The 288358-nt window shown below is 40.9% G+C and overlaps 4 protein-coding genes, 1 long non-coding RNA gene and 1 pseudogene across 10 annotated transcripts; 2 read left to right on the top strand and 4 right to left on the bottom strand.

Annotated features, from left to right (window-relative positions):
- Window positions 1-31953: 31953 nt before the first annotated feature.
- Window positions 31954-34930, bottom strand: gsc (goosecoid). Its single transcript, XM_053435016.1, has 3 exons — window positions 34460-34930; window positions 33478-33737; window positions 31954-32424 (listed from the first exon to the last, which is right to left on the bottom strand). Exons 1-3 carry the CDS (start codon window positions 34773-34775, stop codon window positions 32275-32277), a joined length of 726 nt encoding a protein of 241 aa, XP_053290991.1. The 5' UTR covers window positions 34776-34930; the 3' UTR covers window positions 31954-32274.
- A 96395-nt stretch (window positions 34931-131325) lies between these two features.
- dicer1 (dicer 1, ribonuclease type III) lies at window positions 131326-189294 on the bottom strand. 6 transcript variants are annotated; one of them, XM_053433806.1, is made up of 29 exons: window positions 189083-189293; window positions 187508-187595; window positions 183297-183481; window positions 182992-183154; window positions 181358-181488; window positions 178394-178528; window positions 178133-178293; window positions 176746-176914; window positions 174435-174907; window positions 171019-171151; window positions 170326-170568; window positions 170056-170210; window positions 169833-169965; window positions 169032-169107; window positions 168767-168906; window positions 164745-164918; window positions 164376-164589; window positions 164103-164256; window positions 159264-159446; window positions 157841-157946; window positions 154994-155169; window positions 148838-149591; window positions 143314-143463; window positions 141445-142077; window positions 139354-139609; window positions 138076-138344; window positions 136798-136960; window positions 136545-136620; window positions 131326-133274 (listed from the first exon to the last, which is right to left on the bottom strand). In XM_053433806.1, the coding sequence occupies exons 3-29, from the start codon at window positions 183408-183410 to the stop codon at window positions 133112-133114; spliced, it is 5697 nt and encodes a 1898-aa protein (XP_053289781.1). In that variant the 5' UTR covers window positions 183411-183481; window positions 187508-187595; window positions 189083-189293; the 3' UTR covers window positions 131326-133111. The 6 variants fall into 6 exon arrangements, 5 of the variants coding, with proteins under 5 accessions (XP_053289781.1, XP_053289780.1, XP_053289782.1 ...); XM_053433805.1 differs by lacking the exon at window positions 187508-187595; XM_053433807.1 differs by lacking the exon at window positions 187508-187595 and having other exon boundaries at window positions 174435-174877.
- An 8797-nt stretch (window positions 189295-198091) lies between these two features.
- On the bottom strand, window positions 198092-264129 carry syne3 (spectrin repeat containing, nuclear envelope family member 3). Its single transcript, XM_053433804.1, has 17 exons — window positions 263989-264129; window positions 262208-262365; window positions 254317-254489; window positions 253340-253649; window positions 244788-244943; window positions 243713-244063; window positions 235585-235721; window positions 231206-231380; window positions 230370-230552; window positions 218648-218791; window positions 217255-217389; window positions 215102-215263; window positions 211723-211895; window positions 210535-211033; window positions 208248-208391; window positions 205884-206069; window positions 198092-201157 (listed from the first exon to the last, which is right to left on the bottom strand). The coding sequence occupies exons 2-17, from the start codon at window positions 262349-262351 to the stop codon at window positions 200975-200977; spliced, it is 3255 nt and encodes a 1084-aa protein (XP_053289779.1). The 5' UTR covers window positions 262352-262365; window positions 263989-264129; the 3' UTR covers window positions 198092-200974.
- On the top strand, window positions 226369-232287 carry LOC128450391 (uncharacterized). The gene is made up of 3 exons (XR_008339994.1): window positions 226369-226391; window positions 226651-226703; window positions 229043-232287. It is a non-coding gene; the product is annotated as an uncharacterized LOC128450391 (long non-coding RNA).
- A 12053-nt stretch (window positions 264130-276182) lies between the features above and the next one.
- Window positions 276183-276836, top strand: LOC128450386 (GTPase IMAP family member 7-like; annotated as a pseudogene).
- A 7513-nt stretch (window positions 276837-284349) lies between these two features.
- On the bottom strand, window positions 284350-285860 carry LOC128451422 (uncharacterized). Its single transcript, XM_053435250.1, has 4 exons — window positions 285736-285860; window positions 285392-285547; window positions 285215-285304; window positions 284350-284744 (listed from the first exon to the last, which is right to left on the bottom strand). The coding sequence occupies exons 1-4, from the start codon at window positions 285835-285837 to the stop codon at window positions 284472-284474; spliced, it is 621 nt and encodes a 206-aa protein (XP_053291225.1). The 5' UTR covers window positions 285838-285860; the 3' UTR covers window positions 284350-284471.
- Window positions 285861-288358: the final 2498 nt, after the last annotated feature.

Here is a 288358-nt window from a genome sequence, read left to right as displayed (position 1 = left end):
AATAGATGGGACACTTGTAGGCACTTGACATTATAGCAAGAATGCCTAAAAATGTCCGAAATGTTTTGTTAGGGAAAAATTCAATACATGGTAGAAACAATTCTTCAGCACCAGCCAAGGCTGGGGAGCCACTCTAAAGCCCAACTCTGAGTGCTGAAAAATGCCTAGAAATGTCTCACTCTTTGTGTTATGTAAAAAAATGACATGGGACACTTGTAGGCACTTTACATTATAGCAAGAATGCCTAGAAATGTCCCAAATGTTTTGTTAGGGAAAAATACAATACATGGTAGAAAAAATTCTCCAGCACCAGCCAAGCCTGGGGAGCCACTCTAAAGCCCAACCCTAAGTGCTGAAAAATGCCTAGAAATGTCTCACTCTTTGTTGTTGTGCAATAGTAGGGGGACTCGACGTTGGCTAATTATCAATAATCATGGAATATGATTATTGAAACAATAAAGATTATTTATTAAACAAAATAATTCGATTATTAATTGAAGATGATCAGTAATCAAATAACAATAAAACCATTAATGAGTAAATAAGGAAGTTCAACAATTAAGAATTATTAAATCATTAATTTGAGAATGATAACGTTTATTGATTAAGAATAATTAAATAATTAATGTAAACTTAAGAATAATCAATCAATGAATAACAACTACTAATGAAAAACAAGTAATTATCAATCTAGAAAGTACAAGCTATCAATTAATAATGATAAGGTTATCAACCAAGAATAATGAAATAATTAGTCAAAACAATAAAATCGTCAATTTAAGAATACTACTATCTATATTAATACTCGAGAAGGGGCACCACCCTGGTTACAGGGACCAACAAGTCAGTCTATAAGTATCAGTCTCATCTGATAAAGTTAAATTAATAATCTCAATAGTTAATATTAAGGATTATATAATAAACGATGAAGGGTTAAGTTCGAGCACTGGCTATCGTTATCCAACTGTGTTCACATAAACATGCACCAATAATCACAAGATTCAAATACTTTAAGTATAAAAGGATTTATTAAAAGATATAAAAAGTCAATGTTGTTCCAAATGATTCTTCACTTAACACAATCCACTATATCCAATACAGTCGCAGCACATTCATCACAATTGATCACACTGCAATCCTTCTGATAGGGCTGTGTGTGTGTTCGTGTGTGTGTGTGTGAGTGGGGGGGGGGGGGGGGTGTGTATGTGTGTGTGAGAGAGAGAGAGGAAAAAGGGGGGTCGATGACTCACGAAGTTTAAGAGGGCCGGCTTAACCCTGGGGGTTTGACTACAAAATTGGTGATGTAATATACACCAGGACTACAACTCAAAATGGCGGAGTTGCCTAAGGAATTTAGAGTCCGAATGGAGGGCGGGCCTCGATGTGTATTGCAATCAATGGTCGACGGACCACGTAACTTAGAGTCAAGATGGTCAAAGATGGCCGACTTAAACACACGTGAGACAAAGGTCGAGGGAGGACAAAGGGGATTCTTTGTCTTAGCTTAGCTTTAGCGCCGAATGGCGTCGAGGTGCGTTCAGGGCCCCCTTGATATCAGAATGGCTATATGTAATGTGACTATGTGTGTGTGCGTGGGCGAGGATGTGTGTGTCGGCGGATGTGAGAGAATACAAGAGAGAGAGAGAGAGAAACATGCAGTAACACAGATCGGAGATGATCTTAAAAACGCCGTCAGAGGCGATCACACAGTGAGGCCGGCAAACCAGCTACGTGAGAGGTGTCTTTTAACAGATGCATGTCTTCTGTGAGATCGGCCTGACGGAAACACGAATCAAACAGGAAGCGCCGGATCGTCACCGCGCGCTTTTCACAATAAGATCGACACGGCGGTCTTTCTATAAAAGTACAATCATATAAAAACACGCTAAGTATTAAACTAGACTCTGCCCAGACATATGTCTCTTACTTCGTGTTGCTTCGCGGGGTTTCGTGCACGACCGTAGTAGAGCAAATTCCGGAAGGATGAAGTGGATGATGTCCTGGCCTCAGGACGCTGATCGCGGAGCCGCGGGGGCGACGGCGAGATGACGCTGGGCCGAATCGGAGAGAATGCTTCTCGTTCTCCTTGGCAAGGTCTTTGCCCGTCTGCAGGAAGGAACAACCGTGGCCGGATTGTCCGTGGATGGCGGGGAAAGTGTCTCTGTTCTCGGCCAGCGAGTGAGGGGGAGTTTCTGCCGCGCTCTATTCGAAATAAAAGCAACTAAAAGAGAAGCTATTCAGATTAAAAGCTTTAAGGAAAAATAGGAAAGAATAAGCTTACGATGTACTAAAAAAAGATAAGTTAAGCTTAAACTGGATTAGAAAAAATAGCTTTAAACTAAAAGTGAACTACAAAAGATAAGTTTAAAATAAACTTATGAAAGATCAAACAGCTGTTGAGTTTGTTTCCTTTGTGTCCTGTGGATCACTTAGAACTAAACTGGAGATGCTAGCTCTATTGTGAGTGGAACTGGAAAGAACTATTTTCGGTGTGTCTGACCTTAAATAGTACCTTGGAGGTGACTCCCGCCTTCTAGCAGGGCTAAGGGTCTCAGGCCAATAAGAAGGTCAGAGTTCAAAATCTGAGGCGCGGGGAGTTCCGGTTTGGCTGTTGCGCAATATGGCTGCGTAGACTTCAGCTCTCCAGCCCATCGTTTACAATTTTGTTTGAGAACACCGTTTGAGTGGGGTTTTTTTTTGGTGTTTGGGAGGCTTGCCGGACAGTAAGTTATATTATTCTTTGGTCAAGGGGAAACAACATTTTGATGTGAGAAAGGCTCTGTCTGATGGTAATTTTAAGATGTGGAACAGGTGTGATGGCTGAGTTGGAAGCTAAAATGGACGCTATGCTATCGAAGCTGGCTAACGTGGACAGTGTGCTGGGGAAAGTAGATTCACGTGTAGCTAGCATGGACGGCCGTCTTGCTGGTTTTGATGCACGGCTTGTTAAGCTTCAAGATGAGGTGTCTGGTATTCGGGCGGACTTTACATCGCAAAAGGAGGAGATCAGCAAAGTCAGAATGGATGTTAGCGCAGTGCAAGCTGACTTGGGAGCTAACTCTAGCAAGCTAACTGAGCACGAGTCCGAGCTGGAGGCGATGCGCGCTAAATTGGCTGACATGGAAGACCGAGGCAGACGCTGCAATGTAAGAATTAACGGACTGCCAGAGGGGGCAGAGGGCTCCAATGCCATCCAGTTTCTCACCCAAAACCTGCCCAAGTGGTTCCCCTCTCTGGTTAACCTGCAGGGGGAAATAATGCGAGCGCATCGTATCTACAACGCAGGTGCCGGGGCTAACAACAGGACAGGCCGCACTTTGATATTCAACTGCCTGCGATACACCGTCAGACAAGAGATCCTCGCTGCTGCAAGGAAAACGCCTCCTGTCATCCAGGGTCGGAAACTGCGCTTTTCCCCGGATTACAGCGCCCACACAGTGAAGCGTCGCCTGGCCTTTTCTACAGTCATGGATCAAGCAAGAGCCAAGGGCATTGAGTTTTTCCTGATCTACCCAGCCACCCTCAGGATCAAGTCGAAATCTGGTGTTTGGGAGGCTTGCTGGTCTCCCAGGGCTGCAGAGGATTTTATCACGTCGCTGCTGAGGGGATCGCAAGGAGTGGAGGGTGGTGGTGGTGAGTGACATAGACTTTGCTGGTAACTTTGCCCGTGGCCAGCCTACGGCTACGCACACCATGTGCGTTTTCACTGATGCCTCGTCCCACAATGCTTCCCTTTTTTCTTTTTCTTATTAGCCATGGTAGACGGGCTAATCGGGGCTGTTTCTTTAACTAAATAAGGTCATGGGACTGTCCTATGTAGACTATAGACGTGCTTGACGTAGGCTAGCCTACTACGCTGCCCGGTTCATGGTTAATGTTATACGGACGGGTTTCTTGCATTTGTAGTCTCAATACGACCCACTGGACAGCTTTATTTTATTTTTATTTTATTCATATTTGTTCAATATTTTCGGACAGCTTGACAGCCCACTGCCTGGATTGCACTTTTTGTTCTCCGTTATGGATGTTGCCACGAGTGGAACTTTTCTCGGACTGTTTATTTTGATGCGCCAACATCTGGAGGCTGGACTGGTACTTTTTTAGATAAATGCTGTTGATGGTTTTGTTTATTAGAATATATATCCTACTCAACGGTTCATGGTGTTAATTGAGTATTGGGTTGAGTCCTGCATTTTCGCGGCTCTATGTTCATACCAATCGCGGTTCAATGCTAAAGTGTTTGTCTTTTTTCTCACTGTCTTGTTTGGTTATGTTTTTGAGTGTATTTGTTTTGTTATTGGGGGTAAGGTGCCTTGGGGCTTTTGGGTGTTTTGAGAGGAATATGCCTTTTTTTTGTTTCGGGGAACATGCACATGAACTGCTACAGGTTAGGATGACATCATTTTTTTGCCGACTAATTTTCACTTTGCCTAGATCGTTGAATACAAAGTAATCTAATGGGTGAATTATCAATCCTGGTGTGGAATTGTGACGGTTTGAATATACCCCACAAACGAACTAGTGTTTTGACTCTGCTGAAACGAAGGAAGATAGACATAGCTTTGCTTCAAGAAACACATTTGTTAAAGAAGGACTCAGTTCGCATGGCCAATAGATTTTATCACACCATAGCTTCCTCCTCAGCAGAATCGAAAAGCAAAGGAGTGGCCATTGTTTGCAAACGTAATTTGAAAATTAAGGTTTTAGATGTGTGGGCAGATGATAGTGGGAGGATCATAATTGCCAAAACAGAAATGTATGGGAGAAAGATAGCTATTATCTCAGCCTATGCCCCCAACAAATTTGACAGGGAATTTTACAGCATGCTTACGCTAGAGATGCTACAACTAGATGAATATTCATTTATTGTTGGTGCTGATATGAATGCAGTTTGGAGGGCATCTGAACGGTCTAGTGCGACTGCTACTAAGGACCAAGAGTTGGCGACTATAGCCTTACAGGCCTGGGCGAAGAGTTTAGGTTTGGTGGATGTCTGGCGCACTTTTAATCCTTCTTTGACAGATTACAGCTTCTTCTCAGCCAGGCATAAGACCTCCTCGAGGATAGATTTCCTTTTCTCCTCAGCGCGGTTGTTTCAGAATGTGAATAATGCCACTCTTCTTCCTATAGCTCTCTCGGATCATAAGGGGGTTTTGGGTCATGTGTTAATTGGTTGTCTATCTAAAAAAGCGATTAGATGGCGCTTTAACTCTACATTATTGGAGAATGAGGCTTACAAATTACAGTTTAATGCTCAATTACGAGACTTTCTGGACATTAATGTGGGCTCGGTAGGAGATCCAAGAGTTCTTTGGAACACCGTTAAAGGGTTTATTAGGGATAATACCACACTATTCTCATCAAACATGCGCAAGGCTAGGGCTGCTACATTACAACATTTAGAGGCAGACTTCGTTAGGTTGGATTCGTTATTGCAAACAAATTACTCCAGACCGGTAGAGACGCAGCGGGACATTGTTAAGAAGGAAATAAACAACATTCTGAAACAACAGTCGGAGTTCTTAATACACAGGACTAGACAGCGTTATTATTTTCATGGTTCGAGACCAAGTCATCTTTTGGAGTCTAGAATCAGAACCAGTGAATCCTTTGCGGATATCCCATCCATCAGATCTAATGTGGGTAACGTCACAACTGATCAATGAAACCTTCAGAACCTTTTATTCTGACTTGTATCGATCAGAGGTTCAACCTGACAGTGTTAAATGCAGTAACTTCCTTGACCAGGTGGACCTACCAAGGCTTTCGGAAGGTGATGCTGTAAATCTAGATGCTCCAATCTCATTGGATGAACTGAAGGGGGCAGCGTTGGCCATGCAAAGGAATAAATCTCCGGGCTTTGATGGGATACCTCCTGAGTTTTATGTTACGTTTTGGGATAAACTTGGCCCGCTAATGTTGGATATAGTAAGGACGTCGTTGGACAAAGGAGGTTTTTCCAGAGATGTTAACATTGCACTAATCTCTCTCTTACTGAAGAAGGACAAGGATCCCGTTGAGTGTTCTAGCTATAGGCCTCTGAGTTTGTTAAACGCGGACCTTAAGATATATGCAAAAATGCTTGCCAGACGTATTCAAGATCACATGCCTACATTAGTTCATTGCGATCAGACAGGTTTTATCAAGTCTAGATCAGCTGCCGATAATGTTAGACGCCTTCTGCATATAGTGGATGCCGCAGCGGGTAAGGACGCGCCGGCTGCAGTTCTTTCGTTGGACGCTATGAAAGCCTTTGACAGGCTTGAATGGTCCTTTTTGTGGTCTGTATTGGAGAAAATGGGGTTTGGTAGGAACTTTGTACATATGGTCAAGGTTCTGTACTCTGAGCCTTCTGCTCAGGTTCTTACTGGTCAATTGTCATCTGCTTTGTTCCCTGTCTCTAGGTCCTCCCGGCAAGGTTGCCCCTTGAGCCCGGCGCTGTTCGCACTCTCCTTAGAACCCTTGGCCCAATTTATTCGCCACTCTGCCGACATGCAGCCCATTTCAGTTGGCCGTACCTCTCACCATCTGGCGTTGTACGCAGATGATTTGGTGGTGTTTATGGAAAATCCGCTTCAGTCGCTTCCCAGTCTGCTCTCCATATGTAGTGAGTTTGGTGATATATCCGGCTTCAAAATTAATTGGGATAAGTCTTCTTTGTTACCACTTAATGATGCAGCTAAGAAACTACAGTTCCCACCTAATATTCCTGTTGTACAACAGTTTAGATATCTTGGAGTCCAAATTTTCCCCTCCCTTAACCGCATTGTTTCCCACAACTACTTAGAAATCTGGAATAAAGTGAAATCCGATTTAGATAGATGGACCAGCCTTCCCAACTCTCTTCGAGCCCGTATCTCTATTGTGAAGATGAATGTTTTACCTAGAATCAATTTTGTGTCCTCTATGATTCCCCTTGCGCCCCCTGTCAATTATTGGAAGGAAATTCAGTCTAGTATCTCAAAATTCATTTGGAATAGAAAGCGTCCTCGGTTAAAAATGGCAACCTTGCAGAGACACAGGGCAGATGGAGGATTGGCAGTTCCCAATTTTAGGTTATATTTTTACTCTTTTGTGCTTAGACCTCTTTTTGTGTGGGTTAATGCTGATATATCTGTATCTTGGCGGGGATTGGAGGAAGATATTGTTCGTCCAATGACATTGCAAGGGGTCCTTTTCTCCAACATGTCTAACTCACAATGCAAGCGGCGTTTTGGCCCGATAGTTTCCTTCCTTATACAAACCTGGCGCACAGTTGAATCCCTTTCTAAAATATCCTGTAAATGGCACACATTCTCTCCAGTGTTCCACAACGAGAGGCTTATGATTGGGAGTAGACCAATCGTGGCATCTCCTTGGAGTAACAGTAATATCCGCTATTTGGGTGATATTTTTAGTGGTTCAGGTTTAGGTTCTTTTCAGGACCTGCGAGTCAATTTTGCCTTACCGGCCTTTTCATTTTTCTTTTATTTACAACTTCGACATGCTCTTAGTGCACACAGCATTTCGCTACAGCAGGCTTTACCTGTTCATCCTCTTTATAGATTGGTTACTGCACGGACAGATAATAGGGGCTTGGTTTCAGAATTATACTCATTTTTCCTGGAATCTTCTTATTCTGACCTAGTGCTGGATAGGCTATGGAGGAGTGATCACCCTGATCTAGATCCAGATTTTGACTGGGAACAGGTGTGGACGAATATCAGGGAGGCTTCCCGCAACCCGGACCACCAACAAATTCATTTCAATTATGTCCATAGAACTTATCTCACACCACGTAGACTGCATGCTATGAAACTGATAAATGATCCGTCTTGCAGCCTCTGCAATTTAAATTCCCCTGGTACGTTCATTCATATGGTGTGGGAGTGTCCACCGGTCGAACAGTTTTGGATTAAGGTGGCCTCTAAACTATCAGATCTGACCTCTGTAGCTGTTCCAGCTACTATACCTGTCCTGCTACTGACTGACTTATCTGGACTTGGTCTATCGAGGGCTGTGAGGCGGGTTGTGCTTGCTGGTATTACAGCCGCTAAGAAGCTGGTCGCACTGCGGTGGAAGCCTCCCCACTCTCTTGTCATTAGACACTGGATGTTGAGTTTTTTGGATGTTGTGTATCTGGAGATGTCAACTGCCAGAATAAATGGTGCGAAGGAATCTACACTGAATGATTGGCGAGCTGTGGCCAACTCATTGAAAGATTTATTACAATGATCATGTCCTGAACCTGTGCAATTCTTAATGTTTTCTGTATGTGCATGTGGTTGCAGGATTCCTCTCTTTACTATTTTGCATGAATATAACTGGGGGGGTGGGGGGTGGCACCTTTTGTGTTTTATTTTATTTTATTTTGTGTCTGTTTTTCTTTTGATGTTTTGAATTCAGCGGCTGATGAGACCAGTAAATGTTGAAGGTCTTAGATTTTGTGTAATATTGTGCTTATGATAGATATTACAGTAATATGTGCTGCTGAATCTTAACACTTTGTTGTATGTTATGTCTTTGTTGTTATTATCTGTTGATGTGTTATGCTAAATGTGTTAAATTCTGTCACATTTCAGTTAATCAATAAAAAAATATTTGATCACAAAAAAAAAAAAAATCTGAGGCGCGGCTAGAGACACAGCAAGGGTTATTGACAGTTTCGACTGTAGCCTGCTCCCCCCAAGTACCTTAGGCTGGATCGGAATTTCCCACAAGTCCTCATTTTTACAGTTCTCTGTGGCTGTAGGTCGCAACATTGTGTTATGTAAAAAAATGACATAGGATACTTGTAGGCACTTTACATTATAGCAAGAATGCCTCAAAATGTCCCATACGTTTTATGAGGGAAAAACACAATACATGGGAGAAAAAATTCTCCAGCACCAGCCAAGCCTGGAGAGCCACTCTAAAGCCCAACCCTGGGTGCTGAAAAATGCCTAGAAATGTCTCACTCTTTGTGTTAGCTAAAAAAAAAAAATAATACATGGGACACTTGTAGGCACTTTACATTATAGCAAGAATGCCTAGAAATGTCCCAAATGTTTTGTTCGGGAAAAGTACACTACATGGTAGAAAAACATTCTCCAGCACAAGCCAAGCCCGGGGACCCACTCAAAAGCCCCACCCTGAGTCCTGAAAAATGCCTAGAAATGTCTCACTCTTTGTATGAGGAAAAAAAATAAAAATACATGGGACACTTGTAGGCACTTTATAGTGTAGCAAAAATGCCTCGAAATGTCCCACACGTTTTATTAGGGAAAAATACAATACATGGGAGAAAAAATTCTCCAGCACCAACCAGGCCTGGGGCGCCACTCTAAAGCCCAACCCTGAGTGCTGAAAAATGCCTAGAAATGTCTCACTCTTTGTGTTATGTAAAAAAATGACATGGGACACTTGTAGGTATTTTTACATTATAGCAAGAATGCCTAGAAATGTCCCAAACGTTTTGTTAGGGAAAAATACAATACATGGTAGAAATAATTCTCTAGCACCAGCCAAGCCTAGGGAGCCACTCTAAAGCCCAACCATGAGTGCTGAAAAATGCCTAGAAATGTCTCACTCTTTGTGTTAGCTAAAAAAATAAAATAATACATGGGACACTTGTATGCACTTTACATTATATCAAGAATGCCTAGAAATGTCCCAAATGTTTTGTTAGGGAAAAATACAATACATGGTAGAAAAAATTCTCCAGCACCAGCAAAGCCCGGGCACCCACTCTAAACCACAAGTGTGGGACGTTTCTAAGCATTTTTTTTAAATGTTAACTGCATAAAAGTACTAAGTATTGCACTTCCCGAATTACAAATGTGGGACATTTCTAGGCTTTTTTCAATAATATTAATTTCCTTCAAGTGTCTCAAGTATTGCAGATTCCTAACCACAAGATTGTGACATTTCTAGTCATTTTGCCCCGATGATAAGTGACTACAAGTGTCAGGCTCATTGTGATTGGTCTGAACATTTCTAGACATTTTTCCACAATCTAAAGTGCCTAGAAGTTTCCAAAGTATTGCACTTCCCAAACCACAAGTATGGGAGGTTTCTAGGCATTTTGCTACAATTTAAAGTGCCTAGAACTGTCCCAAGTATTGCACTCCCCAGACCACAAGTGTGGGACATTTCAATGCATTTTTCTTAAATGTTAATAGCCTACAAATGTCCTAAGTATTGCACTTCCCAAATTATAAATGTGGGACATTTCTAGGCATTTTTTGATAATGTTAATTGCCTTACAAGTGTCCCAAGTATTGCAGAATCCTAACCACAAGAGTGGTACATTTCTAGTAATTTTGCCCCGATGATAAGTGACTAGAAGTGTCAGGCTCATTCTGATTGGTTGGAATATTTCTAGACATACTGCAATAATGTTAAGTACCTAAAAGTGTCCAAACTATTGCACTTCCCGAACCAATAGTGTAGATGGTTTCTGGGCATTTTTCTATAATTATAAGTGCCTAGAAGTGTCCGGCTCATTCTGATTGATCAGGACATTTCTTAGCATTTTTTAGATAATGTTAAGTGCCTACAAGTGTCCCAAGTTTAGCAGATCCCTTACCACAAGAGTGGGACATTTCTAGGCATTGCCTCAATGATAAGGGCCTAGAAGTGCAGACTCATGCTGATTGATAGGGACATTTCTAGGCATGTTTGCTAGAATGTTAAGTGCCTACAAGTGTGCCACATAGTGTACATCCCTAACCACAAGGGTGGGACAATTCAAGGCCTTTTGCTTTAATGTAAAGTGCCTACAAGTGTCCAACGTATTGTACTTCCCTAACACCAAGCGTGGGACATTTCTAGGCATTTTTCCTCAATGATTAGTGCTTAGAAGTGTCCGGCTCATTCTGATTCCTCGGGACATTTCTAGGCATTTTGCTGTAATGTTAAGTGCATACAAGTGTCTCACGTATTGTACATGCCTAACCAAAAGTGTGGGAAATTTCTAGGCATTTTGCTATAATATTAAGTTCCTACAAGTGTCCCAAGTATTGCAGATCACTTTACCATAAGAGTGGGACATTTTTAGGCATTTTGCGTCATGTGGGTTTTCGTTATTGCAGAATTACAATTTTACTATACGTTTATACTTAGCAACAGTTTTAAATATGATTATGTTGCCTATTGTGGCCCCAAGCATTATTTTAACTCAGGTTGCCAGTATCATGAACATCACACCAATTATCAGAGTTTGTTTCTCTATGGGTGTGTCACTGAGAAGGGAACTTGTATTAGGGTTGGCGGTGCAACAGGACATTTTAAAGGTTTAGGGCTATGCTTCTTGTTGTGTATAGTCACCTGCAACTGCTCGGAAACCGCTGGAGGGGCTGGCAGTTAAAGGTTATTTATTACATGTACCATTATTTTAGGAGGCAAAGGAGTATCACACTGAGCACAAGAGAGCAACAATAAATGTTGTGTAACAGTTTAAAAATCAGACACAGCAATGAAGTACTGGGTGGCTTGATAAACTGTTGTTCATTAGAGATGTTCCAGTATGTGACTAAACCGAAAATAACAAAAACTAATTATTTTGTTTGTCTACAGAGTCAAATAACTTAGTTTTTTTTATTTTGTGTAACTATGAACAAAGCTAGCTGTTAACGCCTGCTACTGAGAGTTAAGCTTACAGCAGTGGCAGACACAGACAGAATAATAATGTCCATCTTCTTCACTCATTCTCAGAAACAAAATGTTTCTAAAGCCTTTTAAGCAAAGGAGTGCAAAAGTACACAACCTCTTACCTTTTAACATTATAAGCAAAATCTTGACTTAACTTTGAGCATTGAGACTATATTATTGGGGGAAAAAATGCTGTTTTGGTATTATTTCCCATTCAACCATACATATAGGAGGTGAGGTGTGTGTGTGTTTATTCATGTGTGTCTATTTGTGCAAATGTAAGGCTAGGGGGTGGGGGAGCTATGGAGACATATGTGCCGCCCTTGGCCACCATGTCAAAATAAAATTCATGCCATTTTCCTCCAAGCCGTACCCCGTTTATAGTATCTGCCTCAGTGGTGACTGGCGAGGCTTAGAGAGTATTATCAGGAGGATAGTTTTGCATATATTACAAGGTTAAGTGCAAACCAATCTGCTTTATCCAAACACAGCAATCCAAACAGAGAGCTGGGTTTTGGAGACTGATGAGTAACACACTCAGCCAGGGCCCCAGCCACCCCTTAGCCCCCCTTTTTCATCATCCCATCACACATTGGGCTCACACTGATTGGCTCTGATTGGTTGTATAAAACACAGCACTGACTTTTTGATTATATTACATATGGTTTCACACAAATTGTTACCCCCTGCTACAGATACCAGAGCCAGATTATTGCAAGGACACAGATAGAATTGATTGAGTAGCTGTGATTGTAATGAGCCTAAAAAATGTGTAACATGCATTGGGACGGTCTCCAGTGTTTATGATCCAAGTATAATCTGTTCCTTCTTGTTCGCAATCGGCAGCGTGAGGCCCAGTGCAGGTCCTAACAGACTGTTTACCAGGTTACTGCGGGTTCACCAGTGTCACATTTCAGGAACGCATTGTGGCTTAAGTGGCATAGGAGGACTTCCAAAACAGACCTCCTTTAGGTCAGATAAAAATTGTTTTGACATTTTAAATGGAACACCTCCATAAGCAATCCAAACTGACCTCTTGGGTTTCTGGGAGGGCTCAGGGAACACTTCAGATCGAGTCTAAACCCTGAGGCCCGTAGCCAAAGATTCCCAATGTAGCCTCATCAATCTGAGTTTTCAGATGAAAGACACAGCATCCATTTTTTGTCCATCCAGAGAGAGGAATCACTCACTTGTTACTATCCCTGCCTCCCCTTCGCTACGTATTACTCCTCTCCTTTTACCTTTTGATTTGATACATTTTAGTGGTGGGGGGAAGACACAGTTTCTGTAGGTTTTTTTTACAAGTGCAGGGAAGCTTGTAGGACTGCAACTATTACTCCAGGTCTCAGCTCTGGACCATCTTGGTTGGCTGTGAAATATAAAAGTCTGGTTTTTGGATTATGAAAGCTGCTCCATCCAAAGTGGGATGAATGCTGTTTCTTTTAATCCGACGAGTTTTTCCCAAAAAAGTTTGCCAATTATGTACAAAGCTCATAGTGTTTTGTCTGAACACCATCTCAACAGCCAACGGTGAAAGGATGTGGCTTTGCATGACAAACACACAAACTCGATATACATTTTTATGAGTTTTTGTTACCTTAGCTAGCAGTTTTTTATATTATCTACATTGCCTGCTGTGGTCAAAGGAAACAATTGAACTATGGTTGCTGGTGTTACCTCCTTGTTTTTCAAAAGGTCTAATTTACTAGAACTAGTGAGACAGAGGCTTCTGCTTTGGGCTACACTTCTTGTAACATGGCTTTCCTAATAGGAGCATTGGCTCATGAAAAAAATCTCATCTGTAAATGTTATTACTGTCGCTAAAGTAAGTGGTGTATGCAGCAAAAGACTTGCTTATTGTGACAAATAAAGGTTATATTAACACATGCAACATCTATGTAAATCATGCATCATGTTGTAATGATAAAGGAGCTACTGAGCAAACCAAGTAAGCTATGCCTTTTGTCCAAGGCTGCATACTGGTTGATGCAAAGCTGGAGGAGTTGTTGTAGCCCAACCACTTTTGTTTTGTCACAGCCATTGTGGTGAAAGCTGCCAGAAAAATTGTGTGATCATGTTGATTAGGTGAACCTTTAGAAACTGAGTGAAAATATGCCGTCAGATCCTTTAAAACAATCAACAAATAAGCTCTCACTTCCAACTTCTCATTTAGCAGCTCAAGATTAGCAGAGGGGGTAACTGTCAACTATTCAGTCTTCCTGGGGTCAGGTTAGTTTACAGATATCCAAAGCTGCTTTCAGACATGCACGGAAAACTGGATGAAAAGGGGACTCAATTTTCTTTAGGAATAAAAGCCATTTGCAGCATACTTTAACTGCTTTGGGACGGGTTTGGTGCACAGTGCTCCCACAGCATGCACTGTGCATAGGTGTGAACCGTGTGCTCTGCTGGGCATTTCCCATCTCAGAGTCAGAATATCAGCTAGTTATTCAGAATTACCAGGCTAAAATTTGACAGAACATATAAACTAAAAGCGGGAAATACATTGAACATTTGACAAATTTAACACAACCAGTGTGTAAAACCCAAGGATGGGTCACTATTTCTGGGATTGAGTCTTATCATGTATTTAAAATTTCTGACACACTAACATTATATTAATATAAAATATTATGTGATTTGGAATCTTACAATAATAACTCTCCCTGGATTAAAAAGGCAACAGGAGAGCCTCCATCAAGAGAGACACATGGAGGCAGGTGAAAAAGACTGGACAAAGAAGAGCTGCCAAAATGAATTTGTTGATTATTTAAATTTATGTTTGCGCTAGTTTAATAATAATGATGATGAAAAGTGAGTGATTCGTCTACCTATAGATGTAATCAATGAAAATGAGAGAAAGAGAGGGAGAGAGAACACAAACGCTACCAACTTTACCACTTTAACAGCACCATTGTGTCTTGTCTTCTATATTACTTACATTTTGGGCCACAGTGTAATACAAACATAAATATTTGTATTTCACATAACTCACAACCCCTTAACTTGATTATAGCTTTATGCCACAAGAGGGCAGAAGCAGCACATTAAAACATTCTGCAATCACTTAAACCCATATATCTGCTATATCTAAGTTTCATTCTAGATCCATGCCATCCTCTCTTCTCAGCAGTGTACAACAGTCCACTCACTGTTTAATGCAGTAGTTGGCAACTTGATAAGCAAATCTTCTGCAACAGTCAATTAGGTTCTACTCCCACCATGTCAGCCATAAGCAGATACAGCTGTTTCTGGGTGAAGCAGAAATTCAAGGGAAGCTTTATAGGACATACATGTTGAAACATAGGAAATACTGCCCTCAACTCTAAGAAAATTCTACAGGTATATCTCTCTGACACAGAAATAAACATAGAAGTCCTGATATATGTTAACCTTTTGTATATATATATATATATATATATATCATGGTCAGCAGTGCGTCTTCAACACCTGTCTGTTCACGTTAGGCACATTGGTTAGGATCTAGAATAGGTGAAACCTCTGTGAGGAGTTGTTTTACCACAATATTTTCAAAAAATGTGATCATTACAGATGTTAGGGCAACTGGGCGCAGGACCTCTCCTAGTATCATTTTAAAAACACTTTCTAATTAGTTTTTATATGCTGCCTTACACTCAATAATCTTGGCTTTAATATTTTTCTGCACTTACCTCATTTCCTCTCTGCTTGCAGCTGACTAGAACAAGCGCTTTTTCTGGTTGAGAAGTTGCTTTAACCATGCAGTCACCCTGGGTCTATTGTTGGATAGGGGGAAGTCCTTGATGGATTTTTTGGGGATAATCGCTACCTCACAAAACTGAACATAGTTTGTTATAGATAAATGTCTCGTTCTTTGCTTTGTCAGATGTATATCACCAGATGTGCTTTAAGGTAACGCCCATGTCATCTGGTGATAGTCCGAACACAGAATAAACGCTTTAAACGTAATACCAGGCTTTACAAATCTGACGCTCCTCTTCATAGGAGACACAGGGAGCATTGAAGAACACACACGCGTCACCAGCTCCACTCGAAGTGCTTTTGTTTGTCGCTGGTGATCATTACAACGCGCACACACCAAACAACAGGTACATGTAAATATCCCTCACATCAACAAGGCGGAAGCTCGAGCGGTGTTTTCATGAGTTAAGTTGGTGAACGTGCTTCTAATGGACGTGTGGAGCTACACGTGTCCTCCTGTGGCTGCTGGTTAAAGTCAGCGGACGGGATTTTAAAAGATGTTCTCGTTGTTGTCGATGATCAGGTTCTGCCATCGGAGAATGAAAACAAGCCAAACGCTCATCACAGAACGGGTGTGTTGGTTTGTCGTAGCTTCTGTAAGTCAAGTGTTGTTTATCTGTGTGAAATCAACAGATGATCTGTCCGAAGTGTGTCGAGTGTGTTGTCAACATGACACGTGTGACGAGGCTAAATATAAATGTGAAAAAATCCCACCATGGGAATCGATCTGCTGTGGTCCACATAAAAATAAACGTAGTGACAATGGCACTGTCCACTGTACCACTGATCAGAGTGATAAATAGATTCACCTGTATGGTTTTATCACTGTGAAGCCTGTGCACAACTTAACATGAGTTGTTGTTTCAGGGAACACGCCCAGGTTAACTTGTGACAGTCAAAATGTAACCGTAAACTCAGAGTTATCGGTCACACGTCACACATTTCACCGCACTTCACACACAGGCGCTTTGTGAAAATGACGAATCTGCCACCGGCTCTTAAAAAACAGCCTCAACATCTGGAATGTCGCCAGAAGCCATGCCCGCCAGTTAAACTGGAACACCGGGACGCATACAGAAAACGGTGCTGAAAAAAACATGCAAATGCCCACTGACAATGCTGTGGGACGTACAAGCCTTAATTTCAAATAATATCCATGGTATACATTTTATGACAATAATTTACAATTATTTTAGGCTATACTGCACAGCACAGGCAAATGCCCACATCAACACAGGTGGGACTTACAGTCAGCAATTAATTTCTCAACATAGATCTAACTTGTAAAACATAAAAAATAAAAGTTCAAAGCTTACAATAAATCACATAAATCTTCCATTATTATTATTTAAAGATTGGCACGGCGGCCTATTAATAGACAGTATGCTCACCATATTTAGTTTTCCAAAACACCCCACATCACGACCATTTCCGGATTCTCCTCCTCCTCCCTGTTTCGGGTTTTACTGCGTGTGTCTTGAGGCAGTTCTGTGTCCTTTGGCCACCCACGACCTCACGTACGGGACTGGATTGAATTTAGCCAGGGGGGGTCGAACAAGATTTAGGAAGAGTAAAGATGATATGGTGGATGTGAGCAGAGAGGTACGGTTGGGAGTGCAAATTAAGTTCATTTGCGAAAATCCGCGCTCACATTCAGCACTCGCAATAGGAATGCTGTTGACAGCAACAAGTAACTCCATCAGTTCATCGGGGATGTCTTTTCCATCTGAGTCTCTGTGTTTTCTGTAGGCCCGTATGACTGCGCACGGGTTGGCAATGTTAAAGCGCTGGCACAGCGACTCAACCTCAGTCTCTCCATACAGCGCACCTGCGTCCTCGGGCCGGTACTGTGCGTAAACACTCTTCTCCACTCAAAGCGTTCTCCTCTCCTTCTGAATCCTGCTGTGAAATCAAGCCTGCTGCTGCCGCGGTGCCGGCCTCCTGCCCTGGCTTGGCTAGCTGTCGGTGAAGCCGGCTAGCGGTTGTGGCGCTAGTCTACTGCTGCAGCCGGTTTTGCTCGTCAACATGACCGCTGCAACTGCCCTTGTCGCCGCTTGTCGAGGCTTTTCTGATTCGTTTCGAAGCGTCATGCAACTCTTCCTTCTTTTTGAAAAAGGACAGTAAATTCAACTGTCTTTTTGACATGTTTGCATTGAACAGGTAACTCTTTGTTCCTCTCTGCTGCTTGCTCCCCAGATGCGGCAAATTTCAAAAGTTTTTGTCTGCGAAGCGGGGTGCATCAACAACAAATCTCTTTCAAATGACGTCGTTTTATCTTAATAAACAACATGAAATTCATGGGATTTGTTCTGTAAATTATTATATGAATATTATTGTTTTATTTTATACATTTTTTTTAATTTTTTTTTATATTAACAGAGCTGCCAACTTTTCAAAAAACCTTGGAGTAAGATTTTGTCGGGGGTGACGAAAATATAGCAGCGCAAGCAGAAACACAAGTTACAAACACAAAAATCAAATGAGAGATTTATTACAAAACGTCACATCAGCGGCGGTGCGTCTTTAGCCGCCGCCGCCCCCGCCCTGGACGATGTAGCGAACCTCGTCCGCGGCGGACCGCTTTTCAGGGGGGGGGGGGGGGGGGCGTGGCGGCGCCGGCCCACACTGCCTTCGCGATCGACGTATTGGCCACTTGTAAGAAATCACTTTTTTTTTTGCCGTGAGAAATTGGATGTGTGTCACACGCCGAAAGCGTGAGAGTTGGCAGCTCTGTATTAATATATTTTTTCTATACGAGAGGTACCGGATCAGCCCAAATAAGTCCCGGAACACGGGCAGGCCAAAACCAAGAGGTGCCGGATCCTGTTCCGACAGGATCCGGCACAAATTAACCCCTGCCGGCATGTGATAAGGGACTACCGGCTGTGTAGCATCATGCGGTTTACGGAGTCATGGCTAACCACAACAACGAACACAGTCACTGCGCTTGACGGATTCCAGCTGATACGGACTGACAGGACAGTGGAGAGCGGGTTAGAGGAAAGGAGAAGGGCTGGCAATGTTTGTGAATGATATATAGTGTAACTCTGGGCACATCACTATTAAAGAACAGCACTGCTATCAGGACATTGAGGTGTTAACCGTTAGCATGAGACCTCACTATCTACCACGGGAATTCTCGCATGTTATCACAATAGCTGCGTATGTACTGCACTCTGTGGTGAGCCAGCGGCATCGGGATGGATTACGTCGTCATTTATCGACAACACAGAGCTCTTTCTCATCTGGAGAAGCCTGGGAGCACTGTAAGGATCATGATTTCTCTAGTGCATTCAACACCATTCAATCAGCACTTCTGAGGGACAAACTGACGCATGCTGGATTGGTCCTTCACCTCGTGCCCTGGATATTGGACTACCTGACGAACAGACCCCAGTATGTCAGGATCTCGGACCGTGTGTTGGACATGGCTGTCTGCAGGGAACGGGCCTGGCTCCATTCCTCTTCACCATCTACACTGCAGACTTCCCCTACCACTCACCCTCCTGTCACCTGCAGAAGTTATCTGATAAAGACAACTGACGCAGGACTTTGTGGACTAGTGCCAGCGGAACTGCCTCCAGATCAATGTGGGGGTAAACCAAAGAACTGGTGGTGGATTTCTGCAGGTGCAGACATGACCCCCCGATACCATTGAAAATCCAGGGAATGGACATAGAGTAAGTGACCTCATAGAAGAACCTGGGTGCTCACCTGAAGAATAAACTGGACCGGACCGATCATGCCAGTGCACTATTCAAGAAGGGCCAGAGCAGATGATATCTGTTCAGGAAACTGAGGTCTTTTGGAGTGCAGGGGGCGCTCCGGAAGACCTTTTGTAACTCTGTGGTGGCATCTGCCATCTTCTTTGGAGTAGTTTGCTGGGGCAGCAGCATTTCAACTGCTGACAGGAGAAGACTAGACCGACTGATTAGGACATCGGGACTGTTGCATAGGCTGATGCAGGTCACGTGAAAAAGGATCCAAACACTCGTATCCGGCAGATGAAGGAATCATTGATCCGAAGACTCTGTTGGCAGAAGAACGAATCATTGATCCGACGACTCTGTTGGCAGAATAACGAATCATTGATCCGAAGACTCTGTTGGCAGAAGAACGAAACATTGATCTGAAGACACGGTGGGGAGGTGAACGATTCGTTCATCTGCCGGGTACGAGTCTTTGGATCATTTTTCACGTGACCTGCATAGGCTCAAAAGAGGAAACAGAAAGGATTTGTTTACCTCGTTCACTTTCGCGTGACTAGGTTTAGTAAGACGTGAATGATATTCGTTCACAAGTAATAATTACAGGTTTCGTTATTTTAACTTTTTTGTACTTTACTTACAGTTCAGTGCAGCGTAATTGTTTGCCGTGAAAATTAAATGCTAGTGTGATAATCAATCAATAAATCAAATTTTATTTGTATAGCCCATATTCACAAATTACAATTCGTCTCATAGGGCTTTAACAGGGTGTGACATCCTCTGTCCTTAACCCTCAGCAAGAGTAAGGAAAAACTACTAAAAACCCTTTTAACAGGGTAAAAATACGTAGAAACCTCAGAGAGAGCCACATGTGAGGGATCCCTCTCCCAGGACGGACAGAAGTGCAATAGATGCCATGTGCAGGAAAACATCATCAAGATTAAAGTCTTCAAGATTAAAGATTAAAGTCTCTATCAGCATTTGATGAGGGTAAGCATCCCGAAGGCAACCCCAACATGACATGCCAAGCAGTCCCGCTGCAATCCCAGTCCATGGTCAGCAACCAGCAGGACCACGATCCACCATCCAGACCAGAACGCCACTCCAGTCCTCAGTCACCGTCCACCGCCACCCACCACGAGCCGCCGCCGCAGTCCTGGTCCAATGCCCGTACCCGATGCCAACGCGATACAGGGTCCGCCACCACGATCAGCCCACACGACACAGAATCCGCCACACTGGATCCACCCCCGGTGCGCGATCCACAAACCGCAATCCATGGTGCAGCCACAGAGGCCCTGGATCTGCGGGTGATAAAGTAAAGGGATTCCGGGGAAGGGGGATAGGGATGGACAAGAGGAAGGAGAAGCTGGAAAAAGAAGCTCTGTGTGTCATAAAATAGACAAGTTACGTACTGCTGTACTAATTAGCTCCAACTATAAGCTTTATCAAAAAGGAAGGTTTTGAGCCTACTCTTAAACAAACAGATGGTGTCTGCCTCACGAACTGAAAGTGATAGTTTATTCCACACCAGAGGAGCTTGATGGCTAAAAGCTCTGGCTCCTACTCTACTTTTATAGACTTTAGGGACGACAAGTAGGCTTGAATTCTGGGAGCGGAGTGCTCTAGTGGGTTTATAAGGTACTAACAGCTCTTTAAGGTAAAAAGGCGCTATATTATTAAGGGCCTTGAAGGTGAGGAGAAGAATTTTTAATTCCATTCTAGATTTAACTGGAAGCCAGTGTAGCGATGCTAATACTGGAGAAATGTGCTCTCTTTTCTTTGTTCTCGTCAGGACACGTGCTGCGGCATTTTGGACAAGCTGTAGAGTCTTTAACGACTTACTGCTGGAGCCTGATAATAATGAATTACAATAGTCCAGTCTCGATGTAACAAAGGCGTGGACTAGTTTTTCTGCATCTTTTTGCGAAAGGACATGTCTGATTTTTTAGATATTACGCAAGTGGAAAAAGGCGGTTCTAGAAATTTGTTTTTAGTGACTATTAAAGGATAAATCAGGATCGAAGATCACTCTCAGGTTCCTGACTGTTTTGTTGGAAGAAAGGGCAATGTCATCTAGCGCAGCTATATCATTAGATAATGTATCTCTAAGGTGTCTGGGGCCAAGTATTATAACCTCTGTTTTGTCTGAGTTTAATAAGAGAAAATTGCGGGTCATCCAGGTTTTTATGTCCTTGAGACATGCTCGAAGTTTATTTAATTGATTACTTTGTTCAGGTTTTATTGATAACTAAAACTGGGTGTCATCCGCATAGCAGTGGAAATTTACCGAGTGTGTCCTGATAATGTTTCCTAGTGGAAGCATATATAATGAGAATAAAATTGGGCCGAGCACAGAGCCCTGTGGAACAACATGGTTTACTTTGGTGCGCACAGATGACTCATCATTAATTTGCACGAATTGGGAGCGATCAGAAAAATAAGATTTAAACCAGTTAAGGGCGGTTCCATTAATCTTAATTAACTGTTTGAGTCTTTGTAATAAATGTTGATGGTCAATTGTGTCGAATGCTGCACTGAGATCTAACAGAACGAGGACAGACACAAGTCCCTGATCTGAGGCTATTAAAAGGTCATTAGTGACTTTTGCCAAGGCTGTCTCTGTACTGTGATTGGCTCTAAACCCCGACTGAAAGTCGTCATATATATTATTTTCCTGGAGAAACTCACACAGCTGATTGGCTACCACTTTTTCTAAGATTTTAGACATGAAGGGGAGATTAGATATTGGTCTATAATTGGCTAAAACCTCTGGGTCTAGGGTGTTTTTTTTGAGAAGGGGTTTGATTACTGCTATTTTAAAAGACTGTGGTACATAACCTGATGTTAATGACAGATTGATTGTATTAAGAAACGAACTATCAATTAGGGGCAGAATTTCTTTAAGTAATTTTGTAGGAATGGGATCTAAGATACAGGTTGTTGGTTTAGAACCTGAGATTATTTTGGTAAACGGATCACAGGTGATCAGAGAGAAGCTGTCTAAGTAATGGGTAGGATTCTCAGCCGTTTCTGAGATCTCTGTTGTTGGGAGGGTATTAGTGCCAATTGAGGGCAGCAGATGGTTGATTTTATTTCTAATAGTTAGAACTTTATAATTAAAAAAGGTCATAAAGATATTGCTATTTAGGGATCGAGGAAAACTGGGTTCGGTGGAGGTGTGACTCTCTGTCAGCCTGGCTACAGTGCTGAAGAGAAACCTGGGGTTGTTTTTATTCTCTTCTATTAGTTTTGAATAGTAGGCGGCTCTTGCTTTGTGGAGAGCCTTTTTATATTCTTTAACACTATTCTTCCAGTCTATGAGGTTTTCAACATGGTTGCTGGAGCGCTACTTCCTTTGTAGTTTTCTTGATAATTGTTTTAACTCATTTGTCTGGGAATTATACCACGGAGCTAATTTACTATGTTTGACATTTTTCTTTTTTAGAGGCGCTATTGAATCTAATGTTAATCGTAATGAGTCTGCAGAGCTATCGACGAGGTGGTCGATCTCAATGGAGCTCGGGTTTTTAAAGAATTTGTTCTTTATATCTACGGATAAAACGGGTTTAAATGTAATTGGAATTATTTCCTTAAATTTAGCTACAGCACTATCAGGTAGACATCTAGAAAATGAGTTTTTTATTAGTGGCATTAGTAGTTATTGAAAAATCGAAGGTTAATTAATTATGGTCTGATAGAGCTGGATTGCGCGGAAGTACTGTTAAATGTTCAATTCCGACACCGTACGATAATATAAGGTCAAGTGTGTGGCTACAACAATGAGTAGGTTGGTGTAAATGACCATTTCAAATCATCCAAACTGTCATTATACATTATTTTAATGCAGGAATTTCTAGTTACTTGACACCTCTGGTTATCCATGACAACTGTTTCCAATCCTTGAGTCAAATTGTATGAACCAATGTCCAAAATAAAGTTCACTGATCAGTTCATAGGGAAAAAAGGATTAAAATCCCACTTGAATTTGAACTAGATCTGACTCGCAAGTCAGATGGAAAAAAAAAAATTAAAAACTTTATGCAATATTGATATGCAATATTACTTAATCTTCAGTGGATTTCGTTATTTATCCATTTTTCATCTTCTGCGTGTGAAAGTACTCCATTTAACAGATTACTAGACAGAGGGGATATTGTGCAATTTCTTGAACACTCCTTTCCACTGATGATTCATCATTGGTTTTGGGTATTTTTTCCCTCCAAGGAGCACATTTCTATTGTTAATACAGACCTTAATTTGGATTTATCCTTTGAGTGAATAGAGAACGTTTTTTGCGCTGGTCTTTAGAAGAACACAGCATTCAAATCATTCGATCATTAATCCACACTTTTATTTACTCCTCGCTCTCAGCAACTTAGAAACAAGGTGGAGGAGGAAAGGGGGCACTCAGGGGTCAAAAACAAGCAATCCATTGTGAGTTCCTGCCTATTGGATGTAGGCAGTGGGGGAGGATAGGTTGACATTGCAAATATGCTGCCTGCTGGAAGTTTCAGGTGGTGCTGTGGTGAGGGATTTCTGGTTTATGTCTGTGACAGAGGCAACTAACAGCTATTACCCAGAAATCCCTCGAGGGTGGGCTTGAATTTAGGGCAAACCTTCAACTGCAGGTCAGCAGGGCATATGCACCGACAACTCCCCCACCAACCCTTAACACCGATGCATAAACCTAACTATGTAGCAATATTCCTCCACTTAGCACAACTCCATTAATAACTAAAACAGTGGCGACTGCTAAATACGGGGCACTGCACCCCCTCCGCTCTTGTTATGAGAAGCAGAGTTGATGTGGTGGTATAACTGGATGTAGTTTAAGTAATACCTTTCATTGCTTCCTCTGTTTGCTGTATCAAAGTGTTGGCACAGAGGTACTGTGGACAACGACAGGGGTGTGAGACCTAAAATGTCTCTACAAAAAAATGCAAACCGCATGAAAGTTGCCACAGTCTTTAAGACACAATGATGCTTAATTTTTGCTACAGGCTTAGCATTTCACAGCAGCTTGAGGGAGGGTGGAGGGGGATCCGGAGGAGGGAATCCAGGACGGAGCACAGGGGCTGGAGCGGGCGGCACGGAGGCCGGTCAGGGGCAGAGTACGGAGGCTCAGGCAGACGGTCAGGGCGAAGCACGGGGGCTCAGGAGATGATAGCAGTTTATGCAGCTGTACAGGAATATGAAGGGGCGTTGACCTAATCCCCGGACGTGGGGCAGGAACCGGAGTGGCCGCTGCCGCGACCCCCGATACCGGAACAGGTGTGGCGTCTGCCGGGACCCCCGACGCCAGAACAGGTGTGGCGTCTGCCGGGTTCCCCGACGCCGGAACTGTAACGGTTTGTAATCCGCCTGATGAGCCCCCGTGCTTCGTCCCTGAGCCGTTCTTCCCTGTTCCTGAGCGGCCATGATGCCGTCCGCCCGAGACTCTGTACTCAGTCCCTGATCGGACACGGCGCCGCCCATCTTGTTCTCTGTGTTTTCTCCCATGTGTTTTTGTTTCTTGATTTTTTACCTTTTCATTAATAATACTATTTTTGTTAAACTCTGCATCCTGGGTCCATCTGCTTCATCAATTCCCTGACAGGAACAGGTGTGGCATCTGCGGGACCCTCCGAAGCAGGACTGGGAGTGGCACCTGCCGAGACCCCCGACGCCGCAAATGGAGTGGCGTCTGCCGAGACACTCAAAAGACATAACCATTACATTCATGGCATGACATTGAGATTTGCGACCATGCCAAGGGTACGCCCCCTGACGAAAACTCTCATTGAGTGGGATCACCAACTCCTTTAGGCTTTCCTGGCCAAATTTCAAATGCGTAAGGGGCCAGTCGCAGAACACCAAAATGTAAAACATATCCTGTTACAGCTAGGTGGCACTATGATCACTTTTGAATATTATTATATGGATTTCATTAGGGTGGGATAATTTTCGCATTGGACAATATACATGGACATAATAAGTACTTCCTGTTTTTTCAGTCGAAATATCAAAACTCCTCGCCACACTACGGCCACACACATTGATGAAACTCACCCTAACCCTTCACAATAACAGTTCACCACGTCAGAATGTCAGCCAGACAATATCAAGACAATCTGATGTAGAATTTCAAAGTACATGGCCTTGCAAATATCACATTTTAACTTGTGTCAACAAAGGAGATTCTTATGGCAATTGACAATGATGATGTCACCGAAGATATGGCAGAGGGCAGCGAGTTACTGTGCAGCCTACTTGTTTACTAGTCTAGTAACCATAACATCAACAAATAAGGTTAGCCTACAAAATCATTGATCTGTGGCTTTGCGTAAAAAATAATGGTCTGGAAAGGAGTCAAATTCCTGGCGTGAATTATCATCCAAGTCCACTGCACAGATAGTAGATTTAATAAGCATTTATTCTCTAAAGAAAAAAATGTCCACCACCAAATGTCTTACTTTCCCTTCCCTGTCTTTCTCTTACTCCCTCTCTTCCTATAACCTCACAGCTCCAGACCATAACCTTTCCCTTGTGCCTGCAGTCTCAGGTTCACCCTGCAGCAGATTGAAGGGGACATACCTTTGTCCCAGTATGTGCTCAACCTGCTCTCTATCACTAACCAATCGGGGAAAAAAACACAATTACCCTACTGTTAGTCTTGTTTGCCCTTGTATGAGCACACCGTAGCAGCTGTATATAGAATAGTATATAATAAAAACAAAGAGCAGCATGTTAGCACAATGCCATATCCTCATTTAACACAACTGTCTTATATCTTCAGTTTATGATGATAATTAACGGCTCGCTAGGAATTATGTTTTAAAGTACATTGTCAGATTCACATTTGCATCATGTCAAGGTGGGTATGGACATGAAACTCTTCAAGTTAGTCATCAATAAAAAAGATGCTCTGCTTTGTGTGAAAACACTCTCAGCTGTAGTTTGTACTTTCTAAAAACAAGATGTTAGAAATTCACAGTATTAATGTTTGTTATTGAGCTATCCAATATGTTGTTTAACCTCGAAACATTTAACCATCCACGCTGCTTGTAAGATTCCCTGTGTTTTAATTTATTAACCTGGATCACAGCTGTACAACATTATTTTGTTCATGACAGCATTTGACCTTATCACCTTGAGCAAGATATCAGAGGGAAATGGCTGACATGTGAATGTTGTCAATGGGTATTATGCTGCTTGCAATGATGGCACTTTGGCAAAAGTTAAAGCAGACATGGTGTTTGCAGTGATGGAATATCAAAATAAAATAAGCGTCAATGCTCTGCAACCTGACCTTAATATTACACAGAAATTACAGGAAAGCAGCAAGTAATGATGGTAAATACCAGTATGCATAAACAAATATGCACGTAATAAATAGTGTAAGTTATTTTGGTGTAGGTAATTTTGTCAGTATTGTGTTCTGACTTTACAGTGCCTTGACATTTTATAGCAGTTACAGCTCATCTCACGGTTGTCACAGCCTTTGCCATCACATCCTCCACTTTGGAAATTGGTTTACACTTGCAGCCATTGGCTTTGACCTGCATCATAGCTCTTCAGATTTAAGGCTCCTCTGTGGTTTAAAGCCAGCTGGGTGAGGATTCCAGGGCCCCGGGTAATTGAAGTCGGCTGCTGACGGGTGTGCTATGATTTTTTGTGGTGACAAGGGGTGTAATTACATGGCTGGTCAGAACGAACATAGCAGTAGTTTAAAGTTCTTATGGGCACTACCTGGACTAATAAAAAGATCCTAACACTTCCATATTTCAATATGTGAGGTCAGGATAGTCTGACTTGAATTTATAAAATATAGTTTAAAAACTTAATACAAAAAAAAATAATAACTCTGACCCTGGTGGTCAAACAGTAAACAGCAGTTTGCAATATATGGAAGGAAACACTCATGGTAAGTTAATCAATAAATTGCAATATTATAGAGAAACCCAGTTCCCACAATAAGCAAGTGCATGGTACATCTGGAGAAAACAAACTTATTGGGGAGAAAGCTCGTCGGTTGTGGGCATATGCCTCAACAGGATGGGCTGAGAAGAGATAGTGGGGCGAGAGGACGGAGAGGGGGAAGGGGAAGAGAGAGAGCAGAGACAGTGACACCAGGAACTGTCATATTTCCGTGCTGTCAAACTAGTTGTTGAATGAATTCATGGATGAATGAAAATAATAATAGTTTTATTTGATGTGATGATGTTAATGATGGCACTAAAAACATAGGCTACCTCCAGAATGAGCAGAAAGAGAGGGAGAGGGGAGAGATAGACAGAGAGAGAGAGAGAAATAAAAGTCTAACTTGCGACAACAAACACAATTTTAATTTATATACTTAATTAAGCATTAGTGTGTTGGGGCTGTCTTATTATTTCAATGTTTAATTCGTTAAAGGTAGTTGGTGAAATATACTTGGTTAAAGAGCCTCAATTTTAAGTTGTTTCCAAGATTATTATGGTCACCTTCAGATGATCCTCAATCATATGTTAATACATCCATCACAAACAGAGGCTTTAGACGTATTTCTGTTCCTGTTTAAACAATAGAAGGATTAAGATATACATATTTTATATTTAGCTTTGGGGAATTATCATGAAATCGTTATTCAGTGTTGTAAAATTTATATGAAATGTTTTAGATATAGTTTGTGTAAAATTTGTCAAATGGTCACATAGATCAAAACACTGGTCCAACAAATCCCTGGAAGCCCGAAGTTAGTGAGGCTGTTAACAACCAGCTCTATGTACTGCAGCAATATGTTTAGAGTTTAAATGGCTCTGCACCCTATGTTTGTACATGCATCAGTGTATTCATGCAGCCCTAATCTGGCCTCAAGACTCAGGCTCTCTGGAAAGATCCAGAGGCCAAAAAAGATAGGCATGGAAAAAAACATTTCAGCTCAGTGAAATATGATAATAATATAGGAGAGAGTTTACATTTTGTAAAAAATATGCATTATTTGTCTTAGCTTTAATTTATGACTGGCTGAGCCGGCAGTGATGATGGAGGCCTTTCTCTCAAATGTTTCTGGATGTGGACCACAGAGCAGCCAACACCCCTGTCTATCTTTAGAGCAGGGAATCCACCCAAGAGCTGTCAGTCCAGCCGTCAAATCCATGACTGCTAAAACCCTTCAGACCCCCAAACAATAACAGCATCATTCAGAGACATCTACTTGCCGACCACACAAACAAACCGCATCCCTTATACTATTTATTTATTTATGTGGTAGAAAGGAGTAAATAAATCAGGCCTTTAAATCCTCATTTGTAGCCTACACAAGAGCAATTTGCCATTTTACAGAAAGAAGGGGAAAAAATAAAACGTTTTTTTAAGAATGCTTAGAAAAGGAACAAGAATGAATCTACTTTTAAAGTTAACTCAATACATAATTTTTCATGGACTCCACCTATGATTTTACAAGAACTGGGAACTGCATTTAAAGGTCAAAGAAATACTAGCTTAAAAAATTACTTGTATTAAATTTATGAAAAATAAAATTACTACTGCTTGAAAAAAAGGATTAACGACGCAGGCTGTGCACTTTTTGAATCTCACTTGTGCTGTGCAGCACTTAATGAATCACTGCTGTATATACAAGGAATTAATAGCGATGGTGTGTTGTCATGGATTGTGTTGATTCCAAATCTCAGACACCTGATCTGGCCTCAGCTTAATCTGTTTTGCAAAAGTCACATTAGAGGCATGCTGGAAAACTTCACTTGATCCAACTGCAACACCAGGAAAACAAGTGGGGATAATTTCTCCATTGATTATACACTGAGATTCATTAGCATGGAGATAGTTTAAAATACTGAGTTAGAGGCCAATGTGAATGTAGAGAAGAATGTCTGATGCATCTCACTACCTAAAACACGTTGTGCTAATTTTGAGATAAGATTCGTTGATTTCATCAACTATGTGCCCTTGTAATTAAGTTTGTAAATAACTATCTATTTCTGAAATACAACTGTAGAATGATGTTTTCTCCTATCCAGGATTTAAATTACTGAGCAGGTCAGTGGATCCAAGGTGTATGCATCCTATATCTTGTGTTGTTTTATTTAAGCTATAAACACTGGTTTAAGTTAAGAACAGATTGTGGTTTTGGTGAAATATTGCATGTGTCATGCTTTTAAGTCAGTGACTTCAATCTTCAGTGAAGAAAGTGTTTGAGTCACCAAACATATAGGAGGATTATTGCAGGAGGCAGGAATTGATATTGCAGGCAGATAGCTTCATTAACAATTTTGCTATAAAACTGAAACTACACAGAGAATAAATACGAATAAAAGTTTTTAAAAAATTAACAATTGCGGTTACAAATTAAAGGAAGGTCAAATTTATGAGTGTGACGAAAGTACTTACAAAAATATACAAACTCTAGGTAAATGGTAATCGATAATTAGAAGGCAGGGACCATCTTAAGACTCCTAACATTGTGTTTTAATGTTAAAATGAAAAATACAGTATTAAAATAAAATTATGTAGCAGGTTTTACAAAAAAAACATAATGAATCATAATAAAAGAAACATGTTTGTAACCTATTAAAATAGAAAAGGTTAACTCTTAAAAGATTTAAAAGACTAAAAAGGGAACTATAACTCATATATACATTTCTGAGACTAAAACACATTTGCTTTAAGGGTAATAATAATTTAATGACTACAGATAACATTATTCACATGACTGCAAGTCTTTTTGCCCTGTTCTCTTTTAATGTATACAAGATTATTTGTGTGTTTCAATGGGTTTGCTGTATCCCCTCTGATTATTGGGTGTGTTGTAGAGTGTTATAGAGTTATAGAAAGCGAAGAATAAGTGAAGTCATTTCAAGGGGACATATTATGCCCATTTTACCACAGTTGATATGGTTCCTTGGGGTCTTAATGAAATGTTTGTAACATATTTTGGTCAAAATACCACAAGGATCATTTAAAACAGCACCCTTTTTACCCTGTCTAAAACAGCCCTCCTCAGATTGACCTGTTTTGAGTGCCCCGCCCCCCTCAGCCCCGGTGAGCCTGGCTGCAAGAGCCCCAGCTCCCCAGCCCGCAGCCCCGCATTGGGAGCAGTGGGAGCTTGAGCTGGCGCAGCAGCAGCATCCTTCCACACTGTTGAGTCAACGTTTAGAGGTGTCCCGGGGGTCCCTTGTTTATGCGGCCACTTATATGTCTGATGGGTAGCAACAGCGGGCTAACGCTAGCCAGGGAGCCGGGCTCCCCGGGAGCCCCTAGCGAGCTAACCAGGCCGGTGGAGCCCGGCTAGCGTTAGCTCGCTCGTCCAAGGCCATGTAGCAAGACTCCCTACATGGGCATGGTGTGACTATGACGTTTATTTCGGTCGTAATCCCATTCGACGCACTCTAGCGTATCATTTCTGACATAGAGGAACCACAACAGATACCAAAATTAACGTGTAGAAGCACTACAAAAGTGGAATTTTCATTATATGTCCCCGTTAAGTTGCATATCTGAACCACATCAAAAACAAATGCATTGGATGAAGTGTTCCAGCTTCTGCTCACACTCCCTCATAATCATCTGTAATTCACGTTACAGCTGAATTTTTTTAACAGAAGTTGTCAAATTGTGTAAACCGTAAGTCTGTCACAAATCCTCTTTACCAAAATGATGAGTTTTTTTATTTAATTATATGATATTTATAATTATATTATATTTTTAATATTTTAATACATTGCTGATAATTCTTGCTAAACCCAATATCTATGTAATTTGTTGGAATTTTGGTTTGACTTTCTGCTTGAAAGTCTACGTAGGTTTTCTTCAGGTAGTACGGCTTCTTCCCGCATCCAAAAATATGCAGATAAGGATTGATCAAATCTAAATTGAAGTGTGAATGCTTGTTTATCTCTATAAGTTGGCCCTGCTATATGCTGGCAACGTGTTCTGGATGTACCTGCGTCTCACCCTTTGTCAGCTTGAATTCTGATTCCAATCAGCTTTGTTTTCTGAAGTGCTTGATAATGTACTGCATTCAGTTAAAACCCTATAGGCTACTTGAACGTGTGCCTGCTGTTTGACATGCCTGACACTGCTGTATAATATAAATACTGTTTGGCACTCCACATTATCGTGGGGCTGACCTATGCAATTATATTGAGCTCTGCAATAGTCCATAAAGTGTTTATTTGTGTGCTATGTTGTGCCTTTTTATAGCCAACATTAATGACTTGATCCTCAAAATACAACATTTATGTTTCTAAAAGCGATTGTCTCTTCTGGGGAATAGAAAGCAGAACTCAATTAAATGAAAAATATAAAATGTATATATTATTTGATTGTTTGATTTTACAGGCTAAAGGGGGCAGACCTTTAAAAAAAGAATACCTGATCACTGGTTTTCACATTGTTTAAAGTGTCAAATTATTATTTGCCCCAAACTTGAATGTCGCATGGGCCACGGAAAAACACATTATATTTTGTTTGGAGGGGCTCAGATGCAGTCATAATAGAATATAAAACAATAGAGTAAATTGTCTCAAAAGAAGTCTCCATTTTGGGAGAATATGACTAACAATGTGATAGGAATTGATGCATAGCTGCAGCACTTATAGTTGCAGCCCTACTTTGCTGAATATGTAAATATGATTATGAAAGCTCACGATTTCCAGCACTAACGGGAGATCGTCCTATTTGTTTATTGGAGACAGGTTTTGTATATTTGATGACTCTGCAATTCAATTTTAAACCCATCAAAGAAACATATATGAAATAATAAAATCATACACAATGTTTATGACGTTTCAATTATACTTTACTGAAGACCATAGTCGTTGTCTTTTTAAGTAGGTTTTCCTATTTTTGCTAAATAAAATGACAAAAAACCTCCACACCTCTGTGGTGAGGCTGTTCTCAGCCTCTGGACATTTAACATACTGTGGAATATAATACTGTTAAAAATGAAATAAAATACCAGAAATACAATATTTAACATCCATAAAAACGTCACGTATAACATTGAGATATATCCAGGCAAGTCAATCCGCCAGCCGCCACATTCTTTGGCAGACATAACATCGCAACATACCTTAAATTAAATATAAATAGCGGATAAAGAATCCATAATATAATGTAGATATGTACAACTGTGCACGGTGGCAACACGTTTCATCACAGCACCTGCATGTTATTGAGTCCACATCAATTGTATGTACATACACTTTTCCCGTTAGGTTGCTTTATTATATTATCAGCTGTCCGAGTCCACATCACTTTTACTCTCCTCGGTTTTCTCAGCAGACGTTTTGGTCGATTTGTTCCATTTTTGAGAGTTCTCCGATTCCTCTGATGAAGACCTTTTCTGCCTCCTCCACTTAGCGCGTCTGTTTTTGAACCAAACCTACATGATAAGAAAGCAGAGTTACATTAATAAATATATAGTCGCTCCAGCCGTCCCAGACCATGACTTCGCACGCGTTTGTGTGATTCCTTAGGAGTAATCGAAGAAATAATAACAATGATTGAAGTCATTCATTAAAACGATCACTAGGCTTGTAACATATTTTCTTAATTCTTCATTAACAGTGCACATGTCATATCATGACCACGAATGCGTCATATTTTCATTTGCGACGTTCTAAATTATGTCGCAAATTATTTGTGGCGAAGTGCATATATTAAACTTTTGTATAAACAATTAAAGGCATTTCATTTCATATCGCTTGCGAAAACCGTCATCTGGACAATAAAGAGCCCACATAACTACTGTAATTCTAAAGGGAATGTTAAATATTTTGTTAAATCGTAAAAATTAAAATTATCTAGTGTTCAGTGGTTGTTTTGACAGACAGATTTTAAAGTGCAATCCCAACTTCGGTTTAATTAACTCAAAATGGTATGTTATAGGTACAGTTTAATTAATTTAAACTTTTCCACAAGGGTGCTACCTGGTGTTATAGCCTATTTATCAAAAATATTTTGAGTCCGTTGAGGTAAAAATTATTAAACTTCAGGACATTTATCTTTTTACAAATGAGACATGAGTAAATCCTTTAGTTTTTTCTTGTTGCTCTTCATAATTAAACGAACTAAGTAAGGTGATTACAAAAAATCTTTTCTGAAGTAACCTGGAATCTATGCCATAAAATAGATACACTAAATATTATGAATAACAACAATGACGGACAGAGGGAGTTTTATCTCTCCACGTTCGCCAAAGTGCTAGCTTTTTAAGGTCTCGTCTATACAAATAAAATTGAATTGAACCAAATGAGGCCTAGCTTTATAGTAATGGGTCTTAGTCCACTAACACAATTGAGAATCTTAATAATAAAAGCATTATTATTAATATTACTTCTACTCGTTTGAATCCATAACCAATCGGAATTAGCGTAGTGAACCATTTTAAACGGCAGTAGAAATAAACTGAGGGAAAAGTCAAAGCACATCTGACCTCAACCTTCTCCTCTCGGAGATGCACTTTGCGTGCCAGTTGCTCTCGGGTGCCGACGTCCGGATATTTGGTCTCTTGGAAGAGGCCCTCCAGAGCTTCCAGCTGCTCGTCAGTGAAGATGGTTCGGTGCCTCCTCTTCCTGCGGCAATGCAGCTGATTTAATAGCTGCAGCTCGGTTCGTGACAGGCTGCCCATGTTCATGTAGGACATCATCTGGTGAGGGACCGGAGAGATCAGCACAGAGCTTGTGCTGTCGTAGCCTGTGGGACGGAGGATGCAGAAAAATCATACATGGCAACAAGCTACTTTTGGTAATAGCACATATAGATAGTTATAATAATAACATTAATAACAATAATAATCTTAATTTAGCTTTATAGCGCTTTTCTTCTTGACGACCACTCAAAGGGCTTTACAATATAGTTTTGGCTCACTCATTTACACACACTCTCATACAGTTCATCTGTGGGCAGCCTGGTATCACTCATCAGTCACACATGCTGGGACCGCTGTCAGGGGCAATTTGGGGTTCAGTATCTTTGACGCGCGGAATGGGGGATCCTGTGATCAAACCACCGACCTTCTGGTTAATGGACGACCCCCTCTAGCTTTTCACCCGTAGCAGCTAGTTATAATGATAATAATACTGTTTATTATTAGCTTAAATAACAGTATAATCTAACTTTTTCTTTTTGTATAAACTCATAGTTCATGTTCAGTCCGTGCATTCAAATATAAGGATAAAGACGTCACGAGCATGACGTGCTTTAAGAAATAATATTTTCTTCTTCAGAACATTTGTGTTGGAGTTAGCACCAAAACATCAAACATAAACTTTATTTAGGTTACTTTCTGCAAAACTTCCACTTTTTATTCCTTTCAATATTAGTTTTAAAAAATACAAGAGAATGAGTGATGTAAAATTTGAAACGTCAAAATCTGAAACTATCCTTTTGGGAGAACAGGAGCTTAGCTGTCCTACCTGCTGGGATGCAAGGGCACTGCTGTGAGCTGAGGCCGGGCACAGAGCCGCAGCACGGCGGTCCTCCTCCAGCGCCCTGGACCTGCAGCTGTCCGTAGTAATAACCGTTATATCCTATCCTGGTCCCGTTCACAGACTGAATACTGGGGGGAGAAGGTCCACATGTGGTCGTGTACAGTCCGTTATAGTCGGTGTAGATAGAATCCGTCAGGCCGGCGGACAGCACCAGTGGGCCGCCCCTATGTAGCAGAAGCGGCTCCTTGCAGCTCGGTCGGCCGGACAAGATACTGTCTATGCTGAACATCCCGGCGGGCATTACTACAGCTTGGACACAGAAAAAGTCGGAAAGGTGAAAACTAATCTGTAAGTAAAATGCTTTCGATTTCCGTTCGGCGTGGACAAAAGTTTTCTAAATCTGCGTCATGACGACTCTGGAGACTTCATTTTTTGTATGTAGTTACGACTACGAGAGCTCGTCTCATGGATGCAGACTGGTGGTTTTAGTGGGGCCAGCAACTTTTATACCCTGATGACGTCACGTCGGAGCAGCGTTGCTCTAGGATCAGATGCTGAATGGCGACACATCTGTGTATTAACAATTAATTCAATTAAGATAATCCGAGTCAAAGTGTCTTCCTACAGACTAATCGGATTATTTCCCCGTCATTGAAGACAACATAATCTAACTGGCTACATCAATATCAGTATTTACAAAGACGGCAGGACTGGCCTTTTCCCAAAAATTCACTAGTTCATGATCTCCATAGTATATTGGACCAGGAAGACTACAGATTGTTTGTATTGCTGTCGCTTTGTTGGGAAGGGGACATTTTTAAAGGTTTAACAAAAACTATTTAATATTAACTAACAGCCCACAGGTAACTGTGCATTAAGTGCTAAATTAAGTAATTTCAAGACAAATGTGCTGCCAAATTTGAGTTGTCAGAAAGTTTCAGAACTATCCACAGGTTACCAAAAACTCAGTAAGCTACAATTTATTACATTTTCTACCTAATTTACTGACACAGGAAGAAGAACAGAAAATACGCATTGCAGTCTAAGGTGCTGATACATATGACATTTTTTTAGTATAACAGTCATTATTATTTGGCTAGTAGTACATTGAAATGGCTATTCATTAGAAATTGTATTGTATAAATAGTCCAGAGGCAGCCCACTGGTACAAGATAAAACAATCAAAATGACCCTTACCTTTAGATTTATACGGACAACATCCGTAATGGTGCACTTGAATTGTCATCAAGGCTTTTTAGGTCTCTCTCCTTCCGTAGATGACTCAATTAATGTTAACCATATTCTATGTCAGACAGGAGCCACGGAGCACTGGTTCATCTCATTATCAACCCTCCGCTTACTTCTCCGTGGGGAGCAGATCAGCGCGTTTCCTCCATGACAACAGCTCCCTCTCTGCGTGTCAGCAACGCCGAGCATTTCCCCCCTGCCTAGGATAAGATAACGACCCATTAAGGCCCCCCATTCAGACTGGAAAAAGAGAAGTTATTGCATATTTACACGGCTAATCAACATGGACACAGTGGTGGCGGGGGTACATGGGACGTGGATTCTCCATTCAGACCTTAATAGGTCTCACTGATTGCATTTAACTTTCAATGGGGTCTTAATACTCTCGCCAGGCTGATAGATAAGTTTATTTTGAAATGTGCGCTCAAGAAATGGGAAATGATTAGCGCGTTACGGACACAGCCAGTGTTATAGCTATGTCTGAATCCCACTGTCCTTTACCTAATGCGTTAAACTGATACAAATCACAATTTAAAGTTTCCACGTGTTGGTTTTCCCTAAACGAAAAATTCAGTGATTTTGCATGCTATTTAACATTTTAGATAAACATTTACCTATAAAGAATGGCTGTGAGTATTTTTTTTATTTCCCATAGGAAAGACAGAAAGAAAGACATGAAGAATTTTCAAATTTCTTTTATATGTTCTTATAATTTTACCCCTTCTCTCATCACCGGCTCAGCAACAAACTGGTAACCCTTTTTGAAAAAAATTACATGTAATTAGGGTAGACAATTGAAAAAACTTCCACTTGAACTTTAGCCTACAACAAACCAGGCCACATGTAGGTTATTTTCTATTCCTTAGGCATCCAACAGTATTTCCACTTTACACTGTTTTATAAGGAACATCATGTGTTATATGTCAGTCAAAAACTGCCTCATAAACCAAATGGATCCTTTCTGCCTTACTGTCACTGTCTTCTCTGTCACCAGAAGAAAACTGGAACTACTCAGTCAGGCTCCTTTCACCATGTTACGTCCTTGTCCCATGTCTCCATTATTTCCAGGGTCATCATCATCAGTCATACATCTCCACCATTGTCCATGGTGTTGGCGTAGCAACTTTGAGGCATACTGTAGTTTGTGCAAAACATTTTCCTTACTTTATAGTTGTTAAACAGTCCCGTTAATCCCTATGAGACAAATTACAATTTGATTGATTGATGTACTTCCTAAGAATGTTCCTAAAATGAATTGTAACCACATCAGCTCAAATAATATGGGCAATTCAAGGTAAAAAAAATACTTTGCTTTGCCTTAAGCAACATTCAACAGAGATAATACCTAATTAAATTGTATCTATGCCTGGTTCCCTCTTGAGTTTACTATTTAAATCCACTCCTGTCATAATCACGCATTTCCAGCAATACGAAAACATGTATTTTATGTTTACAGAAAAAAAAAAGAATATAATTTATATTCTAGTTCAGGTAATTTACAGGTGGATATCCTTTGGAACCAATTGTTTTTATTTGCGTTTAATTGCACACACGGATGCATTTTTCTATTTTGATAAAAAGCCTTTTTTCTGTAATACGTCCAGCCAAGTGGAGAGACAGAGAAAAGCAAAAGCCCAATGCTGTTATTATTTTTGATTTTTTTTTTTTTACTTCCAAGACCCAGTCAAAAGGGATTGCTATAAAATTAAATTAAATAAAAAGCTACGGAAGGCAGCACTTAAAGGTGAATAGAGGTGTCAGTCATGCAGCAGATGGAGACACAAAGCAACAAAAGCAGATGCATCTTTATATATCAGAACCCTGATCTGTAAAACCTGCTTAAATATAATAAATAAAACATCAAGACTTGGTTATGCATCATTTCAAGAGTGGATAAATACGTGGTTAGGGTTGTCCATGATTTTACACCTATATACCCTTTTTCCACTGCCTGCAGCAGAAGGTACATAATTTACATAACCACAACATAAACTACTGCTAATAGATATATTTTGGTTATGCTCATGTAAACGTTTTGAATATATTAGTTTTTTAATCCATCAGAGTCATGCATTTCGGAAATATAGGGGAAAGTGGGTTCAGATGTTATGCTCAATCCGCCAGTCAGTGACGGGTTATACAAGTGGTCATACTTTCGGATCTCTTCTGCCAAACGCTCTTCTATTTGGTCCATATTCGTTCTTCTAAATCTTCCGTTGTTTCTGCCGGTATTATCTGGCATGAAACCGGAAATGCGACTCTGGAAAGGATGTAATTAGCAGCCCAATCACATCCCTTGCGGGCTGCGTGAGGCTCGCAGAGCTTTGCCATATAGTTAGAAAAATTGGGCGACGCACGTAAGAAGGGATACATAAGCACGTGCGCTTGCGGGCCCGTGAAAACGTAGAAGCATACGACGGACTCAAGGCTGAATTATAGTCCTGCGACTGCAACCGCGGAAGGCCACGCAGCTGCATCGACGGACTCGTTTTGGTTTATACTTCTCTAACGTGCTGCGCGTGTTGCAACGCAATTCACCGCCAGAACCCTAGGCGGAGTAACGTTTTTTTTCAAAGACAAAACACACAAAGAAGAGACGTCTTCTTCTTCGTCGACTGTTTATTTACATCACCACTCCGGCTCCTCATAGCCTATTTCTGGCGGACAAATCGGCCAGTCAGTGACGGGTTATACAAGTGGTCATACTTTCGGATCTCTTCTGCCAAGTGCTCTTCTATTTGGTCCATATTCGTTCTTCTAAATCTTCCGTGATTTCCGCGTATTGTAGGGCATGAAACCGGAAACTAGACTCCGGACGGGATGTAGTAAGCAGACCAATCACAAGCCTTGCGGGCTGCGTGAGGCTCGCGTCGTTTTGTCGTATAGTTAGAAAAATTGGCCGACGCACGCAAGCCCGCAGAGGGCACGAAAGGGGCGTGTTGCGTGTCTTGCGTCCATGCGTGCGTGCAACCCGACTATAATTCGGCCTTTAGGTCTATCCCCTAAAAGCATGCTTAGGTAAACAGTAACATTAACGTTATGCGAGACTGTTTCAGTAACTTCTTGGCCAAAACTTTAATGTGAAACCAATACAGTGGAAACCTTTAAGAGTGATTACATCTCCTCCAGGTGAAGGAGGATACTTTTGTTTGTTATAAAGAGAGTAAAGCAACGAAAAAAAGTATTGTTGGATACCTGTACTTAATTCCAGGTACCGGTACTGGTTCAAATGTGTCACACATTCTCAACCTTAATCAAGGAGCACCATCAGGTTCTATGCATGTTGGTGTTGATCTGGAGTGCATATAATCAAACATCTGATTAGACATTGGTTATTAAATAATTTAATAATCTGCCTACATGCACTTCAACAAAGACGCTCTGCTACGACTTATCTGCAAAGCACTGCATTCGTTTTTATACTTTCACTCAACACTTACAGTTTGCTGAAATCCCAAAAATAATTTCCTCGTTAAATAATTTGAATACCTCTGTTTTTATGCATCTTCTCTAGTAATCGTTGGCATCATTAACAAATATCTTCTGAAATGTTTCTTAAATTAGATCTTGAGATAGATCATATATTAGATCATATTCATGTCACGTTCTTAAACTGCACACTTGTTCGCATCTGTGTTCTTATGTTGATGAATGCCATGTGTTCGAAAGTTTAAAGCGTGTCCGTTTTTCCTAATTAGCATAGAGAAACGCCCTACCAACGCCCATAAACAAGCTTCAGACTGCAGTGCCGTGTGCACATACAGAAATCACAGAAGCTGAAAAGAACATTTAAGAAGCCAGAAATGAAAACGAAAATCTAAAGACTTAAACCGTAAGAAAAAAGTTCAGTAGTGTCAGCAGTTGAATTAAAACCCCATAAGAAATGATACATGGAATACAGTTACACATTCAGAGAAAGCTGTGTCAGACAAAGTCACCTAATTGAAGTAAAAAAAGTTAGATCTCAGATTTGAACTTGGAAGAGAGAGGGGAAAGGGAAGAGAAAAGGAAGGTTGACAGAGTTATCTGAGCTAGAGCCTCATTGGAAACACAACACTGCAGGTGAATCCTCAGCTGAGCATTTGTGGATACTCGACCTGAACCTGACGGGACCCACAGGTTCAACAAAATGTCTTCAATAATAATCTGGTTTAGGTCCCTCTCTGTGCGTGGGCTGCATACAGGGAGCACTGCACCCACAGACACCTCCCACTACAAGTGGCTACATACATCCCTGTGTGTTCTTATTTTCCTTGAGCAGCATTTAGTCTGACTAGCATTTGAATGGATTTTCCTAAAAACAGGAGTCACATGAATGTACAAACTATTCTCAGAGGAGATGGATGCAAATGAGTCCCTTTTTCAAGTAGCAGTTTGATATCTGCTATTGAGCCTTTGTCTACATCCAGTCATTTTCTACTTAAATGGTTTCAATGCAGTGCTAACGTCAGGCTGTCAGAAAACATAAATGGCCCAGTCACTTTCCTCCAGTGGTCATCAATCATTCATTCTTACCAGAATCCATCTGCCAATCCTGGTAATTACTGATTACAGGCAGCCAGTCATGAGGCAGGATCAAGGAAACACACTCACACACCCACAAGCCCCCCCCCCCCCCCCACACACACACACACACACATCAATTTACATATTACAGGGTCTGATACATGTTCTCTGATTCCCCCCTCTTTTCAGAGAGGTGCTACTCAACATACTTTGGAATTATAAGAAATTCAAATCAGCTCTACACATTGTGGCAGTAGCATAATAGAACCTGCAATTTTCTATCAAAGCATGCCAGCACAGACACAGCCATAGTGGATTGAACACAGAATTAAACCACAGCACGGTCTTTAACACAACACAGGAATTTATTTTGTATCCCGCAAAATTACAATATACAACATATGTCAAGGCAATTTATATAGGCCGGCTAAAGTTGAGACCCAACAGGTCACACAACAAGCCTAATAGAACCAGACTCAATCATGGCGCCCATTGGCCTCGACCGTTTAGGATGAGTGGAGAAAAGTTGAGGAAGAGTTGAGTGTAATGAAATAAATTTTAGTGGTCATAAGGACTAGAAAAGCGCTATATAAATACAGACCATTTACCATTTACAATGACTCACTCATGGATAGTATACAGGCCTGGTACAATTAGCATAGAATACAGAGATAGGATCTGATATCATTCACCTACTAACTACAGTATTTGTGTTTTTGATACTTGAATGGGAAATTCCATACAATTCATAACACAAAATATAATGAAAAGTTTTAGTCAACATTTGTAACACCAGCAATTCTCATTATTGGCTTTTTACCATGAACACTATGAAAAGTTTTGATTTCGGGAATGGTGTTATTACATTACTTTTTCATTTAGCAGACGCTTTTATCCAAATTGACTTACAATAAGTGAATTTAACCATGAGGGTACAAACCAAGAAACAACAAGAATCAAGTAAGTACAATTTGCAATTTTCTAAAAAGCTAACTAAACAGATTTCTTTTTTTTAATTTATTTTTAATTTTTATTTTATGCTTAACCAAGGAGAAGTAGGTCGACGAGATGTGTCTTTAATCTGTAGACCTTCTGATGTCAATTGGTACTTCGTTCCGACATAGGGGAGCGAGGAAAGCACCAGTCGGGATTTTTTTGAGTGGGTAGCTTGCAGTGAGGGAGCAGCAAGATGATTGGCAGATCCAGGTTGGTGTGGATGGGCTGTAAGATGTTGTGACAGTATTGTACAATCTAGTTCTGATAGAGTGGCCCTTACTTCAAAATGTGTCAACTGTTATACTGTCCACTGAGAAGCGGAGGGCCTAAAGTGATTTGCAGTTTGACTCATCTACCTTGAGAGGCCTGATAAATATCAAGTGAGATGGCACAAAATCAAGACCAAGGGTAGCAGTCGAAACAAAAAAATGATTGCTGAGATCTGGGAGGTATAACACAGCCAGCACCTGGCCTGCACTGGTCCCACCCCTCTGTGTAACTCAACCTAAAAGCTTAACTCTGTCAAGCTCACGCAAGAGGTCCCCCATTAATTCTGTACAGGTGCCAGTCTACCCACTGAATGGTGGACCTGTTTGGGGGACTTTGTGGATATCTTTCATATTTCTCTCTATGGTAGTTAAAGAGATGGTTGGCATATTCCTCTCCTTGACAATTTGTCATAGTATGTGTGTGTGTTGCTTAAATAGACAAGGCACAATATAATGCCCAAAGAAAATTATGCATTTTCTTTTCAAATTAGTGGCAGTGAAGCAACAGGAAGTATGTCAATTCTTCTCAACAAAATAACATATATCCTTAAAAAAACTTGGTCTTATAAGGCATTGAAATGAGACAATACTTCACCCTGGTTGCTTGCAGCCAAATTTAACAGTGCCACTACTGTGATTCACAAACAATTTGAGCAGAACAGCTAAAAATCTTTAGTATCCACTGATGACAGAAAGGAATTAGCTGCATATTTCCCTCAGCACTTCCAATTTTCGTCCTTGCTGTGTAAGCTTGGTCCCTAATCCCATTTTCATATGGCTTAAGTATTATCCCCCGTAAAAAACACTCACATTCACAGGTTGCCAGCCTTCTCAGGGGATCTCTTTGCTAGGCAAACTGCTTTTGTTGGGCAGCTAACGAGAGGGGTAGAGGGTTGATGCAGCAATAGGTGATTTTAGGAGCCTGAGAATCTATTCAGTATTAGTGAAGCCATGTAATAATTACAATCATTATGGGTAACTGAAGCATGGGGATGACTAGGCTCTATAGACCTGAAGCTAAGGCTGCATGTTCCTTGAGACATTTGTCGTACAAAATTCTGTAATCCTGGTAATACATATTAACATTACCTTGCTGCTGAGAAGTGTTAGAGCTTTGCCCTGCAGATCTTTGCCTTTCCTGTCAGTCCCAGGACTTTACAAGCTCATCCTCCATTTTTCCTTTTAATTTCAAAGTACACAACCAGAGAGGAAGAATTCCAAGAATCTGTGTGAAATTTGATTACCAAGATTGTATTAGGATAATTCAAATTATCATAAGAAATGTAACCAGAAAGGCAGATGTTGTTTTAAGAGGAGAAAACAAAGAACAAATACAGTTTTGTGCAGATATTCGTTTACCTGATTTTGGGACATGGAAATTCACCAGATCCTGTTACTGCGTCATTCTGTCTGTTTTGTTTGGATGAAGACTGCCTGCTACATCTTTACCATTTGAAATACCTCATGCCTGAAATCAACAGAAAATGTCATCACAGCAAGCATATCTTTAGCAATAAACAATACCTAGTTACTTTATTTGACCTTAAAATGTACCTTCTCAAATTAGCTTCCTCTCAGTATGTTGTTATTGGCACATTACTAATGTAGATGTCTATCACAGCTGGAGTAATTCAAAAAGCATGAAGGCATATATCCTCTAACCAATTGACGAGGAAATGTTTTAGTTAATTTAATAAAACTTTAAAATACATTCATGGAGAAAAAAATTCAAGAGATAAGCAGATACAACTAGGAAAAACAACAAATTGCAAACTCACAATGTTTTTTTAAACAAGAGTTATATGCAGTATTTGCAAACCACAAACAAAAAAGTAAGCTTGTGATGTTAGAGTGATTCTCTCTTCCCTCAGAATGAAATGTTCAATGCAAAACAGCCAATTAAAAAAAAAGCATAGCAGCTCCATATTGCAACTCCTGCTCTAACCCTCCACAGAGTATCTTTGACAGCAATTTTGATGTATTTGAGGTAAAGGTCTTTCAATTTAATACAAATTCATATTCATAATGTACCCGGCCTTCAACATACAAATAACAAGGTTTGTGACTTGACAAAAAATATCAAAAATTTGCTCCCACTGAGCCCATGCTCAGTCCATGAGAACCATTTGAAACCTGCATGAGTGTTGCTACGGACATCTTCAGTAAAAAGCAAAACTATACTGACTATAATAATGACAAAGAGGACTCAGATGAGGGTACAAATTTCAAAGTTTGTATTGGAGCCTATAGGTTTGGTAAACAGGGAATCAGTCCAAACAAGCACTGGTATCCAAAAACACTTGTCCAATAATGATGAGTGAGTTAACAAAATAAAGCCGGACTAGAACTAAACAAAACACTAAATAACTAGAGGATAAGTAAAAAGCTGTAAAAAAACAATGAACACCAAAGTTAAGCCAGCATGTAACTCGCAAAATAAACACAAACGTTTACATCACAGCCTTTGAAGTAATATTAATTGTATGTCAAGCAGGAGGTATACAATTTGGCTCTTGAAAACTAGATCAGATGTCGTCCTTAAGTGCTTAGTGATAATGACGAATTAAGCCTGAGGTTGGGACATCTGAGACAGAGTAAACATTTAATTGAAGGGTTTAATTGGATATGGCCAGGCCCAGTTGTGGTAAAATTCAAGGGGTGGAGGTACGAGGTAATCATCTTAATGGTGCAGAAATGACAGCCAAGATCGGGTACACATCTAAAGGTTGTCTGCGAGCAATTAAATGGTTAAATGTGACATTATCTCTCCAAGAATACAGATGCACCAGAATACACAACAATTCAGTCAGATGGATCAGCCAGGAATTTGGCCGGTTGATTGGGTCTTAACTTTCCAGAGAGAAGAAGTATGGTCCTTGGCATGCTTGAGCAAAATTGTTGAACTCTATTCGCCTTCATTTCCTCTGCAGTGAGAGAGATGGCAGATTAATTAAATAACCCGAAATCCATCCTTTTTCATTTCTATTAAATCAGCAATGAAATTCAAGTATTCTTCCCAGCTAGAGGAGGGGGGGGGGAAGTTGGTATAAAGTTCCCCACTGTTGCTTAGGAGACTGTTCAATTGTATATCATGTTGCTCTTTGATTCTCCCTACAATTCAAACTTATTTGATTACGCTGGGGTCCGTACAATGTTTGGGATAAATAAGACATGGCTCAAGGAACAGCAATTTTTCCTTTCTATGGAAAATTTCATAATTCTCCCTTTCAAAAGATGAAAAATTATTCTTTTCGAGTTACTATGAGCTGCACTGAGTAGGGGTTGTACTAACACAAATGCAAACAGCCCCCTGCTCAGTAGCGTCTATTGAAAAACAAAGATGAGCCAATTGACTTAAACCACATAGAGTAAAGTAATCCCATTTCTTCCAATTAGAGTGAACCAATAAGTAGTGTTGTAATTAATCCGACAATAGGGGAAGATAGGTACAAATGTCTTATATCACTAAGTCCATTAGATCTGCAGCTTTGTGTGTGCATGTATGGGTGTGTTTAGTGGTTTTGAGGCCACTAGTCCAGGGGGACAGCGACAGTTAAATGCTGCACCAATCCGTATATTCTTTCAAAAGTGGATTGCAATGATTGTGTGTGTTTGTCATTGAGAGAGAAGAGAGAAACAAGATAGAATTATCAAGCAACCACTCACAAGTGTCCTTATTCTGAACCCTAAATTGCCCCGACAGCTTTGCTGGCAATGTGATGTGTGATAGAGAAAGTGCTGCATGAAGATGCACTGTATGAATGACAGAACTGTAATACTTAAGTTAGAGGATCTGTAACATAAATCGTTAATTGGCATGTCATTATAATTAAACAAAGACCTATGTGGAAACATCTGAGTGAGACTGGAAGTCAAAAAAAAAAAAACATTAGTCTGTGATGAGGATCTGGGGGTAACATCACTGTTATGGAAGTTTTTCTGGAAGTTGGTGCAAGGAGAACTTAAATGATGTCTTATGCAGAAGATTTTAATGTAGACCTGATGCATCAAGGAGACCAGAAGGTGCAACAATATACAAATGCTAACAGAGTAACATGAGCAAGTGTCACCCCAAGTCTGAAGATGTCTCCCACAGCATCCCCATATATTTTCCTCTACTTGCGTCACCCATTCCAACAGCACATCCATGAATGACTAGAATTGCTGTCACTCTCTATGTTACATGTAAGTGTTCGCATTCCTATTGGATAGTTAAGACTAAATAAGCATTCCTAAATCACATTGTGTCCTTATGTCTTGCCACTGGTCATAATATATAGTGGCATATACAGTAATGTGTGAGGATGGTCAAGACTTTCTCAACAATCACCAGATGCGGGAAAATGTTTTCCAGTAGGATTGCCCCGTCACTGCCACAAATGATTAAAATACTTTTGCAGGCAGAAGCAGGACAAAATGTATAAAGTCACATATTTTTGTTTAAGGCATTGACACTGGATGTTAATAGCCTATTCTTTAAGTTGTTTTGCCTTTATGTCTGTCGCGTGTTCTTCATCAACATGCCCTTTTGCTCGCGGTGAATCCTGCGGATCATAGGCATGTGTTCTCTCATAGGCTCAGTCACACATTCTGCAGAGATTTATAGGGGGATTAAAGAAAGTCTGGAGGCTCTCAATAGCACTCGTGAGTTCTCACATACAGCCCCTCCAAACAATGTCCTGAGGTTGAGCGTATTTCTGAAAGCATCTAACATCAAGCATCAACATTGAGAACTCAGGATAGGGATATCTGCAAAGTGTTATCTGGTTTGAGGGGCATTGGAGCAATACACAGGCAAAGTGACTGTTAACCCCCCTTTATACCCCCTCTCATCGTTGAAGTGTGTGTGTGAAGGGGGGGGGGGGGGTTGTTTGTCCATGGCAATTTGCCCGTCAGACCATAGACAGTTAGATGAGCAGATGATGGCATCTTCAGAATATGTGGCTTTTAGAAACCCATAAATCTCCTGAGCTGTGGGGCTAAAACTGTGTGGACTGTTTGTTGATGATTGGTTCTTGGACACTCACACGCACACACATGCACGCACACACCCACACACATACATAGATATTACTGTACTATTTTGTTTCCCCTAAGTATAAGGAACCAAGCTGATAGACAGCCACCATCAGCTCAGCCCCTCCACCCTTAAACTCTGTACTCTGTCATTATAATAATAATTAAAAAATACAGAGGGAATCAGAAAACCTGATGAAAACTATTACAAAGGAACAGTATGTTTATATGGCCAGAGAGTGGGGAGGGGGGAACATTTTGCCTCAGTGTATTCAATGCTGAGCCAGGCTTGCCACACCCACTTAACTGGTCCTTAAAGGTGGTCTGACAAACAATGCCATGTTTGCCATGCAAGAGTCTACACCTCGCAGCTCAAGAAATCTTCTTTACTCAGTTTTGACTTCTAACTTGCACTCTGTGTATGGATGTAGGCCGAACCAACAGGAACAATCGGATTGGTGTAAAAGGGGGGGTGGGGTATATTAGGTTATCGAGTGGGAGTTTGAAATATATTACTTTTATTTGTTAGTTTTAGTTTAGTTCAGTTTGAGTTGAAGGTATGTTTGTAAAGGAAAACACAAAACATACAATGTCAGGAGCTCTATAGAATATAGATTTTTTAATTCCAAATTATAACATTCATTATCTCAAGGTTTGTACATATTAGGTTAAAACCTAAACAATCAGGTCAGGAATATCATTTTTTTGGGGATTATTTGCAGTAATTTGGTAGAAAATATGAAATAATCATTGTCTTATTAAATGTCAAATTTTCTGTCTAATTCTTTATTTGCAGCTAGATATATCTAAGCTTATATGTCTGATACTTATGCCAATATCTAATAGTTTTTCCAGGCTCTGGTCGATAGCAAAAGTAGCGACAGAGACAGATAACTTCCTTCCAAATAAAAGCAAATCTGCAATCAAAGCTGTAATTTACAATGTTACACTAAATCCATAATTTCTCCCCTGCAGAAATGAAGCCGTTGAGACACTGGCATCAGCAACTGGTATACCACATCTCATATGAAAAAACTGAGTAAAAAATAAATGAATCTGAAACTTAGGCTGAGGGAAACCAGCTTTAGTTTTTGGAGTGATTCCAGCTGGTTTGTGTATTATTATTGGAGTAGCCTGCACAGAAATATACATGCATTTGAACAACTCCCCCATTTTCTTGCTTTGGTTGAAAGAGGAGAATGGCTGATGAAACCTGCTTTTTTCAGAACCTTGTCCATATGAAAATGATTATAGAGTCTGAGATGACTGGCTTTGATGAGGACGGAGAAAGCTAAGGCCAGCTAATACATGATCAACAGAAACATTGACATTCAGAGACAAGAGTTGGTTTTGGTTCCATTTTATGGAATTTACCATTTTCACAGAAATTCTAGCACACGCCCCTGCTTACCTGAACCCTTTGAGTTACCACATTTTCAGTTACGTGTATATGAAGACCCTAATATAATTATTTTAATTTTTGCACATTTAAGTCTGATGTTGGGAGCCATTATTTTAGATCTTATTTCAGATAATAGCACAAATCATATACAGATGGGCACAATATCTCCATGAGCCATCTCTAAATATGTTAGGACCAAGAAAGATCTCCCTGTGTGCACTGCTGCATTTTTCAGATGGTAATATGAATGAATAGTGTTGAATAGTGTTTAGTTAAGTTTAGATGGACTGTGAAATGTAATTATTGACTGAAAACAGTAGTTTGATGGAATTCATGTTTTTGTCACTAATTTCAGGGTTCGGCAGGAGGATGTAACAAATAAGTCTGATGGCTTTGTAGCTACTGAATTTCTCCAAACATGCTCATTCAACAACTTAAAAACTATCACAAGATAATGAATTTAACTGTTGAAAATGTAATAATATACATGATAATGGATGATGGCTGTGAAATAAGAGGGGAGAGGAAATAATCAGTTTTCTTGTGTTGGCATGAAAAACAGCAGGGATTAGTAGAATCCTAAACAAAGCAATGCATTGTTGATGGAATGGTACTCTAAATTTATGTAGCGCTTTTCAATTCTTGATAACCACTCAAAGCTCTTTGCAGTTTTCCCTATCACCCATTCACACACAAATTCATACATTGCATCTAGGTGCAGCAGTTTCTCTATCATAAAGCCATCAGGAGCAATTTGAGGTTCAGTATCTTGCCAAAGGACACTTTGGCAGATAGAACCGGGGAGATAGGGATCAAACTGCCGACCTTCTCAGTGGCCTATCCACTCTAACTACTGAGCTACAGCCACCCCTGAAATGTTGTACATTGCAATAGTGAGACCATTGAAGTGTCAAAGACAATATAATTTATGAAAGCAACTGAAACAGATATCTTCCTTTTTCTTTATGAATTGACCTGGAGATGAAAAGTCAAACAGGATCCATAACACAACAGTAAATACATTTTCCTAAAGTCATAAAAACTCTGACATGGCAAATTTCTTTTTATTGGCTGGGAATTTGAACACACCCATATCAGAACCAGCAATATTAAAGTTTCCTATCCATACATTTGGGTTGGGAAATCTCAAGTCTCAAGCAAGAAATGAAAGTTCGAGGTGCATATCAGGCACAGGTATGCACAGAGTATATAAAGAGTAATAGCCCAGCCCGTCTGCTGTAACTCTACAAATGGATTTTGGGTTCCACATCTTTTCAGCTTCATGTAGCAAGAATGCATAGAAGAAGAATGTAATACTGGCATGGCAGTGAGGAATACAAAAAGCTAACTTTACTTAATGGAAACATAATTCAAAAATGCACCTCTATTTTTTAGTGAATATAGCTCTCTGCCTCAAGCTTGACTGTGTTATAACCTAACCCTAACCCTTTCGATACTAATTTGCAACATATTGTCCAAGTTAATTTGCTCCTAGTTTCTTTTTGCGGCAAACTTTTATTTAGTTGTATGAAATGTTGAATCAAAACATTTTCCATTATTAGAGATAGGAAATTTCACCATGGCAATGGTAGATACTGTGGAATTAAGTACCTCATAAAGATTGAGCCCTACTGTCACTTAAATCACTGTTGTTTTCCGTTGTGGTTGGTCTTCCAAAATCATAATAAGTAGACTTTTTTGAATGACCCTTTGTAGAAATAGAGGCTATTTTGAGCAGTCCACTCTTCTGCAGGCCAATCGGATTTTATCTGACCCCTCTCATGTGTTGTATTTTGAGTATGTATTAATGAACTCTGGAAAGAGTTAATTTAAACAACCATTATAAACTTTCATTCCTACCGCTGTCAGTTAAACTTATTAGCAGGCAACTCAAGGGGACCAGCAGACATCAGGCAGACAGCAGGGGGTGCTCTTCAATAACAGCAGGCTCCACTAATAGCCTGTAAGCCTGTGGAAGGTGTGATGTGTTGTTGTCTTGGTTTATGAACTGAGATGTGTATGTCTTTGACAAGTACAACTGAAATCTAGGACATTTCTTTACAGTGTGAATGTTCTGTAAACAAACTGCTTAGTTGCTTAGAATGTTCTGTAAACAAATAGTTTATTTGAAGCAGCACCTGTAATCCAAAACAAATTTCTCCCATGGGAGACAATGAAGATGCCTTAACCTTAACCTTATCTGAATTTCCCACGGGATTCATAAAGTATCCATCTATCTATCTAACGAGATTGTGTCTGTACTTTGTTACAGTCATCCATTCACACCATTTACTGAAGTCAGACATACATTCAATTAAGTTTTATTTGTAGAGCGCCAAATTATAATATAAAGACCTAAAACTTTTAGTGAAACCAAAGAGTTCCCTCAATGAGGAAGCACTTAAGCGACTGTCGAGAGAAAAAACTCCCCCACAAAATCAGCTCTGACTAGTTGTTATAATGAAAACTATAAGAGTACTAATTATGGATATAAAGATTTTACTAATGATCGCAGGAACAATTAATACAATAATAATAATGAAAATAATTGTTGTCTGAATCCTGCTGAAAACAACAATAATAGACATACACGTACATGCCCATATAACATATCCATAAGTCCCATAACAGGATCAAGCTAGAATGTTCAGTTTTATTCTATTATACTGCAAATAATTTAATTAACTAGGCCTAACCAATCTAGGCCTCCTCTAGAAAACAATGCACTGTCAAAAGTGCTCATACTGGATCTTCTGTATGCAAATACAAGAATAAGCCTTCAGGTCTGGGGACACGGAGGAACTGAGGGCCATCCAACATGACCTAAGGGGAAAGCTGAGGGAGTGAGCCTTCATCAGAAGAAGATATCAGTGCTGTGGAAAACGTTCTGCCTGGTCCCCAAGAAGATGAGTCCATCTGGCCTCAATGACTATCGACATGTTTCCCTCACATCTCATTTGATGAAGGTACTACACTCACTTCTGGATCAAACTAGTCGCACAGTTAAACAAACTCCATCCAGCCAGTGCTTATGAGGGAAAGCCGCAAACTCTCTCCTGGATTAGTGACTCCCTGAAAGGCAGAGTTCAGTTTGTCCGTATGGGTAAAGTTCTTTCTGAAATGGTGGTGACTGCTACAGGAGCTCCACAGGGGTGGTTGGGTCTATACGTGTTGGGTGGGAGGATGTTGGCACAGTAGAAGATTACCACTAGGTGTCCACATAGACAACAGACCGATTGGAAAACCAACACTAATGCTGTGTACTTGAAAGGGATGAGCAGACTCCATTTCCTGAGGAAGCTGAGATGTTTCAACATGTGAAGGTTTTGCACAACATGTTGAAAATCTTCTATCAGTCTGTTGTAGCAGTGCATTGTACTTTGATGTTGTCTGCTGGGGGAGCAACATTGGAGCCGGTGACACCAACAGAATTACAAACTTATTAAGAAGGCTAGCTCCATCATTGGCTTCAAACCAGACTCGTTTGAAGTAGTGGTAGAGAGGAGGGCAGTTTACAAACTGTTATCCATTATGGACAATCACCAGCCCCCTCCCTACCACAAATAGGACTGCCGCAAGGACAGATACTGGAAATATTTCCTGCCCACAGCAATAACACTGTACAACTCCTCACCTCTGACAAAAAGTGAACTCTCAAAACCTTGAGCTCTATAGATTCTGTCCACACCAAATAATAACAACCACAACAATAATAATAATAGTTTTTTCTTTTTATTAAGGAAAACATTGTGATTTCAATCAACATTTTATTTTACAGCAAGGACAATGTCTATATCTTATACTTTTTGAATGGAGGAAAGAGTTAAGATTCATAAAAGATTACTTTAATTTGGTAAAATACTGTGGTAAATGGTAAATTCTAGTCTTGATTCTCACTAAAAAGGGATTATTCTACATTAAACGTTGCACCATTAAATGGTATGCCTATGGATATATTCATTAGATTTGGTTATCAGAAAAATATTTAATAATAACATAAAAAATATTAATATAAAAGTTACATCGGTTCACCACCCTTCAAAGGAAGGGAAAAGATAGCCAATTTATTGATTAAGTCTAATGAAATTAGTAACTACAAATTTGAAAATCTAATTAAAAATTAAATTAATAACTTTAACCAAAATTATCACATCAGTAGCTAGCAAAGCATGGGACACACAGTGACCAATAGTGGTTGAAGGTTGTGTCCAGGGGTAGGTGTAACTGGTGTGAAGGTGAAGCACCCTTGGAGACTTCTGGAAGACTTGTTATTGCAGGCTTGTAGGCCCAACTTTTGTTCACAAATAGCAGGTCCCAACAACAATTTTGCCATCCATCCATTCACACACACATTCGTACAGTGCTTCGATGTGCAGCACCAACTCATCATACACTGCCAGCACAGTGTTCAAGCGCAATTTGGGTTTCAGTATCTTGCCCAAGGACACTTTGAGCAGGGAAAACAGGGATCAAACCACTGACGTTGTGGTTAGTGGACGATCTGCTCTACCCTTTAGTTGTTTTACTGAGCTCAAGTTAGCCCCAGTATGAAGCAGCTGTGCAATGACCTTACACATGGACACTGTGATTGATCACATCAGTTCCATTTCAGCCACTTTACAACCCGATAACTAGGATTGAACAGTCAAAACACCCTTGCATCGCACTGTCTGGGAAACTTTGTCAGACACTAATCAAAATTGAGCTTTAAATTAGGATCTGAATGCATAGCTGCGTGCCGACTACAATTGACCACACTGGGAGTTGATAGTAGACTCAACCATAGATACCCACATGCAAAATGTAGCACACATCATTTTTAGATTATCATCCAACCAAGTTGTAGAGGCCTTTACATTTGAAGAAGAAAAGTGGATGTCTACATGAATAAAAGTCTTGCTCATACTCTGTTCAGCTGCCTGTTAGAGGCCTTCCTAAGTTTCCAGGGATGCGACAAGCCAAGTAGAGGCACTGGGAAATGCACACAAGATGAGGAGTAGAGTTCCATCCCACCTACGATGTTGTGCCCTCACTGGGCCCAAGAGCCCTCTATAGCCACATTTATCCTATTACATCAATCTACTAGGATCCACTTTATGCAGTCACAGTCGGAAAATATGCAGAAGGATGGAATTGACAAGTTGCCACAGTTGTGGTGCATATCATGTCCATGAATATAATCCCCATTGATTTGAGTTGCCAAACATCTCAGACTGGCTTAATACCTTTATATCAAATCCCTCTAAAAGCATATAATTTTCAGTGATTGCTCACACTTGTGGTCTACTTACATTCACATTGACAACCAAGCAATGGCATGACTCCATAGAACGCACACTGTCTATCTAGTGTTTCCTTGTGTTGCCAGTTTATTTGTTCTGCCCAGCTCTAAGTGGTGGCTGTGGAAAAGGGAGGAATCAAAGAGTCATTCTCAGACTATGTGTAAAGATAGTATTGAACTTTTTTCAGCATGTTCCACTGCTGAGTGGGAAAATCTAGCCTTTTCAGCTTGCAAGGTCAGAGCTGAGAAACTGCAGAGCATTTAACATCATCTATTTAAATGACCAATTGACATCAAAGCTGAACATTTTGGAGGAGTCTCTTTGAGCTTATGACTTACTGAGATTGATATACTGAACCTCTAAGAACCAGTCAGTGACTGTGGTATGGTATTCTTTGATGAAATACTATTACTTAACTGTTTTCGTTTTAAATTAATAGCAATTAATTAAACAAAAAAGTTTGGGGCCAGAAGTGATTAAAATGAATAACTAACACATTCATCACGAAATTGTCCAAAATAATTAATAAAGTTAATAAACAATAAGAGCACAATTGTACCGTTTCAAATGCATTAAAAAAAAAAATCTGTTTCTTTTTTTCTCTCTGAACAGGACAGACACTGGCTGAATCAAACCAACAGGTGTGAACACCTGTTGGTTTGATTGGTCGACCAAAAAAAATTATACTACGTAAGCTATTTCAAGACATGGCATGAGCATAATATTATATTATTTTTCAGCTTACATTTAGGTGTAATTACACTTTGGTCTGCATATTTTAACATTAACAAGACAGCAGTGTTGTTAGTAATTGGTCATTTAGGACCAGACCAGACACAGTGCATACAAAACCCTTGTGTATATAAATGGTCTGTATTACATCGCACACTTCTAGTCTTGATGATTACTAAAAGCATGTTACATTACAGTTTTACCATTCACACACAAATTATTACAGTGCATCTATGTGCAGCACCTTCTTTATCACACAACACTCCTACACTTCTAGGGGCACTTTGGGGTTCAGTAACTTGCCCAAGGACACTTTAGCATGTAGAATGGGGGAGACAGGGATTTAATTGCTGACCTTGTAGTAAGTGGAAGACCCGCTCTGAGCCACCACAATATCAGATCATGTCATTCAAAATGCAGCCTTCTAGTTGGAAAATAAGTTGTTCTACTTTCAAAAGTTACATTCACTTTTTTCAATTTAAAGTGGTAACTTATCTTAAATAACTTGTAGATTGTGCAGTACTATTGTAAATTTCTTGTCTGACATTGCGGTATCGTTCACTAGCACTTGATAATGATAATCTCAAAGAACACTGAACTTTTAATTGGTCTGGTGGGTTAGGAGGGTGGGGGCTAACTGCTTAGGGCCCCATAAGAAGTGCCAGCCATAGTTGTATCTATGGTCTTGGCTTTAAACCACAAGTAGTAAATACGTAATTTTCATTGCCATTTTGACTCCTGCTGGCCATTAAGTGATCAAATAAAGGTAACCACATCTATTTCTCTCTGAGCACATGCATCAGCACCACCAATCCATAACAAGCACTTAGTAACAGTATCAGTGTGTGATGCCTAGAAGTACTGCACACACTCAACAAAACTGATTGTGGCTTGACACGCATATATTTGTGTTTTATCACTTTCAGATTTGGAAATAGAGTAAATCCTAAGATCCTGGACAGATGCAAATTAACATTCAGATTTAATACAAAGTTATGTGTGGTGTAAAAAGGAAAAACATTTCTCGTTCATTAAACAATATTATAGTAAACTGAAATTACAGCAGTGTCAGATAACTATTTTACAATTAATTGGCTTTGGAGGATACTGAGGAGTGATGTTTAAAATATTCAGTATACCTTTTATTTCACAGGAGACAAAGCACAACATTAATTGCATTATTTTGAGATTCTGCTGAGAGCTCACTTTGACCTCAGATAGACTAAGGACAAGGGTTTAACTTGTGAGTCTGAAGCTAACAAGACGTGTGAAAAGGTCTCCCAGTTCTAGAAACCTCCTATTTGCTGATAGATGTTTTCTTACCATCATATTAAACAGCTACGTCAAGAGGAGAACTTGTAATTACATCAAAACAGTTTTTTCCACGTCTCATTTTTGAAAATAAAGGCTTGCCTCTTAACTAATTAACCAATAATTAATTAATCAATTTCTCCTAATGCTGAGGCTGGTTTTATGGCTGGATTACTAGTAGAGAGGGGGTTAGAATGGCTTCAAGGATAGTAAATTCAATGGCAGGCTAGCTGCTCCACCTCCCATTACATCATTCACCACATGCTGAGCTGGGATTTGGCAATGTCACTCAGTTTACGCAGTTTCCAAGTCATTATTTTTCCTATGAGTAGCCCTTTTGTTTGTCTACATAATTTTGAATATCACTGACAGATTTATATCAACTCTTAAACTCAATTACCCTAATGTTTCTCACATTCTATAGTTCTGCTGCAAGATCCCCAAAAGTTTTCAATATTTTGTTTGCTTTTCAGAGCCTAATTATAAATGCACCATCACCTTTTACAGGACCCTTGATTGTAAACCAATTTATTTATAAGAACCCCAAGATGTAATTTCACAGAGCAACAACTTCCCCTTCTTGATAATTGTATGCCTCCAGATGATCCATAGTTAAGTTATATAGCTCAGATGTATGTGAAGAACATTCAATTATTGTAACTAAAGTATCGTGACCTGCCCCCACGGGTAGTCCAAAAGCAGAAGGATTGGTTCACATGGGGCTGTGGCTCAAATTATCTGACTGTCTTGATGACTTTGGATGTCAAACTGAAAAGATACTGGGACAGTATCTACACCAAAAATAAATGATACAGCATAATCAAGCAAAGCATGGGTAAAAACATATCAAACCTTTTATTGTTGTTGAATTCTGCAGGGGCATATATTTTGAGTGAAAGCATCAGGGTCATGCTATGAATTCTATGAGTTGAGGAGGAGAAAGAAAAGATTGAACGTCCAAGTTCAGTGAGAGTGCAGGCTGAAGCAGGGGCCGGCAGCCAGCTCTGGGTTTCATCTGATTTGCAGTGGCAAAAAAAAAAGTCAGTAGGCCACATGCCGGTCATTTCAGATGCATTTTGGCTTGAAAATTGGATTAATGTGCTAAAGTGTGATTAGATTGGTTAAACACAATTAATTGGAGCAGACTGCAGTCACCTGGGGAGCTAGGAGGTGGAGATGAGTGGCGCATGAGTGTTTCTGGACAGATTTCAACTGAACCAAGTGAACAAAGTGTGCTAACTGTCCAGATTTTCCATGTCCCTACTCCTGTATGTGTGTGTTGAATTGATGTGTATGCGTGAGGGTGTGGGTTCATGTGCACACAAGTGCCTTTACTCTTTGCATTTTCTCATAGCCAGCTTGTCTCAGAGCAGATTGAACACAGCTGAGAATGTTGGTCTAGGCCTGCAGCACTCCCTCCTGGGGGAATAAGCAGGAACCACAAGGTTGGACTTGGCTTGCCCTTCGACGGCTGAAAACTGCCATGCACCCAGGGCAAGGGTCCAGGTGGATCGGCTGGGGAGAGTAGAGTAATTTGGGAGTTATTTAAAATGATCTATTAAACCCCTGAACTTTAATCAGAGTTGCTACTATACTGACAGCCACGATTCACCTACAAATGAGGATGGGAGTGGAGGAATAGGCTCAAAATGTGACCACTTCATGAATTACTTCCATGGGCACTGGTGTTCAGGCGCTGACATTGATTAGGCCAGTGGAAAAAAATACAATAGTTCTTAAGAAATCTGCATTTCATTCCAAATTCAACAGCTCAATAGCATCCATGTCCGGCTGTTAACAACATTTTTCTTTATTATCCTCATCAGCATGTGTAGGCTGAGAGACGTCTCTGTGGGGTGACTAGGCAACCTTGGTCATGTCAGTGAGACCCAGAGAAACTCACACAGAGAGCAGACCCTACTTGTTTGAGTTATGTGTAAATGCAGCCAGACTCAGACAGGCACCCAAAGTCAAACTGGTTTATGGAGGGCCGACATAGCCAGAAAGCAGAACCGAGCTTTCACAGGTCATTACCACTGCCTGGTCAGTTACTGGGATAATTGAAAAACCACAGGAGTGTGATGTAACCCACTGCCAGATTACAGTCATGTGCACACATAAATATACAATCATCCCAGTGTAAGGACCAGGACAAACTGGTAAACAAGAAATTAACTACTTCACGTTCACACAAAATATTAACGCTGTGTATATTTACAAATAAAATACAAGTCAAATTTAGAAATCACTGCTGTCTTTTTTTTATTTATTTTTTAAATTGCATTTTTCATACGTCCCAATTTTTTCTGAGTTTGGGTTGTGCACGCATGTATATAATAACAAAGTAACTCTAATCCAATGAGACTTTTTCCTCCGCTCAAGACATTTTATTTTGTCCCATTAGGATGATATCTTCACTGTTCACATGTTGAAAATTTGCCTAAATTAAAAACTATTTATTTTACCTGTAGTGGTATATTGCCACCCAGACAAAGTGAAAAAAGCACAATTAAAAAAAAATAGAGCAAAGAAATACAAATACAATAGCAGCAAGACATCAAAATAAATAGTTCGATAAGCGAGCATCATAAGCATTGTTATGTTAACAGATCTACATATAAATGCTCTCACATCCTACAGCTTGTTCAGTTGCGGCCATGTTGCACTCTAATCAGACCTAATCTGTAATGGTTGTTAAACTATCACAGTCGATAAGAAAAGGCATTCAGACCCTCCTGAACTCATCCATGTTCCCCTTCAGGAGGGGTCAATTGGGTGAAGTAGGCAGTTAATGGTGGTTAATATCTTTCTGGGATGGTTTTGCTGGTTGCCAATGAGGGAGGAGTGTACTGTGTCTTGGTGTGTGAGAGAACCTCCTTGTATGAACGCAGATGGTCTCTGTAGGCCTCCAGGTGGATATTGAGGCCAGATATGAGTGAAGTTCAGCTGTGAACCAGGGGGGTGGGCAGGTGAAGGAGACAGTTCAGGTTTTTAGGGTTGCGAGAGAGAGTCAAGACTGAGGGATAGAGCAGTGTTCTAGTGGGCGACCAGGCCATCAATCATGGTAATGGGGGGTAGCTTTACCTTACTCTTGTTGAGAGTTAAGAACAGAGGATGTCACACCTTGTTAAGCCCTATGATAAAAAAAAATAATTTTAAATTACGGACACTCTCTGTAGGGAGTTTCTCCACTTTCGAACTGCAATGTGTAATTGTAGAATCTGCTATGTCCCCACTGGTTTGTGTACTCATCTATAGGCCCCCTAAGCCTGACAAAGACTTTATTACAGAATTCTCTGACTTTCTCTCCCATTTTGTCTCATTGCATGATCGTCTTCTCATACTTGGTGACTTTAATATCCACGTCTGCTGTCCAGAAAGACCCATGGTTAACGAATTCCGTGGTGTAATAGATGCCTTTGGTCTTACTCAACATATAAATAAAGCTTCTCATATTTTGGGACATACACTTGATCTTATTTTATCTTATGGCTTTTCTGTAGATAATATTGTGATTGAGGATGCCACTTTCTCTGACCATAAGCCTATTATGTTTGATGTTACCCTCTCCAATCCATTGCGAACTGCCAGAGCTCAAGGTCGTTACTCTCGCCACATAAACTCTCTTACTGCAGCCCAGTTTTCTGATAGCTTTCTTAGTAAAACTGTTGCATCTACCATTGCAACAGCGGCATCATCCTCTTCTAGCCCGGATGATTTAGTCAGTCTTTTCCACTCTTCTTGCTCTTCCATACTTGACTCTGTAGCTCCTCTCACATATAGCCGCCCCAAGCAAAAATCTCAATGTTGGTTGGATGAGGCCACCCGCTCTCTCAGACAGGCCTGCCGTAAAGCCGAAAGGAAATGGAAAAAGGATCACCTAACTGTCTCCTTTGACATTTTTAAAACTGCACTAGCTTCCTTCCAGGCAGCAGCAAAAAAAGCCAGGTCAAAACACCTCTCTGGTCTGATTAGCAAACACTCTAATAGACCAAACATTTTATTTAGCACTATTAATTCTTTTATCAACCCTCCTAACTCCCCAGTTGCTGATGTATCTACTGATACCTGCAAGAAATTCCTTACGTTTTTCACCGATAAAATAAAGAACATTAGATCATTGTTTACCCCCTCCTCATCACCCACTCCACCAGATTATTCTGGTGCACCAGCTATTTTTAACCAATTTCAGCCCATTTCTCTCATTGAACTGCAGGATTTAGTATTGCACATGAAACCCACTGCATCCCCCCATGATGCCATTCCCTCTTCTATCATAAAGGATGTTTTTGATGCAGTTGGCCCCTCTATTCAGGTAATTCTAAACTCATGCCTCACATCCGGCACTGTCCCTACATGTTTTAAGCATGCGGTCGTCCAACCCTTGCTTAAAAAACACAACCTTGATGCTGAATGCCTAAAAAATTACCGCCCCATCTCTAAGCTTCCTTTTTTTTCTAAAGTTTTAGAGAAAGCTGTTTTGTCACAGTTGACTCCCTTTCTGATCACCCACCACATACTAGAACCCTTTCAATCAGGTTTTAGATCCCTTCACAGCACAGAAACTGCCCTGCTTAAAGTAACTAATGATCTGCTCCTCACTCTGGATTCTGGTGATAATGCCATCTTGATATTACTTGACCTTAGTGCTGCTTTCGACACTGTAGATCACAACATCCTCCTCACCCGCCTGGACCAGCAGGTGGGTATCAGGGAGACTGCGTTACTTTGGTTCAGCTCTTACCTTAAACACAGGACTTTCTCTGTCTCTATAGGCCAGTTCTCTTCATCATCTGCCCCTGTCTCTTATGGGGTCCCTCAGGGGTCCATACTGGGTCCCATGCTATTCAGCCTGTATATGCTCCCACTGGGTGACATTATAAGAAAGCATAACATCTCTTTTCACCTCTATGCAGATGATTCACAGCTGTACCTGCCATTAAAATCTAGGGACTCCATCCAATCTCTCCTGGTCTGTCTTGAAGATATCAGAAACTGGATGGCCAACAACTTCCTCCAGTTAAATGGTGACAAGACAGAAGTCATCATTTTTGGCCCCCCCAAGGCAAGATGCACTACTCTAAATAATTTAGGTTACCTCACTCCATTTGTCACACCCTACGCCAGAAACCTGGGTGTCATCCTCGACTCTGAACTCTGTTTTGACAAACAGATTAGTAATGTGGTCAAAACTAGTTTCTACCAACTTAGAGTGATTTCCCGCCTCAAAACCTTCCTATCTCATAAAGACCTGGAGATAGTAATTCATGCCTTTATTACATCACGGCTGGACTATTGCAATTCCCTCTACCTCGGCCTCCCCCAATCCTCACTCAGACGTCTACAGCTGGTTCAAAATGCAGCTGCACGTCTTTTAACTGGCACCAAGAGGCGTGAGCACATCACCCCCATTCTGGCCTCCTTGCACTGGCTCCCCATTCTTTTTAGGATACAGTTTAAAGTTTTATTATTTGTTTTTAAAGCACTCAATGGGCTGGCCCCAGCCTACATCACTGACCTTGTACAGCCCCAGTCAGTCCAAAGGTCCCTCAGATCCTCTAGCAAAGGTTTTCTGCACGTGCCACGCTCACGGCTCAAGCAGAAAGGTGACAGGGCCTTTGCTGTCGCCGCTCCACGTCTGTGGGACCAGCTCCCTCAGAACATTAGATCTGCCCCCTCCATTTCTGCCTTCAAATCTAGGCTAAAAACCCACTTTTACTCCCTGGCCTTCCTTTCCCCCTAACTGTTCGCCTCCTGTTATTGAATGTTATTGAATGTTATTGCACTTTGTATTGGTTTTTAGTACTTATGGTCAATTTGTATTGTTATATTGTATTATTTGCCTTTTATTGTCATTGTACAGCACTTTGGTCAGTTATGCTGTATTTAAATGTGCTCTATAAATAAATTTTACTTACTTACTTACTATGAGACAGTGTGATTTGTGAATATGAGTAATACAAATAAAATTGGATTGATTGATCGATTATTGTGATGGTACCCTTGAGATTAGGATCAATGGCTAAGAGAGTATCTCTTGGTGTCTCTGGAAAAGGATGGTAACCCTTCTGTACTTATCTGTAAGTAACAATAAAACTGGGGTTGGGGTAGGTTAACTTTTTCTACCACTTGATTGAATGAAGCAAACACTAAATCGAAATATAAATCCTTCATGACTAAACTACCATTACTATGCCATGCACAAAAAGAAAGATCCAACTTTTCTGCTGTGAAAAGGTGGTCCTCCAACCAGAAGGTCGTCAGTTTGATCCCAGTGTTCCCCATCTGTATGACAAAGTTTCTTTTGGCAAGATGTTGAACCCCGAAAGCCCCTTCATAGAAAAAAAAGTGCTGCTAATAGATGCACTGTATAAATGTGTGCGTGAATGTCTGCCTGGCAAACTGCATTGTCAAGTGCTTTGAGTGGTCATCAAAACTAGAAAAGCTCTATATAATTAGAAAACCATTTACCATTAAAGACGCTTTTTGTTTATCAAAATAATTACTCAGCTGAGACCATGTTCTGATTGTGTAACTGGATGCTGCAATATGTACCAATTACCAATGGCAGTGGGGATTTGACTAAGAAGCGAATAGGTTGGTAATTTGGGTCCGTCTTCCCCCATTCAGGTGGATATTCAAGTGAGCTGCCTTGGACTAGCCCGATCACTTTCTGAATGTTACAGGCCCAGTAGTAATAGAGGAGGTTGGTAATAACCATCCCTCCCAATGTATTGGGTCTTTGTAAAAAGGCCTAATGTACAATGGCTAAAACGGCTAAGGGAAAACATAAGATCTTGATGAATGAATTATTCAAGTTAAAAGTCTTTAGTGATGTATATTGTATAATTTGTTGAGAACAAAATGACGTAACAACGGTCAATTGAAATCAAATCATCAACCCATTGAGGGCTGGATTAAAAAACACACAGAAAATAAAAGCATACATTTCGTCACAGACTACTCATTATGTGACTCAGTAGTGTGCATTGACCCTGCGTGCCTGTATGCACTCCCGACAACGTCTGGGCATGCTCCTGATCTGTCGGCAAATGGTGTCCTTGGGGATCTCTTCCCAGACCAGGATCAGGGTAGCAGTGAGCTCCTGGACAGTCTGTAGTGGCACTTGGCAGCATCGGATGCACTGATACATAAGGAGGTCAGGGGAACGTGAGGGCCAGGCAATAGCATCAATGCATTGGTCATCAAGGAACTACCTTACCCATGGCCCACTGCACCAGCGTAAGGTCTGACAATCGCTTTAAGGATTACATCCCGCTATCAAACAGCAGTCAGAATTATTTGGAGCAGTGGCTGCAATCTCAGATAAAATTAGAAAAATATCCTTTTGACCGACACAAAAAGTTTTTTGGGCATGACTATGGTTGAAAAAGTTACAGGAATTTAAGACAAATTATAATTTTAAGTAGGTTGATACACCCAGCTATCAATAGTGTACATCAAAGTTCCATATATTTTTTTCAATTGTTAATTAGAGGCAAGACATTGTGTGTATCTAAGAAGATATGAGCAAGGAACTCTAATCCCCAAGTATTTCAAGTGTGATGTCACTCTGTTAAAGGGAAACATAGAAGCAGAAAGATTGAGCGCTGCAGGGATAGTAGGGAAAACTTAAGTTCAGGCTTTAGCCGTAGAGTGTTCCAAATTGTTCCAGCTTGGATAAAATAGGTGGATGAGACAATGCTGACTCAGTTATATAAAGGAGGAGGTCATCTGCATATAATAACACCATATGAACCCTTTCACCTCATGATATATTTTTGAAGGAGCCTTATTATCTTGGGGACAGGGTGCATCTCTGTCTCGTTCCCTGGAACAGACAGAAATAATTCGACTGTATCTCATTTGGGGGCTCCAAACCCAAATCTAGACGGATGTCAAAAGGGAAGCACCAGTCTACCTGGTCAAAAGTGTCCAGTGCAACGGCAAGCTCTGCTAAGGCAGACTGTGAGTGAGTTCAAATTATATTAAAAAGCCTACAGGTATTTGAACAGGGGCTCCTTCCCTAATTAAATCCTGTTTAGTACGTCGATACAAGAGAAGAGAAAAACTTTTCAATGCATTTTTGAAAATCTACATTTAGGAGAATTATGACTAACTGTGGAGGGGGTCTTTTTCTTCTTGGGAATGAGACAAATTGAAGCTTACATTTTCAGGAGCAGTGGGGAGACCTCTTTACAATCTGTTTTTGAACTAATGCACCCATGCACATTGATTTTCTGATGCACAAGATCTTTGTAGTCATTTAATATTTCAAGGTTTTATGAGCATAATTGGCATTCCATTCTCTGCTATTGTACTGGAGTAAAGGAAGCCATGTCTAGACATCACATTGTTTAAGTGAGAAAAAGCTTGCTATATCTAGTGCTGTATCCGTTATGTAGCATGTGTAAGTAGGTTTGGAGGTTGGGATGATGGATGGACAGGGAACTAAGAATTCAATCACAAGACACTGAGCCAATACAACAACAATAATCTGGCAAGGAGTGGTTAAAGAGCTGGGGTTTTATACTGGAGTAGATGAGTTAAGGAAGGCACCAATGACCAACAGGTGTGTAAGAGTAGAGCTGCAGGGCGGACCACGCTGAGACAGACAGACAGGTGAAGACACACACAAACTAAGGAGACACTGCAGAATACAGATTAAAATCTCAGATCCTAATATTCTTGTTATTAGGAGAATTCAAATATGGCAGCCACTGAAACACCTTGTCATTTAACTCAGTTAGAGACCTTTGCAGAGGTGCTGTCATCAAGTCATCGTCAAAGGAGGTATCCTGTTAACATATAGGGGTCACATTGAAACCCATTGTAACTTTTGTGGCAGTTTTTCGCCATTTTCGAGCAAACCATTGAGAAAAGTCATTGCACACCATCTCGATGGAGCTGCAAGTTTTGGTCTATTTTTGCGCATGTGTGAGCAACGCTGCGGGAGGAGTAGTATCCCAAAATTCCATAAAATTCCTCCTGAAACATCAGGGGCCTGTATTTTCAAAAATTCGGCCTCTATTCTCGTCTCCTGGTAAGGTCCTATAACCATCATGGGGCTTTCAATTAAGCTCCTGTTAAAATATTGTAACTTTTAGTTTGAAAATCCAGCCAAAATTCTGGCTGCTTGGTAAGGTCCAATAGCCATCTGGGGTCTTTCATTTCTAAACTCCAGCCTCTATATGGGCTTCCTGGTAAGGTCCTATAACCAGCTAGGGGCTTTTATTTTGAGATGTACCAGGTATGTTAGTGTGCACCACACAAAAGTGTAGTGTCATTTTGGTGACGACTGACTGCGTGGATCTCAGATAGAGAGAGGGGCTGTCACAGGTTAAATCTGTAAATTATCTATCTCCAGTTACAATTTTTATTATTTCATAGGATGAACTTACTTAAAGTGAAGGATTCAAGTAATAAAACTAGCTTGTTATCACGCCACTTACACACCCAGTACATTTCAATCCCTCCCCGTTTTCAAATGTGCCAGGCGCAGTCACTATAATACCAAATGTGTACAGACACGCTCTCTGTGCATTGGACATTTAACTGCACTCTGCAAAGTGCGACTTGCGAAAAAAAATTCGGCCCCATGTCTTCATTGACTAGTAATTACAAATTGCACAAAAAGTGCTGGCCTCAACAATGCATCCATCCATGCTGAATAAGCACTCGAGCGCAGTGCTCGTAGAAGGAATGAACAAGTTTACAATAAAAAAAAAATGCAAATTAATATTTTCCTCATTAATAATGTATGATGCCTATTTCACTCACCTGAACCCATCTGTTATGAATCAGTACATTTTTAGACCCTACCCACCTGACCGGCGAATCAACAACGAGTCCGCAGGTATACCTGCAGTACGCGCATCACTAGCATGTACCTCTTTCTGTGTCTCTCTGTCACATTGTAATGGGGACTGCTGCCACCAAACGCTAACTGCTGCTTTTAGGGAGAGCTTTTAGCTGTGGAGGCACCCCTCGAACACTCAATCAAAAACGCAAGATGAACGCAGGGGAATATGATGCATTTGCCGTGATTAGGATCAGGGCCGGTCTTTCCTACAGGCGACATAGGCGGTTGTCTAGGGCGCCACTCAGAGGGGGGCGCCAAAAACACATTATACAGGCTAGCCACACAGATGCAGACAGCATCATGTGGATTTTTAACACGACAAGTCCTTTTACCTTTGTTACAGGATAATTTAGCAACAATAAAATGGTTTAAGTGTTAGGCTTTCTCAGAGCAAGAACAAATCGCAGACCAAGATGCAAATACTTATTTATTTCAAAAATAGGAAAACCAAGGACCCAAAAAGTTAAAAAGATGACAAGATCAAAAAACTGAAAATCCAATTCAATAATTTGGCAAAACAGAGTTCCAAAAAGGGAAAAACAAAGAGGCTAAAAAATCAGAGAGTCAAAAATCATACCAGATAACAGAGCTAAAACATTGCAGTATCCTGGCATGGCTTCTTCACAGTAAAAAATGATACAATCCGACAGGGGACAACAGAAAGACTGGGCTTAAATAGAAGGGGGAACAAAGACAAGACACAGGTGAACAAATCAGGCAAACAATCAGGGTGATGATAGGGAACAGGTGAGGGAGAAAAAGAGCAGGAAGCAGTAGAGGGCGGAGTCTCAGGACAATAACAGAACACACATGGCCTGACAACATAAACACAACAAGCAAATGACAACATAAATAAACAGGGGGAAAGACATGACATAAAAAAACACAAGCAGGAGGCACAAGGGAAAATGTCTTAAATCACCGGGGTCTTAACATTAAGAGCATTAGGGTAAGAAAGAGAACAAAAAATCGAACTTGCACTATTCTCAGCATTCACATCCAAATATCCACCATCGGCTTTGCAAACACCTTCATAATAAAAGAGCCATGCTTCATGACAGTGTTAGCTGATATGACAAACAGCAACACAAACCAGAAAAGTGCATGACATGTGTTTATCAAATTTCCTGCAGGCAATGTCACCGACTCAATATCCCGGGAATTTAGTTCAGATTCTAATATTGGAGGGCAGTTAGTGATTTATGCCCATTTTTGTGAAATAGGTGTTTCTCCCCATTAGATTTAGAAGGTTCTGCAGTGTGTGAGAGAGCCAAACATTAGCAAGTTGCAGGTTTGTGGTAACCAGAAATGCATGTAGTGGCTGAGCCCTGACAGCAGAGCAATACATTCTGCCAGGGGAATTCAGAGATGACAGGACCAAAAGGGAGCTTTTGCTGATTGCTGTCTGTAATTGCCCAAGGTCATGGCCATTGCTTCACTTCTGATGACCCAGACAGGCATTATTATTACAAGACAAGAACTTAAAACCCCTCATAAAAAGAACTATCAAGGGTATTTCTCCAAACTTTTAGCTCTGGAGGCCTGGATTTTGTAAAAATCAAGACCACCCCCCCCCCCCCCCCACACACACACACACACACAAAGTATATATACTTTTTTTTACGTAAATTCCAAACAATGGTACTTTTCATTTGAGTGAGAGTAGAAAAAGGCAAGACCCCCTTAGCATATGATGAAGAGTGAGGATCCATAACAATGACAGCACCTTAAACATATTAACATATTTTTTCTGTGTGGGTTCCAAAGATAACCTGACTAATGAATGTTAATAGGTTGGAAAATATCTTTGCCTATAATGCTAAAGCTATAATGTTTTCTCTCCGTTTTGTAGGTGTCAAAAAACATCAGCGTACTAAACCTGAAAGCATTTACTTTTTCAGTGAATTAATACACATTGCCTGTTTGCTTCTTGACTCATAATCAGCTTTTGTAAGTGTCTGTTGAAGGGGAAAGTGAGCCTAACTAGGCTAATTCATAAATATGTGAATAAGTCAAAATGTCTAAATGATTAGCGACTCTTAATGTGGGGTTTCACAATTGCCATCAGGTATAAGGCAGCCTTCATGTAATTAATGCTCTCTTTGAATAACCTTCTCCCACTGTTCCCAATGCAACTGTGTACAGGTATGATTAGTGGACTACTACTGATTATTTTATCACAGACTGCTGGTACATCCGTCCAGGGAAATTTGTAGTTCAGTAACTTGCCCAAGAACACGGGGATGCACACTGGAGAGGATCAAATCACCAACCCTTTTTGGTTAGTGTAAAACCAGATCTACCTTCTCAGCCAGATATATCACTATGATGCTAAAGCATAGCTGTGGTAGTGGGATGTGGACAGCTTTGGCAGCAGGATTGGAGTTGTGGTTTAGGGAACAATGTGTGAGGTTTTAGTTTTTCCGTGCTCTCCTCTCCTTCTCTCTCCCTGCTCTGTTTCCTGTCGTGTGTGTGTGTGTGTGTGTGTGTGTGTGTGTGGAGCTTGGATGGTCTCCGTGAGCTTTGCTCATGACCCGAGTATCTGAGTGCTCAGCCCAGTCGCTGCCTTCTAAACGTGAGGATCACTCAGCTAACAGCTCTCACCTGTGCTGATTGATCCTCTGTGGTGTCTGGGTGCTCTCCCAGCCCCCTCACTTCCCACCTTAATAATATGGCATCATCATGCCTTAAAGAGCTCATAGTACCGTATCATATGACAAGAGCACTCCTCTCCAAGAAAATCAGGCTTTCTTTTAATCACTGAAGGTTCTAAAAGTAAAGTAGAAGCCAAAGCCTTCAGCTATCAAGGTTCTCTCCTGAGGAATCATCTCCTAGTTTAAGAGTATGCTTAAAACCTTCCTTTTTCTGATAAAGCTTTTAGTTAGATCTGGTTCAAGTCTGTCTTGGTCCAGCGATTATTTATGCTGCCATAGGACTAGAATGTCGGGGACAAACAAAACTCTCTTCGTCTTCATCACAGCGAAGTCTCATCAATATTACTGACTTGACGTATTCAATGGAGTAATTTGTCCTCATCCACAAACATTTTATTTGAACCTAGCTCAGCATGTCTGATTCCGATGGGTCCCTTCAGGCTCAGGTCTACTATCCACAGATGCTCAGCCGAGGATTCACCTGCAGTTCTGTGTTTCCAATGATGCTCCAGATCAGATCATTCTGTGCACTTTACTTTTCTTTTTCCTTCCCACTCTCTCTTCTTTGTCTGACAATATTCGTTGAGGCTTCAAATCAGAGATAAAAATGCTAACTTAAATTATGCACCGTTAGATTACGCTCAATCATTCCTGGCTTCTTAAATGTTCTTTGCAGTTTCTGTGTGCAGTCTCATTCCCTTTTATGAGCATTGGCGGTGCATTTACGAATGCTAATTAGGAAAAACTGAAACACGCTTTCAACCTACGATCACAATGCATTCATCAATATAAGATAACAGATGCGAACAATGCTGCCGCTTAAGATCGACTCATGAATCTGACAACAATTTCTTAGAAGAGATATTGGTGAATGAGGCCCATCATGATTTATCATTTGCAGATCATGGATCATGACTGTGACGGTGGATGGTGGATCGTAGATTGCGATCATTGATGGTGATCGTGATGGTAGCTGATCGTAGATCATGATGGTTGATCGTGATCGTAGATCGGATTGATGATTACAACTTTATTGCTTAGATTTAAAATATAATCAGAATCAGAATCTGAATTCTTTTTATTGCTATGTATACTTGCACATACAGGAAATTGCCTTGGTGTGGTTGGTGCACTGTACAAACAACAATATAAAAACAACAATAGAACAACAATATATACAGTAAGAGAGTTATGGGCACGTGCGGTTCTAAGGTGCAGAGATTGGTGATAGTGCCAATAATATATAGTTATAAATTATGTGCCGGGGGGGGGGGGGGGGGCAGCAGAGACAGTGTGATGCAGGGGGCTTGTTTGTGAGCCCCACTGCCATAGGGAAAAAAAATTCAGATGGCGCGAGGTTTTAGTCCTGATAGCCCGGAACCTTTTTCCGGATGGGAGTCTCTGGAATAGGTGGTGACCGGGATGGGAAGGATCAGCAATTATCTTGCCTGCTCTCTTACTGGTCCTGGAGTGGAACAGGTCTAGGAGAGCCGGCAGGTCACAGCCGATGACCTTCTCGGCTGACTGAATGATCCGCTGCAGTCTCCCCTTCTCCTTGGCAGTGGAGGCAGCAAACCAGACGGTGATAGATGAGGTGAGGATGGACTCAATGATGGCTGTGTAGAACTCAACCATCACTTTCCGCGGCATGTTGAATTTCCTCATTTGCCGCAGGAAGAACATCCTCTGCTGGGCCTTCTTGATAGTGGAGGTGATGTTCTCCATCCACCTCAGGTCCTGTGCAATTATAGTCCCCAGGAATCTGAATGACTCCACTGTTTTAACTGGGGAGTCGCACATGGTGAGGGGGGCGGTTTGGGCTGGGCTCCTCCTGAAGTCTGCTACCATCTCTACAGTTTTTAAAGCGTTCAGCTCCAGGTGGTTCTGGCTGCACAAGGAAGCCAGGCTGTTAACTTCCTCTCTGTAGGCGGCCTCGTCCCCATTGGAAATTAATCCAATAAGGGTTGTGTCGTCAGCAAACCTCAGGAGTTTGACAGAGGAATGGCTGGAGGTGCAGTTGTTGGTGTAGAGCAGGGGTGGGCAATTCATTTTCCCGAAGGGCCACATGAGAAACATGGACAGTTGTGGAGGGCCGGACCAATAAGCTGAACTTAATTCTACTCATATTAATTTGATAAGCTTCTACAGTTAAGAGTAAATGTTATGGTTAGGCAATGAAAAAGTGAGGCAGGCAAAGTAATAACGCCAACAATATATCACACTTTAATCAACATTTACAAGAACAGTTGTGAACAAAGTATGCAATTTTTTTGCAGTATTCCAAAGATCAGCTTTAAATTAACTGTATACAAAGTGCTATTACTATTTGCATATAGTCTAATCACCCTATTTGCGTTTTTTTTTCTTGTTAAGTGAGAGAAATCTAGTCTGTTTTGGGCATGAACAAGTGCACTGAAGTCAGGTTGAATATCTGAGGTGGATATGCGAAGGACAGCTGACAGGTGATCATCAGTGAGAGAGGATCTGTATCCGGATTTGTTAAACTTCATCACAGAAAATGTTTGTTCACATATGTCAGTAGATCCAAAGAGAACCAACATCTTCTGAGCATGCCTCCTCACGTATGAAAAGTTCTCCTCTTTGAGAGAAGAATAAAACTCCAGCAGTGATGCTGACTTAAAGTGCTCTGCCAGAGGTGATCCACTGATGGTGGGGCTTCTTTCAGTGTTGGCATGTGGTTGAGAATGTTACCCTCCAGCTTGCTTGAAAGAAAATGCAACTTTCTCATGAAAGTCTCACGAGGCTGTACATTTTATGTGCAAATAGGCCCTTGCCTTGCAGCTTGGTATTTAGCTCATTCATTAATGCAGTGACATCAACAGCATCTTCCATCCAGTCTGCATCTGAGAGCTCTGGGCGGTCCTTGCCTTTCTTTTCACAAAACTCTTGAATCTCTGCTCTCAGGTCCCATACTGTTTTAAGCACTTTGTCCAGATTGAGCCATCTGACAGCTGTGTGGGAGCCTATGTCCCCATGTTCAGTCTCATGCTCCTCCAAAAGTGCAACAAACTGTCTGTGATTCAGCTCTTGCCCTGATAAATTGAACTAATTTAGTTACAACATCAGTAACATGATTCATTTTTAGCACTGACTCACACAACACCTCCTGATGTATAATACACAGGCTTCATACACATTTTGACCAATGGATTTCCATGACTTTTCCATGACTTTCAATAACTTTAACCAACTTTCCATGACCAAACATTTTGTGAGATCTCAGTGTATACATGCAAAAGAGACTAAATTTAGTATTTAAGCTAACAATGAGAATTTCAAAGCATACAGTAAACCTTGAATTACACAAATGATTGAGACAATAGTTTGATTGACGTCTGTTGTAACACATGGCATGTACTTTTCCATTTGTAGCCAAGCATGGTTAAATCTACACTTCCCTGGCGTAGTGCATTATCTCACCTGCTTCCCCACCGAACATTTCAATTAGTATGAGATAGTATGCCTACTTATATTTTGAGCGTATTTCTTTTAAAAGCATATGAATTAATTAAAACTCAGCGTCATGAACGACATGAAAATATGAATATAACAAATCTCCATGACTTCTCCAAAACTTTTGGGATTACATTTTTTTCAAGCACTTTTCCAGGACTGGAAATAAACATTTAACAATTCAATGACTTTTCCAGGTTTTTCATGACCGTGGGTTAATTTCCCTCACTTTATCTTGATTCCGCTTCAAAAGTCGTCCTTTTTACTGACCGCATTGCTGCCAGCTCCTCAGTAATCGCAAAGTCTTTCGTCATCCCACGTACAAAGATGAGTAACTGGGCTGTGTCGCGGACATCACAGCCCTCATCCAGAGCCAAGGAGAAAAAGTCAAAATCGACCACTTTCTTTAGCAGCTGAAGCCTGAGATTTCCCGCGATGTCCTCGATCCTTCACGTTTCGTCCGTAAAAGTCTCTCCGTGCTTTGTCTCGTAGTGGCGGTTCAAATTGTAATCCTTAAAAACTGCGATCTTTTCTCCACAAACTAAGCACACGGCTTTCCCTTTGACTTCAGTAAATGAATACTTAGCAGTCCATGTCTCGTTACAAACTCTATCTTTCTTGTCTTAATAACGTGGGCTGACATTTTTGCGGACTAATAGCTAACTCACATCTCTTCTTAACTTCGTTCGCCAACACATCATCCGCTCGCGGCATTCAGGATGTATGTCAGGTAAATGTTAAAAAAAGGCACCTTCAAAATAAAAGAAATGTTGTTGTATCCTCTGCATGATGTTCACTTATTTACGTGTGATTCCTAATATTCCGTTGACCTCACGCGGGCCGGTCACAGACAGCCAAAGGGCCGGATGCGGCCCGGGGGCTGTACAATGCCCAGGTCTGGTGTAGAGGGAGAAGAGTAGAGGAGAGAGCAAGCAACCTTGTGGGGCTCCAGTGCTGATGGTCCGGGTCTCAGAGACAAGCTTGCCCAGCCTCACGCGCTGCTTCCTGTCGGTCAGGAAGTTAGTGATCCACCTGCAGGTGGGCTTAGGCACGCTCAGCTGTGTCAGCTTGTCCCGAAGAAGAGCTGGGGAGATTTTGTTGAATGCAGAGCTGAAGTCCACAAACAGGATCCTGGCGTAGGTGCCGGGGGAGTCGAGGTGCTGGAGGATGAAGTGGAGTCCCATGTTGACTGCATCGTCTATGGACCTCTTGGCTCTGTAACTGCAGTGGGTCGAGGAGGTGGTTTGTTATGGTCTTGAGGTTGGTCAGCACGAGGCGCTCGAAGGTCTTCATTACTACTGAGGTCAGGGCGACTGGTCTGTAGTCATTAAGGCCTGTGATCCTCTGCTTCTTGGGAACGGGGATGATGGTGGAGGTTTTGAGGCAGGCGGGTACAACACATTCAGCCAGTGAGGTGTTGAAGATGTCTGTGAACACTGGACACAGCTGATCCGCACAGTGCCTCAGTGTGGAGGGGTAGACAGCGTCTGGTTCAGCTGCCTTGCGGGGGTTCAGTCTCTTCAGTAGTTTGTTGACATCTCTCTCCTGAATTGAGAGAGGTGTGAAGGGGGGGATGGGGCAGTCTAGTGCGATTTTGTGGGGGGGGCTAGTGTCTTTGTCCGGGCTGGGAAGAAGAGGTGTGGTAGCTGTGGGGGTGGGGGGTTGAGAGTGTGGGGAAGGGTTAAGGCCTCAGTATGCTTCTCCGAGTCCGTTTCGGAATGACGGACGGACGGATCGGACGGACCCTTTTTGATTTATAGTTCTACGAGCCTTTTTATTGTGAAAACAATTCACCGCCAGAACAGTAGATGGCGAAACGGAAGTCGAGCTTAGACAAGCCTACCTCATGAGGTATATAGAAGAAGTCCACGCTGGTTTATTTACGTCCTCCCGGCTCCTCACACACAGTGAACGATGGTAACAGAAAAAGGATGTTGGTGACGCGACAGTTTTTGCTGAATAAAGTGACACCCAGCGGGTCAAAATGCTTATGTTATCGTGTCTTAGCGCAGCGGTTCCCCGGTCTTGTTTCCAAACTGCGTTGCTAATTCAACAGCTGCAACAGCTTGAAGCTACACGGAGGCAGCTAGCTCCCCCCAGCTTCCACACACAGTCAGCACGGACACCCGATACTAGCTACTACCAAGTGTTTGCTTCTAGCCTGACGGTGTCATGAGCCGTGGGATTAAAGTCAGCGGGTTTTTGCGCTGTTCCCACCGCAGTTAGCATGGTGGCTAGCCCGCTAGCCCCGTTATCAAAGTTCGTTATAACCGTATGTGACCGTACACACATGCTGTAAGTGCTCTAACCAGCCACCGCCAGCCGGACACACTTGTCACATTAATCATAGAGTCGTAGTTGTGATTTTGGTTTATTGTGATGTAGGGAATGGAACAGGAAGTTTCCATTCCGAAATGCTGGCGTTAGCGGACCAATCACAGCCAAGAGCTATCCGTGGGCTGTCCGTCATTTCGACGTATAGTTAGAAAAATGAGCGCGGCACGAAAAGCTCTCCGAGGAGCCTCGGAGAGGCACGGAGAGGGCGTTCCACGTTGGAGAGGGCGGTCCTATCTGTCCGTGTCCGTCAAAACGCAGAAGCATACATTGGCCTTTAGACCTGGTCCTTTGTTCGTCGAATCTGCAGTAAAACTTATTGAGGTTGTTTGCGAGTTTGAGGTCTTCGACAGAGTTGGGGGATTTTGTCTTGCAGCCAGTGATCATCCGAAGGCCTTTCCAGACTGATGAGAAGTCGTTGGCTGCAAACTGTTGTTCCAGCTTCTTCGAATACTGTCGTTTGGCCTCCTTAATCTCCTTGCCATACGAGTATTTAATCAGTCTGAACCTATCCATGTCCCCACTCTTGAAGCCCCCTTCCTTCTCCAAACGTAGCCGTTTGAGCTTTGCTGTGAACCAGGGCTTGTCGTTGTTGTAACTCACCCTGGTGCATGTCGGAATACATCTCTCTTCACAGAAGCTGATGTAGGACGTCACAGCATCTGTGTATTCGTCCAGGCTGTTAGAAGCAGTTCTGAACATGTCCCAGTCAGTGTTTTCCAGGCAGTCACGCAGCTCCTCCACAGCTTCTCTGCTGGTCCAGTTCTTTGATCTCAGCACAGCAGGTTTAGAAAGTTTTAGTTTCGGTCTGTAAGCCGGGATCAGGTGAATGAGAGCGTGGTCGGATAGACCCAGAGCAGCGCGGGAAACTTCATGATACGCCTTGCTGATGGTGCTGTAACAGTGGTCCAGAGTATTGTCCCCACTGGTCGGGCATTTGATTAACTGTTTTTATTTTGGGAGTTCCTGAGATAAGTTCCCCTTATTAAAGTCCCCAAGAACAATAACGGGGGAATACGTGTTCTCTCCACTCCCAGTATCTGCTCCGCGAGTTGTCGTTGAGCCTCTCGCACGTCAGCTTGCGCGGGGATGTAGACTCCAGCCAGGATAAAAGAGGTGAATTCATGGGGAGAGTAGAACGGCCTGCAGGTGATAACAAAAGTTTTCAGGTCCGGAGAACAGGACTGTAAAATTACTTTCACGTCGCTGCACCAGCCATGGTTTATATAAAAACAAATCCCTCCGCCTTTTGCCTTGCGTGAGAGGATCAGGTCGCGGTCCGCGCGGCAAAAGTCTTGGTCTTCACTGGAGGAGTTAGCCCTTCTGAGTTGAGCTTTGCTGGTAAAATGGCAAATAGTCTGTGCTGCACTTTCTTGTCCTAATAACCACACAAAGAGTAAAGACTCAGAGAGAGTGGTTCTGGGCCACATTCAGAGCACTATACCTGAGACGACGGACCCCTTGCAGTAGGCCTATCGCCCTTATAGAAGTACCACTCTGCAGCCCTTCACATAGTCCTCTCCCACCTAGAAAAAATAGAGGCCCACTTCAGGATGCTTTTCATAGACTACAGCTCTGCTTTTAATACAGTCATCCCGAACAAGTTCACTAACAAACTGTTAGTGAAACCTTGGATCACACTCTACACTGCGCCCCATGCTCGACACAATGTTCACATACGCCTCTCACAAGAACAATACTCCTGAAATTTGCTGATAACTCATTTCTGGCAATGTTAAAACAGCATATTAGTGAGGTGGCAAGTCTGGTGACAAGGTGTGAGTAGAACAACGAGATGATCATGAACATGAGAAAGGAGAGGAGAACTCATCGTCCGCTGATCATCTGTGGGCCTGAGGTTGAGAGAGTGAGCAACTTCAAATTGCTGGGGGTCTGTTAGGGATTGATGTTTCAACCCTTTAAACTCAGAACGTGAGCAGTCAGTTAGGGAGAATTGAAGTGCAACAATCTGACCAGAAGTCCAAGAACTTTCTCACAAGATAAAGGTACATGGCATCGATACACAAAACTGAGACAAATGGCTGAATGCCTCAAACAAAAGCGTTAAATATGTTTGGCTAAAACCATCCCTTAAATAGAAAAGATAAAATGAACATTATTAATATTAATAAAGTGTCTTTAAATGAATACATTAAAGAGTAGAATAACTCTAGAACACATTTTTAAGGCTAGAGTTGATATAACTTAAGGCTGGGAGAAAAATGAATTACAAAACAAAACCATTTGCTGCCATCCCCCCATTCCTACATGGTTTAGTCCACATTGAAACCACCTGGTGGAGATTAGACATTCATGTGCAGGCATTTATGAGCACCAGCCTCAACTAGGAGGTGAACATCAAAGAACACAAGGATTAGAAAATCAAGGCAAACAAGCAACAATGAAACGAATATTTGAATGAAAATATATTAAGTTAAACAAATCCATTTATCAGCTGAAGTTGATCCTAATTTAAAACACAAACAGAAACCAAATATTCAGAATGAATCAACAATGAGCTGAACTGGCTCGACTACTCTAGCATAACAACATCTACACTGTCTATTATACTACATTGCACAGATGTTTTACTGTATATAACATGTTTATATCTTTTACTCTTGGTATATTTTTGTATTTTACTTTGATATTTTTTTAACTTTTAACGGTATTCATAGTGGAAAACAAAGAAAGAATTGCATTGTACAGGGAGGGTACATACGACAATAACTGCTTTGAACTTCAACTATGGCCCTGATCAAACCTGGTATCAAATCAATCTCAGGTGTTCCAATCACCTGTGGACAGATCTTAGGTTCAGTGTGTAAGAATTGGGTGAAAAGCATCTATTGGCATAAATTGAATATATTATAATCCTACTAATGATTTCACTAGTCTGTAATCATCTAAATTGTACGAATTTTTACAAACTGAACCTTTAAGTGCAGATGTGAACAATCTAAGATGCACTGGGGATGCAATTGAGATCTGATCAATCAAACAACATTTAGAGGTGGGTAGGAATTCATGTGTCCACATTATTTTACCAAAGTTAATGTAAATATATTTTAGTTAACACTGAAAGACCACCTACTAAACTGACGTCCTCTGATTCACAAGTTTCATAATGAACTCAAAGTATTTTTACACACATCTCTGTCTTTCACATGCATTGATTTGTGACCATCAGCACAATATAAACACTGAGTTGCAATTTCATCAACAAAAATGTTCTGCCAGTTGAGCTGCTTTTTGCATAGTTCAGGAAAGCAGTGTGAGCTGAGAGCCTTGCAATTCAAAATATATGTTTTGGTGCATTACTCAACAATTTCAATCAGATGTATCTCATCCAGCATTATGAAAGCTGGAATACATAAGCTTCAAGTAAACAGTCCTCTACTATTCAATACAAGGCTGCCTTGTTCGACAGCTATTTTGAAGCATTCCTAAGCTGCAAGGCCCTTATCATCTTCCTTAATGCATAGGTAATCACATGTGTGTCTCATCACTTCCCCTGCTGACAGGCCAATCGTCTGGGCACTCCAAACATGAAAAACATCCTTTTTATAACATGTTTCTTCAACATTTTGTTTTTTTTATTCCTTACAAAGCCTGTGATGGACACCCAGTGAGACTATGTGACACTGATGGCTGGGTGAGGGCATCATTTCCATGAGTAAAATATCAAGCCCCTGTCAGGCCTGTCAACTCTTTCTCACACTATCACACAAACCCACATGCATATACTCAAAGCTTGCTGGGAGGCCTGTGTGATGCCAATGTCTCCAGAAATGTTTTCATCCTTTAGTTTTGCTTTTGTGTGCCAAAAGGTTACAGTGTCTGGTGAGAGGGAAAAATCATTCATTTTCACATACAGAAATATTAGCACTTAGTACATTTTCAGCACAGGTAATTTTGATTTTGGTTTGCACCCTTCATAGAGACTCTGTAAACTAAAAAGGAAACGTGGAAGGCTGTTGTCCCCAGATTTTCTTTTAATTTTGATTTGACAAGTTCTTCAATGTTGTTTATTCGAGGCGGCTTGGGCTTAGGCTATTGAGCGGGGTCGTCCTTTAACCAGAAGATCAGGATTCAGTCCCAGTCTTTCCCATTCCACATGCCCAAGTGTCTTTGGGAACCCCAAATTGCCCCTGAAGGCTGTGCTGCACAAAGATCCACTGTATGATTGTATTTTTGATATGTGTCAAAAACGTCACTGTAAAGCACTTGGAGTGGTCATCAAAACGTGAGAAGCACTATATATGTACACACAAAAACCCGGATTAGTTTCAGATTAGACTAATGTTTCTGGCATCCAGAAACCCAACATCCACAGCCCAAGGGAAATCATAAAACTGAATTTAGTGTGATAATGTCTGACTGTTAGCAACTACTTCATTCATTATGTTTCTATTTCTCTGAGCTCACTTGCTTTTGATTGTTTGTTTTTTAATCAGCCATTAATCTACCAGACGCTGACTGGCTGAAGCCTTAGATGATGATGTAAAACAACTGGACCTCGTCCAACTATCACAAGCCTATTTGGTGCAATTCTTCGGGATATGGAGGACAGAGACTGGATAACAATATCCGTAATTCTTTAATGAGATGTGATGATGACAAAACAACAGAAATTTGTGTATGATTCTTCATTTTCTAAATTTGTCAAGGGTGTAGTAACATTTTTAAAACATAATTTGAAAACCATTAAACTATAATTAGGTGATGGATCACCTTCAGCATTCACAACATTCACAGGGAAGTGTTTACCAATGTGAAGAGTCATCAATCATAAACAGCAGGAACTGTCGAACCTGAAGTTCACATTAAACAAATGTTCTTGCTGTTTTAGTACATTTTAGACATACAAACTCTGAAGTGATTACTTAATCTCTGATAATTAAATGGTAAAGCCACAGTTTATGGGATTGAACAGTGTGTTTAAGGCAGGTACCCAACATGATTAAACTGTACATTTTCCATTGACTACAGAAAACATGCCTGGTTTTTGCACATTGTCCCTTTTCCTTGCAATAAACCAAACAGGACACTTTTCATAAACTGAATCTACCAGACCCCAAGATGGTGCCATCCAAAGTGACGGGAGAAGAAACAACGTAATAAACCATGTATTCCTTCCGTGATTATGGGGAATGTGAGATCTTCCCCCTATAAGATGGAAGATCTAACAGTGCTAACCAGGCGGCAGAGGGAGCACCTGGAATGTAGCAACATATCAATCAATCAATCAAATTTTATTTGTATAGCCCATATTCACAAATTACAATTCGTCTCATAGGGCTTTAACAGGGTGTGACATCCTCTGTCCTTAACCTTCAGCAAGAGTAAGGAAAAACTACTAAAAACCCTTTTAACAGGGTAAAAATACGTAGAAACCTCAGAGAGAGCCACATGTGAGGGATCCCTCTCCCAGGACGGACAGAAGTGCAATAGATGCCACGTGCAGGAAAACATCATCAAGATTAAAGTCTTCAAGATTAAAGATTAAAGTTTCTAGCAGCATTTGATGAGGGTAAACATCCTGAAGGACAACCCCAACATGACATGCCAAGCAGTTCCGCTGCAATCACAGTCCATGGTCAGCAACCAGCAGAACCACGATCCACCATCCAGACCAGAACGCCACTCCAGTCCTCAGTCACCGTCCACCGCCACCCACCACGAGCCACCGTCGCGGTCCTGGTCCAATGCCTGTACCCGATGCCAATGTGACACAGGGTCCGCCACCACCACCACGATCAGCCCACACGACACAGAATCCGCCACACTGGGTCCACCACCACGACCCCCAGTGCGCGATCAACAAACCGCAATCCATGGTGCGGCCACAGAGGCCCTGGATCTGCGGGTGATAAAGCAAAGGGATTCCGGGGAAGGGGGATAGGGATGGAGAAGAGGAAGGAGAAGCTGGAAAAAGAAGCTCCGTGTGTCATGTGTCATAAAATAGAACAAGTAACGTTCTGCCGCACTAATTAGCTCTAACTATAAGCTTTATCAAAAAGGAAGGTTTTGAGCCTACTCTTAAACGAACAGATGGTGTCTGCCTCCCGAACTGAAAGTGGTAGTTTATTCCACAGCAGAGGAGCTTGATGGCTAAAAGCTCTGGCTCCTACTCTACTTTTAGAGACTTTAGGGATGACAAGTAGGCCTAAATTCTGGGACCGGAGTGCTCTAGTGGGTTTATAAGGTACTAACAGCTCTTTAAGGTAAAAAGGCGCTATATTATTAAGGGCCTTGAAGGTGAGGAGAAGAATTTTTAATTCCATTCTAGATTTAACTGGAAGCCAGTGTAGCGATGCTAATACTGCAGAAATGTGCTCTCTTTTCTTTGTTCTCGTCAGGACACGTGCTGCGGCACTTTGGACAAGCTGTAGAGTCTTTAACGACTTACTGCTGGAGCCTGATAATAATGAATTACAATAGTCCAGTCTAGATGTAACAAAGGCATGGACTAGTTTTTCTGCATCTTTTTGCGAAAGGACATGTCTGATTTTTGAGATATTACGCAAGTGGAAAAAGGCGGTTCTAGAAATTTGTTTTAAGTGACTATTAAAGGATAAATCAGGATCGAAGATCACTCCCAAGTTCCTGACTGTTTTGTTGGAAGCAAGGGCAATGTCGTCTAGCGCAGCTATATCATTAGATAATGTATCTCTAAGGTGTTTGGGGCCAAGTATTATAATCTCTGTTTTGTCTGAGTTTAATAAGAGAAAATTTGCGGGTCATCCAGGTTTTTATGTCCTTGAGACATGCTCGAAGTTTAGCTAATTGATTACTTTGTTCAGGTTTTATTGATAAGTATAACTGGGTGTCATCCGCATAGCAGTGGAAATTTACCGAGTGTGTCCTGATAATGTTTCCTAGTGGAAGCATTTATAATGAGAATAAAATTGGGCCGAGCACAGAGCCCTTGGGAACACCATGGTTTACTTTGGTGCGCACAGATGACTCATCATTAATTGCACGAATTGGGAGCGATCAGAACTTGCTTCACAAGAGACATCGAACTGCTAACTGTAAGCATTTTGCCATATTACCTCCTGTAGAAGTTCTTGCACATCATTGCGATAACTGTCTACATCCCCCCTTTGGCCGATGCTGCAGCAGCTTGAGAGCTTCTGCACACTGTAGTGTCACAGCTGCAGGCATCGCACCCTCAGTCCCTCCTCCTCATCTCTAGAGATTCCAACCATGATTCCCTGTCTTCCACTCTCCCCACATTCACCCAGTTTGTTATAAAGGGCCCATATTTTACACCTTTCTGGGATTCAATTTAAGGTATTGGTAACCCTTAGATGATATCAGTGGTTGAAAGTTGAAAAAACTGCTTCGATGTGTATTTCCATGTCCTCTCTTCTGCCTCTCTCTGGTTTTCCATACAGAACAGGCTGTTTTCGCTTGCCTCATTTATTATTTATGAGCCCCTGCTATGATTTGCTGACTGCACTTTGAGGGACACACGACTGGGCAAATCGTGTCATTCTGGCGCATTGACGATCTCTCTGGTAAACACAGCTGAAAGTCACGTTGCTGTGTTTGGATACAGCTATAGAAGACGAGCCACATATTCACAGTCAGTTACAACAGGATGTTTCGGAAAGGTAAGTTACATAGTCCTCATATTTGTTCATGTTTTAGCAGGACAGTCGGCCTATAAAGGAGTAAGTCCTGAGGTTCAGTCCCGAGTTTCAGTCCCGAGTTACAGTCCAGAGTTTCAGTCCCGTATGGGGAGCTTACCTTTAGGGTACCTACTGACCCCCTTCAAATAATTGCGGATAGTGAAGCCCACAAAATGTATTTTACATGATATGGGCCCTTTAAATGCCAAACCAGTGACCATAAAACGCTGGAATACTGTATGCAAATGCCAAGGATGCATACAGCTCCTCCACCCTCCCCCGAGTGGGTGTTTCTGATAACAACCTGATTCGTCTGATCCCTGCCTACAGTGAATAAACAACCCCAAACCAAAAGGTATGTGAGGAAATGGTCTGAGGAGACGAGTATGGCACTGAGGGACTCTTTTGGGACCTGTTGGGATTTTTTATTTTAGCTGTTGTCTGTTTGTGTGGGTCTGTGAAGATGGCAACAGAACTGAACTCTAAACAAATGAAGGAGGGTGGGGGCAGGAGCAATTTGGACAAGGTATATGGCCTTCACACAATGACTTATAATAACGGTTGCTGCTTGGTGTTAATCTTGAAGTTATTTAGAATGTGTGTGCGTCACATCGCTGGTCAGTCTCACACCTGTCTTGATAAAAGGTCTGATAAGAGCCGCTGCCTCATGTGGGAACTGAAAATCTGTGGCATACTATACACTGTACTTTAACTTGTTGTCACACCTAACTTTTCTGGATTAAAGATTAACTCCCTTAGATTTATTCAACATCACACTGAGTTCAACCAGCTGCCCCAGGTTCTGGAGGGAAGATAGAAAGGCGTTGTTTTGTTTGGAGGATGCGCATGTTTACACAAACAGAATATACAGCCTATAGAGCAGGAACACAATATTCTTTACTCCAATGAACAACAACACCGACCCAAAAGGCGTTAGCTGAGTAAAGGCTTGTTTATGTGAAGATTTGCCCACTAACTTTCGGAGGAGGAGTGAGACTTGGAGCTGCTCCTTGTTATTTCTTGATTCCAGTGCCAAGAGGGTGGACTATGCCTGCGCACCATCGAGGAAGAACCAAGTCTCGATTCCCCTTCATTATTGACCAATCAAATTATACCTACTGTTATAAAATATTACAACCGCTGTCAATGCGGTGACACTTTTGACTGCCCCGGTATTGCTAGAGGGTAGTGTGTTGGGTGCCCATTGCTGTGCTGTCCTTTTCATAGCTTCTTAATAGATACTTGTTGAACCAAACCGAGACCGGCTCTTCTCATACACGCGACAGACCACGGACTGGGAAGTGCTCTGTGGGCCACACGTGGAGGACAGATCCCTCGAGCACCTGGAGAACACCCTTAGCACTGTGAGAGTCATGTTCTTTGACTTTCCAGTGCTTTCAAACATTCAGCCAGCACTGCTGAATGGCTGCATGGACCATCGACTACCTCACCGACAGTCCACAGTATGTGAGGCTTCATGACTGTGTGTCAAATGTGGTAGTTTCCAGCACAGGAGCCCCACAAGGGACAGTGCTTTCTCCTTTCCTGTTTACCATATACACATCAGACTTCAGATACAACACAGAGAGCTGTCATATCCAGAAAATCTCTGATGACACAGCCATCGTTGGTCGTGTATCGCAGGGCAACAATCTGGAGTAAAGGGGGATCAACACTGACTTTGTCCGCTTTTGTGAACTGAATCACCTTTCAATCAACGCCACCAATACAAGGGAGATGGTGATAGACTTTCGCATGAGGTCACCCCAGACCATACAGGTTTACATCTAGGATGTATACATTGAGATTGTGTTACAAGACTACAGATAACTGGGTGTTCACCTAAAAAACAAACTGGACTAGTCCACAAATACATACATCCTGTACAAGAAGGGTAAGAGTCGTCTCCATCTGCTGAGGAGACTGAGGTCCCTTGGAGTGTGCAGGAGACTATTTCATACTTTTTATGACACCTCTCACCCCCTACATGACAGCGTGGGGGCCCTTGGCAGCTCTTTCAGCAGCAGACTACTCCACCCACAGTGCGAGAAGAAATGCTTTCCAGGTCATTTCCTGGTGTCTGGATCAAAACAGTTTTATCTTATCTTATCTTGTCTTACTGTCACAGCTGATAGCACCTACAGCTGCAATCAGAAATATTCAACCCCCTCACCTCAAAATATATTATAGTGATGCTATATAGTAAGTCTCTAGTTCAGTTATGTTTGATGGCTTCCGTGCTGCAACTGCCTTCTTTAAAGGGGACATATTATGAAAATTCCACTTTTGTAGTGCTTCTACACGTTAATTTGGGTATCTGGCATGTCTACTGTCCCAAAAACTCTGGGGAAAAAAAACTCCCGCGAATTGTTGTGGTTCCTCTATGTCAGAAACTTACGCTAGAGTTCGTCGAATGGAATTACGACGGAAAAATATGTCATAGTCTCGCTACATGGCCTTGGACCACCCCCCACCATCATCCGGAGAGACGGCGCGGCTCCGTCTCCCCGGCTAGCGTTAGCTGATGGAGCCCTCCTCAAAGGTCAATCTGAGGAGGGCTATTTTAGACAAAGTAAAAGGGTTCTGTTTTAAATTATCCTTGTGGTATTTTGACCAAAATATGTTAGACATTTCATTAAGACCACAAGGAACAATATCAACTGTGGTAAAATGGGCATACGATGGGTCCTTTAAATCCCACCAAAGATTATCAATCAGATTTAACTCAGGTGACTGTGAATGCCACTCTAGGAAGTTCCAGGATCTTTTTTTCAACCAAGCTTTGCTTGACTTGGAGATGGGCTTTGGATCATTGTCTTGCTGGAAAGTCCAATGATCACCAAGGTTTAATTTGTCAACAGTAGGCATCACATTCAACCTTAAAATGGCCTGGTATTTCTGAGAATCCATGATGACAGGTACACGATCAAGATTTCCAGTTCCTGCCGCAGAAAAACAGGCCAACATCATCAATGACCCACCATCAGGCTTGACCTTGGGGATGGTATTCGTATGGTCATAAGCCTGGCTTTTCGCATGCCAGACATACCGCTGGTCCATATGTCTAAATCAGGGGTGGGCAAACTTTTTGACTCGCGGGCCAGAATGGGTTCTAAAATTTGACAGAGGGGCCGGGCCAGGACCAGATGGATGGAGTATTTTTGTGAACTAATATAAATGACATGGAAAAATCATTACATGAAAGGATTTGGCCTTTAACAAGTAGCAAAGCATTTATTTGCAAGGCAATTTAACAAATACTCAGCCAACCTCTGAGCTGTAGCCGCCCGTTCTTGCGTTGACTGCTTGCTATCGTAGTTAGCATGCTTCGTAGCAAAGTGATGGCTGATGTTGTACTCCTTGAAAACTGCGACAGTATCTCGGCATATCAGGCATACAGCTTTCGATTGGATTTCAGTGACAAAGTATTTTGTTGTCCACTCCGTGTTAAACACTCTGCACTTATTGTCCACTTTTCGCTTCCTTGATCCGCTCATTTTACAGAAGTGCTCACATGGCAAAGCGAAAAAGTTAAGGGAGATCATGTGCCCTTTCCAGCCCTATACACCACACTCCCGGTCAAATTTAATTTAATTTAATTTATTTTTTTAATATTTGGAAAAGTTTGGCGGGCCGTACTTTGCCCATGTCTGATTTAGTAGCACTTAAATGGCACGTATTTATAGGACTTTGTAGTTTAAATTGTACTTTCTGGATTCTTGTTGTTCTGGGTTTGTACCCTCAGGGTTGAGTGCACTTATTGTAAAGGCCGGCGAATGTTTCTGCAACTGCGGCTTTTCACGCAGCTGTGTCGACGGACTCGTCTTAATTTTTGGTTCTCCAAGGGTTGCGCGTGTTGCAAAGCAATTAGAGACGCCTTCTTTGTGTGTGGCAGTCGTCAACTGTTTATTTACATCGCCACTGCGGCTCCTCATAGCCTCTTTCTGACGGACAAATCCGCCAGTAAATGACGGGTTATACAAGTGGTCATACTTTCGGATCTCTTCTGCCAAACGCTCTTCTATTTGGTCCATATTCGTTCTTCTAAATCTTCCGTGGTTTCTGCCGCTATTATGGGGCATGAAACTGGAAATGTGACTCCGGAAAGGATGTAGTTAGCAGACCAATCACAGCCTTCCGGGCTGCGTGAGGCTTGTGTAGCTTTATCTTTCAGAAAAATTGGGCGACGCACGCAAGCACACAAGGGGGGGTACGCAAGCACACAATAGGCATGCAAGGGGCTGTTGTGTGCTTGCGTGTCCCTGAAAACGCAGAAGCATGCGCCAGTCTTTAGTCGCTTTGGATAAAAGCGTCAGATAAATGAAATGTAATGTAATGTACTATGGCCCACTGTACTGCACTTCTCAGTTTAGACACTAGGTGGTGCCACCAGCTTTAAAAACAACTATTATATAGGGGATGAATAATTGTAACATGGTTATCTTAACAAAATATACTGTTAAACACAGATACTACATCATGCATTTTCTGTGTTGATGTTATGTATCACTCAACTCATAAAGAAGTCATCCGAAGCATAATCTTGCTCTCTGAAAAAGAGGAGAAGCACCGCCAGAGCACTACACATCGACTATCTTCAACAATACAAAGATGCTCTTATCTCAGCCCGGTCCACCTAATAGTCACAACTCATAAAATCTGGTACCACCAACCCGAAGGCTCTCTTCTCCACAAAAAACTAAATCCTCAATCCCAGGGACAACCCCTCCAAATCCTTCATAGTGGACAAGTGGAACTCTTTCCTTTCATTTTTCAAAACAAAAATGTATGCCATTTAGAGCAGGGGTTCTCAAACTTTTGCAAGCTAGGCCCCCCCAAAGCTGGTTAGAGGTAGTTGCCCCCCCCCAACTACAACACCATATATAGATAGATATATGGATAGCTTGGAGACAGTGCTATGCTTGGAGATGGTGGTTTGTTGTTGCTGGAGGCCCTCACGTTTACGTTTAAAAAAGTCCAGAGGCTTCTCTTTCAAGCCAGGGTGTTTGGTGTCGAGGTGCCTTTTTAATTTGCATGGCTTCATGCTGTCATTTGCCAGCACCTCGGCACACAAAACACACTGAGGACGTTGCTCAGTCGTGCCAGTGACGGTGAAGCCTAACTGCAAACAGCTCTCTTCATATTTGCGATGTGTTTGTTTGCTGATACAGTTTGTGTGACGTTAATAAAGTTCTAATTGCAACGTCGTGGTCTTGTGAGTGTGTTTGTATGTGTGGCTGTGAGCGACTTGCAAACGAATAATGAATATGGCTGTGCTAGGCAATGGTTCCTAACAAATCGAACAGTACACAATGTAGAAAGGGACAGCAAAGAATAGTATTCAAGTGCTGGTGTTTTATTTGTTGCAACACGGTGGATGATTGAAGATGTAAAGGTAGGTGTTAAAAAGAAAAGGGCTAGCTGCAGTTGGAAGAGGTTAGCTAGCTAGAAGTCTAGCTCTTGGGGCTACGAGCTTTCTAAAAAGACTGTGGAGCAAATTACTCTTTAGGTTAGGCTACGAATGGGCCTACTGCAAGTGCAGGAAGGTATTACTAAGGAAGGAGTGAGTCTTTATAAAGACTGTTTATAAAGCAATGAATATCTGAATGATAGAGGAAACAAGAGCAATCGCACAAACTCTGCAGGGTGTCGTCTCAGTGAGGGTGAGCGCTGACCATGCCTGCGGTTACTTTTATACTCGGGAGCGTACGTGCAACTCGCGTTCAAATGATAACACTCCTCTGTTGATTGGTGGATTAGGAACGAAACAGTATTTCATTTGTTTGTGTCAGTCCAGCCCCTTGCATTTCGCCACTGAGGGAGCTTTCACTAACCAGTGACAGGTTGGCGGTCTTTTTAATTTTTTCACCGTCTGTGACCTCAAGCCCCCCCTGGAGAGTGATCGCCCCCCCACTTTGAGAACCACTGATTTAGAGCAACCTGAAAACCTCCTCAATCCTCTCCGTGGCTCCACCTGCCCCATACGTCAACATTGTCTCCACTTCCACTGCTAAGACGATGACGTCCAGCTCTCCATCTCCACTAAATCCATCACCTCTGCAACTCATTCCACTGACATTAAATCATCGAATCAATGGTCGAGTATCTACGGTGGCCCTGAGAGCTCAACGAACAGCAACTTAAGAAAACACATGCAAGTTGACAAAACACAAGCAAAGTAAGAAAACATCTTCATCAATTTCACAACACAACACAACACATTACAGAAACGCGCAGCAAATAGACAAACGACCTGCAAATAGACAAACGTGCTGCAAATAGACAAACGCGCAGCAAATAGACAAACGCGCAGCAAGTAGTGGAGAAAACACAACGGAAGTGTTTCCAGAGGACAGCTAAAAGTGATGGACACTGCTGCCACAAAAACGTCCAATACACCATACAAATTCGGTTCCACACAGGGTTCGGCCACCCGCGGCTCTGGAGCCGAACACGGCTCTTCGGCCCCTCTGCAGTGGCTGTACAGTACAGTGTTGTGCACATGTTTCGCGAACGCTGAACTTAATGAATCAGTTTTCATATTATTAACGTGAACGTAACGATGAACGTGAGTGAACGTGACGTTAATTTTTCAGGCCATCATGAAATACCAGGAGCGGGCAGTGTGTGTGTGTGTGTGTGTGTGTGTGTGTGTGTGTGTGTGCCGGCGCTCCGACCCCGCCCACTCACTCGGAGAGACCCATCTGATCACGGAAGATGGTCCGATCTAGAGACATGTCGTCTTCTCCTGTTAAACTGAATAAAAAGCGCTAACAAGCAAGCCCCTGTTTGTGAGGCAATGTATTGTCCATAGGGTGCAGGGGTAGGAAACCTTTACTATCCGGGACCTATACAGTCTATGCCCGGGACCGGAGCGCTCGCTACACACACACACACACACACACACTCGCCCGCTCCTGGTATTTCATGATGGCCTGATACGGTGATGATTTAAAAAATTAACACGTTCACTCACGTTCATCGTTACGTTCACGTTAATAATATGAAAACTGATTTGTGAAGTTCAGCGTTCGCGAAACATATGCAAAACACTGTACTGTACAGCCACTGCAGAGGGCTGAAGAGCCGAGTTCGGCTCCAGAGCCACGGGTGGCCGAACCCTGTGTGGAACCGAATTTGTATGGTGTATTGGAAATTGGCAAATTTTGATTTGTGAATATGGGCTATACAAATAAAATTTGATTAACTCTGATTGATTTTGGCCCTGCGATATGCTGGAAATCTATCCAGAGTGTACACTGCCTCTTTCCCAATGTCATCCAGGATTGGCTTCAGCTCCCCCTGCGACCTCAAAGGAAAAGCGATATAGATTTAATACTGTAAATGATCCTAAGGCTTTAACCCTTTTTCATTAAAGTCCTTTAATGGTGGCTGAAGTTTTAAACTTATGCTGTAAATGCATCCACCTCCACATCTACCCCAGCACTTTTTGCTTGATGGAATCTAATGTGAAATTTGTAAAATGTTTGCATGGCTCCACTCTTCTGATATGTTTTCCCTGTATTGTGTGCCTCATAAGGAAAACAAACTGTACTAAATATTGATGCTGGTTATTTGAAGACAACTGTAGATGATGACTTGGAGGGATAAGCAGTGGAGGAGGTGGATAATGTTTGGCTCCGGGGTTCTTTCTCTGGCCCAGTGGGAGGCTGCTGGCTAAAGCTTGAATAACAAATGAATTTTGCTGAGGATTTGGCTAATCATCTCAGGCTGGCGCTACTGCCCCAGGACAACAGAGAGAGAGAGAGAGAGAGAGAGAGAGAGAGAGAGAGAGAGAGAGAGAGAGAGAGAGAGAGAGAGAGAGAGAGAGAGAGAGAGAGAGAGAGAGAGAGAGAGAGAGAGAGAGAGAGAGAGAGAGAGAGAGAGAGAGAGAGAGAGAGAGAGAACGAGCACTTGAACTGCAGACCCCAGGCTCTAATTAACAGCAACCACAAATGAAAAGCAGATGGCAATAATTACACAATTAAAGTGCCTTTGGGGGGGGGAAGAAAAGCATAATTTCTGTAGCCATCGCCATAAATCTTGTTCTGTCTGAGCCCATTCGTTTAACATGAACTTTTCCTTAGCAGGTTAATGCATTACTCATATTAAAAACACACAATCCCTTCATGTTTTGCTTGGACATGCTCAATAACAAAGAATATAGAACGGTTGGCATGCAGATCACTGTACCCAGAGAACTGCTTCATCATGAAGAGCACCTATACTTATTGCAAACTTTTTCTCCTTTTTTCACTTCTCAAAGCAAATCTGGGTTGGAAGTACAGTAGGACTTGCTTGATGATTGTTGCTGGGATAAACCATACAAAGCCAGAGATGCAATTGTAAATTACTTTACATTTCTTTGATGTGTTCTTGCTTTAGATCTGATAATTTTTTACGAGCTTGAATAGGGTATCATATGTGCACTGTAAAAAAGAAATCCTACAAACCCACTTGCGTTTTCAACTTTGCCATTAAAATCTCACAGTGAACATTTGGTTTTACTTTGGATAATTCCACTGAAAATCACCAAAAGTCATACGGTACGTTTTACTCTGAAAACACAGCCACTAACAGATGAGCAATTAAGCAATTACTGCCATTTCACAAAGTAAGCCATAAACACCTCTAAGTGTATTGTGAATGGGCACTGCACGTTCAATCATTTTTTTTAATTATTCAGACACACAAATAATTTGATAAAACGAGGGGCCATTACCACATTTTGTAACAGACATGTTACAATGATAAAAGCTCTAATTTATTGTTAGAGCACTTAAAGGGGTTAGGAAAGCCGCCTCACCCCCCGCATCATCAATCATGTGTCACTTAACCGAAGTGTTATATTATGGGAGAAATACAAATACACAGGTTTAAATGCATGCTCTCTGACAGCTGGCTTTCCCCTGCTCTTCGAATCTTTGCATACGCATTTCACTTTAAAGAAAATTACAAGTAGTCTCTGGCACTGAATGATGATAATGTTGTTAGCAAACGCATGACTGCTTTGAAGCAGGGTGTTATTAAAAAAGACAGACATTCTAAAGACCATGTGAATCAGTAAATCATTGATTATGTTCAGATTTATGGTTCGAATGTAATGAAGATTCCAGAAAATAATCATATGAAATATTTGGTCTTATAAATTTTTAATGTTTGAAGAGAAGTAGCGGTGAGTGCTTAGTCTTCTAAGAAGCTAATGTCAAATTCACAGTTTGAATATGATAAAGTTCATTCAGTTTTTCATTTATTTGTAAAATGTCACAACACATACCTTGCATTTTCAGAAAATATTGTTATTAAATGGTGCTGATAAACCTCTTTACATCTTATAATGTTCCTTTTAAAAGAGTCTAAAAGAGTTTTTCAATCAAAAAACATCTATCGTTGCTTCCTTACCTTTGTATCAATCATCGATCAATCAAATTTGTTTTTTACACCCCCTATACACAAATCACAATTTGTCTCATAGAGCTTAACAAGTTGTGTCATCCTCTGCCCTTAACCCTCAGTAAGACTAAGGCTAAACTACTGTTACAAGGAAAAAGACAAAAAAACCTTGAGAGGCACATGAGAGGCATCCCTCTATAGGGTGTACAGAAGTACAACAAATGCTGCCTGTAGCAGAGCACGTCAACAAAATTTAAATACTAACAATTGCAATGATAGCGATATTGCTAATGGTGTATATGAATATCTATTTGTAATTATAATCAACAATCAGATGCAACCACAATAAGTACAGTGGCAAACTTTTATTGTTTACAAGTTATTGTTCAAAGTAGACAGTAAATGCGCTTATTTGAAATGCAGGGGCATATCTGTCACCCCTTTGAGTCAGACAAGGAGGATTACACAAACAAAAGCAAAGGTATATAATCTAAATCAATATTTGACTTTAAAGTGGAAACGTTTTTTTTTTTCTTCTTCACATCTGATGATGTTTTGTTACATTATAGATTAGTTCAGATGTAAAAAAGTATGAAGACACTAAAAAAGGCTTGTGCACTAAATGTAATAATTGTGGCAGGCCCAAAATCTAAAGCAGATTTTCAGTATTTATCTTGCTTTTTGTGTGTGGAAGGACTTAAACAGTGCACCTTCTGCTGCCTCGAACCAATTTCGCTCTGTACTGTAAATGAGTGGTCTGTTTCTGTTTTTCTAACTGGGTTTGTTGACACATCATCGTACTGCCACACAAATGCAGATCTGATTGGGACCATGAATGTTCCAGTGCATTTCAAGCGTCTTGACAGACTTCAGGGTTAAGATGTTCTGAATTAGATTTGAATTACAACCACTAAATGCCCCTGTCAAAACTAATTATGTCTGACACTGCCCATGTGTGCTTGGCTGAGGATAGGCTCAGACCTTAAACAAAGACGTACTCCAAAGGCATTGGCACAAAAATAGTCACAATGTAACAAGAAGGTATTTCCAAGCTAAGAGTGCTAATCTAGGCAGAGTCTTCAGCTGTGACTTGGCAAATACAAAAAAAAATGCTGCAGAAAAATTGCTCAAGAGGTATTGTCTGCGGATTAATTACAACGTGGAGGTAAGAATGTTAAATTGTTACTAGCAACAATAAAATGTACAAGACGATCTTGTCTTACACTATTATTTATTGGTTCACATTGTTAAATCATCATCAGTCTATCAGTAGAACAGGTGACATTATTCCCCGCTGTAATGACAGAGATGAGTGGTTTGTATGCAGCTCTATAGGCTACAAAACATTGGTTCATATGGATGTGTTTACAGGATGCAGTTAAATCTCCCCCAGTGGCTGCAGATGTTTAAGATCACTCCTTCTGACACAGTAATTGTCAGGGGGGTTGGAGGCGTATCCTTAAACAACAGTCAGCGTTACTGAGAAAAATGAAAGGATGATAAAATAAATTAAAATTCTTGTGTGAAACGGTGAAAATAAACAGCATGCCTGAAATGGCACCAACAGTTCACAGGGAGGGACTCTGTTATTTCTCAGGCATCTGGACTACCAGTTGTGACACTGTTTGGAAGCCCAGGCAAAAAGTTTGTTTGTGTTAAGATAAAACACACACTCACCATATTAACAGGAATAAAAATACCTGCATTACCTTAAGGGGTCGCATCAGATGTCTTGAAAAATACATTTTAAAGGTTAATTTAATCAGGATATCCCACTGGCTTCTCTGTGAAAACATCTAGAGGTGTACTCATTAAAGTTGATATTGTAATCCTGCAAGCACCAGAAACTAAAGTTAATTCATCCCACTGTATCAAGAGTAAGTAAATCTTGTGAAAGAACTCCTGCACACAGTCTAACTTGCAATCAGTGATTCATTAGACTAAAACTTTACTGTCCCCTGGGGGAAATTAGTTTTCAGTCATTTTAGTAAAATCAACACAAAAGGACACGTTTCAGCAAAGGCAACCCACCTAACAGAGGCAACCTGCCAAATGTTATTATAATTATGAATGAGAATTATGGTTTAAAACAGGCTTTTACGATGTTTCGGTACTAGGTAGTATTGAAGCACCGAAATGTAGCATAATAAATCACTGATTGCAATCTATACAGTGCTCTTTCACAGGTTTTGATCTACTCATCCCTCTCCTGCGCACCTGTTCCCCGAAATGGAGGTGCTAGGCATTTTTCATTTTTTTGAGATAGTGTAAAATCTAAACCAAAACTATGCACCTGGATTAATACATTTGGAGGTGAGAATAATTGTAGTAAAAATACTACAATGTAAATATTGTTTTGTGGATCTCCACAATGCCTGGCAATGTGACTGCTTGCTGAGTAGCAATATGTTTAACTGTTAACGCAAATTTAGCTTTATAGAGGATAATAAAATGTTAAATCAGATTTCAGAAAATAAAAAAACATCATTTTTGTTTAAGAGTATTATTGTTTTCTCTCAAATATCATTTTGGCAACCAGTATATTCGTGTTTACAATGGCTCTCATGAGCTCTGATGTAATTAGACTCTGAAGAGCAGGTCTAGCAACACCTCGTTACTTGCTTGGATGGCCTTGCAGTTGCCTTTGCCCCCTAACCCCTTGAGGTGCCCATTTTGTGATGCAAAAAGGACCCCCTTTCAGTACCCCCCCAGCCCCCCCATCTATGCAGAAGCCTCCCACTGACCTGTACAGCTACCTCCCCTCCCTCTGCACATTGGTGTGCGTTACATGCAGCAAGTGCAAATTAGGTTACTGTGAAATATCCACAGAGCAAGGGCCTTTGGGTCTCCAGCCATTGCTCGTGGAGCAAATTAAAGGGAAACAGTTATTGAGCCATTATCATCAGGGGTGGTATAAGAGTGGGATATGGATGGCCAAATAAATGTGTATATATATATATATATATATATATCATAGCTTCATTAAACACAGGAAAGGGAATATTAATGGCACGGGCAATTTAGGAAGGGTGGTGTGGATCTGGACAAGTCTTAGATAGTTCTCTTAAACTGGCTGCTCAATCTATATATCAGGTCGATCCTGACCAAGCTTACTTTTTTTTCTCGATTGAACACCGCAGTTCCCCTTGAAGTCGCCATATCTTTGCCGGTCAGCTGGCAGCGGTAGTAACTCTGTGACGCTGTAAATAAAAGTGTGTCTGGGGAGCAGAGAGCTGCCTCCCGTGGAAAATCTGCAGCAACTAATTAAAGAGCAGCCCAGGTCCTGTGGTTGACAAAAGTTTAAGAACATACATTCACTCTGATTTTGACAGCACCTCACATCAGGAAGTATATGTATTTGGACAGAAATCGACCAAATACAATTTAAAAACAATTTGCATCTGAATGCTCAGTATGGTCTACTAGGTGCATTGTACAAGTAAATTATTATTTTCTAATTAAATTATATTCAATTTTTAAATAGGACTATTTCTCAGGATGTTTGAGGGGGCTATGCCCCAGTGCCCCATATTGACAAGCCACCCCTGGTCTGAAATTAGTTTAAGTCTGGACTGAAAGGGGGGGTTGATAGAAGCTTTGGACAGTCTGAAAAGCCTTTCTATCTGAAAACACTTCATTAAAGGCCTCACAATGCAACAGCTTTGCCCTTGCGGCTCTGGGAAAGTATTTTACAGTTGAGGGTGAAAGCTGAGAGGCCTGAGCGAATTCAACCCAAAAAGGAACCTTGATTTGGTCCGTTTATGTTTCATCATCAGTGGTCTGGGTTTCAATTTACATCACTGGTGCATCAGCCAAATTAGCTTTGATGCGGGTTCAGGAAAATTTTCTTTCATCATTCTTTGTTTAGCTGCCGTTGGTGTTTCCTCATTTCAAATTTATGAGAGTTATGATAATGTTTCCTAAATTCTTGTTAATGGTCTGTGCATGGATGCGGTAAGGGTATGCCGAGCCGCTGCTCCGACCACGCACAGCCATTGCAATAGGGGGCACCACAATTATGACGCTATTTCTGGTGGTTTACTTACTTCTTATCATCCAATTTTTTAAAGTTTGAGTCACAATCAACACTGATGTTTACTGAGCATTGATTGAGAGTTCAGAGCACAACCTCACCTTGCCCCTGGCCCCTCTAACTGTTGTCTTGCACCCAACCCCTCCATTCCAATCTCCTAAGCATACAATGTGCCCTCGCTGCTTGGCAGACTCTCAAAGTCATGTCTCTCTTGCAAACTGACCAAGCTGCTGTGGGTCCTGCCATTCTGTATGAACGGTTCGATGCGATGCAACATCTCATCAAAACAGGACACAGACATACAGTGCCTTGCATAAGTATTCACCCCCCTTGGACTTTTTCCCATTATGTACTGTTACTAACTGGAATTCAAATAGACTTAAATAAACTTTTTCCCGTTTGATCAACAAAACATGCATAGTACTTTGGAGGTGCAAAATAAATGTTATTGTGACACAAACAATAATGACAACAAAAAAGTTGACATCTGTTGGGTGCATAAGTATTCACCCTCCTGTGTCAATACTTGGTAGAACCCCCTTTCGCTGCAATTACAGCTGCAAGTCTTTTGGGGTATGTCTCTACCAGCTTTGCACATCTAGAGATGGAAAGGTTTGTCCATTCTTCTTGGCAAAAAAGATGAAGCTCAGTCAGATTGGATGGAGACCGTCTGTGAACCGCAATCTTCAAGTCTTGCCATAGATTCTCTATTGGATTGAGGTCTGGGCTTTGACTGGGCCAATTTAAGACATTAACATTCTTTAATCCAAACCATTCCTTTGTAGCTCTGGCTGTATGTTTAGGGTCATTGTCCTGCTGGAAGATGAACCTCCGCCCCAGTCTCAAGTCTTTTGCAGACTGCATCAGATTTTCTTCAAGGATTTCCCTGTATTTGGCTCCATCCATCTTTCCCCACAGCATGATGCTACCACCACCATGTTTCACTGTTGGGATGGTGTGCTCAGGGTGATGGGCAGTGTTGGGTTTTCGCCACACATAGCGTTTTGCATTGAGGCCAAAAAGTTCAATTTTGGTATCATCTGACCAGAGCACCTTCTTCCACATGTTTGCTGTGTCTCCTACATGGCTTCTGGCAAACTCCAAACAGGATTTTTTATGGATCCCTTTCAACAATGGCTTTCTTCTTGCCACTCTTCCATAAAGGCCAGATTTGTGGAGTAGACGACTAATAGTTGTCCTGTGGACAGATTCTCCCACCTCAGCTGTGGATCTCTGCAACTCCTCCAGAGTAACCATGGGCCTCCTGGTTGCTTCTCTGATTAATTTTCTCCTTGTCCAACTCTTCAGTTTGGGTGGACGGCCTCCTCTTGGTAGGTTTGCGGTTGTGTCATATTCTTTCCATTTTCTTATGATGGATTTTATGGTGCTCAGAGAGATGTTCAAAGCTCTGGATATTTTTTTATAACCTAACCCTGCTTCATATTTCTCCACAACTTTATCCCTGACCTGTTTGGTGAGCTCCTTGGTCTTCATGATGCTGTTTGTTCAGTAATAATCTCCAACAAACTCTGAGTCCGTCACAGAACAGGTGTATTTATACTGAGATTAAATTGCAGACAGGTGGACCCTATTTACTAATTATGTGACTTGCAAATGTGACTTGTGAATGCAATTGGTCGCACCAGATCTTTGTTAGGGGTTTCACAGTAAAGGGGGTGAATACATATGCACTCAACACTTTTCAGATTTTTATTTGTAAATAATTGTGAAATCCATGTAATATTTCCCCCCACTTCCAAATGATGCACTATTTTGTGTTGGTCCATTACATAAACTCACGATGAAATAAATTTTAATCTGTGGTTATAGCATGACAAAATGTAGAAAAGTCCAAAGGGGGTGAATACTTATGCAAGGCACTGTATGATGGACAGACCATTTACCCTTGTGTGGACTTTCTTTCAACATGCACAGGTGCTGCAGATATAACTCAAAATGAGTACTTTTCTCTTGATGATTATCTTGTATCTTCTCGCACAAAGCATGTTCAGGATCATAGGTTAAGGAATTATAAATTTTAGCAACAGCTGACTTGTTGAGTATTCCATTTTATATTTACAATGAAGATTGGTGGAACTTGTATGCATGTGAAGAACATATTTGACATGCTGTCTATCTGTAGGGCAATGTATTTAAAATAGTGTAATGGAATCATTATGAAGTTCTTTCTTGTGTAAAGCACAACAATAATGTGTCAATCTTTGCAATAATTTGTCAAGAAGCAAATTGTATTTGTCACAGAATGTTGTTCAGAAACCCAGTTGTTCAGTGTAAATTGGAATCATTGCATTGGCCTCCAAATGTATTAAAACAATTTACTTGCATATACCAACTGAAGAATGCAATTATGGATATCCAGTTTGTAGTAGATGCTTATTCTTGTGTTGTATATAAAATATCATGCATTGCAAAGGAGAGATAGGGAATTGCTTCTACAGCAAACACAAAAAGAGGCAAGGAATCAAAACCAAGATTCAAGACTTCGAAGTACTTGGTCCAGTTTATCTCCACAACAGAGAAGCTCAAGAGGCTGTGTACAGATTGACTTGCATGCCACTGAGAAAATGCTCCCTGAAAATTACACTTCATGCCAACAGGAGAAAATTCAGTAAAATTAAATGAACCACAGCACATCTTGCAAGAAACTCAAAAGCGAACAATAAGTTAAAAAGAATTGTGGATGATCAGCTTGTCAAAAATATCGAAATAGACACTTAACTTCCAGAAGAAGGTGCTGACAACATCAAAAATATCCTCTCCTATTGTTTTCCCCTCCAAAGTTTTATAGAATAATATTTGCTCATAAATGTCATCAGTATCGATGTATCTCACAAAAGCAACAAGTGCATTTCCACTGACATCTGTGGATTCATCCAACTGGAGTGAAAAAGGGATGCTAAGTTTTCCCACAACTTGTTCGACAATGTCTGTTCCCATTTTATCTACTATGCGGCACACAGAGTAATTTGACAAAAGCACAGTCTTTAATTTCTCCACTGCGTTTATGTCAGCCAGCACAACAGTGGCTGGAAGGAGCAGGTCTTCGGCTATAGTGAATGTTATCTTGGGTTTAGTTATGAGCTAAGACACCGCAGAAGAGGCCTCCAGGGCTTTTGCTGATGTCGTGGAGGCTTTCCGCATTGTGTCTTGAGATGACCTGAATTCAGAAAGTTTACTCTAAAAAAACTCAGGTGGCTTACTAACATGACTTACATTTTTTGTCTGGAGATGCCGCTGAAGATGCGCTGGCTTCATGCAACTGTTGGCTAATCTCTCACCACAGACAAAACACAAAGCCTTGGGTGGGTGGCCACTGGTGGACGTAAATCCAATTAAAACATATTCTTCTGAATACTGAAAGAGTTTTGCCGGCTCTGCTTTCGCCTTCTTTGGCACTTTTCCCGCTGTGTTTTCAGCGGCATTGCTGCTACGCTTCAACTATGACTGCATTGTTTGAGTTTTCAAGGCGGCAGTGATGACAGGTGATGATAGGTGGCGCGTGCCAGGTTGGGTCAAACCATCCTGGTATGGGGGAGCCTTGAGTTTTTAGGATAATAAGCAGTTCATGAACTTACACTTATATTTTATTGAATATTTATCAAATAACAATTTTTAACCACTGCACCAGAGGATAACTGGCCAACATAACTCGAATACGATATACTGTATATCATGAGCATTTGAATCACTAAACACACACAAAATAACACATGCACTTAGCCCAGGGTACCTAAATGACATTACCAGCTAACCTGCAAAATGCAAAAAATATGACTTTATGTTGGCTACTCAGTGCTTTCATCTTGTACACAGATAATCTCACTCGTTCACGCAAGACTTCCCTGTGACGACTCCTACACATACACTGCTCATATAGCAACACTGAAAACCTGCTGCCGATTAACATGTGTTGCTACCTAACAATTAAACTGGCAATGAATAATACTGTAACCTTAATTTGTATTCAAATGAACTCTCTTTTATTTACACGAACACATAAAAAAACATAAGGAACATATAAAAGTCTTTCTCAGCTTGGATTTTATCCATGAAATCACTGTACCCCTAACTGTCTCATGGCTTATTGTGCCTCAAACACATATTTGGCAAGATTTTGGGGTTAGTGCTACAAAATATGCTTTTTTCCCCCTATCAAATAGTCAACATATAAGGGCCCAAGCCTGAACACATATCATAACCATAGTATATAATGGTCACAGCATCTCCTAGTTGTGTCAAGACATACCATGATTTATAGTGTAACATGCTACACCTTTTGTTTTCATTTGATCAACTTGGAGATTGGTCAGGGAAGCCTAGAAATGCTACTGATATCATGTTTTAATGAGTGGCTCTTCTCGGGCATGTTGGACAGGCGGCCTCAAGATGGTCGTGTCCCTTCCCAACTATCGGTGCCCCTGTGCTCCTTTTAATTCATTTGAAAGCTTAGTAAGAGGACAGGATGAGGAAAAGGAAATCCTTACTAAGTTGTTTTGAATGATTCTCTCTAAAGCCTTCGACTTCTTCTGTCTGCAGCTTCAGTTGCTGTTGCCAGCAGCAGTTGATAGCTCATAGCAGCTTTCGTCTCCATACTGGAAACTCTCACAAACAAGAAGTAACAGAGAATCAAGCTGTTGTTTGAAGCTTTTGAGAGTGTTAACACATAGGAAAATGTACTGAGAGAACATACTTAAGCAGATAATCAACACAGTGTCAGGGACGTTCTGCCTAATCAGGTTTTTCGCTAGCATTCAAATACTTTCCGTCTTTCCCACTTTCTGATGACACACAAACACTGAAATGAGGCTTGAGCGTAGAAGGCCTGGGTAACAGCATGGGAACGCTTGAAGAGTTGCTACATAATTAAAAATAACATTTCAGCTCCTGCTCTTGTCTATTTCCATTCAACATTACCACATCTCCACAGGTAAATTGCACCCTGTACTCCAGCGATGATGGTAATGAATGATGGTTAGGCCTGACACCACATCTCATTGATTTAACTGAAATGAGAAATATGCCATCAACAGAGGGGACTCAATCATTTCAACTTTTAAATATGATATGAGCCCAGCTGAACTAGAGGGGGTGAATCACAGGGTAAAAGTATGATATTAGTTTGGCTGATGGAAAGAGACACTCTCACCATTAGAGTGTGTGTGTGTGTGAGTGTGTGTGTGTGTCTCTCTGTGTATGTGTTGCTAGTGTGATGTCAACTCTACTAGTTGATATATTATTATTATCAGTAGAAGGTATTCGAAAACCTTCTACTGATAATAATAATATATCAATTGGCACTGGTTGCAGGCTGTGGTTGTCATTGCATTTCACTCTCAATATATTCCAACTAATTGTGCATTTCATTTTAGCACAAGCATAAGAAAGATTTGATCTCCTCCCACAATAAATGACTTAATTTGCAAAGACATTTTATGGACTCCAATCTGAAATACAATTGATGTCAAACCTTCAGTAATCAGATAATGTAAATCAAAAGATTCAAAGTTTATTTTACAAGAGCACTTCAGGCTTTTCGTTAAAATAGTCAAAACACCATCCTTTTAAGAATAAGTAGTTGAATATTTAAAGTTCAAGTTTGGACAAGTATTTTCCTGCTGCGTAATCTTCTGATCATCTCCTGATCATTGGATCATCTTCTTGATCATTTGTCCTCAGCCTTTAACAATCAACCCCCGTCATATATAAAATAACTCATGGCTCTATATTATCCAAATAGATAATGTTGCTCCCTAAAAACAAGCCTTGTAAATGGTTTTGGTTTTGTATTTATATAGCGCTTTTCTAGTCTTGATGCCCACTCAAAGCTCTTTACAGTACAGTTTTACATTCACCCATTTACACACACATTCATACAGTGCATCTATTAGCAGCACTTTGTTGTTCGTTTCTTGTGGTTTCTAGAGTCTGTAAGAGTTGAATAGGAGGAAGAGACTTCAGCTACCAGGCTCCTTTCCTGTGGAACCAGAAGCGGACTTAACCATTAGGCAAAGGTCTCATGTTATTTTTTACTCTTCGTTAATTTATTAATTTATTCCAAAAATCTAGACTTTAAAATGGCATTAGAATGTATGTAAGAATGTAATTATAATTTATGAGTGACTACTGTCTCAGCAACACCACCTCCCCCCTATTCCATGAGAGTGTCCACGGAAGTGATTCGGGGCGTAAACAGAAACTGACGAGCAGTGTTGCGCCAAACACTTAAAAAGAACGAGTTCAAAGTTCAGTTCATACAGATGAAAATGAACTAGTTCACTTTCATTCGTTCTATGGGATGATTTAGATGACAAGCTTATGATCATGTGTTTCGTTATTAATCGATGGTGTCGGATCATGAGTCGTGTCGATCCGGTCACTTTAACAACGTGTCCTGACTGTGAGTGTCACGTCTCGTGTTGTACTGAGCACAAAATGTTGCAGAGTAATTTTTCATGATGTTTAAATGCAGCCTCATAAACCTCATAAAATCGAATAAATACTAAGTTACTTCATGTGCTGATCAGGTCCTAGTAAACCAGTGATTGTTTAGAGAGAGCAGGTCAGAGTGAAGGAGGACACAGAAACTTCAGCTCGGTACAAACCATATGCAGCGTCTGCTCTGATCATGAAGCAGCAGTGATCAGAGAGAAACGCTGTGTTTTCACCGTTTCCACTAACTGCGTTTGCCGCTCTGAGCGAGTGGGGTGAGCGTTCACAGACACACATTTTCACTCACTCCGGGTATTTCACATGATGGCCTACACATGATTAAAAAAAACGTTTTTAAGAGAAAGACATGAAAATAAACATTCAAGAGAGAGAAAGAGAAAACAGGGACAAATAAGGAGAGTCTGAGAAAGAAAGGACAAAGAGATATGGTAATCATTTTTAAAAGTGTAGTTCAATATTATTTCTGTAATTGGCCTCCTATTGTCTTGTGTGTTATCTTCTTACTTTATTAAAACAAGATATAAGGCAGAGGCCCATAATCAACATCAATCAGATATCCTGCTGAAAACCAAGGTAATAGATGACAGATCTTCCATGTGAAAGGACAATACGGTACATTCGTATTGTACAGAGATCATTTTGTTTCTGAAAATAAGATTTTTTGTTTTTGTTTTTTGGGACTAAGCAATAAGGTGAAATGTAAATGCTGTATACTGATTGGAGTTGAACTAACCCCTATACGTAGAAGTAATGAGGTTAAAAAACAAATTAACATGGACGCCATTAAGTGAAGATTGTACACTGAAAGAGTTTCTGAGTCTGAGGTATGACTACTCCACACTTCAACACTATCCTCAGTGAGCTAGGCAACTATACCCACTGGTCCAGATGCGAAACGACATGCATGTAAATCCTACTATCATACATGGTTTCAGCAGGTGGAGGTAAATAACTCACTATCCAGGGTCAAACACTGTAGCACGGGGTACCACAAGGCAGTGTGAGCTCTCCTTTCCTCTACACGCTATACATTAATGAATGCAGGAGCAGATGACCCCATACTTCCATCATCACATTTTCTGATACAATGATTTTAAGCTTGTTGCACAGGGATGACTGCTCCACATCGTACCTGGATGAGATTGAAACCTTTATAGACTGATATCAAATCAAATCAAATCAAATTTTATTTGTATAGCCCATATTCACAAATTACAATTCGTCTCATAGGGCTTTAACATGGTGAGACATCCTCTGTCCTTAACCCTCAGCAAGAGTAAGGAAAAACTACTAAAAACCCTTTTAACAGGGTAAAAATACATAGAAACCTCAGAGAGAGCCACATGTGAGGGATCCCTCTCCCAGGACAGACAGACGTGCAATAGATGTCAAGTGCAGGAAAACATCATCAAGATTAAAGTTTTTTAGCAGCATTGATGAGGGTAAACATCTTGAAGGATAACTTCAATACGATACAGTATGTCAAGTAGTCAAGCTGCAATCAGTCCATGGTCAGCAGCCAGCAAGATAATGATCCATCATCCTGGTCGGATCCACTATAGTCCACAGTCATTGTCCACTGCCGCTTATTAAGATCCATCATCATGGTGGTCCACCACCATTATCTTACTCCAACGTGACAAACATGACACGTGACAACGTGACAAAGGATCCGTCATTCCCACTACGATGAGCCAGCACGATATAGAATCCGCCCAACTGGATCCACCATTGCGACCTCTGATGCACGATCCACAAATCGTAATCCATGGTGCGGCCACAGCGGGCCCGGATCTGCGGGCGATAAAGCAAAGGGACTCGGGGAAGGGGTCAAGTCAGTAACATGTACTGATGAGATATGACTTACTTCAATGTGATAGGGATGGAGAAGAGGAAGGAGAAGCTGGAAAGAGAAGCTCCATGTGTCATGTGTCATAAATTCCCTTTGCGTCTTAGGGTCATCAGGGTTTTTTGCCTTGTAATCAATGATACAGGCTGAACTTGGGGGTACACTGAGGCTCAAGGTAAATCTGACTGGCTACTGGTTTGTATGGTAGTACGATGAAAACCACGTGGCCCACTCAGTAGATCAGCCATCAATACCTCTATGCCTTTTTAAACTAAACGCTTCCTATTTTAGAACATAGGACAAGTAACGTTCTGCACCACTAATTAGCTCTAACTATAAGCTTTTTCAAAAAGGAAAGTTTTGAGCATACTCTTAAACGAACAGATGGTGTCTGCCTCCCGAACTGAATATATATATATATATGTATATGTATATTATTCCACAGGAGGGGGGCTTGATGGCTAAAAGCTCTGGCTCCTACTCTACTTTTAGAGACTTTAGGGACGACAAGTAAGCCTGTAAGATAATACGCAAGTGGAAAAAGGTTTTCCTAGAAATTTGTTTTAGGTGTGACTTAAAGGACAAATCAGGATCAAAGATCACTCCCAAGTTCCTGATGGTTTCATTGGAAGCAAGGGCAAGGTTGTCTAGTGCAGCTATATCTTGAGATAATGTATCTCTAAGGTGCTTAGGGCCAAGTATTATAACCTCTGTTTTATCTGAGTTTAATAAGAGAAAATTGTGGGTCATCCAGGTTTTTATGTCCTTGAGACATGCTCGAAGTTTAGTTAATTGATTACTTTGTTCAGGTTTTATTGATAAGTATAACTGGGTGTCATCCGCATAGCAGTGGAAATTGACCGAGTGTGTCCTGATAATGTTTCCTATTGGAAGCATAAATAATGAGAATAAAATTGGGCCGAGCACAGAGCCCTCTGGAACACCATGGTTAACTTTGGTGCGCACAGATGACTCATCATTAATTTGCACGAATTGGGAGCGATCAGAAAAATACGATTTAAACCAGTTAAGGGTGGTTCCATTAATGTTAATTAACTGTTTGAGTCTTTGTAATAAAAGTTGATGGTCAATTGTGTCGAATGCTGCACCCAGATCCAACAGAACGAGGACAGACACAAGTCCCTGATCTGAGGCTATTAAAAGGTCATTAGTGACTTTTGCCAAGGCTGTCTCTGTACTGTGATTGGATCTAAACCCCGACTGAAAGTCTTCATATATATTATTTTCCTGGAGAAACTCACACAGCTGATTGGCTACAACTTTTTCTAAGATTTTAGACATGAAGGGGAGATTAGATATTGGTCTGTAATTGGCTAAAACCTCTGGGTCTAGGGTGGGTTTTTTGAGTAGGGGTTTGATTACAGCTATTTTAAAGGACTGTGGTACATAACCTGATGATAATGACAGATTGATTGTATTAAGTAATGAACTATCAATTAGGGGCAGAATTTCTTAGTAAGTCATTTTGTCGGAATCGGATCTAAGATACAGGTTGTTGGTTTAGAATATTATTAGGGATCGAGGAATACTGGGTTGGGTGGAGGTGTGACTCTCTGTCAGCCTGGCTACAGTGCTGAAGAGAAACCTGGGGTTGTTTTTGTTTTCATCTAATTTTTAACATTAAAATGACGAAGGAGATGATATACTATCCCAGAGAGCTGAGAGTCCACGCGCCGGTCATAATCGGTGACAAAGATTTCCAGCAGGTGAGCACTTTTAAATATCTGGGGACGGAGCTGCACTGTGATCTGAAATGGAGTGGCCATGAAGACTTTTTGTGTGTAAAGTTAGCTAAAAGGCTGCACTTCCTACGCAGACTTAGACTGGTCTGAGCACTGACATTAAGTTAATATTTTAAGCTGCTTTGCTAGAAAGCATAATTAGATACAGAATGGCAGAAGGGTTAACTACTCTCACAGTCCTGATAAAATAAAAATTGAGAACGTGGTAAAAACGGTTATTAAAGTGATGAGCAAAAAGGATCCTTCCCCTTTGACCATCTACGAAGGTTCTGTGGTCAGACTTGCACACAGGATCCTCAATGACCCGTCCCACATGCTGTTCTCCGAATTTGACTAGCTACCTTCAGCAAGACGTTTGGGGTAAAACCAACCACCTCAAGCTCTCATACATCCCAATGTCTATCAAACTACCCAATAAGGATCTCATTGATCACTAATAATTGAGATATTATCACTATCTCATTAACCTTGTCACTTTGTCTGGCACATTTTAAATTTGGTGTTTGAGTTTAATATCACTTCCTGTTTTTCATCTTTAACGAGTTATATCCTTTTAGTATTTTATAATTTAAAAATGTTTTAGGTAAGGGGCAATATTCAATTCACTTTTACTCTGCATTATTATTCTGGGTCTTACATGATCTGTCTTTGTGTACACTTTTGTTGTTGTTTGTTGTACAAAAAATTTGTACAAAAGAGGACAATAAATGATATATGATTTGTTTTGATTTGATATCTGTGTAGCTCAGATAGTAGAGAGTCTGCCTTTCTAATCCACTAATGTGGAAGAGCTAATCAGTGGCAATTTACATGAGCATTATTTTGTATATTTTAGAGAGAAAAATTAAGGAGCAAGCTAACTCGAAAGAAAGACAATTAGGAAAAATGGGGAGAGAAAATGATTACAAAAGAGACTTTTTTGGTGTCCCCCTGCTGGTTCGAAATCACGTCAAGTGGAGTCAGCCTTTTCCAGCTTTCCAGGCCATAGGGTTGTATAGGTTGTGAATGCTGCTGTTTGGGAAGTAAGCCTGCAACATTTACTGGAAAAATCTAAAAGGAATATTTGGGAGACTGGGGCAAGATTCAAAGGGATGGAGGCAGTGTTCTGGGCCCCGGCAGGTCACCCTGCCCTCCTGCCATCCCCTGGCTGACAGAAGTTCATGTTATCCCCTCCCTCCCTCTCTAGTGTTAGATGAGGAGGAGCTATAGGGAGAGGACTTGGTCTCAGAGACTATCTTCTCTTCTTAGGATAACTAATTATCCTGTGGTAAGCAAATGTCAGGCAGCACCTTGAGAGGATAATTAGCTTGGTGTTTAGAAGAGGTCATTGGCAGGTCAGCCAGGGCTCTGGCTATTGTCCTCCCTCTAAACCTCATGGCAACCATCTCTCGATTTGAGAAGGATGGGGCCAAAAGTTGTGTTCTTTGACAAGCTACCAACCCCAGCAAGAGTTGTGGTGCTATGGATGGCATGCTACCCTCGCTGAGCTATGACTACACCGACACATCGTCTAACAATGGCACCATCATTTGTCTCTAACTTTCTAACATGTTCGGTCAGTAACAGGAAGGTAGACTTCAGATGGCGTTCTCATGCCTCTCCCACCTTAAAAAAGGAGCTAGCAGAGGCCTAAGGAGGGGCTGGGTTGTAGCACATGATACTTTTATGGGACAGCAGTGATGTGATTAATTAAAAAAATACACTTTTAATACTGTGAGTGAGAGTTAACGACGATAGAAAGAAGAGCATGGAATATATTTGATCCAATTCAAAGATGGAAGCAAAAAAACAAACACTTTCAGAATGTGGGGGAACTTGTTAATCACCTGTTCATATTTTAATCATCAAAAACTGCAGGATTCTAAAATTCAGAGCAGTTGTCATGTCTCTAATCTATACAATTTAACATAATTATTATTATATGCTTGTATTTATACTGGGATGGTTCGGTTACATCGGATGATCTGTGTGATACTGGACTCAGTTCAGCACAAAGATCACAGATCACAGATCTATAGAATATTTATCAGCTGATCATTTATTGTCATGGGTCAAAAAATCATTGTGATCGCTGAACCCTCGTTTCCGCCTCATCCTTCCATCTGCTTGCATCCATCACGAAGCATTACTCACCAGTGTCACAGAAGTATTAAAGTATTTCGAGCAATTGGACCAATTACTTCACATCAGTGGATCCTAACCTCCACTCTGGGATATGTTTTGGAAAGTGAATATTTCTTTATTTTTTTAGTGATCTCAAGTGCGCTCTGTGTTCTCAGTGCCCCTGATGGCACAGACACGTTTGCGGCAATTCAATGATACACAGTGATAGAAGATTTTATTAAAAATTGTTAATGACTGGGTGCTGTACGATGTTTTATATATTTTGCAATTACAAAGGTTAGTGTGGAACAGTTATGTCGCGCTAGCACAACTAAAGCTGTTGGTTTTAATGTTAAAGATGAAGTGGATCAATAATCTGGCTTCAGTTCACCACCTCACGTCTACATCGCCACTTTCCCATCTCCAAAATGTTTGTATGCATGGGCCAGAGTTTGGAAATGCGTCAAGTTAATTTTGTCTGGGGACTGACCCTTGGGTGGTGTTCATCATGTCCCATGGCTGCCATTTGTAGTTGTTCTTCTGTAATGAGGTTGACCCCTTTCACTATTGTGACCAACCCTCAACATGCACATGTGCTGCAGACAGAATTTATCATAATCATGAGAAAGCCTAAGAATAGAGGGAGAGGGGTTGTACTCCCCAAACAGGACAGAGGACTTTTCCCATTCTGGGTCTTGGGTAACACAAGATAGGATAAAATGTTATTGATCCACACATCGGTGAAACTCACTTGTTACAGCATTAGGCGGGTCAGAATGAGGTAGACAAGAGACTAAAGAAATATAAAAAGGACAATTGAATAAAAATAAAGAATTAAAATAAAAACCGAAAATGCTGAATATGTACATTGTATAAACACAGGATGATTGTACGGGTAAATAAAATTTGGTTTGTACATAAGAACAGAACGCTTGTACTCCCGCTCCATGTACCCATTCCCGCACACACGCAGTGAGATCAGGACTCGTTCACATTAAGCGGCAGGTCAGTGAGTTTGTAGAAGAACAGTGAAATACGAATTACCAACACCATTGAGTCATAACCAAACACGTGATCCTACGCTTGTCACCTAAATCATCCCAATAGAAATGACCTATGAATGTGAATTAGTTCATTTTCTTCTGCATGGGCTGAACTTGGAACTCGTTAGAATTAATTGTGAACTGGCTCAACACTGCTTCCACAGATGGGCTCAGATTTAGATTTCACATTCACATTTAATTGTGTAAAGATTTGGTTGTTTGATGGATTTAAAAAAGAAAAAAAAGAAGTTTAATTCAACTATCCTATATTTGCAAAAAAAAATTAAAAGAGCAAAGGCTAAGATGCTGCAATTGTTTAGGATAAAGATTCCTTGAGTTTGAAAAAAATCCTGAATAACATCATCCTATGTTTGCTAAGAGGTATAGCAAAGAGACAGCAGAATTGAATTATGGTTTGGCATGTTTTAGTCAATAGTAAATCTGATTAAAATGTTGTTTGACAGCTCTAGTTTGTACATAAAAACAAATGTGCAAAAAGTAGCTCTCTCTTAAGAATAATGCAAATAGTGTAAGTAACATGACCAGAGCAGCATTTATTTTCCCTTCTGAATGGTGTTGTACAGTCTGACAGCAGTAGGAATGAAGGACTTGCAGAACTGTTCCTTCTTACACTGTGGTCTGCTGCAGATAGAGCTGCTAAGGGCCCCCACTGGGTCATGAAGGGGGTGAGAGGTTTTGTCGATGATTGAATTCTTTGAATTTAATTCCTCCTCTCACCCACCTCCTCAGTGGAATCCAGAGGGCAGTCCAAGACTGAGCTAGCTCTCCTAACCAGTATATTTAGTTGTTTCCTGTCCCTCTCACTTCATCCAAACCCCCAGCAGACAATAGCGTAGAACACTGCAAAAGGCACCACAGTGTCATAAAATTTCCTTAATATTGTCCTGCACACTCCGAAGGACCTCAGTCTCATAGTTTATAGTTAGAGCTGGTCCAGGGTTGTCTTAGACCTGCTCTTAGTTCTGCTGCTATAGGTCTAGAAGGTCGATAACATCAACTGGCGGTATGCATTTATTAGTGCGGCAGAACTTAACTTGTCCTAGGTTCTAAAATGGGAAACGCTTAGTTTAAAAAGGCACAGAGGTATTGATGTCTGATCTACTGAGTGGGCCACATGGCTTTCATAGAACTGCCATACAAACCAGTAGCCAGTCAGATTTAACTTGAGCCTCAGTGTACCCTCAAGTTCGGCCCTACAAGGCAAAAACACCTGATGCAAATGGAATTTATGACACATGACACACGGAGCTTCTCTTTCCAGCTTCTCCTCTGAGCAAACATAGGATGATGTTATTTAGGATTTTATTTATTTTTTATCAAACTCAAAGAACCTTTATCCTAAACAACTGCAGCATCTTAGCCTTTATTCTTTTAAATTTTTTTTGCAAATATAGGATGGTTGAATAAAAATATTTTTTATTTTTTAAATCAAACAACAACCAAATCTTAACACAATTAAATGTGAATTTGAAATCTGAATCTGAGCCCATCTGTAGAAGCAGTGTTGAGCCAGTTCAAAATGAATTCTAACGAGTTCCAAGTTCAGCTAATACAGTAGAAAATTAACTAATTCACATTCATAGGTCATGTCCTTTTCTCCATCCTTATCACATCAAAGTAATTCATATCTCATCAATACATGTAACTGACTTGACCCCTTCCCCGGAGTCCCTTTGCCTTATCGTCAGCCGAACCAGGGCCGCAGCAGTGGCCACATCATGGATTAAGATTTAGGGAGAGGATGGAGGGCGTTAGCTCGCGAGCTAATGCTAGCCGGGGAGCCGGGCCGTCTCTCCCCGGAGCCGGTGAGATGATGGTGGGGTGTGGTCCAAGGCCATGTAGCGAGACTCCCTACATGGGCATGGTTGGAAAAATACGTACTTTTATATACGTTGTTTTTTTCCAGAGTTTTTGGGGCCGTAGAAATGCCAGATACCCAAATTAACGTGTAGAAGCACTACAAAAGTGGAATTTTCATAATATGTCCCCTTTAAACTCAGATAAAACAGAGGTTCTAATACTTGGCCCTAAACACCTTAGAGATACATTATCTAATGTTATAGCTACTAGATGGCATTGCCCTTGCTTCCAGTGAAACAGTCAGGAATTTGGGAGTGATCTTTGATCTTGATTTGTCCTTTGATCCCCTAAGACAATAACCTACAATTAGTAACACCATCGCTAACTGATGGGCGGCTGTGATAAATAATACTTCTCATCAAAATATATTAATGTACAACAATATATGGCAATTTTAAGTATTCTTCTTTTATTTTCCCTGATACAACATAAAACGAAAAAAAAGGTATCATGGGGGGAACCCTATAAATAGGTTCTAAAATTAGTTGTTAAAGAAAAAAAAAAAAAAAAAAGTTGGGGACTTGTTCTTCGGTCCAGCCGTTCCTGGGACATGTCCGGTGAAGGCACAGTCTCCCTGCATCATTTACAACTTATATCATATTCCCCAAAAATGTTACCCTCTAACACAGGTGAAAATGACCCGAACACTTGCCTATTGAAAAAAACAGGGATGGGAGCAGGAAAACTACCCTAGCTTCTTTGACATCAATGAGCAGACTGGAGCTACCGGAGGACCCATACCATTCAGACAGCAGCAACACAATGAAAATCCCATGACCACACTCGCTCGGGTAAAAGACACCCCCCCGCCCCTTGCTTACATTGAATGAGGTGCTCTCTGTCGGCTTTCTATTGATTTACTCTCGCCTACAGAAATTAAATTAGTCACACGTGTATCATGAGTTTTGACCATGATACAAAATCCTACTTCTCCTAAAGATTTCATAATAATAAATAATAATGGCTTATATTTGTAAAGTACCTTAACATATGTTTTGTGAGGACAAAGCAGTAGAGAAAAGTACAGATTATCCGATCAACTTCATATTTACAGTACGTCATGTTAGGGACGTACTGTATGGAAGTTATATTTTTCCGTTGAGATTTCGTCAGGGGGGTTCCTATGGCCTGGCAAAGAATAGGATTTATTGCCAAGTAGGTTTACACCTACCTGGAATTTTCTTTGGTACACCACCTCTCTGGGTAAAATTTCAATGGAATAACTGACATTTGCACAGCCGAATCCAGACTCCGTGCCACGCGATGGATGCAGGGACGAGCTCTAACATCCTTCCCAAGCAAGTGCCCCTTGGTGGGTGTGCTGGCTGGGACGCGCAGCTTCGGCGTGGTCGTGTCACTTCCCCAATGTCGGCAGGCGAGGGCATGCTCATACTTGCTTGCAAGCCTAGTTACAAAGTAATTTGGCATTGTTGCTCCCATCATCTCTATCAGACATTTCCTTTTTTTACAAATACTTTAAAAACATAAACACACTTTCCAATATGTTACAAGGTGTTTCATCTAATCAATGTTGTAAATACTGTTCTCTTGCTGATGCTCGCACTTCGGTCTGTCCTGGGAGAGGGATCCCTAACATGTGGCTCTCTCTGAGGTTTCTACGACCCCCCCGGTAATAGGGATTATTGGTAGTTTTTCCCTATATTCTTGTTGAGGGTTAAGGGCAGAAGATAATGCAACTTGTTAAGTTTTATGGGACAAATTGTGATTTGTGATTATGGGCTATATAAAACATTTTTTATTGATTGATTAAGTCATATGAGCAGTTTATGAGCAGTACTAATTTTGAGAAAAACAAGTTTTCAATCAGAGCAGCTTTTTAACAGGACGACATTGGAGTGACAATCTTTGCAACACAGCTATAACCACAACAACTCTACATCCCTGTAGCACTTTCCTAGCACCTCTGTGATGCAGAGAGAACAGAGTAGTCTTTAATCACTCACAAACACCTTCAAAATGTAACCACTAATTGTTGCCCTCACAGGGTTAAATCCATGGAGTGTATAAAAAATGGACGTAGTGTTCGTGACGTCACCCATTGGATTCTAAAGAGTGAATTTGAGATTCATAGTACATGCCACCCGTCACCATCTTGCCGGTGCCTGACTCCTCCTAGTTCCTAGCTAATCCATTAATGGTCAGAGAGGATTCAAGATTCAAGATTTTTTTTATTGTCAAATGCACAACAATAACATTAAGCGGTCGCTGGCAGTGAAATGCTTGAGTCTCAGGCTCTCTTCTAGCAATGCTCAAGTTAGTACAACCTATAAAATAAAATAGAAATAGTATAAAATAGAATAAAATAGAATATCAAAATTTTAAATAGAAAATAAAGTATATATCTAAATATATATATATAAACAGCTGAGGAGAAAATAAAACAACAATAGTGCAAATATGCAAATATGTCACGGAGAGGAGAAGTCTTATGGCCTGGGGGATGAAACTGTCTCTGAGCCCGGTGGTGCGGGCCCGGATGCTGCGGTACAGTCGGCCAGACGGCAGCAGGCAAAAATGTTTATGGCTGGGGTGAAAGGGGTCTTTAATAATCCGGCTGCTCTTCTTCCTGCACAGCTGGGTGTAGAGGTCCTCTATGGATGGTAGCGCCGTCCTGGTGATGTGCTGGGCAGACTTCACCACCCTCTGTAAAGCCTTACGGTTCAGAGCGGTGCAGCTGCAGCTCTCTCTATGGTGCACCTGTAGAAGTTGCAGAGGATCCTGGAGTCCATGTGGAGCTTCCGCAGCCTACTCGCTCCACCGTGGTCCCGTTGATGGAGAGGGGGGCGTGTTCTTCTCCTCGTCTCTTCCTGTTGTCCACGATCAGCTCCTTCGTTTTGCTGACGTTGAGATGGAGGTTGTTGTCCTGGCACCAAGATGTCAGGGCTCTGACCTCCTCTCTGTAGGCCTTCTCATCGTCGCCGGTGATCAGGCCTATGACAGTGGTGTCATCAGCAAACTTAACGATGGTGTTGGGGCTGTGGGTGGCCACGCAGTCATGCGTGAACAGGGAGTACAGAAGAGGACTGAGCACGCAGCCCTGGGGGGCACCGGTGTTGAGAGTCAGGCTGGAGGATGTGGTGCTGCCGATACGCACCGCCTGTGGTCTGCCCGTCAGAAAGTCCAGTATCCACTCACGGAGGGCGATGTTGAGCCCAAGGTCTCTGAGCTTGGTGACGAGCTTAAGGGGCACTATGGTGTTGAATGCTGAACTGTGGTCGATGAACAGCATTCTCACATATGTGTCCCTCTGGACCAGGTGGGAGAGGGCAGTGTGGAGGGTGAGGGAGATGGCATCTGCAGTCGACCTATTTGACCTGTAGGCAAACTGAAGAGGGTCCAGAGAGTCAGGGAGGGAGGAGGTGATGAATGGAGGAGGAGGTGATGAAAGGAGGGGCGCGACTTGAGCTGAGGTGGGCCGAGTAAAGGCTGACAGCTGAGCCACACCAACAGTGCTCTACGATACATGGTTAGCTCAGTAGTATAAATACCTGGGAGTGTTCATTGACTGGTAAACTGGATTGGGCTAAGAAAACTGATGCCCTCTACAAGAGGGGCCAGGGCCGCTTCTATTTCCTGAGGAGACTGAGGCCCTTCAACATCTGCCGGACTATGCTGAGGATGTTTTGACTCAACAAACTGATCTTCAAGGCCAGTGACGATGTGGAGGTGGATCTGGACTCTCTGACAGCGGTGTCAGACAGGAGGATGCTGTCTACCATCGTGGACGATGTCTCCCAACCTCTCCATGACGTGCTGGTCAAACACTGCACCACATGCACCTCAGAGCGCCACAGGAAGTCATTCCTGCCTGTGGCCATCCAACTACACAAATCCTTCCTCTGTGTGTCAGACACTCTGAGTCAATAGACCGGACTCATTACAATGCAAGCAATATCCGCACATATCCATGCTTGCACTAAATACTCAATGTACATATATATTTCAAATATTATAAAATTTTATTCAATTATCTATTAACCTTTATATGCTTATATTTCTACTTTTGCATGGAGCTTTTGTAACAAACACAATTTCCACCTGGGATCAATAAAGTATTTCTGATTCTTCTGTCCCTTCTTAACAAATTTAGACCAAGGACCTGATACAGAATCATTTACAATAATTACACTGTCTTTTTCAATAAGTGTCAGATTACACTTTCTATCTGAAGATTTGTAATGAGTCTTACATTCAGCAGAAAGCTATTTGGCGCCCCCCAGTGTCATAAATTTGGCAAAATGTCAATGTCTTTTGAAACAATTAATGCCCTCTTTTCCTAATCTCCTATAACATTAATATTATCCCTTGCCCTAATGAAAAAAAGTGGTCAGAACAAGTAGTAGAGATTCAAAATATCTAGAACTACCCCAGAACCTGATCCACAGAGCCATGGATTTGAACTGTGCATAAAAAAAAATGATTATCAGATTATTTTCTTTACATTCTTTAGATTTTTTTATATACAATTAACTGTTCCTTGCCTTGTAAAAAAAATCCTTTAAAACTATCTACATCAAAATGAACAGGGAGCTTGCATATGCATTTTATATGATAGAGTTAACACATCAATATCACCTTTGGTAAATGGTTTTGTATTTATATAGCGCTTTTCTAGTCTTGATGACCACTCAAAGCGCTTTACAGTACAGATTTACATTCACCCATACATATTCATGCAGTGCATCTATTCGCAGCACTTTGTTATTCTATGGGGGCCATTCAGGGTTCAGCATCTTGCCCAAGGACACTTAGGCATGCAGATGGGTCAGACTGGGGATTGAACTGCCGGCCTTCAGGTTGGATGACAACCTCTCTACCCCTCAGCCACAGCAACTAAAGAAATCAACAAAACAGCCTGACAATATACCTATTACTTGTGGCATCCAATGCACTTTTATCAGTCCTGGAAGAGGGATCCCTTTCATGTAGCTCTTCCTGAGGTTTCTAAGTTTTTCCTGTCAAGAAGTTTTTTTATTGTTTTTCCTTACTCTTGTTGAGAGTTAAGGGCAGAGGATGTCACAATTTGGCGAAGTCCAATAGGACAGGGGGTATTCCTGATCGATGCTCTGCTCCACCCCCTTCTAATCCTGATGACATCTCACAGGGGTCTAAAATGCCAAAGACTGTAAAGAGTCACGTTACTTCTGCGTGTTTGTGAGTTATTTGCGAACTACCTTGCCTTCTGTTATCTTCTCCAACCCTCACTTCCACCTACTGCTGCAGAAACACTCATTCATGCTTTTGTAACATCCAGACTTCACTACTGCAACAGTTTACACTTTGGTGCCACAAACAAAGTCCTTCACAAATTCTTGTATGTCCAGAACTCTGCTGCCCACCTACTTACCGGTACCCGCTTAACTGATCACATCACACCAATCCTCCGTGATCTCCACTGGCTCCCGGTAAAATACAGGATAACCTACAAGATCCTACTCACCACTATCGTATATTCTATGTAGCCGAGAGGTCGATGATGTTGTAGAAGTTGTTGATGATGAAGAAAGGACTCCGAGGACCTAGTACCTTCAGTATAACAAAGTTTATTACACAGAAGTTTCACAGGTCAGGACGGGCACCATGGTATACCCGGAGACATCACACAGCCAAATGGTGAAAATCTGCCTTGCAGGGGTCTTACACACAGTTATATAGGGACATTGGTTCCTCCCTTGACTTCAGGTAAATTACGTCCCCTTATGGGATGTTTGACTAAATAAGGGCACATTTTTGTGTCCGAACATGAAGACACATTGGTCAAAAAGATTCCATCCACCAGCTGGTCAAGACAACTCCCTAGGTCAAAGGTCATACCAAAAAGGTAGAGAGTAAATAAGACAAACATCTGGTGGACTCTCTGGGAATTTCTGAGTGTCCAGAGGGCAAGCACCATAAGTGTAAGCCTATCATTATGTTTTAAGCACATGTCAACATGTTTTACTCGAATACACGACACCACCTACAAGACCCTCAACAACCTGGCTCCCCACTACCTCTCAGACCTTATCCATCAGCACGCCCCTACCCGGCACCTCAGATCTGCTAATGCCTACCTCCTTCATGTCCCTAGTACCAAGCACCAAACCTGGGGTGACAGGGCATTTTGAGTCGCCACCCCCTCTCTCTGGAACTCATTACCAGCCCACATCAAAAACGCCCCAGCCCACCTCTTCAGACTTGCCTTCCCCAGCTAGATATGTCTGCATGACTTCACTCCCTGTGGGGTGGGGGGGCATCCATGTTTGTTTCTACCTGTAGACAAATCCCTCATGCTTTCCATTACAATTGTGATTTCTAGTAATCAGACTGTGAATTTTTTGTCTAATTAGTGTATGCAGAGGTGAGGGGGCTGGGAGAGTAACTTCACTTGCACCAGAGGATTGATCAGCGCGGGTGAGCGCTTAAAAGGCAGCGGCTGAGCTGCCTCAGGGGAGAGACTCAGGGACACAGAGACAGTCACAAAGCCACACATGCTGCAAAGCTAGTCGCCAGCAGAAATTGCTGGTGCTTTATGTTTAGAGTTTTTAAGTTTGTTTTGGGAGTTAATAAAGCATGATGAAAAGCAACAGTTGTGTCTCTGGCTGTGTGTGGGAGAGCCCTGTGGCATGGTCAACTGCCACAGTGTGCCTCTGTTGCTTTGATTCTTTAAAACACCAGAAGATAATTGTTTGCTGTGTCATGTATTGAAATTCCTATTGCAATTCCTTAGACAAATAAGACATTCTACATGATCTACAGGACTGTTAAATTTTTGTGATTAATTATATATAACAATTTGTATTCATCATTCCCAGTTTCACTTTGTTTGAGCTTGTCTTTTGTTTTAATACATTTTAGTGTGCCTATTTGATGGGATTATTAAAGTGTCTTAAGGGTGTGAAGGTCTAAAGCTCCGGGTCAGTTGGTTATTGACCCATACAATATGAGTGGTTGGATTTCAAAGATTCAATTAGAGCAGGGGTGGGGAATATCCAGCAAGACGGTATGATCCAGCCTGTGAGGCAATTCATGAATAAAACAAACATACACACGCAATCAAACACAAGAAAGAAGAAAAGCTGGAATACTAACCTAATACATCCCATCAACGTCTACTGATGGTAACATATATCCTGAGTCAAAAGTTTAATATTTCTTTAGGCTTAACTATCCTATATGATGCAAAAACCTACATGGAACATAGTGGCAGCAATTCTAGCCATTAATGGATGTACTGTTAGAATGGGTGACACAAGTAGAGGGAGATACACTATATGGGGATGCTGTGGGAGACATCTTCAGTCTTGGGGGGTGACCGTTGCTCTGTTAGCATTTGCATATTGTAGCATCTTCTGGTCTCCTTGATGCATCAAGCCTGCATTAAAATATTCTGCATAAGACATCAGTTGCTGCCTGTGTTCTCCTTTCAACAGCTTCCAGAAAACTTCCATCAAAATCAGTATTGATCTTATGATCAATAAGAGAGGGGATTGTTATGGAATTTCGGAGACACTGTCTCCTCTCCTTGATACGTAGTGCAGCGGTCTGTCGTGTTTGGGGAAGTGTGAGCGCATAGCCAAGGTCAAAGTCTTCTCTAGACACCACTGATATGAGAAGAGGATCCCCGCTGAATTAAAAGGAGGATTTGGTGCTATACAAATAGAAATTAATTGACTGATAAAAGTTGTAATGCGATGTGTGCCCTTTTCCACTTGCATAATATCTCAAAAATCAGACATGTCCTTTCGCGAAAAGATGCAGAAAACTAGTCCATGCCTTTGTTACATCGAGACTGGACTATTGTAAGTCATTATTATCAGGCTTCAGCACTAAGTCGTTAAAGACTCTACAGCTTGTCCAAAATGCCGCAGCACGTGTCCTGACGAGAACAAAGAAAAGAGAGCACATTTCTCCATGGATGACATTAAATTAATAATTGAAGTGGAGAAGTATAGTGAGTTGTATGATCCTCGGAACATGTTGTATAAAGACAACACCAAAAAAGACAAATATTGGGACGCTGTTGCTTAATGTTGGAGCAACAAGTAAGTATATGCTGTTATTCTACTGGATCAACGGGCGATATTATTAGCGCGGCGCGGCGCATTGGCGTCGCCTCCGAGTCCAGTGTGAACCCGGCGTTACTGTTTCTCTCAAAACTGCTGATTGTGTTGGTAAGATCTTCTTCTACTTCTTCCAGCGTGCGTGCAGTTGAGTTCTGTTGACAACTATGCGTCGCTTAACAAACGTCACATACTACATTGCTCTGATTGGTTGTAGGTCTATCAAATTGAGCGAAGAGGCATTTTTGGGTTGAAGCACGCCCCATAATCACAGCCCAATGGAGCGGTATCGGACTCATATTCTGACTAGAATTATGAGGATGACAACGTCAGGCTACCGATATCCTGGTTTGACGGAGGAATAAGACGCAGCCGTCCTCAGTGTTTACCGGAAACGGAAGTGATTTAAAAAATAAAACAGACTTCAGAATAAGGGCACATATTAATAATCGTGATTTTGATATTGTCCAAAAATAATCGTGATTATAATTTTTTCCATAATCGAGCAGCCCTAACCTAAAGGGTCAGACACCTGATTGAGAAGTCATGAGAGATTGCACTCTGTTTGTGAGAGAGATAGACAGACAGATGGACAGACATGGGTAGACTATAGATCAGGGGTTTTCAACCAGGGGTCCGTGACGGCATCGCAGGGGGTCCGCGAAATTCGCTTTGATATTCAACATATTTCCAGATTACTGAAAAATATCTAAAATAAGAAAAATGTGTCTAAAATAATATAAAGGTGATGAGGGGAACCTTGAAACCGTCTTGGGGCTAGAAACTGCCAGTAGTTTTCCCCTGTGTATGCAGCATGTTAAAGGTAGATGTAGAAGAGCAGTTGAGCTATGTAGAAAAACTCTCAGGAGGTCTTAGAGATGTAGTTTGTAAGATGGGAATTTTTATCTTCCCAAAAAGAAGGCCCAAAAGGGCAGAAATAATAATGAAAATATTAAATAAAAGAAAAGAGCGAAAAACAAATACTTTGTACTAAGAAAAATAAATTGGCATAATAGCCCAAAAAAATTATTGCAATAACAGTCAACCTTACCACGTTCCCTGGTTGAGAAACAATAAACGCATAAACAGGGATTTTTCTTGATTTGTTTGAGGTTTTTAAGTTGATATATCTATATACCCGAGCTCCATTGAGATCGATCACCTCGTCGATAGCTCTGCAGACTCATTACGATTAACATTAGATTCAATAGCCCCTCTAAAAAAGATAGAAGAGAATAAAAACAACCCCAGGTTTCTCTTCAACACTGTAGCCAGGCTGACAGAGTCACACCTCCAGAATCCTACCCATTACTTAGACAGCTTCTCTCTGATCACCTGTGATCAGCTTACCAAATTAATCTCAGGTTCTAAACCAACAACCTGTATCTTAGATCCCATTCCTACAAAATTACTTAAAGAAATTCTGCCCCTAATTGATAGTTCCATACTTAATACAATCAATCTCTCATTATCATCAGGTTATGTACCACAGTCGTTTAAAATAGCAGTAATCAAACCCCTTCTCAAAAAACCCACCCTAGACCCAGAGGTTTTAGCCAATTACAGACCAATATCCAATCTCCCCTTCATGTCTAAAATCTTAGAAAAAGTGGTAGCCATTCAGCTGTGTGAGATTCTCCAGGAAAATAATATATATAAAAACTTTCAGTCGGGGTTTAGAGCCAATCACAGTACAGAGACAGCCTTGGCAAAAGTCACTAATGACCTTTTAATAGCCTCAGATCAGGGACTTGTGTCTGTCCTCGTTCTGTTAGATCTCAGTGCAGCATTCGACACAATTGACCATCAAATTCTATTACAAAGACTCAAACAGTTAATTAGCATTAATAGAACCACCCTTAACTGGTTTAAATCGTACTTTTCTGATCACTCCCAATTCGTGCAAATTAATGATGAGTCATCTGTGCGCACCAGAGTAAACCATGGTGTTCCCCAGGGCTCTGTGCTCGGCCCAATTTTATTCTCATTATATATGCTTCCACTAGGAAACATTATCAGGACACACTCGGTAAATTTCCACTGCTATGCGGATGACACCCAGTTATACTTATCAATAAAACCTGAACAAAGTAATCAATTAACTAAACTTCGAGCATGTCTCAAGGACATAAATACCTGGATGACCCGCAAATTTCTCTTATTAAACTCAGACAAAACAGAGGTTATAATACTTGGCCCCAAACACCTTAGAGATACATTATCTAATGATATAGCTGCGCTAGACGACATTGCCCTTGCTTCCAACAAAACAGTCAGGAACTTGGGAGTGATCTTCGATCCTGATTTATCCTTTAATAGTCACTTAAAACAAATTTCTAGAACCGCCTTTTTCCACTTGCGTAATATCTCAAAAATCAGACCTGTCTTTTCGCAAAAAGATGCAGAAAAACTAGTCCACGCCTTTGTTACATCGAGACTGGACTATTGTAAGTCATTATTATCAGGCTCCAGCAGTAAGTCGTTAAAGACTCTACAGCTTGTCCAAAATGCCACAGCACGTGTCCTGACGAAAACAAAGAAAAGAGAGCACATTTCTGCAGTATTAGCATCGCTACACTGGCTTCCAGTTAAATCTAGAATAGAATTTAAAATTCTCCTCCTCACCTTCAAGGCCCTTAATAATATGGCGCCATTTTACCTTAAAGAGCTGTTAGTACCTTATAAACCCACTAGAGCAGACCTGGGCATTGTACGGCCCCCGGGCCGCATCCGGCCCTTTGGCTGTCTGTGACCGGCCCGCGTGAGGTCAACGGAATATTAGGAATCACACGTAAATAAGTGAACATCATGCAGAGGATACAACAACATTTCTTTTATTTTGAAGGTGCCTTTTTTTAACATTTACCTGACGTACATCCTGAATGCCGCGAGTGGATGATGTGTTGGCAAACGAAGTTAAGAAGAGATGTGAGTTAGCTATTAGTCCGCAAAAATGTCAGCCCACGTTATTAAGACAAGAAAGATAGAGTTTGTAACGAGACATGGACTGCTAAGTATTTATTTACTGAAGTCAAACGGAAAGCCGTGTGCTTAGTTTGTGGAGAAAAGATCGCTGTTTTTAAGGATTACAATTTGAACCGCCACTACGAGACAAAGCACGGAGAGACTTTTCCGGACGAAACGTAACGAGAAGGATCGAGGACATCGCGGGAAATCTCAGGCTTCAGTTGCTAAAGAAAGTAGTCGATTTTGACTTTTTCTCCTTGGCTCTGGATGAGGGCTGTGATGTCCGCGACACAGCCCAGTGAAGGCCGAATTATACTCGTGTTGCACGGACGCACGCATGCACGCAAGACACGCAACACGCCCCTTTCGTGCCCTCTGCGGGCTTGCGTGCGTCCGCCAATTTTTGTAACTACACGACAAAGCGACGCGAGCCTCACGCAGCCCGCAAGGCTTGTGATTGGTCTGCTTACTACATCCCGTCTGGAGTCTAGTTTCCGGTTTCATGCCCCACAATACGCGGAAATCACGGAAGATTTAGAAGAACGAATATGGAACAAATAGAAGAGCACTTGGCAGAAGAGATCCGAAAGTATGACCACTTGTATAACCCGTCACTGACTGGAGGATTTGTCCGCCAGAAATAGGCTATTAGGAGCCGGAGTGGCGATGTAAATAAAGATTCGATGAAGAAGAAGACGTCTCTTCTTTGTGTGTTTTGTTTTCGAAACAAAACGTTACTCCGCCTAGTGTTCTGGCGGTGAATTGCGTTGCAACATGCGCAACACGTGAGTGAAGCATAAACCAAAACGAGTCCGTCGATGCAGCTGCGTGGCCTTCCGCGGTTGCAGTCGCAGGACTATAATTAGGCCTTCACTCATCTTTGTACGTGGGATGACGAAAGACTTTGCGATTACTGAGGAGCTGGCAGCAATGCGGTCAGTAAAAAGGACGACTTTTGAAGCGGAATCAAGATAAATTGAGGGAAATTAACCCACGGTCATGAAAAACCTGGAAAAGTCATTGAATTGTTAAATGTTTATTTCCAGTCCTGGAAAAGTGCTTGAAAAAAATGTAATCCCAAAAGTTTTGGAGAAGTCATGGAGATTTGTTATATTCATATTTTCATGTCGTTCATGACGCTGAGTTTTAATTAATTCATATGCTTTTAAAAGAAATACGCTCAAAATATAAGTAGGCATACTATCTCATACTAATTGAAATGTTCGGTGGGGAAGCAGGTGAGATAATGCACTACGCCAGGGAAGTGTAGATTTAACCATGCTTGGCTACAAATGGAAAAGTACATGCCATGTGTTACAACAGACGTCAATCAAACTATTGTCTCATTCATTTGTGTAATTCAAGGTTTACTGTATGCTTTAAATTTAGTATTTAAGCTAACAATGAGAATTTCAGTCTCTTTTGCATGTATACACTGAGATCTCACAAAATGTTTGGTCATGGAAAGTTGGTTTTAAGTTATTGAAAGTCATGGAAAAGTCATGGAAATCCATTGGTCAAAATGTGTATGAAGCCTGTGTATTATACATCAGGAGGTGTTGTGTGAGTCAGTGCTAAAAATGAATCATGTTACTGATGTTGTAACTAAATTAGTTAACTTTATCAGGGCAAGAGCTGAATCACAGACAGTTTGTTGCACTTTTGGAGGAGCATGAGACTGAACATGGGGACATAGGCTCCCACACAGCTGTCAGATGGCTCAGTCTGGACAAAGTGCTTAAAACAGTATGGGACCTGAGAGCAGAGATTCAAGAGTTTTGTGAAAAGAAAGGCAAGGACCGCCCAGAGATCTCAGATGCAGACTGGATGGAAGATCTTGCATTTGCTGTTGATGTCACTGCATTAATGAATGAGCTAAATACCAAGCTGCAAGGCAAGGGCCTATTTGCTGGAGGGTAACATTCTCAACCACATGCCAACACTGAAAGAAGCCCCACCATCAGTGGATCACCTCCGCAGGTACACTGCTGGCAGAGCACTTTAAGTCAGCATCACTGCTGGAGTTTTATTCTTCTCTCAAAGAGGAGAACTTTTCATACATGAGGAGGCATGCTCAGAAGATGTTGGTTCTCCTTGGATCTACTGACATATGTGAACAAACATTTTCTGTGATGAAGTTTAACAAATCCGGATACAGATCCTCTCTCACTGATGATCACCTGTCAGCTGTCCTTCGCATATCCACCTCAGATATTCCACTTGACTTCAGTGCACTTGTTCATGCTCAAAACAGACTAGATTTCTCTCACTTAACAAGAAAAAAACCGCAAATGGGGTGATTAGACTATATGCAAATAGTAATAGCACTTTGTATACAGTTAATTTAAAGCTGATCTTTGGAATACTGCAAAAAAATTGCATACTTTGCTCACAACTGTTCTTGTAAATGTTGATTAAAGTGTGATATATTGTTGGCGTTATTACTTTGCCTGCCTCACTTTTTCATTGCCTAACCATAACATTTACTCTTACCTGTAGAATTAATATGAGTAGAATTAAGTTCAGCTTATTGGTCCAGCCCTCCACAACTGTCCATGTTTCTCATGTGGCCCTTCGGGAAAATTAATTGCCCACCCCTGCACTAGAGCACTCCACTCCCAGAATTTAGGCCTACTTGTCGTCCCTAAAGTCTCTAAAAGTAGAGTAGGAGCCAGAGCTTTTAGCCATCAAGCTCCTCTGCTGTGGAATAAACTACCACTTTCAGTTCGGGAGGCAGACACCTACTGTTCGTTTAAGAGTAGGCTACAAACCTTCCTTTTTGATAAAGCTTATAGTTAGAGCTAATTAGTGTGGCAGAACGTTACTTGTTCTATTTTATGACACATGACACACGGAGCTTCTTTTTCCAGCTTCTCCTTCCTCTTCTCCATCCCTATCCCCCTTCCCCGGATTCCCTTTGCTTTATCACCCGCAGATCCAGTTGTTTGTTGATCACGTACCGGGGGTTGCGGTGGTGGATCCAGTGTGGCGGATTCTGTGTCGTGTGGGCTGATCGTGGTGGTGGTGGTGGCGGACCCTGTGTGGCGGATTGTGTGTCGTGTGGGCTGATCGTGGTGGTGGTGGCGGACCCTGTGTCTCGTTGGCATTGGGTACGGGCATTGGACCAGGACCGTGGCGGCGGCTCGTGTTGGCGGCTCGTGGCGGTGGACGGTGACTGGAGTGGCGTTCTGGTCTGGATGGTGGATCGTGGTCCTGCTGGTTGCTGACCATGGACTGTGATTGCAGCGGGACTGCTTGGCATGTCATGTTGGGGTTGTCCTTCGGGATAATCTTTAATCTTGAAGATGTTTTCCTGCACGTGGCATCTATTGCACTTCTGTCCGTCCTGGGAGAGGGATCCCTCACATGTGGCTCTCTCTGAGGTTTCTACGTATTTTTACCCTGTTAAAAGGGTTTTTAGTAGTTTTTCCTTATTCTTGCTGAGGGTTAAGGACAGAGGATGTCACACCCTGTTAAAGCCCTATGAGATGAATTGTAATTTGTGAATATGGGCTATACAAATAAAATGTATTGATTGATTGATAGATTTTTTTTTAAGGTTTTTAAATAAAACCTACACGGAAAACAATTTTAAAACTTCCTTCTATCCACATGCATGCACTCACACACACGTAAGCACGCGTACCCGTAGGCACATCAGTGGGCCGCGGATTACTTTCTAGTCAGAATAGTGGTCCCTGGGACAAAACTAGTTGAAAAACCCTGCTATAGATGGATAGATGTACTTTATTCATCTCAAACTGGTAAATGCCTTGTTGTACCGAAGTTGTATGCAGTAACTGAAAGATATTTTAAATATTCACACTTTAAGACTGCCATGGTTTCTTCAAGACCAAAAATTATATCATAGAAATTCAGCTGCCCGTACAAAGAACAAGATTAAAACACAATTCATGCTTTCTGAATTCAAAACATGAGTCTACTGAAATGAGGTTTTAAAGCTACAACATCAACTCAAATACAGGAACAATACATTTAAATATTGTCATGTCAAAAATAGTTGTTTCTAGTCTTAATAAGTATTTTTTTCCAGTTAGTTAAAATAATATTCTAATGTTTTGTATTCTGTATTCTCACATACAGACCAAACTGAGACTCAGGTTAACAATTGGTATCTGATTGGGTCGAGCCAAAGTTGCTAGTCTTCTGGTCTCAGATTACTCTTCCTTGTAAAAGGAATAAGCACAGGCCAAAGATTCTGAATACAGGACCAAAATATGCTGTATCTGGCTTAATTGAATTAACTGTTACAAATAATAAACATGACTAAGCATTTATTTAAGAATATGGATCTTAAATTATATAACATAAGACCCTGAGTAATATGACCATAGAACTGGATAAATAACTACTTAATTTAAAAACAATAAATCAAATAAGTGTCAAAAGAGTACAAAAGAGACACTCATAGTGACTTTATTACCAACTCTGCATTACCCTCCTGCTCCACAGAACTCTGTGTATTTTTGTTCATTTTGTATTTACTTTATTATTATTAACATACTCCAGGAGAAAGTCAAACGCCGACTGACAATCTTGAGGTGAGCAGAACACCTATTCAGTTTACTACTGAAACACCAGTTCAGTTCAGAAAAGAACAAACAAGGAAACGTTTCTTTAAAGACCACTTCAAATTTGTGAAATCTGTCTTCACCACAAAGGGGGGAACCCTGAGGACCTCGAAGCAGGACTTAGAAGAACACCTGGATAAAACACATTCTGATCCAAAGAGATATGATCCGGTAGCAGTTCCATCTGATATCCCACCCATTGAGCAGCCAGAACACCAAATGGATGTGAACCCTCCGCAATGGAAAAAGGTGGTGAACACAGTGAGGCGGGCAAGAGCGTTATTAGTCCCAGGTCCCGAACAGTGTCCTGTACAGGGTATATAGCAACGCTCCTGATGTTCTATGTTTCTTGTTGAAATAAATGAGTGACATGGGTGAAACTAATTATAACCAAAGCATGGCGCAGAGCTGTCGAAGTACTGATTCCAAAAGGAGGAATCCTCAAACATTTGCCAATTTCGTCCGAATGAGGATTAATCCATCAAAATCAAGAAGCATCTCAATAATCAAAGGTAAGAGATCAGACAATAGGTTGTACATTTCCGACCGTGTCTGAGAAATCTTGGGTTGCAAGCATCAAAGGCTGCAAGCAGGTCCAGCATCTGAAGCAGGATGTCAGCAGCGACCTTAAGAAAATCGACCAGTCCTTGCTTAATGGCAAACTAAAGCTCTGTTGCTTACAGTTTGGCCTATTACCCCGAATAAAGTTGACTACTTACAGTAGTCAACTTTCTCCTCACAAGAGTTGAGAACATGGAGAGAATGATCAACTCCTATGTGAGAAAGTGTTAGGATTCCCAAGATGTCTAAGCAACATCGGTCTGTATGGACACGTCATCCTCGAGCTGCCTATCTCAAGTCTCGTAGAGGAGTTTAAAGGCACCAAAACAAGGCTGGAGATGACCGAGTCCTTAGACTGGGAAATGTTGGCGGTTGTGTGCCAGCGGCTTACAGTTCCACTACATATTGTCACTACCACCCTAAGACCAGACCTGAAACTCTGGTCCAACACCTTGCAAGTCCTCTAGTTCTGAGGAATTGACAGTACCCTGGGAGGATGCGGTTGATAAAGCAAATGAGAGGAAAAGGATGCTATATGCAGACATGGCATTTGAGCCAGAGCAACATGGTTGGATAGCAATAGTTTGCCCTGTGGAGGTTGGCTGAAGTTTCATTGCAACATCCACCATCAGGATGATCAAAGATCTGGGGATCCTGGGACAAGCCCTGCAACAGACCATGAAAGAAACATCACACACACTGCAGAATGCTGCAGCCAACGATTCTGGATCAGGAGGAAAGATCCCTACTGGGCCCCAAGATGCTAGCGACATGCACCCAGGTTTTATTAACTTGTGGTGCCTTCCTTAGAAGAGGGTGTCCTGTTATTAGGCCGAAACACCTCATGACGCAAAGATACATAACTGAAGATATGTCCCTAACAATCGCTGGTGGTCAATCAATCAATCAAATTTAATTTGTATAGCCCATTTTCACAAATCACGATTTGTCTCATAGGGCTTCAACATTGTGACATCCTCTGTCCTTAACCCTCAGCAAGAGTAAGGAAAAACTACTGAAAACCCTTTTAACAGGGTAAAAAGAACTTATAAACCTCAGAGCCACATGTGAGGGAACCCTCACCCAAGACGGACAGAAGTGCAATAGATGTCAAGTGTACTATACAGTGCCTTGCATAAGTATTCACCCCCCTTGGACTTTTTCCCATTATGTACTGTTACTAACTGGAATTCAAATAGACTTAAATAAACTTTTTCCCGTTTGATCAACAAAACATGCATAGTACTTTGGAGGTGCAAAATAAATTTGATTGTGACACAAACAATAATGAGAACAAAAAAGTTGACATCTGTTGGGTGCATAAGTATTCACCCCCCTGTGTCAATACTTGGTAGAACCCCCTTTCGCTGCAATTACAGCTGCAAGTCTTTTGGGGTATGTCTCTACCAGCTTTGCACATCTAGAGATGGAAAAGTTTGTCCATTCTTCTTGGCAAAAAAGATGAAGCTCAGTCAGATTGGATGGAGACCGTCTGTGAACCGCAATCTTCAAGTCTTGCCATAGATTCTCTATTGGATTGAGGTCTGGGCTTTGACTGGGCCATTTTAAGACATTAACATTCTTTAATCCAAACCATTCCTTTGTAGCTCTGGCTGTATGTTTAGGGTCATTGTCCTGCTGGAAGATGAACCTCCGCCCCAGTCTCAAGTCTTTTGCAGACTGCATCAGATTTTCTTCAAGGATTTCCCTGTATTTGGCTCCATCCATCTTTCCCTCTATTCTGACCAGTTTCCCTGTACCTGCTGAAGAGAAGCATCCCCACAGCATGATGCTACCACCACCATGTTTCACTGTTGGGATGGTGTGCTCATTGTGATGGGCAGTGTTGGGTTTTCGCCACATAGCGTTTTGCATTGAGGCCAAAAAGTTCAATTTTGGTCTCATCTGACCAGAGCACCTTCTTCCACATGTTTGCTGTGTCTCCCACATGGCTTCTGGCAAACTCCAAACGGGATTTTTTATGGATCCCTTTCAACAATGGCTTTCTTCTTGCCACTCTTCCATAAAGGCCAGATTTGTGGAGTAGACGACTAATAGTTGTCCTGTGGACAGATTCTCCCACCTCAGCTGTGGATCTCTGCAACTCCTCCAGAGTAACCATGGGCCTCCTGGTTGCTTCTCTGATTAATTTTCTCCTTGTCCAACTCTTCAGTTTGGGTGGACGGCCTCCTCTTGGTAGGTTTGCGGTTGTGCCATATTCTTTCCATTTTCTTATGATGGATTTTATGGTGCTCAGAGAGATGTTTAAAGCTCTGGATATTTTTTATAACCTAACCCTGCTTCATATTTCTCCACAACTTTATCCCTGACCTGTTGGTGAGCTCCTTGGTCTTCATGATGCTGTTTGTTCAGTAATGATCTCCAACAAACTCTGAGTCCGTCACAGAACAGGTGTATTTATACTGAGATTAAATTGCAGACAGGTGGACCCTATTTACTAATTATGTGACTTGCAAATGTGACTTGTGAATGCAATTGGTCGCACCAGATCTTTGTTAGGGGTTTCACAGTAAAGGGGGTGAATACATATGCACTCAACACTTTTCAGATTTTTATTTGTAAATAATTGTGAAATCCATGTAATATTTCCCCCCACTTCCAAATGATGCAATATTTTGTGTTGGTCCATTACATAAACTCACGATGAAATAAATTTTAATCTGTGGTTATACCATGACAAAATGTAGAAAAGTCCAAAGGGGGTGAATACTTATGCAAGGCACTGTATATCAAGCAGTCCTGCTGCAATCATAGTCTATGGTCAGCAGCCAGCAACATCATGATCCACCATCAAGATCAGATGACACTATAATCCGCAGTGATTGTCCACTGCCGCCAATTAGGATCCATCATCAGTTGCTACCTCGGTCGTGGTCCACCACCATTATCAGACGCCAACAATAATGGATCTGCCATTATTATTACGATCAGCCAGCAGGATACAGAATACGCCAAACTGGTTCCACCATTACAATCTCTGATATGCGATCCACAGATCGCAATCCATGACATAGCCACAGCTTCGGCCCTGGATCTGGGGGCGATAAGACCAAAAGGACTCTGGGGAAGGGGTCAAGTCAGAAACATGCATTGATGAGATAATTAATTTGATGTGATAATGATTTGAGAAGCTGAAAAGAGAAGCTCCGTGTGTCATGTGTCATAAATTCGCTTTGTACCTTAGCATCATCAGGTGTTTTTGCTTTGTAATCAATACAGGCTGAACTTGAGGGTACACTGACGCTCAAGTTACATCTGACTGGCTACTGGTTTGTATGGCAGTACTATGAAAGCTATGTGGCCCACCAAGTTAGCCTGAATTCTGGGAGCGGAGTGCTCTAGTGGGTTGATAAGATACTAACAGCTCTTTAAGGTAAAATGGTGCCATATTTTTAAGGGCCTTGAAGGTGAGGAGAAGAATTTTAAATTCTATTCTAGATTAACCGGAATGCAGTGTAGCGATGCTAATACTGGAGAAATGTGCTCTCTTCTCTTGGTTCTCGTCAGGACACGTGCTGCGGCATTTTGGACAAGCTGCAGTGTCTTTAACGACTTACTACTGGAGCCTGATAATAATGAATTACAATAGTCCAGTCTGGATCTAACAAAGACGTGGACTAGTTTTTCAGCATCTTTTTGCGAGAGGACATGTCTGATTTGTGAGATATTACGCAAGAGGAAAAAGGCGGTCCTGGAAATTTGTAGTGAGAATTAAAGGACAAATCAGGATCGAAGATCACTTCCAAGTTCCTGACTGTTTCATTGGAAGCAAGGGCAATGTCGTCTAGCTCAGCTGTATCATGGGATAATATATCTCTAATGTGTTTAGGGCCAAGTATTAGAACCTCTGCTTTATCCGTGTTTAATAAGAGACAATTGCGGGTCATCCAGGTTTTTATGTCCCTGAGACATGCTTGAAGTTTAGTTAAGTGATACTTTGTGGTAAATGGTTTTCTATTTATATAGCGCTTTTCTAGTCTTGATGACCACTCAAAGCAGATTTACAGTACAGTTTTACATTCACACACACATTCATACCATGCATCTATTCGCAGCACTTTTGTTATTCTATGGGGGGCCATTCAGGGTTCAGCATCTTGCCCAAGGACACTTCGGCATGCAGATGGGTCAGACTGGGGAATGGAACTGCCGACCTTCAGGTTGGAGGACGACCACTCTACCCCTCAGCCACAGCCGCCTGTTCAGGTTGTATTGACAAGTATAACTGGGTGTCATTAGCATAGCAGTGGAAATTTACCAAGTGTGCCCTGATAATGTTTCCTAGTGGAAGTATATATAATGAGAATAAAATTGGGCCTAGCACAGAGCCCTGTGGAACACCGTAGTTAACTTTGGTGCGCACAGGTGACTCATTGATTTGCATGAATTAGAAGCGATAAAAAAAGTTTAGTGCGGTTCCTTTAATGCTAATTAACTGTTACTAGTCGTGTGATGCTCAATTGTGTGCACTGAGATCTAACAGAACGAGGACAGACAAAAATCCCTGATCTGAAGCTATTACAAGGTCATCAGTGACTTTTGCCAAGGCTGTCTCTGTGCTGCGATTGGATCTAAACCCAGACTGAAAGTCTTCATACATATTATTTTCCTGGAGGAACTCGAACAGCTGATAGTTAAAACCTCTGGGTCTAGGGTGGGTTTTTTGAGAAGGGGTTTGATTACCGGTGGTCACTAACATCAACTGGTGGTAATTATTAATTAGTGCGGTAGAACATACAAGGGAATACAAGGGATATTCGTCATCATATCCCATGTCTAAAATGGGACAGATTTTACTGTAGTTCAAAAGGTGTAGAGGTAATGATGTCTGATCTACGAAGCGGGCCACATGGCTTTCATAGTACTGCCATACAAGCCAGTAGACGGTCATATCTTCCTTTAGCTTTGGAGTATCCTCAAGTTCGGCATCTATCGTTGATTACAAGGCCAAAACACTTGATGCTAAGGTACACAACTGAGGTCATGTCCCTAACATCTTGCTGGCGGCCGCTAACACCTGCTAACATCTATTGGTAGTTGGTAACCTAAATTGTGCCAAAAGCCTTCTATAAGAATATATGGTGAATATATTCACCATATAAAAAAAAATCAGTTTATTGCATAGTGCACATGTTATTATATAGGACTATATGGTGAATATCCCTTGTATGTTTATACAAGGGATATTCACCATATAGTCCTATATAATAAAATGTGCCAAGTCTACTCTCATCAACCCGTTTTCCTTGCGGCAGCAGTTTTCAGGAAACAAAAAATGAGCTAACCATAAAAGACTAACTTTAACAGGTGAATAATATTGCCTGTTTTCTGTTTAAAGCTAATTGTGCTGCCCCTCAGTCTATTAAAAAAAAACAATATAGCAAGTTCAAGGTCCCCCATCACTTCAGTTCAATATTATATTTAACTGATACATCAGGTAAAAACACAATCTATTTGCAATTAATCAAATGTGACTGTCAATTAGATTTAACATTGCTGTACAAACACAACTGAGGAATAACAACTATTTCTTCTTAACTCTTATTTATAAACATAGATTGGAAGAAAAAAACACAAGTCGTTTCCGCTCTGCCTATTTTTTGGAGTATATTTAACGTTTAAGAGTGCAATCTGATTACTTCTACAAGCACTGACCCATTTCTGATAGATTATTTCTGTTCAATTAACACAGAATTCAAAAAAAGATTCTTTTAACACTAGAAATAAATCAAATCTTTTACAGATTGAAGGTTGACAAACAGGACAACCAAATAAAACAGATTAAAAAAAGTATAATAAAGAGGTATTATAGTTACAGTGCAAAAAGATGAGAAATTCAAGCTTAATACAATAACATAGCACCAAACAAAAGAAAAAAGAAAGCATGCAATTAACTGAGGTATTCAAGTGAAAAAGGGGCTTTCTGATGAAAAACAAAAGACATTTAGTGAGAGGCTAAATTTGTCAGAAAAAAAAGAAAATTCTGGTATCCTTATCCCAAGGAATCGACTTAAGCCTTAAAGTATCAAATCTGCTATAGCTTTGGTTGGTATGGGATGTGAGGAATACTAGTGTGTTGAAATGAATTTGCTGTATTCGTAAAGATTCTATGCATCTTATACACAAGTATCCAATTTGTAGAAAATGGTGCAGCATATGGTATATTTTATATCTCATAGGTCTTTCTTTTTAGATCAAAACTGAATGAGTTGCTCATTGTAAAGATATTTACAGAGTAAGAATTAATATTTCAATTCCATCCATTCTTGATATCAAAAAACATATTAAGCCAAATTTCTAAGATAATGCCAAAAACATCCAATGTTGCTTTCACTCACTTTGAGTTACAGCCATAGAAAATGTATAGAAGCCATCCAGTTGTTAAAAATTAATTTAAAGTACAGCAACTGGGAATGTTGAAATCCCTATTCATGTTTCAGTATGAGGATGAGTTTTAGCATCAAAGGCAAGAATATCATTTACGCAATTTAAATCTTTATACATTTTTTATATATATTCATCGGCTACAAATATGATTTTGGTGTCAGTTAACCACACAGCTGTAAATATAACAGATCCTAATAAGTGCAAAAATTATAAAAAATACCATTTAGAATACCATTTCAAGACAGATTTCAGACAGAGGTCTCTGTTAGCCATGTCTGCTATTAGCGTTTAAAAACCACTTCTAAACTGCTTGGCGCTAGTGCAGAGGCTGAGGAGTTTAGTTATATATTTTTTTTTTTCTTACCTACTTTGATTTACAATTTGATACTACTATTATACAGTCTAATACTACACAATAAGCATAAGTCTCAACTCACTGACATAAAGGTTAACAAACAAAACTGAGAAATAGGATACTGTGACCCATCCTTTTTTTTTAAACAATTGACTAAATGTTAATAAAGTACTCATGTGATTACACAAAATAGAGGGAAATAAAGATTGTGTTTGCGCGAAAAAAGAAAACCTAAAATGTAAGAGAGCCACTGTTCTGTCTGTTTTGAGCTCAGTCTGCTTCTTCTGTTGCATCTTCACACAGTTGTCCTGGCTGTGCCATTGCAGGCTGAATACAGGGTTTGCATCAGTCTGTGCTGGGAAGTCGATGTTGCATTTTCTTCTGTAGTGTCAATAGCTTAGGTGCTAATACTGAGCGAAGAGGAGGAGCTCAGTTATTGACCTGAGGTTGATTGGCTTTGAGGCTACGCAGAGCTCGTCTTGCCGCTGCTGACTTGGCGATCCGGTAACTGCGGCCAACTCCTTTAAACTTGCCCTTGCCAACTACCTCCACCGTCACCCGCACCTTTCCATCATATGTTCTCTCTGCAGGGCTGCAAACAGAGGGGAGAAAATAGGGTTTCAGACTGCAGATATAAAAACTTCTGTCTTTATCAAGGTACCAAGTGGGAAATAATAAAGAGCTATAGACATTTTTATAAAATCAGTGAAATTGTGTTATTGTAGTTTATGTGTTCACTTTATGAGTCCACTCTGGTTTCAAAATAGAAATTCTGACAAATAGGTGTTCATTTAGCACCTAAATTATATGACTTAGCAAAATATAGCAAAATATACACTAATATTTTCCATGATTATGAACAAACTTTTAAGTCAGTTCAACCTCCTCACATGATCCCCCTCTCTCCTCTTCTATCTGAAACAGTGTAACATTACTTCAGACTACATTCCCAAAAGCTTGTTTATCATCATCAGACAACAGTGCAAAAATAGTTAATAAAAAAGCTTTGTTTCTTTAAATAGTACGGAAGCCCTGAACGGACATATACAGTTTATTTCCTCGTTTTTCCTGTCTAACTAGTTATTTTCTGTTGCTATCTCTTGATAACGAGATGATTAATTGTTATCGAGATATCAAACTTTTGTTTTCCAGAGATAATGGGATAAATAACATAAAGCCCATCATTACAGGAACTCTTACATTCAGTGTAGCAATATCAGGTGTCAAGGCCTGACTAAGGCCGACATTGCTTTATACCTTGCTTTAAGATATAACCTATATACACGAGTGTGCTTCATCTGAGAAGACACTTAGCAAGGCTTCGGCCTTATCGGCGGCACAATCCAACTGACATCCATTTGGTTATTAACCTCATCACTGAGCAGCTACAACTTATTTCCTGATAATAAGTTATTTATCCCATTATCTCGGGAAAACTAATGTTCGATATCTCGAGATAACGAGTTAATTATCTTGTTTCCACAAGATAACTGAATCTTTTTCGTTATCACGTTAAAACAGAGGAAATATAATGTATGATTCCATGTCTGTTTAGGGCTGCTGTAAAATAGTGTCCTTGTGCCAACTTTTAATATTAAAACTCAATTTGAGTGGTTCTTTTCAATCCTTATAATTGCATTTATATTCCATTGTCTTGTCTGTCACTTTTGTCTGTCAATAAAACCAAATGTACTTAACTGTGTTCATGGTTCCGACAACGTTGCTTAAAATTACCAACTAAGAGACAGTTGATAATTTGCTTAGTATGACTTTGTTATTCAGGACAACCAATTTTAGGTTCAGAGAACAGAGATAATGGCTTCACTGCACTTTTCTGTTCTTAAGGACCACAGAAAATGCTTCAAGTTACAGTTGTCATTCACACACACACACACACACACATTCAGACAATATACCTATATGCAGCAGGGAGAAGGGGCTCTAACAGTTACTCTAACAGGAACTTTATTCACCTCAACTGCAGTAAGACCCAGGCTTTGATTTATTACAAGTTGGTATAAGAGACAGACCTTTATTTATGGTTTCCCCATTGTCTCTCATCTCGCACAATCCCAACATTTGCCATTTTCAGCTTTTGACTTTATAAATTCAGTATGAGAGGCTGTGGCTGAGGGGGTAGAGCAGTTGTCATCCAACCAGATGGTCAGAAGCTTGAGTCCCAGCCCATGCCAAAGTGTGCTTTGGCAAGATGCTGAAATGGCCCCTCATAGACGTTGAATGCAATAATTGTAAAGTATAACTTACATTTTTGCAGCACTAATGCCATCAGAACAACATGGACATGTCATACACACCCTCCTGCTCTCACTTCTCCATTTTAAGTATCTATTATTTCAAGCCATTACTTATTTAGTCATGATTTATAATTGTGTTAAGGTAACCAATCCTTTTTCCTTTTCTTCTATTCCAACTATTTACAGACCATGCATATTAAGATTAAGATGCATTTATTTGTCCCAAACACATGCACAGACATGCACAGGCACACTCATGCAGGTAGGGAAATTTAACCTCTGCTTTTGACCCATCTGGTGCAGGACACACAGAGCAGTGAGCGACCATGTACGGCGCCCGGGGAGCAGATGTTGGGGGAGTAAGGTGCCTTGCTCAGAGGCACTAGACAGGGTAGGGAGAATCCTCTTGGATTTTTGGACAGATCAATCCAGGTTCGTCTTTTTGTTGTTTCTCCGTGGAGTTGAACCAGAGACGAACCACAGACCTTTTCTGCCCATAGTCCAAGTTTCTGCCACTAGTCCACCGCCACCAACTCAACTAAACTCACAACGCTCCCATTTTTCTTGAATTGAAGTAAAAGATTGAAGATGTCCTGTATGCAAACAAAAGGCTTATTTCTCTCAAGTTTTTTTCTCAAATTTGATAAAATCTGTATTAGTGAGCACCTCCCCTTTGCCAAGATAATCTGTGCACCTGCCATGTGAGACAGGACAAAATGCTGATTTTAAAGCATGATTATTGCACACGTGCCTTGGACTGGTCAAAATTACATAACATTACATTAGATAACATGTTATTTATGTGACACTTTTATCCAAAGTGACTTCCAGTGATCCAACTTCTATTAGGGGGCAATTTGGGGCTCTTGCCCGAGGACACTTTGGCATGCAGATCGAACCACCAGCCTTCTGCTTGGAGAGCGACAGCCCAAACCCAAATAAAAGGCCACTCCAAAATGTGCAGTTTATCTTGAGGGGGAGCTTTGTTAGGCACTGAACTAGTTTCACATAAGGTTCAGAAAACCATCGATTGTAGCCTGTGGAATATTGGTCCACTCCTCTTCAATGTCTATGCAAAGTTGCTGGATATTGACAGGAATTGGAACCGGCTGTCATACACGTCAATCCAAAGTATCCAAAACATTTGGATCACTATTAATTTCATGTAAATGACTCCTTCCCAAATAGACAATGACCAAGAGGCATGTATGGTCTGCCATTTCATATTGGGATTTTGAAACATATAAGTTAACCTTGACCTTTTTTGTGCACACACATCCCGCAACCTCAGACTCACTGGCATAATGCATTCCCTAACACCTTATCTAAACCTTAACAACTTAATACCATTCTGTAATCCTTATTATAAACCTAACCTGGACCGTTTACCCTAAAAGCAAGTCTTAACCAAACAGCCCATTAAAAGTGGGTGAAACTGAGGGCTGGCCAAAAGGTCCTCACTTTCTCAAAATCTCCTCACTCCATAAAGTCTAGACTCAAAATGGTCCTCACAAAGATATCTGCGCGCAAAGACACAAGCGAGCACGCACACACAAAGCTATGCTGGAGTGCAAGGTAAATATTGTTGAGTGTCAGTGCTGATCTACCTGAACTTGGCAGTTTCTGGTTCCATCTCCAGAAGCTCCCTCACAGGAGAGCGTGGCACATTGGCAGAGAATTTCTCTGTAAGATGAGGGGGTGGAGTGTTGAGATAAGAGCCCCATCAAAATAAAAATGTTCAACATATCAATCCATCTGTAAATTATAATGTATATCTGCTAGCAACAAATAGTCAGCATGAACTGGTCAACAATCACAAAAAAAGATATAATTAATAGATGTGCTTTCTCTATTCCTCACCTATAAGGGGCCTCATCATAGGATAATACACTTGCCAAACCCTCTCCAATGACATCCTGCTATCCATGTAAATTGCTCCGGCTAAGGACTCAAAGATATCCCCCATGGCCTTAGGAACCTCAATGTCCTCCTCCTTCTCCTCGTCTTCCTCAGAGCGTCGTAGCTAGTATGAAAAGAACACAAAGTAGTTAGATGATACAGACTAAAGTGCTATCCACCACCCCCCCAAACACACACTGATCAGAGCTGAAGACTGTGGAAGACACACTTGAAAATTGACACAGCTTCTAATCAATGTTGTAAATATTGTTTTATTTTGTTGATGTGTTTAGCTACACACAGCATCTATTGCACTTTTGTCCATCCTGGGAGAGGGATCTATCAGGTGTGGCTCTCGTAGGTTTCCTAGTTTCTTACCCCCCCGGTTAATAGTTTTAACTTTTAGGTTTTCTTACTCGTGTTGAGGGTTAAGGACATGGGTTTGTTGCACTTTGTTAAGCCCAATGTGACAAATTGTGATTTGTAAATATGTGCTATAATGCTAGTTATTACATAGTTTTCAAAGCACTCTTACTTTGAAAAAGATAGTGGAACAGGTACATGAAGAGTTTTTGTCTGACATATTCGATAGACATTAAAACTGTGTTAAGAGAATTTTCATTGTCTATTTTGCTGTGAACCACACACATCCACTCAACCTAACACAAACCGTGCACCATTTCCTGTACGAAAACTCAAAATACAAGAAAATATGTCCGTCAAACATTTCTTGCATAAGGCCCCATGTTACTGCATTCTTCATTGGCCAGGAAAAAGAGTCACAACTGAAAGTCAAGTCCTTATCGTTACCATACAATGCAAATTATTGATCCCTCAAGGGGGAAACAGAATGTAATCTTACAGCTCAATAACCCCCAACCCCCTTCCTATAAAATAAAAACAGCATAAGATCATCATCAGATTTAGGTGTTGACTTGGTTGAACCTTATTACATCAGATGAATAGGTGATGTGCTCAAACAAAAATCTGGATATGGGGTTACTGGTTACCTGGTTCAGTACTGACAACTGACTGTGGAGTGGTACCACATTTCTCCAAATTACATCCAACTTCATTTTCTCTTAAGAAAAGAAGACTCTTTGCTATGCGGGCAGATTTTTTGATGGAGACATTTTTTTATGGGGGGAAAACCCTAACCCTAACAGCAGAGATTATTTTTTTAAGTACAGAGCTCTGTTGATCAGCATGCTAGTTATGCTCTTGGTAAAAACAACTCACCTCAGAATCCATGCCTTGCATCTCATTCTTTTCCAACTGAAACTGCACAAAGTCATCAATGACCTGGAAAAGCTCAGGTGAGATGGCCTTGAAGTACTTGTGATAGTCGTACTTGACAGCCAGAGAGGCAAAGATGGTGTTGTTAACGAGTGCTGAGCGCAAGTCAGTCAGCACACCAGGTGAGTGCTGCCGTGGGTCTTCATAAAGGTGCTTTGTTATGAGGTAGTCTAAAATTGCATCACCAAGGAACTCAAGCCGCTGGTAACAATCTGAAGAGAAGGAATAAGAGTTTCTTTTTTATTACAAAAATTCAGAAGCAAATGCCACTGCAGAATCACAACCTTCAACATAAATCTGGACTCAAAATAGACATTCTGAAACATATTGAGATTATAAATGTGATCTTCAAAAATAATTCCAATGTTTGTAGGAATATATCATTTGTGAACCTGTAAAATAAATTGGCATGAAAACGTTTTGGATTTCAAGGATCAAAGATTTATATTTTTTTTTAACATTTTTTTCCTGATTGTCGATAAAAGGTTGATCTAAAACTACAAATTGTTATTACAAATTACAAATCATTCTTTTTGCAGCAGAAAGTCGAGGCCTCTGTCTTCTATCTCATAATGCTGTACAATTGTGTTATCACATTCTGATTTAAGATTTTTGAATTCATATTATTTGTAAAACATTTTCAGTACTTCTGTTAATTATTATGGTTTATTGAGTTCAAAGGATTCCGAGGGTCTTGTTTCCTCTGAGGCTGGGAGTCGATATGCTCCTCTCTGTAGCCAACAACAGAGCATAGTTATTTGGATAGCCTCAACATCTTCCTACTGCACCATCCTTGCCCAAAAGGAGGGGCTGGTCTAATTCCATGAGATCCCCCATCTGATATAAGTTGGGACTCCAAATCTGAATGGCTCACTGATTCACATATTTTCAGACATAGGCAGCCCCTAAAACACTGACCTGGTGTGATATAATTTGTCTCTTTTAACCCATAAATCCAATTGTTTGAATCCTATTCACTATGGTGAAAAGTAAGAGCAGGAATTTATATTACTGAGTGTTAGCAGTGCTTGTAGTTTATTATCTTACTTGTATTCACCACTTGTGGAATTTGTTTTCTTGCAGAATGGAAACTGTTTATCAAGAAACAACCTGTCCCTATACTTTTCTTTATAATTATACCAAAATACATCATTTGGAACTTTCTCAACTGTGCAAAAACCTACAACAAAGGTGTCCTGATACTGTGTGGTGAGTTCTAACCTGTAATGGTGTTGTAATGGTAAGATGCATGGGTAAAGGCTTGCAGGAGGTAAGCCTTATTCTGAAAGGTGTAGTTGATCTTTCTTTCAAAGTTTTCAAAACCGGAAATGAGGTGGTTTAGAGTTTGCTCTGCATCAGGATGGTCCAGCATGCAGCGGGGTGGGATCTTTAACCAGCCATAACATAGGTCAATAGTTGTTGTCTGACAGCTTTGCCCAAGAGCTCCTGTTAGGCACCCTCTCTCCAACGGTAACACCTGTAGAAAAAAGTGCAGTCATGCAGATACTCTTATCTTTAAACATGAAAAATACAATGTGCTCAATTAATTTGCCAGGTGCAGTGACTTCTTTTTCCTCAGGTCAGTCAACAGTTGACACCTTAACAAGTACCCTTGCGTCAACTAGGGATGCAACGATCTGTCGATGCAGTCATCTACAAGACTTTAAAGGGCTCATATTTTACACCTTTCTGGGATTTAATTTGCGGTATTGGTACCCCTAAGATGACACAGTGGTTTAAAGTTGAAGAAACTGCTGCAACGTGTATTTCCATGTCCTCTCTTCTGCCTCTCTCTGGAGCTGCAGACAAAACAGGCTGTTTTCGCTGACTGCTCGGACACTGAACTTGCTTTTATAAAGGTTTCTCAGACACTGTTAGAATGGGTTTTCCTTCGATGTAGAACCTACTCTCTGCCCTTTTACCTATGATGATGTTTCTTGGCTTTGATGGATTGATCCTCATCCTTGCCCTAGTGATGTTTTACATTGTAATATATATATATATATATATATATATATATATATATATATATATATATATATATATATATATATATATATAACATTGTATATAATATTTCCGTCATGTTCCTCCAGGGTTCTCTGTAATAGCTTCAAGTCATAGATTGTCCAATGTCTTGAACTTAACTAAAGGGATGCACTCTGGTTGTCTCAAGTAAGGTTTTTTCCCAAACCACTTGATAGCACAGTAAAGAACATTGGGCCTCATGTAAGAACACACTTATTCTTATCCTAAATCTCTCCTTAATTTGTTTACATGGTGTTAATACAAACATGCCACGTCAGATTCTAAAAACACTTATATTCAGGAAACTCTATAAATGACGATGAAACATAATGAATGGGCGTATTTGAGTGAGCACTCAATTGGGTAGCAAAAAAACATATAAGGCTACACTTTCTATCCAATGTCAGAAGTGTTCATTCATAAAAATGACATCAAAGAGTAAATTGGAGAACTTGAGCTCGGACATTGAAGTCCTGCTTCCAGAGATCTAGGGGGAAACTATAAAATGTTTTACCAGTGTCAGAAGAGGAATTAAGAGACAGAGTAAAGAAACGCTGTGTAAAGGCCGATTTATAGTCGGATTTTACGCACGCACGCACGCACGCACGCACGCACGCAAGACACACAACACGCCCCTCGCGTGACTGCGTGCCCCCTCTTGCGGCTTGCGTGCGTCCGCCAATTTTTCTATACTATATGACAAAGCGACGCGAGCCTCAAGCAGCCTGCAAGGCTTGTGATTGGTCTGCTTACTACACGCTACTGCGCCTAGTGTTCTGGCGGGGAATTAACACGGGCAACCCTTGGGGAACCATAAACCAAAACGAGTCAGTCGATGCAGCTGCGTGGCCAGCCACGGTTGCAGTCGCGGTACTATAATTCGGCCTTAAGTTGTAAATGTTGTGTCAAACGCGGGCTGCACTGTCACTAAAATAAAGACGAATTTGTTAAATAGGAAATATACATTTAAAAAATCATCACAGAAACTTAGCAAGGCGATCGATGACTGCAGCGGGAGGAGGTCATGGTCAAAACTATGCAACTGATGACACTGGATGACAAAATTGCGATGTAACAGTTTGCATGTTTTCTATTGGTGCTGGAGCAGTAAATGGAACACCTTCATCCACTGCATTATTATATAATATTCATTTTTATTGAATAGGACCATTACTTTTCTTAATGCTGTTTCATAATTTAAGCATCTCAGTATTCACAGCTGGCATTTAAGCAGCAGCTGGGGCTATTCATTAAGACAGAACAGTGCTGAATGTCATAGCTCACCTTGAGGCCCAATGAGCAGAGGAACATCTGGGCAGCTCTTTCTCCACAGCTGGTAAGGTAGCAGCCAAGCAAAGCCTCCACACAGTCAGCAATGCTCTTGTCTGCGATACACTGCTCTGTGTGCAGATCGTAGGAAATCGACTGCTTGCCAAGCTCAACTCCACAGTTCTCCTCCGATGGATTCCAAAAACCCACCACAAAGTCATCCTCGTCTCCGGCCTTGCTAGGGTCCAGGTAGCACATGGCATCCCACGAACTGTAGTCAAACTCTTCGGCTAAGGGCGCGCTGGATGCCGGCTCAGAGGGTTGGTGGGCTGAGGAGTTATGGTGGGGCTTCTTGGGGGCCTTCCATTCATATGGAGACTCCACTATGGGTGAGGAAGCCGAGGCCACGGTGGGAGATGGAGGGAAACCACTCAAAGAGATCTTCTTTGCAAATGCACCAGATCCCAGCAACATGTTATCAATGAATTTAATGTGTTCCTTGTAGTACTCCAGATCATCTTCCATATTGCCCTCATTTGGTTCATCCTTCAGCATTACCTCTGCGCCGTCATCCACTTCTTCAACCACCTCCTCATTCTCATCATCGTCGTTCCCAGATTGCCCATTGACCAGAAGCTCTTCTTTGGCCTGGATGATTGCGACAAACAGAAAGGAAAGCACAGATAGAGTAAAAAGAAAACTATATCCCTGTTTAAAACAACCTTTGTAAAGAAGCAAACATGAGTTGTCTGTCATGTGGTTAACATGACGTCTACAACTCAACCAGATGACCATGTTTTAACAAGCCTATGAGGTATGGCCAAACCACCCATGACTCAGAGACAAGCTACTATGTATTTGTGATAATTGTTGTTACAAATAGAAACAAAAATCCCAGTAAGAAAAACATGTTAGTATGAATACATTTACTTACTGTAGAATAGACAGGAAGTGTCCATTTATAACTTACTTATATCTTTTACTCATATTTGTGTGCAGCTCTTGAACAAGGAGAACTTTAATATTAAAGTCTCTGGATTGTTATAAATGGACCAACAAAAAATAAGTCTGTGCTTGTAGCAGGGTCTTTTATGGAGCATTTTAATGTAACACTAGAGATAACTAGGAGTATCAGGTCAGTTCAAGATATTTTATTGCATCTGTGGGCTAATGGCTGCAAGACTTAAAACATGAAGTGTTTGAGTTCCTGGGATAAACAGCATTGCAACCAAATCCAATACAATTGACGTTTTTGGGGGATCATTTCTTGAAATGTAAAAAAAACAAAAAAAACTCAATATATATATCATCATTTACACCATGTTTTTGGTCTAAATACCGTTGGGCTAAAGTGTGTGTGAATTGTGTGATGAGTAAAAATATGGTGTAAATGACGCCGTTTCGAGTATAATTGAATGTCAAGGCTTACGGACACTGGGATGACACCACAGGAGCAGTATGGAGGCATGTTATGTTTTGTTTTCAGTTTGAATAAGTGGTCCCCTAGTTACTTCAATTGTATTGGATTTGGCTGAGACACTGCACACCCCTGAAACTCCAAAAGTGTTTTGTGGACTCAAACACTTCACCCGTCCCCCCATCGGCATAGTGGTGAGTAGAGAATGAGTATATTCTCATTTATCAGTGAACTATCTCTTTAAAACCTACCCTTATGCATACCAATTATTAATTAGAAACATGTACTTATTCTCCAAGAAACACCAATTATGCAAATGTACAATCCCAGAAACATTTACTTATTCTGCAAATGTACAATCCCAGCTCCTATACATGTAGAGACACCGCAGAGACAAGAAGAGGAGATGAACAAAGTGAATACAGAAGTTCAGTAAGAAAAAAGCATTCAGCAGCAAGTTTACCAACCTCTAAATCCTGTTTGTCAATGATGCATTTGTCTTGGTTGACCACGTAGCCAGGAGGGAGCCAATTTACAGGGGGGTCAAAGATGGACACCACCATCCTGCTTGGGAGCCCCTTCTTCCTCCCCAGACGATACAGGTTACAGTTGCTCACCTGGATAACAGACAGACGGAAGTACCCGTTTAACACCTTTACACACCATCCTTAGTAACACAATGCTCCTATACTATATCTACACAAGGTGTTTCAGGCATTTTCCATTACCCATCTCACATCTTTCAGAACAGATATGCTTCTATTTGACATTATTCCAGCCGTCAAGGTCTTGTAACAGCTTCAAGTATATCTTCTTCCTTTTGCAGATTGAATTACAGTGATTGTGCGTTGGCCGATTTGCCGAAAAAGTGTTCTGACTGATTGCAACAGTGCAGCTACGCATCCTGCAGACATTTTCTCTGCAGATTCTCTATATTTTCCCCGGAAAAAAGGTGCATGTGTGAACTTCAACGTCTGAGAGGCTCGGGATTATCTGCAGACTTTCTCCTACTGGACTCCTAGTATAAAGTCTACAGAAAGTCAGGAGAATTTGATGTATCCCCCGCTGAGTTTGTGGTGGTAAGAGAAAGAAAATCGCGCGATCTCCGCAGCAGAGTTAATACATCGCTTCCTGCCTCTGCCTGCTGCACCCGGAGGCTCTACCTCTTGCTTGAATAATGCGGAGGTAATGTTGCTGTTGTGAACGCAGAGCACCTCCAGCTGCGTTGCACATACCGGAAAGGCAAACTCTGGGTAAACACTGGACCAAATTCTCTGAATTTTACCCGAAGGCCATGTCTGAAAACAGCTGTAGCATTAAGAAAGGTGCCTTAATATTTTATCTTGAATAATAGTAAACTCAGATCTCTTTCTGAATAGTAACTGAGAATAGGGTTGGGCTGAAGGACGATGTCCACTGAAGATGGCTGACACTTAGGGGTGCAGCCTGCCCCAAAGAAAGGGGCAGAGCCGGCTATATTTCCTGAGGAGGCTCGTCCTTTAACATCCGCAGGAAATTCCTGCTTTTACGCTGTGATGTGAGGGGAGGCAGCATGAGATGCTACTACTAGACTGGACGGACTGGTGAGGATGCCCGGTGATGGGCAAAGGGCTGTCATCCCCATCATCAGTGGCAGAAGGTATGACCTTTAACAAACTGTTGCACCCCCTGCACAGTACACTGACAGACTGCTGTCTCAGCCCTGCTTGACGGACAGACTGAGGAGGTCTTTTATCCCCCAGGCCTTAGGACTGTACAACTCCATAATGTATAGCGAAAAGAGAGTGAGTAATTAAATGCATTAATCGGGCTACTAGGCTGCCAGACTGTCACCTTTACTGCCTGTTTATCTCTCGTTTGATTTGATAATTTGTAGATCTCTCTTTTTAATTTTAATTTTTATTCTAGCACTCTTTTCACTTAAAAAAAAGATATACTTACATATGCTGTACCATCATTTACAGTCTGTTAATCGAATGCATTACTTTGTATAGTTTCAGTTTTTAATCATTAAATCTGTATGTATATATTTGGTATCAGTACTCAGGCTCAGTTACTGTACTCTACTTCTGTCACCTAAAATGTTCAATCATCTATACTTACTCATCTGTATTGTCAATATTCCCATAAGCACATACTTCTTAACAGTGACAGCTTTTTATTAATTCTGGTGGCTTGACTTTCATCTCCCCAGAGATTAGCTCTTGTGTTTGACTGTTTTGTGTGTTACTTGATGCCTAAATTTCCCTCTGGCTCAATAAGGTATATATATGTCTGTCTATCTATGTATATGTTATGTTCCAAGCACATGTTACAATCATGTACATGAAATTTGCATTTGTACATATATATATATAAGTTATGTAAAAGTAAGCAAAATTCTGAATAAAAAATATTATTATAATCATAAATCCTAATGATCATAATATTAAGTAATTATAATGGTCTGCTGTTATTACTGGAGCTCCAAGCAAATGTTTCTTACTTGATTATACTTATAATAAGTGGTCTGACGATAGACATCTTGAAAATTGTGAACACACAAACATAGAAAGGTCATAGGACAAAGCCGACCATCCTTTATGAAAGGAAAGGAGACAATGCTGCCCAGCAATTCTTTGCCTGGCCTTTAAGTATAATGTCCATTGAAAACCAGGAGAAGTCAATGTGAGAACACAGCAGAGGATCCCCTGCTGGTTTCACCAAGAAAGTGGGGGGATTGATGAGGCTTCTAATGCAAGACAGTCGCAAAAATGTAAAAAAATGGCACAAAGCACCGAAGATTTGTCCATATCTTGCCCATACCCCGTGACATGTTCCATCGGTGTCAAGGAGTTGTGTTCGGGAATGGAGTTTTGGACTTTCCGAATGCACTCTCTCTCCAGGTACATTAGGTTGTGAATGAATAACTCCATCCCCACTAAAGAGTTCTGCTGTTACCCCAACAGTAAACCCTGGGTTACAAGCGACCTGAAGGCTCTACTTAATGACAAGAAGAGGGCTTTTAGGTCAGCGGACTGAGCAGAACTCAAGCAGGTACAATGCAAATTAGAACAGTCTTAAGGAGATCAAGGACTTGTATAGCTGGAAACTGGAGAAGAAAGAGATCCCTGGCTTCAACAGGAAACACTCCCCTCACCTGCATTGAGGGGAATATACAAACAAGTTAAACCAGTTTTTCCATGGGTTTGACTCGGGCTCTCGCCCACCCGGTGCAGCCCCCTTACTGTTCCTCCAGGTAGCGACTTCAGGACACTCTCACCCTGACCCTCTGCTTAGAGGACGACCGCTCTACCCCATCAGCCACAGCGCCCCCAATGTGTACTTCCTGAGAAGGCACGGGTCCTCCAATATCTACAACAAGATGCTCCTGATGTTCTACGAGTCTGTTGTTGGAAGCAACAAATTATTTTTGTGGTGTGTTGGGTGGCCAGCATCAAACCAAAGAACAATAACAGACTAAATAAACTCATCAGGAAGGCAAACTCGGTTGTTACCCTGGAGAATGAGTAGAGAATGCTGGCAAAACTGCTGGCAATCATGGAGAATGCTGCTCACCTCCTTAATTAAACAGCGGAGTAACTTAAGAACCACTTCAGCCATAGACTTATTCAATCCCGCTGTTAAAAGAAACAATACAGGAAATCGTTCCTGCCTGGTGCTATCAGGATATATAATCTCTGTCTGCAAGATCTGTGGTCACTGAACTTGACTTAACTAAATCCTTCTACCTCTTATAACCTGCGCTTGACACTGCTCATCTGCTCTTTCTACTTCTTATCTTCTGCACTAAACACTCCACAATAATTGAATACATCTACTATATCATATGCAATACATGATATAATGCACAATATTTATATTATATCCATTTATGATTGTGTGTACAGTGGGGCAAAAAAATATTTAGTCAGCCACCAATTGTGCAAGTTCTCCCACTTAAAACGATGAGATGCCTGTAATTTTCATCATAGGTACACTCCAAGTATGAGAGACAGAATGGGGGAAAGAATCCGGGAAATCACATTGTAGGATTTTTAATGAATTAATTGGTAAATTCCTCGGTAAAATAAGTATTTGGTCACCTATAAACAAGCAAGATTTCTGGCTCTCACAGACCTGTAAACTCTTATTTACGAGGCTCCTCTGTCCTCCACTCGTTACCTGTATTAATGGCACATGTTTGAACTCGTTATCAGTATATAAGACACCTGCCCACAACCTCAAACAGTCACACTCCAAACTCCACTATGGCCAAGACCAAAGAGCTGTCAAAGGACACCAGAAACAAAATTGTGGACCTGCACCAGGCTGGGAAGACTGAATCTGCAATAGGTAAGCAGCTTGGTTTGAAGAAACCAACTTTGGGAGCAATCATTAGAAAATGGAAGACATACAAGACCACTGATAATCTCCCTCGATCTGGGGCTCCACGCAAGATCTCACCCTGTGGGGTCAAAATGATCACAAGAACGGTGAACAAAAATCCCAGAACCACACGGGGGGACCTACTGAATGACCTGCAGAGAGCTGGGACCAAAGTAACAAAGGCTACCATCAGTAACACACTACGCTGCCAGGGACTCAAATCCTGTAGTGCCAGACGTGTCCCCCTGCTTAAGCCAGTACATGTCCAGGCCCGTCTGAAGTTTGCTAAAGACCATTTGGATGATCCAGAAGAGGATTGGGAGGTCAGATGAAACCAAAATATAACTTTTTGGTAAAAACTCAACTCGTCGTGTTTGGAGGAGAAAGAATGCAGAGTTGCATCCAAAGAACACCATACCTACTGTGAGGCATGGGGGTGGAAACATCATGCTTTGGGGCTGTTTTTCTGCAAGGGGACCAGGACGACTGATCCGTGTAAAGGAAAGTATGAATGGGGCCATGTATCGTGAGATTTTGAGTGACAACCTCCTTCCATGAGCAAGGGCATTGAAGAAGAAACATGGCTGTGTCTTTCAGCATGACAATGATCCCAAATACACTGCTCCGGCAATGAAGGAATGGCTTCGTAAGAAGCATTTCAAGGTCCTGGAGTGGCCTAGCCAGTCTCCAGATCTCAACCCCATAGAAAATCTGTGGAGGGAGTTGAAAGTCTGTGTTGCCCAGCGACAGCCCCAAAACATAACTGCTCTAGAGGAGATCTGCATGGAGGAATGGGCCAAAATACCAGCAACAGTGTGTGAAAAGCTTGTGAAGACTTACAGAAAACGTTTGACCTCTTTCATTGCCAACAAAGGGTATATAACAAAGTATTGAGATGAACTTTTGTTATTGACACTTATTTTCCACCATAATTTGCAAATAAATTCTTGAAAAATCTGGGTGATTTTCTGGATTTTTTTCTTCTCTTTTTGTCTCTCATAGTTGAAGTATACCTATGGTGAAAATTACATGGCTCTCATCTTTTTAAGTGGGAGAACTTGCACAATTGGTGGCCATTGTTTGTACTGCCCCTTGTGTTTTCAATTTTTTTTTGTGTATTTTTACCCTTTATTTTATTGAATTTTGATAAAGTTGGCTGCTATGACAATTTAATTTCCCTCTGAGGATTAATAAATTGATCATTGTGTAAGATTTAGGTGAAAGGGCACAAATTGAATATAAAATAATCCTAGTGAGGTTTTTTCATTTAACTTGTACGAATTGTTGTTTTTTTTACCCTAGAATGTGCCCTTTATATTTATACTCTATATTAACATCGGGAGCAGGTCCTCTCTACAGTGGCCGCCATGTTTTTAACAGTATTCCAACCTGGACAAACTAAAGACCTTTTGAGATTTTATGACAACTGAAGGCTACCACAGGTTCTCTTTCATGTTTGGAAGGGGAAGGCATAGCGAGGGGTTTTCAGCTGCAACATGTAACTTCAACACTAGATATCACTAAATTCTACACACTAAACATTTAAACATAGATTGTTTGGTCCATAAGTGCAATTTTCATGTCTCATGATACCCCATGTTGCTATTAATAAGTCAGTCTCACCTTCTTGCTGCGCATGTAACTGAGTCGTCCCTCGTGAGCATCAGGATAGGTACAGAACAGGTATGTGGTAATGGCATGCTTAAGGAAGGAGTCACCCAGCATCTCTAACCGCTCCAGGTTGAAGCCATCACTTGCGTTTGACAGGGTCAAGGCCTGCAGGATGAGGCCGGGGTTGGGCCCCAGACTTTTGGGGGAGACTCCTATCTGGACTCTGTGCTGGGAGTCAGAGACAAGATGAGGAAAAGGTGCTGTGGGAGTGTGGGAAGCCGTGGTTACTCGGCTGCAGACTGAGGTAGCTTTATTTGTGTTTTCAGAAATCTTCCCAGATCCTTCACTAGACTGGGGGGGACAGGACTTCTTCAAGCTGTGTAAGGGCTGCACAGGAACTGAGGTAGTGGTTTGTATCGATTCAGAGCTTGGCAGCATAGGAAAGCTGGGCTGGGAGCATTGGCAGTTGTCATGTTGGAGAAGGTGCTTGTCTTGGTGACTGCTGTTGTCACAGTGTGCGACAAAGGCAGTGCCATTAATTAGGTTGCGGGTACAGGTGGTGTCTTCAGACTCAGGGGCTGCAAGGGCCCCCTGCTCAGGAAGAGAAGAGTGGTAACTATTGGGTTGTGTTGGGCAACTGGGGTCAGGGGTTATTGTCTGTTGGTGCTTACAGTGACCCTTGCTATCCTCACTGCAGGACTCAGGACAGGAGATAAATGTTTTGCTGTCTATGGATCTCTTCCAGCCAAAGTCCAGGTTTGGATACCTGCAACATACAAACAGATTTTGATTGCGTTTAGTCCCACCACACTGGAAAGGTATAAAAATACTTTTGATTGACATTTGTCATCTGTAACATCCGCCCAGCAAATATCCTCCTTAATTTGTAGAACATGTGAAGGACATGCAGGCTAAGTTGCCATAAAAAGTTTGTTAATTATCACAATTGACAAAGAACGATACAGGCTTGCAGTGTATGAGATATGTGTGATAGAGTAAGTGTGCACAGATTTACTAAATTAATTTGTGTTTTAATTAAGTGCTTTGATTGGTCAACAAGACTAGAGAAGTACTATGTAAATACAGACCATTTAACAATTACCACACATAATTGGTCCACCAATAAATAAGATAATCTATAATAATATAAGTAAAAATTATAAACTCCCTGATTGTTATCTTTGTGCTAATCTTTAGAAAATACTTTGGGATTTTTATGAAACAATTTAAGTCCTGTAATAATGTATCACTTTTGAGCAAGGTGCACCTTCCTCTGCCTTTTTACCCTCAGCAAGAGTGAGGAAAAAATATCCTAAAAGTTAACCTCTTAATAGGGATAGAAACGAAGAAACTTCAGAGAGCAGCATGCGAGTGATCCATCTCCTAAGATGGACAGACATCTCATAAGTTACCAAAAGTAGAGTGGGAGCCATAGCCTTCAGCTATCAGGCTCCTCTCCAGTGGCATCATCTCCCAGTTTCAGGTCCGGAGGCCGACACCCTCTCTTGTTTAAGAGTAGGCTTAAAACCTTCCTTTATGATAAAGCTTATATTTAGAGCTGGTCCAGGCATGTCTTGGACCTGTTCTTAGTTATGCTGCTATATGTCTAGAATGTTGGGGGACACATGGAGCTTATCTTTCCAGCTTCTGGAAAAAAAGAACTAAAACATATCACCATAGAACTTCCCCAGTTAATGACTTGCATCAAGTCATGTTTAAATATGAAGATAAGTTTGTTTGGTGAATTTAGGAGAAATTTACAGATGCAAACAGAAGAGGGTATGGAAAAGATATTAAACAATTTACAGCAAATTATGTTAAGATAATAAAATCGCTGCAGTGAACATGAATGTGCCATAAGGTGTACAGAGCACATTGGAGAACACTTCACTTTTGGATCCCCTGATGTGACAAGTAAATAAATTGCTCTGAATAAAAAAATACTGTGGTGACACACGTGCACCAGTGTTAATTTCGTTGACGAAAACTATGATGAAAAATATTCGTTAACGATCTTTTTTCCATGACGAAGACGAGACGAAGACGTAACGAAAACGATTCTTTGAAAATAAAAACCATGACTAAATCTGTTTTAACTTTCGTTCACGAGAAGAGACGAAAATGTTGGTGGTTGACTAAGTCACAATAATTTATTTAAACATCATCGTGTCAGGCCGTCATGAAGTATCAGGAGCGGGCGAGTGAGTGTGTGTGTGTGTGTGTGCGCCCCAGATAGCACACCGGTCCCGAGGCTCCGCCCCGGCCCCGCTCACTCGCTCAGAGACACAAGATCTGAGCTCATCCATGTGAAGCAGCTTCTTAACAGTGGAAACAGTGAAAACACAGAGTTTCTTTGGTCTCAGCTGCTAAGAGATCAGCGCAGCAGCTTCTTGATCAGAGCAGAAGCTGCAGGTGGTTTGTACCGAGCTTCAGTTTCTGTGTTCGCCTCCAGTCTAACCTGCTCTCACTTTTTGTTTTCACATTTAAAACTAAATATATATTTTTAAGCTATTAGGCTGCAGCTATATGTTTTTATTTATTTCAAAATAGGGTACTTCTTATTCAAATAGCCCTACAAAGTTCTGTGTTTAATTTATTTCAAAGTAGGCTGACAGCTGCCTGTGTATTTTCTTCTTTTCATAAGTGTTCACCTTTGTTGTAACAGGTACAAATAGCAATAAAATGTCAAGAGTTTTCTTTATTGTCGTTCTATAATTTCGTAAATGCAACAAACTGTAGTTTAGTATAACTTTATATTAAACTTTATTAGCTTTGTTATCAAATATGTTTTGCGGCTCCAGACAAATTTTATTTGGGGGAAGAGGGGGCAAAATTACTCTTTTGAAAGTAAAGGTTGCCGACCCCTGCTATAGACCTATGCTGGTAGGGATATCTAATGGACAACCTAAGTACTGCAAGCTAGACTATTTTGCAGTTTTAGACAACACAGGGTCCCACAGCCTGACAAGAGAAGGAAAGGAGTTTAATGTGGCTACTAAATGTGAATAAAACTAGACTAAAATGTAATTAGTTTTCGTCGACTAAAACTAGACTAAAATGTAATTAGTTTTCGTCGACTAAAACTAGACTAAAATGTAATTCGTTTTCGTCGACTAAAACTAGACTAAAACTAAGAAGGATAAAAATGACTAAATGTGACAAACTAATATGCATTTTCGTCAAAAGACTAAGACTAAATCAAAAATAGCTGCCAAAATTAACACTGGCGTGCACAATGCAGTGTGATGAATACACGTGAATGGAAGGATGAGGCGGAAATTAGCTCCGTGGTATAATTCCCAGACAAATGAGTTAAAACAATTATCAAGAAAACTAGAAAGGAAGTAGCGCTCCAGCAACCATGTTGAAAACCTCAGACTGGAAGAATAGTGTTAAAGAATATAAAAAGGTTCTCCACAAAGCAAGAGCTGCCTACTATTCAAAACTAATAGAAGAGAATAAAAACAACCCCAGGTTTCTCTTCAGCACTGTAGCCAGGCTGACAGAGAATCACACCTCCACCGAACCCAGTACTCCTCAATCCCTAAATAGCAATATCTTTATGACCTTTTTAATGATAAAATTCTAACTATTAGAAATAAAAATCAACCATCTCCTGCCCTCAATTGGCACTAATACCCTCCCAACAACAGAGATCTCAGACACGGCTAAGAAGCCTACCCATTACTTAGACAGCTTCTCTATGATCACCTGTGATCAGTTTACCAAAATAATCTAAGGTTCTAAACCAACCATCCCATTCCTACAAAATTACTTAAAGAAATTCTGCCCCTAATTGATAGTTTGTTACTTAACACAATCAATCTTTCATTATCATAAGGTTATGTACCACAGTCTTTTAAAATAGCAGTAATCAAACCCCTTCTCAAAAAAACCCACCCTAGACCCAGAGGTTTTAGCCAACTACAGACCAATATCTAATCTCCCCTTCATGTCTTAAATCTTAGAAAAAGTTTTAGCCAATCAGCTGTGTGACTTTCTCCAGGAAAATAATATATATTAAGACTTTCAGTCGGGGTTTAGAGCCAATCACAGTACAGAGACAGCCATGGCAAAAGTCACTAATGACCTTTTAATAGCCTCAGATCAGGGACTTGTGTCTGTCCTCGTTCTGTTAGATCTCAGTGCAGCATTCTAAACAATTGACCATCAACATTTATTACAAAGACTCAAAATGTTAATTAACATTAATGGAACTAAAATATCCTTTAATAGTCACTTAAAACAAATTTCTAGGACCGCCTTTTTCCGCTTGCGTAATATCTCAAAAATCAGACATGTCGTTTCGCAAAAAGATACAGAAAAACTAGTCCACGTCTTTGTTAAATCGAGACTGGACTATTGTAATTAATTATTATCAGGCTCCAGCATTAAGTCGTTAAAGACTCTACAGCTTGTCCAAAATGCCAAAGCACGTGTCCTGACGAGAACCAAGAAAAGAGAGCACATTTCTCCAGTATTAGCATCGCTACACTGGCTTCCAGTTCAATCTAGAATAGAATTTAAAATTCTCCTCCTCACCTTCAAGGCCCTTAATAATATAGCGCCTTTTTACCTTAAAGAGCTGTTAGTACCTTATAAACCCACTAGAGCACTCCGCTCCCAGAATTCAGGCATACTTGTTGTCCCTAAAGTCTCTAAAAGTAGAGTAGGAGCCAGAGCTTTTAGCCATCAAGCCCCTCTGCTGTAGAATAATCTACCACTTTCAGTTCGGGAGGCAGACACCATCTGTTTGTTCAAGAGTAGGCTCAAAACCTTCCTTTTTTGATAAAGCTTATAGTTAGAGCTAATTAGTGTGGCAGAACGTTACTTGTTCTATTTTATGACACATGACACACGGAGCTTCTTTTTCCAGCTTCTCCTTCCTCTTCTCCATCCCTATCTCCCTTCCCTGGAATCCCTTTGCTTTATCACCCGCGGATCCAGGGCCTCTGTGGCCGCACCATGGATTGCGGTTTTTGGATCGCGCATCGGGGGTCGCGGTGGTGGATCCAGTGTGGCAGATTCTGTGTCATGTGGGCTGATCGTGGTGCTGGTGGCGGACCCTGTGTCGCGTTGGCATTGGGTACGAGTGGTGGACCAGGGCCGCGGCTCGTGGTGGGTCCTGGTGGGCGGCGGTGGACGGTGACTGAGGACTGGAGGGGCGTCTGGTCTGGATGATGGATCGTGGTCCTGCTGGTTGCTGACCATGGACTGTGATTGCAGCGGGACTGCTTGGCATGTCATGTTGGGGTTGTCCTTCGGGATGTTTACCCTCATCAATGCTGCTAAAAAACTTTAATCTGGATGATGTTTTCCTACACGTGGCATCTATTGCACTTCTGTCCGTCCTGGGAGAGGGATCCCTCACATGTGGCTCTCTCTGAGGTTTCTATGTATTTTTACCCTGTTAAAAAGGGGTTTTAGTAGTTTTTCCTGACTCTTTCTGAGGGTTAAGGACAGAGGATGTCACACCCTGTTAAAGCCCTATGAGACGAATTGCAATTTGTGAATATGGGCTATACAAATAAAATTTGATTGATTGATCACAGCTGTCTCTGAATTTAATAATCCTAAAGATGTGCATTCATGCCGCTATATATTTGTATACAAAGCGAGACGCAACCTCTAAACGGTCGGTCCGCTCCGGCCATCTTTAGCAAGATGGCGATGTAACATGGCGATGTCTGTGGGAGAGTGACCCAAGGTACAGGTAGAAACTTTATAATATATGGTTAAATGGTAAATGGTTTTGTATTTATATAGCGCTTTTCTAGTCTTGGTGACCACTCAAAGCGCTTTACAGTACAGTTTTACAGTCACCCATTCTCACACACATTCATACAGTGCATCTATTCGCAGCACTTTTTTTATTATATTGGGGACCATTCAGGGTTCAGCATCTTGCTGAAGGACACTTCGGGATGCAGATGGGTCAGACTGGGGATCGAACTGCCGACCTTCAGTTTGGGGGATGACCACTCTACCCCCTCAGCCACAGCGCCAACCACAGCGCCAGCCACACACACCTCATTCTACTGTAACAAAAACACTCTAGTAACTATAACTAAGATATGAGAATTATATCCCATTTTTGCAGAGAGCCTTAAACATTCTACACAGTGTCCCTTTATTAAACAAGTATTGTGCAGTGTTTGTAGCAGTGACCTGAAGTCAGGTGGGAGGGTCTGGGCTCCCACTCCAGCTTCACTGGCTGTCTGGGCTCTGAGCTCCTCAGCAGTCAGGAGGCAGTGGAGTCGGTAGAGGATGCTTGGCAGACACACTGCTTTCCTCCACAGGGAGGCAGGGATAGGGTGGATGGCACAGAGCTCTGGAACCAGGATCTGATTAGCAAAACATTCCTGTTAGATTGGACAAGGTGAACTTAAACTAATTTCTGTGGTGAACTTGACAATCACAGAGACACAGATTTATTGGAAAGGAAAAACTGAAATATTACACTGAAATGTTTTCTATGACAGTAGAACTTTAGCTCAGATTCTTCTCATTTCTGTTGATCATCTGAGATGTTTCTATACTGATGCATTGGAAAGAAATAAACCAATACATCTGTGTAATATCTCATTAACTAATGCAGAAACATTGAAAACGCAGAGTTTCTCTGTTCTCAGCTGATCAAAGATCAGCGCCGCAGCTTCTTGATCAGAGCAGAAGCTGCAGTTGGTTTATACCGAGCTTCAGTTTATGTGTCCGCCTCCAGTCTGACCTGCTATCACTTTTTGTTTTCACATTTCACCACCTAAAATATATCTTTTAAAGCTATTAGGCTGCAGCTATATGTTCTTATTTATTTCAAAGTAAGGTACTCCTTATTTCATACATTTCCCACAAATATGGGGAGGAATTCAAATAGCCCGACATAGCTCTGTGTTTAATTTAGTTCAAAGTAGGCCTACACTTGCCTGTGTATTTTCTTCTCCTCTTCATAAGAGTTTGATGTTTTCCTTTGTTGTAAAAGGTAAAAATAGCAATAAAATCTCAACAGTTTTCTTTGTCGTTCTATAATTTCATAAATGCAAACTATAGTTTAGTATAATATAACTTTATATAAAACTTTATTAGCTTTGTTATCAAATGTTTTGCGGTCCCAGACAAATTTTATTTTGGGGGAACAGGGGGCAAAATGGCTCTTTTGATAGTAAAGGTTGCCGACCTATGCTAGGAGGTATATCTAATGGACAACCTAAGTACTGCAAGCTGGACTATTATGCAGTTGTAGACACAACACAGGGGAAAAGCAGTTTAATGTGGCTATTAGGGATGGGCATAATTAATCGACGATCGATTAATTGATCATTAAGAATTTCGTCGATTGAAAAAATTATTTCATCGAGAAATTCGCTTATTACACATTTGACCACGGGGGGCAGTGTTTGAAAAAAAAAACGCCACAGTCCTACTCAGTTACCTGCGACTGGCTGCGAGTTACCGTGTAGTTCCATTTCCAAAACATGAAGAGGTCACGGCGAAGTGTTGCATGGGACCATTTTGAGTTAAAAAATGACTTGGTTCACTGCCAACACTGCGAAGCTATCCCAGAGGCTGGGGGAGACGAGGAGTATTATATATTTGTAGTTGTTTAACATTGTTTTTTTATATTATTATTATTTGAGGGGGAAAAAAACGAGGGTCAGTTGTGTTTAGTAGAACCGCCTTCTAGCTGTCGGCTCCGCTGCTTAAGATTACGGCAGCGCATATTTTGTTCATCTTGTAATAAAGATCTCAATGAGGAAACACGCTTTTTTTTTTCCACTGCATTTTAATGTAGCTTATAAATATTAATGATTAATCGAAAATTCGTCATTAACTCTCCCGACGATCGAGGAAGACTATTTAATCGAACGCCCATCCCTAGTGGCTATTAAATGTGACTCAAACTAGACTAATATGTAATTCATTTTCGTCGAGTAAAAGTAGACTAAAATGTTCTCAGTTTTCGTCGACGATAGAATAAAAATTACTAAATGTAACTAAAACTAATATGCATTTTCATCTATGCCTTTTCATCTAAAGACTAAATCAAAAATAGCTGCCAAAATTAACACTGCTCCAGAGTTTATGAGGCTGCATTTAAACATCATGAAAAGTGACTCGTCAACATGTTGTGCTCAGTACAACACGAGACGCTCACAGTCAGGACTACTGACATCTAAATCGTCCCAATAAAAAATAACCTTAACTAACCCGAACCCTCTGAACTTGAACTAGTTAATTTTAAGTGCATTATGTTTTTATTTATAAATGTATTTATTTATACTTTATTCATGTATCGTCCTGAGGGGTATGTACTCAACTTAATGCCAGGACACTATGGTATGAAGCTGTCCATCTTCCTGTCATGCTTTAACAATCAAAGCCTTGTTTGAAAAAAATGTATTGATTATTTGGTCAACAGAAAAGCAGCAAGAGCTTCTTTTTTTTTATGTGTTCAGGATATTTATGTATGGAACATATTCGACAGATAAACATTGCACAGGCTTCACAGGAGTATAGACAGTGAAAATGATCTTTCATTATAGTTTGAATGTCTCTGTTGAATTTATGTCACAAACATAAATGTTGCAACACTTCCTTTACCAGTATAAAGATAAAAACACTGCAGTGTTTGTTGAATGAATCCATTAATTTGTTTAAAAGGGGCTTTTATTGTGAAATATTTGCAGGTAAGGAAGATGCACGGTTTCATACTGTATAATACTTGTATTTATTTAAGTAAACAGGACTAGATTTACACATGGAAATATAGTATTTGTATTTATGGCTATTTTCAAGGCAAATACTATGTAAAAACACTGAAAAGCTAAATATTGTGCACAGATTCTATATATATATGAATATTTGTATTGAAAAGATATTGTTAAAATTGTGCATTTTTTTGATTGACAAATTGAAAAAATAATAAATCCTCCCAAGTGTTATTTTTGACTAGGTATTCAGACCAACATAAAACAGACACAGAGGACAGAAAGAAAATACTATTGATTGCAGTATTACCTGTTTGTTCTGCAGACTCTCCCACTTAGCCTTCCTCTTCTCTGCACTGCTGAGTGGCAGGGCTTTTCCCTTCTGGTTGAGGTGCCGAGGGGTCAACAGGTTCAGTCTGAGAACAAGAGCAGTTCCAACTTTATCCCTTTTAAAATTGGGAGGAATTCTTACAAAGTACTGCAAATTCATTAAAGCTTAAAAATGTGGTTGGTGCTTATCAGACCAAGACTGTAGAATGAAGCAATGGCTAAAATTCTTAACAGTTCTTTAAAAGAGTTATGCATTTCTATAGTACAAGGCAAACACATAATCAAACTCACTATGTTCAGTTATAACCATAAAAATCAATGCAGCGCAACCAGGGATACTAATGCTGTTCATCTCATTCTTCATCCTTGTCCAAATCTGGCCCCTGCATAACCCACAATGCATCTTAAATAAAGATGAAATGCTTACCAGTCAGGATTGACCACAATGACGGTTAAGATTAGTGTGAAATTAAATTTTCACTAAAACTTCAGTTGATTATCATGGTGTAAAGCTCATACTGTCCAGCATCCACCAGTGAGCAATGGTGTCCCACACGAAGGACTGCTGGTGCAGCATGTGACGTGGGTTTGTTATGTGAATGTGTGAAGTTTACTATGTGCTTGTTTGATTCGCTTGAGAGTTTATGACACACAAAATCAAACGCATTGAAAAAAGTCCAATAATTTGCACGCAGCTCATCTGCCACATACAACACAAGAGGTGACGTGCCTCGGCAGAATATCAGGCTTAAGTGACGAGAATGGTCCAGGTTCATGATCCGACATCGTTTAATAATTCAATGAATGTGATTGTCAGTTTGTGTGAAAAGTTCAGTTTATCCATCAACACAACACATTTGAAATAAGCAGGTTTTTATAAAGTTCTACGTGTGAGTGATTAGAAAATATCAGAGGAGCAGAGTCGTTTGTTGACAATTTGGCACTTCAATGTAGTGGTGCTGCCAAGAGGGGGCCTGCTGGATTTTTCACAAGCTTTAGTACATTGATGTGGAGAGCGTCAAATATAATAAATAACGCTGATATTTTATCTTTAGCTTTTGGCCTTAAGTAAAGATTAGCAGCAGGCTAGAGATCTGGTAAACTCACTTCTTTCTGTCTCGACATCCCTGGATCTTTACTTTTCAAACTTGTTGCCTTTCGACACAGTCAGCACTGGGTGAAAATTAAATGAATAAAGGACATTTTATCGGACTTCCCATAGCTCCCTCTGAAGGCAAAGAAGTTTAATACAAAACATGTAAACCTGTACTCTGATGTCAAAAAACAACATCCCCTTTAGGACATTTTGATGAACCAGTTCTTTTGCACAAACTCAGGAAAAGTAAACAGAAAGTAGAGAGCAGTTTACAGGTATATTTCATTTATAGCTCTGTACTACTGACCTGGAGGAGGTATGATCAACATCCAGGAGTGGCTGATTTAGGTTGGACAGATCCAGGTTGTACTTGGTTTTGTAATACTCAGCAAACGTCTCGTATTCTGGTGAAGGAAACTTGCTAAGCGGCGTCAGGTCGGTGTACACATCGGCTACATAGAAACGATGAGGCTGGTCAAAGTTACGATACCTGGGGGAAAAAACAGTGAAGGTTATTATAAAGCTTAAACCACAGTCTTTTAAACCCACGTATTCATCTTTTTGCAGCCAAGTTTAGTTAGACAGTAAATTGAACTGATGGTCAGAAATCAGATAATTAATGAGGATTTGGGATGAATGACCTAATATATAATAAACCAGATTTCATCCTATTTTTTGGTACCAATATAGTGGTTACATCAACTTTTATTAGGTTTAAATATATTACTTTTTATATATTTATTTTGGTTTAATGAATTTAGGTTGTGGGGGGGCAGAAATAGTTTCTATAGGATATTGTGGGAGTGACTGCTCTAATAGAAGAGCAGATAAGTTTGAGGTGTATGTGACAATAATAAAAATGTAGACAAATTCCAGTCTGGATATTGCAAACGCAATGAGTCAGTATATCTGGAACTGACCTTCGATGTTTAAGTCTCATCTCTAAGACAGACAAAGAGTGCAACAAGCTTTGATTCTTTGTCCCATCTTATTTTCACTGTACATTCTCCCATTAGGAAACATCAGCAATTTAATGGGACATCATATCATTTGAATGCAGATGAAACCCAAATCTACTTATCTTTCAAGCCAGACAACCATCAGCCATGCAAGTGTCCTAACAGAGCACCTAACTGCCATTAAGGAATGGATGTCACTTAACTTTCTTCAGTTAAATTCAAATAAAAACAGAAAAAGTCTGGTTCCAACCAGCTAGCAGGCAAACCCCCCATAATTTCTCGGTCCCCCGGCAACCAATATTAAAACAGCAATTATTTCCCATCTGAATTTCAAAACATTTGTTAAATCCTGATACTATCTCCCCCTGACTTAAAAAGGCTATGCCTTTGTCTTTTCCCGCCTGGATTATTACAACTCCCTCTATACACGCCTTAGCCAAACATTTATAACTTGTTTGCAGACAAACTGTTGCTGCTCGTATTTTAATTGAAACTAACCGTAGGTCTCATATCACACCAATTATTGTGTCCCTTCACTGGTTACCAGTTAAATTCACAATTGACTTAAAGATTATTTTAATGCCTTTTAAATCTCAACATTGGCTGGCCCCAACTTACATTTTAAAGCTCTTGACCCCCTACACACAAAATCGCAACCTGAAATCAGCAAGCCTGTCCTTGTTGGCTGTCCCTGGGTCAAGAATGTCTACTCAAGGTGACCGCTTTCTCTGTTAGGGCCTCGAGGCTATTGAACTCCCCGCCTGATGATATTAGACTCACCAACTATCTTTAAATCATTGCTCAAAACATATTTATAGGAAAGAGTTTCTAAAATCCGACTTGTAATTCTGGTGCTACTGTATCATTTGATATCCTTTATTCCTTTTATCTCACTTTAATTGCAACCACAAATTATGTAGTTTCTCAAATATGACAGCTTCTGACTCTGCTGCCTAGAGTAGGTATTTAGTTTAGTTTAAAGAAGGCAATGAGGTAATGATGTCTGATCAACTGAGCGAGCCACAAGGCTTTCATACAAGCCAGTAGCCAGTCAGATTTACCTTCAGCCCCAGCGTACCCTCAGGCTTAGCCTTTAACGTTATTGCAATTAAAAGAAGCTGAAACACCAAGGTAAAACTGAAGATAATTATCTTATAATATTTTTATATAACAACCAGTCTGACAGAGCTCAAATATGATGGTTATACACTCCTCTTCCCCATTTTCTCCTCTCACCCCAACCGGTCAAGGCAGATGGCACCACACTGAGTCTGTTTCTGCTAGAGTTTTCTTCCATTTAATGAGGGATAATTGTGGAAACTGTTGGGTTTCTCTATAAATGTTAAGGTCTTGACCTTATTGTGTTTTGATTTGGCACTTACAATTGAACCGATTAAATACCTTTTATTATAATTCATTCATCTTTTTGCAATGAATTTTTTTGGGGCTTTACAAATAAAGTTAATATAATGTAGAATATGTGGCTTGGTGGAAGGAGCATGAGGAGGGTGTATCAGGAGAACACCCTATACAGTATAAGTTCAATTGTAGATTTGTTTTTACTGAATAATTTAAATAAATTTGTGGATTACTTGCATTTTAAGCTGTGGCACAAGGTAGTCACTAAGGCTTTCAAGGTTTTGAGGTGGTGTGCTTTTGAACGGGATTTTAAACCAAACCGATTAGATGCGCGGTTTAAGGAGTGGTTGACTAAAGGCTAAACAGCAAACTGGAAATTTTTTCATCAGGGCTCAATACAAGATACACCATGGCTTTGTTATTAGTGATGTTTATAGATTCCTCCAAGTTCGACATAACATTGAGTAATTGATTAAAGAACATAAACACTACTTTGATTATATCCTACAATGAAAAGCCAGCAGTTTGCCCTGCTGGAGAAAGTTCTGTTGGAAAAACCTAACTAGGTTTAGGTAAAAAGAAGTCACGTTACCAGATCATCCCTTTGCTGGAGACAGTGTTGATCACGTGTGGCAAATCATTATCGCATATTCAGGTCTCGCCCATAATGAATTCCCAATTGTCATTCAAGATGGAATAAATTATTTAGGCAACTACAATGGTCCCTTCGAGGGATATGTATTTTGGATTCTAGGTGCAGCTCATAGGAAAGCCAGCGAGTGGTTCAAACCAGAAGTACCTACAGCTAGCACCGGATGCATCCCATACTTGCCACTATTTATTGCATTAAGTAAATCACACCAGTACGATCGTTTGTTAAATTGATGATTGATTATATTTACAGTACATCCGGAGAGTTTTCACAGCGTTCCACTTTTTCCAATTTTTTTATGTTACAGCCTTATGCAAAAATGGATTAAATTCACTTTTTAGGTGGCCCGCACCACCAGGCTCAGAGACAGTTTCATCCCCCAGGCCTTAAGACATTTAAACTCCTCTGAAATGCAATAATTCCACCAAACCAGCACCGTGACATATTTGCACAAAATTGCACTATTGTTGTTTTATTTTCTCTTCAGCTGTTTTTTTATATATATATATATATATATATTTATTAAGATATATATACTTTATTTTCTATTTTAAATTTTGATATTCTATTTATACTATTTCTATTTTATTTTATAGGTTGTAATTACTTGAGCATTGCTAGAAGAGAGCCTGTGACTCAAAGCATTTCACTGCCAGCAACTGCTTAATGTTATTGTTGTGCATTTGATAATACAAATCTTGAATCTTGGATACAGGATGCACCCGAGCTCAATTTTGAGTGTCATGGCAAAGTCTGTGAATAATACATTTTCATAAATTGTAAAACAAACTTTTTCCATTTTGTCATGTGTGTAGAATTTTGAGGAGAAATAAGAATTTAATCCATTTTGGAATTAGGCTTTAACATAACAAAATGTGGAAAAAAGTGAAGCGCTGTGAATAATTTCCAGATGCACTGCAAGTGTCAGATCAGGTACAACTAGGATAATATTAGGAGGGACATCCCAGTTCTGTTCAAACAATGTTTTACGTTTGTGTATATTTCATATTTTAATACCTGTATTATTGTAACGCTGTCTGTCCCAAACTGATTCTGTATTATTTGCAGACTCAGTTTGCAATGTTTGGCTACAAGGTACAATACACAAAATACTGATAAAAAGGGCTTTTGAGCCCTAGCAGAAAGTTTAATTTATATCTTTGGATCATGTGCAATTACTTTAAAAAGAATTAAATGTAAAAAGAATTTAAAAAAAAAAGAAATACTCTAGAGGGCACCCTTGAGTCATTTGACCACACCCATGCTCAAAATTCATAGTAAAAATTAGGTTGAGCATATCTTGGTAAATGTGCCAAGCCAAGTTTCGCGAGTTTTCAAGTACTGCTAGCCAAACAATTGGTCTCTCGCTCCTTTGGTGCTAGGCCCTTATAATAATAATAACTTTATACATTAAATGCTGTGCATTTAGCTGTCAAAGACCCATTCCCGAACTGTGTGTCCTTACAAGGATGTCATCTTTGATGCAACAAGCCAATTAAACCTAAACGACCTATATTTTACACATTCCTGGGATTTAACTTGAGATATTGGTACCCCTAAGATGATACACCAGTGCTGCAATGTGTATTTCCATGTCCTCTCTTCTGCCTCTCTCTGGTGCTCCAGACAGAACAGGCTGTTTTCGCCTGCCTCACTAATTATTTAAGAGCCCCTCCTCGGATTGGTTGTCTGCACTTTGAGTGACACGCGGCCAGCAAGTACGAAATGCGTGTTTCAATAACATTTCTAAGAATAGACTGAGTGAAAAAGTCACACCCCAAGCCTGCCTTTGGGCAAGAGTGTGTGCGATTTTCAGGCGTGTTTGTGAGAGCATGACCGCTCCTCCGAGGGGGCTATCAGGACGTTTAGGCAAAAAAAAAAAAAAATGGGAAGGTATTTAAAAGTTTTTATTTTTTGAACTACATTTAAGTATTGTCCTTTTTCATCAATGATAGGGATTGATAATTGAGGAATTTTGACGGATTCAAAATATCATTTAAACGTATACATATTTTAAAATCAGACTTGCCTTCTTTGGCTGGCCATTCCAGCAAAGAGTCTCTTTATTCCTTAAAATTGGTTTGGTCCATGTTAAAGCCCACACACACACATTTCAGAAATGGGTCTCATCAGTTTTTGTTAACAAATGAACACTCCTCATATAGTGTAGTGGTACCTTGGAATGATGACAGCATCCTGGTAGTCCTCCAACTTGAAGGTGAAGGGGTTCTGTTTGGTGTACTGAGTGGTAGGAATGCCAGTGCGGGCCTCAGACTTCTCAATGTCCTCCATGAATTTAAAATCCATATCAAGTGTGTTAGAGTCCCCAACTGAACAAAGCGATTAGCCAAAATAAAGAGGAAAGTAATTAGTAATGAACTGCCAAGTTGAAGCATCTCAAACATACCAACTTCTGGGAAAATAATCCATGGAGTGTAGCTCGACTCACCAACATTCAGAGGTAGTATGCAGTAAGCAGAGTCTGCTAGCGTGGGCTTGAACTCCAGTGCAGGTTTCTCCAGGCGGAGTATGTGGGAAAAGATGTACTGGTGCAGTCGGGTAATGAGGTTGAGCTGGTTGGATGTGAGCATGAAGCCAGACTTTTGCAGCTCAATGGAGATGGTCACTTCACCCGAGCGAGTGTACACTGGGAAATAAGGGATCTCGACAGACAAGAAGAGCATCAATTACTACCCATTACCAATGATTAGAGGAAAATTTTGGAGCCATGCGTTTGTTTTGATAATAAGTGATGCACAGTATACCCAGAAGTCAAACATATTAGCTGAGTCTAAGAGAGCAGAGGAAGGCAACATACTCGAGGTATGGGTTTGGCAGTAAGGATGCCAAAGCACCTGGTGGTGTCCTCTGGTGGGTAGAGCTTCCTTCTGCGGAAGTTGAGTTCATCTGGGAGAGGGGTGGTAAGGACCATCCCAATCACATATAGATAGTATATGTCTACAGCATAACTGTCCCTCAGACACACTGGTATCTGAAGAAGACAGAAGGTGACTATTTACAAAATCCTGCAGGGTGATTCCAGCACAAAGTTTCTGACAACAGAAGGTAAAGCAAAACACGTTTAAACATACATAAACAACTAAAAATAAAATGATAATTTCTATTATTTCAACTTTATATATCTACCATTGTAGAGTACAAGAAATGATAAATGATACAATTACAGAAACCAAAAGAGACTGACAGAAGGTGTGATGACCCCTCCCACTTTGCTTGTGGTTCTTGTGGGCTGTGTCCGAAATCATCTACTAATCATTATATAGTGCACTAGTTGGAGGGGTGGGTGAAGTGTCTGAGACCACAAAACACTTTTGTTGTTTCAGGGGTAAACAGCATTGCCCCCAAATCTAAAACAATGAGGTAACTAGGGGACCAGGTCTTCAGACATTAAAATAAAAACATAAAAATGCCTCCATACTGCTCCTGTGCTGTCATCCAAGAGTCCGTAAACCTTACATTTAACTTCAACTTGAAAAGGCATAATTTACAGCATGTTTTCTGCATAAATGTCCGCTGATATCTTCCTCCGAAGCTGTATTCACTTTTGTACACACACACACACAAGTTCTTGCCCAAGGGTGTGTGCGGGGTGCGCAGTAGCATTCGCTAGTTCCGGTATCATTGCTATAATTCCTTAAAGGACATTTAGGCAAAAAACATTGTGTAAACAATGCAGTTTCAAGTCGAACTTGAATGTTGGGGCTTACGGAAACTTGGATGACACCAAAGGAGCAGTATAGAGGCATTTTAATATTTTTATTTTAACGTTTGAAGACATGGACCCTAAGTTACTTCATTGTATTGAATTTGGCTGTAACGCTGTTGAGTCCTGAAACTCAAAAAGAGAGAGTGTGTGTGTGTGACCTGGGGACCTCCTTGTGTGTAATGCGGCATGGGGATGCACTGATAGAGCAGTATGCGAATAGAAGGATTAGTGTTCAGCAATTATGATGATTTCCTGGACAATAATGATGACTGACTCATCAGCTGATATTGATTCTATAAGCTGTGATCCTGGATCTTTGTCTGAGTCCAGTAAACCAATACAGCACCATCCCAGTACAAATACAAATACTCACCACTCTAGGCTAGTTTGCTGCCATTTTGTATGAATCCTACGCAGTGTTATATAAATTAGGTACCTTGTCTATAGCATTGATATGAATAGCTGCACTACACAATGTACAGACACAATAAATATATAAGTTCAATAGGTCGTATTTTACAATGACATTACCAATGTATTCATTTCCTGTCTTGCGTCCATTTTTATAATATTTTCATTAGTGCTGTCAAACAATACAAATATTTAATCGCAATTAAGTAATAGTTAACTCAAAATGAATCGCGATTAATCTCAAATTTTTATCTATTCTAAATGTCCCTTCATTTATTTTTTCTCCATAATTTTTTTTTCGTTTTAATGCTCCATCAACATGGAAAAGTGGATTGGCTTGCTTTATGCAAATGTTTTATTTTATTGAAAAACAACATTGCCACACAGGGCAGTACAAAATAAAATTATATAGTGCACATTTCAGGTAAACCATGGCTTAATATTTCCTTTTTTTCAAGTTTGCTTTGAACATAGCAGTCAGGCCTCTTATTTCAGAAACAATGAACCGTAACAGTTAGGTTACCAATAAAAGGTAAGACTACTACTTCTTTGCTTTCAGTCAGCTACTCAAACAGACAAGCAAAATAAACAGGCAAGTGTCAGCCTACTTTGAAATAAATTAAACACAGAACTTTGTAGGGCTATTTGAGTCCTCCCAATATTTGTGGAAAATGTATGAAATAAGAAGTACCCTATTTTGAAATAAATAAAAACCTATAGCTGCAGCATAATAGCTTAAAAATATATATTTCGGTTGGCGATATATAAAAACAAAAAGCGAGAGCAGGTCAGACTTGAGGCAAGCACAGATACTGAAGCTTGGTAGAAACCAACTGCAGCTTCTGCTCTGATCAAGAAGCTGCGGCGCTCATCTCTGAGCAGCTGAGACCAGAGAAACTCTGTGTTTTCACTGTTTCTATAGTTAACAAGCAGTCAGTCAGTGACCGGCTGCTTCACATGAACGAGCTCTGATCTCACAGTGTCTCTCTGAGCGAGTGCGCGGGGACGGAGCCCCGGGACCGGTGCGCTATCTGGGAGAGCACACACGCACACGCCCCTGGTACTTCATGACGGCCTGATATGATGTTTTAAAAAATGATTGACTTAGTCAACCACCAACATGCAAAAGCGTGTGTCATACGGCGAAAGCGTGAGAGTTGCGCCGTTAATGACGCGTTTAACTGACAGGACTAATTTTCATCAATAAATAACATTCACCAGTGAGTGCTTAAAAGTTAATACTTTCGATGCTTTCATATTTTAACAATAGGGCTGAACGATTAATTGCATTTGCGATAAAATCGCGATATGATAAAACGCGATTTTCTAATCGCAATGTGCGCGATTAAAACGTGCGAAAGAGAGTAGGGCTCTCGGATGCTCTCCTCACCCGCAGCCAGAATGCCGCGGGACCACAAAACTTCTCCGATCCAGAAGATAGCGAGGCAAGCCTGCATCACCTACAGGGTCCCAAAGTCTTCGGCCGACGTGTCGGACACACAGAGCGAGCTCATCTCGCTGGTGACCACGGTGCGGGTGGCGGACCTGAAAATCGCTCCCCGGAAAAGCAAGCCGAGCTCCGGGGCGGCGCGGCTCCAGAGCCCCCCGGTCACCTACATGTACATCTGCGAGACGGAGGTGTTCAGCATGGGGGTGTTCCTGCTGAGGCCCGGCGCCTCTATACCGCTGCACGACCACCCAGACATGAACGGGAATCTACGGAGCTGCTGATCCGCAAGCTGCCCTTCCAGCGCATCCAGCTGGCCCGCCGCATCCGCGGACACAGAGCTTAAACTGCTGCTGCTCCACTTACTATAACAACGCCGCATTCCTACACTTATGTAATGCAATTCAATTCAATGTGGAAGTAATCCAAGAATTCATAATATGCTACTCAGATTAGTTAATGTAATGGAATACGTTACAGATTACATTTTAGGCATGTATTATATATTCTGTAACGGAATACGTTTTGAAAGTATCCTTCCCAACACTGGCAATGTTACTGACTTGGGAGCAGTAACACACCTATAATTAAAAAAATGTTTTTCTTAAGATGGTAAATTTTGCACACAGGTTTTAAAAAGTTCATGGCTTGTGTTTATACTTACAATGACTTTGATTAAATTACTTAAATGCACACCGATTTGTTGTTCTTGTTTCTGTAATGAATAGTTAAATAAAAATGTGGGAAAGAATATTGTACAGTAAATGTATCTAATATTGTGTTGGTCATATTTAAATCATTCATTACGGGAGTTTTTTTTTTGGGGGGGGGGGGGGGGGAGGATAAAATAAAATCGCATATTAAATCGCAATCGCAATATTTTGAGAAAAAAATCGCAATTAGATTATTTTCCCAAATCGTTCAGCCCTATTTAACAATGTAGAAAATCTTATATTTAAGACAGCATGCTGGGTGGTGAGGCATACATTTCTAGTTTAGAGTACATCAGAAGTTTGCTTTCTTCATGCAAGACGTCCATCTCATAAAATGAGCATCCAAAAAGGTCAGTCAGAGTGACAGTAAAAAGTATTTCACAATTTGTCAAATGAACAACCCATAAGGATAGGTTCAATGAATATGGGCTCTACTTTTCTTTTTATTGTTCGTTAAAGAAGCTTAGTTATTCTGAACATCCAGAAAGAGCCTGGTAAGTCTTATTGTAATAAATGAGACTAAAGCAGAATTAATTTCTTACAGCTTTGGGGTAGCACTGCCTCCTTTTGGTAGAACCAGGTCGGCCTGGGACACTGGTCTCCTCCTCATCATGAAGGTCCAACTCCTCCTCATACTTGACAGTCTCCTTCCCAACGGGCATCAGGTGATCATCCAACTCACCTGATAAGAAAGGACGCAAAATAGACAGATAAATTGATGTAGGGAAAACTCCCTCAGAGACTAAAGATGTACAGTGTAAAAGTTCTACAGATCATGCATTTACAAAATCTCAATTCTGGTTTTACCCGTTTTGTGGAGTTTCTCACAGCATACTAGTGCAACAGCTTTCTCAGCTAATCTGGCACAGGTCATTGTAGGACCCTGTCAATGACACATCCATAAAATGAATGAACCTGAAGTGACAAAGGGATTCGTTTTTATTAAATATGAGGACGGACTGAAAACAATATGCCACATTAATGTGTGCTGAGGAACTCATCTGTCTAAAATCAGCATTATATTTCCGACACCCCGTTTATCCATGAACATAAGTATGAATTTATCAGGTTTTTACAAAGATCAGTTCTAAAGACCAGTGGAGTAAAGCGTCTCATTGGGGGCCAGGCAGGGCCACCTTTATACAGTAAAGGCTATTATTAGAGTTTGTCCTTTTACGCCTGATGTGCAGCACATAAGTCTAAACTGAATTTATGTCAAATTAGTTTGGAGAGCATGGACCACTGTTTTATTGAATTGAAAACCTTATTTTGAAAATTACAGCACAATTGTAATAACAGTAACTTTTTCAAGCACCTTCTAAATAAAAAAACAGAGTTAATGCTTGTCTGACAGATCTGAATAATTTATGAAAATGCAGCCAAGTGCAGTAATATAGAAAATTGTGTATGCGATACATTGAAATGGATCATTATGAATCGAATCATTGTCTGTTGAATCGTAATCGAATTGAATCGTGAGTCTAGTGAAGATGCACACCTCTACCAAGCATAGTATAAAACAAACAACTATGCATCTGTGGTGTCTAAAGCTGTTAGGGTGGGCCTCCGGACAGAGACATTTTTTTAATGTAGATATTCTTCCCTCACCTTAACAGGGACTCGCAGAGGGGAATTGATAGGTAAGTAGAGTGTTGACTGGAAACATCCATCCTGCATCTCCAAAGTTTTACATTTGGGTGCCAAGTGGGTAAATGGATCGCTGGGTAGCCGAGCACAATACCTGAACATCAGAAAAAACTATGTTGAAAGCTGAAGCTGATCAATATGTGCTCATGTTATCTTTATTGCGAACTGAGAAACATCACCATACCTGTTAATGTGTCCAATGGCTGTGTTAATGGTGACCTGGGGACCTCCATCCTCAGATCGAAGCACATAAGGTGGAAGGGTGTTGTCATCATCCAGAACCTGCTCCACTTCAAAGTCAATCACCTCAACTGACTTGGAACACTTGTTCCTCAGGATCTTTTAAAAAGCAAAATAATTTTCACTTCCTCATTTTGCTCCACTTTAATCTCCTCAACATTACGGATATACTGTACTACTCACTAAATCAAACTGTACAAAGAGAAAGGGTTACCTTCTCTATGGCCTTGTATGTAGCGAGATCTTCCTCGAAAGCTTTGGTCCTCTCACTGTCAGCCAGCATTATGTAGTTGGAGACAGGAGCCCGAGCTCTGCCTTTGGACTGGACGTAGGACCTGTACTCAGTGGGCAGGTCAAATCGCACTACCAGGTTGCACTTTGGAATATCCACACCTTCCTCCACAATGCTGGTGGCAATAAGGAGGTTGGTTTCATGAGCCCGGAATTTGCGGAGAACCTGAGAAGGGAAGGGGGAGAACATAATGGTTTACACCCACTATAGCACACTCCTTTTGCTCTTCCATTGGTCAACTCCTTTAGGCTTGTATCTCAGAAATCAACTTTCAAGTAAACTTACCTTGTGTTCTGTAGATCCATTTATCAGTTTAGTCCACATTTATCAAGATATTCAAGGTGTAGGTGTTAGCTGCCCAGCTGGACAGTTAGTTAAAATGACAAAACTGCTACAGCCGTTCATTTTGTAAGTTAATTAAATTACAGCTAATGACATTTTATTTTTCTATTGATATATATATATTTGTCTCAAACATTTTAAGTTCAATCATACCTCAAAGAATTTCCGAGTAAATAAAATTAAAGAGAGGAACAACAAAATTGAAAACGGAGAAGTGTGTGAAACATGAACATGGATATTCATGTAAATGTTATTTCCAAAAGGTCTGTGTACCTCCTCTTGTTTCCTAAACTCCACCTCCATCTGTTTGTTCCGTGGCTGGTTTTTGCCAATACTTTGGCCAGTTATGAAGTTGCTGCTGATATAAGCCAGCTCTGGGTCCTGCTTCCCCGCTTCTTTGATTAGACTGAGGAATAAACAGAATAAGATAGCATGCTAATTATAACACATTGGGATAATGATTATGAAAATAATTGGCACGTTTTTAGTAGAAACAAGAAACACAATAACATTTAACAGATTTTGTATTTATATATATTAAACCCATGTTAACTATGGCTCTGTCTTTCTTACCCAAGTAATTTTTTTACAAAAGGTAAAATGAAAAAATAAACGTTTTCATAATACAAAAAATAATAATACCTGGTTATTGCGGTGACACGGTCTGAATTATTTCCAAGCAGCATCTTTAATGCTGAGGGGAGCTGGGGTTGCTCTGAACTAGTTTTTTCCTTGTCCCACTAATGTAAGTGTTATTCTTAATTTTAGTGGACATCACTCTGGTGATGCCATTTCTAACGAGTCGGTTATTGTGTTACCAGCTACATGTCGGATAGCAGTAGCACAATGTCGGCTTTTGTACGTGCACACAGAAGTGACAGGCCCCCACCAGAAATTGTAGGTTCGGATAAATGTACTGTTTCACCTCTAATATACATACATACAAAGCCCCAGAGTCAACAGAATTACATTTAAAAATGGACAACAGCCAAAAGACATTTACTACACATTAAAGGCCAGCAACACAAATTTACTAAATATGATCTATTTTGTACACTGCCTAAAGCAATGTTAATTCAACATTGTGTTATATATGCCTGGAAATTATAAGGAAACAAGATGAAAAGTTTAGGCAAAACAAAAATGCACTACTGTAGTCAGGAGTGAAAGAAGGGGAGTGGTATGTTCTGTGTTTTCTCTCGAATTTAATTTAAACCCAGTGTTACTCACCTAATAGGTGAAAGAAAAACAACTGGAGTGGAAAAACTCAAGATGCTTGGAAATGCAAAAGCAGCAGGAAAAAACTATGCTCTCCTTTCTAACAATTACAGAAACATTTTATCGCATAAAAATTTGATGTTTCAAAACTTGACCGTTAAAAAAAATAAAAATAATGAAACAGTGAGATCACAGGGTTTCACGAACCTTTCTTAAGACATTTCTTTTGAAACCTACTCAGCCAGTATTTACGAAGATTCAGATTTCTCATCTGGGATTTGTTCTTATGTACGAATCTAATCTATGCACATTCAAGAGCACCCTTATGCACACTTGACTACAGACATGTTTGTGTTCATTATAAAGTTGTATGATATTAATTAAATTACCATAATATTTTAGCATTTATAATATTTGGCTGATGTGGTCATTCTTAATTTAGAATGAATGACTGACTGAAATGTATCACTTTATTGTAAGTCTAGTGATTGGTTATATAAACATGTTTGTATTTTATATAATTTCATATATTCCTTTTTTTATATTTTACAAATACAATTATATAAGTATATCAAATAAAATATACATAAATATGCAAAATATTGAGATAAAAATTAGGGCTGTCAAAGTTAAGACTATAATAACAAGTTAATGCAAATTCCTCACAGGCAATTAACGTGCGCACATTCTGTGATTATGACCAATGGCCCATTCCATAGTTCGTTAAATCAGGAAGCTATGGAGCAGTAACATTGTGGATGGCAAGCAGAAATGAGCCTCAAATGGATTAAGAAAAGGGTCTTTTGAATGGCAACTTCAGCTTCATGGTTCTCGAGAAAAGACCAAAGTTATATGCATTTACTGTCGATATGAAATGAGTAACCCTCGGAGTCCGTAGAGTCTTAAATACCACTTGCTGGCCAAGCATAAAACTTGCACCAGCAATAGCTAGATGGGTCGCTACAGCTTGCAGGCCGATTAACATTGTCAATATGCCCATCTGTTGTTTCTTGTTGGGCTTAAGTTTGCCATGTAATAATAATAAACTTTATTTATTAAGCACTTATCAAAACTGCTTTACATAAAATAGAAAAAAATATATAAAATCAGTGACAGAGCAGGAATAAAGCCTAGCAGCAGCATTCTGTACAGTTTGGAGCTTATTGAGTGTTTTTGCTTAAGACATGTGGCCCACAGTCGGTGTTGACGCGAGGTGATTTCTGCCCAGTGCTCTGAATGCCAAAGTCAAGAAATTCAATGAAGCGCGGGTAAACGGCTGGAGTAACTGTTGGCACTCATAACAGGTCAATCCGGGGAGGGCTGTTTTAGACAGGGTAAAAAGGTGCCGTTTTAAATTATCCTTGTGGTATTTGACCAAAATATGTTACAGACATTTGATTAAGACCCCAAGGAACCATATCAACTGTGGTAAAATGGGCATAATATGTCTCTGTTAAATAAAGTTTAGTTAAATCAAAGATTGTTTCATAAATCTGATTCAATTTGTGCTCATTAAAAGATAAGAGTAATAAAGGGCTGAAATAATTTAAAAGTGCTTTTTAATACATTTAGAAACTATATTACTAACTATATGTATTATATGTACTGTGTTCGGCTATAGAGTGTCAATTTGTGTCATTTTGGTTGGTGGTGTGCCCAAGGATTTTGTAAATGTAAAAAATGTGCCGCGGTTCAAAAAAGGTTGAAAATCACTGGGATAGAGGACCCAGAGATGACAGAATTTGGGAATGTAAGTGATCTGGGCCAATAATGAGAAATTCCATTTTGTCAGAGTCCAATTGAAGGAAATTATTTGACATCCAGTCTTAATTATCTGCTACAGTTAATTAAGCCATCAGCATGAAATTCTCTGAGTTTCGCTTCTCATGCCCCTCTCACAGCAGACAGCTCAATCCCCTGCCTGGAGGAGAAAACTCTCCTGCACACATCGGTATTTTTGTATCAGGAGAGGAGGGAAGAATCAGTTTACAAATGATGATAGTGAGTGGCGTTCACTTTTGTGTGGGTTCAGAGCGAGATGAGCGCACGCTCGACGCTTCTGTGCCAAATTCTCCAACCCTTCCTGCCAGATTTTTACTAAATCATATGTACACCATGTAGAACAGACCCTTGCTGCAGTTAATGCGCTTGTTGATTTTTTGCAATTTTGAAAGATTTATACAGTAAAAGTCACATTGCTTCTTTTTATTTTTTACCCCTAACCCCCCAAATAACATCCCTCCACGCCAACAGTCTTGCTTTACAGAAAACACTGCAGTAGTTGGTTTTAGGACAGACTGCACTATTACAAGTCCCTGTGTACACAAATACATTTTGGAATTATTGTGGTTAATGTATTTTACACACCAGAGTGATGAAATTGGTTGAAAGTAATGGTAAGTCAAAATGTATCGAAAACCTGACAGTACAACTCTCACACCAGAGCATAAATGAAGAAAACATGAGCCTACCGGTTGAGAACAACAGCTGTGTAACGCCTCTCCACAAAGATGATCCCACACAGAATGTTGGTGAAAGGTGAGGGAAAGTTGGATTCAGGCCTCTCTTTGGACTCCACCTCCTCATCCTCATCGTCATCCTCTGAGTCACTCCAGGACACATAGTTGTCCTGGTTCCGATTGTTGTACCACTCAACGCTTTCAAACTGCTGCCGCTCAAAGGGCTTGTATTCGTGGAGGATCTCAAGCAGCCGGATGACCTTAGGGGTGACATACTTGAGGTCCAGTGAAGCAGGGGAGAAGTGCTCCTCGCAGAGGGCATGCACTTTGCGCAGGATGGTGTCAGTGAAGAGCAGGAACTTACGGTTGAGCTCTTCCTGCTCATGTTTGATATACTTTTGGAGCTCCCGCACCATAATGCCTGCCGCCTTATCTGCACACCAGGGCCCCAGCACCTGCAGCACAGCCCGGCAGTCACTCAGGATCTGGACAGGATAGGGACAGTATAAACAGCAGTGTAATCAGGTGTGGTACTCTCCAGCTGAGGTTTTTGTCTCACCACTGTCGGTTTCTCTACAATATCGTGTGGACCTTTCTATTCAAAGTGCTTTAAGATTATTTACAGGGCTCCAGACTGCTACCATTTAGTAAAATGTTTTGGATACAGTCCCACTACATTTTCTAACTAGGTGCATCACTGCGACTTGCAAATATATAATATCATCACGCGCATGCCATCAGGTGAAAAACACGAGCGAGCGAAAATTTGTGTGTGCGCTCCCACGCTCCTAAGACTGGGAGCCAGGTGGAGTCTATAAACACATACAAATACATAAAGGCCCCGTCCCTAACAGCCAATGATCATTGGCAATGCTTTAGGATCAGGGCAGAAGCAGAAGTTAGAGTTTTCTCTGTCCTCCCTCCACACTCCTGCTGAATTGCGCTCACCTAAACTTAAAAAAACATTAACAATCATCACAAGTTATTAGGACCTGATCAGTACATGAAGTTTACTTAGAGTTTGTTTGATTTACTTAAGAGTTTGAGGCTGTATTTAAACATAATGAAAAACGAGTTGCCAATGAGTTGCCACTAGGGTCCTCTAGAGCAGTGATTTTCAACATTTTTGAGCCGCGGCACATTTTTTACATTCACAAAATCCTGGGGCACACCACCAACCAAAATGACACTCCATGGCCTAACACAGTGGCGGCTTTCTGAGGGACAGTTGGCAGGTCAGGGGTGAGTTGGGCATCATCTAGTGTCTAAACTGAGAAGGGCAGTACAGTGGGCCAGTGTAAGAACAGTATATAAATGTTGTGTCTCTTGAACTGATTAAATGGGTGTTTGTTTTTATAAAGAGACTAAGATTGTCTGATGTGTGTCTTATGAACAGTTTGTTAAATGACACTGTTTATTGTAGTTGAATGACATGTTTTAGTCTAAAAACTTTTTTTCAGGCTGATATGAGATCTCTGTGACCTTTGACCACTGAAATTAGTTAATTTGTGAGTCCAAGGCACAACTGGTAAAAATGTAGAGAAATTCCCTAAAGACAAACTTGAGATATCACATTTAAAAAGCCCAAAATTTGTTTATTAGGTCACCTTGACCTTCACTTGAACTCTGACTACCAAAATCTAATAACTTCTTAGTAGTCCAAGTTAAAATTGGTACCAAATTCGACTAAAATCTCTTGTGTGATTTTTGAGATATTTACAAGAATGGGATGGACGAACAGAAAACCTGTAAACATTTTGGCTGTCGCCTGGACTTAGTCATACTGGTGAAAATGTATCTCAGAAAGTGAAATTTACTTACACTTAGCTGATGCTTTTATTCAAAGCGACTTGTTATTTTGTAAATGTTCTATTTATTACCAAAACATTTATCAGTGAAACAGTTAAAATTGGAAAAAATATGAATGTTGCTTTGCATGTAGTTGTAAGTGGCGCACCTACATTTTGGGCTGGTGCCCCCAAAATTTCCATTGCAACTAGTGGAAAATGTTAATTTAAATCATGTCAACTATAGTATAAGGGTATGACTTTAGTTACCTTATCTATAGACAAGATGTTGGCTAATTAAATGCAATGCAAAAGTTGACAAACTTGTTAAATGGTGTTCCATGAGCCATGCATTCAACCTCTGAATGTTAGTATATTTGGCCAATCAGATGGAGCCCTTGTTCCCTAGATGATAAATTTAAGACATTTGGATTCTCTCTCAACAATATCAGCCCTTCTGCTGCAGCTGGTAACAAATGTTCTGGATGTTATACACATAACCGTTAATTAAAAACAGTTTGGTATAGTCCTCTGACCTGTTTGGAAATTAATGTAGGATTGCGATCCTCCCTGTCAACAGACATGTTGCAATCGTTCAGGAAGTAGAGAGCTTCGTCCAGTTCCACCAACAAATGGGAGGAAAGACCACTCTTGTCCAAATAGGGGCCGCAGTCCAGCACCACTTCTCTTGGCTGAGAGGAGTATCTGAAAAAGGTGGACAAACAAAACTCCGCTTAGACGTCAGCATACAGCGTTACTGGCTTGCAACACTCTAAAAAAAATAGTTTTTTGTATAATATTATTATAATATTTTGCTCTCATCTGCTACACACAAAAGGAAACATGATGCGCAGAGCCATGATATCAGGGTAGGTGACCAGAATGATCAGCATTTATGATCCAACACCATCGATTAACTAAATAAATGTGTTAGTCAGTTATCGACAAAGATGAGCTGACACCCTGAATCCTGCAGAAAGGAGACTTCAAGACTTCATTTGTCAAGTGGACAACAATTACATACAGCAGTCACTGACAATGACATTCTTCTTCTTTCTACCCATGCGCAAAAATATTTGAAAACCAAACAAGCAAAACAAATTTGAATATATAAACTAAAATAAAACTAAAGTAATGAAATTAAATAAAAATACACACCCAAAATACAAATTAGACTCAAATTAAATATATTACTGAGTAGAATGAATGAAAGAATGAAAGAGAATGTAAGTAATACTGATAAGTGGTAGTGTAAATATTACAAGCTGCAATCATATTGCAGGAGTAGGCAGTTTAGAGGAGTGACAATCTTATGGTAGTACAGAGGAGTTTTAACAGTCTCATGGCCTGGGTGATGAAGCTGGACGCTTTGCACAGTGGGCCATGGTGCATGGAAATAGGGCATATGCTTATATTTACTAGTGATTGCAAGCATTCTTACCACTGTGTTGCCTCACTCAGTCAGTGCAAGTTTGTGTCAACGAAAGCCTCTTTTTGAGGCTATATCTTGTAATAAAGTAAAACATTGAATTTCTCATTCAAGATGCTCCTTCTGTTCAGTTAGTCCAGTGTTGTCAGTAATGAAGAGATTTGAATCATGTGGAAATGATTTTTATCCCAGATGTCACCAGTTCATGCACAACACTGGTCATAACATCAATCAAAGTGATTTAAGATATTTTTTTAAGTTAAAAAGTACTTGTGTTGCTTTAAAACCAATACAGTATCCTCTCTACAGAGCAATAGAAAATTCTTTACTAAAAACACTCAAAACTACCCATGTCTAATAACGGAAGGAATCCCAAGTGATGGACAAAAAATTGAAATCTAAATCTCTGAGTTCAATGTATAAAGTGGTTGTTTTGCAACTCTGTCGCTACCCTCTATATGTTGCTCCTTAAATGGTCAATGAATATACAGTACCTGTCTAGGACAACAAGGTCTGTGGCAGTCTCAGCATTGCTCTTCAAGATTGATTCCAAATTCTGGATCTTCTGCTCCAGGTCTGAAGGGTCACATTTTCCATTTAGAAGAGAAGCTGTGAGACCCAGGATACGAGGACTACATGAACACCCTTCAAACAGCTGCAGAAATAAAGAAGAGCAAGATCATTCCGATTTTTTTTTTTATATGACAGTTTACAACTTCTGCAAAAAGAAATGTTTTCCATTGAGACAATCTCACCTTCATTATCTCACAGTAGGGGTGGTCTGTAATGGCCAGGTGACAATCATCAAAAACCACCAAGTTGATTTTAGATAACAGTAAGATTTTAGTCCTCAAAACATGCAGGAATATGTGGCAAGTCATGACCAGCACCTGTATGAGACAAAGTTGAGAATGCACATGGGACAAGGTATTACTGTCAACAGTGAGTGATCCTACAAGTGGCCATCATCAATGAGTCTTGTCTTATTAATATACATGGGGCGTGGCGGCGTTCTGAGGAACAGCTGGCAAGTCAGGGCTGAGTTGGGCGCCACCTAGTGTCTAAACTGAGAAGAGCAATACAGTGGGCCATAGTCTATTACATTACAATTCATTTAGCTGACGCTTTAATCCAAAGCGATTTACAATCACAGGGATTAAAGCAAAAAAAAAATCATCTGACTGAAAAAAAAAAAATCGGCACTCACTTTGGGTCGTGGCTGCTTACCGCCTCGATATTTGAACTTCACGTGGTCCATTATCACTTACTAGTTTAAAGCTAGGGCATTAAAACCAATATTTTTTTGCAAGACTTCACCATTCGTGTTAATGGGCTATAAATGACAAAACGTCTGCACAAGTTGACAGAGCAAGCATTTATTTCCACAATGCTTTCAAGAACAATTATATTAAAGAGAACAATGTTTAAACAAAACGGTGTAACACAAAAAGATAACTTAAAACTTAAAAGATAACAGTACTAAATAAGTTAAAACACTGAGACCCAAGAAGAGAAAATGAAAAGGTCTACTTCTTTGGCCTTTTAGTGGTGAATCCAAAGTCATCTAACTTCAGGACACCTGATGCCCGTTTCTGGGGAGGTTTTTTTGGCCCAGGAGGAGAGGAAAAGGGTTTTCCTGCAGGTGTGGCTTTAAATGAGCCAGAGGAGGAGGAGGAAGAGGGAGTTCCAACAGAATTGGTTGGTCAAGAACTTCTCCGCTGTTTGCTCCGTTCAATGTCGGGTGTCGAGGGTAAATTACGTACTCTCCACTCAAGCCAATGGGGAGCCCCCCCCCCCCCTCTCTTTTTATCTTTATGACTGCTTGTAGTGGATGGGCAGAGGGGGGCATTTAATAATGTGATTGGTAAAATTGGTAAAATTAAAACTCCAGGACAACAGAAGGGGAATACAAACTATGGGATGCATACTTTATCATTTATATCATATAAAATATGTCATCAATATCGTTTAAAATCATTTTTCAGTGTGTTTACTGGCGCGATACGCTCGCGTCAAGCGCAAACAAAAATAGACTCGACGCCGAAACAATCGCTGCACGGCGCGAGGCAGCCTTGGCGCAGCGCGACCACTCAGCCTCCGGTGGGACCCGCACAGAGCTGGGAGTGGATGGGAGCCGGACATCCAGCTGGCCCGCCGCATCGGCGGAGAGAGAGTTTAAACTGCTGCTGCTCCACTGACAATAACAACGCCGAACACAAGAAAACCAAGCACAACGCATGGGGATTTATTTCCAATGCTCTGCCAACGCATGGATTTTTTTTTTAAATGCCGCGTCAACTTATCCATTCAAACATGAGAAAGACGCAAGGCATGGTTCACAAACAAAAGGTTAAAAAAAGTTATGCAAATCATATCAGTGTTACACCCCCCCCCCCCCTATTTTTTTTTTCTCTTCGGATCTGCATCGATCTCATTTTTAGCCTTATGCGAGCGGAGTTGATATAGCGACGGAAAACTTTAATCCATGCAATCAATGCATTCAAGGGAACCCGAGGGTACAAACCCCGAAAAACAAGAATCAAGAAAGTACAATTTCGTCAAAAATAGAGCAAAACTACAAAGTGCTATAAGTAAGTGCCATTTAGGTGCTACTTAATTGTTAGTTTAAAAAAAAATATATATATTAAATGGCCGCAGTTTGGACACCCCTGACTTAGATCTACGTATGCCCATATGATTTGTTTGTGGCCAACGCCACAATAGCCAGACTCACCACTTCATAATGATTTCTATTTTTTAAAGAAGTTACATATTCCTTAATAGTCAGGGTTAGGTTTCTTTTGAATCTTTTTAATTCAAATTCTCTGAATGAGCAGAAATTAAGGGTAACCACTGCTTTTTATAGGTTAATTGGAACCTCAACATTCAAATGTAGTTTTACAATTCAACTTTAACTGTCATAATCACAAATAAAGCTGATATATCTTTTATTGGGTAAAATATAGTTTAATGGAGTATGGAGCTGGAATAATGTTAAAATGATAATAGAACCATCATTTCTCTGTGATGTATATTAGGGGGGTAGTCCCCTGAAAATCTTTTAAACTTGATAGTACATATCTATGTTAGCGTATTGCATTCACTTGAAAAAAGAAGCTGTGTGTAAAAAAAAAAAAGAAGTTTTGTTTTTCTAACTATTCCCCCCCCCGTTTTTCGAAAATTCGTCATTAACTCTTCCGACGATCGACGAAGACAATTTAATCGAACGCCCATCCCTAGTTACAACCCCTTTCAAAACAAGAGTCCCAACCACCAACCTGCTTATAACAGGAACTAGACATCAATCTTCCATAATAAAGCCACTAACGGGACAAAAATGAAACTATCCTCTACCTATCTGTAGCATATCCCCCGAAAGATGGTCGAGACTTTCAACTGATGTTTTCAGGTTTATTTGAAACTTCCCGAAACAACACGGTAAGAGCTTGGGCCTCTTGGGAGGGTAGCTAAAATATAAAATGTTTCCTTTGTGAAGTTGCAGATTCATAACAGTAAGTCCGCGTCTATACAGGAACTTCCCTTTCAAAATAAAAGCATGTAAAAAAAGTCATGTTTTTCCAAAGAGGCACAAGCGGAATTAAAGAATTTCATGAAGCCTATTCCTAAAGCAATGGAAAATTAGGTTAGATGGTCAGAGGACCGAGGTACATAACAAGTGAGAGCAAAGCAAATTGAAATTAGAGCAAAAAAATACATACCTGATTCTCGGTTATCTCTTGACTCCACCGTTGGTCAGTCCATGCTGAGGTTTCCTCCAAATCTGTGTACTCTCCCACCTGAAGGTCTGAGTGAGTCCTGACTGCAGCTGCTTGCTGAACTACAGACAAAGCTGGACAATACAAAGATTAAAAAACTTCTAAGAGTTCAAGTTTGATCAATCACTCTAAACGATGTGTTACATTGTCCTCATGTTTGTTCAAGTTTTAGCAAGACAGTCGGCCAATGTAGGAGTAACGTCCCGAGTTACACTACAGAGTTTCACAACGGAGTTTCAATACGGAGTAACGTCTACTGCTGGAGGCTGGACTAGTACCGGCTGGGTGGGGCTGAGAGATGAGTGCGATCCTGAATGACATCATACGGGGAGGAAGTACGAAACCAGATGTTTCAATAACATGTTTCTTAGAATGGACTGAGTGAAAAAGTCAGCGATGTGATCGTTTTCATTCTTTGAGGGTCCCTACTAGGGCTGCTCGATTAATTCGAAATTTAATCGTGATTACGATTATTGGGTCAAACGATCTCCAAACTACTATAATCAAGTTGAAACAATTATTTGGCATTTTTTTCAAAATTTCGCAATTCAGTCCTACCCCCAAAGCATTCAACGCGGCCCAGCTGACTGGCACTCACTCTCAAGCAGCCGTGAAGTGAAGGAGGCGAGTTGTGTGGTGACCGGCGGTATTTAAAAAACAGCGCGAGCGGAAAATGGCAGAGGGAGGGCAGCCCCGTTTGATTGACAAAAAAGGGAAGAAAAGGTTCTCTTGTATAGGAACACTTCGGATTTGAAGAATCCGACGAGCAGCAGCATTCTCCAGCACGCAGCCGCATGGCTGTTCCCACCGGACCAGCGATTCTCTGCTTGTTGTTGTATGTAACCCGTTCAATGTAGGGGTTCGGGGGTAAATGATGATGGTCCTCATAGCCATCCCCTACCCCTCTCTTTCTCTCTGTCTGTTTGCTTGTAGTGGGGGGGCAGATGGGGACATTTACCGGAACCGGAAGTAGCTGGTACTTCCGGTCCAGTCATTTAAAGAATAAAGCATAGACTTCAGAATAGGGGCACATATTAATAATCATGATATCGATATTGTCCAAAATAATCGTGATTAATAATTAATAATCGCAGCCCTAGTCCCTACTGACCCCCTTCAAGTAACTACTGTTAATTTATTTTACACAATATGGGCCCTTTAAACTCTGTGCATTTGAATGAGTTGGCTGAAAGCAGAGGGTTAAGATGGCCTTTTTTTCAATTTCTCAGTTCAGTTCTTAGAACAAACCATAAAGAATGATGCACATATCAATATTTGTGGCATATAAACAAAACAGTAGACATTGTGGTAAATAGTTATATAGCACTTTTTCTAGACTCAAAGCACCTTACAAATCACATTCACCAATTTGCAAATACATTCATTAATTGTATACAGAGTGCTTTTTATTCAGTCATCATTCAGACACTAACATAGCAGATGTCAGGGGCAATTTGGGGGTTCAGCATCTTTACTAATGACACACTGCCACTTAATGAGCCAAGGACAAACCACCAACCTGGTTAGTTAACAACCTGCACTAGCTCCTGATCCATAGCTGTCAATGTGTGCATTACCTGTGTTCACCAGAAAAACAGTCCTCTTGGCGTTTCTTTGATAATGTCCACGGATTTGGTGGGAGAGCTCTTTTGCTAGAAGTACTGCAATAAAGGTCTTCCCTGAGCCAGTATTCAAGCAGACAATAGTATTATGTTCAAGAGCTGCTTCAAGAAGTTCTACCTGTGGAGACAAATTTAGTAAAGTGTGAACATAAATAAATATAATACTCATCAATGAATACATAAATACAAAGCAACAGCAATGAATAACTGTTTACTTGTATGCTGCTAGTAAACATGCATGTGAATAGAAACTTCCTTGCCTGATATTTCCTGGGTGTATAGATGTTGTCATGGATAGCCTCCTGCTGCCATGGCAGACCAAAGAAAGGCCCCATGGGTGAAGTAGCAGGAGTGACAAGCTGTAAACCCGCCATGTTTCAAAGAGTTGGAGGTCAGGGGGCTGGGCTCCTCCAGTCGTCCACTTTATTTCATTTCATAATGGTCACTGGCAGGGGAAAGAAGGATACCACATTAATGTACTAACTTATGAACTTTACACACGAGTCACTCATTAAGTTGCTGTTTGCAGTTTTTATTAACATGGCAGCACTGTGTTAAGTTTGAGTAAACCCACAGCCCGTTAGACATTGATAAGAATGTTGAGACAAACAACAGTTTGTGTAGTGATTAGCATCAACTATATTACTACTTGGACATCAGTTCCCTTGATATTGATCAAACCGAGTAAATACCTCATTCTTCTCAACAGTCAATCATAATTGAAGGAGCCTCTTTAAGAATCTAAAACCAAGTCCAGTTGCTCTTGATAAAACCATTTGTTGATTATCATTTAGGCCCTATACAGACCTGTGTTGGGACCTAATATTGGTGAACAATAATTGGGCCTACATGTGTAGCGAAAACCTGACCACATGTGTCCTTTGTTCTAAATGCAAAGGACCGCTTCCAGAACTCAGTCTCCCAGGGTCCTTCATCTTCGCACCTAGGTGTTAAACATGTATATCATTTCTATTTGCAAAGTTTTGAGTTTCTCAAATGACTGTGAAATGGATCAAAGTGAAGGAGAGCTGCAGTAAATGTGGGAGAATACACAAAAATGGACAAATGCTCCTTAAAAGAGCATGATCTCATCTGTAAAGGCCGGCGCATGCTTCTGCAACTGCGGCTTTACACACAGCTGTGTCGAAGGACTCGTCATTCATGCTTCTCCAAGCGTTGCGCCTGTTGCAAAGCAATTCACCGCCAGAACATTAGGAGGAGTAATGTTTTTTGTTGAAGATGGCCTTAGAGATTGTGTGTGACAGTCATCGTCGGCTGTATATTTACATGGCCACTGCGGCTCCTCCTAGCCTTTTTCTGGGGGACAAATCCGCCAGTCAGTGACGGGTTATACAAGTGGTCATACTTTCGGATCTCTTCTGCCAAGTGCTCTTCTATTTGGTACATATTCATTCTTCTAAATCTTCTGTGGTTTCTGCCGGTATTATGGGGCATGAATCCGGAAACTAGACTCCGGACGGGATGTAGTAAGCAGACCAATCACAAGCCTTGCGGGCTGCTTGAGGCTTGCGTCGCTTTGTCGTATAGTTAGAAAAATTGGCGGACGCACGCAAGGCGCAAGAGGGGGCACGCAAGGGGCGTGTTGCGTGTCTTGCGTGCCTGCCTAAAATCCGACTATAAATCGGCCTTTACAGCTATCTTGCATCTCTCCTAAACTCCTTTCGCCAACACATCATACGCTTGCAAGCGTATGATGTGGGGTTTTTAACAAGACACAGACTTCTAAGTAGAGATGTCACGAGAACCGATACCTTTCGATACTGAAATAACAAAACACCGACGATGCCCATTTTTTAAAAGCACCGTAAGCGTCGATGCCACCTGTTAGCATCGGTGCAGTGGTGATATCTGAGCAGCTGAGACCAGAGAAACTCTGTTTTCACTGATAAGAAGCTGCCGGTCAGTCAGTGAGCGGCTGCTTCACGTGAACGAGCTGTGATCTCATTGTGTGAGTCTCTGAGCATGTGAGAGGGGCGGAGCCCCGGGGCCTGTGTGTGAGACAGACACGCGCACACGCGCACAAGATTTAAAAAATGAAAGTGAACCTGACTATCACTCACGTTCAACATATGAATGGCTGCACTGTTATATCCACTGTTTTGTTTTGCACTGTTGTTTTTGCACAGTATCTTTTGTAAAGATGCCTGGAAGTCTGGAATGTGTCTGGGGACACTAGTTGTTGCACTTTGACCATTAATTGCACTTTATTATGTTGTGCTATGCTCTATTGCATATGATTTGTATGTCTTATGACATTTTTCTATTTTTCAAATATTTTAATAAAGAAGTTCATGTTTCAAGTTCAAGTACATGTTATCTTAGAAAATCCTTTTTTTTACCGTGGTATCGAAATTGGCATCGAGAATCGTGTTATTTTACTGGTATTGGCACCTACTACTGAATTTTTGGTATCGTGACACCCCTACTTCTAAGTATTTGTTTACTGAAGTCAAAGGGAAAGCCGTGTGCTTACTTTGTAGAGAACAGGTTCTGTGTTTAAGGATTACAAGTTGAATCGCCATTACAAGACAAAACACACAGAATTACAAGTCCCGTTTAACTGCCACAAGAGTTGTTCATCTTGTAATAAAGATCTCAAGAGGAAACACGCTGTCTTTTTTCTATTTTCACTGCATTTTAATAAAGCCTATAAATAAGGAATTTTAATATAAAAATATTAATTATTAATCGAAAATCTATCGTTAATTCTCCCGACGATCGATTAAGACAATTTAAGCGAATGCCAATCCCTACCTCAAACACACATCTGTAAAAAAGTCGAGTTCCTACTAGCTGAACGACCTCTCTACCACCTGAAATCACTGTTACCACAGCAATCAAACAGGACTAGTTAGAATCTAGCACTTCGCCATAACCCTCGTTTGTGTTAAGTTAACGTTTTGAAACTTCCGGCTATAATACAAACCTTTTCACATAAGATTGCCAGTTTTGAACAATGGTCAGATGAGAATAGATTAAGCAGTGATAGATTAAAGTGTTGCTTGGTAATGTCATCCCTTTCCTAACCAGATTCTTAAAAACATCAATACGGTTTATGTTGTTGCTATTAAGAATAGACGCAGCGGGGTTAATAAGGGTTCAGGCTAAGGTTGCGAGGGGAGCATTGTTGCCAGCTTAGCAACTTTGTCGCTAAATCTGGCGACTTTTTAAATCCTCATGGCGAAAGCTACTAGCGTCAAATCTAGCGACTTCTTCTGGTGTTATGGAGACTAGCTCTGCCAGAGTGTCTCTTTTGAATCATTTTGCTGGTCCCAAGGCCGGATAAAGGAGGAGGGCTGGACGTAGAGCTAGCAGTTCCACCCCACATAACAGCCTTTTGATTAAATTTGATATTCTAACATTTAACAATACAGGACAATTTTTTTATATATGTGGGTCTAGATACAGCATTAAAGTCATGAAGTTATTTTGAGATGTGATGGCATATGTCAATGGCAAGATAAAAAAAAAAAAGAATAAACAGAAGAATACGGAAGCGTATTGCATTCATTTTTTATTCATTGGGAATTTACCTCGGAATTTCAGAGATAATTATCTCAGAAAAACAGAATTATTTTTTAGTTTAGTGAATGTAATACTCTTCTGTAGAATAAAGCTTATTTGTAGTTCTAAACATGTTTAAGGTGATTTTGTTCTCGCTTTTTGTATGGCCTACATTATGCAAATTGGGCGATGGCGTCACTTAGCGACTTTTAGGAGAGCCAATAGCTACTTTCCTTACTGAGGAGTTGGCAGGGGAGGCATGGTCCGTTCACGGTTAAATACAACAAGCGGAGAAAGCAGATGAACGGCGCTGAGAAATGCGCGTCCCGTATTAACAGCCAGGCGCCTGCGCGCTTGAGAATTTTGCGATGCTGCGCTTCGCCGTCTTACCGAGATCAGTCTTGTACAGCCAGGGGGAGTATTTTCCCTCTAACAGCCAAAGTGGGTCAAATCCTGTCATCCGGTGGTGACCAGACAGGTGCTTGTCTGGGGCAGGGCGTGCAGCACTTGGGCTCTTCTCTGAACCAGTGTTAATTTTGTTGACGAAAACTATGACGAAAAATATTCGTTAATGATCTTTTTTCCATGACGAAGACGAGACGAAACGACGCAACGAAGTTGATCTTCCGGGGGGGGGCGGGAGGTGCCGTTGGCGGGGCGGGGCGCCCCCCTAGTAGAACGGTAGGGGAAACACTGTAGTCAGGTACGGACAATAGGCCTACATAGCCGTGTATAAGCAATGCTACAATTTCACCATGTAGTTTTCATAAATATCTTGCTGTAGGCTAATACTAATATGAATGCCATTAAGTGTTCATGGAGAGGCATTGGACTAGTGGCAGAAACTTGGATTATGGGCAGAAAATGTCTCTGGTTCGTCTCCACGGAGAAACAAAAAGACGAACCTGGATTGATCTGTCCAAAAATCCAAGAGGATTCTCCCTACCCTGTCTAGTGCCTCTGAGCAAGGCACCTTACTCCCCCAACATCTGCTCCCCAGGCGCCGTACATGGTCGCTCACTGCTCTGTGTGTCCTGCACCAGATGGGTTAAAAGCAAAGGTTAAATTTCCCTACCTGCATGAGTGTGCATGTGTTTGGGACAAATCTATGCATCTTAATCTTAAAAAAAACTGGGCAGGAACAAGCTGGTGAAAAGGGGAACCTTTCAGAGGTTTTATTTATTACCATCACAGATAAATAAACCAGTATCGTTTCGTACTTGTTGTATTGTATCGCATTTGTTGTATCGTATCGTGAGTATCGTGATATTTTGGCAGGCATTGTATCGAAGTCATAATTTATGGTATCTTGACAAACCTAGTCGCATATCCACCTCAGACATTCAACCTGACTTCAGAGCACTTGTTCATGCCCAATAAAGACTAGGTTTCTTTCACTGAACAAGAAAAGAGAAAAAAAGAAAATGGGTTGATTAGACTACGTTGGTGTTAATTACTTTGCCATAACATTTACTCTTACAGTAGAAGATTATCAAAATTAGAGAAAAGAGAGTTGGAAAACAGGACGAGACTCAGAACCTGAGGAGAAAGTAACAGTGCACACATTAACACTGACTCTGGCCCCTCTCTCTCTGTGTGTGTGTGTGTGTGTGTGTGTGTGTGTGTGTGTGTGTGTGCGCGCGCGCGTCCCTGTCTGTCTGTGTCTTATTTAAAATTTGCCATAACAGTGGAAACTGAGTATAGCGCTGAGACATATTTGAAGGGACTCAACTTGTCTTTCAATAAAATGAATGTATACCCCAAGCCACCGCCTGCCAGTCATTTTACTTTTTATTTTAATTAACCTTGTACAAAAACGTAAAGCCTTCAAACAACCAACACGTGACCACTCAGTTGCAGACACCACAATGACTAATATAAGCAAGTTTGTCAACAACTATTAAAGGTAATTTAGCACAAACTGTTTAGCAGTTAGACGAAATAATACGTCGATCTTAAGAAATCTGATAAAACATCTTAACACTAGGAGCAATGAAGCATGTCAAGTTTCTTGGCCTGATTAAATTGATAAATTGTGATTCGTAATGTTTGCTTATAGCAACAAAGTTCATGTTAAAATTTGCTTACTGGTGCTAATAGTAAATTAAGACTTGATGAACAAACTATATAAGCAAGGCCACCGATAGTCCAATTGACCACTTGCGTTACCAAGTAGGCAAAGAGGTGCACTGGAACCCCTCTTGCAGTGTTCAACAGGGTACCTTAACCTAAAATGGCTAGCGAATATGAAGTCAAACGGATCGCGCCTGCCATAAGCCAGATCTTGGCCTAGCTATCTTATTGACAAAAGAAACGTATTTCCGATTACGCTGGGCTGTTTGTGACTGTTTGATTTGTAGATTTAAATGGAAACATGGCCTTATCAAAAATGTACAGCGTGTAATGCAACATACTATAGCCGCCATGCACCATCAGCTAGCTAGCTAATAGCTAACAAGGCCGACACATTAAAAATAGTATTTGAGAAATAAGAATCATATAATTATGTACTTAATCTCACCTGGTGTATGATTGTAGATTGTTCGTCTTGACTAAATGGCTTGAAATCATTCGTTTGATATCCTAACTGCCATCCACCCTTGCTTATCCGATTTGGTGGGTTTCCTCTCACGGTGGGACCACTTGAGCCCTGCTACACTAGTAGGAATATAACGTAAGACGAAACTATCCGCGGTACTAATGACACGCTAGTCTCGTTTGGAGAACGAGAATCCCATTCCCCTGGCTTCTTCTTCTTTGGGGTTTAACGGCCGCTTGCATTCTAGTTGTTGCATTACTGCCATCCTCTGGTGTTATTCAGCTCCTACATTGTCCGGTCAGATTATTGTCATTAGTCCCGTTCTCCGAAGAGAGTTTCCCAGATGATCCTGCCTTGTCGTCTCTCGCCACACTAAACCATCATGCAGACGTTTCAGTGTCTCATTACCCAGTCTGTTTTGTATGGAATGCAGAAGTCTCCCTATTGTCTCTGGATCCCAGTTCTGCTGCCACTCATTATTGATTTTCTTCCATGCAATACCCTTTCCCTCTGATTTTAACATTTCAATTGAGATATCTGTGTTTTCTTTTTTAACGGCATGCTTGGCTAATTTGTCCACTTTCTCTTTACAAGGTACGCCATGTACTCGACCCGCTGCAGTTTGCCTACCAGGAGAAGGTGGGCGTGGAAGATGCCCTCATCTACCTTATGCACAGGGCACACTCTTATCTGGACAAGGGGAAATGTGCTGTGAGAATGATGTTTTTTGCTTTCTCCAGTACCAGCCCCTCCGACTGAGTGACAAGCTCTTGCAAATGGGTGTGAACGTCCACCTGGTATCCTGGAGCACTGACGGAGAGACCACAGTTCGTCAGGCTGAAAGACTGCGTCTCTGGGACTGGGTTGTGCAGCACCGGCGCTCCACAGGGGACTGTGCTCTCACCAGTCCTGTTCACCCTGTACACATCTGACTTCAACTACAACTCGGAGTCATGCCACATCCAGAAGTTCTCTTACGACTCTGCTATTGTTGGATGTATCAGGGATGGCCAGGAGGGGGAGTACAGAAGCCAGGTGGATAACTTTGTGCAGTGGTGTAGGCATAACAACCTGCAGCTGAACACCACTAAGACCAAGAAGATGGTGGTGGACTTTAGGAGGTCTGTTGTTGCCAGCGTCCTTTTTATGCTGTGGTGTGCTTGGGAGGCAGCATAAAGAAGAGGGATGTGATGCCACTGGACAGGATGGTGAGGAAGGCGGGAGCTGTTGTTGGCACTGAACTGGACTGCCTCACAACAGTGGCGGACAGTAGGACCCTGAGTAGATTGCGGACTATCTTGGACAATGTCCACCACCCACTACACAGAACTCTCATCGGACAGAGGAGCACATTCAGTGGCAGACTCCTGTCACTGTCATGCTCATCGGACAGTCTGAGGAGGTCCTTTGTCCCCAGGGCCATTCAGCTTCATGAATGGCCCTGGGGGGGGGGGGTCTACATCAGTCTGCCCTCCCCTTCTCTACTCTTCTCATCTCATCTCATTATTAAATACCAACCCACTGTCCATCCCTTTACTGGCTATACTAGCCATATGCACAGACTTTACCACTACATATTCTTATATATTTATATATATTTATATATTTATTTATATATATTTATATTTATATATATTTATATTTATATATATATATTTTTTTGTTGTTTTTATATTGTGATGGAAATTCATCTTGAGATTTGAAATAATGAAATTCTCAGACTGGAGTTGCCATTGAGTCTTTATAATAGTAAGCTCTGCAGAGTTTACACAACAAGCACGGGTGCTCAGGATGGAACAACTGGCTGCAAGTGTGAAAAAGCCAGGACTTATACAAAGACGCGTTTCACAAGATAATATGCAAAACAGAAGACATGCCAGAACTAATACAAAGAGGTGCCTCATAAAACTTAATATGAAAAAGATATGAAATCCTCCTCTGTGTCTATCTGCTGTGTCCGTCCGCTGTAGCAAACTCCCTGTTTGCCAAGGCCACAGCAGTGAGACAACTGGTCAGTTGAATTTTCCCTTACACTATATATATATATTTTATTGTACTATCCACTCCAGCAGCACAAGAACACTTTCTCCTGGACACTGACACAATCACATCATTGCATTCCATTCCTGTATCTGTAAATATTTTCTCTATATGTGATTTTTGTATGTATGTCAGTGAGGTGTTTAAGTGTATAAACTACTGGATGATCTAAATTTCCCACGGGATTAATAAAGAATCCATCTATCTATCTTTACCCATAATGCCCATGTGTGCAGGAATCCAGATGAAGGTGACGATAGTGCCTTGTTTAACTAGTCTTGCATGTATTTCCGTAATTTCACTGAGTAGGTCTTGGTGATTATTGGATTTACCTAGCTTAAGACTGTGCCGGGCTGATGCTGAGTCACTGCAGATCAGAACTCTGTTCGGTTTAGCTTAAGAGACCCATTGATCTGCAGAGCCAGAGCGCCCCTCCCGTTCCACATGTGCACACACAGTTTTCCCAAATCTCCATGGAATAATGTAATCAGTTATTCAATGCTAAAGCAGTTAGGTTTAGTAGCATCACTGTAGCTGTTCTTCCTATAAGGTATAGAAAGGGGGAGGTTGCCAGTTGTTTAGAAAGAGGCTGTGATTGATCCTATCAAGCAACCAAGGAAGGATCCATCAAATTAAATGAACTGTAGGCCAATAGCATTGACATCATATAAGGGAAATGTAACAGAAAGATTAGTATTTTATATGAAAAGCAGAGGAATCTTATCTCACCATCAGAGTGGATTTAGGAGGGGAAGAGGGAACATGGACCCGGTCATATGTTTGGAAACAGAAGTTAAGAGTCTGTAATGGCAGGTTTGTTTTTAAGTTAGAAAAGGCATATGATATGGTTTAAAAAAGGGGATTAATGATTAAATTAAACATGATAGGAGTAGAAGGTAGGACATATGACTGGATAAGATATTTTTTATTTGATAGGTCTATTTAAGTATGGGGAGCTTTATCAGGAAGGTATATAGTGACAAATGTCACTCCTCAGGCCATTGCCATTAGTCCAATATTGTTTTCCATTATGATAAATGATGTTTTCTGGCAAGTTTAGGGTGATTTGGGGCAGTATCTCTTTGTTGACAATGGAGCCTTTTGGAAAAGGGGAAGGAATAATAATCATATTAAGGGAAAGTACAAGAGGCAATTAATTAGTGTTAACAGGAAAGAGAGGTGTTGAAACACAGCTGAGTATGTATGGACAAAGAACACAAGTGAAAGTCTTCGGGTTTTTGAGTTTGGTGTGACGCTCAGCTCACATGGAATAAACAGATGGAGCGTTTTGCATGGAACAGTATAAAAGTAGCCACAGACATAAGCTACATAAATATTTTTCTTCTTCTTTGTTCGGCTTATTCCCTGTCGGGCTGAGATGGGAAGAAGAAGAAGAAGAAGAAGATGTATCCCTTATTTCTATTAATAAACAATAATCTGTCTTTTTCTGTTACAAACATTACTTGTCATTTCTGTATAGTAATATTAACCGTTAACATACATATACATATATGTTCAAGTTTTTCTCTTTTGTTAGTTATTCATTACATTCAGTGTCTCCCTTCCATTATAAACAGTGCTTGTCATTTAAGTATGTTTGTCTCTGGGTGTATACCTGGTCCCTCACTAGTGGGAGGGGTGGGCTTGGTGGCTCCTACACAGTTTATCTATCCTAGGTTTTATGGCTGTCAGTGCCAGACGAATGTCATTCTCCACTTGCAGACATGCTCTGTGCTTTGTTTTCAATACCTTCAATGTAGAACAGAATCGCACAGGTATGTGGTGGCAAATGGAAGAAGAGATTTCATTCCTCCGAATTTTAGATGCCAAGGTGGTATTCAGTGGTTGTGGCAGTTTTGCAGCTTCAGTCTGGTTGTATGATGGTCTTTTTCTTTTAAAAAAATGGGTACATTTTTGCATTTAGCAGGAGGTAGTTAGCTATTTTCAGGCACACAGCAACTTTCTGATGCAGTGGCTTCTGGATTCTTATTGGCTTGAGCGGTGTGTGGTTTTTCTTAATTAAAAGATTAGAAGAATTAGAAGAAAAAAAAATTGGCATCCATCGACACATATATTTTGATATGCACTGATTAATAACATATAAAAAACATTTTTTATTTAATATTTAATGATACAAATATTTATTGTCACATTGTCCCCCCTTTTCCCTTATAGTTTCCGCGCCCCCCTGGCGCCCCTCCTGGGGGTCGGGACCCCCACTTTGAAAAGTGGTCTATAAAACACTTTCCCAAAGAAAAAACAACCACAAACACAAATAATGAACACATTTGGGTGAGTGAAGCGAAAAAGTGACATTTCCCCAAACCAGGCTAGCAGATCCAATTATTTTGGGTGACAGAAAGATCAGGATCAGTTTCTGTCACCCTCCAGTTACCTACCACCATGAAAAATATAGTCATCCTACAATATAGGGCTCTAATCATTATTATACATTTACCTGTAATAGAAAACAAGTTATCCTTAGATTCAACTTCTCCGTAATAGGGAGATTTGATCAAAGGAATCTATCAGAAAGAGGGGTGGTGGGCTGCTCTGCATTGAAAACTATCTCAACTATGCAACTTAAATGGACCAGACAGTTGTCAAAAGGAGATATTATGAGCAGCCAAAACACAATGTGAACTGGAAGCTGTCGTTTAGGACCAATATTAAAATAAATGGAAGGCAGCCTTTGACTTTATCTATCAGTTAAATAATTCCAAAAAGAAAGAAAAAAACCTGGAAGCAATGGTTGTTTTTTAACGCAAAATATCTGCCCACTCAAATCTGATAAAAGAGTATAGTTAACATGTTAAAGCTCTGTATAATGTAAAGTATTATAAGAGTGTCTGTGTGTGATGAACGCGTGCTGGCTATACGGGTCTATTTTCATTTGTGATATGAGAGTGTGTACGATGTAGAGTTCAGGTTTAATATTTAGACTCAGCAAGCATGTCAGAGTTTGCATGCATGTGAGACATGTATATAAATGTGTATGTGAAGCACAGGTGCATACAGCAGACATAAAAATCACCATAGTAGTCCAAAAATATTTCTGAATGTCCCAATCCTACGGAAAAAAGAGAGAGAAAAAAACAGATGTGTAGACACTTGAAGGTGCAGTCCTGGTTGTTGTGTGTAAAGCACAGGCTGGATGTGAAGCGCATCTGGAAGCGAATCCCTCACGCAATTAGACACAGCCACACATAATTGAATTCCCGTCAGGTCTGCCTCACCTGGGCTGACAAGTCCTGCCAAATGTAGATTTTGTTTCTTTTTTTACAACATTTTGCATTCTCCTTCACTGCTGCCATGACCCTCTGTTTGTCAGAGAAATTAGGCAGCTCGATTATCACCAGTCTTGTGTACTTTTCCTTGAGGGGGCCGAGACATCTGTGTGCTCTGTTGATGTTAATTAACCCTTTTTTGTTTGAAGACCCAGAAAATTGAACTGGTTGCTATCACTCCGTGCCTTCTTTCAATCTGATTATCCTACTGTTTTCTCTGCGGCTCTCACCATCCTCTGCTCATTGTGACAGAGTTTTCACTTCTATTTCGAGAACCGAAATCTTATTAGACAGAGAAGAAGCGTGGTCCTCACTATCCGAAATGAGTGCTTCTGCCTCTGTTCAAACTCAATCACAGAGAGGGCCAAAATTAAAAACTGGGAATATGTCGAGAGCCAAACAGGGTCAACATTTATAAAAAGGATAGACAGGATATTGAATAAAGTGCAAAAAGAAACCCTAACCCTTTTATGTACATTTGCCAGAGCCAGATTTTTGGCCTCTTTTCTTGGCTGCAAGTTAATTAATGTTTTGGGTCAGGTTCTGTGCTGTGGAAACCCTCAAGATTGAGTGAAGGTGTTTATCAGTGAGACGACTCCTGTGTGGATTTTTGTTCTTCTTCATCACAGAGAAAAGTGTGTGGCTGAACTTGGCGGGGCAGGCACTGGGATCTCTGCAACGTTGAGTAAAATAATTTAATAGCACCAAATACTCAGCAGTTTAGGGTGAGGGTGAGGGGTGCTCACGCCGTGTGAGTCTAGCCAGACATTGTGCAGAGCCCTTTAAACTCGGCCTGGCTCTCTGGCAAGATGGAGAGATAAAGAAGGAAGAAAAAAGTGAGAGAGAGATAAGCCTGAGAGACACTGTGAACTTGACGGGGCAGGCACTGGGATCTCTGGAACGCTGGGAAAATCATATCATTACATACTCTGAGAGTGAGTGGATTGGAGAGGAGTGCTCGCTCACTCCGTGTGCGTCTAGCCGGGCATTGCCCAATGTGGCACGGCCTATGGAGCTTTCTTTTCACAGAAAAAAGTGTGCTTCATATTTACAGGCAGGCCAGAGAGACATAGACACATGATATTTTATTTTTTTCGATTTTTGTTTCCATTAATGATGTTTGTTTTTCACCATACTCAACAGGACTGTGTTGGCTGTGGAATCATTCAGGTTTCTGGGATCCACAATCTCCCGGAACCTGAAGTGGGAACCCAACATAAATACAGTCATCAAGAAGGCCCAGCAGAGGTTGTACTTCCTGCGCCAGCTTAGGAAGCACAACCTGCCTCAGGAGCTGCTGATCCTGTTTTACACTGCAGTCATCGAGTCTGTTCTCTGCACATCCATAACTGTCTGGTTTGGATCGGCCACTGAATTGGATAAAAATAGACTCCAACGGACAGTCAGGTCTGCAGGAAAGATCATCGGTGCCAACCTGCCCACCATCCAGGACCTGTACACCTCCAGAGTCAGGAAACGGGCAGGAAAGATCACTGCAGACCCCTCTCACTCTGGACACAACCTTTTCCAACTCTTCCCCTCTGGTAGGCGCTACAGATCTCTGTTCACCAAAACCACCAGACACAAAAACAGTTTTCTTCCCCCTCGCCAACCCACTCTGGCACTGTGCAATAACTCTGGATCCTTATAATAACCAACAGTTACTCCCGAAATTATATTATATTATAAATAATATATATTATAATTATATTTAATTATGTTTACTTATTTCACCCTCACTGGATAATTGTAATATGCACACCTGCACTTCTTTTCTTAGACCGTCGCACTGTTCGGACTGTTTGTATTGTTTTGTTTTGCTTTGTTTTGTTTTGTTATGTTTGTTTTTGTGATGTGTATTCTGTGTAAGCACCTGACAGCCACTTTACCGAGTCAAATTCCCTGTTTGTGCAAACTTACTTGGCCAATAAACCTGATTCTGACTATGATGAGTCTAAGTTGTCTTTTTGTTATATTTATTTCTTTGATTTGGGCAGCATCCCGCTGACTTTTCTTTCTATCAGGTTGTAACAGTCTTGATGACCAATCAAAGCTCTTTCCATAGCATTGCTGGGATGTAGCACACACAGGGAGACACATTTATGCAGTACAGCAGGAGTTGAGCACAGTGAGGACAGCAAAAAGTGACTGCAAAGAGGAGGACATTGTGACTAGTCTGAGGATAGAACGACTAGATAAAAAAATACAGTGCACTTAATAGACAGGCATCCAACAGGATAATTTGATTACTGCCAAATGGAGGCTTAGAGAATGAAAAAAGCAGAAGACGGAAATTGCAAAGCATGAAGTGGAAGAACTGGCTTGGAAATAGTATTTACCATGGAAATAGGGAGTATACACCATTATCTAAGGAAGCCAGGATTGGACAAAATAATTAAATATGACTCTTCACATTCAAACACAGTAGTTTGCCACCAAGAAGAAGGAAAAGCTATCAATTATCACGGTAATCAGAGATACAGTAGATGGTGGTAATGCCCCTTGATGTTGATTGCCACCCGCCAATATATCGTACGAAGAAGAAGAAGAAGAAGAAGAAGATGATGATGAAGATGATGATGATGATGATGATGATGATGAGGATGATGATGATGATGATGATGATGATGATGATGATGATCCCCAGCCTGGCCCATGTGATGTTTCTTTCAAGTTTGCCTAGCAGCTGGTGCATGGTGTTGGGGTCAGGGCTGTCATGTCATACCTGTTGGCCCTGATATAACCCCAGACTTTTGTTGCCCACCACCCACTACCCATTTTGAAGCTCCGATAATCACCTCCATATCCATGGTAAATAATAATAGATGTAGATAATACATCTTACTGAACTAACTGAATTTTAAATTATTTTTTAATTGAAGAGGCTTCTTCAGTTCAGTTTGCCTGGTGTTATCAGTAAATAATAGATTCATGTCATTTTCCCGCGCATATCTCGTTGCTAGAACTTCCGTAAGATTGCCAGCGGGGCTATGTAACCTAAACAAATTTAGACCTGATGTTTTGTCAAGATTCTTCTTATCTTTTTGTTCATAATCCTTGTAAAACGCTAGTCCAATGTCTCTGCCATTTTTTTGTTATTCTCTCGGTTCACTGCTGATCCCTACTAAAACTTCACTCAACTTTACTCTGAAGTTTTTGATGTTCAGATGCTTTGCTGTGGAGTGCTAGAGTTTTTGGGCCACATCTGCATGATTTTGCAGAGGATATTCACTCTAAACATGTACAATTTTGCAAAACTTTTGCTGAAATTAAATATTATAAATATACATTGACATAAAACATGAGCAACCTCCTGTGATAGAGAATAACGCACACGCGCAGCAGTTGAAAACTGATCTAATCTGTTCAGTTTACCTTTCACCGGAAACATGAGTGTGTTCAATTAATGGAGCTCTTTTAGCACGTTAATGCAAAACTCTGCTGACATGAAAAACTATGTGGGTGTACTTATGTTAACTGCCGCTGTTTTAAAGGCAAAGGGTAGTCGCAACAAATTCTGATTTGATTTGGTTATTGTTTGTTTGTTGAAATTGTACTGATTGAAATTAGTTGAAAAATACAAACGACTACAGGTCAGAACCATTAACCATACAACAAAAGTGAAATTATCATATTCTTGAAACACAATACAAAAATACACAGCTCAGAATAGGTAAATAGATTTATTGCATCAGGTTAAAAATAACATTGTTTAAATACAAGTTCTTTCAAACAGTTTTTTATCCTATTTCAAACCTTTAAATAAAGATCATCTTTTTCTTCTTCAAAAAGTTCTAACTTGACATTCTTCTTCATAAGCAATAGCTAAAACTGACAGCAGGCACTGGCATATAGGTCATCTTTGCATAACATTTGTAGTCCAACAAATGTGACATTCGAATTTTGCTTTTATCTATTTGATTGTCTCACACACACTGACCAGTTGTGCTCAGGATATTCATGTCATTTTTTTTGTGACATAAGATATAATTTTGTCCAGGCATTGCATAGTCTTCTTTAAAGGGACACTTGATTTCGCATGTAATACTACATTAACATGCATGACAGGACTAAGCTTTATATTTAGCATGGATATATAAACGCTATATAGTACACAAGTGGTTTATTAAGCTATATACTGAATAACTACATATGGTTATGGCACAGAGTACAAGCGACCTAGGCATACATACAAATCTGAGGCCATGATAAATAAATACCGCTTTTCAATTCGTGGTAAGTCTGTTAACTTTAAAGGTGCTGCATATAGCATATTTCTACATTTTAAAAGCACTCAACATTGCCATACACACCATAGGCTTGTTGGTGATAATGTATATGATATTAATTCTGTGTTTCCACTTCTGATGTAAGGTCGGATCAAGCTAATGAATATCTGTGCTTTGCTTGATCTATGTTGGCAGTTATCTGCATCTGAATTATAATTTGAAAGTTAGTCATCCAGGTCATGGTATCTTCATAAGTTACAAGTGTGCATAAGCAACTGGTCCTGCTTTTGTTTCTTGGAGATGTTTCACCTTTCATTGAAGACGCTTCTGAAGAAGCTTCTTAGGAAACCTCTTAGATGTGAGGTAAAATGCCTATGTACACATATACACACATGTACAACTCCTGAAGGTAAAGTTTTTAATTCTCAAACTTAGATTTTTGAAACAATGGCACCAACAGTTTTGTAACCAAATTGAATCTACATTATATTATTGCATAGCAATATCTAGGCAGTGGGGTCTTATTTATTTATGTGAGATTTACAATTATGTCTAAACTGAAGCAGAATTTAACAAGTACTTACACACATACCCTTACAAGTGTGAAGTTGCACAATGCACAAAGGCTCTATTGCTGTATCAAGATACTCATAATGAGTCGCTAAATGAGATTTATACAAACAGTGCAAAGACTGTTTTAGGGACTTTTATCATTGCACCTCTTCTATCTATCATTTATCTATTTATTTTATCAATCAGATATTTGCCTAATTTGGATGTCTTTGACTTATTGTGTCTCAATGTCTTCTTGATATCAGAATGTCCCCATGGGAATGAATTAAGTATCTGTCTTTAAATGTCAAATCTGTATTACTATATCACTTAATATAGATAAACAACCCAAAAAAGGGAAACTAACAGTCTATGTGATCGTGTGTTGAGGTGATGGGAGTGTGCTTTTAGGAGTGTGCCTGGTGTGAAGAGAAATGGAATATAAGATTTAATACAAGCTATACATATGCGGATTTGCATAAAATATTGTTGTTCAGGTATAGGCATAAACAGCACACTGGTCAACAAAAATGTCAGAGGCAAAGGTGTATTGCTTTGTAAATGTTTTCACTGGTGGATTAGGCTGTGAAAATGTTCTATCACCATGCTCAAACCTAAATAGCATCCCAGGAAAGAAAAGTAACAGCTTTCATGAGGTGGTTGTACAGTTAAAAAGAGCTTCAAAGAAATAACTAATATAAATTGCTTTAGTCTTACTGAAACATGAATAGATTTTTCACTTTCCTCTTGTGTGTTACATTGTAGTCCTGCCGATACTTGTCACTGACTGTCATGTGATGTAATGTCAGTCTGGCACATCCCCTAACACAGGCAACTAAAGCAAGAGCGGGGATTACATTTCCTACCTATCTCAACAAAGCCAATGTAGCCAATCAGAGAAGACTGGCCTTTATCAAGAGGGGGCCTCAAAGAGACAGGAGCTTAAACAAGAAAATACGATGAGCGGCAGAAATGGACAGAATACGGAAAGCAATGTGTTTTCTGATCATTAGAGCATATAAAGCTTTATAAGTAATGACCTAATATAACATGATGAACCTGAATGAGTATGTTTCCTTTAAATAGATGCAGATTAGCTGTTTGAAATCTCTGCTAATATTACAGAGTTCTTAAAGTCTTATATGCAAGACCACAAAATAATTTTGAGCACTGATTTTACGATTTGACTAACAACCACATTTGAATTTTTTGCAGACATAGAACTAGAAACTAATAAAAATTGACATTAGGTTGTAAATATTAAATGTTCCAGTCATATCTTACAGTATATGGAAATTCCTAAAATGAGTATGGGATTTAGAATTGAAATACAGTCTTGTTAATCCTTTGTGGTAGGTATTATGATATGCTTTTAAAGTCCAACGGAACAGACATTTGACAAAGCAGCCAAGAATGTATGAATGCAGGGTGCATACATGGTTGGTTTGGTTATTCCAGGTAATGTTAAGTCCATCCTTGTAGAAATAATATAAAAGGATAAAAAATATTAATCTTTAGTTCCTTAAAAGATAATATATACTGAAATTAGTTTAAGAGTACTGGTAGTGAAACTACTATTAAAAACGAATATAATCACAAGAACAAAGGGTTTGAAGTGGCACAGCCTTTATATTGAACTGAAATATTAAGGTTGTGTCTTGTTATTTGTGGTGTAATAGTCATGCATGATGATCAAAGGGCAGGCGAATGTGGAACCTCAATAATTACAGTTAAAATGTTCTACATAAGCCATGGCTGTAAGATGGTTATGTGGGTGGAGGTCCGTCATAGCGAAGCATGATGTTGAAGGATCGGGCAAAGTTGTTGGAGAACGAGCAGCTGTTGCCTTCATCCATGAGGGGCAGGAGGAACAACAGGAGCAGCAGTGCCAGTAGAGGGATCCATAGAATAAAAGCCAGCCGACATACCCGCTGCAACAACCCGGGCTTCTGCAACAACAGCAGCAACACAGGGTTAAAACACATTATACACTCAAATTGCATTAAATTGAAGCATCTGGCTAGGCTGCCACCTAGCCAGAAGAAGGGTACTGTTTTCCTCTCCATCTGTGCGTTTATGAAATCAGGAGTGATGTAAGTAATACAGATGTAAAGTTATGTACAGAAAAGTAGATACAAATATATATACAGGACAAGGTTGCAGCAGATGAATAAATACTGTACTGTATGAAAATACATATGCAGCAGATAAATATAAATATATAGAGATAATGGGTTGTTAAGGTGAATACTGATATGAAGAATAATGTACAGGACATTAGCAGCAGATGAATAATTATTTCAGTTTATTAATAAATATATTTAAAGCACATATGTAATATATGAATAAATATAACAGTGAATAAGTCAATCGAAGCAGGTAAATGAGTATAAGTGTACGGTAGCTGTTTATGAAAAAAGTTCAGTAGCTTTAGAGTCTGTGTGGGGGGATGGGGGTAAGTGAATGTCTCTCCTTGGTGGTGGTGGTGGTGGGGGGGGGGGGGGGGGGGGGGGTGCAAAAAGAGTAATTGACTTCAGTGCACCTGTTGGGGGGTGTTAGGCGTTCAACAGCCCTTGGATAAAAAGTTCTCTTCTCTTCTTAGGCCCTACCTAGTGGAGGTTCCACTGTGTGAATTTGTTTTTGTACTTCCACTGATGTCCTTGAGCTCTTTGGTAATCCAGGGTTTATTGGTGGGGAAGATTGTGACCGTTTTGCTGGGGATGATGCTGTCCACACAGAAAGAGATGTATGATGAAAATGCGTCCACCTGCTTGTTGATGTTGTTGGAGGGGTCTAAGAGGGCCATTCAGTGAATTCAAGCAGAATGATCGATGGGAGCGGACGCTGTTTACACAACTCCGTTAAGTCTGGGTCTGATTCCGCCTTTTCTTTCCCCCCTTTTTGGTAACCTTGTTTTTGTTTTGAGCGGGGTTGCCATGCTTGATTTTGTGCCTTCAGAGAGATTCCTCGGGAAACGTGTCTGTGTTCATGGTGTGATGGGGGAGAAGTCTGAGCTGCAGCAGAAAGTCTCTGGAATAAGTGACTCTTTGTCTGTCTCAGAGATGCTTAGGGTTAGGGGTTAGTCTACGGCTATCCATAATGATGGTCAGAAAAAGCAAAACGAGAGTTTGCGATGTGCTGTAATCCTGCAGTCACTGTTGAAGTAAACAACAAGAAACCCTGAGCTGGATGGAGACGAGCATAAGAAAGTTGCCACCAAAAGAAGGCGGACAAAAACAACAAAAATACACTCTATCCTGTGTTTACACAACAAGGGGAAGAACACACATTAAGTACAATGTAGGCTACAAAACAGTGCTGAACAGACAGAGAAAACTATCTTTCTGTGCAGTTTCAATGTTCATCCCTCCAATATGTCCTAGGGAGGCTGTAGTTATATTAAAAGCTAACATAAATGTCACGATAAAATCATTATGAAAAGCCATTGATACAATAAAAAAAGCTTCCCATTGCGTGGTAGGATATGTTCAACACATGTAGAGAGTATGCATTACCCCTCTGATTTTTTTCAAGATTAATGTACTCACAATAGGCAGTAAAGAGGTTGCAGGCTCCTGAAGTCAACTAATAAAACAGATGGATACCACTTGGAAAAACAGAAGTTTAACTCTATTATCTATACAACTATATGACTTATTACTCATTAAAACTGTATTTGTTTAATAACTTTTTTATTGAGGAAAATGTGCCACACTAACCACAAATGTAGCCATTTGATTTATTAAATCAGATTTAGCTTCACTTATTATGTTAAGAATATTTAAAGAAGTACACATTTTCTTGTCAGTGAGAAAGCCTGGCAAATATATGAAATCTGAGCAATAACAAGATGAAGGAAGTAGCAGCTCACCCACACAGTAAGGCTTCTACAATCTCCAATTTGTTATTCTGATAATGATGTCTACTGCCTGCATTTATCTTTCACCTTCTGTACAGTTTGTTACCAAGCCTGAATGGGAATAATTTAAAGTAAAACAGTTGCCTACATTTGCCAACATATGACAACCGAAAAAAGATTGGGGAAAGGTTTCTTTGAACAGGATTCTTGTAAATTTCCTAAAATGTATAATTTTGTCTGACTATCATAGTTATAAATGAATGCCATAATGCATTAGAGCCAAGTGGTAACATTTCATGGTAGCATATACAATTTTTTGTGACTATTAACTATCGAAACAACCTTTTGTGACTAGGCCATAATATTTTATGATGCGATATGATATCCAGTGATGCCATCAATATTAGCCTTATTTTTATTTATTTTATTCTAAATTATTTAAATTATTTGAGTTCTAATATGAGGTCTATTTAATTTCGTTATTATCTGAAATTATAACCCACATGAAAGCAACTACATGCAGCCTTGATATCATTCCTACCAAATTTCTTCAAGAGGTTATCGACACAGTTGGGCAGAGTATTTGAATAGATAGATTCTTAATAGATGCCTCCTTCCAGTTATATACATGCTCTGGTCCAAACGCTTTTAAAGAAACCTAACCTTGATCCCTCTGTTGTTAACCAAAGGCCGATCTCTAAACTAAAATAACGGCAACATTATATCACTATTTAATCAACATTTACAAGAGCAATTGTAAACAAAATATGCATGTTTTTGCAGTATTTCAAGGATCAACATTAAATTAACTTTATACAAAGTGCTAATAATATTAGCACGTAGTCTAATCACCCCATTTGCTGTTTTCTCTTCTTCTTTATTGTTCAGTGAGAGAAACCTAGTCTTTGTTGGGCATGAACAAGTGCTCTGAAGTCAGGTTGAATGTCTGAGGTGGATATGCGATGGATAGCTGACACATCATCGTCAGTGAGAGAGGATCTGTATCTGTTAAACCTCATCAAGTATGGAAAGTTCTCCTCTTTGAGAGAAGAATAAAACTCTAGCAGTGATACTGACTTAAAGATCTCTGTAGTGTATCAGACTGCAGAACAATGAGTTCGAGCTGAATAGGCACTTGCCTTGCAGTTTGCTATTTAGCTCACTCATTAGTGCAGTGTCTTCAACAGCAAATGCAAGATCTGCCATCCAGTCTACAGCTGAGAGATCTCGGATGTCCTTGCCCTTCTTTTCACAAAACTCTCGAATCTCTGGTCTCATACTCTTTTAAGCACTTTGCCCAGACTGAGCCATCTGACTGTGTGGTAACCTATCTCAACATGTTCAGTCTCGTGCTCCTCCAAAAGTGCCACAAACTGTCTGTGATTCAATGCTCTTGCCCTGATAAATTTAGTTACAACATCAGTCATTAATGTTTAGCTCGCGTTTCTGCATTTGCAGCCCGTTTCTGTAACGTGTTGTGTTGTGAAATTGATGAAGATGTCTTCTTACTTTGCTTGTGTTCTGTCGACTTGCATGTGTTTTCTTAAGTTGCAGTGCGTTGAGCTCTCAGTGCCACCGTAGATAAGGCTAGCAGAGTCACTGACTTTTTAAATCACTTCTTAAAATGTATATAGACTTGCGTTGATGTGATATTGTGTTTTTACTGTGATTTTATTATTTTGTTTACACCTTTTATTGTACTTTTTAACTTATTTTTATTGTCATTTTACTGCTTTTACAAGTTAATTTTTTTATTTACTTTCTTACTTTGTTGTCAAAGCACTTTGTAAAGTCTGTTTTTAAAAGTGCTATATAAATAAAGTTAATCATTATTATAAAAAAGCAACATTCTCTGAGATACGACTGTCATGTCACCCCATCATCAATGTCCCTAATTGTGTCTCCATCAGTGAGATCACAGCAAGTGTAAAATAAATGGAGGCTTGTTGTTTTACTGTCTGAGCACTAGATGCACAAAAAGCACTACTCCCATTTTGCTAATACATATGTGAGTGCAATTTGAGTACTATTTCGACCAAATACTTGGTAAATTGACAGTTGTGCTGTCACAGTGGAGGGTCCGTTAAGCAAAATCCATTTAGTCTTTTTCGCACCTGGCAGTGAAACAGGAGGGTTCCTACCATCGGAAAAAGTACCAAAAAAGTTAAGGATTTTTGGGGGCATTTTGCCTTTACTTGAAGGTTTACTAAAAGGTAGTTTTGGGACCTACTATTGCTGAACAATATACAGGCTTACATGTGTACCTTTAGCCTGACCACATGTCTCTTTTGTCCTGAAAAAAAAAGGAGAGCTCCAAGGACTCACACAGTCTCCCAGGTCTTCAACACCTGAGTGACTTGCAGTCAGCATTGGTCACCCTGACCACAGGCTGTAATGTCACCAGGTACCAAAAGAAATCAGTCCCCTCTGCTCTCTCTCACTAATGATTAATCAGAGTTACAAGTTGATAGAGTTGGCATATTGCCAGGAAGTAACTTAAAATTTTTGTTATAATTCAATATTAGTATATTAATATTAATACAACATATATGTTTTTCATGCATTTATTACAGTTGACATCCTGACAAAAAGTGTTTTGATAGTCAGGCTTGATAGCTTTAAAGAAAAAGTTAAGACAAAATATTGAAAAAATATCTAAAGAGAACAAAATAACACATGGTGAACAACAAGTTAATGTAAAATATGTTTGAAACAAGGCCCTTCGCCATGTTCGCGTATCTCATGAACAGGGTGTGAGATTATTCTCAACACTCTAAGCAGGCACTTTGGACTCTGAAGTGATAAGTTCTCCTCACCTTAGCATTGCTCCTAGCTCTCATGTCTCCCAGATCCTTCAGTTTGGACTTGTAGAGCATCCAGTTGTAGCGAATTTCCTCAAGACCCACATCCTCTGCTGAATCAGAACCAGACACTCTGCACTGCTTTTCCTTAAGTAACAGCTCGAACTGCTCTTGACCCCAGACCACTCCTGCCTCTAGAGCCTGCATCAGGATACAGTAGAATCACAATGGCAAATCAAAAAACACACAACAAACAGCAAAACACAACAAATAGGGAATCAACTGCAAATTACAAAACACAACAAAAAGCCAAACAGCACGACAAATATGGAATAACAACCGCAAATATCAAACACAACAACAAAAAGCAAAACACAACAACAAATAGGGAATTACAACCGCAAATCACAACAAGCTGTGCAGTGCCCCCTGGATCCCAACAGAAGTTTGCGTAGAGTTTCTTGCAACTGCTTAAAATGCTTGTTTTGTTGTTCGATCTTTGCTGTCTTCTGTAGAGTTTGTTAAGCAATTATACCTAGAGCAGTGGTTCTCAACTGGTCTGGCTTCGGGGGACCAACCTTCACCCCTTAATGACAAGCCGCAACCCAAATCGAGGAAATGCTAGAGAGGGAAATATTAACTTTTACACTCAATTATATGCATTTTAATTAAAAAACTAAAAGTGCTTCTTAAGGACACACGGTTATACAACATACATACAAATTCAGTAACTTCAGCCTTTTTTAAACAAGCTCAACATTGTTAGAGAAGTAGTTTAAAAAAGACTCAAATCATGCAGCTTTAGCTGAGAATACTCACTCACTGAATCCATGCCAACCAAGAAAACTGATCCTATTCACACTCCTTTACAATTACTGTTTATGAGTGTGAATAGACAGATTTTTTTCTCAGATTTTGTTTTTGCCCAGGCCAACCAGTTGAGAATCACTGGCCTAGAGCACCCAAATGGCTAGCAGCGGCCCTGGAAGACAGCATAATAAGAGCTGTTCAAATTATCTAAATCATCAGTTCCCAAACTGGGGTAAGCGTACCCCCAGGGGTATTCAGAGTGGTTCAGGGGGTACGTGGGGAGAACATTTGATTTGCGTTTTGCGTAGTTCACCATCTTTCGGGTCCTATCGCCACGCTCACGCTGCAGGCGAGACGGGCCGTTGGTGCGCCCGGAGCCCCGGGGGACTGGGATCCCGCCTCAGACGGCGCGTGCCGGCCCTCAGTTTCATTGCGCCACAGGGTTTCAAAACGAGCTCCGACTCGTGCGCGCTTTAGACTCCTTGGACCGTGTTTCAATACGGGTCCGGTGAGTTTGAAGAGAATTTGGACAGTTTTCATTTATGATAAATTCATTTATGATAAATTCTCAGATACTCAGATTTCACCTCTGCTCTTAGATTTTTTTGTGGAACAACCCTGTCAAAATTGCCCAAGTTGATGGTGAGTCCAGCAGGGGGAGCTAGTGGCTGTAGCTTTATGAGGTGGGGAGAAAAGGAGGTGAGGGGAAATCACCTGTAGGTTCTAATGGCAGGAGAAAACCTGATCTGCTTCAACGCTGTGTGGAATCCACTGACTGAAATTGTGGTAACTGTGCAGGTGAACGAGGTGATAAGGGAGAGACCGCAGACTATGATGATGGATTCCCTCCCAGCGTCTGAGCACAGCCTCTTTCAGCATCCTACGATGGTATGAAGATATTGCTCGTGATGGGGGCCGCTGAGTCGGCTTTCCTGTTGATCACTTTGTTTTGCACCATGAAGGCCGTGGTCACAAGGTTAAACATGCACTGTTTTCAGTAAGTGATCCTGAAAGTATGCACTGTCTGGGGGAAGAACTTAGGACAGCATTATAGGTGGCTGCCAAATTGGGAGCGAGGCAGAGTATATACTCACAGATACAAGCCCTGCATTTGAAAGAAATAATCCTGATAGCGGTGTGCAAAGTCTGCGGAGGTAGAGGCACATGAATGCACTTTCTCTACTGGTTCACTATGTGCACAAAGGAGAGGCTGTCTATGATCAGAATGTCCAGTAAATCCACAGATGAATTACAAAAAGTGTGAAATAAGATGGAGTTGTTTCTTTTATATTAACGAGCTCTGGATACTGTAGCAAAACACTGAACTAACAAACAGAACAAGATAAAACAAAGCGAACAAATGCATTTCCCAAGACATTATGGGAGATATAGGAAATAGTGATTCATGGATTTACCCTGATGACTGTAACTATAGAAGGATGTAGAAGTCTTGAACAATCCACACAAAAAGTAAACAACTACATTTAAAAGAAACCATCAGTGAGAATAACATGTAATCCACCTCCTGTTTTAGAAACCCTGCTTGATTCAATGTTAAAAGACACTTACTTCAAGTGTGTTCTGTTGGATCTTGAGTTCTTTGGCACTGAGGGTTGCTCTCTTGGTGCTGAGGATCCCTGAGAGGAGTTCATTCCCTTTGCACAGCCACGCCTCAAACTCATTCCTTCTGGATTTGCAGTGTCCTGTGTTCCCCTGCAAACCCCCAAACAACTTTGACAACACATAGAAAAGAGGACTCTTAAACAGCACACACCAACACTGTATGAGGTTAGCAGATGTTTTACATTCTTTTTGAGTATAATTCAGAATATTTGGCTGATGTGTGGACTGCAAATTAGTTAGCGGGAAATGCTCACCACAGCAAACAATTGTAACCAGATTCCTGTCCTTGTTTTTTTTTCATTTGTCATTTTATATCACAAACAACAACAAATTGCTGTAAAGGTGTTAATTGCAAAACAAAACTAATCAATGCTCTGAAGTTTAACTTGGAGCCTATGGAGAAAATGTGAATATGGTCAGAACTAGTCTTTCCCTAGCCTGGATGCCAGACGAACTTAGCCCCGCCCAAAACATTTGAGGTCGGGAAGTTCGGTCTGGCATCGCTCTGTTGGGGAGAAACTATGCCCGAAAAGAGGCTGTTCGGACCAATCAAATTGTCAGGGCGGGCTTTATACGATGATGGACAGATGATCAACAGTAACGTAATCAACCACGTCACCAAAGAGCGCTTGGGCCCCCAGTCTCTGATGCCTCAGATGAACACGCTTCTTCAGCCTGGTCTCCTTCGTCGTCTGTCCATTTTTTAAACACAGGAATGTCACGTTCCAACCGTGTTATTAAGTTCTTACAGGACCGACAAATGCAATACGATTTGTTTGATGTGTTGTGGAGTTGTAAACCTAAACGGAGAACTTGTTCGTACGTGCATTCAACTTTACGCCAGGTTCACACCGGACGCTGAAGCGACGCCAAAGCGACGCGTAAGCGCAGCGCCAAGCCTTAAATAACAGCTGGCTCCCATCCACTCCCATGTGGCGGCTGAAGCGCTGCGCCAAGGCTACCAAGCGCCGTGAAGCGATCGTTTCGGCGTCGAGTCTATTTTTTGCGCGAGCGTATCGCGCCATTAAACACACTGAAAAATGATTTTAAACGATATTGATGACATTTTATATGATATAAATGATCAAATATGCATCCCATACTTTGAATTCCCCTTCTGTTGTCCTGGAGTTTTAATTTTACCAATTTTACCAATGACATTATTAAATGTCCCCCTCTGCCCATCCACTACAGCCACACAAGCAGTCATAAAGATAAAAAGAGAGAGGGGGGGGGGCTACGTATTCTCCACATAGACTTGAGTGGAGAATACGTAATTTACCCTCGACACCTGAGATTTAACGGAGCAAACAGCTGAGAAGTTCTTCAACATGGATGACATTAAATTAATAATTGAAGTGGAGAAGTACAGTGAGTTGTGTGATCCTCGGAACATGTTGTATAAAGACAACACCAAAAAAGACAAATGTTGGTACGCTGTTGCTTAATGTTGGAGCAACAAGTAAGTATATGCTTTTATTCTACTGGATCAACGGGTGATATTATTAGCATTGCCCTGCGCTTCAGCGTCCGGTGTGAACAGCCAAGCGCCGGCACGCTAGGGATTAGCGCGGCGCCTTGGCGTCGCCTCCGAGTCCAGTGTGAGTTTCTCTCAAAAATGCTGATCGTGTTGATAAGTTCTCCGTGTATCCTTAAATTACACCGGCAAAAATCGTTTTTACTGATCTTCTTCTTCTACTTCTTCCAGCGTGCGTGCAGTTGAGTTCTGTTGACAACAACTATGCGTCGCTTAACATACGTCACATACTACGTTGCTCTGATTAGTTGTAGGTCTATCCAATTGAGCGAAGAGGCATTTTTTTTCCTGGTTCGGTTGAAACATGTCCCATAATCACAGCCCAATGGAGTGGTATCAGACTCATATCTGACTAGAATTATGAGTATGACGTCAGGCTAGTCTTTCCCTACAACTGCTACCTCTTTTTTCAATAAATACTAAGTACAGAAGTCTACAAGTTGACAGCTTCCCTATTATTTGCTTGTGGTCTCTTTGTATAAAATGATATATTTACAATTTTTTTGTCAATTTTATGTGTGTTGTTCTTAGAGCTTTACAACCTGTCACATTTGAACAATCAGTACAAAGAATAAACTATTGTGTCCAACAAAGGTAAGAAACTAATTTAACCAAGGGGAAGGAAATATGAACACCTGGGCTTAACCCTTCCCCTGCCCTCTCAATAGCTGATTTCGCCCCCTCACCATAGCTCACCATTGCAGTTAATGCTGGTACTCCTCTGTCTCCAATCAGGATGCGATTGTCAGCCCCTGTTGATTTATTATCAGGCCATTCATCTGTGTCTTTGGGAACACCCTGGCTGCAATGAATGCTCAAATCCAAGGAATCTATTTCATCTCCATTAAATGAGTGCTGACTGTCCTTCTCTGTCCTTGATGGAGTGAAACGTTCATCATCTTCTGCAACCAGCCTGAGTTGGCCTTCAGCATGGCCCTGGATCCATGTACTCCGCCCTGTCAGCAACCCCTCCCCTGCCTCTCCCTCCAGACTATCTCCTTGTCCAGGCCCAGGGCTTACAAAAGCTCCAAACTTCTCTGTTGACTGATCCTGTTTTTTTCCTCTCTGACTACTTGAGCCTCCTGCCAGGAACTCACTGTCATCCTGCCCTAGACTGAGTTCTGATAGGAATGAGCTGTCTACAGAAAGGGCTCTATCCTTCCATGCTGTCGACTCCATGGAGCTGTTCAGTAACCTGAGAGGAAAAAAGAAACACAATGGGGTAAGTGTTTGCATTACTCACCAGTTCAACATTTGTGTGTCTAATACATCACAACAACACAAAGAGACTGACAGAAAAGGTGAGGTTTATATAACGTTGCAGCGCTGATCGTTTATCATTAACCGTCCATCGTGGAAATCCTGAATACACATTTTTGTCCCCACTGTTCCACAATAAACAGTTGGTTCACCAACTCTTCTCTCTGTTTCACTTTCTGCTTGTGTGACATAGCCTAATTCCATATCTTTTTGTCATCAATGTTTTGTACCTGATAAAAAAGATATACCTTATCTGGCCTCTGCAATCCCAGCGCCTCCAAAAAATATCAGATTGAAAAAAATAATCCTCCAAGGGGAATACATGAGTTTAGCCTAATTTTATCATCACCTGCGTGACAACAGTGATAAAGGACACTAGAAAACGTGATCATAGACTGTAGAAAAGGGCAGTTATATCTGCAATGTGACCCTTCCCCTCCCAAGGTGGCAGAACCGGCATGATTCTAAGACATTCAGACAAATTATCCCACTCCATTCAATTTGAGGTGTTTGGCATCTTTTCACACTCTTTCAGCATTTGTGGAACAGTCCTTCTAAACATCACCACACAATTGGTATACCAAACTAAAATACAACCTTCTAATTGTACCCTATTTCGGATACCTGTGAAGATTGAGACTCATGTTGTAGAGGGACAACCAGGACTTTCGTAGCCGCTTCATGTCTTGCAGAATGTGTATCTGCCCCTCCTTTGAAGTACTCTCCAAAACCCCCTGACCCTGGACCTCCATCTGCTGTAGCTGAATCTCCTTCTCTGGAAATTCTCCCAGTGCTCTCTGTGGACAGGGACATAAAGTGGTCAGAGAGAGAAAAAATGAGTCAGACTACATCATGGAGTAATCATTATGTCTTATTTGTGGAAGCCACCATAGATTGTATTTCTTGTGTTTTAGTGGTTTTCATACAATGTGAAATTTTGCATCACTGTATGAAATATTTTCAGCATAAAGTCAAAGCATATCTGCGGTATATTGTGTATTATTTTTTGCAGAGATACCTATTCTTCTGCGAAATACACACATTTGGCAAATAAAAATGACAAACCCCTTTCCACTTATCTTTCCCTCTACCCAATTTCTCTCCTCTAACCCCAACACTGAGGCTGAATCTACAGGCTACTTCCACTTTTGTCAAGTGCTAGCCCATAGTGGAAACTGTTGTTTCCACAATGTAATATTGCAAGGTCTTACTGTGTAAAGTGCCCGAAGACAATGCATGTTGTGATTTAGCCCTATTCAAATACAATCTAATTTAATAAAAAATATGGCTCCAAAGTTAAGCTAGTAGCAGAGAATATCGTTACCTGACTTTTACTAGTTGATGGCATTGACGTTTTTATTCGATAAACACAAATGAAAATAACACCCAAGGATTATGATGATATAATGACAAAAATATCAAGCGCAGTTCCGAGGACACCTTTTATCCAAGAAGGGGAACTGGAACGGAGAAGGCCCCCTCCTCTGACCAAGAGTGGTCAGTTCAAGCCAGCCCAAGACTGGGAAATGCTTACAATGTTTACAAAAAGCATACAGTCCCATCACACATTGTCACCACCATCCTAAAACTACACTTGGACCAACACCTTAGTTTATTTTGTTTTGTTTTTACTCTATCTAGGGTTGGTTTAATTGAGGAGATGAAGTGGTAATTATTAATTACTGCTATCATGTGTGAAGGAAAGAAAGATCTGCATGTACTTATGCAAATGTTCCCATTGCGGGATTAATAAAGGATTTCTTCATCTTAATCTTAGGACATAAATGCTACATAAATACGGTCTGCTACCACCCTTCGCTTGTGAGGGGAAGGGGGACAAAAAAATATATGTTAATGGTTAAAATGACTTATTTATTCAGAAAAGGTTTGGAATCAGATTGCAAAAATACAAAAAGTGAGGGCTGAAGGATGCTGCCCAAATCAAAGACATAGTTTTATCGAAAGGTTACTAAATTTAGTGTAACTATTAAAACAATAAGCAGGAACTAAAGATTGAAACAAAATCAATACCATTACAAGCGGGCTACACCAACACCAGCATGTTATGTCGTACGATAATAGTATTGTTGAGCATGTTTGGCGATTGAGTGCAGCTGTCATGACTGGCATGTTGGCTGGACCTAAATAATATTTGGATTTCTGGCATCCCAGGAATTGGCCGAGCTGGGGACGGGGGCCTACCAATCAGAGAGCAGGCACCAGGAAATGAGCAGCAGGCGAAGGTGGGGAAAGGCCACGGCTTCCCCAGTTAGAGTTAACCATGGACCACGGAGGGCGCACCTTAATTGATATACATTTCCACAGTAGAATTTAGTCGGAGGAGGCGGAGCGAGATTTGATGGAGCAACGTTGATACATTCAATATCTGTTTTCAAATTCTGTTACATTCTATTCTCTACTTATTCTCTTCTTCCGCACAATGATTCACTGACAGAAAAAACCATCAATGATCTGAATTTTTTCCATGTATCATCTAGGGCAGCAGGGCTCTTCTTATTCTTATTCAATTTGATCGCTGGTTACTAACCAGATGCCCGCTGCTAAGCTGAAGCAGTAGATTCATGTTTAACCACCAATCAGAAGGTTTCACCCGCCCCTGACTTTTGATGACTGAGTTGACAGTTTTATTTTGTTGTGTTCAGCAGATTACGCAGAGTATAAAGAAATGCATAAATACAATTTAAAATATATAAATAGCTGTATAAATGAATGTGTTAATAAAATTCGAAATATATAAATAAATGTATAAATAAAAAAACAAATACATAAATAAACGTATGATAAATGCATAAATACTCATTAAGTAATTGATATAGGCATTTAATTATATAATAATGTATTTATTCATCCATTTATTTATATAATTATTTATGTATTTATATTAGGGCTGTCAAACAATTAAAATTTGTTATCAGGGTAATCACAGGGTAGCTGTGATTAATCACAATTAATCACCCTTCTAAATGCCCGAAAAATCCCCTTGTTCGCTTTATATTGTTGTGGGAACAAAAAGATAAATGACAGAAGATATATAAATTTAACATTTGTTATTTAATTGATGACAAGTCCAAATGATTTTGAGTTATTAAGATTGAAAAATAAAAATAAATCAAACAAAAACATACAACACCATAATTCAATTTGTCTCTTTGCTATGCCTCTGAGCAAACAATGGATGATGTTATGTTCTCAAACTCAAAGATAACCTTTATCCCCTGAACAATCGGGTCATCTTAGTTTTTGCCATTCTTGTTATTTAGCCAATATAGGATGGTTGAAGGATACTCTTTTCAAACAAATCAAACAAATAACCAAACCCTTACAAAATTAAATGTGAAGGTGAAATCTGACTCTGAGCCCATCTGTAGAAGCAGTGTTGAGCCAGTTCACTCTTGATAAGAACGAGTTCCAAGTTCAGTTCATGCAGATGAAAATGAACTAGTTCACGTTCGTATTTCATTTTTTATTGGGATGATTTAGGTAATAAATTTACGGTCAGGTGTTTGGTTATGACTCACTGGTGTTGGATCATGTCGGCGCGTCTCTGTATTTCACTGTTCTTCTACAAAATAATTTTCATCATTATCTTTTTAGATACTGGTTCTCACTGTGGGCAAGGCGAACAAGCAGTGCAAGCTTTTAGCTCTTAACTTGCAGACCTCAACTTAGCACTGATTTCTCTCTGTATCTCTTCCGTTCGCACTGTGCTTGAGTTTGCACATGTGTGTGTCGCTTTGTGTATGGGTGTGTGTGTGTGTCAGCACAAGAGAAAGGGTAAGAGAGTGAATGGAGTCAGGTAAAGCTGAATTTTACTAATCTAAGAGAAGTATCAATCATTATGTGGTGATCAGGGTTAATATTGTGACATTTCAAACCAACATTTAAACTGTTGCAGGTCAGAGATCTACACAAGAACTATAAGCTCTTCTAAAAACTGAAGATTGTGAGCACAGAGTCGTAAAAAAGAAGAAAAAAAACAGACCTCTGCTTCATGTTGGCGACCCTCTATGCTCCATTCTCCAGCAGAGCTGTGAAATGACTTCAACTTTTGCTTCATGATCATCAGCCACTTCTCTATGTTCAGCAGGCTGCCATGGAAGCTCTCATGAACTGCAACGCTCTCCTCACTCTCAAGCAACTTTGTCTAAAAAACAAAAATGATGAGTAGGTAAAAGAAAATAATTAGAAGCATCACACCAACGTAAGAGTATGTTATATTATTTCCCTCTGCTTTTGGCTATTTGAACTGCTCTCTTATTATGCTATTAATAAAAAGACTAACAACATCATGCACACACCGTCTTTTTGTATCCCGTGTCCTCTGTATCTCCTCGTGTAAGCCTCCAGTGTTTTCCACTGTGTGCTTTAGTTTTTTCTGTTAAAGACTGATTTTCAATAAAAGACATATTTTGTTAAACCTTGGGTCCGTCTGCTGCACACTTTCTGACAGTGTCAGTGTGTCCACCAACCCACTCACTGTTGTAACCACACATTTGACATTGTACTATTATATGGTGTTAAAATGTAACATCTAATAGTATTTCAACATTATCCTTTTGTATCAACCATAATTTCATTACCTTTGATTTCTTATTATCAGACTACATGCCATTAATCCCAAACCCATTTTCTAGAGGTCTATCGGATAAAAATTTAGGGAAATATTTCCAGTCACATTTAACTCAGTATCATCAATCTATATAACTGACGAATTCTTTAAAAACCCTAGTGCAACTGAAATTAACCATCTTGTCACTAGCTCGTCTAACTCGCAACAATAAACATTAGACTCCATAACGCCTCTGTGTAAAACATAGTAAATTACTAGTATAATTCAAACACATGAATTAAAACAAGCTTCAAGAAAACTAGAAAGGAAGTGGCACTCCAACAACTGTGTTGAAAATCACCTATCCTGGAAAGATAGTGTCAAAGTATATGAGAAGGCCCTTTACAAAGTAAGAGCTGCCTACTACTCCACATTAACAGAAGAAAAAAACAAAACTTGTTTCTCTTCAGCACTGCAACAGAACAGCAACAGCTGAGAATCCTAACAATTATTCTAACAGCTTTTCTCTGATCACCCTTAATCAGCTGACTTCAATAATCTCGTCTAAAACCACAATTTGTATTTTAGATCCCATCCTTACAAAGTTACTTAAAGAAATTCTGCCCCTAATAATTATGAACACTGAATACAATGAATCTATTGTTGTCATCAGGATACTTACCACAATCCTGTAAGCCTGCTGTAATCAAACCCTTCTAAAAAAAAAAACCTATCTGGATTTGGAGGTTTTAGCCAACTACAGACAGATATCCAACCTCCCCTACCTGTCTAAAAAACTTGAAAAGGTTGTAGCCAATCAGCTGTCAAAGGTTTCTCCAGGAAAAAGTCACTACTGACCTTCAAATAGCTTCAGATCCAGCTTCTTTTCTTGTTCTGTTAGATCTTAGTGCAGCATTCAACACTATTGACCATCACATTTTACTACAGAGACTAGAACAGTTAATTGGCATTAAAGGAACCATCTTAACCTGGTTTGAATCCTATTTATCAGATCAATTCCAATTTGTGCAAAGTAATGATCAGTCATCTGTGTGCACCAAAGTTGTTCTGTGCTCGGCCCAATTTTATTCACATTATATATGCTTCCACTAGGAAACATTATCAGGACACACTCAGTGTAATCGATTAACTAAACTTCAAGCATGTATCAAGGCCAGAAAACCCTGGATAGCCTGCAATTTGTTCCTATTAAACTCAGATAGAGCAGAAGTTCTAATACTCAGCCCTAACCACCTTAGAGATGCATTATCTGATGACATAGCTATTCTAGAGCGCATTCCAGGGAAACTTTCAGCAATTTGGGAGTGATCTTTAATCCTGATTTGTCCTTTGATTCTCATTTAAAAACACATTTCTAGGACTGCCTTCTTTCACTTATGTAACATCACAAAAATCTGATATGCCCTGTCTCAAAAAGATGCAGAAAAATGTGTCCACGCCTTTGTTACATCCAGACTTGATTATTGTAATTCCTTATTATCAGGGGCCACAACTTGTATTTGTTTATAGAAATATATTTTTAGAATCAGAATTTGTCGATAATTCAACTGAACATTTAATCTTACCCTGACTGCCTTTTGAAGATGTTTCCAGTCAGCATACAGCCTCTCAAAATTAGTCCTGTTGCTCTGACTGGAGGAGACCAGAGTCTCCAGTGCTGTGATATGGGCTTCACAGTCCACCAGGTCCCTCTGGATCATCTGAGCACACACAACACCATTGGATATAATGCAAAAATATATATACAGAGCTGTCAAAATATGCCAATATTGATGATTATTTTAATTCTAAAAACATATTTATGATGGATATTGTGTTAATCTCAATATTTTGTAAATAAATCATGCACATTCTAAATAAGTTTCTTTCTGTTGTGATGCAGTCACTATCTGGTGCGCACGCAATTTGTTGATTCGCAAGCGTTGTATGTGGGGAATGTGAAACAATAGCAGGTCAATTTTATAATTTTTTTAATTTAGTGTTCATTTAATGCTACTGCTATTTCTATAATAATAATAATAATAATAATACCATAATATATTAAGGGGGGAAATCTGTGATCACTCTGACCATGAACTCATCATCTATCTGCACAATAATGGTGGGTACTATTTTGTAGTCCTCTGGCATAATTCATTCACCAAAAACAACATAAAACACAAAATAAATATTAAAGATAGAATTGATTATAAAACTTCCAATAGATATGCTAATATCATTTTGTGAATTGTTTTGAGTCCACAGTAATTGTTGAGTGAAAATCGGATATCGTGACAGCCCTACATCCAATGTGGTTTTCATGAAAGTTTACACCTTTTGTGTTAAATAATATCCGATGCAGTCAAAATTGTATCTACCACAATTAAAAAATAATCAAATCTATATTCAGTATCATAACAAAGCACAATTCTAGGTGATTGTTTAATCAACCGATGTGACAACAATAAAAGCATCCACTGTGTTCACAGTGATTGATAACATAACTCACATTTTAAGGTCTTGCAATTTGATTTTCTATGTCAACAAAAATTAAACCAGTCAATGCCTATAGGTTGGGAACCAGATAAGAAAAATGTAGGATGCTTTCAAAAATGACCATTGTGTAAAGCATATGTGGTAAATGAGCTACATGCACAAAATAAAATGTCCTCGTTTCTGTATAAGTATTTGTGTCTTTCCTCAGATTGAATACATATCAATACAACATAGTTATATATGATCTTGTAAATGTTTAAGTTTGCACAACAATTACATTACATTACATGTCATTTATCTGACGCTTTTTTCCAAAGCGACTTACATTTTTAGTACACTCAACATTTATGATAAATTGACCTCAATTTATCAGCTTATACTACTGGAAGTTTTATACAATAGTCTACACAAAGCATCTTGAGGTCCAGCAAACATATTGGCTAACATTGGCTTGGTCCTGGTCTGACTTGGGATTTAACTCACCCTATACTGGTCTGACTGACTTTTCTTGGCCAAAATGTCGGGGTGAAGGCCATCCGCAACCACCAGTTTGTCTTGAAGATAGGCCAGCTTAGCGTGGATCAACTTGTAGGCATCACCGAAATCCTTGGTTCTTGATATCAAGGCCTTAGAGCAGGAAAGATGATAGTGTGTTATAACATCAGTCATTTCTTGACTATATGTTGAAGTCAGAGTATGTGCTTCTTTTCACATTCTCTATAGTAAAATCCAAACTATGGCACATCATCACAACCTTCAAACTCTTTTTACATTTGGTGCAAATATCAGTGAGAGTTTTGTTAAATTTTTTATTCAAATTTCTGTTTATTTGAATATTAGGGATAATTCACAGAGTCAACATTTGAAATACATCCTACATTACTCCCGTCCCATGTGCCCTCCCCCCACCCCAACCCAGCATCCCCTTGAAAGACACACCACCAAATATTTAAATAAACTTCTGTTTACAATATTGAGTAATTAGCACACAAAACAAAAACAATAAATAAATAAACATGTAATGTACACTCCTTATAAAACTAAGTTCATCAGCACTGTGCTATACTAAAGGAATAATGAATCCTCCCAGTCTGTTATTTGGGTTAAGATTGTCATAGTATGCAAGAAAAGGCCTCCATACCCTTTCAAATGTATCTGTTACTCCCCTCAGTGTATATTTAAACTTTTCAAGCTTCAAATACAACATGATCTCTTTAAGCCATCTTGTATGAGATGGTGGCACCGGCCTCTTCCAGTTAAGGAGGATAAGGCCCCGAGCTAGCAGAGTGGTAAAGGTAATCACAGCATGCATGCAAATTGGCCATACTGTGCCTTCGGGCATTACCCCAAAGAGTGCAATAACAGGTTGAGGTTCAACCTGTTATTGATTTTCTCACAATATGTTTGCAGGCTCGAGCACAGCCAAAACATGTGTCGCCAGGTTGCAGTGACTAGCTTACATTGGTCATATGTAGGATCAGTATTAGGGTATATTCTGGCTAATTTCTCCTTGGTGAAATGGAGATGATGAAATATCTTAAGCTGTATTAGACCATGCTTAGCACAGGGGGAGGAGGAATGAACCCGGCCAAGGCTTGAAGCCCACTGATCATCAGCAAATGACAGGCCTAGGTCTTGTTCCCAAAGTGTCCTATTAGGTTATTCAGAGACTGTGGGTTTATCCCGTCAATCTCTCCATAAATCCAGGAGATGGCGCCCTTGAGACCAGCATTAAATCCTAGGAGACTATCTAAGGGCGTGCTTGCTCAGGGTAACCCATTTATACAAAGTGCCTAATCTGTAGGTCTCGAAAGAAAGGGGAACGTATACTTCTCTGACAATTGATCAAATGAAGCAAACACCTTGTGAACATATAGATCCTTAACAAGTCTAATCCCCATTACCATGCCAGGATCGAAAGTCCAGGGGTCTCAAATTTATAAAACAGTGTGTAGGATTCATACAAAAGTATACGTTAGCACAAAAGCTGTAAATGGCGTACGCAAAAGAAAATTCCGATTTATAAAACCGTTAACACGCACAACTGAACGCAGTGGCGTTTCTACATTAGGGGCACGTGGGGCACTGCCCCACCAGATACAGATGGCGCTGTTCTGCAGAAAGCTCAATACATCTGTACTTTGTTGCAAAACATATTTTATTTAATTTTATATGCAAAGTAGCGTGGATGTGTTTTTTAATAAACTTGACGCACAAGCATTATAGTCTTGTTTTGGAGTCATTTGATTTGTGTGTGTTTCTGTCTGTGTGCTTGGTCTGTGAAAAGCTTTTCACTTGCCTTCCGTATCTGCTCTGTCCCTCTCTGCTCTGTCCGTCTCTGCTCTGGGGGCAACTGTCCAAGCTTAAGACCGTTGCCATGGAAACACCAGTGAGCGTGAACCACACAGGCTGAAGTTAACATTGGGAGAGTGGGCGGAGTTGGGGCACTTTAAGATGTGCTCCACGAAATCTGCCTAGCAACTCGACTCGAATAATGCGAAACGCGACTCCAGCTCCCAGCCTGTTGCCTGCTCGGCTTAACCTGAGCTAACAGGCTAACAGGCTAATCCCTGTGAACAGTCTGTGGAGAGGTTTCACTCTCTCACATATCGGATGAATAATACGGTTTGATCTTCGGTTTGTTTTCCTGACAGAGAAGCTAAAGACGTCTGCGCTCCCGTTTCTGTGGTAAGTCAAGTTTAGTATTGTATTTCTGTGTTAGTAGTGATGACCAGGTATAGGTGTCTCTGTACCTAGCCTGTTAGCTTAGCTCCGCTAGCCTGCAGGCAAGATACCATCAGAAATGGCGATGCTAATGGGATAGTGTGACCAGACGTCCCCGATTTCCGGGGACAGTCCCCGTTTTCGGTGATCTGTCCCCGGTCAAAGCTGTCCCCGGAAATGTCCCCGATTTTGACACTGAATGGGGGAAAAATCCGCGCAGACTCAAACACCAGTTATTACTGTAGTCATTTAACGCATCACCAGAGAAGACGTCGTATGACGTACAGACGTTATCAAGACGCACGACCAGACGCAGCAGCGTCAACAACAACAATCTAGAGGCGGCAAAAAGGAAAAAGAGAAGATCAGCGGTCATAAATGGTATGTTGTGTATGAACTTATTTATTTTGTGTGAATTGGCAGTAGACTTGGCTGTGTGTGTGTGTGTGTGTGTGTGTGTGTGAGAGAAGTGATGTACCGTTAAAATAAGTATGATTGTTTATCTGAACTGAAGACCTAACGTAACGTTATAAAAGTCAGTGAACGTTAACATTATGACAATGTTTTCATATCTGTCATAAGTGAAGCTGTAATGGTAACGTTAGCATGAGATTACCAGGTGATGACATTGTATATGGCTCTGTTTTGGAAGAGGGGGAGGTGGAACTGCTTTGTTAGCATATAATTTTCCTGTAGGCATAGTGACCTGAGACTGTTAAAATAATAATAATGATGATATTATTAATTAATAATTAATTAATTAATAATAAGTCAATGGTTGATAGTTGTGTGTGTTAGGCTGCTGTTTTGTTTCGCGCTGTGTGGGTAATCAATGACTGTAGTAGTTATAAATGCAGACCATTTGATTAGCTGATGCCCTGAGTCACTGTTTTATATGTCACTCTTTTTAGTAAAGGTGAAATAAAGAAGTAAACAACAGAGTGAAGGAGAGAAGAGAAAAAAGAGCAGGAGAATAGTGTGGAAAGGCAGAAATAAAGAAGTAAACAACAGAGGGAAGCTAAGGAGAGAAGAAAGAAGGGTGAAGAAAAGAAAAGCATTGAAGGAGAAGAGAACAGACGAGAGGCAAAAAGAGTAGAGGAGAAGATGGCTCTTTCAAAGAAGCGCAAATGCCATTTTACAGAACAAATCCAGAAAGAATTTCCATTTATACGCCCCTGTCGCCCAGGCCAAGACGACACAGTGGTCCACTGCACCCTTTGCCAGTCTTCTTTTTCAATTGCCAGTGGGGGGAGATATTCTGTGGTGGAGCATCAGCAGACAAAAAAACATAAAAAAGGTCTGACTGCCAATGCTCTTACGCCCACAATCGCCACATTCTATAAGAAGACAGAGCCTTCCCAAAAGGAGTTCGAGTTAGCTGTGCAGGAGGGCATCTTGGCGTACCACACTATGAAACACAATCATAGTTACCGATCTATGGACTGCACAGCACAACTGACAAAGAAGCTTTATGAGCCAAAGTTTCCTGTGGCCGGACCAAAGGTGAAGCCATAGTGAATAACGTCTTCGCACCATGGGCAACCAATATGGTAAGACAGGACCTAGAGCAGGTTGAATTTGTTTCCCTGTCCATTGATTCATCCAATCATGGACATTTGAAGCTGCTGCCATTAATCGTCAGGTATTGCAAAGCAAATGATGGCAGCATGTCCATAGAAACAAAATTGCTTGATTTTGTTGAACTTAAAGGAGAAAAGGCAGAGGAACTTGCAGCTGAGATCATGGTGGTGATTGAAAAATTCTCCCTGGAAAATAAAGTAGTGGCATTCTCTGCCGACAATACAAACACCAACTTTGGCGGGCTGAATAGGGTGGGGAGAATCAACGTCCACACCAAAGTGAAAAATGCACTGCAGCGGGAGGTGATTGGCCTGGGTTGTCCTGCCCACATCATCCATAATGCAACCAGAACAGCTATGGATACCCTTCCCATCGATGTAGAGTACCTGCTCACAAAGATATTCGGGTATTTTCATATTTACACTGTTAGAGTGGAAAGATTGAAGAGCTTTTGTGAATTTGTTGGCCAAGAGTATCAAAAAATCTTAGGACACAGCAATGTTCGCTGGCTGTCCATGCTCCCTGCTCTAGAAAGAGTGCTTAAAATGTATGCACCACTTAAAGCCTTTTTTCTTTCTGAAGAGAAATGCCCTGTTGTCTTGCGAAGAATGTTTGAAGATCCACTGACTGAACTGTGGCTTGCCTTTGCCCATGGAAACCTGGCCATATTTAGTGAAACAATCAAGAAGCTTGAAGGCCAGGACCGCTGTGCTGTGGAGTCAGCTGCAATCCTGAGAGAGGTGGAGATAAAATTGACAGCAAGACGTGACGACAGCTTCATTCCAGTACTGGCCAGAGGACTACTGGGAGAGCTCGTGGAAAATGCAGCAATTACTAGAGAAAACTTTCTCAATACAACTCAGTCTTTCTTCACAACGGCTGTGAACTACTTGCAAGCTTGGGGAAAGCATACAGACAATTTAAATGACTTGCACTGTCTCCTTTTAAAAAAGAAACCTCTGCGAGAAGAGATCCAGAAGGCAACAGCCACACTGCAGGAAAAGTGGCCCAATATGAAAATCAAAGAAGATGATTTGTTTGATGAGGTTTCTGCCCTGCAAGAGTTCCTAAAGGGGGAATCACTCTTGAAATGGAGAGAGATTGAGACACCACTCAGTCAGAGATGGAGCACAGTATTTACTCATTTCAAAGAAAATGACATCCCGCACACTAACCTGGCAAGATTAGTGTCTGTTGTCATGTGCTTACCCGGCAGTAATGCACCAGTAGAGAGGGTGTTCTCTCAAATGAATGACATATGGACAGACAGCAGAAATAGGTTCACTGTTCCTTCCATCAAGGCCATACTTATTGTAAAGACAAACATCAACCTCCCTTGTGATAAGTTTATGGAGATGCTGGCCAAAGACAGAGCCATCCAGAAGAAAATACATTCTTCTGAGAAATATGCAAATCAGGTAAGGAGAGGGAGGGAGAGAAAGTGGGAATGAGGGAGAGTGAGAGACAGAGAGACAAAGTGAGAGAGGAGAGGAGATAGGTGGAGAAACAGATAATATATGAGCCCAATTTCTATACTGGAACTGTCCCCCTGATGAGTGACTTTTGTGGGTGCACTTTATAAATGTAGGTTTTGATTTTAATACAGTAGCCTATTACTATTGGCTCTGTTCTTGCAGTTTTTCTCATGTTCTCTGCTCTTATTCTACCCAGGCTCCTGAGGCGGAGGTGGATGAATGAGGGACCCACCATCACACACAGGCAACGCCAACCATGTGCAGTTTCTGTAACCACACCTCTACCTGTGAAGGCTTCAATTATCTTATAGTCCAACTAACTTTACAATATCTACTGACACTGAGCTGTGATAATATAACACTGTGAAGACATACAGGAAACATTCTGCATACTGATAAAGTGTTTGTTTAATTATAAATTTGATTTTCTATTAAAATCCATTAATGATGTTTTTTTATTAACATAACTAATGTTCTAATATTTTTTCAGGGCCCCTGTCAGTCACGGCCACGGGCCCTCAGAATTTTCCTAACTTTTTGCCCCCTAATGGCACCTCTGACCTTTTGTGTAATAAAAGCTGGTTAAAATACATGAAAAAGTACTTGTCCCCATTTATTATTTCATAATGATAATATGTAATGATTTTTCACCGCCGCATTGAAAATGTCCCCGATTTTCATTTCAGAAATCTGGTCACCTTATAATGGGACCATACAGAGTTATTGACCCAACATGAACCGACATGATCCGTTCCACCCAGCGGGGAAAAGCGCAAGGGTTGATGAGGATGAGTGTGTTTGGAGAATAAGCCCCACCACGTAAGATATCTAATATATATCTGGTATGTAAAGTTGTCTCACTCGCCAACCCATTTGATTTGACTACGTTACACAGATAATTATTCTGCAGAAACAGATTTACTGTGATCCACTGAAACGTGAGTATTTAAAGTCACATCTGCATTTTAAGAGCAGCTGTTTTAAGTAGCATTACTTCTCCTAAAGCTCTTTATTCAGAGTATTGATGTTGACGTTGATGTGAAGCTATGTGTCTGTATAATCTTTTTACTTTGTTGCAATCATTTTACTTTAATGCTAGGCAACATCTTTGTGTCGCACTGAGCTCTAAAGTACGTGAATTGTATTTGAAATAGGATTTCTGCTCCCTGCTGGCACTCAAAGTGCAGCCCATAGTATATCTTACTGGTCTCTATAGGCCTACTGCTTATAATAATCAGCTACCTCTATTTTTGTGACGGTGACATGAAGTCATACAAAATTGCCCCACAAGAAATTTCAGGCTAAAATCGCCACTGCCTGAACGCATTGTTCGTTTTATAAATCACAGTCCACCTGGAAACGTTTGTACGTGGAACTGCCTCCAAATTCGCCCTCCACACACCCACTTTCATGCATAAATGGTCAATGCAAAGCACGGCATGAATATTAAATTATGCTGCTGACCAATGGGTTTCCACCGACGGAGTCACAGCATCAAACGGTGTGAAGAGGAACCAAAACTTTCTGACACTGACATCGAGGTGTTTGTTAGTGAGGTGGTGGTGAAGAGCGATTTTATGGGACAGCAGTGATGTCAATAATAAAGGATATACACTGATACTCTGCTGCTGCTGTGGATAACACAATGTATGAGAGTGAAGATGAGAGAAAGAACGGTTCCTGAAGTAAAAAAAGATCACAGATGACAGATCAGTAGAATCTATATCAGCTGATTAGACATTGCTGAACCCTCTTTTCTTCCTCATCCTTCCATTCGCATGCACACATCACGCAGAACCCCGCACCACTTACACGGCAGTATTGATTTATTAAGAGCATCGGACCAATTCCCTCACATTAGCCTGATGGCACTGTCACGTTCACTGCAGTGATTTGATGATAAACTCACAGTGTTAGAAGATATTATTAAAAGCTATGGCTCTGTAACCCCGCTGTTAAATGAAATCTAAACGTAATTTTGCTGTAAGTTGTTTTATATATTTTTTTAATTAAAAGTTTTGTGTGGAACAGATATGTCGCGTGAGCAAAACTAAGCTGTTGGTTTTAATCTAAATGATGAACTGGATCAAAAATCTGGCTTCAGTTAACCACCTCACGTCTGCATTGCCACTTTCCCATCTCCAAAACGGTCGTACGCATGGGTCAGAGTTTGCATGGAAATACACACATTTTCCCATCAAATTTGTTTTCATAAATCCCAACGTTTGCGTGAGAAGTGGCGTACGCATGTTCAACGCCCCGTTTTGTGTGTATGTGTAGCAGGTATGAAAAGTATTATTTCATTCCACCAAATCCTTCTGTTTTTGTTAATTATTGATTTTGTATTGGGTGTTTCACATGTGTTTGGCGCTCTCTGTTGGTCGCGAGTGGCCATTGTATTTATCCTCCCGGTTTTCACCAGAATGTTCCAGATCTGGCTGAGACCGGTACGTATCGTTTACAGCGCGACACTAATGTGTAAAGTTTGTAATTTAAGTAATCTGTAAGTTGTTTAGAATGTGTCATGTGTTTTATACGATAATAGTTGTCGAGTTGCTTCATTCTTTTATGGTTTATTTTCATTTTTGAGTTAGTTCAGAGTGTTCCAGCAAGCTATCACACGTGTTATTTTTCTGTGCATGTGTTTTAGTATTCGCCATTTTGTGTCCTGAAGAACGCCTTCTGAACTGTGTATTTTTTTGTTAGGCATGTGACCAAATGACGAATGTTTTCTGTTCTTTTGCTGAACCTCTGAACAGGTATGTTTTGTTGCATAAGACTCATGTTGATTTTGTGAATAGAAGATTTGATTATTTTCATGATGTGTTTGATTGAATGTGAGACATTCAGAGGTAATTATAAATTATAGTTTTGTTATTTATTTTTATGAATACTTTGGGTATTTTGGAGCTTATTATTTTGGTCTTTTTGTTTTTATTAGAAATAAGAATGTTCCAGATCTGGCTGAGACCGGCATGTGACCAAATGACGAATGTTTTCTGTTCTTTTTCTGAACCTCTGAACAGAGAAATAAAAGTCCTGTGTCAAGAAAAGAACAAGTCCCGGTCTTCCATTTTTAGACACAACGCAGAGAATATCACCGCAACAAGAGACCGGTAACATAGGCAACGGTTATAAATGAGACCCCTGAGCTTTACAAATGCAAATCAGGATAGTTTCCCTCAGTGCAGATAAAACCTTTTTCTAAAAGGTACTAACTAAAATATCTGGCGTTAATACACCAGGCTTAAAATAAATATAAAACCTGAAATTGTAAAATGTTTCCCTTAAGTAAGTAAGTGTGCTATAATGAATTACATTGTATACCATGAGCAAAGGTCAATGATATGAAATCAGTGCACTTTATTTCAACATTTTATTATAATCCAAAACAATGACGCTCAGTAAGTCTGTTTCCCTGGACAGGACTGACAACCCACCTCTTCAATCTTAATTGCCCATGAACACTTACCTGAATCTCAACCAATGTGCAGAGTGGCATGATTGCAGTTACTTTTTCACTTGTGTTGGTTAAATGCACAGTGGACGTGTTAACCACACATCTACCAGCAATCCGCTCAGCAGGAAGAAATTATGCTGGGTATGATGTGTCTGTGCCCTGTTAGCTCCAAACTTCTACTCAGTTTCCATAAAAATATCTGTCCGGATGGGGATGAAGCCAGGAAACTTGACATGTTTAATTGCAGTAGGGCTGTGCTCAAAAAATCGATATGGCGATATATCGTGACGTCGTCATGCCGATGCACGCATCGATGCAGATGCTACTGTATCGATATGGCATCAAATGCTTTGACGGCCGTCTTGAAAACGAAACTTCACCTATGGTGCAGTGCACAATAATGCCAAAGGGGGCAGCATAGGCAAAAATAGCACACGTCTCAACTCAAAACAAGCAAGGAAGAAACACCGGAAAAACTGGCGGAGTTATTGCACGTGAAATGCTTTGCTCGCAGTCTGAATTTGGCCGCTCAACGTGCGCTCGAGACGCCCACTGTTTCTTAATTATTCTCCACTGAGGTGTGGAAGAATGCCAAGGAGTTTTGGACCTTAACTGAAGCGGACCTGGTCTGTGCTGAAGATGAGGCTAAAGCCCTGAAGCCGCTAAAAGCTGCAAAACTCGTAATGTCCGAAGAACATTATAGCCATGCTGCATGCCCAGATGTGCAACTGCGCTCATGTTCAAGCAACAGACTCGGCACTTACGAGGGAAATTAAAAACACCGTATCCGGGGATCTTGGGAGGAGATGCGTGAGCGACAGATCCATGGCATTGCCTTTTTTTTTTTATTGGGATTAGAATGATAATTATTTTATTTTACTTTTAAGATCTTTTAATGGCCCGAATTTTAAGTATTTTGAGTGGTACGATCCCTAAGACTTCGCCTTTGCTGTTATATGGAATAATAAAGAACAACTGTTGTAGTCAATTCTGTGCAGGACATGGTCATTATTCAAAAGCAACGTGTATCGTGATAGTATCGTATCGTGGCCTCTGTATCGTGATACGTATCATATCGTGAGGTTGTAGGCAATACCCAGCCCTAAATTGCAGTACATTTTCTCATGACATTAAGAACTATGAACTGCTTTATAATGCCTGGACGCTGTTCTGTTAAAGGGTCAAGGATGGGTTCCTCAAAACTGTTAGTGTTTGCACACCACTTAGCGTAAACATATGCTGACCTTTCTGATCTAGTTCGATCTATGGAGTATGTTACATTCAGATGTGTTACCCTTTTACATGTCATGGCAAAACAGTTAACGTCAGTGATACAATTTTCAGGATACATCTGATGATGCATTGTTAACATTGCAAGCTTGTCAAGCTCATCCAAGATAATATGTTGTAATGGAGAGAGTGGCACCACTGTACGTGAGTTAGAAATAAATAGGGTCTCAGTCCATTTTAAATCTTATTTGGTAGACCCCCTCAGACACCCACCTCCAACCACAGCAGCATGTGAAGAGGCTATGCTAAAATATTGTGTTAACCTCAACATATTACATTACATATAAGCGACAAACAAAAAGTGCATTCAACCACGAGGGTAACCTGTCTGCTACTTTGCATTCACAGGTGAAAAGTGCCCTGCCATCTGCAGCCAAGCAGACCTCCATAACCTGAAACCTGGGGACTGGGTTCTCATTAAGGGTCCCATCTGTTCACTGGAAACAGAGGCTGGCCACTGAGTAACACAAGGGTTAACACAAGGGTTCCCGCAAGCAATTGTCAGCTTATCCAAGAGCCCTGCAACGAAACAGACCCACCTGCACGCCACACTGACTGGGAGACAGCTCAAAGAGCTAAACAAAACCAAGTCACCAGAACGTGCTGAAGTTTAATCTGGACTGTAAGCGATCACCGCTCCATGGTAAACAACTGAACAAGGTGTGATATAGCTCAATCTTCCAAACGTAGAGTGTCAAGCTCCAACAAGTGATGTGCAAAAGAGTGTTTGTAACACCGAGACAGATAACCTAACCTTACCTTACAGTTAAAATCTGAGGGATGCATTGTTTCTATGTGTTTTTGCATGTATGTAGCCCTATGTGAATGCATGGGAGAGAGGGAAGAGATAGGGTTTAGAGATCGACAGCCAACTCTCCCTAACCGCCAGCATTGCTGCAACAATGCTTTTCACTCAGAAGGCAGCACAGGTTCTGGTCCAGGCTCTTGTCATCTCATGCCCAGAGTACTGCAACTCCCCCCTGGCTGGTCTCCCTGCTAGTGCCATCCGACATCTGCAGCTCATCCAGAATGTGGCAGCTCAACTGGTCTTCAACCTACCTACGTTTTCTCAGACTGCACCAGGACTTGGCTCCCTTCACTGGTTACCAGTGGCTGCCCATATCTGCTTAAAGACACTAGTACTTGAGTACTGGGATCCAAATGGATTGGGCACAGCCTACATCCAGGACATGGTTAAACCTTACACCCCAGCACCCCAGTCTATGCTGCTCTGCATTGGCCATTCGGCTTGCTGCTCCCTCACTGCGAGGGACATCTAGTCACTCAACAAAATCATGACTGTTTACTGTTCTGGCTCCCAAATGGTGGAACGAACCCCTTGACATCAGAACAGCACAAAGTCTTCACATCTTCCACTACAGGCTAAAAACACATATTTTCCGAAGACACCTTGGCTAAGAAGATTGATTGTATAATAATAAAAAAAATAGTTGCACTTATATGCTACATGTTAGTTCATGTGGCACTTTGTAGTTTGGCTTTTGTGAAGCTTATGTACTTACATGATTCTTGCTGATCTCAGTTTGTTTGGTTCAATGCACTTATTGGAAGTTGATTTGAAAAAAGGGTCAATTAAATGATATGTAATGTATGTAATGCTTATATTTAAAAGTAAGATGCAATTTAGCCAAAAAAGACAATAACATTTTGGCACCTGTAATTTGCTCTTCCCCTGCAGCAGCTGAGTGTGCAGCAGCTCTCTGTTTTTGATGGCAGCACCCAACTCGCCCTGCAAAGCATCAGACCTCTCATGACCAAACACAGAGTCCAGCAGGTCTCCCTTCACATGCAGCAGACTGAAATGCTCCTGCAACTGGACACCATCCTTCAGCAGGCGCTAACAAAAGGAAACACATTATCACAATGTTGCATTAAAAAAAATACCTCAACACTATACACTAAACTAAACTAAACACTAGAATTAGGTGTTTACAGAAATATTATACACTTGCTAATGCAACTTCTTGATCCAATTTACATACTTACCCACACAACGTTTCCGGTTCTACTACAGACAATCTCTCCATATAGAATTTCATACAGAACTACATACAGACTTTAACAGCACTATAGTTCTGCCACACTGAAACAACTAAAACAAGCTTGATTACCTCAGATTTAGTTAGCCATGCGGCAGTTTACAGGCAGCATGCTGATTGTAGAAAAGTCAACCAGAGCAGTGACTGCAGAATTCAATGTCTCTCATTCAACTACCAGCAGTGTACGATTTCTTTAAGCATTTGGCTGAAATATGAATCATCTGCGCGTCTGCTGACAATGTGTCACCACACTAGCACAAGGACCATTAGTTATGAAAGTGGACCATTACTTTTTTTAACAGTAGATTGAGACAGGAAATATTACTTTGTACAGTATCTGTGAAAGTGCCACTTCTTGATGTTGGACACACAGTTCAAGTTAAAGAGGACTTTTTCTGCATGAATGAGGAAGGCAATTTAAATATTTCTGAAGGATGTCTGTGTGTTTTACCTCTATGTTCTGGACTATCATGGCAATATGGGAGAAGTCAGTAACCTCAGCAGATGCCTCCAACACCTGAGGAACCATGTGGCTCCATTGGGTGTAGACCAGCAGTGGGTCCTGGAGAATATTTCTCAGTCCTGACTGCAGCTCTGAACACAGCCTGGTTGCTCTAGATTTCACACTGCAACAAAAGCACACAACAGATTTACAATCAAGATTCTTGTAGAAGGAATTTAAAAGCAGTCAGTGTTTATTTTTATATATTATGTACAGTATACAACAAAACAGAGTACAATCCTAGTCAGTATAACTAAAATGTAAATAATTTATGAATCCTGTATATTCAATTCCATTTAAACCCTCTGGAGTCTCAGCCATTTCTCCCTATTTTTGGTTTGCCTAGTCTCCTTGTGTAATAATGCTTGTATGACCTCAACTCTGTAAGGCACAATCAAGTTATATCACTTTTTTTTTTCAGGACAGCCAGGGCTGTTACAATATGTATACTGCAGTGATGTTCCATGAATATATATAAATATCTATATAATCATAAAGACAGAAGAAAATATCAAATGGAAATTGAATCTTATTGAAATCTCCTTAAATAACACGGAGAACAATAATGAACACGATTTTTGGCTTTAGGAAATTGTTTCCCCAATTCTGGGTAATCAGGAGAAAAACATGAACACACAACAAAAAGTATTCACATTCTTTCCAAGATGTGTCCTTCTGTTTATATTTACAACACAGTTGTGCCATGCCTCAAAGCTGATCCTATCGTCAATGAGACGGGGCTACATCAAACCACTTCTACTACTACTACTACTACTACAACTGATTTGGAGGAACCATTGAGGGTTTTCACAATGGTAAAACAATAGCAATTTCCGTTGTAAGATGGGTGTTTCCTTCATCAACAACTGGCGTTTGACTACTGACAGAGTGAACAGGGTTAATACAGGCAAAGCAAATGCAATAGCCCTAGTATTTGTGAAGTGGAGTGAAGTTAGCCAATTACTCTCCCTGGTTTATAAGGCAGTAGGAGAGCTACCATGGGGAGAGAGGGAAGAGACTGGACAATGAGCTGCAACGACCCAAGCTGATACTGCTGGACAATTTATGTTGTATTTTAATTTATATTTGCTCCTATGAGCCAAATAAAAGATGGTGAAACGTGAATTGAATCACAATTACAACTGGCTGTTTCTTCGAGACCTGGGAGCCTCATTGCTTGACACAAGCATATTTCTGTATTTTGTAAATGTCAATTTATTACCAAAACATCAGTAAAACAGTTAAGGTGGGAAAAAAATATACGTATGTGTTGTAAGTGTTGTGCCTAAATTCTGTGCTGGTGCATCATTTGTGATTGCTAAGAAGACAAACATTTGACAGCAGCCTTCAGAAACTCCTGCAGGTTTAGCTGGACTAGCAAAACATTCCAAAAACCAAACAGACTCCGTATAGATTGGACTAGAAAAAACTTGCTAGCCTGGCCACGTAATAGCACTAAATAAACAATTCACAACACTGGTGCTCTCTCCATTCAAAACTTTCTGTTTTAATGAATGAACATGCAATTGTCTCATCTTAAAATGAGTTAATTTTAATCAATTTTTCAGAAAAGAATAGTTATATTAGAGTTAATATGGTGTATACTCTCTGTAGAGCTCCCGCTAGAGCTCAATATTTTCAGATTTTCTGTTCATTCAGTTTAGGTGCTCTAACTCTAATTGATCGAACTCCATCATAAAATCTGAGAACTTCAATCCTTGCCTTTGGTAAATGTGACCATTTGTATGGCTCTTTTGGCCAGAAAAAGTATTTTCCTTCTTGTTGGGACATTTTGGAATCCTCTTCCTTATTCCAAAAATGTTTATATGTGACCTTGAGCCTTTTGAGGTGTTTTTAGGACCATAAAGACCAGCACTTTGTTGAAGCCCTTTTAATCTTTAATTTTGTGGGGAAGCTGTGGCTCAGGAGATATAGCAGGTCAACTTTTAACCAGAAGTTCAGTACTTCAATCCCAGTCTCCTGCATTCTGTATGCCAAATGGTCCTTGGGCAAGATAATGAACCCAAAATTGACGGCCAGCAGTGTCTAAGTGATGTATGAAAGAGATATTGCTGCACATAGATCCACTGTATGAATGTGTTTGAATGGCAAAACGGTACTTTGAAGCACTTTGATTGGTCATGAAGACTAGAAAAGTTCTACATAAATACAGACCATTATAGACAATTTTTTTATTCGTATTTGACTAAGTCGATTTATCTTTCTGTTCTCCTGAATATTGCAATTCTCCCGGTGCAACTGACTGCAAAAAAGCATGTTTCCAGCTCAAGATTGGCCTTTTTTCATCACTGTGAACACGTCCCCAGAAAATAGCTACACTCAATTGTCTCTCAACAATAAGGAATTATGCCCGTCATTTATGAAATATTGCGGTGGCCAGATCAAATGGTCTAGTGCAGGAGTGTCCAAACTACGACCACGGGCCAACTGCGGCCCGCCATCCCCAGCGGCCCAGTCCTTCCTATATTTTTCTGCATGTGGCCCTCAGGAAAAAAAGTTTGGACACCCCTGGTCTAGTGGGCCATATGCAGCCTGTGGGCCAGTAGATCCCCAATACTGTTCTTAAGTTAAACAATCAATGTAAATGTTATATGCATTGTATTATCAACCACTTAAAGTGCTTTATATTAGAAGTCGCATTCACCCATTGACACAGACAGCGCTTCTATATCTCAGTGTTAATTTTGGCAGCTATTTTTGATTTAGTCTTAGTCTTTTGACAAAAATGCATATTAGTTTTAGTCACATTTAGTCATTTTTATCCTTCTTAGTTTTAGTCGACGAAAACTAATTACATTTTAGTCTAGTTTTAGTCACATTTAATAGCCACATTAAAGTCCTTTTCTTCCCTTCTCAGGCACTGCATAATAGTCTAGCTTGCAGTACTTAGGTTGTCCATTAGATAGCCCTACCAGCATAAGTCTATGGCAGGGGTCGGCAATCTTAACTTTCAAAAGAGTAATTTTGACCCCTCAACCCCCAAATAAAATTTGTCTGGAGCCGCAAAACATGTTTTTTATAACAAAGCTAATAAAGTTTAATATAAAGTTTTACTATACTAAACTATAGTTTGTTGCATTTACGAAATTATAGAACGACAATAAAGAAAACTCTTGACATTTTATTGCTATTTGTACCTGTTACAACAAAGGAAAACACCGAACACTTATGAAGAGAAGAAAATACACCGGCAAGTGTAGTCCTACTTTGAAATAAATTAAACACAGAACTTTGTAGGGCTATTTGAGTCCTCCAAATATTTGTGGGAAATGTATGAAATAAGAAGTACCCTATTTTGAAATAAATAAAAACATATAGCTGCAGCCTAATAGCTTAAACTATATATTTAGTTTTAAATGTGAAAACAAAAAGTGACAGCATGTTAGACTGGAGGCGTACACAGAAACTGAAGCTCGGTACAAACCAACTGCAGCTTCTGCTCTGATCAAGAAGCTGCTGCGCTGATCTCTGAGCAGCTGAGACCAGAGAAACTCTGTGTTTTCACTGTTTCCATAGTTAAGAATCAGTCAGTCAGTGAGCGGCTGCTTCACGTGAACAAGCTCTGATCTTGTGTCTCTGAGCGAGTGAGCGGGGGGCGGAGCCTCGGGACGTGCGCTATCTGGGGCACACACACACAGACTCACACACACACACAGACACACACACTCACTCGCCCGCTCCTGATACTTCATGACGGCCTGATACGATGATGTTTAAAAAAATTATCATCATTATGATGATGTTGGTGGTTAGTCAACCGCCAACATTTTCGTCTTGTCTCGTCAACGAAAGTTAAAATATATTTAGTCATAGTTTTTATTTCCAAAGATCCGTTTTCGTTACGTCTTCATCTCGTCTTCGTCATGGAAAAAAGTTTGTTAACGAATATTTTTCGTCAACGAAATTAACACTGCTATATGCATTGTTGTTTCTGAGCCAAAACATTCACTATCAGCACAACCATTGAGGGCTATTTGGGGCTCACAAACTTGCCCAAGGACAGTTTCAAATGCAGACTGGAGGTGCTGGAAATTGAATCACCAACCTTTTGGTTAGGCGATGACCCTATCTGGTTAGTAGGTGACCCTCTCTAACTGAGCCACAACTGCCCCAATGTCATTTAGGAACCGTTAAGAAGAGATTATTCACAGTAAATCCAAATTTGAGGATATAAATGGAAACTGTCATGAGGCAGATCTAAACATTTGATAATGCAGGTAAGTTTAAAAAAACTTTGCAGTTCTTCTGTGGTCTACATGTGATATCTTTCTGAGTTTTAAGATAGTGGTAGGCTTTCTGTCACATACCTCTGATGCTCTTTGACAACGGCCAGGACATCATCAGAAAGTTGACGTGAGTCCACTGAGAACTTAAAGAGCTCCTTGAGCTGGCTTTTGAGAAGTTCCACTTGGGACTCTTCCGATGCCAGAGTTTTCTTCACACCCTGCAACATACAACACAAGTAAATACAATTTAAACCACAGTAGCAGATTTACACTCAAGCACGACAATCCGTCAAGTCCACCAATTATACCACTTATAGAATATCATATATATATCAGGGCTTTAACGATTCTCGAACCAAAACCGAAACCACAGTCCAGACTAGTCTCAGATCGAGATACAGTGCCTTGCATAAGTATTCACCCCCTTTGGACTTTTCTACATTTTGTCATGGTATAACCACAGATTAAAATTTATTTCATCGTGAGTTTATGTAATGGACCAACACAAAATAGTGCATCATTTGGAAGTGGAGGGAAATATTACATGGATTTCACAATTATTTACAAATAAAAATCTGAAAAGTGTTGAGTGCATATGTATTCACCCCCTTTACTGTGAAACCCCCAACAAAGATCTGGTGCGACCAATTGCATTCACAAGTCACATTTGCAAGTCACATAATTAGTAAATAGGGTCCACCTGTCTGCAATTTAATCTCAGTATAAATACACCTGTTCTGTGACGGACTCAGAGTTTGTTGGAGATCATTACTGAACAAACAGCATCATGAAGACCAAGGAGCTCACCAAACAGGTCAGGGATAAAGTTGTGGAGAAATATGAAGCAGGGTTAGGTTATAAAAAAATATCCAGAGCTTTGAACATCTCTCTGAGCACCATAAAATCCATCATAAGAAAATGGAAAGAATATGGCACAACCGCAAACCTACCAAGAGGAGGCCGTCCACCCAAACTGAAGAGTCGGACAAGGAGAAAATTAATCAGAGAAGCAACCAGGAGGCCCATGGTTACTCTGGAGGAGTTGCAGAGATCCACAGCTGAGGTGGGAGAATCTGTCCACAGGACAACTATTAGTCGTCTACTCCACAAATCTGGCCTTTATGGAAGAGTGGCAAGAAGAAAGCCATTGTTGAAAGGGATCCATAAAAAATCCCGTTTGGAGTTTGCCAGAAGCCATGTGGGAGACACAGCAAACATGTGGAAGAAGGTGCTCTGGTCAGATGAGACCAAAATTGAACTTTTTGGCCTCAATGCAAAACGCTATGTGTGGCGAAAACCCAACACTGCCCATCACCCTGAGCACACCATCCCAACAGTGAAACACGGTGGTGGTAGCATCATGCTGTGGGGATGCTTCTCTTCAGCAGGTACAGGGAAACTGGTCAGAATAGAGGGAAAGATGGATGGAGCCAAATACAGGGAAATCCTTGAAGAAAATCTGATGCAGTCTGCAAAAGACTTGAGACTGGGGCGGAGGTTCATCTTCCAGCAGGACAATGACCCTAAACATACAGCCAGAGCTACAAAAGGAATGGTTTGGATTAAAGAATGTTAATGTCTTAAAATGGCCCAGTCAAAGCCCAGACCTCAATCCAATAGAGAATCTATGGCAAGACTTGAAGATTGCGGTTCACAGACGGTCTCCATCCAATCTGACTGAGCTTCATCTTTTTTGCCAAGAAGAATGGACAAACCTTTCCATCTCTAGATGTACAAAGCTGGTAGAGACATACCCCAAAAGACTTGCAGCTGTAATTGCAGCGAAAGGGGGTTCTACCAAGTATTGACACAGGGGGGTGAATACTTATGCACCCAACAGATGTCAACTTTTTTGTTCTCATTATTGTTTGTGTCACAATAAAATGTATTTTGCACCTCCAAAGTACTATGCATGTTTTGTTGATCAAATGGGAAAACGTTTATTTAAGTCTATTTGAATTCCAGTTAGTAACAGTACATAATGGGAAAAAGTCCAAGGGGTGTGAATACTTATGCAAGGCACTGTACGCGGGAGACAAGGGCTGTAAGGATACGCCCAATAAAGGGCTTGCATCGGACCTCATTTTTTGAGCCACGGTTTGGTTCATACCTTGTTATATAAAAATTTGTTTGTTGTCTTAGGGGGGTTGGAGAGGGATATTTTCTGGTAATTTGGAACATAAAGAGAAGAAAACTAAAGAGCATGTTGGACTTGACTTCACATAAAACTAAGTAAAAGAATAGGAAAGGGGGACAAAATTGTCCTTGGAACTGTGCTTGATGTTTTGGAGAGCAAGATATTGGTAGCAGTTATCCTTGCTTTGATTGATGTGGTTTTACGGTTTTCAAGATTATTGATACTAACTCATACTTATTGGATTTTAAGTCTAATTAACTTAAAACTCAACACACAAGTCCAGCTAATGTGTTGTACAAAAAAGCTTCTTGGACCATAAAAGTTTGCAGTGATAAATGTTTATGAAACAGTAATGTGAAATCTTCTTTTTAGTAATTAATCCAAATCAACACCAAATTTAGTACACAGCATTGTGACTTTGTTACATCAGCCTAATTTTTTAAAAGACACAAGAAAGGAAGATATTCACAACATAGATAGTGTTATGAATAATTCCACTGACCAGTGTCTAAGGAATCGGAAATCCCCTGACTAGGTGTCTCACTGCTGTGATACTGTCTACCTGACAGGATGGAACCCTTATTTGCTGATGTTTTTCTTCCAACTGATACCGCGGAAGGAAGAACACAGCAGATAATACAGAGGATGGTCTCATGTCTTTCCTGTCTTCTTTTTTCATATTATGTGTTATGCAACGCCTCTTTGTATAAGTTCTGGCTTTTGTGAACTTGCGGCAAGTTGTTCCATTTTGAGCACCCGTGCTTGTTGTATAAACTCTGCAGAGATTGTTATTATAAAGACTCAAAAGCAACTCCAGTCTGAGAATTTTGTTATTTCAGATCTCAAGATGAATATCCATCACATTACATCATTACATTACATTTCATTTAGCTGACGCTTTTATCCAAAGCGACTTACAATAAGTGCATTCAACCCCGAGGGTACAGACCCAGGACGAAAAGAATCAAGGAAGTACAATTTCTTCAAAATAAAGCAAAACTACAAAGTGCTATAAGTAAGTGCCATTTAAGTGCTACTAAAGTGTTAGTTTCAAAAAGTTGTTAGTATATATATATATATATATAATCACGCGGCCTAGCCCCAGGTAGGACTTTTTCTTATCTATGTGGGATCTTGACTGGGTCAGGAGGCAAATGGTAGCATCTGATACAAAAAGTGAATTATAAATTGGTCCAAAAACTTAAAAACTTGTGGAATTTGTATTAATTATTCAAGTTAATCATATAAGTCTGAAGGCATGAACTGTGGTAACCTCTTAAGAGTAAAGTGAACAAAGGGAATTTGACAGAACTTCAAGAAGCCGTTACATCATCAGTAGTCGTGGCGAAAAGCCAATATGTCATCAGACGTTGTTAATGTAAACAGACAGGACAAAAAGGTTTCCCGGGGATGTCATTCTAATAACAATGTTGAGATCTTAAATAAACCAAAGCTAATGCTTGCAGTTACTAAAGTGACAAACCTTTAATATTCTAATAACATCTATGCTAATGCATTAGTATCAATGATATTTGAAATTGAGAAGCTTGGATGCTCTGCATTATTTCACACATAAATAAAAAGCTCGCTGCTTCAGGCTACTAGCAGTGGTATGTATGCAGCCCTGCCAGGATGCTTTAAGATTAGAGGAGCAGTACAATTTAGTAACAATGCTGTTATACGCTGAATAAATCAAGTGCATCATGTATTTATAAAGAGGCGGGATGCGTATGAAATCCGGTGGAAATACAGGATTATCATGCAAAAAGAATGACCATAATACATTGAAATGATAGTAAACTACGTTATTACAATCATAATTGTAATTATTAAATCCTTATTAATTGAGAAAATACAACATTTGTGGGTCTCTCGTCCGGCTGGCCGGTGATTCGCAAAGCATTATGGGAAATTCTTATAGCCCTCAGTTTGAAGTGTGGGTGTGAAGAATATAGTTTTCAAGAGCTGTACTGCTCTAACACTTGGTCCTCCCCCTTCATCCCAACAAGTATCAGGAAAGCCTTCTCCTACACTGGAACGCACAAAACAGAGGGGAAGGGAGAAGGGCTAAGGGGTGTAATTGGATTGGACCTAATGGTGTGCTCTTTAAGAGAGGTAATGATAATTAAACCTGTAAGTCCCTATAATATAGTGGAGACTACATGTGTTCACTTGAAAAGGAGTAACGAGAATTAAACCTTAAAGTCAGTGTGTAGAATTTTTGACATCTAGAGGTTAAATTGCATGTGGCAGCTGAATACCGCTCATCTCACCTTCCCGTTTCAAACATGACAGAGAACCTGTGGTAGCCTTTAGTTGTCATACAAACAGTTTCTCGGGTTTGGAATACTGTAAAAACATGGCGGTCTCTGCAGAGAGGACTCACTCCCAATGTGAAACTAAAGTATTTAAATATAAAGGGTCCATTCGAGGGTACAGGAAACAACAATTTTGATGATGCACAAGGAAAAGATCACTGGTTGAGGAAAGGTAAGAGATAGAAAAGAGCATTTTCTAAAAGACGTGTATTACCATGTGTATGTTATTAAATTTACAATACTTCTGCAATCTGATGCTTGAATGGTCCTTCTGACGATGCAACCAAGAAATTAATAAGCGGTGTTGCAATTTACAATGTTAAAAATATATTCCCTTCTAGTGTGTATTGTCTGAAATTTTGAATAGCAGATATGGTTATTGACTTTGCTTAATTTTGCTATGTTAAAAGTTTGAGTACTCTGCATTGAGTGTTTTGCTAAACAATATATGATGTGTTTTGATGGCTGAAAGTAGTTTGAGTGTTGCATGGATCATCTGAATGATATCTGACTGTCTAAGTGATGATTATTTGTGTAGTATGTGTTTGGTCAACCAGAGTGATTTAAGCGTTGATAGCCTGTTTAATGTGTGGTCTGGCTGGGTTGATATTCACACACAACTCGCCTCTTTCACTGCTGCATGAGAGGGAGTGGCAGTCAGCATGGCTGCTTTGCATGTTGGGGTGGTGTGGCCTAGTGGTTAGAGTGGTGGCTCTCCAACAAGAAGGTTGCCCGTTCAAACCCCACTCTCTCCCATCTGCATGCCGAAGTGTCTTTGGCAAGATACTGAACCCCTGAATGGCCCCTCATAAATGTTGAGTGTACTAATTGTAAGTCGCTTTGGACAAAAGTAGGGCTGCCGTGATATCGACGTCATCGATTACGTCGACGCGGAAAATGCGTTGACAGCAATAAAATGCCTCGACGCATTTTTTTTTTTTTTTAATTATGAATTTAACTTTTCGATTTCTAAAAGATTTCATTTCAATTCATTATAACAAATGTTCTTCTTTCAATATCCATACATAATTGCTGCATGCATTACGTCAGTCGTTTTCGGCACCAGTCAACGCTGAACGCACCAGTTTTAAAAAATCATGGCGGAGGCAGCAGAGTCCGACTTGGTTCCGAAACGTTTCCAAAGACCCAAGGCTTCAAAAGTATGGGAGTACTTCAACGTATCACCAAACGATAAGGTGGTTTGTAGACTGTGCAAACTTTCGATGGCATACCACAAAAGCACCAGCGCTATGCACGAGCACCTGAAGAGAAAACACACCGGCGCTATTCTGGAAGATGGACCGCCAGAAAAGGCAAAACCACCGTAAGTCGACTTTCACCGATGTCATTGGCCGATGTTTGTACATTTGTATTTGTGGTTAAACCGCTGGGCACGTGCCGCGGCTGGCGCTCTCCCCTCCGCAGCGCCGGAGGCTCGGTGTGCGGCCCGCTTCAAGTCGGATTTTGCTGGACACCATTCTTTATTATACTTTAAACATGTTGCACTTTGTTTAGTATGCAGACGTAACTTTTTTATTTTGATAAGGGGTTAAACTTTGATATCTTTTTGAGTTGCACTGCTGACTTAACTTATAAGCCCTCTTTTTTATTTATTTTTATCACGTTGGAGTTGCTAGTTTAAACCTACAGTTTTGCACTTTGATATTTGAGCCTGTTTACATTTTGTTTTGTGCTGCATTATATGATGACATACAGTTTGTTGTTGTCAAAATAAAGTTAACTGAAATGAAATGGTCAATTTGATTTTTTCCGAGGAAAATTAGTCGTTTAGATTAATCGACTAATCGATAAAATAGTCGTCAGATTAATCGATAGAAAAATAGTCGTTAGTGGCAGCCCTAGACAAAAGCATCAGCCAAATGACATGTAATGTTGATGGAGTGTGTGCAAGGATATGGAGCTTTGAATAAAAGACTAAAGCGATAAGTATAGACAGAAAAGATAAAAACTAGAAATCTTAAAACTGTTCAAAGATGAAGGTATCATCAGAAAAGATAAAAACTAGGAATATTAAAACTGTTCAAAGATGAAGGTAAATACCAGTTTTACCTTCTGTTTTTCAGTTTCAAATACAGAAACTGAAAAACAGATTCACAAGCAGCTGACCTCAACACACCATGAATATATCCAACTTTCAGTTTCGATCGGACAGACCAAGAACGTGAGCTATAGAGCAAACTAGTAATAAGGAAATGGAGGAGGAAATAGTTGCATAGCAAGACAAATGTTGAAATGCAGACAACCCATGCTAGGGTGCAACATAGTAGAACAGAGAGATGTCTCACTTTTTTAATGACCAGTAAGGGGAGCAGAGGAGAAGCTGGTAAGAAACAAGGAGATTATGCTCTGAGGTATAGACCTGCAATAAGGCCACCTGAGAGCTTAACAGGTCCTGGCCAATATCCAATATTGATAAAAAAGGGGACAGAACACACCCTGGCAAACACTTCACCTTGAGTGGCTGATGTCCAGACTTCCTGAGGGGGGCCGGCAAATGTATAAAAACATTTACCGGTCCATATTTATACTGAACGGAGCAATGACGATCAATCACCTCAACGTGGAAAGGGAGGGGCCAACTAATCTGTGGGCAGGTCCAAATCATGGTTTGAAACCAATTCAGCATTTTACACAAATCCCTGATCTGATTTCAGCAATGATGCAGCCTACAAAACTATCTATAATTAAATGCCAGGCACATAGAAAGGGAAATGATGATATCATATGAGGTTATAATGTGTAAGACGAGGCAGCAACCAAGAGCCAAAATTGTTGTTTTGACACCGCTAGGGTCAATAGAGCCAGACACCACTCTTAAAGACATAATCTTAATGCAGAAAAATGCAAGCTCAGGTGAACATATCATCTGGCAACAAAGGGTGTGACAGTAGATAAGAAAGCATTGTGGGGTCAAAGGAAGGCTTGTTGGTTGCACCTGTAACATTGCTAAATATTCTGATTTATGATGTGTGCAGTACTGATCACTGTGCAAGGTGGGAGGTGAGAAGGAGAGGAAAAAAACAACGATAAATGGGGCATCACTTATTCTGCAACAATTAAGTTAAAACACAAGGTTAAGTCATAATCTGTGGAAAGAACTTCTGTCTGCAGGAGTGTGTTTGTGTAAGTGTGCTTATCTCCGTCACTCTTCACACACACACTGATGATCACCTTTATTTAGTTATTAATCGATTAGTCGGATCTTTAATCCTGATCATTCTCAAACACAAAGCAGAAACGCAGCCTGTGTTAACAACAGAGAGCCTCATTGCAAAACGAAACACAGGATAATTATCATTTCATGTCTTCATGTCTATTACCTTGTTTTCATAATCAATGGAAGCCATAATCATAGGAAGCCATAATCATAGCAATAATATAATAATTATAATGGTAAATGGTCATTTATAATATTGCGATTATCTAGTCTTGATGAAGAATGAAAATGCTTTAAAGAAGTTTGTTGCCATTTACACATTCAAACACTCTCTTGCTTCTATGTGCAGCACTTTCATCATCACATCAATTACACAATGTCAGCACATCTTGCTCAAGGACACTGGTATCAAACCTCTGACCTGGTTAGAGGACAACCCACATCATCTCCTGAGCCACAGCCGCACCAAAGAATGGCCTAATAAGAATGGAAACCCAGTAGCTCCAGGACTATGTAATGACCTTCTTACATCCTGACAACATTTATAAAACTGTTGATTTGTTTAGAGGAACCTACCTTGTATTTCCTCCACTGGCCAACTATCTGCTCCTCAGTACAGTCCTCTATCTCGCATCCCTCATCCAGCTCCTGGTTCAGCCCCTGCAACAGCTGCCTGAGGCGGCCAATGTCCTCTCCAAGCTGTTGACAATTGGCCATGTAGTGACTGTAAGAGTCCAGTCTCAAGCGCAGGCCCTCCTCAGCCTCACAGAGGCCCTGCCTTAGCCTTTGCCAGCCAAGCCTCAGCTCCTCAGCCTCTTCCACCACTACCTCCACACCTGCAGGAGAGGTGCTGCTCCTCACTGCCTCCGCAACACCCTCGATATGCTGAAGGTTCTTCTCCTCACCGGCCACACTGTCATCCAGAGCCTTGTTTTGGGGCAGATGTAGAAACATTACTAAATGTGAACTTGGACAAAGAGTGATGAAATGTCACTTACTTATAGAACTTTGTAATTTTGCTTTATTTTTGAAGAAATTGTACTTTCTTGATTCTAGTTGTTCTTGGTTTTTACCATCGGGGTTGAATGCACTTATTGTAAGTCGCTTTGGATAAAAGCGTCAGCTAAATTAAATGCAATGTAATGTGATAAAATATATTACTACTTGGTGTCAAATCAAACCTTTCTATGATATTAAAGGCATTTGCACAATAGACACATTTTTATCATGCCAACACATATATACTATAGTACAAACCTGTATTCATTCAAAAAAGCTTTCACATCAGCCTCAGAAATTGGCCGAGTTGTATTTGTGGCTTTTATTTTTTGGGACCAAAAAGGTTTCTCTACAGACACATTTTACGGATTGTCAGTAGCTGACGTCATATTTTGAAGCAGTAGTAGTAGCATGAGAAGAAGAAAACTTCCTCCTGTATCCAGTCAGACAAAAACATAGGATATAAAGTTTACTTGTCAATTTATTTTAATCTTTAGAAGGATATCAAACCGCTTACTTGAAGTAATAATATTCAAAATATACCATTCCCTTATTCTGCCTTTTCCCCTGCAGAAAATAACAGGAAGATTTTGAGAGCGTCAATATGGTGATATCAACAGCAGCTTTTTAATTAAAGTTCAGTGACTCTCACTTGTAAGGCTTTGAGCTTAATCTCAGTTGTGTTCTCGCTGTCCATCAGATCAGTTAACTCCTTGGTTTTTGATAGCAGCCACGACTGGAACCCCTGAATCCTGCCTTGGTATGTCTGATGATCCTCAGCAATCTTCTGAAGCAGCAACAGACGCTCCTAGCATATCAGGAGACACACATCATGGAATTTATTTAGTACACACCTCAAACTTGAAGGGGACATATTATGTCTTGAAGGGGGGGGGGGGGGGCGAGGCACTCAAAACAGGTCAATCTGAGGAGGGCTGTTTTAGACAGGGTAAAAAGGGTGCTGTTTTAAATGATCCTTGTGATATTTTGACGAAAATATGTTAGACATTTCATTAAGACCCCGAAGAACCATATCAACTGTGGTAAAATGGGCATACGATCGGTTCTTTAAGACTTGGCTATTTGAGCAAAACATTTGTGCAATACATTCCTACTAGTTGAGCAACATGACCTAAAATGAACATGGGAGTTCCGGGTTTGATGAAGTAGTAGTGGTAAGACACACAGGGAAAACGCCCTTTCAGATCAATTGCAATTTACCCACCAAATAACCTGAAAAAAGCATTTTTTATCAGTGGAGGGGTACATAAGTGTTAGAAGAAACATAAAAAGGCTGGAGAAAAGAAGGAAAACTGCCAAGACCTTTGGCAAAAGCTAGCAACACCGAACCTGATCTAGCTAGCACCCACAGGCCAGAGGAGCCCCAGAGCGAGCATTGATCCCTAAGATGTAATTAATTACAATTAAATCTGGAAGAAACAATATACACATCTTTGGAGAGGCAAAGGGAAAAGACGGAAACTCAATACCACAGTTTGTTGAGAAAGCAAGTTGGCACTACCACAGGACTTGGATTTGAAAATACAGTGGGTTCATCCCTCCCTGGTGAACAAACCCCAACCCAAAGCCCCTCAGAGGCCTATTATTATAAAATTCCAGGAGTTCACAACCAATGAAACTGTACTGAGAGAAGCTTGCAAAAAGGGAAAAATCAAGCCCAGCACCAGATCTCTACTTTGACCATGATTGTGTGACTGAGATAGTAAAGAAGTGTAGTTAATACAGTGGGATTAAGAGAGCGCTAAAGAAAAAAGGGCATAAGTTTTCAACCTCCATACACGAATATGCAGATCCACTAGAATGCGAGGTCAAATTATTAACACTTCCTTGTCAATTGGCTGTTTCCCTAACTATAAAAAGCTAAAAGTGAACCCTCTCCTCCAGAAACCCACCCTCAACCTTAGGTAAACAACAACAGCCCTGTCTCTCTTAGTGGTGGGGGAAAAAATCTATTCTGTTCAGTATTCCGATAGTAGCACAAACTATTGCAATATTTTTTGTTTATTTGTAATACTTTATTTAAAATTTTTGCAATATTTAATTATATATGTAACGGCCCCTGGCTGGCAAAGCATGACGAGGAGAGTTTCAGAGTTTAAAAGATACCTGAGAATTCCAGGCACTAGTGTGTCTGCTGAAAGGATGTTCTCCACTGCAGGAGATATAGTAACGGCCCAGAGGAGCAATTTAACATCTGAGCATGTTGACAAACTCCTTTTTCTGAACAAAAATGCCAATATTCCCAAATTAATTTAACATTTTGGTTCATGACCTTGCAACCAACTGGACTGGACTCTAGCAGTACACATTTTTGTTTTATTTTTCTCAATTTGATTGAAGCTCTAAGTTACTCTTATTTATATGATTATTCTCAGGTTTAAGTTACTCTATTATGTCTGCTTTATGTTACTGTATTGTATTTAAATAAGTTATGTGCTGGGAGCTCAGCGTTCATGTGAGAGGTCTCATATTCAGAAAATAATTACAAAGGTCCTGTGTCCTACTTTTGTAGGACACAAAATGTAGGACACACTTTTCTCTCCAAAGAAAAAGTACTTTTCTTATCTCAAATCAACTCTCTTCTTATCTTCACCAGAACAACCTCCTTGATCCTGAACAGCCTGGTTTCAAGGCAGGTAACTCAACTGAGACTGCCCTCCTTGCTGTCACTGAGCAACTTCACACTGCTAGAGCAGCCTCTCTCTCCTCTGACCTCAACCTTCTGGAGCTCTCTTCAGCGTTTGACACAGTCAACCTCCAGATCCTTATGTCCTCCCTTCAGGACCTGGGGTTCTCAGGCTCCGCACTCTCCCTGCTCACATTCTATCTTAAAGATGGTACCTACCGGGTAACTTGGAGAGGATCTATGTTAGAACCTTGTCCACTCACTATTTGGGTCCTTCAGGGTACTGTCCTGGGTCGCTTCCTCTTTTCTCTATACACCAAGTCTCTAGGATCTGTTATTCACTCACATGGCTTTTCCTACCACAGCTACGCAGATGACACTCAACGAATTCTCTATTTTCCCCAGTCTGAAAAACAGGTAGCACCACAAATCTCCGCTTGTCTGACTAACATCTCTCAGTGGATGTCGGCACAACACTTGAAATCAACCTTGACATGACCAAGCTACTTTTCCTTCCAGGGAAAGGCTCTCCACCCAAGACCTTACTATCATCATCAACAACTCCGTGTTAGCCCCCACCGAGACTGCAAGGAACCTGGGTGTGACACTCAACAGTCAACTCTCCCTTACTGAAAATATTGCTGCAAAAACCCGATCATGCAGTTACATGATGCATAACATCAGGAGGATGGGTCCCCTTCTCACTCAGAAGGCGGCGCAGGTTCTGGTCGAGGCTCTTGTCATCTCATGCCTAGACTACTGCAACTCCCTCCTGGCTGGTCTGCCTGCTAGGGACATCCGACATCTGCAGATCCAACTTCCACCTCTCAATGTTCCATGTGCAATTGTGATCTTGATGCAAACCTAGTGCAATCTAATGTCTAATTTAATAGTCTGCTGATGAGTCTTCAGTGTGGCATTACCCCACATGCAGAGTAGCAGAAATCCTGTGAGTGAAATAAATGCTTGGGCAGAGCTTTTCTCTCCAAACCCATTGGAGTCAGTGAAAAAAAAAAGAAGAAGCCTGACCCGAACCACAGGTTTTTTTTGTGTCCAACCTGACCCAAGCCCAATGTAGTTATTCTGAAGCTGCAGCTAATTTGTATTTTACCCTGTCAATGAAAACCATTGTCATTGTTTGTTTTCTCTGAATTGCATTGAAAAAGAAAGAAAAGAAAATTCAGCCCAGTGAATGTGACCCACCCAACTCGTACCAAATCATTATTAAAAAAATTTAAAAGTTTGACTGAACCCGGCACACCAACTCTTGTGATCGTGATTTAAACAATGCTGTCTGGAGATTATCTTCCACCCTCTAAGCTATCTCCTAGAAGCTATGGTTCTGTCAAACAGCAAAAAAAGCACAGAGAAAGACCATGTGAGGAGCACAGTAGCCCAAAACTAAAATAGTGCAAGGTCCCTCTTGCCAGGTCTCAAGTAATGTAGGCTCCATGCTTTTTAAGGGGTTTATTGGATTCAGGTGAAGATGATGATAACAGAGCCATCAAACATACTATATTTGGCCCCAGGCAGGATCCTTCCCCTGAGCAGCCTTTTTAGGGGGACTAGATACAGTGGAAACCGCTTGCAGTGATAATGTTGGCCCAGGACATCCGTGATTGATTGATTACTATAAACAAATTGCGTAGCTTCTGTATGATAGTCCCCGAAATTGAGGGAAAGGTAACATTCCGCACACACACACACTCCAGTAGCCCCTGCCTTTAAAGTAACACCATCATCTACCTCTCTGGAGGAGCTGAAGTACTGCTGGGTGGATCAAAGAACATTTGTAAATCATGGCAGCGATGCATGGACCCTGCCCTCCATGCAGGAAAGCATGGCCTGACGTACAGACCAGTTTATAGCCACACTGATTCTTTCGACAGATAATTTACTGAAAAGTGAGACCCCCTATTCCCAACCACAATGCAGGGTCACTGACAGTTGTCTCTCAAGGGCTTGTTACACCGCTGCCTGTACAAACATTTTGGAGAGAGGAATGAACGTGTGAGTAGGTTAACTGAAGCCAGATTATTGATTCACCAACAGCATTATTTGTGCTTGTGTGACATTCAATTGAAAAAGACAAAAGAAGTAAAAGCAAATTACATTCAGATAATATCTTTCAACACTGTGCGTGTATCATCAAGTACGACTTTAGTTATCATATACACAGAGATCACTTAAAAAATAAAAAATATAAACTTTTCACTTTAAAAGTTCCAACTTCGATGGATGCTTTGGCACTAACAGAGGAGTGTGCAAATGGAAGGACACAAGTGTTCAGTGTAGGGCTGACAATTAATTGCATTTGCGATAAAATCGCGATATGATAAAACGCGATTTTCTTATCGCAACGTGCGCGATTAAAACGTGCGAAAGAGAGTAGGGCTCTGGGATGCTCTCCTCACCCGCAGCAAGAATGCCGCGGGACCACAAAACTTCTCCGATCCAGAAGATAGCGAAGCAAGCCTGCATCACCTACAGGGTCCCAAAGTCTTCGGCCGACGTGTCGGACACACAGAGCGAGCTCCTCTCGCCGGTGACCACGGTGCGGGCGGCGGACCTGAAAATCGCTCCCCGGAAAAGCAAGCCAAGAATTCAGAATATGTTACTCAGATTAGTTAATGTAACGGAATACGTTACAGATTACATTTTAGGCATGTATTCTATATTCTGTAACGGAATACGTTTTGAAAGTATCCTTCCCAACACTGGCAATGTTACTGACTTGGGAGCAGTAACACACCTATAATTTAAAAAATGTTTTTCTCAAGATGGTAAATTTTGCACACAGGTTTTAAAAAGTGCATGGCTTGTGTTTATACTTACAATGACTTTGATTAAATTACTTAAATGCACACCGATTTGTTGTTCTTGTTTCTGTAATGAGAAGTTAAATAAAAATGTGGAAAAGAATATTGTACAGTAAATGTATCTAATATTGTGTTGGTCATATTTAAATCATTCATTACGGGTTTTTTTGGGGGGGGAAAGAGGATAAAATAAAGAAATCGCATATTAAATCTCAATCGCAATATTTTGGGAAAAAATCGCAATTAGATTATTTTCCCAAATCGTTCAGCCCTAGTTCAGTGATCACAAAGATTTCCTGTCCCATGATGACGACCGACTCATCAGCTAATGTACAATAGATTCTATAGATCTGTGATCTTAATATGTTTGTGTTGAACTGAATACAGTATTACACATACCGACCCAACCAAACCAAACCATCCCATTAAAACACAAGATCTCACCCCTCTGGTTTATTAGCTGACAGGTATGTGATTGGTACCACTGAGAAGCTCTGACTTGACTCCGTCTCGACTAGATATTTACCAAATCTACACTTGTTTCTCGTACTCGACAAGGTAATATAGCTTGCAAGCGCAATCTCTGTAGCAAGGCATCAGATCTCACAATCAGATCCCAGGATCTGGAGTTTCAGACAGTTTCGCTAGCATCACATCCGGCTAGCTATACTCCATCTCAGTCCGACAACTACCAAGTATTTGCTTTTTTCTTGTATTGACCAGGTAAGATCCCGAAATATAAACACAATCTTTGCGAAAGTTGTGTTGGAAATTTAAATTGCATCACAAGCACTCGATGCTTAACTAGTGCATGTTTAAATATGTGCTTAAATTTAAGGGATTGATCTCGTTAAGTTTTTTCATAAACCTGACTTTTTGTCCTGTTGTATTTTATAGAGACGTGCTGTGCTGTATAAAATACATGTTCCAGGTTTACTTTATCTGATCCATTTCATCATTGTGTTTTCACAGCCTAAGCTAACCCCACAACGAGGCAGTCACTGCTTTTCCGTGCATCTGTGGTTTTCGGATGAGCTGCGGAACAGTGACTCCGTCTTGAGCAGCTTTATCGAAAAGCAGGCAAAAATACTTGAGGCAAACATCCCTGACAGTGTCCCCTTCACCTGTCCCTGGCTTTCTTTCTGTTCTACTCCAAACCACCAGTCCTCCTGGGCTGAGGTCGTAGTCTGCAGGCGCAAGAGGGGCTCTGGTGAGGCTGTCTCACCACCCCCACTTAATCTTTCCAGCCGCTTCATCACCTTGTCTGATGACTCACTGGCAAATCCAGAAGATCCGACTGCATTACTTGATATCCCCTCTCAGCATCACTCTTTCAAAACAGCGCCTGTTAGCTCTGAGCACCTCCTCCCTCCAGTGGATATCAGCACTCCTGTAACAAAGCGATCCACGGGAAAACAGACTCAGCGGCCCCAAACACGAGCAACATCCTCACACAATCATAGGATGCTCAAAGAGGCTGTGCTCCGAAGCTCTGGATCTCCCCCTTGCCATCAATTGGGAGAGAATCCTTCATCCTGTCTGAGGCCGCTCCCTCCTCACATAGTTAACCTACAGTGGCTTCCACACACAGCATGGAAACAGGTCATAATCAGGTTTCTCATAGTCCTCTTTTTAACACTTAAAGTGGACAATTCATTAATGAGGAATGTCGTCTCCCTCATCCTCAGAGCTACGGTCCCATCATCCTTGGAAAGCTCCCAGGGCTGTTATGCTCACTCCTGCCGTCCACTCCTGTGATAGTTCATGTGTGAATCAACGACACGGCTCGTCAGCAGCCTGAGCTTACCAGGAAAGTATTTGAACACCTTTTTAACTTGGTAAAGACGTGCGGTAAATATCTGTCTATGTCTTAACTGGCTCCAGTGCGCCTGCTCAGCTCACTGCCTTGGCTTTGTTGACAACTTCAATCTTTTCTGTGGTCATTCCTCCTTCTTCATAAACGATAGACTCCATCCCAATGCGCAGGGCAGCCAAATGCTAGCGGCTAGCATACAGCATGTTGTACATTCTACTGCATGAGACTAACTGTTTACTTTCCCCTAGAAACATCCTCCTCAAATACAGCACCTTGGAGTACTAATCTCACTAGCGCCCCCAAACAGGCGTACCAGCCACCAACTAATATAAGCATCATCTGAAAAATATTACATTTCATTATAACTCAACTAAAATAGCAGCATTCCTGAACCATGTCAAGCATCCTTCCCAAATATTTCTTGAACAATGAAAGAACTAAAAATAAATTATCACCCATCACAAATCCCAACCATATTCCGTCAAAATCCCATACTTATTATATCCCAGTTATTTTTAACGATAGGCCAAACAAAAAAACATAAAAATACAGATCGCAGGTCCAATCACCTAATCTCACATACCCCCTGCGGTTGGCCAGAGTGTACCTGTGAGACTGGCCCACCTAAATGTAAGGTAAATGTAAGTGTGTTATACGGTATGATCTTATTTCTTCGTCCGATTTAGACTTTTTATTGCTACCTGAGACCTGGTTTTCTCCTGGTGACCACACCTCGTTGCTAGAGCTTTGTCCACCCAATGAATGAATATCTAAGCACTCCCAGGGATAATGGCCGAGGGGGTGGCATAGCCCAATTACCAAAGATACATTTTTCTAGGCTGCTATGCTCAAAATTGTAAGCACTGTCTCTGTCCTAGGCCTAGTAATATATCGCACTCCCAAACCAAAGGTTAATTTTGCCTTTTATTTGATCTTTCAGTGTTTTAGATTTCGACAGAGCCATCATTGTTGGTGATTTTAATATCCACATTGATGACCCAACCAATGGGTTTGCAGCTGAATTATTAAAGGGCTCATATTTAATATATTATTTGACGTATTGGTACACCCAAAAAGATATATCAGTGTCTTAAAGTCATTGATTACTTATGATGATTACTTATGAGCCCTTCCTCTGATTGGCTGACTGCACTCTGAGTCACACATGCGATCAGGCCTATCATCTGAAGCCTGTTGGAGCATATGGTAGGGCATGCAGATTGGCTTACTGCACTTTGAGTGACACCGCCTATCACCTGTCTCATTCTAGAGCACTGACGAACTATCCGGTAGACACGAATGGCGACAACCACAGTTTAGAGTCACGGTATTATGTTGGGATACAGGTATAGAATACCAGCCACACAGTTACAACAAGATGTTTCAGAATAGTTAGTTACATTGTCTCATGTTGGTTCAAGTTTTAGCAGGACAGTCGGCCATGTAGAAAAAAAAAACTTAGTAATTTTTCGCAAGTTTCTCTTCCTGAACTCATTGAAATTGTGCGCACCCTCTTCCAGCCCTCTCGACATCCTACCCGTCTCACGGCTACATGAAGCAGTTGGTACTGTTGGCTAGGGCTGCAACTAACGACTATTCTGATAGTCGATTAGTCATCGATTGTTGAAACGATTAAATCGAGTAATTGGGATGGTATGACCATAAAAGACTCGCAGCAATAACTCAATAATTGAAAGAGTTGAAACTACTTAAAAAGATCCATGTTATTTGTTACCTAAATTTGTTTAAGTTGAACCAATTAATTATTATTTGGAGTGATTATGTACAATGAAGTTCAGAGAACAGGGATGGCATTGTGAAGGACAAAGGGTTTCTAATAATGGAGACACAATATTTTCAACTACAGGCAGTAGTGAGTAGTGCAGATGAGTCCGACCATATTAATAAGGTCGTTACCTTACCTCAGCTCTTTCTTGGACGTCTTTGTAAGCCTCCTGCAGCCTCTTCTGGGTTTGGGGCTCCACACTGTGGTCCTGGGTTCTGTTGTGGAGTGCTGCCGCCTCGTTCAACAACCTCTCCAACAGCACAGCCTGTCCATGAACGTCGCTAACTATCACTCTTTGATGGTCCACCTGCCAAATCTTCTCCTTCAACCCCAGCTGCAGCTCCACTCCAGCATTTAGGATGCGCTGCTGCCTTGTCAGCCAAAGCTCAAACTCCTCGTAAGCCTTCAGGTACTCACTCCAGTGAAGCCACACCCACTCAATTCGACTGCATGTTAGGTTGAATATGTTAGTCACTCATTACTTGCTGAGAAAAAAACAAATTATTTGTCATACGTCAAATATTGTGCAAAACAGATTAGTCAAAAACAACAGGTAGATAGTGTATGTGGCTTATAGAACACATACCTAGCAAGCTAATTGTCAAAGTAAAAGGATATTTTATTGATGATTTATCAACTATTTAGGATTTAGTGTCATCTTTCAGTGAAATGTAATATTTCATCCAACTGAATAACTCTTGCATCCTCTTCCCCTTGCCTTGACCTTCAGGTTATGTTTAGACATCTAGATCTCTAGATTAGGGCTGCACTATATATCAAAAATCTATCTTCATCGTGATGTCAAAATGCACAACATACGTATCGCAAAAGAATGGCAAAAAGTGCGATAAATTCTGCATGTGAATATTTTTGGCCAATCAGATGAAGCCCAGCGCACACACACACTGACTCCTCTTCTCTTCATGAAACATACACAGCTTTAGCATTCAATTGACGTGGTTAATGCTGTATTTGCAATTGGCTTTTTCTTTGATATATGGAACTATTTCTGAAGACACATCTAAAGCAATTAAATCTAACCCCTCCAAATCGTACCAGAATATATATACACCTGAAGCGACCTAAATAAATCGTAAGTGGCTAAAGCAGCACCTGTGACAATGGATGATGTAGGTTGAGGTCTCCTCCCACAGGCTTTTCAGAGATTTGAGTTTAGCGAGGGTGTGTTTCCTCAGTTCTTCATCTCCGTTCTCCAAAAGTTTCTCTGCTGCAACCAGCGCCATGTCCATCTTCACACGACCTTCATGCTCTGACTGATGGATTTTCTACACATTCAGAGGGTCAAAGAGAATATCTTATTAGTCCATAAAAATGTGTCAACTATGTTCTTGTAGAATTAAGTATTCAAAATATATATGATACTTTAAAAGGCTATAAAAGGGTTAAATGACTTAGAATTTGATGGCTTAACTGATACAATAGAAGTTTGTTTTTTTACAGAAATCGCAGTAATAATTATAAAAAAACATACATGAGATTAGGGATGCTCGATTAATCGAAATTTAATCGTTATTACGATTATGGGGTCAAACGATCTCCAAACTACTATAATCGAGTTGAAACGATTATTAGGCATTTTTTTCTAAAGAGACGCGCATTCGCAATTCAGTCCTTCCCCCAAAGCATTCAGTGGCCCAGCTGACTGACACTCACTCTCAAGCAGCTGTAAAGTGAAGGAGGCGAGTTGTGTGTGTGGTAATCGGCGGTGAAAAAAACAGCGCGAGTGGAAAAGCAGCAGCACACCATGTAGCGGCCGCGCCGCCCACCGCTATTCTCAAGCGCGCTTCCAGCTGGCTGTTCAGATCGGTCAGACCGGACCCGCATTTCTCCGCGCCAGTCAGTCGGTCAGAGAGTGTTAGGCTTGCCATCATTAAGGGTTTGATTAACCGGGCACCCATATTCTGGTTTCACGGAGGAATAAGACACGTAGCTGCTTCGGTGTTTACTGGAACCGGAAGTGATTAAAAAAAGAAAGCATAGACTTCAGAATAAGGTCACCAATTAATAATCGTTTGAATAATCGTGATTTTGATATTGTCCAAAATAATCGTGATTATGATTTTTTCCATAATCGAGCAGCCCTACATGAGATTGCATTCCCCATTAACCGTTATGCCAGGTTCACACTGGACGCAGCAGCAAAAAATGTGCCTCCTTTCCGCAACGATGGTAATCAATTGGGCAGTTCAAACCGGCAGCGAAGCGCCGCACAGCGCCGAGGGCGGCTCAGGCTCTGCAGCGGTCGCTTTGGCATCTGTTCTATTTGTTACGCTCTGATATAAATAACATATTATATATTATATAAATGATCAAAAATGCATTCCATATTTTCCTGCTGTTCTCATTGAGTTTCAATTTCCCAGATTCCAACCCCCACACACTATGAAATTTGGTCTCAGTGACATTCATGTTCTATCTCAATTTCCCCCCGGAGTCCTCACTCACTAAACATTTACTTGCAATTTCATTCATTGGCAATCATCTTTTTTCTTCTCAAAAATTATTTGCATTAACACCTCCTGGGAGGGCAGGAAAAGAAAACAGCGCCTTAAAGATCTCATCTCATCTCATCGTCATCCGCTTATCCGGGGTCGGGTCGCGGGGGGAGCAGCTCAAGCAGGGGGCCCCAGACTTCCCTTTCCCGGGCCACATTGACCAGCTCTGACGGGGGGATCCCGAGGCGTTCCCAGGCCAGTGTTGAGATATAATCTCTCCACCTAGTCCTGGGTCTTCCCCGAGGTCTCCTCCCCACTGGACGTGCCTGAAAAACCTCCCAAGGGAGGCGCCCAGTGGGCATCCTTACCAGATGCCCGAACCACCTCAGCTGACTCCTTTCTAAGTAAAGGAGCAGCGGCTCTAATCCGAGTTCCTCACGGATGACTGAGCTTCTCACCCTATCCCTAAGGGAGACGCCAGCCACCCTTCTGAGAAAACTCATCTCGGCCGCTTGTACCCGCGATCTCGTCCTTTCGGTCATCACCCAGCCCTCATGACCATAGGTGAGGATAGGAACGAAGATCGACCGGTAGATCGTGATCTTTGCCTTGCGGCTCAGCTCTCTTTTCGTTACAACGGTGCGGTAAAGCGAACGCAATACCGCCCCCGCTGCTCCGATTCTCCGGCCAATCTCACGCTCCATAGTACCCTCACTCGCGAACAAGACCCCGAGGTACTTGAACTCCTTCACTTGGGCTAAGGACTCATTTCCTACCCGGAGTAAGCAATCCATCGGTTTCCTGCTAAGAGTCATGGCCTCAGATTTAGCGGTGCTGATCCTCATCCCAGCCGCTTCACACTCGGCCGCCAGCCGATCCAGTGAGTGCTGAAGGTCACAAGCCGATGACCCAATGAGGACCACATCATCCGCAAAAAGCAGTGACGAGATCCTCAGACCACCGAACTGCAACCCCTCCCCACCACGACTACGCCTCGATATCCTGTCCATGTATATCACAAACAGGATTGGTGACAAGGCGCAGCCCTGGCGGAGACCAGCACCCACTGAGAACGAAACTGACTGGCTGCCGAAGACCCGAACACAGCTCTCGCTTTGGGAGTACAGAGATTGGATGGCCCTGAGGAGAGACCCCCTTACCCCATACTCCCGCAGCACCTCCCACAGTTTCTCCCGGGGGACCCGGTCATACGCCTTCTCCAGATCCACAAAACACAAGTGGACCGGATGGGCATACTCCCAGGCCCCCTCAAGGATCCTTGCGAGAGTGAAGAGCTGGTCCGTAGTTCCACGTCCGGGGCGAAAACCGCATTGTTCCTCTTCAATCTGAGGTTCGACGATCGGCCGAACCCTCCTTTCCAGCACCTTGGAGTAGACTTTACCAGGGAGGCTGAGAAGTGTGATACCAATTATCGGGGTATCACACTTCTCAGCCTTAAAGATCTTACAGACCAAATTCATCAGCTGGACTGTAAATGTTCAACTGCTCCCACCCCTGAACTTTTAAAGGAGAGGTCAGCTCTGCAGACAGAGTTCGACTTGATGACCACTCATTATACAGAGCAACTACTGCTTCAATCTCGCTCCAATCTGTATGAACACTCAGATAAGGCAGGCAGGACTCTTGCTCAACAGATTAGACAGTTCACAGCCTCTACCCTGATCACAAATATCCGTAAACATGATGGTCAGATCTCTAATGACGAGCAGGAGATAAATAATGAGTTTAAAGCATTTTATTCCTCCCTTTACACCTCTGAGGTGATCCACAACCCTTCTAGGCTGGAGTCGTTTTTTCAGAGCATGGATTTGCCTCAAGTCACTGAATCATTCATGGAGCAATTGGAAGTTCCTCTGTCTCTGGATGAAACTAGATCAGCTCTTTACAGTATGCAGAATGCTAAAGATCCAGGACCTGATGGTTTCACGGTCGAATTCTTTAAAAGATTTGGAAATAAGTTGCTGCCAATTTTACTCACTCTTTTTGAGGAATCCTTTGTCGAGGGCCAACTTCCACCCACACTCTCTCAGGCTTCTATCTCAATTATATTGAAAAAGGGTAAGGATCCCCTTAGCTGTGGCTCTTACCATCCAATATCACTCCTGAACGTGGACTGCAAATTGTTGGCCAAGGTCTTGGCTCACCGCCTAGAAGGTACCCTACCTTCGATTATCTCTCCAGATCAAACTGGTTTTATAAAAAAACGCCTCTCTTTTTTTAATATTCGTCGGCTTTTAAATATCATGCAGAACGCGGATCCCAATCAGCCATTACCCGAAGTAATTGTCTCTCTGGATGCTGAAAAGGCGTTCGATAGGGTCGAATGGGGCTACCTTTTTCAATGTCTAGAGAGATTTAAATTTGGTCCAAAATTCATATCATGGTTAAAATTGTTATATAAATCCCCAATGTCGTCAGTACGTACTAATAATATGGACTCCCAATATTTTCCGTTGCAACGTGGCACGAGACAAGGATGCCCATTACCCCTCTTATTCGCTATACAGTGCCTTGCATAAGTATTCACCCCCTTTGGACTTTTCTACATTTTGTCATGGTATAACCACAGATGCATCATTTGGAAGTGGAGGGAAATATTACATGGATTTCACAATTATTTACAAATAAAAATCTGAAAAGTGTTGAGTGCATATGTATTCACCCCCTTTACTGTGAAACCCCTAACAAAGATCTGGTGCGACCAATTGCATTCACAAGTCACATTTGCAAGTCACATAATTAGTAAATAGGGTCCACCTGTCTGCAATTTAATCTCAGTATAAATACACCTGTTCTGTGACGGACTCAGAGTTTGTTGGAGATCATTACTGAACAAACAGCATCATGAAGACCAAGGAGCTCACCAAACAGGTCAGGGATAAAGTTGTGGAGAAATATGAAGCAGGGTTAGGTTATAAAAAAATATCCAGAGCTTTGAACATCTCTCTGAGCACCATAAAATCCATCATAAGAAAATGGAAAGAATATGGCACAACCGCAAACCTACCAAGAGGAGGCCGTCCACCCAAACTGAAGAGTCGGACAAGGAGAAAATTAATCAGAGAAGCAACCAGGAGGCCCATGGTTACTCTGGAGGAGTTGCAGAGATCCACAGCTGAGGTGGGAGAATCTGTCCACAGGACAACTATTAGTCGTCTACTCCACAAATCTGGCCTTTATGGAAGAGTGGCAAGAAGAAAGCCATTGTTGAAAGGGATCCATAAAAAAATCCCGTTTGGAGTTTGCCAGAAGCCGTGTGGGAGACACAGCAAACATGTGGAAGAAGGTGCTCTGGTCAGATGAGACCAAAATTGAACTTTTTGGCCTCAATGCAAAACGCTATGTGTGGCGAAAACCCAACACTGCCCATCACCCTGAGCACACCATCCCAACAGTGAAACATGGTGGTGGTAGCATCATGCTGTGGGGATGCTTCTCTTCAGCAGGTACAGGGAAACTGGTCAGAATAGAAGGAAAGATGGATGGAGCCAAATACAGGGAAATCCTTGAAGAAAATCTGATGCAGTCTGCAAAAGACTTGAGACTGGGGCGGAGGTTCATCTTCCAGTGGGACAATGACCCTAAACATACAGCCAGAGCTACAAAGGAATGGTTTGGATTAAAGAATGTTAATGTCTTAAAATGGCCCAGTCAAAGCCCAGACCTCAATCCAATAGAGAATCTATGGCAAGACTTGAAGATTGCGGTTCACAGACGGTCTCCATCCAATCTGACTGAGCTTCATCTTTTTTGCCAAGAAGAATGGACAAACCTTTCCATCTCTAGATGTGCAAAGCTGGTAGAGACATACCCCAAAAGACTTGCAGCTGTAATTGCAGCGAAAGGGGGTTCTACCAAGTATTGACACAGGGGGGTGAATACTTGCACCCAACAGATGTCAACTTTTTTGTTCTCATTATTGTTTGTATCACAATAAAATTTATTTTGCACCTCCAAAGTACTATGCATGTTTTGTTGATCAAACGGGAAAAAGTTTATTTAAGTCTATTTGAATTCCAGTTAGTAACAGTACATAATGGGAAAAAGTCCAAGGGGGGTGAATACTTATGCAAGGCACTGTAGCTATCGAGCCTCTCGCAGCATCACTGCGCTCCTCACCCGAGATTCGCGGCATATTAAGGAGTGGAAAAGAACATAAGCTATCATTATATGCTGATGATTTACTGTTATATATTAGCGATCCCCAGAATACTTTATCGCACATTATGACTACACTGGATCGTTTTACCGAGCTTTCTGGGTATAAGATTAATGCTTCAAAAAGCGAGCTTTATCCTGTCAACTCTGCTGCACAATCACTCTCTTTTAATTCCTATCCTTTTAAGGTGACTACTGACAAATTCACATACTTGGGTATAGTTGTAACTCGGAAAATCTCAGATCTCTTTAAACTTAATTTTACTCCTCTTTTAGAACGCACCAAGACGGCCTTCGACAAATGGTCTTCTCTTCCTATCTCATTAGCTGGCAGAATTAACCTAATAAAAATGAACATATTACCCAAATTCTTATACCTGTTCCAAACTATACCAATCTTTATCAACAAATCTTTTTTTTCACACCTCAATAAGATCATCTCTGACTTCATTTGGAATAAGAAACCACCTCGTATCCGTAAGGAATTTTTACAAAGACCCAAATCGATGGGTGGGATGGCCTTGCCTCATTTCCAATTATACTATTGGGCAGGTAACCTGAGAGCCTTGGCTTATTGGCTTCAAACCTATGCTAACAACGAAGCCCCTGCCTGGGTCCAAATGGAGGCTGATGCGAGCCTCCCATTATCCCTCCCAGCCTTGTTGTATTCAGCAATGCCTATCACACCACGCCGTGCTGCCCCCCTTTTCTATCATTCTCTGCGTATATGGGCTCAGGTGCGAAAACACTTCGGTTGGCAGGCTAGCTCGCTTTGTGCCCCAATTGTGGCAAATCATCAGTTTCCCCCCTCACTTGAGCGTGACTCTTTCTTAGTCTGGCGTGAGAAAGGTATTGTCTCATTTAAAGATCTGTACATAGCAGGTATTTTTGCTTCATTTGAGCAGCTCAGAGCTAAATTTGATTTACCAAAATCACATTTTTTAAGATTTCTACAGGTCCGAGATTGGATTCGTAACCGAACTGGATCATTTCCCGCAATCCCTGAACAACAGCCCATGGATACTCTATTCCCAACAGCTCCATCTAATAAAGGTATAATATCCATTATGTATATGAAACTCTCATCTTTACAGACGGCATCTCTTGATGCATTGAGAGAAGCATGGCAGGCTGATCTGAATTTACAAATCACAGATACTGAATGGTCTGATATATTTACAAGGATACACTCCTCATCAATCTGTGCCAGACATGGCCTAATTCAATTCAAAGTAGCACACAGACTGCACTTGTCTAAAGCTAGAATCGCGAAGATGTATCCAACAATTGATGATTCATGTAACAGATGCAATTTTTCACCTGCAACATTAGCTCATACGTTCTGGTCTTGTCCGAGACTCTCGGGTTACTGGTCCTCTATATTTGATGCCCTATCCAAGATATTTAAAAGGCCAATAAAGCCGCACCCGCTCACGGCTATATTTGGTATCCAATGTGAGGATGACCATCTTCCTAGGGCACAATCTGATCGCATTGCTTTTGTCACCCTCTTAGCGAGAAGACTAATTTTACTTAATTGGAAACAGGCTGCCCCGCCTCCTATAAATATTGGGTTAGAGACACGCTGCAACTCTTGAAGCTAGAAAAGATCAGACTGGCTCTGCGACGTCCTAATGATAACTTCAGAAGGATTATGGCAACCTTTTATTACATACCTGCTTGAACAAGTGTGAAGTTTTGTCCTATATGTCATGTACAGTATATATTGTCATTTATCATTACTGATCGTCATTATCGTCACACACACCTTTTGTTTTGTCTTTTTTTTATGTTTTGTTTGTTTTGTTCTATTGATGACATGATGTCTATATATATATATATATATATATATATATATATATATATATATATATATATATATATATATTTTTTTTTTTTTTTTTTTATTACTATTATTTAATTTTTCTTTTCTGTTTGTCCCCTGGGGTGGGGGGGGGCGGGGGGAGGATTTGTTCATATACGTCTGCATGTATGAGATTTCATGTTCAATTGTGAAAGCCAATAAATAAAGTGGGAAAAAAAATGGAAAAAAAATCCACTTTTGGCTGACCTCTACACAGAAATAATCAAACACCTCTGTCTGAAAATCAACAATCCACTGCCCAAGATCGATTTTTTTCAGTTTGATGCAAACATTTAAATGAAGCTCCTGATCATTGTCCACGTGGTTTTATGCAAGCCACATGAATGGCTAATTGGATAATTGCATGAACAAGCCAGTGCACCGGTGTTACTAAAAAGTGATTGAAGAGTGTCTATCATGTAGATTTTGGTGTGTCACTGTGGTCTCTAAATTCCGAAGTACTTAATAAGTAGCAAGGGTTCAGACAGTTAGTAAAGTATCACACCTCTGTCTCCCTGAGTCTGGCCTCCAAGGCATTAAAGGGCCCCTGGGTGTTGTCATTGGCTTTAAGTATCTCCTGGGAAGCCTGCATCCACAAGAGGGCCGCCTCCAACCTCTCCATGAAATCTTGCTGCTTCTGATGGGTCATGATCAGTCCCAAGCCTGACAAGGAAACAGCCATTAGACTCAGACACATTTTAATATAAAAACAGAACTTTATAATTTTTGGAGGAAAATTTCTCATTTTTAAAAGAAAATGTCTGTGAATATTAGGGACAAAATATACACATTTAAAATACATGTGCAATTACAAGGAAGTCATTGTAAGTGTGAAGACCATCCCTCATTATTTGACTCTCCTGTGTGGGAACACTCCAGTTTCAGTCGCTATAATGACGACTGACAAAGACAACAACTCTGTTGTTGAGAATGCAAGGTTCGAACAAACACTGAAAGTAACCGAGCCCCGTTACGAGGTTCCCTCCTGTCCTCATTTCAGCCAGCAAGTACAGTAATTTATAGTCAGTATTTATAAACCTCTGTTCCTAGCGTGGGGTTGTTCTCTACAGCGGACATTGTTAGTACCAGCAGGGCATATTTTGACAACAGAATAATCTCTGCAAACAAAGAAAATACATATTTATTAATGATAATCATACAATACAATAAGTATGAAGTTTAAATAAAGTAAATGTTCTACATGCTGAACCTTAATGGATATTTACTGCATTGAGGCATATTACTTTGCAGTCTTCCCCATCTGCATGCTGAAGTGTCCTTGGGCAAGATGCTGAACCCCGAATTGCCCCTCATAGAACAACAAAGTGCTGCTAATAGATGTACTATGTGATGGTGTGTGTGAATGGGTGAATGTTAAACTGTACTGTAAAGAGCTTTGAGTGGCCATCAAGACTAGAAAAGCACTATATAAATACAAAACCATTTGCCATTGTTTGATTCGCTCTAGAGGGAAGACACTTGAGCAAACTCAACTGACAGAGTAAGCTAAGAAATGGCAGTAAAATGTATGAGAGGGAGGAGTCCTGGCACAGCAGTAGGACAAAAAGGCACAGCTGGAAGGAAACCATTTCACAAAATGACAAATTTCTTCCAACCGTGATATTCCACCCTTAGATTTTTCTACTACCATTCATGTGACATCTTATTGCACTAGGATACTACCGAGAATTGTTTTCTCAAATGTTAATAGGCAATGAACAAGACAAACAAGTCAAAAACTGTATTAACGACTTAGCACCAGAATCTTACAATGATAGTTTAACGTGTATTTATTTTTTGACATGCCACAACTTTTTCCTTTTAAATTTAGTTGTAGCAAACTCACAAGAGTGATTTTGTATTTGTCATTGTTTTAGCAATTAACTTGGCTATTAAGTTTAACTGTAGCAGAACGCAGTCTTTATGAAGACAACGAAGCCCCTCTTACTTAAGTTAGACAGCTTGCCAAGAACGTGTAGACCCAACTTAGAGGTACATTCAGTCTCGTAATAACGAGCTATACGCTAAGCTAAATTAGAAGTTAAGATTCAACGTATGGACAGCATGGGTTAACCCGGCCACATATTACAACAAATCCGAATCGGAAAACTGTAGCTCTATGCAGCTCATACAATACAGTAATCTTATATAGAGCTCGTGTCAGCGCGAGAGGCTAAAAGGAGTTATCCGAGTTTGTAGACAGAGAGAGGCCTATTATCATAGCAAGCTGAGCTACGATGCAGCTTCACTGATCTACTTATGCTTTGTAAAAATAAAGACACTTACGGCTTTGTGTTCATCAAGTCAGATGTCTACTAACGGGAATACTGCCCTGCTGTATTGAGTTCCGTAAAGTTAGGGAAGGCAGGAAGTAAAGCCGAGGCTGTCAGGGCTAGAGTCAACAAGCCTTTTGACGATGCCTTCAAGGACATCTTGTAAACTACATCACCAATCCGAACATATAGCAGAATTGTGGTATTCGTTACTATACGAAACTTATAACACGCAGAAACTGAATGAACTCGTCGCAAATAAAATTCTAAAAGAACATTCTTAAAAAGGTTTTTACCGATCACGTTATTTCTGAAGGAATTTCATTCCAAATACTATAATAACAATAAGTATAATAATAAAATTAGATATTGTATAGTATATTTGAGAGCCAATCCAAATAATGTGGCATTTAAATTGCAATTGATTCGTTTTTAAGATGTCATTGTCCACGTTAATGTTGTTAAATTACCCTTTCTTTACAGTTTATACAGTCAGCTCATATTTCACTAATTGGGACTGATTCATAATTTCTGCAAATTAAACAAGGAAAGAAAAAATCATTAGCCATAATTGTATCATACAAAGTTGTAACTGCAAAACCCAGTTGGCTTCTACCAGTTGTTGCATCTTTTGATGCTGAGCTGTACACAAACAGCTCCATTTCTGCATTTATAAGTGGTTTATCCTTGAAATCTAATATTGAAGGAATAAACTTTAACTCCGCTACACATCATGTGGCTCTTCATCACTTGGTGTAGGGAGGAGATCAGGGCTGGCCCTGGCAATGTTCGTGGCCTAGGCGAGATTTCAGATTGGCGCCCCCAGCAAAAAAAAATGTTTTTAAATGAAATACTTGATGTAGGATATAAAAAAACAATACAAATATTTAATACAAAATATAAAAAGAGTCGGAAATCTGCTGTACCGACAGCTAGCAACCTATTCATGTCGACAAAAATAATCATGTGCAATTCGTGGTGTCACACAGGAAGCGCATTTCTCCGCCCCAGTTCGGGGGAATAAGATGATGGTCCTCACAGATGACTGACCTTAACAAGCCTATAGCCGCCCCCCGCAAGAGATTGTGTGCTCGTGTGTTTCTGTCTGTTTAGACACAACTAACAAATGTGTGGAATAAGTACATAATTAAAGATGGGGAAATTTCATCATATGGGGGCAAAAATCTGGGAAGTTGAAACTCCAGGAGAACAGCGGGGAAATCGAAAGTATGGGATGCTTATTTGCTCATTTATATAAAATACAACATATCACATATATCGTTTAAAAGTGACTTTCAGTGTACTTTCTGACTCGATTCGCTCGCGAGGGGTGGAAAAAATAGAATTGACCCCGACACCATAGCTGTCGATCGTGAGCCGGCCGTAGGGCTTCCCGGCCCTACCCGATGCTTCCTGGCGCTTCGCTGCCGGTGCAAACAGTCCGATTGATTAACATGGCCGCAGAAAAGGAGGCGCACAGATTTTCGAGGCGCTTTGTGGCGCTTCTGCCTCCCGTGTGTCCCTGGGGTGACACACGGGGTGCCACAGCTCTGAGACGGGTTGGAAGTCCTGCTTCCTTCGTTTTCCTTACAGGAAAAAAAGGCATACGAACATGAGGAGATTTTACACGTGGAATTATCACTCCAGCTTTTAAAAGAGATTCCAAACTGGTTTAATACCTTCCACTGCATCCTTTTTCCACAGATATTGATTCTGATATGGTCTATAAGAAGATTTAGGTGTTATCACTATTGGGTCTGCACCTCTGATCAGACCCACATCATAGTAGTGCTCAGCCCACAAACATGACAGTACCTGTTTCAACTCAGGAATGTCATTGATGTTTACAACGAAACTGAATCCTTCATCAATTATCCTACTTGTTGTGTATGTCTTGCATTAATAAAATCTATATCAGGAATTAGTTCAACACTCCTAATTGCATTTATCACTGCAGAAATCTTTTGCGATTCACCTTTAACCCTCTGTTTAAAATCCTTCACTGGGATTAGATGTCTTTTCCCATCTCCCATAGTATTACACCTTTGATCAATAGTTCCAGAATTTTTCCACTCAAATAGTTTTTTGTTTGATTAGTAAACCATGGGGATCAGAATTTGATACTGTCAACAAATATTTTGCCAGTCTCTGAGACACGAAGGTGATTACTGTTCCAATATAACCAACCTAACCTATCCTTCTCTTTAATCGAACATTCTCTATAACATTCTTAACCTAAGTTTGTCGTTACTCTAAGCTTCTATTCTCAACTATTGCATATTACTTATTATCTTCGGATGTCTTTTTGACTCTTGCTGCTGTAGTACCGCAAATTTCCCCATTGTGGGACTAATAGAGTATAATCTTATTTTACCGTATCTTAGACATGTCTGTCACTGCAGTATCTATAGGTTTACAGGTAGGGATGCACCGATTTATCGGCCGAACATCGGTAGCGGCCGATATTCGCCTCGTTTACTGATATCGGCTTATCGGTAATAAACTTGACTTTCACCGATATCATTGGCCGATGTTCATATTTGTAGTAAAACCGCTGGGCACGTTCCGCAGCTGGGGGAGCAGTCGCTCCGTCGCCCTCCTCTCCGCGGCCAGAGGCTCAGTGTGCGGCACCGGGAGGTCGTAATCCGGTGGCGCCTAACGGCGTCGCTGGTGCAGGGGCTTTCTTTCTCTTGGACCGCGGGGCGGTGTCCATCGCCAGCGCGGAAGGCGGGCAGTTGGAGGGGACCGGGTACGGCGGTCGGCGGCGGCGACTCTGGACGCGTGTCGGGCCCTTCTCGCGGATCACCTCAGGTACGGAGAGCGCTGGGGGAACCCTCCGGCTGGCGCCTAGCAGCTGACTGAGAACTGGTGCGGACCAGGGGAATCCGACTGTTTAATTAAAACAAGCATCGCAAAGGGCCACGTGGGTGTTGACGCGATGTGATTTATGCCCGACACTAAAAACAGGTAAAACTGAGGAGGGCTTGTTAAGTTATCTTGACTCACGCAGTGCAACTTGGCGTAAAAAGTATGAGCGTAGCGTCTGTTTAAGTACTTTATTCTCATGTGCACCGGCTCTATTCATCCGTCTCATGCACAGGTAACAAGGGAACTGACAACATACGTCATACACACAGAAGCCGTAACACCTCTAATAAACGGGCAATACTGCTACCGTAAAAGAATGAGAAGAGCGTTCTCTATAATGATACTTTAACAGGGCTGTTTTAGACAGGGTAAAAAGGTGCTGTTTTAAATTATCCTTGTGGTATTTTGACCAAAATATGTTAGTCATTTCATTAAGATCCCAAGGAACCATTTCAACTTGCGGAAAAATGGTCATTATAAGTCTCTGTTAAATAAAGTTTAGTTAAATCAAAGATTGTTTCATAAATCTGATTCAATTTGTGTCATTAAAAGATAAGAGTGATGAAGGGCTGAACATTTTTTAAATAGTGCTTTTTAAATAATGATTAAATTATTTTTTCTGGCACAAAAGGGTGAATGAATAACAACAAAAAGAAAATAAACAAATATCGGTATCGGTTATCGGCCAGATTGTTATTTTAAATATCGGTATCGTTATCGGCCAAGAATTTCCATATCGGTGCATTCCTATTTACAGGTATCGGACATGATCACACCTTGCCAAATTCAGTGTGCTTTGTGTGCTCTGTGTGCTTAAGAGCACAATCCTGTTAACTATGCGATTTTTTACACAAAATATATGAAGCTACAGTCCTGCTAAGCCATAAAACTACTATTTAGAAATATTCAACAACCCCAAATAATAATCATTTATTGTAGTATATGTTAGTAAATTAGCTTGAAGGTGTTTTATATCCTTTAAGATTAAAAGGTGCTTATATCGCATGAGCACAAATACTGCTGTTGGTTTTAATGTTAATGATGAAGTGGAGCAATAATCTGGCTTCAATTCATCACCTCACGTCTGCATCATCAACGCAGTTAGTGTAGAAATGCGCACAGGCCCGGCGCATGCACTTCTGCCGTTCCAGACGAGAAATAATTTTGCAACGTACCATACCAGCAACAACACACAAACGCCAATATGCATACATAAAGTGCTAGTCTGACGCTAGTGTCCTCAAAGTGCCAAAAGTTTTAAAGTATGTGTAGTGTCAGGGAAAGCTGGATATTGATGGTTGCCACAATGCCACATGGGGAGTTTCACCTCAGGAATATTAATATGTATAATATGTGCGACAGCACAGGTCCTTAGAATCACCGGGGCAAGAAACGTGTTCAAATTAATAAAGAATTACTTTAATAAACCAAATACATAGAATCAAAAACACAATAAACACACAAAACACACCAAACACTTGAATTAAAATACTTGACCACTGGACCGGGCTGGGACTTACCGCGGCGACGAGAACCAAACAACAGGGGGGAGGGATTAATAAAGCAAACCACCCGTGACACAGCACTCCAAACAAAACGGATCGTGAAGAACTCCCACCACCAGGGATTGGGTCGCCGCCTTCGGGCCACAGCACCTGCCCACAATAAAAAGGCAGTTAAAACAAGTCAGGGTTTAAAAAAAAAGAAAGTTAAACAAACAGCTAAATAACCCACATACAAAACTATATAAACACAATATAAATGGGGTTAAAAGGTAACTCTAAAATACGGGCGACCCCCCGACGTGTTCCCTCCAAGTGCCGTGAAGATATAACGTGGAGTCAGTGGAGCCAATATATTTCCCGACAAGAAGTAGATCCGTAGGCTAAGTAGTTTTTATACCACTCTTGACCTTGTCTCTGTTATCCAGACTCTTGAAGTGTTCGTTTGAGGTCAGGTAGTATTTAAATCAGTATAAAACCACAGTTTCAGCAAAGCCCCAAACTCCAGTCACGCCAGAACAGCAGGTCCACGTCTGAGACACGGGGGTTGATGGTAGGTGACAAGGGGCAGGGCCTCACCCTATCAGATAAACAATTTTATTGATGGACTATAACAAATCAGCAATTGAGGAACAGATGGGACCATACGCACCACCGTATCAGGCCAAGGCAGCGTCTCAGTAACCCGGAGGGAGGGATCTTCCCAGCTAAAGCCGAGATGTCGAGTTACATAATGCGTCAGCTGATGTAAGGTAACCACGAGGACAGCAGACAACGTTACTTACCACGCTGGCGCGCTACTGCACTCAACGGTCTCGGGCGGGGCGATTCTGGCAGGGAGGGCGCACACATCTGGCCACATATGCATGAAGCAATATGTGCAACGAGTGGAGTACGAGCAGTGTGTGAAGGAGGATAAATTAGGAGTGTCTGGTTTTTCAGTGTCTGGTTGAACCTCTCTAACACCCAGTGCCTTCAGTTGGCAGAAGGCTGTGCCGATGTGGTTCATAACCCGGCCCTTCATAAATGTTGCAAACTTGGCTGAGACAAACTGCGGGCCATTATTTGTAGTGATGGTATCAGGGAAGCCCCACCGAGCAAAAAGAGAGGCGAGGAAGTGTGTGACTACCCGAGTTTTAACGGACCCTGTGGCGACCACCTCTGGCCACTTGTAATGTAGGCAGGGGTGGACTGGGACAAAAATTCAGCCCTGGCATTGTCTGTCCAGACCAGCCCACTACATTATCAGCGGACACCACATAGAAGTCCACAAATCTTGTGGCGTCTTCTCTCATGCTTACTACTGTTACCACCTAGCTCAAAGATGGCAACAAGAAGGGAGGCCATACACAAACCTCTCAAGCCAAAAGTAAATTTATTTAACTCCAAATGAAGATAGCTCTAACTACGTAGTGGGATGTGTAAAATATGTTACGCGTCAGTGGTGTTAACGGTGTTTGGATGTGTGAAAATAAGGTATGATGTATGTTGTAAGGTGCAGAAGCAAAGAAAAACAAAGGCTGAGGGCCCCATGCCCCTGGAAGCAGCCTTTAGATCTGCAGCTGAAGCCCAGCCCAAAAGGGCAGGCCTCCTCAGACTCTCACATGTCAAGTGGTCAACCTGAGAAGGACATGGATACAATATAATGTCTCTAATCATCACAAATTAAGTATGATTTCATAAAACATAAAAAATGATAAACTCACCAGACTAGAGGAGACTCAACAGACAAACTTTGGTACAGTGAAGGCAGAGAGTGGAGGCAGACAGAGAGCAAGTCCTCGAACATGAACAGAGGGGGAACAACTCCTCAGGCTCTCACATGTCAAATGGTCAACCGGAGAAGGACATGGATACATTATAATGTCTGAAAAATAAAGAAAATGTTTTCCTCTGTCCTGCACCTAGAGTTGAGAACTTTTTGGATGTGTGTTTCTTTTAAAACATTTTGAAAATTATTATAATTATGAAGTATGAATTTATACATTAAAAAATACATGATAAACTCTCTGAGCCTGTCAGCCAATGATTGATTGACAATGACAAACAATAGACCAATAATATGTGTCGATGCTGGCAACACACTGCTAGCCCTCTGTAGCCAATTGGCCGGCCCAATTGGAGGGAATTTAGAGAGGAAGATGAGAAAAAACAACAAAAAACATAGCGGACCAGACCGGCCCACATTGGGTCAACGGCCCACCGGGACGATGCCCGGTATGCCAGATGGCCAGTCCACCCCTGAATGTAGGTCGTAGGCTACAATGATGAAGCGCTGATGCTGTGGGACAACATGGAGCTTACTGCAGATGTCCACCTGGATGTGTTCCCAAGGTGTGGGTGTCTACCGCAGAGACTGCAGAGGTGGCGGTGGGCCAATCTTCCCACTGACCAGGCAGGCTTTGCAGTCTTTTAACATACTCCCTACATCTGTCGATATCTTGCCACCGATCCAATCCCCTGCAGCATTGCTTCACCTTCACACTGCCTAGGTTACCTTTGTGTGCTATAGACAGGGTACGCGCCCTCAGGATGCTGAGGACGGCCGTGCAGAGTCCCCGGGCCACACAGACATCTTTCCAGCAGGACGGCTCATCCCTGACATGGTTGAATGGCACAAGCTCCTCTTGGACTTTCGAGGGGCCAACTCTCTCTGATGAAGGTTTGGAGCTATGAGAGCGTGGGGTCTTGGGCTGATGCAAGCTGGAGGTCTGGAAGGGGGACTACGGCCTGGTGCATATGAATAAACTCCAGTTCAGTTGTGTCTAAGCCCAGGTCTGGCGTGGGGTTGAGGGTGACTCAAGAGAGCAGGTCTGCCACCACGTTGTCTCTCCCGGGAGTAACAGCGTGGAGAAGTTGTATTGTTGGAGCCTCTCTGACCAGCTGTGAATCCTCAGTGGTTTGTGTCCCAACCCAGATGTAGCAAGCAGGGCTGTGAGGGCCTGGTGGTTTGTCCGCAGTGTCAAATGCTGTCCAGACACATGTTCCACCGCTCACATGCCCAGACACAGGCCAGTGCCTCCAGCTCCCCCACTGAGTACTTTTGTTCAGCTGAGGTGAGGGATCAAGAGACGAATGTTACAGGGCGTTCAGTGACATGCTGGAGTTGGGACAGCACCGCACAGATTGTGGTATTTGCGGCATCACAGGTCAGGATCATGGGCTTTCCAGGTCAAAGTGTGCAAGCACTTGCGGCGAGTCGAGCTGTGCGTTGAGTTGGCAAACACTGGCAGAGCAGGTAGGAGTCCCGTCCAAATGGCATCCTTTTTTAGGACCTCTCGCAGTGGAGCAGTGGTTGTGGAGTAGGGGAGAGCGGGGTAATGTGAGACATCAGGTAATGTGAGACACTCCCTTTATCTAGGCAACGGATTACATTTGTGGTCATGTGAACATAATGTTTTCAAGCCCCTCTCATTCCCCCCTTGTCATGAAGGAGAAGTTGGTGCTGGTTCTTTGGTAAGTATGTTTTTTCACAAAAATTGCGTGTAAAAGTAAATTTTCTTGCTTTGAACTTAATCAACTATTGTGTCAAAACAAATTGATTCAGGTAGAAAAACTTTATCATAAATGTTGATGAACTTCCAACATATAAAACCATGTGATTGATGCTAGCTGAAGTTTAGCCTGAATTGCTAAGAGATTTCTAAAATGTTTGCTGTGGGGTAAAGTGAGACAAATGCTGTGGGGTAAAGTGAGACATGAAGCACAAGTTAAGTTTAGTCTTAAACATATTGTAGTGTAATATTACATTACATATGTTTTATTTTTAATGTCATAAACATTGTAGAAAAGCCATCATGCCAAGAAACTACACCAGGAAGACGACCTGGGGCCAAACACCCGTCGCAGAGATGGAGTGCAGCCGCTGAGGTCATGCAAGGAAAGAAAGAAAGAAGATCTTACCACAAAGCTAAATTTTATAATAATGGATTCGTTACTCTTTAGAGTGGTTTGGCAGCTTCCTAGCACGTCGCCATCTCTCTGTCCGAACTCCGGAGGCAACATCCCTGGGAAGAGCTACAGCCTTCAATAAAACTACAGTGGGGGAGTTCTTTGAAAATCTGATGGACAGGTGACAGAATTAATTCTTTAGTTGCAAATGTTTTATGGAGGCTTAACCTGTAAGATTTGGTTTTGATTCTGATAAGGTTTTTCCCCTGCCTCTCTTCTTTAACAGGCACACATTCCCTCCACATATGATTTACAATGTGGATGAAACAATACATCCACATAAATGTGCGTAATTGACCAATCCCCATGATTCTGTTACTAGTCCAAAATTTGTTTTGGAATGTGTGGTTGTCAATCTAGCTGTTAGGATTTTAAATATTATAACATGTGTTGTTATGTTAGTTTTAAAGTGGAAAAAGTAAGTGGATCACTTTATCCCCTTGATTTCTCTGGTCTGTCTCACTTTTTAAAAAACAATCATATTTTCCCTGCCGTTTGCCTTGAAGACATTCTGATCATTTCCATTGCTAGGAAACATCCTGTATTAATGGGAAATGTCTACATTTTACTGATATATAATTTTAGCTCACCTAGAGGGGAGCAAATGTATAACATGTCTCACATTACCCGCTCTCCCCTACTGTCTGTTCACAGCGTCCTTACAGGATCTCATCACCTGTATGTGTGCTTCTGCGCAGCCATAAAAAAGTTTTGTTGTTTTTTCTAAAATGTTGGCTGTGGGGTAAAGTGAGACAAATGCTGTGGGGTAAAGTGAGACATGAAGCACAAATTTAGTCTAAAACATATTGTAGTGTAATATTACATTACATATGTTTTATTTTTAATGTCATAAACATTGTAGAAAAGCAATCATGTCAAGAAACTACACCAGGAAGACAACCAGGGGCCAAACACCCATCGCAGAGATGGAGAGTGCAGCCGCTGAGGTCATGCAAGGAAAGAAGTCCTTTAGAAAAGCTGGAAGGGATAGAAATATTGATAAGACAACCTTCAAAAGATTCATAAAGAAAAAAGATAAATGGGAAGAGCCTGGGGTGAAGTAGCTGAGGCAAAGAGAATATTCACAGATGAGATGGAGGAGGAGCTTGCCAAACACTTGAAACAACTAGCTGAAGGTAAGGGCTCTTCAGCAAAACATTGATATTGGTAGGAACATGGTCCTACTGGCCATCCCCAGTAGGCGCACTGGAAGGGGGACAGACCAGAAGATGAGCAAGGGAGTGTGTTGGGTTGATACTTTATCTGAGATGGTCCAATAGGTGGTATTCTGGGCCACCAGGCAGCGGATTCAGGTCTCAAATTGCTGGTTTATGCACTCAGTTTGGCCATTGGATTTGGGGTGGTAACCAGGGGAGAGGCTGACCGATGCTCCCAGCAGCGTGCAGAACTCCTTACAGAATATGGAAATGAATTTGGGCCCCCCTGTCAGACAAAACATCTCCAGGGAATTCATGAAGACGTATCATGTGAAACAACATCATGTTTAGGTAACGGAATGAAGTAAGAATGCTAACCTTACATTTATTAATTGTTGTTTTGATTTAAACATGTAACCAGTGGCGTAGCAGTGCCTGGAGAAGAGGGTAAACTCCTAATACATCTTTTTTATAGCAGCCCGTTGTTGAGATGTCTATGTTTCTCTGTATCTTGTGATTATATTTTACCTATATCCTGTTAACAAATATTAGCTGTATAATCTATATTATCAATAATGCTACAACTGATTCTTTTATTTGTGTAGTGATTAAAAATGGTTCAGAGATGACAGTTAATGTCAATTCGGTTCAACAAGTATCCAGAATAAGACGGGACGGGAGGCTGAGATATCAAATACAAAATACAATTTATTTAATAGATGCAAATGATTTAAAACAGACTGCTCAAACAGTAAAGTGACATGTGCAAAGGTTGGAAAGGCTGGCCTGGACTTGATATAAATGACAGCTTAAAATAGAGAGAAATTAGAGGCTCCAGACCCAATTGTACAATACTAAAATATCATGCATTAAAAACCAAACACAACACACTTTAAGAAAATCACTGCAAACGATATACAACAGCAAAATGACAAAAGAGGGCCTCTACTTTATGGAGCCAATAATTCACCACCATTCAAGTCACTACCACTGAATTGCACAGTCCCAGTCAACCATATATATTGCACCTTGCAATAGAACAAAACAAAACACCAAGAAACAAATAATCAAATTTTCCCACTTTAATCAAATCTAAAGTGGGAAAAAACAGTGACCGTAACTATTTAGCTGGAGGCAGCCCTATAAAACAAACATGTTATAGTTAGGTCACACAATTTAAACACATTTATAATATTTAAAAACATTTACAAACATAAAAACACATCCTTATCTCATACCTTTAATTCATTAAAATAAAGCAGGGACAGCGTGCATCCACGGTGACGCCGACACAGTCGCACACAGACACAGCTTCACGCTGGGCTCTAAGGACAAACTTCAGTTACAATTTGCGGACACTTTCTCTGTGATCGCCGTTAACATTATATAACTTCCAGCAACTTACTGCGACAAACAATTGCGACCACACGTGCTGCGCTCTCACTGAACTTCCGCACACACCCACAGGACCGGCAGTGGGGAGAGAGAGAGAGAGGACGAGGGAGAGTGCTAAGGTGTCCTTAAATAAACTCCTCCGCCTCCCTGCCGCCTATAGGAGTTGCTGTCCTGTCAGGTTAATTAACACATCCAGAGCGGGGAAAATGACACTGCTAAAAGTATAAAACTTTATTAAGAACTGACCCGCTACATTTGGAATGATGTATATCTTTTTGACTCAGACACAGGGTCAGGCCCAGAGCACGACCACAGAAAGCAGGTGTCAATCTGAGTGTCAATCTGACTGCAAAATACAATTCGGAGAAAAATGTGTGATGGAAATTCATCTTGAGATTTTAAATAATGAAAGCACGGATGCTCAGAAAAGAGAGAGGACGTGCTAGAACTAATACAATGAGGTGCTTCATGAAACATGGTGAGAAAAAGATATGAAATCCTCCTCTAAGTCTAATCTGCTGGGTCTCTCCACTGTAGCAAGCTCCCTGTTTGCCAAGGCCACAGTAGTGGGACACCTGGTCAGTTGAAAGGGATGTGCTTGCAAAAAACTGCACTTTGAGGAAACAGTATACATCTGGCCAATAACTGAATTCCCTCAAAGAAAAATAACCGCCTCTGTGCCCACCCTGTGTCTGATTATATATACTGTGGACTTAGGATTGAACGGGGCTTCTTCTCGACATGATCCAGTGAACCTGGTGACGTGTCCGGCAGAACCCCAGAGATAAATGTTATATGTTATAATCAGTGACATCTAAGAATTCTCTTGCATGTTTAGTTCACCCAAAAATGTATGGTATTTGCACCTATTCACTTAATTTCAGATGCAGATTTTGCACCTATACTGGCCCCTAGACTCTTGATTAATGCAACTACATAATGATGCATTTTGAGTCAACTTAGTAGTCTATCGGCCAGTAGTTTATTTTGTAAACTGTCACTTTGATCAGTTGATTTGAGGACTTGGGGACGGAGCGTAAGCGTGTTAGCTCTCAGAACCACCATCACTATTTGGACTGCTGGGTAGCAGCACCGAGGTATTAGGGCAAGGTCTTTCTGCTGAATTGTTTTGTTTGGGTAGTTCGCTGCATGTTTGAATTTCACTAGAGGCCAAATTTTGCTTGATTTCTGAATTCTTATCCTAACTAACTAATCACCACTCCTCATACCTAAACCAACAAACAAAGCAATGAGTACTAACCAACCAGAGGCAGAGTAGGGTGGGCGATGCTTTCAATGTCCTAGGGAAAAAAAGGCTTGCAGGACACTATGTGATGCACACCAAAGGAGATTTAGATGTGGGTATATGCTTATGGAGGATCGTTCTAGTTGGGAAGACTGGATTGGGGAAAAGTGCGGCAGGAAACACCATCTTGGGCAGAGAGGTATTTGAGTCTGAACTGACTCTGTCTCCTTTGACGGCTGATTGCCAGAAAGCCAAGGGAAATGTTGATGATTGAAAGGTGTCTGTTATTGACACGCCTGGACTATTTTACACTAATTTTACCCAAGAGGAAGTATTGAAAAGGATCAAGATGTGAATTTCATTGTCTGCTCCTGGTCCTCATGCTTTTGTTGTGGTTCTTCAGCTTGGAAGATTTACCCAGGAGGACAAAGAAACCATTAAGATGATTCAGACCACTTTTAGTTAAGATGTTGCCAAATACACTATGGTGTTGTTCACTCATGGAGACCAGCTGAGGAAGCAAACCATAGAGGGCTATATTCCAGAGAGTACCGACCTGCAAATCCTCATCCGGAATTGTTACGGTCAATACCATGTCTTTAACATCGAAATCAAAAACCCTGTACAAACCAATATACTCCTGAACAAAATTGAGAAGATGACAATGGCTAACAGTAGAAGATATTACACCAATGAAATGTTCATGAGAGCAGAGGAAGCCATCGAGAAGGAGAAAGAGTGACTCCTAAAGGAAATGGAAGCCCAAAAGCAGAAAGAGTTGGATGAACTGAGAGGGCCTACCAAAGGGAGGAGAGAAGGGTGCAGATGAGATATGAGCATGCAGCCAGAGCTTGAGCTGAAAGATCAAATGAATTTATTGCGGCTAAAGTGATAATTGTAGCAACAGCCTGTGGTGTTGCCGTTGGAGGTCTGCTTGGAGTCGTAGGAGGTCCAATAGGTTTGGCAATTGGAATAGCAGCTGGAGCAGCTGTTGGAGCAACCGTCGTTGCTTTATCAGTGAAAGTCTCTCAGCATTGCCATGTGAAATAAGGACAGTATAACACAATTTTATGATTATTTGTCTTCTTCTTAAACTCTCATAATCACTCTTTTTTAATATCTGAAATAATTTATCTGAAATAGAACAGAACTTATCAGCTTGTACTATGCTGTACAGGGTTCATACACATTTTCACCAATTGATTTCCATGACTTTTCCATGACTTTTCAATAACTTTGAACCAAATTTCCATGACCGAACATTTTGTGAAATCTCTGTGTATACGCGAAAAAGTGACAAAATGTAGTGTTCAAACTAACAATGAGAATTCCAAGGGATACAGTATACCTTAAATGACACAAACCCAAGTATGCCTACTTATATTTTTAGCGTATTTCTTTAAAAGCTTATGAATTATTTAAAACTCAGCGTAAATGAACTAGGGATGGGCCTTCGATTAAATTATCTTAATCGATCGTCGGGAGAATTAACGATCAACTTTCAATTAATCATTCATATTGTTATATTAAAATTCACTATTTATAGGCTATATTAAAATGCGGTAAAAATAGGAAAAACACAGCGTGTTTCCTGAGGTCTTTATTAAAAGATGAAAAACTCTTGTGGCAGTTAAACAGGATCCGTTGACTGGCTACACTTGAAAATATGCGCAGCTGTACTCTTAAGCCCCGATGAGAGACCAGCTAGCCGCTGAGAGCTAACTCGATTTGACGGTTCTCGACCACTCAGTCCGGTTGTTGTCACGCCCTCACTCCCTGAACCCCTCACCCAGACCCGGGTCTGTCTGGGTTCCCCTCCGCTCGGACTGAGGGTCCGTGTGCGGACATGAGGCTGAAGGCCTCTGTATGCTTCTCCGAGTCCGTTGCGGACTGACGGACGGACGGAGCGGACAGACCCTTTTTGAATTATAGTTCTACGAGCCTTTTTGTTGTGAAAACAATTCACCGCCAGAACAGTAGATGGCGCAACGGAAGTCGAGCTTAGAGAAGCCTACCTCATGAAGTATATAGAAGAAGTCCACGCTGGTTTATTTACGTCCTCCCGGCTCCTCACACACAGTGAACGATGGCAACTAACAGAAAAAGGATGTTGATGACGTGACAGTTTTTGCTGAAATAAAGTGACACCCAGCGGGTCAGAATGCTTATGTTATCGTGTCTTAACGCAGCGGTTCCCCGGTCTTGTTTCCAAACTGCGTTGCTAATTCAACAGCTGCAACAGCTTGAAGCTACACGGAGGCAGCTAGCTTCCCCCCAGCTTCCACACACAGTCAGCAGGGACACCCGATACTAGCAACTACCAAGTGTTTGCTTCTAACCTGACGGTGTTTGAGAAACAGTGTAATAACAGCCTTGGGATTAAAGTCAGCGGGTTTTTGCGCTGTTCCCACCGCAGTTAGCATGGTGGCTAGCCCGCTAGCCCCGTTATGAAAGTTCGTTATAACCGTATGTGACCGTACACACATGCTGTAAGTGCTCTAACCAGCCACCGTCAGCCGGACAACGCCGCTGGCTTAACACACTTGTCACATTAATCATAGAGTCGTAGTTGTGATTTTGGTTTATTGTGATGTAGGGAATAGAACAGGAAGTTTGAGGTCCCGAAATGCTGGCGTTAGCGGACCAATCACAGCCAAGGGCTATCCGTGGGCTCTCTGCCATTTCGACGTGTAGTTAGAAAAATGAGAGCTGCACGAAAAGCTCTCCGAGGAGCCGCGGAGAGGCCCGGAGAGGGCGTTCCACGTTGGAGAAGGCGGTCCTATCTGTCCGTGTCCGTCAAAACGGAGAAGCATACATCAGAATCAGAATCAGAAGTATTTTATTGCCAAGTAGGTTTACACCTACAAGGAATTTGCTCTGGTAATTGGTGCTTACAATTAACAGAAACATAAAAACGCAATAACATAAAAACGCAATAAATACAACATACATAGGAAAAGCAATAAAAAATAGAAAACCAGTATATATTTACTCACTGTTAACTTCTTATTTACTCACTTTTTTCCAATATCTATACAAAGTAACATTTATTTTGACATAAACATTTCTGAATAAAAATATATAAAAGATGTAAAAAGTGAAGTAAAAAGTGAAATGCAAAATGCAACACAGTAAACAGTGTCCGATTGCAATATGCAATGTAATGCAGTATAATATAATATGATATGATTTAATGTGTTAATTTAACACATCCTCAATGTGTGGGGACGGAATAAAAGTCTGAGTCAGGTGGGGGTCCCGGGCCTTGTTGATGAGGCCAACTGCAGCTGGGAAGAAGCTGGTCTTGTGGCGGGAGGTTTTGGTCCTGATGGCCCGCAGCCTCCTGCCCGAGGGCAGAACCTCAAATAGTTTGTGACCCGGGTGGGAGGGATCAGCCACAATCTTACCTGCACGTGTAACGGTGTAAATATGTTGTTGGTTAAATCCTGTTCAATGTGGGATAACAGTCACAGTTTTGATGTATTTCTTTTATTTTGCCGTGTCTTTTATTTTGAAAACCTATCGCGGGAGCTTCTGGGTGGTTAAGTCTGGCGCACTTTGTTTTTACCTCAGAAGCAGGTGCTCGCGCTATGGGTAGGTTGTCCTTCTTTCCTGTTAGTCTTTTAGTTAGTTGCTTATGGTTAATTTAGTGTATGAAACCTGTGAAGTAATATGCAACTTTCTTTTGTAGATGACTGTGGCTGTTTTGTCCCATATATGTTGCAGGTATGTTGTAAAGTATAAATGATTGTCTACCACTATACGATCACGTGTTACTCAGAAGCAGGTGCTCGCGCTATGGATGACTGTGGCTGTTTTGTCCCATATATGTTGCAGATGTTGCAGATGTTGCAGAATAAAGTTACACTGCTTCCATTAAACCTGACTCCAGTGAAATCCATAGAAATAGCAGCAGAGCAAAACAGAGACCGTCACACACGCCTCAGGGTCCTAGAGGCAACAGGTCCTGAAGAGATGGCAGATTGCAGCCGATCACCTTCTCAGCAGAACGGATGATCCGCTGCAGCCTCCTTTTGTCGTTTGCAGTGGCAGCAGCGAACCAGATGGTGATGGAGGAGGTGAGGATGGACTCGATGATGCAGGTGTAGAAGTGCACCATCATTGTCTTTGGCAGGTTGAATTTCTTCAGCTGCCGCAGGAAGTACATCCTCTACTGACCTCTTTTGGTGATGGAGCTGATGTTCAGCTCCCATTTGAGGTCCTGGGAGATGATGGTGCCCAGGAAGCGGAAGGACTCCACAGTGACGACTGGGGCGTCTCTCAGGGTGATGGGGGTGGGTGGGGCTGGGTTCCTTCTGAAGTCCACAACCATCTCCACTGTTTTCAGAGCGTTGAGCTCCAGGTTGTTCCGGTCACACCAGGTCACCAGATGGTCAACCTCCCACCTTTAGGCGGACTCATCCCCATCAGAGATGAGCCCAATGAGGGTGGTGTCATCCGCGAACTTAAGGAGTTTGACGGACTGGTGACTGGAGGTGCAGCTGTTGGTATACAGGGAGAAGAGAAGAGGTGAAAGAACACAGCCTTGAGGGGAACCGGTGCTAATGGATCCTAATTCAGAGACATACTTACCCAGCCTCACGCGTTGCCTCCTGTCAGACAGGAAGTCAGTGATCCACCTGCAGGTGGAGTCAGGCACACTCAGCTGGGAGAGCTTCTCCTGTAGCAGATTCGGGATGATAGTGTTGAAGGCAGAGCTGAAGTCCACAAACAGGATCCTGGCGTAGGTTCCTGAGGAGTCCAGGTGCTGGAGGATGAAGTGGAGGGCCATGTTGACTGCATCGTCTACAGACCTGTTGGCTCTGTAGGCAAACTGCAGGGGGTCCAGGAGAGGGTCAGTGATGGCTTTGAGGTGACAAAGCACGAGGCGCTCAAATGCCTTCATCACCACAGAGGTCAGGGCGACGGGTCTGTAATCGTTGAGTCCAGCGATCTTGTTTTTTTTGGGGACAGGGATGATGGTGGAGGTCTTGAAGCAGGCTGGTACATGACATGTCTTCAGTGAGGTGTTAAAAATGTCAGTAAACACCGGAGACAGCTGATCAGCACAGTGCTTCAGGATTGATGGAGAGACAGTGTCTGGCCCGGCTGCTTTGCGGGGGTTCTGTCTCCTGAAGAGTCTGTTGACGTCCCTCTCCAGGATGGAGAGAGTCGTCGCTGTGGTAGAGGGGGGAGGGACTTAGAGGTGGGAAGTTGTGGAGAGGTGGAGGCCCTTGCTTTGGTGGGGGAGCTGCAGCTGATTGGCTGTAGTGTCATGGGGGATGGTTTCAGGACTTTCCCCATTGTCTTCCGAAGCGACAGTAAAACTTGTTCAAGTCGTTGGCCAGGCGTGAGTCGTTAGTGGAGTGGGGGGCTCTGGGCTTGCAATTTGTAATCTGCCTAAAGGCCTCTGTATGCTTCTCCGAGTCCGTTACGGACGGACGGAGCGGACGGACACTTTTTGATTTATAGTTCTACGAGCCTTTTTGTTCCGAAAACAATTCACCGCCAGAACAGTAGTTGGCGCCATGGAAGTCGAGCTTAGAGAAGCCTACCTCATGAGGTATATAGAATAAGTCCACGCTGGTTTATTTACGTCCCCCCGGCTCCTCACACACAGTGAACGATGACAACAGAAAAGGGCTTTTGATGACGCGACAGTTTTGCTGAAATAAAGTGAAACCCAGCGGGTCAAAATGCTTATGTTATCGTGTCTTAACGCAGCGGTTCGCCGGTCTTGTTTCCAAACTGCATTGCTAATTCAACAGCTGCAACAGCTTGAAGCTACACGGAGGCAGCTAGCTTCCCCCCCAGCTTCCACACACAGTCAGGGCGGACACCCGATACTAACTACTACCAAGTGTTTGCTTCTAACCTGATGGTGTTTGAGAAACAGTGTCATGAGAGCCGTGGGATTAAGTCAGCGGGTTTTTGCGCTGTTCCCACCGCAGTTAGCATGGTGGCTAGCCCGCTATCCCCGTTATCAAAGTTCGTTATAACCGTATGTGACCGTACACACGTGCTGTAAGTGCTCTAACCAGCCACCGTCAGCCGGACAACGCCGCTGGCTTAACACACTTGTCACATTAATCATAGAGTCTTAGTTGTGATTTAGGTTTATTGTGATTTAGGGAATGAAACAGGAAGTTAGAGGTCCGGAAATGACGCCGGGCGGAAATGATGTTTTTAGTGGACCAATCACAGCCAAGTGCTATCCGTGGGCTGTCCGCCATTTCGACGTGTAGTTAGAAAAATGAGAGCTGCACGAAAAGCTCTGCGAGGAGCCGCGGAGAGGCACGGAGAGGGCGTTCCACGTTGGAGAGGGCGGTCCTATCTGTCCGTGTTCGTCAAAACGGAGAAGCATACATTGGCCTTAAGCCCTCTCCAGACAGAGGCAGAGTCATTGGCTGAGAACTGTTGTTGAAGTTTCTCAGAGTACAGTCGTTTAGCTTCTCTCACCTCCTTGCTAAACCTGTATTTAGACTCTATATACCTGACTCTGTCCCTGGTCCTCAACGCCTCTTCCTTCTCCAACCTTAACTTTTTGAGTTTAGCTGTGAACCAGGGTTTGTCATTATTGTAAATCATTGGCCTTGAGTGAGCAGCGGAGGCAACTCTGAGCTGCTTCCTCCCGCTGCTAACATCCCCGCTGTGCTGCGTTCAGGGCAACTCGGATATTCCGAACTCCTGCCACATAGCAGTGGCAGCGTGGCGGCGTTCTGAGGGACAGCTGGCAAGTCAGGGCTGAGAAGTGCAATACAGTGGGCCATAGTCCATTATATCACATTACATTTAATTTAGCTCACGCCTTTATCCAAAGCGACTTACAATAAAGGCCGGCGCATGGTTCTGCAACTGCGGCTGCAACTTTTCACGCAGTTGTGTTGATGGACTCGTTTTAATTTACGGTTCTCCAAGGGTTACGCGTGTTGCAAAGCAATCCACCGCCAGAACACTAGGTGGAGTAACGTTTTTTGTCTACCTTAGGGACGCCTTCTTTGTGTGCGGCAGTCGACGTCGACTGTTTATTATTTTATTACTTTTTCTGGAGGACAAATTTGTCCCTGATATTTCTCCACAGCTTCGTAACTTTATCGACCTGCAAACCGACGTTAGCCGAGATGTCCTGCCACGAATTGTAGGCCATCTGCGTGTCCTTGTATTCCGTCAATGACGGGTTATACAAGTGGTCATATTTCGGACCTCTTCTGCCAAACGCTCTTCTATTTTGTCCCTATTCGTTCTTCTAAATCTTCCGTGGTTTCTGCCAGTATTATGAGGCATGAAACCGGAAATGTGACTCCTGAAAGGATGTAGTTAGCGGACCAATCACAGCCTTGCGGGCTGCGTGAGGCTTGCGTAGCTTTGTCGTATAGTTAAAAAAATTGGGCAACACACGCAAGCACAGAAGGGGCACGCAAGGGGCTCTTGAGCGTACCCCTTCTTGCATGTCTCTGAAAACGCAGAAGCATGCGCCGGCCTTAAGTGCATCAACCCCGAGGGTACAAACCCAGAACAACAAGAATCAAGAAAGTAAAATGTCTTCAAAAATAAAGCAAAACAAAGTGCTATAAGTAAGTGCCATTTAAGTGGGACTAAATTGTTAGTTTAAAAAAATATATAATATATATATTTTTATATATTATATTTTAAGACATTGATGCGGGCCAATTAAAAATGGATGGCGGGCTAAAGATACTTTGTACCTTCCTTCTGTTATTATCTATTCAGCCTCATGGCGCAACCTTGGTTCCCAAGGAAACCGCAGAAGAGAAGAGGCAGCTCTGTCCTACACTGAAATTTTTTTAACATTGGCTAAAATTTAAAAAATTGAGGTAATCGATCACAACTAATATTGTAGTGTGATACAATATAAATTATTTCATTTGATTTGACCTGAAATATTTAACTTCATGTAAACCCATTTCTGAAGGTTGAACCAAAGCAATTATTTCAAATTTTCCTAAATTAAAATAAATGGTTGGTTTTATTACTTAATGTAAATAATCTACTTTGTTAAATCTGATTATTTTAAATTCATTTAAACAACTTTTAAATATGGGAGCAAACAATTTTTTTTAAGTTATCTCAAATAAAAATTTAAAGTCATCATAATTTAATGTTTATAGACCGGAATTAATAAAAAATGTTTAAAACCTTTTGATTTACACTCAGAAGCCATTCCTTTTCAACACATTTATTGTTGAATTGAAAAAAAATTCAACATAGACCAAGCTTAACGGTCCTTCCCAACATTTTTGGTTGAACAAACAGCAACAGGGAAACATTTTCAGATAAACTGATCTCAAATACAAACAGTAGACATGCATTCAAGACATGAATTTTCAAATGAACAAGCAGCAAACAGCATTTGGGCCTACTCTTGGCTGCAAAGCTGGGTAACCAGCCGATGCATTTTTGGGGACATCTTTTTCCCACCAAGCTCCATCAGGACCCTTTGAAGAAATTCAAGGGTGTACTGCAGTTTTTTGGGATACTTTATGTTGAGTGCGTAGGTGAGCCCGAAGAACATAGCAACAGCCGTTACTATTGTGGGCACCTCTCTGAGGACCTCTGTTCCATCAATGAAGATTTTAATGTCCTCAGTTCCACTGACTATTGCCATGGTGTCTTCATTTTCCTGCATATCCTGCACACACAAAAAAACAACAAATGAGGACAATTAGAAAGAGAATTTCCTGAAGACAATGCATGTCAATGCTGACCACCACTGAAGAAACTGCTGAAGCAATGCTGATAAAGCTGACGCAACAGCTGAAAAGTATAACTTGTAAACTAAGAGATGAATGGTGATGAATTTAAGTACTCAAGGCAGTTGAATTGTTAAAAATGCATGTTTAAGTGTAATAGTTGAGTAGTTTGAATAATTGTTTCCAGTGTAAAACAGTGGATTTAGATTCGTCAATCATATTTGCTGAGACTGTCTCTATATTTTGATAAATTAAATGGGTAATTTAGAACAAAATTGGCCATAATTTTAAATAGTCACAAATTAGAGGAATGTTTATTACCCGAAATATATATACAGTGCTATGTTGCATCTCAAAACAAAAGTTGGTACATAGGTATTGTCTGTGTTAGTAAGAGAGATGCCCTTACCTGGACTTCTTTAATGAGGTGATGAACAGGTTCACCAAGGTAGATCAAAGATTTGAAGATGCACTCTCTTCTAATTGTGATGTCCACAGTCTGAGGAAGAATATGTATTATTAAAAGCACATACACCCCAACTATTCAACTATAGATCCCACTGAGAACCAACTCATACATAGATACCTCATCTAAAACCTGCAAAGTTGCCTTGGTCTGCTCTTTCACACGTCCTCCCTTGCTCCTGATGACCTCCAGCAGTTTCGACGTGTGCTTGTCCAACTGCGCTAAGAACTTTGTCTCCAAGGGAACTGTTGTCACCCGCATGAACTCAGCATTAATCTGGAGAAACAAAAACAGAGCATGCAGAAAGAGCTTTGAAAGTGGAGTTAAATAAATCCTCTTCTGTAAATACGTAAGTTTTGAAGGTTCAAAAATCATCGTTCATGAATGTCTAACTAATGGCATTACTAAATATATTAAGTCCCCCTCAAAAAAAGGTCTAAGGTGCCTTACATATAAAAACATACCTCTTCCATCTGAAAAAGTGCTGGCCATCTTGCCAAGATGTCTTCAGTGCTCGGCTGCTTATGCACTATTTCTTGTCTACGGTATCCAAACGTCTTTGCCATCTTTTCTTTTATTATTTGACTTTTTTTTTTTTCTGTAGTTCAGTCAAAAGGGAAACCCTCTCTTGTTCCAGGCTTTCTGTAGTATCACCACTTGGCAAAGGTGGAAAATGATTGGCCTCAGCTCGTCTAGGTCTCTTGATATTCTTAGCTGGGTAGGAGTCCCCTTGAGACTTGGATTTCAAAGAATTCACTGTGACCTCGGGAGATGTACCGTGTGCCCTAAGTTGAGTCCTGTAGTTGGCCATTTTCATCTTCACCCTGCGCTTCCAACCATAGCTCTCATTGAAAGACCCTGGTTCTTTCAGGCAGGGGTGCTTCTTTGTCAGTGCTTCAGCAACATCACTGACGTCAGAATCTTCAGGGTATGGTGTGTATGCGTAGATACTTTCAGCTACTTTCTCCAGTATGTCTGACAGCATTTTTGAGCTAGGTGTCAGTCTAGTTTTGCTTCTCATGTACTCTGTATTCCCCCTCTGCAGTTGACATTCTGTGTCATAGGAGAAGCGTGGGATTGGGAAATGTCGTGGCCACTGTTGGGTCCTTAGTGAGTCTGAGGAAGTGCTGCTAAGCAGTATTGTGTCGTCTGTATGTGCAGACACTGAGGAGTCATCACTGTCCAGTCCAACCAAAGGGATGCTACTCACTGGGGGATCAAGTGCGTACAAGACAACAGTTGAATCAGGGTCTAACTGCAGTTCAATCAGGAGAGACTTGATTTCCAATTTAACAGATTATATTTATTTCTTTTTACACGCACAGAAATGTGAATGTTAAACGGTCTTTGGCATTTTAGACCCCTGTGAGATGTCATCAGGATTTAGAAGGGGGTGTAGCAGAACAGTGTCTAGACCCCCGGGGTCTAGACACTGGTGGTGGTTTATCGTCTAATGTATGTTTGGAAGGCAAATCTTATGCTTGTAGTCCTATTGAACTTGCTAGTGTGGCATCCTCTGCCCTCAACCCTCACAAGGGTAAGGAAAAACTACAAAAACCTTGACAGGGAAAAAGTAGAAACCTCAGGAAGAGACGCATGCAAGGGATCCCTCTTCCGGGATGGACAGAAGTGCAATGAATGCCACTAGTTATCGTATATTGATAGGTAGTTTTGAATATTCTTTGTCCGCGATCAGCTGCCGCCATGATTGGGCGCTGCTATGATCCTCGACCCGTTGGCGTAATCCGCGATCCGTTGAGGTCAGGATCCGGATGAGGTAAATGTCCTTCGAGCCGGGAGGAGAATGGGGTGGAGGAGGGGTTTCGCGAGTCGCTGAATGATGGCAGGCTGAGGAAGAGAGGAAAGGGACTTTTAAAGTTTGACAGCTGCTAAATGACTGGCTGACGGAGACCGCGCCCGACCTGATTGGATGATAAGGTACGTCCCCAATCAGCTGATCACTAGGCAGGTTAAGTCCTCCATTGGGCGTGCCTATGTTTAGGAACGCCCCTGATCAGCTGATCGTCTGCAGGTTAAGTCTACCTGACTGAACTTACGCTAGCTTCATTACTTTGAGAACTGTAAGATCCTTAATTACAGTTGTAGAGGTCAGATTAACAAATGTGTTCCCAAAATCTGTGTCCTTGTACTGCAACCTTATGAATCCCCCTAATCCACATGCATTCTTGACCTCATCGATAAACTCTTCCAGTAAATCGGGAATCCCGTTACGTAGCTCCATTCTCACACTGCTGTCTTCACTCAGGATAACCAGTAATCGAACGGATGTATTTTCCATCATGGTGCCCTGTGAGAGAGAGAAAGAGAGAGAGATAAATATGACTCAGTTGCTTTTTAATAAATACAGCACAGTAAGCAATAACACACAAACACAGCACAAGAGCACAGTAAGCACCACAGTACCAGTAATATGTATTCCACTATCCATCAGTCAAACACACGAACATTTGCTCAAAAATAAAATAGCTTATCTGCCTTTCATAATCACCATCCTCTCTCCCCGTAACTCACCTTCTCCTGCCTGTCTGCTCCCACCTCACTCACCTCCCTCCCTCGGCTCACCTCCCTCCCTCCTGCCCCGGCTCACCTCGCTCCTTCTCCCTCTATAACTTTGAGTAAATACCCGCTTCTGTATCTGCCGTCACACAACACAACGGTAGTTTTTTTTTTTTTTTCCAACAGTGTGAGAATACGTCCGCGACATCAGTTCGCTGGTCTGTCTACGCGTTACGTCTGACTCCAGCTCTAAGTAAAAGCAAAGTCATACTGTGAGAGAACGCCTTGCCCTATGTTTATCAAGCGGACATTTAATTAATATTCACCGCAAAATATACACCGCAGTTCTGCTGAGCTCATGAGACCGAGCTCAAGCTTCGCTGCTCACACACAAACGCGCCAGAGCTCCGGTGAAACCTCCACTGGGCCTCGCCAACTGCGACGGCGAACCCGCTCCCCCCAGCGCAAATCCTAGCTAAACGACTCATTGCCCACAAAAACACAAACTTTAGACAGACTCTTTGTCTGGGGGCAAAAATGAACTCCCCCAGATTTAAAAAATCGGAATGA

This window comes from Pleuronectes platessa, chromosome 11 (genome assembly GCF_947347685.1).
Source record: "Pleuronectes platessa chromosome 11, fPlePla1.1, whole genome shotgun sequence".
Lineage (NCBI taxonomy): Eukaryota > Metazoa > Chordata > Actinopteri > Pleuronectiformes > Pleuronectidae > Pleuronectes > Pleuronectes platessa.
The sequence above is the reverse complement of the archived record's forward strand: the minus strand, read 5'-3'. Positions and strand labels throughout refer to the sequence as shown.

Coding starts and splice junctions, on each gene's coding strand:
- dicer1 (XM_053433806.1), bottom strand. CDS start 183,410: ATGGCGGGTTTACAGCTTGTCACTCCTGCTACTTCACCCATGGGGCCT. Junction 169,108..169,832: donor CTCTGCGAGTCCCTGTTAAG/GTGAGGGAAGAA, acceptor TGTCATTGACAG/GGTCCTACAATGACCTGTGC. Junction 157,947..159,263: donor GTTGATCATACCTCCTCCAG/GTCAGTAGTACA, acceptor TCTTGTTCTCAG/ACTGAACCTGTTGACCCCTC.
- gsc (XM_053435016.1), bottom strand. CDS start 34,775: ATGCCCGCCGGGATGTTCAGCATAGACAGTATCTTGTCCGGCCGACCG. Junction 33,738..34,459: donor GTGCCCTTGCATCCCAGCAG/GTAGGACAGCTA, acceptor TCCGTCCCACAG/GCTACGACAGCACAAGCTCT. Junction 32,425..33,477: donor TCCGAGAGGAGAAGGTTGAG/GTCAGATGTGCT, acceptor CTTATCATGTAG/GTTTGGTTCAAAAACAGACG.
- syne3 (XM_053433804.1), bottom strand. CDS start 262,351: ATGACCCATCAGAAGCAGCAAGATTTCATGGAGAGGTTGGAGGCGGCC. Junction 253,650..254,316: donor TACATCATCCATTGTCACAG/GTGCTGCTTTAG, acceptor CCTAACATGCAG/TCGAATTGAGTGGGTGTGGC. Junction 217,390..218,647: donor GTCAGTCAGACCAGTATAGG/GTGAGTTAAATC, acceptor GTGTGTGCTCAG/ATGATCCAGAGGGACCTGGT.
- LOC128451422 (XM_053435250.1), bottom strand. CDS start 285,837: ATGGCAAAGACGTTTGGATACCGTAGACAAGAAATAGTGCATAAGCAG. Junction 285,548..285,735: donor CACTTTTTCAGATGGAAGAG/GTATGTTTTTAT, acceptor TTGTTTCTCCAG/ATTAATGCTGAGTTCATGCG. Junction 285,305..285,391: donor CTTTGCAGGTTTTAGATGAG/GTATCTATGTAT, acceptor ATTCTTCCTCAG/ACTGTGGACATCACAATTAG.